The sequence below is a fragment of the Sus scrofa genome, chromosome 14 (genome assembly GCF_000003025.6).
Source record: "Sus scrofa isolate TJ Tabasco breed Duroc chromosome 14, Sscrofa11.1, whole genome shotgun sequence".
NCBI classification, from domain to species: domain Eukaryota; kingdom Metazoa; phylum Chordata; class Mammalia; order Artiodactyla; family Suidae; genus Sus; species Sus scrofa.
Genome location: NC_010456.5, coordinates 55,041,954 through 55,330,311, shown reverse-complemented (window position 1 = coordinate 55,330,311; position 288,358 = coordinate 55,041,954). Strand labels below are relative to the sequence as shown.

Sequence of the window (288,358 nt, the reverse complement as noted above, 5' to 3'; positions counted from 1 at the left end):
TCATTGCCTGGTTCATTTTCAGTTCTTTCTCTTGTCCATCTTCCTCATTAACCCAGTTAGTGGCATAAACCAATCTGGTTAAACTTTTTATGTTTCTATTTTTTAATTTATTTTTTTAGGGCCGCACGCACAGCACATGGAAGTTCCCAGGCTAGGGGTCTAATCAGAGCTGCAGCTGCGGGCCTACACCACAGCCACAGCAACACCAGATCCAAGCCATGACCGACACTGCAGCTTGTGGCAATGCTGGATCCTTAACCTACTGAGCGAGACCAGGGATTGAACCCACATCCTCATGGATGCTAGTTGGGTTCATGACCCGATGAGCCACAATGGGAACTCCCCGGTTGACCTTTTTAATCTCTCTGAGATCTATCACTCCAACCTCACCACCAGCACCTCAGGCCTGACCCTGGATTAACTGTAAATACCACAACAGCCCAGCCTCCCCACTGCTGGGACCTCACTCGTCCCTCTGAGCTCTTCTAAAATGAAACCCTGTCCCATCTGCACCGGCTCTAAACACGTCCCAGGCTCCCCTCTGCCCTCAGGATGAATCCAGGACCCAGAGGCAGGCATCCGACGTCCTCACCTCCACTCTGCCCCCATCCCACAGACACAAACCCCTGGGGGGGGGTCTCTCTCCTGCCTCTCAGCCTGCTCCTTCAGCCTGGACCATCGGCCTCCTCAACCCACCTCCCCAGGGAGGCCGACTCTGGCCCTGCTCCAAACCTTGGTTCATACAGTATCGTTCTGCAAAGCCCTTCCCCGCTGGCCCAGCATGTTCCAAGCCAGGGACACGGCCCTGTGCTCCCTGGCCCTCAACTCTGTCTTAGGGTTCCCTTCCCTACCCTGCACCTGTTTATCTGTCCTCTGAGGTTGTGGGCCCAGCACTGTGGCTTCCCTCTGTGGCCCCCAGCCCTGGCCACAGCCTCCGACACTCAGTTCCTGTTGGCTGGATGTCACACTGAAGTTTGCAGAGGGCCAATTCTTACTCAGCAGCCTCTTGGCAGCTTTCGGAAACATCTGGTATGGGGTCAATTTATGATATTTGCTAAATGGAGAATGGACAGTCAAGGATTGATTGTATTAGATTTTGATAATTTGTGACATTACCATTTTCTTTTTTTATTATTATTATTTTTTGGCCCTGCCCAGGGCATACAAAAGTTCCCAGGCCAGGGATCAAACCTGAGCCACAGCAGAGACTCAAGCCACGGCAGGAAGAATGCTGGATCCTTAACCTACCTCGGCCCCCCAGGGAACTCTATGACAGTTGCCATTTTCTTTTTTCTTTTTTTTTTCTGTCTTTTTGCCTTTTCTAGGACCACTCCCGTGGCATATGGAGATTCCCAGGCTAGGGGTCTAATTGGAGCTGTAGCCACTGGCCTATGCCAGAGCCACAGCAACTCAGGATTCAAGCCATGTCTGCGACCTACACCACAGCTCACGGCAACACCGGATCCTTGACCCACTGAGCGAGGCCAGGGATCAAACCTGCAACCTCATGGTTCCTAGCTGAATTCGTTAACCACTGCACCATGACGAGAACTCCACCATTTTCTACATCTGTGAACAAGGAAGAATTTAGAGCTGAGTACCACCCTAGAGATTATTTTACTCAAACTCTTAGGTGGAGGCTGAGGAAGAGAGACTGAAGCACGAAGTCTGTCCAGAGGCAGACAGCCTGGCCAGGCCTCCCACGGGCCCCCAGCTCCCAGATCCTGCCCACTGTCACGGGCCGTCACAGAACCAGCTGGTGGCTGTTTGCTCTAAATGGCCCTAGTACCTAAAGGTCCAGGCACAACTGCGAAAGAGACAAGAGTGTCAGGAGGAGAACAGTTCCACACTGAGGAAAAAGGCCCTGGAGGGGCTCTCCTGTCGCTGCCTTGTCCAGCACAGAGCAGCTGGGAGGCCAGGCAGCCCACTGCAGAGGTTTACCTGGGGGACCCCTAGACACACGCTCTCTCTGCCACCAGTCACAGCAGCAGATCCTGAGCATCATCCACCCAGAACAGGTGTGCGCAGAAAAGGAAGAGGAGGAGGTAAGAAGAGAGAGAGGGAAAGATGGGGGGGGTAGTGATAGGGAGACGGAGAAGGGGGCTGCAGAGGGGGGAAGGGAAGGAAGGAACGGAGCAGGTCAGGATTTAGGGCAGCCAGAAAGCACCAACTGAGCCCCCAGCAAGGCCCCCCAGCTGGAACTTCTGGTCCCTGAGGCCTGTCCCAGGCAGCACTGCCCTCCAACTTACAGGGGGGCCTCATCCCGGGTCTGGTCCTGGTGCCCTCCACCTCGCGTCCGTCACGGTCCACACACCAGCAGTAGCCAGTGCTGCCATGGCACTGGGTGGGCGCGTAGTGTCCGTGCTCGTCACACTCAGGGACAAACAGCCCCGGGGGCCAGGGCCGCTGGGCATCGGCTGGCCCCAGGAGGTGCTCTCGTTCAAGCTGGCATCGGGTCTTCTCCACTTCTGCTAGAGAGATGAGCAAAAGGAGAGGCATCAGCTCACGTCCCCACAGCCATCGCAGAATCCCAGGAGCTGCCTCTTCATCACTAGCTTTGGCTTTATTAATTTTTTTTTTTTTTTTTTTTTGGTCTTTTCTTAGGGCCACACCTTCTAGGGATCTAATCAGAGCTACAGCAGCTGGCCTATGCCACAGCCACAGCAACAACAAATCTGGGCCTCATCTGTGACCTACGCCATAGCTCACGGCAACGCTGCATCCTTAACCCACTGAGCAAAGCCAGGGATCGAACCTGCAACCTCACGATTCCTAGTTGGTTTCGCTTTTGACGAGCCATGACGGGAACTCTGGCTTTGTTAACTTAAAAAAATTTTTGAGCATCATTATTCTTTAACAGATTTAATGGTGAGGAACAGTAGATGTATATTTTCTTTTTTTTTATTAAAGCATATTTGATTTACAATGTTGCATCAGTTTCTGCTGTACATCCTAGTGACCCAGTCACATATATATATACACATATATATACCTTTTTTTCTCATATTACCTTCCATTAGGGTCTTTCCCAAGTGACTGGATATAGTTCCCTGTGCTGTACAGCAGGACCTCATTGTTTATCTATTCTAAATGGAATAGTTTGCATCTACTAGCCCCAACCTCCCCGTCCATCCCCCATGGCAACCACAAGTCTATTCTGTGTCTGTGAATCTGCTTCTCTTTTCTACATTTTCTTTTCCTTATTTTCAGTTTTTAAAAACTGAGGCAAAACTGATCCAACATAAAACCAACCATTTTACAGTAAAGAATTCAGTGGAGGAGTTCCCGTCGTGGCGCAGTGCTTAACGAATCCTACTAGGAACCATGAGGTTGCAGGTTCAGTCCCTGGCCTTGCTCAGTGGGTTAACGATCTGGCGTTGCCATGAGCTGTGGTGTAGGTTGCAGACGCGGCTCGGATCCCGCGATGCTGTGGCTCTGGCGTAGGCAGGCAGCTACAGCTCCGATTGGACCCCTAGCCTGGGAACCTCCATATGCCGCGGGAGCGGCCCAAGAAATGGCAAAAAGACAAAAATAAATAAATAAATAAAGAATTCAGTGGAAGTCACGATGCTGAGGGGCCACCCCGTCTCTCTAGGACCAACCCAGTTTCCTCCCCTCAAAAGGACCCCCCAGACCCTGGCAGCCACCAGTCTATATCTGCCTCTCTGGATTTGCCTATTCTACTTATTCCCCCTAGATGGAAGCATACAGTATGTGGCCTTCTGTGTCTAGTGGCTCTCACTCAGCAGAATGCTTTCAAGGTTTATCTGCATTGTAGCCATGGAACAGTACTCTGCTCCTTTTCACGTTCCTATCACATGGCTGCACCATGTTTTGCTTATCTACTCATCCGCTGACAGACAGCACTGCCATGTAAGACACTGTAAGCTTTTCATTGTAAGTTGTCCTTTTTCTCATCACCAGCTTCTTGATTACCCATGCCAAGTCCAGGTCAAAGAGCTGGGGTGCCCCGGGGCACATGTACCAATATTTGTGTTTCCTTTGCATTATGGGCTAGTGTTTGGTGTGAAACATGGCCTCTCGAGGAGTTCCTGTTGTGGCTCAGGGAGTTAAGAACGCAGCTAGTATCCATGAGGATGCAGGTTTGATCCCTGGCCTCGCTCAGTGGGTTAAGGATCATGGTGTTGATGCAACCTGTGGCATAGAACACAGATGCAGCTCAGATCTGGTGTTGCTGTGGCTGTGGTGTAGGCCGGCAGCTGCAGCTCCAGTTTGACCTCTGGCCTGGGAACTTCCATATGCCGCAGGTGCGGCCCTAGAAAACAAAACAAACAAACAAACAAAAACCATGGCCTCTTGACTATGAACCTCAGATCCCAAAGCAGAGAAATATTGCTCCATCTATGGGGGAATCACCGATAAGAAGCTATGGCCTGGAATAAACAATCCCCAGATACCCACATTTGTAGACAGTTGCACACTAGCTAGAGTCCAACCACCACGGCATCCAGACGGGCCAGCATTGCCATCGCCTTGGCGGCGCCCACGACGCAAAGCAATGCTCAGACACTGCTAAGGACCACACTCCAGCCAAAGGGAATTATGTCCACAGCCCCTCTCCTGCAGGCCTTCCCATGTCAGTTGTGTGACTCCCTGGCTCATCCTTCAGGAGTCAGCTCAGGCAGCCGCTCCTTTCTGAAGGTCTCTCCCAGGCTGGGCCCAGCACCTCCAGTGAGCTCCCAGGATGCCCTGGGCTTGCCTGCCCGGTGGCTCTTGTCACACAGATGCCGAGCCTCGGAGGCTGTTCCTTGTCTGTCTCCCTGCATGGATTCTAGGCTCTGACAGGGCAGCGAGTCACTGTGTCTCCTCAGCCTTGACTTAGGAAGCCCTTCCTGGGCTGGAGTGGGGATGTCCAGGGGAATAACCTCAAAGGAAGGGAATGGCAAACACCCAATAACAACCCAGTGAGTCAGTGTCTTGACAGAGAAGCCCAGGACACAACAGCCACACCCATGAGATCCTCTCTGTAGGACTTGGAGAGCAACGGCACACCTGACAGCTATTTTGATCTTCACTGGAAGATTGACCTTACATAATCTGGGGCAGGGCTCCACGGACTTTTCCTGCTAAGGGACAAAGAATAAATATTTTCTTTTCTTTTGGCTGCACCCACAGCATGTGGAAGTTCCTGGGCCAGGGACTGAACTTGCACCACAGCAGTAACCAGAGCCACAGAGGTGTAATGCTGAGTCCTTAACCCACTGAGCCACCGGGGAACTCCAAGAAGATACAAGAGTAAATATTTTCAATTTTGTGGGCCATAGGGTCTCTGTCACAACTCCCCAACTCTGTGGTTGTGGCAAGAAAGCAACCAAGCTGAATACATAAACTAATGAGTGTTCTAATAAAACTTTATTTACAAAAACAAACAGTGGTCCATATTTGGGCCATGCAGACTAGCTGTCAACCCCTACTCTAGGGCATTGCCAGTTGAGCTAGAGGTAAAATTTATATAACTGTTATAATTAATATATGAATATGTGTTAATATATTATTATTATTAATATATTATAATAATAGAATCTATATTATATATTTCACAGAAATCCATGTCTGAAAAATGTTTTTCATCCTCAGTTCCACTACTCTGGTCTTGTTTTGGGCATGCATGTCAGCAATGCTGGTTAAGCTGTACCCCTCTTGGAGAAAAGGACCCTCCTACACTGTTGGTGGGAATGTAAACTGGTGCAGCCACTATGGAAAACAGTATAGAGGTTCCTTAAAAAACTAAAAATAGAGTTGCCATCCCACTCCTGGGCATATATCCAGAGAAAACTATAATTCAAAAAGATACACGCACCTCTATGTTCACGGCAGCACTATTTGCAATAGCCAAGGCATGGAAACAACCTAAATGTCCACCAATAGATGGATAAAGAAGATATGGTGTGTGTACACATACACACAGGAACACTGCTCAGCTATAAAAAAGAATAAAATAATGCCATTTGCAGCACTACTATCGTACTAAGTGAAATGAGCCAGACAGAGAAAGACAAATACCATATGCTATCACTTATATGTGGAATCTATAGAACATGACACAAATGAACCTACCTACAAAACAGACTCACAAACGCAGACAACAGACTTGCAGTTGCCAGGGAGTGGGGTGGGGGTGGGAGAAGGAAGGGAAGGACTGGGAGTTTGGGGTTTGCAGATGCAAACTAGTGTGTATAGGACGGATAAACAAGGTCTTACTATACAGCTCAAGTAACTATATTCGATATCCTGTGATAAACCATCATGGAGAAGAATACGAAAATGAACATATATATATATATACACACACATACATGTAAAACTAAATTGCTTTGCTGTACAGCAGAAATTAACACAACATTGCACATCAACTCTACTTCAACAAAATATGTTTAAAAAAAAACAGTACCTCCCGGGGCTGTAGGCCAGCGACGGCAGCAATAACTAATCCCACAGTATTATATTTGAGGCGTGAGTGGAACAGGATGAGACAGTGTGCACAGCAGGCATTTTAAGTTCATCCGGGACCGTATCTGCACCAGGCCTTCACAGTGACACTCGGAATGCGTGCTGCCAATGAGTTTTTAAAGTGCCTTTGTCTGTGCTGCAAGTTCTCACCTCCTCCTGCCCCCTCGATTGGAAGCAGCGAGGCTGCCAGAAAAGTGTGTGTCGAACTTGGCAGGCGGAAACTGGGTCTGCTTTTCTTTTGTCCCAGAGGTTATTAATATTAAAAAACAAAACACCAACATATTTGATGTAGGAAGAGCCAAAGACACAAACAAGCCATCTGGTTGAGAATAAAAAATGTTGGATGTGTTCACTCTTGGATGGAGGGGGCGCCTATTTAACTTCCTCACTATCTCACATTTGCACGGGGTTTTAGAGTTTCCCTGTAAGATCTCTCCTTTGACACACAGTTCACTTCATTCCCACCATCATCCTATGCAACAGGCAATGAAGTTTTTTATTTATTTTTATATTTTATGGCTGCAGCTGTGGCATATGGAGGTTCCCAGACTAGGGGTTGAATCAGAGCTGAAGCTGCTTGCCTACGTCACAGCCACAGCAACGCCAGATCTGAGCCACATCTGTGACCTACACCACACTTCACAGCAATGCCCGATCCTTAACCCACTGAGCAGGGCCAGGGCTTGAATCCCCGTTCTCATGGATACTAGTCAGGTTCGTCACTGCAAAGTCATGGTGGGAACTCCGCAATGATGTCTTTTATGTCAAATGAGAGAACAGAAGCTCAGACTGGTGATGGGTTCTCCCAAGGGCTCAGCTCAAGCGAGAAGCAGGGTCTCTGGATCCCCGGCCCAGCCGCTGGCCCTCTGCACCCCCGTGCCCAGTGCCCAGATGCCCCCCACACACTGAACTTGTTTTGTCAAGGATGACATACCCATGTTACATAACACACTCACCAAAATTACCTGTGGCCCACAGATTTGTTTTCTTTCCATTAACATCTGTCTAGTGCTGCCTTTCCAACTAGAAAACCAGCCTGGTGTTCTGTGTACTGTCAACCAATTTTTAAGGGAGCAAGGATGCCTCCCTTTTATGCAGCTGACAGCTTTGGGTTGGCCAATACACAAAATCTCAAGTTATCTAGAATTTACAGTGGAAGTTTTAAGTGTTATATTTTGAAATTATATGGGGGGGGCTCAACTGTGACTCAGGAAACAATTTCAAGTGTGTTTATGGAAAGTTGTGCTATCATGAGTTCCCTAGGGCAGCTTCTCAGCCTGGTCAGGGGGAGCAGCGCCCATGGGTGCCTTCTGCTTAGGACTCCAGGCCCCCAGGGGGGCCGTGTCCCACTGTGGGGGTGGGGGTGGGGGTGGGGGTGGGGACAGGGTACTAAAGACACATATCCTGGCCTTGTTTCTTGATAATCCAGGCAAGATGCTCTTACTCATCTAGTATGATCTGCTCAGGAGAGGGAACATTCAAGACCTGATACTTCTCCTGGGAATAACAGGGAGTCTGGGGGCACTTTTTTCAAACTGGGGACAAGGAAAATAAGCGGTAAAGGAACAAGATGGAGAAGACAAAAGCACACTTTGGATCTTTTGATATGCATCCCATTCCCTTGCCTGATTGAATTTTTTTCTAGGTATTCATTCAAATAAATAAGTACTGTGGCCTCTGATGTACTGCTCTGCAAGGCAGAGGAACTCCTTTGGGTGGGTGCCTGTTATTCAGTCTCTTCCTGCACAGCTCACCCCCCTCCATAAGGGGCCGCCTGCTCCCAGGGGCACACATGTCTCGGGATGAGCTACCACAGGCATGGGGAACCATGCCTGGTGTCTGCTGAGTCTGAGACCTTCTGGCCTGTAGCCTCATCTCATTAACTGCCACATGGACCCTCGCAAGTCCCAAAACACCCAATTTCCAAGAATGGGAATTTCCAAGCAAAGGAGACGATATCAACCTGATACGAGGTTTACAAAGGACACCAGCACCAGCGCCACCACCGATGGTGATGGCGGTAATGGTAAAAATAGCTCTACTTGTGAACTCTCTTCAGGTCCCTTCCCAACACCTGCCCCAATCCTTACAGGCCTGGTGACGACAGGGAATGCCCAGAAAGGGGGAAATGAACTAGCAGTTTTAAAAGGGCAGGAGTTCCCCCTGTGGTGCAGTGGGTTAAGAATCTGACAGCAGTGACTTGGATCACTGTGGAGGTGAGGGTTGGATCCTTGGCCCAGAGCAGTGGGTTATAAAGGATGTGGCATAAGGTTGTAGGTGTGGCTCAGATTCAATCCCTGGCCTGGGAACTTCTCTGGGCGTGGCTATAAAATTTAAAAAAAAAAGGGAGTGAGAAAGAAAGAAGAGAGAGAGAGAGGGAATGAGGGAGGGAGGGAGGGAGGGAGGAAGGAGGGAAGGAAGAGAAAAGAACAAAAGGGGAAAAGATAGCAGAAAGGTCATATGAAGCATCCAGAAGAGAAAATGCATCTCTGGTTTGTGTGCTGTGCTATCGTGTGAAACTGCATCTTTGGGTTTTACTTGTCTCTGCCTCTTAAGGCCCTTTCCTGCATCCTTCCTCTCCCGGCACCCTAGTGGTGTAGGCTTTTTATTTTTTGGGTTCATTTTTTCCTTTTTGGGGGCTGCACCCATGGCACATGGAGGTTTCCAGGCTAGGGGTCCAATCCGAGCTATAGCTGCCGGCCTACGCCACAGCCATGGCAGATCCTTAACCCACTGAGCAAGGCCAGGGATCGAATCTGCAACCTCAAGTTTCCTAGTAGGATTCGTTTCCACTGCGCCACAACAGAAACTCCAGTGTAGGCTTTTAAAATCAGGATATTCTCAGATCAGGAACCTCATGGACCCCTGAATCATGTATGTTTGTTATAAGCATTTACTGAAACCTCCCTGAGCAGGTGCCCTGCAGACAGTGGGGATTAGCGCTAGGGAGGAGGGTCCTAGGAGTTCATAGGACCCCAGGACCCCAGCAGGGTCATACACTGTGAGAAGCGGCTGGCAGGGGTCTGAACAGGCTGCTTGGGAGCAGAGAGGAGAGGAGGACCATCTGGGTCCAGGGCTCCCCTGCCACCGAGGGCATTCAATCTACCATGTCCCTACTACCTCTGGCCACGTGGTTGAGCCTGGTGGCCTGAGGGTAGGGCTGACCTGCTTCAGGCTTGAGGTTTGTAGGCTGTGTGTAGAAAAAGGATAAGAAGCCAAGATATTCAGGGTATTGGTGAGAGTGCTTGACACGAGCTCCTTGGCGTTTCAGTGAAAGGACTTAGAGGAAAAGAAGGGATGGAAGAGCCGATGTGGAAATGAGGGCATGCGAGGCTACCAGGTGGCGGGGGGGTCTCAGCCAGAGGGGACCCCGGGCCTCAAGACCACAGGAGAGCTTCAGCCTCTGGGGTCTGGTTTTGGGGATCCTCCATACCTCGACCACACTCTAGCTGTTTAACCATCTCTCCTCCTTATTCCTCCCTGGCTCCTGGTTAAATCCTACCCATCTCCCAAGGCCAAGGGCAAATCCTACTTCTCAACTCTCCCTCGCCTCCCTAGACCACCTGGACCCCTGCTTCCAGCCACTAGTCACCATCGCATCACTGCAGTTCCATGAGTCCTCTTGTCCTGCCCAGCTACAGTGTGAGCAGACATTACTGCTTATGTGCCCAGCACGGTGGCAGGCACATCAAGGATGCTTAAGAAATTTTTAGCAACTGACCCTGGCTACACTGCTAGTTAGAGCTGGGTGCCTTGGACAAGTCAGCCTCTCTAAACCCTCAGCCACTGAATGAGGTTAACTGTACTGCTAGTGACACATACCAGCCAATGATGGAAAAAATGAAAAGATATGGTGTCCTGGACACCAAATAAAGTGCTTTAGGTGGCAAAGTGAGGTCGACTGTACCAACTGTTACTGAGAAGGGGTGGGAGGCTGAGAGCTAACAAAGTGAAGGTCATGGCTGACCTTTATGGGAGCAGTTCCAGGGTTGGGGTGGTAGGGCGAAGCTGACTGCAGTAATTCAACAGGGAATGAGAGACTCTGAAAAGGAGGTAACAGCCTAGTTGTACAATCTACTTATAGCGTAACTACCAAATCCACCGGCAACATTTACAGTGAAATGTAACCCAGTGACCAGGTTGTCCTGTGAACCCCCAAACACAAGCCGCAAGCCCCCCGCCCCTGTCTGTGTGGGGAAAGGAAGCAGTAGGGCATCTAAGAGGTCTGAGAACAACAACCCCAAAGAGCAAACAGGTACTCAGCCAGCAAGCAGGCCAATGTGGACCTAGCAGCTGACTCCAAGGTGGAGTATTAAGCCTACAGGGGCTGGAAGAGCTAGTCCCTGCTGGGGAAAAAGTGCTGGGAATGGAATCAAAATCAAGGGGGATGGAGATGATAGGGACAAGGAAACAGAAGGTCCAGACACAAGTAAGGGAGGGGAACAGAGCCAGGAAACTAAAAGCCAGCCGAAAGCTTCCTATACCCTTCACCAAAACAACAGAAGAGAAAGCTTTATGCCATGAGAAAAGCTGTCTGAACAAAAACGCCCATAAAAACGAGCCACAGAAAAGGATGAAGGTCAATTCCAACACAAAGTTAGATTAAGGAAAAAAAGACATAAAAGGATAGTCAGGAGTAGAACCAACCACCCTCCACCAGCAAAAGGTTGCCCCAAAGATGTGCTAACTGAACAGGTCAAAGTTGTCATCTTCTTTTTTTTTTTTTTTTTTTGGCTGTGCCCACTGTATGCAAAAGATCCCAAGCCAAGGATCGGACCTGAGCCACAGCAGTAACCTGAGTCACAGCAGTGACAATGTCAGATTCTTAACCTGCTGCAAGACAGGAAAATTCCCTATTTTAACTTCAGCAAAAAGACAATTAAGAAAATGATAAAAGACAGGAAAGAACCCAATGAACCAGCATTTCAAAACCTCAGAAATGAGGCCACAGAATTCAGGAACGAAGGAGCAATTTTTTTTAAAAAAAGAATCACTTCAGAAAGGAAGACTCAACTAGATGGAACACAAAATGAATAGACAGATTCTGCTTTAAGAGGAACAGAAGGGGTGGGTGAGAAAAATGTTTAAAGACAGAAAGGAGGTCAAAAAGATTTTAAGAGATGAGGGCAAATACTAGAGACAGGCAAAGGAGGTTCAACATGCAAAACAGGAGTCCCTGAAAAATAACCCAAAGCAAGGAAAGAGATCAAACACCAAAACTAGAATTCCAGAAAAATTTCCTGAAATTATAAAAAGGATTTGAAATGATAAATTGAAAAAGCACACCATGTACTAAGGATATTGGCCCAGAATAGCCAACACCAAGCCATATTCTTATAAAACAACTGAGCTTTTGAAGGGAACTATGGAAGAGAAAGAAAAAATCCTGTGGGCATCCAGGTTAAAAAGGGTGAAATTATCTTCTGATTATCTTTTGACAGGCATGCTTTATGTCAGAAGACTATTGGAGATAGTCAAGGAAAGAAAATGATTCAAGGAATATTATTTCCATGAGCCCTTCCAAAGCAACTTACTAGAGAACAAGCGTCTGACAACCAAATAACTGGAGAAGCACTGACACTAAAGACGGGTAACAAGCAATAAATATACAGTTATTTGTTGAGCTAAGACCAAATGAGAGTTGAAAGGGGGATCACAGAGTAGGTACTGGTTTCATGCCCAAGCAATGTAGATAAAACTACAAAATTAGGAAGGCATGTGCCAAAAAAATTCAATTAACCTAAGAAGTTGTATTGGTAGCATGTAGTATTAGTATTCTCAGACTGTTGTGTGTGTGACGTGGAATAAAGTAAAAAAGGACTTGCAGTCTATTCTAATTCTTATCATCCGCTGTGCCCTTAAGAACCAGGATTCTGGAGTTCCCGTCGTGGCGCAGTGGTTAACGAATCCGACTAGGAACCATGAGGTTGCGGGTTCGGTCCCTGCCCTTGCTCAGTGGGTTAACGATCTGGCGTTGCCGTGAGCTGTGGTGTAGGTTGCAGACGTGGCTCGGATCCCGAGTTGCTGTGGCTCTGGCGTAGGCCGGTGGCTACAGCTCCGATTCACCCCCTGGCCTGGGAACCTCCATATGCCGCGGGAGTGGCCCAAGAAATAGCAACAACAACAACAACAACAATAACAAAAGACAAAAAAAAAAAAAAAAAAAAGAACCAGGATTCTCAGTGTAGAAGAAAGGAGCTATAGATATAATACAGATAAAATCACGGCCAAAAAATCCTGTCGTCATGAATTTGAATTGGAAATATTAATATTAGAGTTTCCATCGTGGTGCAGCAGAAACAAACCCGACTAGGAACCATGAGGTTGTGGGTTCCATCCCTGGCCTCGCTCAGTGGGTTAAGGATCTGGCGTTGCCATGAGCTGTGGTGTCACAGACACAGCTTAGATCTGGCATTGCTGTGGCTGTGGCATAGGCTGGCAGCTATAGCTCCAACTGGACCCCTAGCCTGGGAACCTCTGTATTGCACGGGCACAGCCCTAAAAAGAAAAAAAAAAAAAAAAAAAAAAAAAAGAAAGAAATATCAAGATGAAGCCATGAATTGCTAGCTCTGTTGAGCATTCCTAGTACTTAGATCTTGGCCCTGCGATGCCATTTTGCACTAAAAGAAACCACAGTTTCATGGAGAAATGGCCGGTTCTAGTCCAGAGGCAAGAAATATACATGAATAAAAAACATCTTGTCATGCTAGAGAGAAAAGGAAGCAATTAAAGACCACAGTCGACCCTCTGTATCTGCAAGTTCCACAACCTTGGATCCAACCAACTATGGACAGATCAGATTAGGAAAAAAAAAAAATCCCAGAAAGTCTAGAGAGCAAAACTAGAATTTGCCACACGAACAATTTGCATAGCATTAGGTATTATAAGTAATCTAGAGATGACTGAAAGTATACAGCAGAATATGCACACGTTATGTGCAAATGCTACCCCATTTTATACAAGATACTTGAGCATCCATGGATTTTGGTGTCCTCCGGAACTAGTTTCTTCTGGGTACCGAGGGATGACTATACCCAGATCATGTCAAAAGATCAGGAGCCGACTTGAAGAGGTTCCCATGGGCCAAAGATGGGATTCTGAGCCACAATAAGAATAGTGATCAACAACAACAAAAAAAAAAAAAAAGAAAAAAAATAAAAGAAATGATTACAACCAATTGATACTCATGAGTTTATAATGCTATGAAAAAACCAACAATTAACTAACTTCAATGGCTAATAAGGAATCAACCTGTTATCTCATCAACTAGGAAAAAAGAAAGAGCCAGGCACTAATCCCCCCTTTTCTTTATTAAATGTTCCACTGGGCAACCAAAGAGTAATGAGGGGAAGCATTTCTTTACGAGTATTTCAACTAATAAACAGGGGGAAAACCATGATGATAGAATTAGACTATCACCACTAGACACTAATGGACCTAAGCAATGAGCATCAATCCCAACGAATAAATGAGAAAGAAATGATAGAACTAGCAGCTCACCATTCCCTACTCCTTGGAAATTAGCATCTCCAGATCATAATCATTAAAGACTCCTAACATCACAAGGAGTGAGACACGCAAACTCTATGTGATTCTGATGTAAGGCAAGACCACCACCTAGGGCTTGCAAAAGGACTGAACCTGAGTCTGATCAAGGCTCTGGGCCCAGCCGCCAGTTTGCAGACAACACAGAGGACAGACGAGTGTGTTGAACTGTACCAGATTGCAGGAAATTACAACTCGGAAGTCTTGGGTTCTTCGATAGACAAACTTCAAGGAAAAGAAAGGATTCAGAGGGAACTATAGATAAGAGGATGACCAGTTCTAAATAGTGTCTAGGAATGTACAGATGTGATCAAACTCCAGAGAAATGGGATCGGCGCTGTCTCTGGAGCACCAGGACGCAGGTTGGATCCCCAGCCCGGCACAGTGGTTAGGGATCCAGTGTTACTACAGCTGCAGCACAGGTTGCAACTGCTGCTTGGATTTGCTCCCTGGCTGGGGAACTCCATATGCCTTGAGGCAACCAAAAGAAAAAAATGACAAAAAAATAAAAATAAAAGCTATAGAAAAATGCAAGGAAATGATTATTGTTGGTGGCTACTTTGGGGGAGAAAGAAGGTGAGGTGATGACTGGGACAGAGCACCTGCAGGGGCTTCTGGGGCTGCTGATAAAGGTCTACTTCTTGACCTGGCTGGTAATTATGGGGCGTGACATGGGGAGTCACCTTGGAATGACTCCTGAGCTATCCATCTGTCCCATAGGGCTTTCTGTATCTATGTTTTATCTTTATTACACTGTTGGTGGGAATGTAAATTGGTGCAACCACCATGGAAAAGAGTATGGAGATTCCTCAAAAAACTAAAAACAGAATTACCATTTGATGCAGCAATCCCTCTCCTGGTTATTTATCCAGAGAAAACCATGACTCGAAAAGATACTGTACTCCACTGTTCATTGCAGCACATATACAATACCCAAGACATGGAAGCAACCTAAACATCCATCAACAGCAGAGTGGATAAAGATGTGGTACATATACACAATGGAATATTATTCAGCCATAAAAAGGAATGAAATAATGGCATTTGCAACAACCTGGATGGACTTAGAAATTATCATGCTATGTGAAACACCGACTTCATATACAGTCACTTATATGTGGAATCTAACAAAAGGATACAATGAACTTCTTAGCAGATACTGACTCACAGACTTTGAAGACTTACAGTTTCCAAAGGAGGCAGACTGGGGGAGTGAAAGGGATGGAGTGGGGGTTTGGGATGGAAAAGCTATAAAATTGGGGTGTGATGATTGTTGTACAACTATAAATGTAATAAAATCCATTCAGAAAATAAAATAATAGAAAATAATAGAAAAAAAAAGAGAAACTGGGAGAAGAGGAAGCAAAAGCAGCACCTCCAGAAAACCATTGTGAGGAATCATGTTATAAAATGGAAGAGAAACGGGCGGCAGTGGGAGCGGGGAGGAGGGTCAAGGGAAGCTCTCATTTTTGTATTTTAGATGAGAAATATCTTCTCTGCAGGCAGACTGGAATTATCCAGCAGGGACAAAAGAGTTACCATGCAGGATGGGGGAGCCAACCTTAGGAATGGCAATTTCACCTCAAACAATAATCTGGCACATTAAATTCATGTTGATTTGAAGTATAGGATTTGTCATTTTGTTGGTGTTTAATGTATAAATGCATTTGGCTTTTATAATCATAAAAGAAGTTGATACCTAGATTTATCCATAATAAAAATACTCTAAGTGAACCCTGGAGATCTTAAAAATGCTTTTTTTTTAAGAAGGGTTTTACTCAATTTGGAGGAAAATGGCTTTAGAAAATTCTTTTCTATACAGAGTTCAAGAAACCATTTTGGAAATTAAAATTATTCAGGCCTCATGTTCCTTATTTACAGAATAAAGGAGATAAATTAGAGAATTTCTATAGCCCTTTCCAGCTCTCCCTGGGAGAATCAAGTCTTCTAAGGGTGGGTTTGTTTGAAACCAAGTAGAAACTGTAACATTAGCAACAGACATAGCAACCAAAAAGTGTATGTTATGTGTATATGTATATGTGTGTGTGTATACATATATATATATATATTTTTTTTTTTTTTTCCTTTTTCAGCAGCCTCATATGGAAGTTCCCAGGCCAGGAATCGAACCCATGCCAGAGCTGTGCTCTATACCACAGCTGCAGCAATGCCAGGTCCTTAACCTACTGTGCCACTGCAAGAACTCCAAAAAGTGTATGCTAAATTGTTCTTCAGTTTTCCTTCCTTTATACTGTATTATCCTAAGTGTTTTCCTCCTTTCTTGAAAACTTTCTGAATTCTTTTTTTTTTTTTTTTTGCCTTTTTTTTAGGGCCGTACATGCAGCATATGGAGGTTCCAGGCTAGGGGCCCAATCGGAGCTACAGCTGCTGGCCTATGCCACAGCAACGCCAGATCCGAGCCACGTCTGCGACCTACACCACAGCTCATGGCAACGCCAGATCCTTAACCCACTGAGCAAGGCCAGGGATTGAGCCCACAACCTCACGGTTCCTAGTCAGATTCATTTCCGCTGCACCACGATGGGAACTCCTACTTTCTGAATTCTTTAGCTGTCTTTCTCTCAATAGACGGGTGGTGCAGCTCAGGATAGAGTGGTAAATGCACCTGGTGTCAGACATACAGAGAAGTGATCAAACACCCCAGGATTGGTATTTGTCCTTAAGGATCAGGCTTTACATCTTTAGCCCAGGACTCTACACTCCTTTGAGCTTGAAATGAGCTCTCCTATATTTCAAATTTCCACCGAGTTACACTGCCTCAGATATTGTCCATACAGGTAAGGTCAGTGGCTGTGATAACCAATCAGCCACCTCCACCCATGCCTACACTTGGGGAGTTTCCTTCACACTCTGCTCAGTATCTTGAAATAACCTACAACGGAAAAGAATCTGAAAGAGAATATGTATGTATAACTGAATCACTTTGCCATACACTTGAAACTAACTGAGCGTTCAATTTTAAAAATGCAAAAAAAGGAGCTCCTGTCATGGCTCAGCAGGTTAAGAACCCAACACAGTGTCCATGAGGATTTGGGTTTGATCCCTGGCCTTGCTCAGTGGGCTAAGGATCCGGCATTGCCACAAGCTGTGGTGTAGGTTGCAAATGTGACTCGGATCAGATGTTGCTTTGTCTGTGGCGGGGGTCTGCAGGTGCAGCTCCCATTCAATCCCTGACCCCTGGCCTGACCCCTGCCACAGGTGTGGCTGTAAAAAGGGAAAAAAAAAAAAAAAAAAAAAAAAAAAGTGGAAAAGAAAAGAAAAAAATCTTTGAAAAGACTGTGCTTCCAAGCTGGGCACTCTCCCACCCCATCCCCCACCCCATCACTAGCTCTGGAGGGAGCCAGCTGCCAAGTCTTGAAGACACCTAGGCAGCCCCGGGGGAGACCCCCACTATAAGGAGCTGAGGTCCTCAGTCCAACAGTCCCTGAGGACCCAAGGCTTGCCCACTATCCTGTGGACCCTTCCCCCAGATGAATCTGAGAAGAGCATGGCCCAGCTAAGGTCTTGAAAAGAATAATGTCGCAAGAAACCCTGAACCCAGGCCACCCGGCTAAGCTCCTGAATCCCTGCCCCACAGAGACAGTGAGATAAAAGATATTTATTGTTTGAAGCTGCTGACTCTGGGGGATAATTGTTTTTTTAATTCAAGTAGAGTTAATTTACAATGTGGTGCCAATTACTTTAGGGATAATTTACTATACAACAAGAGGTAACTAATAGAGCAGCTTTCAATCTTTCTGACCACAGTGCATAGAAATACATTCCATTCAACTGTTCAGTCACACACACACACACACACTCAGCCATGCACTAGACAAACTACTAATTCATGAAACAATATTTATTCCTACTACCTAGACTCTACACACTCTATTTTCCTGATTACTGTTTTCTATTTCATTCCACTCCGTTGAAAAAAAAATGGTAATAGCTCTCCACTGAGCCAATTTCACAGTCCATTCATGGTCTGTGGACAAAATCTGCAGAAGGACAGCAGGGAACAAACCATAATTTTTTCTATTTTGCTTTTCACTGGTTGACACTGCAGTAGCCATAACCTTTACCAACTCACCCCTAAAGCTAGTTTAGGGTTTAAAATTTTTTTAAACCAGTCCCCTCTATGTAGAGTAGGTACCAAAAATGTCTAGTCCCTTCATTTCACTATGTTTGGCAATAAGAGTCCAGATGACCTTATACTTAATTTGGGGGGGTTAATATTTTGTTAAGTATTTAGCATACCAAATTTAGAAAAATATGATGAAAACCTCCGTGTTCCTATTCCAGCCAAAAAAAGAAGAAACTGGACATACAAGTGCAGCCCTGTGTACCCTCTCCAATCCCAATTCCTTCTCTTCCACCACAGAAGTAACCTTCATCCCAAAGACTTTCTCATCCCATGCATGCTTTTATCATTTTATTGCATATGTATATATATATGCAGGTTTATTTTCATAGAGGCTTATATTTCATATAAATGGGATCATATTGCATATATTTTTGCTTTTTAGGGCTGCATATGCTTCATGTGGAAGTTCCCAGGCTAGGGGTCAAATCGGAGCTGCGATTGCTGGCCTACGCCACAGCCACAGCAACGTGGAATCCGAACCAAGTCTGTAACCTACACCATAGCTCACAGCAGCGCCAGATCTTTAACCCACTGAGTAAGGCCAGGGATTGAACACACATCCTTATGGATACTAGTCAGGCTCATTTCCACTGAGCTACAGTGGGAACTCCCGTCCCTTTAAGACTCTTTTTTGCTCAAGGTGTTGTTGAGATTTATACACTATTTCTAGTTCACTCATTTTCACGACTATTATGTCATTGTATGAATTGTCACTGAGATCTTTTTGCCTGTTTTAAACAATACTTACTGGACATTCTTATATATTTCCAGTGTACATTCTCTCTTGGGTTTTTAAATAGGTGTTGGATTTCTTAAGGAAACAGTATCAAATACCTGAATAACCCTAGCAAAGAGCTCTGTTTTTATCCTGGTCTCATCTTCCTATCCCGGCCTACAGGTCTGGATTTGTTTCTGCTTAATCGAGGGGGCAAGGAGTCAGGCTAAAAAACAGAAATGAGAAAGGAAACATCTGCTTGTTTTTGAACTGGAGATGTGAAGGAAGACTAATAAAATAATGCCTCTTAATCATTTTTAAAGGTGCTGGAATGTCTCAACTCAAATCATCATGAAACCTTTCTCTGTGCCACCTGCCTATCAGAATCTGTGCATAGGGCTGTGACTTTTACCCATAAGAATTTCAGGAACAAGGAGTTCCCGTCGTGGTGCAGTGGTTAACGAATCCGACTAGGAACCATGAGGTTGCGGGTTCGGTCCCTGCCCTTGCTCAGTGGGTTAACGATCCGGCGTTACTGTGAGCTGTGGTGTAGGTTGCAGACGCGGCTCGGATCCCGCGTTGCTGTGGCTCTGGCGTAGGCCAGTGGCTACAGCTCTGATTAGACCCCTAGCCTGGGAACCTCCATATGCCGCGGGAGCAGCCCAAAGAAATAGCAAAAAAGACAAAATAAATAAATAAATAAAACATTATATAAAAAAAAAAAAAAAAAAAGAATTTCAGGAACAAAAAGGTTGGCCCTTCTTGGGTTCATCTAGGCTGGAGGCCGGCAAACTTTTTCTTTTAAAGGCCAGGTAGTAAATGTTTCAGACTTTTCAGGCCTTACAGTCTCTGCTGCAACGACTGACCCCAGGCTTTGTAGAATGAAAGCAGCCATAGACTGTCCATAAACTAGACTATGACTGTGTTCCAATAAAACTTTATTTACAAAAACAGGCAGTGGGCCAGATGTGACCTGCAAATCATAATTTGCTGACCCCTGTCCTTAGAAGAAGAAAACCACTGAGACCAGCAATATGTGGTATTATATATCAAAATTTAAACTTAACGTGATTATTTTTATCCTTTTGGATGGTCAACTATCCTAAAGACTGGTCACTCCCAGTCCTGTTAAGAGTTTGAATAAATAAATATATACACTGCTGGCAGGAGTGGAAACTGGTACATTCATTTATCTCTTCAACAACTATAAAGAGCCGTGAGCCACACCATGGGCCGCATACTCCATTGGATGCTGGGGGCATGAAAATAAAATGCATAAGCATAATGTGAGAAAAGGAATATATATACGTGTGTGTGTGTATATGTGTGTGTGTGTGTGTGTGTGTGTGTGTGTGTGTGTATATAACTGGGTCATTCTGCTGTACAGAAGAAATTGACAGAACACTATAAGTCAACTATAATAAAATAAAATGCACAGGCACACTATCTTCAAGACCCTCAAGGCTAGTGAAGGAGAAATGGAAATTTCCACTTATCTCTTACTGAAACGTTGAGAGGGGCATAAATATATCTGGAGTTCCCATCGTGGTGCAGTGGTTACCGAATCCAACTAGGAACCATGAGGTTGCAGGTTCAATCCCTGGCCTTGCTCAGTGGGTTAAGGACCTGGCATTGCCGCGAGCTGTGGTGTAGGTCGCAGACACGGCTCGGATCCCGCATTGCTGTGGTTCTGGCGTAGGCTGGCAGCTACAGCTCCGATTAGACCCCTAGCCTGGGAACCTCCATATGCTGTAGAAGTGGCCCTAGAAAAGGCAAAAAGACAAAAAAAAAATTAAGTGCCAACTTGACCGGGCCACAGGGTGCCCAGATATTTGGTCAAACATTCTTCTGGGTGTTTTAGATGAGATTAACCTTTAACTCTGTAGACTGAGTAAGGTAGATGATCCTTCCTTAGGTGGGTGGGTCTAACCCAATCAATTGAAGGCCAGCATTGAACAAAAAGTCGACCCTTCCAGTAAGAATGAATTCTTCCTTCCTGATGACCTATGAATGGAACACAAGCTTTTTCTTGTCTTTGGACTTGAAGAGAAACACTAGCTCTTCCTGGGTCTCCAGCTTGCAGACTGCATATCTTGGGACTTGCCAACCTCTATAACTGTGTGAGTCAGTTCCTTCTAATCAATATCTCTCTACCTAACTAAGGTCGCAGACGTGGCTCAGATCCCACGTTGCTGTGGCTGTGGTGTAGGCTGGCTGCTACAGCTCTGATCAGACCCCTAGCCTGGGAACCTCCATATGCTGTGGGTGCGGCCCTAGAAAGACAAAAGACCAAAAAAAAAAAAAAAACTCTATATAAATCAATGTTTCTCTCTTTACACACACACCACACACACACACACCACACACACATTGATTAGTTCTGTTTCTCTGCAGAAATCTAACACAGATGAGTTCTTACCCTGTACTTCTTGCTCAAGTCACAGATATGACCAGACTCCAGGCTGCCAGTGCAGTTATGGCTGGGGTGTGGCGCCCCCTGGAGTTGTGCAGGATACAACTTGTGTTCCCCTGAACTGCAGCTGTGCTCCGGATTGCCCACCTCAACTCTCCACGGAGCCTCTCACTTCCTTATCCCACCTCCTCCCCCAGAGCCACATACTCAGTACTCATGGGCAAGGCAATGACCTACCAACACCAATCATCCCCGACACCTTACCTCCAGGCACACAGCGGAAGCCATCTCCCTGATACCCAGGTTTGCACTGGCACATGAAGGAGCCTGGAGTGTTGTAGCAGAAGGCATCAGGGTGACATCGGCTGGGCTGGCATTCATCCACATCTGCAAAACAGCCACCAAGCCCAGGACAGTGAGCTTTCCGGAGTTCCTAGTTTACACAATAATGTAAGCCACTTGCTCAACTTTGAGGGGCCCAGTTTCTGATCTGGGAACAGTGCTGTAGAACTTACTAGACATTAATTATCAAAACACTAACACTTTGATTTCTATAGAGCACATTTACAAATGTGTTTCACTTTGGTGGTAACATTTTCATGCAAAATCAAGCCTGCAAAAGGAAAAATGGGTGGATTTTGTGCATTCTAAAATGACCCTTCACATCATGAATGAGAGCTTCAAAAATATCTGTAAGCCTGGAGACAGATTATTAACCGCTTGACAGAAAATTCTCCAAGATGAGAAAATTCACATTCAGTAACAAGGAAAAAATATTTCCGAAATTATAATCTCAGGAAAGCTTGGGCTTTCCAGAAATACTCTACAGTATAATGTTAAGTAATTTTGCACACCAAGAAACTGGGGAATTGTGTTCAGAAGTTATCTTACTTAAAATTACCTTTAAGAGCATCCTGGCCTCCAATGATGAATTAATCTTAGGTTTGAGAGAATTTTGTGGAGTTATTTATCTGCCTCTGCGGTCATTTATTCAATAAGGGAACTTCACTATTTTTGCAGTACAAGATTAGATCAGGCCAGGTGAATGACTATATATATATCTTGTTAAATAAAAGACTGGACTTTAAGCTCCACTGTATAAGGATTGTTTCTCTTTCCACAAAAGAAACTTCTGGCAGACAATAGGTGTCTCATTATAGCCTGAATGAGCAAGTCATATGGAACAAAACAATTCGGGGAAGACAAGGGTCTTACCCAAGGAGAACAGCCCCCCAAAGAAAACACATAGTTCAAACTACCAGAGATACAAAATGCAACTCTACGGAGTTGAGAGAATAATTCTCTTAAATTTGGGGATGAGTCAATAATTAGCAAATGATAAGTGCCAGCCAGGGAATTTTTTTCAGCAACACAGAAAGTCAGAGAAACCACGTACCTTGGCAGGCTCGGCCATCCCCAGAGAAGCCCGGCAGGCAGGAACAGGTGTACAAGGCCCCTCCCAGGTAGATGCACTGGGCCCGCTCAGGGATGTCACAGTCATGGAGCCCGGTCTCACAGTAGTTGATGGGACGCTGGTCCACGACAGCTTCCAACAAGGAATTGATATACAGTGTTTGAAAGAGTCCCCTGAGCAGTCCAGGGCCCTTCCAAGCCCCTTCCACACAGCACATCTAGACCCCAGACCCCCAGGCATCACTTCATATGCCTCCTGCTCCCCAGTGGGTGGTACCCCTGGTTCTCCTCCTGTTTCCTCCCACTTGGATCCCACCTCTGGGAGGTCTTTGCAGACTGATGCTACGGTGGGTCATTCAGCCTGGCTTTCGACCTCAGCTTCACCCCAGGGCTTGGTCTCAGGCCAGTCTCCACACCAGGTCCCATCACCCAGCTTTCCCTCCACTTGGATGTGGAGGTGGAGCATGACAGGTGGACACGCTTCCTGGAACAACTCGGTGGAGCACTGGGAGCTGAGGTCTGACACTCCCATATGGTGTCTCTGACCTGGGCCCCCTGGGCAGGTGGACTGTTCATTACGAAGGCCAAAGTCACCCATTTCCCACCAAGGAAGGAGAAATAAACTTTCCCAGGAAAGTGAGACAGGGGTGGTAGAATGACCGTGGGCTTTTGGTTAGACAGATCTGGGTTTCCATCAAGGCCACTTTGCAGTAAATTGCAAAAATTCTCAGAACCTCACACTCCTCCTCTGGGCAACAGCCATGACTTCCAGCGTGCCAAGCACGGGGCGGCCCAGCAGATGGGACTAGTATTTTCTAAGGGTCCTGATGAGAGGACTCATCGGATGGGGGCTTAGGTACTCGGCATGTGACACAGAGACTAGACAATCATACCCCATCCTGGGCTATTCTCTCAAGATTTAAGTCAAGGGCGGAGGTCTAGGGGGTGATTTCCAATGGCTGATTCAGATACTCTGGGGTTCAGAAGGCACCGTTTAGCTTCTGGTCTTAAAGCTGAAGGCCCAGGGGAGAGTCCCGGCCCTTGCAATGTGAGAACAGAACCTTTCCATCCCTCCAAGGAGGCCCTTGGCATTGGATTGGCCCGGATACAGGAGAACTCCTCATCCTTCTCCCCAATGAGCCTCCCCCCAGGATTAATCCCGGTGTATCCTGCCTGCAGTGCTTCGGGGAGAGAAAGTGCGAAACACCGTCGGGACAGGCACAGAAGAGGACACGCTTCACAGCTCTGTGTGCGTGAGAGGCTAGCAAAGCCCCATATTGGCAGATGGAAGCCCAGCCTGTGCACCCAGCAGCTTGGCCTCCTGAGGTTGGGAATGTTAACGAATTCCCATGGGACAGAGACCATCAAGCCAGGTCTCATGGGCCAAGGGGTTACTGGATTTTAAGCTGTTACAAGCGGTCTGAATTTCTGTCTGGAAAATAGTGACCTAGGTTACACTAACCAGTCCAAGGACACACTCTGCCTTCCTCACTTCCCATCACTTCTTTTTTTCTCTTCTTTTTTTAAATGGCTGCATCCATAGCATATGGAAGTTTCCAGGCTAGGGGTCAAATCAGAACTGTAGCTGGCAGCCTATACCACAGCCACAGCAATGCCAGATCCGAGCAGCATCTGCGACCTACACCATAGCTCACAGTAACAGCGGATCCTTAACCCACTGAGCGAGGTCAGGGATTGAACCCACATCCTCATATACTAGTCAGGTTCTTCAATCCTTAACCTGCTGAACCACAATGGAAACTCCCCCGTCATTTCTAACATTCTTTTTTTCTCTAGAGTCCTCCTTCGCCCAACCCCTTTGATTTGAAAAGTGTGAAAGGGACACTCTCCAAGAACCGGGACCCACAAAAGTAGGAAAGGAATATTCCAACAGAACAACCAGGAAAGGAGCCTCATTCCTATTGCATCAAATAATTATGTCACTTAACTGCGTGTAAGTGATCATTGTATGCATTGTGTTTGCTCCAGCCTCATTTGGCCCTGCCCTTGTTAACAGGGGAGGACCTTACTACAGCCTGGGTGGGTCCTCATGTCCCTGCCTCACTGTCACCTGCACCAAGGCTTCGTTAACCCTCTTATCCTTCATAGAAAAATGTAGTTCATAATATAATTAATTTATTTTCTTTTTAGGGATATACCTGCAGCCCATGGAAATTCCTAGGCTAGGGGCTGAATGGGAGCTGTAGTCGCTGGCCTATACCACAGCCACAGCAATGCCAGATCCGTATCTGTGACCTAAACCACAGCTCACAGCAACGCTGGATCCTTGATCCACTGATCGAGGCCAAAGATCAAACCCACATTCTCATAGATAGTAGTTGGGTTCTTGTCTTTTGCCTTTTTAGGGCCCCACCAAAGGCATATGGAGGTTCCCAAGCTAGGGGTCGAATGGAAGCTGTAGCTGCTGGCCTACACCACAGCCACAGCCACAGCCACGCCAGATCTGAGCCACATCTGCGACCTAGACCACAGCTCACAGCAACGCTGGATCATTTAACCTACTGAGCGAGGCCAGGGATCGAACCTGCGTCCTCATGGATGCTAGTCAGATTTGTTTCCACTGAGCCATGACAGGAACTCCAGTAATCGGGTTCTTAACCAACGGAACGCCTATAATGTAATTTTTTAAATCACGTTTGCCTTTCTATAAGACTGTTTTTCAAGGCAGAGCCATTTTCTCCTAAAGGAAGCTTTAAAACTTTATGACTCTTAAACAATTTAGTTCTACCTCTATAATTTTTGAAGGATCCAAAGCATTTTTCTTTTTTTTTTTTTTTAAGCAAATGTTCCACATCAATTAGAAGGAAAAAAGCTGAGTGGCTGATGCACTTTTCCTAGCCCTGCAGGTTCTCAATCATCACACAAACAGAGTTTCCAGATGGTCTTACCAATTCACTCAAAGGGGAGTAATTTTAACACCAGGACAGTCACTGGCCAATCACTACAGAAAGGAAGCTACACCAACAACCTAAAGGAGAACTTTTTTACTAATTTACACAAAGGGGCCACCAGCATGCCCAGCTGTGCTCCTGCAAAGGTTCCTAACCCTCCAATTTCCTGCAACTCTCACCCTGCCTGTCAACTAACAGGGCAGGGTGTGTGTGTGTGTGACAGCGTGCACACACACAGGGTGGTAGGAAGTGGAAGGTTTTGGAAAGGAGGGAAAATTGGGCTTAAAATGGGAATTAAAAATTAATTACAATCACATGGATACTAGAGTTTTACTTTTATAGCTCCTCCATTTCCAAAGAGAACCGTGGTAAAGGGTTGTGCCTTGACCTGAGATGAGCAGAGCAGAGGGACAGTGGTCCCCGAGAGACACCCGCAGACAGGCTGGGGTCAGGAAATGAGACAGCAGAGATGCAAGGAGATACCAAGAGGCAAGGACAAGCCAGGGAAAGAAGCCCTGCGTTACAAGAAGAGGAAAGGGCTAGGAATGAAGAGCTCTTTGAAAAGTGGATTCAGGAGTTCCCATCATGGCACAGCAGAAATGAAGCAAGTGGAAACCATGAGGTTGTGGGTTCCATCCCTGGCCTCACTCAGTGGGTTAAGGATCTGGCATTGCCGTGAGCTGTGGTGTAGGTCGCAGACGCAGCTCAGATCTGAAGTTGCTGTGGCTCTGGCGTAGGCTGGTGGCAACAGCTCTGATTAGACCCCTAGCCTGGGAACCTCCATATGCCGCAAGCGTGGCCCTAAAAAGACAAAAAAAAAAAAAAGAAAAAGAAAAGTGGATTCAAGAGTTCTCATTGTGGCACAGCAGAAACAAACCTGACTAGTACCCATGAGGACTCGGGTTTGATCCCTGGCTTCACTCAGTGGCTTAAAGATCCAGCATTGCCATGAGCTGTGGTGTAGATCTTGGACATGGCTCGGATCCTGAGTCACTGTGGCTATGGTATAGGCTGGCAGCTGCAGCTCTGATTCGCCTCCTAGCCTGCAAACTTCCATATGCCGCAGGTGCAGCCCTAAAAACAAAAAAAAAAATAGTAATTAACATTTTTTTTTTTAAAGTTTGAAAAATCTCTGCAAAAAGAAAAAAATACAAAATAAAATCTTATGAAAAGACAGTCAGCTCTGGCCTCCCACACACCCTGCCTGAGCCCTGGGCCCTCAGAGAACCATCCAGATCGTTTCCTCGCCCTTCCCTGCTCTGACCTGGACAGACCCTTTCCCAGCCCAGGCTTCCGACCAAGGATGATGTTTTCACAAGGAAGTCTAGGAGAGTGAAACTGACCGATGAATTAGCCAGTGATGAGCCAGAGTCTTCATTTGAATGCATTCAGGCAGACTTGGTTTTACCAGTGAGCCATCTCTCCATGTGGTGAGTCTCAAAGGAGCCAACCACAAGGGGCAAAAAGCCAAGTGGGGCTACCAACAGCAGGACAATCAGGAAACACTGACACCTGATCTTGGTGGAACTTGATGATTTTGGGGTGGTTTTCACACTTGTTTCTGAGCAATGGAATCCAGTATTCACACAAAATCTTACTCAAGAATTTGACCTATAGAAAAATGGAAGAGTCCTCCACAGCTTCCTTGTAGCCCTAACGGCAGAGCTGAAGCCTCTGCCAGGGCTCCATGGGGCACAGAAAACCCACAACACAGCCCAGTCACCTCACTTTACAGGTGAAGAACTGAGGTTACAGGTCTTCCTCAAAATCGAATGCCTGGGGAGTTCCCATTGTGGCTCAGCGGGTGGAGAACCCGACACAGTCTCATGAGGATACGAGTTCAATCTCTGGCCTTGCTCAGTGGGTTAAGGATCCAGTGTTGCCATGATCTGTGGTGTAGGTCACAAATGTGGCTTGGATCTGGCATTGTTGGCTCTAGTGTAGGCTGGCAGCTGTAGCTCTAATTCAATTCCTAGCCTGGAAATTTCCCTATGTTGCACGTGTGGCCTTAAAAAGCAAGAAAAATAAAATCAAATGCCTGGGCATAGATGTTTGCACAGCACCTGTCTGGCACCCCACCCAACCCATTCAGTGAATGTGAATGCCAGGAATGGCTGGAGATAGAAGCCCAGGACATCACACATATTTGGGCTTCTCCACGTCACCACCCAAGGGGTAAGGGAGCCACTACATCCAAGTTTGAGCCGAAATGTAATGTCAGTGGTGCTGCCCTGAAAAAACAGACCTTTGAATCTCCATCTCAAAAAGCAGAGAAGGAAATCAGGCTAAATTCACAGAAATTGTTGTTCTCTATTGGGGGGAAAAAAAAAGAAGTAACTTGAGCAGAGCTGCAATCTCAGCTCTGTGCAAAGGGGACTGATGTCTCAAGTTCACAGATGTTTGGGTCATACTCCAAATATGAGAACGGCCTGTTCCCTCCTGCCCTTGAGACACCACCTCACCCCGGGGCCTTGGCGGCCTCATCTGAGTTTCAAGGCAGAGCAAAGAGAAAGCTTGCTAGGGTTTGGTAAACAGTGAGAAAGGGGCAAGGAAATGGTTCACTCAGGCAGTAAAAGAAGAATCTGTTTTCAATCAGGAAGAAAGGTCGAAAAAGTGGGACAATTCAAACAATCGGGCCCACCCTCCTCATCAACCTAAAAGCATAATTAGCCTAATGAATAGCCTTCGCTTCTAAACTGATAGGCTAAGAAGCTATCAGTGGCTTATAAAATTGAAATCTATAAGATAGGCCCCAAAGGGAATTTTAGATGTAAATCAGGAAGAATTCAGACCGTGAATCCCAAGGCCACTAAGTACAAGGAGAAACAAGTCTAATTGTTTTAATAGCCTTTTGAATAGTTTAAAAAGAACTAAAAGGAGTCTTCTAAGAAGGGAAAGGTGTTACTAGTGCAGATAATAACACTGTCCATGGGGCTCTCCAGGAAGTCAGAGGGAAGGAATGAAGTCTGATTCACCTTTGTTAACTGCCCTCCCAACAACAGAGCCAGGAACCTTCCATCTCGGTGGCAACAACACTCAGACAGGCGCTGATATCCGCCACATGGATACTCATTTTCAAAAGTCACCTACTGGAGTTCCTGTTGTGGCTCAGCAGTAATGAACCCAACTAGGATCCATGAGGATGAAGGTTCGATCCCTGGCCTCGCTCAGTGGATTAAACATCCGGTATTGCCATGAGCTGTGGTGTAGGTCACAGATGGATTGCTCCTTGGATTCCTCCTTGCTATGGCTGTGGTGTAGGCCGGCAGCTGTAGCTCCGATTAGACCCCCAGCCTGGGAACTTCTATATGCTGTAGGTGTGGCCCTAAAAAGACAAAAAAAGAAAAAGTCACCTACAGTACTTACCCACACAGGTTCCCTCCTCTGAAAATCGGTAACCCTCTACACACTCGCAGCGGAAGGTCCCTGGGTGGTTATTGCAGATGGCGTGGCTCCCACACACCGCAGGCTGTTCTGAACACTCGTTGATATCTGCAACAAAGTTTTTTTAAAAATACAGACTTAAAAAAAAAAAAAACAAACCCTGTCCAAACATCATTAAACATTAATACAATACAAAGCACTTGGCCCACAAATGGATCTTTTTTTTTTTCTTTTTTCTTTAGGGCCACAAGTGCAGCATCTGGAGGTTCCCAGGCTAGGGGTCAAACTGGAGCTACAGCTGCCAGCCTACACCCCAGCCATGGCAACACCAGATCCGGGCCACATCTGCAACCTACACCACAGCAACACGGGATCCTTAACGCACTGATGGAGGCCAGAAATCAAACCTGCACACTCAGGGACACCAAGCCAGGTTCTTAACCCACCCAGCCACAATGGGAACATCTATTTTTTACTGTTTTTTTGGCTGTGCCTGCAGCATGCAGAAATTCCCGGGCCAGGGGTCGAACCTGTGCCACAGCAGCTACCAGAGCCACTGGCGTAACAACGCCAGGTCCTTAACCTGCTGAGCCACCAGGGGACTCCTCTGTGCATAATTTTAGGGAATGGTCCCAGGACCTTCCTCCTAAGTAAACATGGGCTTCCCCTCGCTCTCCTGGGGTTGGTAGTTGAGCCTGGGGCCTGCTAACATCAAATGGGCAAATACATGTTAGAAACATATGCAGACAAGTGTCCGGACTCTGAATAAGGTTCCTAAACTAAAGAGCCTAATTCAATATGCTATTGTTCAAAAATATTTCCTTTCTCTCATGACAGTGACAGAGGAAAAAACATTTTGTTGAAAGTCTAATTGTGAATTTTGGAACATGATCTAGAACTTAATGCACTAAAAGGAAAACCATGAACTTGTAAGACTGTAAGCAATGTCCTCCCACATGACAGTATTGTAGCTGCTGCATGAAATACTGGGAAAAAAAAAAAAAAAGATCTGCTTTGGAGCTCGACATGGCTGGGGTTCAAATCCTGACTCCCTGGGAATTCCCATCATGGCTCAGTGGTTAACGATCCCAACTAGAATCCATGAGGACTCTGGTTCGATCCCTGGCCTTGCTCAGTGAGTTAAGGATCCAGTGTTGCCATGAGCTGTGGTATAGGTCGCAGACGTGGCTTGGATCTGGTGCTGCTGTGGCTATGGCTGTGGCCGTGGCCAGCAGCTACAGCTCCAATTGGACCCCTTGCCTGGGAACCTCCTCATGCAGCGTGTGTGACCCTAAAAAGACACACACACATACACAAAAAAAAAGGATAAATCCTGCCTCCTTGGTTATCAGCTTATGTGGTCTTGGGCAAGCTGCCTACCTGCTCAGCCTGTTTCTCTATTGGCAAGTAAGCACACTACTACCATTCACCTTGAGGGGTTCTTCTGAAGACGACAGAAAATGGATGTAAGCCAGAAGGATATAAACCTAGCATACTCAAGAAAGGTAGCTATTGGAGTTCCCTGGTGGCTCAGTGGGTTAGGGATCCAGCGTTGTCACTGCTGTGGCACAGGTTCGATCCCTGGCCCAGGAACTATCATATGCTGAGGGCACAGCCAAAAAAATGTAGCTATTATTATCATTTTTAGGGATTCATCCTACAACAGGGATGGGGTATGGATGTGGTTGATTCTAGAACATGGTCTGCAGATGGCCACTGGCACTGGGGACCAGTCTGTGGCTATCACCACAGTAAGGCTGGTTGCTCCAGACAAGAAATCAAGCTCCCCTGTCATTTCCTTGGTTACCTGTCCCCTGATAGAGTGAAATAAATACAGTCACACAAATTCCTTCTGTGTCAACCTCACTCTTAGAACGTAGTTACTTCTGGCATTTTTTTTTTTTTTTTTTTTTTTTATGGCCACATCTATAGCATAGGGAAGTTCCTGGGCCAGAGAGGTTGAATCAGAGCTGCAGCTGCCAACCTACACCACAGCCATGGCAACACCAGATCTGCAGCTCGCAGCAGTGCTGAATCCTTAACCCACCGATCAAGGCCAGGGATCGAACCCGCATTCTCACAGACACTATGTTGGGTTCTTAACCCACTCAGCCACAACGGGAACTCCACTTCTGGTGTTTTCAGAACCCTTGGAGGTGCGTGTGAGGAAGATTTCATAACAGATGAGACCACACAGCTCCCCTCCCCCTCTCAATGCCTTAATGGGAATCCTTCTCAAGCCTCCTCCTCCGATGGCCAGGCAAGCTGGCCTCTTCATTGCTGAGGCAAAAGCCTTGCTGGCTTATTGGACAATATTGCACAAGACTAGCATTTTTGCCACATCAGCCCCTGGTTTGACCTATTCACAGACCAAACCCTAAGCCAAACGGCATTCAGCTTTTTGAAACTATAATGGAATGCATGTTCCTGTGTTGTGTTTAAGATACAAGATCTCAGACCAGAGGACACCTCTAGGCACAGCTGGAAGGTTACAGAACAAAGCCCCTCCAAAGACAGCCTCTTAACAACTGGAGGTGAGACAGGGGAGGAGGGAGGTTCAGCTTTGTGTGACTTTCCAGCTCCATCCACCAGCTGCTGCTCCCACAACATGGGAGGAAAGGATCATTGCAGCCTCGCTGTCTCTGCATCACAGCCTTCAGAGGACACTCCGGGCACAGATGCCTGGACATGCTGTGCAGACTGCAGGGCTCCCTGGCTTTGACTCAACTGCCAGTGGCAGAGAGCAGCAGTTTTCAATCAAAGGGACAGAACAAAATCACCAGGGGAAGTTTTCCAAGCTTCCTTCCCCACTCCCAGGGAGGTTTATGGAAAGAGAAACTGTGTGTTTCAAGAAAGCTCCTTTGGTGATGGAAAGATGCTTACCCTGCACGCACACCCTACCTGGAGAAGGGCTGGCAAACAGGACCTGGGGGCCCGCAGGATGAGGGAGGGGATGGTCCCCTGGCGCCACCCCCACCTCCATGTGGGTCTACACGTATAATCCAAACAGAGCAACACCATTTTTTTTTTTTTTTTTTTTGCTTTTTGGCTGCACCCATGGCATATAGAAGTTTCCAAGACCAGGGATCGAATCAGAGCCACAGCTGCGACCTATGCCACAGCTGCAGCAACACCGGATCCTTGACCCACTGCACCAGGCTGGGGATAGAACCCGAACCTCAGCAGCAAACCAAGCTGTGGCAGAGACACCACCAGATCCTTAACCTGCTGTGCCACAGTGGGAACTCCATGACACTTTTTTTAAAGCAAAACCCTAGCAATTGTCCTACGAATATCTCATGGTCCTCAGGGTTCAGAAAGTCTTCCTAACGCCTAATTTAAACCCTCCCTTCTGTAAATTGAGGCTAGGACTCTAGTCCATTCTTTAGAGAAAGAATGAATTCTTTTGTGATTAACCGTTTCTCATAGAATACCACAATACCTGCTTGAAGATTCTTGTTTATATTATTCAATAGTTGGTTAACCTCTCTAGGATTTATTTCCTCTCACATAAATAATTCTCTAACCCAACAGGAAAATCCTGGCTTATACTTTACTGCTTCCTTTTTTTTTTTACTTTTTTTCAGAGTGGCTACTTTTTACCTATTTTCAATGACTCTAGATTTCTCCAATTTGCCCTTTTCATAAGCGCCAGGCTCTAGGAGGAGAAGCATCTCACAACTGATTTGTTAAATGCCTTGTGTGTATGCAAAACTACTCAAGGAGAGATTGTCCAAAACTCTGTCTTACAGGCTCCCGGTATAGAAGCCATTCTGCCAGGTGGCAGCACTCTCCGATTCAATTGGAAATCTTTCAAAGGACTTGGGAGGGTCACTCTACAGTGTCTAACCAGCACCAGCCTTGTTTCGGATGTCCTCTGTCATTACATCAATGTACGCCCATTAAATGTCAAAGGCTCACCTCCTTCGCTTCTGAGGCACTTTCCAAGTCACAATAATATGTGAAGTGATCTGCTTAATGCAATTTCCTATCAACAGCTGCTTGTCGCGACGCATTAACACAACGAGGCTTACTTCTTGACCCAGAACAAAGAGCAGCCTGCCTGGGAAGATACCCACATTCCACCGTGCAAATCTTCCAGGACGAGGACTAACCACAGGACAAAAGCGTGTGCGCACAGACGCTTGTCTTTCTGAGCGAGGCCATCCGAGGGTTTTCCACCACAGCCGCAGAGGACATCCAAGAAGCACGCCTACTTGTGCCTTGTGCAGTGAAGCAAGCACTCCCAAGTGCAAAGTTATCAGCAAGCTGGCTGAACATCTGTACAAGCCATTCCTGGAAGCCCAGTCTCTGCTCTCCGTTATTTCCAACATTCCAACGAGCACTTGACATACGTTTCACTCTGAAGCAAAGGCAGCAATACCTCAGCAGCAGGCAGCATCAGCTAACCTTCTCGTTGCATCAGCACACTAAAGCTGCCCTTAATCCAGACCCGAGGCACTGTTCCCAAATTCCAAGGCTGCTGAGCTCCCCAGATCTTCATCCCTCCGCCCCTGTTGTTCAAGGGGGCTGCTCATCATGCTGGCCAAACACACGTGTGCACACCCCCAACTTGACCAGAGAAGCCGACTTCTATCTAGCATTCCTGACATTCCCTGGCCAGCCCTCTGCTGCAGGTTTAGCAACAATTATTCCTGGCTGAAGTGGTTTGACATTCTTACATGAGTGGCCTCAGCCTGGAGACTCTTCACGGAGTCAGGAGTCAACTAACTGCACTTTGGGAGTGACTTAAAGTTTAGTAACAAACATAGATATGAAGCTGTCTCTGTGGAAGTATTTACAAGGAAATTAAGAGTAATGAACAAGTGCGACGAAGACATTGTTAAATACAGCAGAAATGATCACAACATTGTAAATCAACTACGCTTCAATAGAAATTTTAAAAAGGAAAAGAGGAATTCCTGTCCTGGCTCAGTGGGAACAAATCTGACTAGTATCCATGAGGATGCAAGTTCGATCCCTGGCCTGGCTCAGTGGGTTAAGGATCCGGCATTGCTGTGATCTGTGGTATATGCTGAACATGTGGCTCAGATATGGGGTTTCTGTGGCTGTGGTGTAGGCTGGTCAGTGGGTTAGATCGGCATTGCTGTGATCTGTGGTATATGCTGAACATGTGGCTCAGATATGGGGTTTCTGTGGCTGTGGTGTAGGCCAGCAGCTACAGCTCCGATTCAACCTCTAGCCTGGGAACCTCCATTTGCCTTGGGTGAAGCCCTAAAAAGACAACAAAAACAAGGAAAAGAAAAAAAAAAAAAAAAAAACAAAGAGTGTAATATATGCACTGGAGTCAGAGCCTCAAGTTTCATCATTCAAGGGCTCTGGCTCAATTTTCTCATCTGTGAAAACACGAATGAACCTCCACCCTGAGGATGGCCGCTATCAGGAAAACAAAACAAGGGTTGGCAAGGATGTGGAGACACTGCAGCCCATGTGCACTGGTGGTGGGGACATAAAATGGTGCAGCTGCTCTGGAAAACAGGATAATGGTTCCTGAAAAAAATCAAACATAAATGATGGGATCCAGCAATTCCACTTTCGGGTGTATCCCCAAAGATGTTGAAAGAGGGGTCGCAGACAGACACTGGTACCCCCGTGCTTATTCACAGTAGTCAAAGAATTGAAGCAACTCAAGTGTGCACAGATAAATGAACAGATTAAGAAAAAAGGGAGTGGAGTCTTTCTCAGACTTGAAAAGGCAGGAAATTTGGACTCAGGCTAAACACGGATAAACCTTGAGGACATGATGCTAAGGGAACTAAGTGAGCCACAAAAGGACCAGTACTGGGTGATTCCTCTTATGTGAGGTCCCCAGAGTCATCAAATTCAGAGAAGGTAGTAGAAGAGTGGTTGCCAGGGGCTGGGGGAGGGGAGAGGAATGGGAAGTTGTTACTTAATGGGAATAGAGTTTCAGTTTTGCAAATGAAAAGAGATCTGGAGGTGGCTGGTGGTGATCATGGTTGCAAAATGATATGAGGTACTTAATGCTGTGGATGTGTATACTTCGAAATGGTGAGAATGGTCGATTTTACATGATGTGCATTTTACCACAATTAAAAATCATTTTTAGCCGAGTTCCCATCATGGCTCAGGGGAAATGAATCCTACTAGTATCCATGAGGATGCGGGTTCAATTCCTGGCCTTGATCAGTCGGTCAGGGAGCCAGAGTTGCCATGAGCTGTGGTGTAGGTCACAAACACAGCTGGATCTGGCATTGTTATGGCTGTGGCGAAGGCCCGCAGCTGTAGCTCTGATTTGACCCTAGTCTGGGAATTTCCATATGCCACAGATGCAGGTGCAAAAAGAAAAAAATAAAATACATAAATAATAATTTTCAGGAGTTCCCTGGTGGCCTAGCACAGTACAGATCTGGCGTGGTCACTGCTGTGGTACTGGTTCAATCCCTGGCTCGGGCACTTCCACATGCCACAAGGCGTGGCTAAAAAAATTCTTTTTTAATTTTTAAAATGAAAATTAAGATATTATTTATTTTTAAACATGTCATCATGGATTACTTTAATTTTTTAATTTTTTATTATAGTTGATTTACTGTCGCAAGACATGTTTCTTTGAAAACTCCATCTTGTCCTTCTTTACTTTATCCCATCTTCTTGTCTTACTTGATCCCATCTTCCTGCTTGGAAAAACAGTCACAGTGCTGGTAAATGACTTAAGCTTAAGAACAAAGACCTAAAGGCATAAGTGACTTAAGCTTAAGAACTGTTATGTGCCTAGAGGTCAGAGTAAGAGCTTAACCCTTTACTACCTAAGTGGCTTTTTAAATAGTAAAAGAACTTATATAATAGTAAACAAACCCTGTATCATCCACCCATAGCCACTCCTCACTTGATCTCATCTAAAGAGCACAATAAAAGCAGTGTGGTTTCTTGAGGCAGGGCTCTGGGTCCCTGAGACCTTGAGTCCCCGGGTTCCCACCTTTACTTAAGATAAATGTCTCTGTGTCTTGTTTTATGTTAACTTTTTCCTTAAGTTCCACAGCACCCATTCTTCAGCCCCATCCTGCTGAGCGGGCCCCGGCAATTTACAATGTTCTATCAATTTTTGCTACACAGTAAAGTGACCCAGTTATACATATATATATACATTCTTTTTCTCAAATTATCCTCCATCACATCACATGTTCCATCGCAAGTGATTAGATATAGCTCCCAGTGCCATACAGCAGGATCTCATTGCTTATCCACTCCAAATGCAATAGTTTACACTACTAACCCCAAACTTCCAATCCATCCCACTCCCTTCCCCTCCCCCTTGGCCACTGGAGTCTGTTCTCCATGTCCATGAGTTTGTTTCTTTTCTGTAGATAGGTTCATTTGTGCCATATATTAGATTCCAGATACAAGTGATATCATATGGTATTTGTCTTTCTCTGTCTGACGTACCTCACTTAGTATGAGAGTCTCTAGTTCTATCCATGTGGCTGCAAATGGCATTATTTTGGCTGAGAAGTATTCCATCATGCAATGTACCACATCTTCTTAATCCATTCATCTGTCTATGGACATTGAGGTTGTTTCCATGTCTTAGCTATTGTGAACAGTGCTGCAATGAGCATAGGGGTGCATGTATCTTTTTGAATGAAAGATTTGTCTGGATATATGCCCAGAAGTGGGATTGCTGGGTCACATGGTAGTTCTATATTTAGTTTCCTGAGTTACTTCCATACTGTTTTCCATAGTGATTGTACCAATTACATTCCCACCAACAGTGTAAGAGGGCTTCCTTCTCTCCACACCCTCTCCAGCATTTGTTATTTGTAGAATTACTAATGATGGCCATTCTGACTGGTGAGAAATGGTAACTCATTGTAGCTTTGATTTGCATTTCTATAATTAGTGATATTGAGCATTTTTTCATGTGCCTGTTGGCCATCCGTATGTCTTCTTTGGAGAAATGTCTGTTCAGGTCTTCTGCCCATTTTTCAATAGGGCTGTTTTCTTTTTTGCTATTGAGTTGTATGAGTTGTTTGTATATTTTGGAGACTAAGCCTGTTAATTGCATCATTTGAAACTATTTTCTCCCATTCCACAGGTTGTCTTTTCTGGTTTTTTCCTGATTTCCTTTCCTGTGCAAAAACTCATCACTTTGATTAGGTCTCATTGGTTTATTATTGTTTTATTTCTATTGCTTTGGGAGACTGACCTAAGAAAACATTTGTACCTTGATTCAGAGAATGTTTTGCCTATGTTCTCTTCTAGAAGTTTTATGGTATCTTATGTTGAAGTCCTTAAGGCATTTTGAGTTTATTTTTGTGCATGGGGTAGGGTGTGCTGTAGTTTCATTGATTTACATGCAGCTGTTCAGTTTTCTCAGCACCACCTGCTGTCCTCTTTCCCATTTTATATTCTTGCCTCTTTGTTGAAGATTAATTGATTGTAAGTGTCTGGGTTTACTTCTGGCCTCTCTATTCTATTCTATTGGTCTCTATGTCTGTTGTTGTATCAGTACCACACTGTCTTGATTACTATAACTTTGTAATATTGTCTGAAGTATGGGAGACTTATGCCTCCTGCTCATTTTTCCCCTCAGGATTGCTTTGGCAATCTTGGGTCTTTTATGGTTCCATATACATTTTTGGATTGTTCTAGTTCTGTGAAAAATGTCATGGGTAATTTGATAGGGATTGCATTGAATCTGTAGATTGCTTTGGGTAGTATGGCCATTTTAACAATATTAATTCTTCCAGTCCAGGAGCATGGCATATCTTTCCATTTATTTGAATCCTCTTTAATTTCCTTGATTAAGGTTTTATAGTTCTCAGTATATAAGTCTTTCACCTCCTTGGTCAGGTTTATTCCTGGGTATTTTATTTTTGAGGGTGTGATTTTAAAAGGTATTGTATTTTTATATTCTTTTCTAATATTTCATTGTTAGTATACAGAAATGCAACTAATTTCTGAATATTAATCTTGTATCCTTCTACTTTGCTGAATTCATTGATCAGTTTGAGTAGTTTTTGTGTGGAGTCCTTAGGGTTTTCTATATCATGTCATCTGCATAGAGTGACAATTTTACCTCTTCTCTTTCAATTTGGATACATTTTATGTCTTTGTTTGATTGTTGTGGCTACGATTTGCAATATTATGTGAACAAAAGTGGTGAGAGTGAGTATCCTTGTCTTGTTCCAGATTTTAGCAGGAAGGCTTTCAGCTTTTCTCCATTGAGTATTATATTGGCTGTGGGTCTGTCATAAATGGCTTTCATTATGTTGAGATATCTTCCCTCTATACTCATTTTGGAAAGAGTTTTTATCGTGAATTGACGTTGGATTCTGTCAAATGCTTCTTCTGCCTCTATTGAGATGATGATGTGGGTTCCGATTTTTCTTTTGTCAATGTGATATAGGACGTTGATTGATTTGCATATGTTGAACCATCCTTGTGAACTTGGAATGAATCCTACTTGGTCCCTGGTGGTCTAGCAAGTTAAGGATCTGGTGTTGTCACTGATGTGGTGTGGGTTCAATCCATGGCCGGGAACTTCCACATGCCATCAGCATGGCTAAAACAATTTTTAAAAATTTTTTACATAAAAATAAAAATAACATTTAAAAGACAGAAATCAAAGAATCTATCCCATGACAGTTGCTAAATTAAATGAATTAAATGCTGTGAAGCACCTAACGCAAACAATGTGTACCTTACAGCTATGGTCGCAGTACTAGTGTTATTTACAGCACTGACTTCCCCGTTCCTTTAAACCTGTGTATTCTCCAGGTGAAGTGGAATGTGGCCTTATAACTTCTACTCTCTGCTAATCTCTGCTTAGAGCCCGAGCATTTGAGCAGATGAAGGAAGGGGCAGGACCCCCAACATCCCAGAGGGACATGAGTGTGGGGCTTTACAACAGCAGCTTGGTGCGCCCATTGGTACTAACCTCATCCAAGCTTCCTGCCTCACCCAGCTCTCTGCTTTCCCCATCACCCACAAGCCAGAATTGATGCCTGTACCGTAACAGGTGCGTCCATCTCCTCGGAAGCCGATGGAGCACTCGCAGGTGAACTGGGTCCCGGGGCCGGGGCGACAGGCTGCATTGGTGTCACACCCATGAGTGCCGATGTAGCAAGGATTCTGAAGGGCATCCGGGGAGCCGTCTGTGAGGGCGGAGACATAAACCAAGTGAGTATTCAGAAACTGCTGCAGGTTTCCTCCTTCCACAGCAAGTGAGGCAGGACGAATGACAAGAAGAGCAGAGGTGGCTTTGGAACAAGAAACCTGCCGGCTCTTGTCCTCACCTGGAGTGGGATTAGCAAACTATACCCCTTTGGATCTGTGGATCCACGACTGTTTTGCAAACAAAGTTTCACCGGGAGCCAGCCACACTCGTTCACTTGTGGACGGTCTATGGCTGTTTTTATGTTATAGCTGATCCTTCAATCCCACTCCCAGGCATCTATCCAGAGAAAACCATAATTCAAAAAGATACATGCAACCCTATGCTCATAGCAGCACTATTCACAATAAGGAAGACACATAAGCAACCTAAATGTCCATCAGCAGATGAATGGATACAGAAAATGTGGTACATGTATACAATGGACTATTACTTATCTGTAAAAAAGGATGAAATAATGGCATTTGCAGCAACATGGATGGACCTAGAGGTGATCATACTAAGTGAAGTAAGCCAGACAAAGACAAATATTATATAACTTATATGTAGAGTCTTAAGAAAAATGAGACAAATGAATTTATATACAAAACAAAAATAGACTGACAGACACAAAACAAACTCATGGTTACCAAAGGGGAAAAGAGGAGTGGGGTAAGGGATAAATTGGGTGTCTGGGATGAACAGATGTACATACTACACTACGCAAAATAGATTACTGACAAGGACCTACTGTATAGCACAGGGAACTCTACTCAATAGTCTGTAAGGGAAATGAATCTGAAAAAGAATGTACAACTGAATCACTTTGCTATACACCTGAAACTAACACAACATTGTAAATCAACTATACTCCAATACAAAATCTATATATGGAGTTCCTATTGTGGTACAGCAGAAACGAATCCAACCAGTATCCATGAGGATGGAGGTTTGACCCCTGGCCTCACTCAGTGGCTCAGATCTGGCGTTGCTGTGAGCTGTGGCGTAGGCCAGCAGCTGTAACTCCAATTTGACTTTTAGCCTGGGAACTTCCATATGCTGCGGGTGCAATCCTAAAAAGAAAAAAAAAAAAAAAATATATATATATATATATATGCACACACACATTAAAAAAAGAAAAAAATATGCCAACACCTGATGCCTGGAGCTACAGCTGTCAAAGTAGACAGATGGACACCTGCCTCCTTCTGCTTTATGGAGCTGAGGACAAACCTAATCACCTGGAGAAGGTGACCTGGGGACGGAGGAAGAACCAAAAATAACGGAAAAAGAGAAAGGCCTTACACCTAGACCTTAATGCCTAAATACACAGAACCCCTAGGGCTTAAAGATTTGGATGATGCAAAACTTGATGCTGGGATATCAAGCTAGTTCCAGCTCCTCCCTGGCAGCCAGAAGCAACACCAGACCAGATCTCAGGGACATGCCACCTCTAGGCATAGAGTGTGGTATAGGCTCTGTGCAGATTTCATGTGGATTTCCCAGGCCCTGACCAGTCATTCCTCTCAGGGTGAGTATCAGTGTTTTCAATGCCTGGCCATAAGCAGCTGCAGCCTTGGATAGCTTGCTCTCTTGGAGGGGACTCATGGGTCAGCATAATTTCCTGTCCCAAATATAATAATGAGGCCTTAGATTAGGAGAACAGAGACAAGTAGGGTTTCTAAGACTCAGAGATGACATTTAGCAAGACCAGGAGCTATTTTAGCATAATTTTCTTCTTACAGAGAGAAGGGGACGAACACAATGCAACAGGTGAAAAAGCACAGAGAGGGGTTGTTCCCTGGTGGTCTAGCGGTTATGGTTCTATGCTTTCACCACCATGTGAGCACACAGGACGCCTAGTCTGAGCTGCCATCTCTTACCCCTCACGGGACCGATAGAGTTGCTCAGAGCATAGCGCAAGATCCTCTCCTCCTGGTTGTACAGGACAAACACGCTGTCCACCGAGAGCTGCTGGGTGCTGGGCAGGGCCGGCCGTGAGTCATCATGGACGCACTCCTGGAAGGTGATGGTCTGGCGCCACTGGTAAGTGTGGACGTGCGAAGGGGCAGTGCTGTCCTGCTCTGGCTCCATCACCGTGTACTCCCGGGTGGAAGAGGACGTGATCACTGGATGAGGGAGGGAATGAAGGGAGACAAAGGGGAGATCACGAGGATGCAAGTGGCTGGTCAGGGGCTTTAAAACCACCAGCAGTTATTTCTTGCACATAATGCTAACAGAAGAGAGACCGGATGGAAGAGGATACATAACACCATGTGTTTCTGTGCTGAAATGCATTCTGCTCCCTAGACGTCCTATGCTATTATCAGGATTATTTGCATATGGGAATATTTATTGCTTTTTCTCATCAAGTGCTTCTCTTCAAGTTCCTAACTCACCCAGAACCAACTCAGGGCTTAAAGTCTGGTGAAAAGAAAACAGGCTTGGTGAGTTTCCAGGTGGCCTGGTGGTTAAGACTGAGTGCTTTCACTGCTGTGGCCTGGAACTGAGATCCCATATCCAGCCACTCCAAGCTGCAGAAGAAAGAAAGACAGAAAGGAGGTAGGGAGGAAGGAAGAAAGAAAGAAAAGAGCCCAGGCTTGGAGGAAGATACACTTAAATTCACATCTCGCACTTTCACCCATAAAGAGTGTGACTACAGGCCGGTTATTAACTTCTTTACCCTCTGTTTCTTTCACACCGTGGGTGGGGATGAGGAAGAGATAATGTATGTAAAATTTCTGGAGTCAAGCAGGCTAATTCTCTTATTAAAACAAACTACTGTTGGGAGTTCCCGTCGCGGCTTAACGAATCCGACTAGGAACCATGAGGTTGCGGGTTCGATCCCTGGCCTCTCTCAGTGGGTTAAGGATCCAGCGTTGCTGTGAGCTGTGGTGTAGTCGCAGACGCTGCTTGGATCCTGCGTTGCTGTGGCTTTGGCGTAGGCTGGCAGCTACAGCTCCGATCCAACCCCTAGCCTGGGAACCTCCATATGCCGAGGGAGTGGCCCAGGAAAATGGCAAAAAGACAAAAAAACAAAAAACAACAACAAAAAAACTACTGTTGGTGCAGCATTTACCACGTTAGCCAAGTGCTAACTGCTTTATATGGGTTATCTCACTTAGGAGTCAATAAATAGTGGTTGCTATAAATAACCCAAGAATAAAACGTTCTCTGATATTTAAAAAAAAGAGACATTAATGGGTTTCAATAGCCAATTTCGATAAATTACTAAAGAGCTGTGAGTAAATCACAATAGAGATGAGAGACTCCTCCCACTCGGAAAAGAGCCTGCTTTTCACCCATACAATGAAAATCTCAACTTTCTGTTGAAAAAAAAAAAAGTACAAGAGACTCTTTATGTTTGTGTGTTCTGCTGTGGTTCATAACAAAAGCCAGAGGATAAATAAAAGATTAGTGTAAGCTGCCTCTTGTCCAGTTCCCACGTGCTGGGCTGCCAGAAGCACCATCTGGTTGCAGCCTGACTGCAGACCAGGGTCTTGCTCCCCACCCCGCCCCTACGCCCCCCATCTCCTCTCCCCCAGGAGAGTTCAAGCAAGCCACCAAGCCAAGGTGACTGGTACAACTGTCAAGTTGTTTTAAGGCACTTTAATAAGAACCTCTAAAGAGCTCCCATTGTTTGACTCAGCACTTTCATTGCTAGGAATTCAGCCAGAAAAGAACCAGAAATTTGGTCAAGATTTAAGAGGAAGATGATCATTTCAACTCATTATGAGCAGGAGAAATTGGAAATAACTAAACTTTAAAGAAGAGAATGGTTTAAATGAAAAGCCCATAAAAGAGAATCAAATAGATGCCTTTAAAAATGTTTTCAAAGCCTATTTAATGAAATGATAAAATATTCCTGATTGGGCACTTACTGGAAAAGTGAAGACATAATAGTGTGGCATGACTGCAATTTTATTTGAATAAAAACCATATGCCTGACTGCAGAGTATATGAAAGTATTGCAGCAATGTGAAATTTCCTGACTTTGATGATTGTACTGGGATGACATAAGAGAATGTTCTTATTCTTAGGAAAAAACATGTCAAATACTTAGGGGATGAAGAATTGTGGTGTCTAAAACTTACTCTCAAAAATATAGATATAAATACATATGAGAGAGAATGATGAAGTAAATGTTAACAGTTGGTGAGGCTAGGTAAATGATATGTAGAAACTGCCTTCAACCTTTCTGTAAACTTGAAGTAACTGAAAATACTATATATAGATGCCTATTATAGTAAGATTATATTTTTATTTTGAAATTACATAATATTTTGAGATATTTATGTTCAATATTATATGTGTTGGTATATACATGTTGGGATATTTTTAATATAGAAGGAAAATGTTGAAAGGAAATAGATGTTACCCAGTAATTGTGCTCTGGTTTTTACATCTGTAAATTAAGCTTATTTTCTTTTCTGCACTGAAATCTCTCCAAAGGAGCATGCACGATGTCTATAATTAGAGGAAAGGTGGTTTGAATTACGTGCTACCTAAACTTCCCTCCCTGAAGGCCAGGAGGTGGCATGAGCTCAGGGCTGCAACCTGAGTCTGAGCCTGTGGGATGTGGCACTGCCCCACCCCTCCCGCACCCCCTTCCAAGTGGCACCCTGGGCCCTGCCACTCCCCCACCGCTCCCCCCCCCCCCCCGCTCCCCTGCCAAGCAGAGCCCCTCCCCCTGGGATAAGGCGCTGGGCTCACCCTGGCGGGAGTAGTGGTACAGCTCCGTGTAGGGCTCGATGTGCACCGAGGAGCCGAATGGGATATGCGGCACGCGACCCTCCAGCTCTGTGTCGATGGTCAGGTGTCCGTGCTCATCAATGCCGCTGAACTGCTGTTTAATGACCAGCTTGTCCGGGTGCCCCACAAAGGTCACCTCAGCCTGGCGGGTGAACTCGCCCCCTGCAAAGCCAGGTCAGACCATCACTTTGCCCTCAAGGAAGTTACCCTCACACCCACCGCCCATGGGCTCACAGTGGGGGCAAGCTCAGAACTCCTCTGCAGATGCTTTCCTTGGGTTATTAGAAATGGGGCTGGTGACCCCAAGGACAGAACTGAGACATCCATGTGGCTCAGCCGAGTCATGCACACAAAGAAGCTGCTTTCCAGCAGCAAACCAGGATCTGAGATGAGTGGGCTCAGGGGTTGTGCTGGAAACATCAGGGGATGGAGGTTTGACTCCCAACTGTGCTAGGTTCTAGTTGGGTCAACTTGAACCAGTTTATAAACCCTGCTCAGTCTCCATTTCCTGATGATAAAAAAGGGATATATTCGATCTTGTAGAAATTAGGTAAGTATTTTAAAAAGTGCTCTGCTGAATGTCAGGTGCTTTAAGATGGTTCTGGGGTTGATTATTTCAACACAAAGACCTGGATGGGTGAGTTATTCAGGGCCAACCATCACCAGGCTCAGAAACCATCCTAAGAACACATACTGTGGTGGTGGCTTGGGACCTCCCTGTGGTCTGTGCAGGACAGCAGCCCTAGACAAGCTGGAAAAAATATTTCCCCTTCCTTCAGCATCCTCTCTTTTCCACATCTGCGGATACCATGGCACAGCTGGCAGCTATTTCATAACAGGTGAAATTTACATGAAATTTACATTTCAGTGCCCATTAATAATTTCCTTGAAACAGGGTCATGCTCATTCTCTTGCATATTATCTATGGGTGCTTTCACTCTACAATGACAGAGCTGAAGAGCTGCAACAGAGGCTGAAGAGCCCAAAACATTTAGGCAAAGCTTAAAACATTTACTATCTGGCCCTTTGTGGAAAAAGTCTGACAACTTCTGCTTTATAGTCCCCAGGCCCCAGCAGATATCCAGCTGAAGACACAGGTCCTGGGGCAATTAAGAAGGACCATTGCAGTAACAAAGATTTGCTGTTGTAAGAAATATGTAAGGACTCCCTCAGTCTCCCTGAGGTCGATGTAAGTTACAAAGCAACATCAATTTCAATCAACCCATATACAAAGCAACACCAATGTGAAACACTTCAACCAAGGAGTAGGATCTGTGGGTTTGGCTACAAGTTCAATTGCATATGCAAAGGAAAGAGAATGTGTTTGCAAGAGAGCATGAACTTGGTTCTATTACTCAGGATATGCCTGTGCCATAGAGATTAAAAACGTGGGGCCATAAATGAAGTATATTTAATATCCTTTTCATATATACATCTTTTCCTTTCTTAAAATGGCCACACTTCAGGAAGTGAGGTATGGATACTCTATATAACTCTGGGAGGGGTATCTGTGCACAGCCCTCAGACGCTGCTCCCGGCAGCGTTTTCACAATACATCTGTGGCTGAAGCTCCAGTGAGGCTAGGGGGTGGTGAAGGCAGGTCTAGGTGGTCACAGGCAGCGGTTTGGTACTCGTGTCCCTGAACAGCAGGCTCCAGGTCCTGGGAGTGGCCAGAGATGTAGGATGAAGTCTCCTCTACCCCAACTATTCTGGAAAAGTGTCTCCTAGCATGCACTGGGGGCAGAGGCAGGGATGGCCTCAGGGGGGCACAGAAGAGGCCACCACCACACCAGGGAAACATCCCCCGCCCCCTGCCTGCCCACATGACACTGAAAACTGAACTTCCTGCAGTTCCCTGGTGGCTTATGGGGTTAAGGATCCAGCATTGTCACTGCTGTGGCTCAGGTTTGATCCCTGGCCCAGGAATTTCCACATGCCACAGGCATGGCCAAAAAAAAAAAAAAAAAAAAAGAAAGAAAAGAAATTGATTTAAAAAAATAGAAAAAAAAAAGAAAAAAAAGAAAAAGACTGAACTTTCTTTGTCAGGACACAATCTAAGAAGCTCCAGGAAAACTCAGGATCCTTAAGTGTCATGAGGATTATTTTTATCGGGCTGAATTCACCAGCTAGAAACAACAGCTCCCTTTTCTCCAAGCAGATACTGAGGAAATGTCAAATATCAGTTTCAGATGGCTTGGAATTTGGAGGCAGCCTGGATTAAGTAGAAAGGGCCCTGTATTTTGGGCTGTGATCTAGGAGATGACATTATTTGCTCTGCCAGAGACTTCTAAATCTGCCCCTCCAAATCACTTCATGATCAAAATGTAATTCTAGACAGTTTTAGTCAATGTATATTAATGAAAAGTTTCTTGATAATTTTTCCTCGACATTCTTATTTCCAGAGCCACAAAATGCCTATTGGTAAGTTGCCTGCAGACACGGAGTTTCCTTGCCATCCATCCTAGGGCCCCCAGGCCCCACTCATTTCAAGGTCTGATGTCACTTACCTGTGATGCTGAACCCATTCTTGAATCCATCCTGCTCCACTGCAAACATCCATCCAATGATGCCTCCAATAGGGGCCAGAGGAAGCAGAGAGTAGCCGATGGTCTCAGGAATGGTGCTGATGGCTGTGTAGGAGCGCCCATGGTTCATGACCACATATGAGTGGAGGTCAGTGTTCTCAAAGACAATGGGAGCCGGGCTGTTGCCCACGAAGATCCTTCCTTTCACCTTGCCGTTGACTCGCTGGGGGGAACCTGAGGGAGAAACAGAAAGAAGCCCACCCTTCAAAAGAGAATCATCATGTCTGGGAAGATCTGTACCTATAAAGCCAAGAGCCAAGCAGGGCTGGGGCAGAAGGCTTTTGGATAAGTGAAAATGGCTCTTCCTTCGAAGAAGGCAGTTCCCACGACTGTGTCTGTGAGCCTTAGAGATCCTGCCTCTCTTCCACGCTGATTGTGAATGGACAGCATGAAAGTGGGAGCCACTCTGTGACAGAAACCTCAGAGGTGGAGAAAACAGTCTTAGGAGAAAAACTCCTAAGCATCATGGGTGATTCGGAACTAGGTGACATAAAACTGACCACTTCTCAAAGTGTCAGGGACAGAATCAGTCATTTCAGCAGCAGAGCTGCATTGGATGGGACATTGGGTTGCCTGATCTAGAACACACCTGAAAGAGCATCTCTGCCTCAAATAGCATCCTATCACCCAGGGTTAGGACAGCCGGTCTGGGTCCTGGAGCTTCTTCACTCAACCCAAGCCAAGGCAGACATCACCCAGAGCCAGCTTGTGGACAGGAGTGTCTTTACAATAGATTATTCCATTAACACAAGTTAGAAAGATATGAAACTTACTCTGGCAGATTTAAAAGCTTTCTTCACATATAGTCATGACAGCACTATTCACAATAGCCAAGACATGGAAACAACCTAAGTATCCATTAGCACATGAATGGATAAAGATGACGTGGTACATATATACAATAAAATATCACTCAGCCATAAAAAAGAATGCAATTTGGCACAACAATGTAAATCATCTATACTTTAATTTTAAAAAGAAAGTAAACTACAAGGATATATCGAACAGCACAGGGGATTTAGCTAGTATTTTATAATAACTTTAAATAGAGGATAATCTATAAAAATGTTAAATCGCTATGTTTTACACCTGAAACTAATACTGCAAATCAACTATCCTCCAATAAGATACATAGATGAATGAAAGAAAAAAAAAAAAAGAATGAAATAATGCCATTTGTAGAAACACGGGTAGACCTAGGGATTATCCCACTAAGTGAAGTAAGTCAGAAGGAGAAAAACAAATACCATATGATATCTCCCATATGTGGGGAATTTAAAATATGACGTGAGTGAACTTATCTACAAAACAGAAACAGACTCACAGACAGAGAACAGACTTGCGATTGCTGAGGGTGAGAGAGGGTCATGGAGGGGTGGATTAGGAGTCTGGGATTGGCAGATGCAAGCTACTATATATAGAAAGGATAAACAACAAGGACCTATTGTAGAGCACAGAGAACTATATTCAATATCCTGTGGTAAACTGTAATGGGAGTTGCCATTGTGGCACAGTGGAAACGAATCTGACTAGCATCCATGAGGACGCAGGTTCGATCCCTGGCCTCGCTCAGGGGGTTAAGGAGCTGGCATTGCTATGAGCTGTGGTATAGGTTGCAGATGCAGCTCAGATTTGGTGTTGCTGAGGCTGTGGTGTAAGCCAGAAGCCACAGCTCCGATTGGACTCCTAGCCTGGGAACCTCCATATGCTGAAGGTATGGCCCTAAAAAGCAAAAAAGCAGAAAAGCAAAAAAAAAAAAAAAGCAAAAAAACCCATAATGGAAGAGAATATGAAAAAGAATATATGTATAACTGAACCATTTTGCTTTACAGCAGAAATTAACACAACATTGTAAATCAACTATATTTCAATGAAATAAATTTTTAAAAATAAAAAATAAAAGCTCTCTTCATAAATTGCCAGAGTATGTGTAGGACACCATTATTAAAAATTATAATAATGTCATATGTTAGCATATACTTAGGGGAAAATACCTGAAGAGATGTACATAAAACCGCTAACAGTGGTCAACTCAGGGTGGTATGAACTTCCATTTTCTACACTATATATCTCTGTAATGTTTAAATATTTATAACTTGCATATATCTATTATTATTTAATCAGGAAAAGGTAAGATCTCCAGAAATTAAATTGTTCTTGTATTCAAATAAGAAAACTGAAGGTGACCAGTGGACCCAGAAATTCTAAGAGAACGAAAAAACACGTCCGCACATGGAGTTCCTGTTGTGGCTCAGTGGAAATGAATCTGACTAGTATCTATGAGGATGTGGGTTCAATCCCTACCTTGTTCAGTGGGTCAGGGATCCAACATTGCTGTGCTGCAGTGTAGGTCACAGACACAGCTCAGATCCCGAGTTGCTATGGCTGTGGTGTAGGCAGGCAGCTACAGTTCTGATTTAACCTCTAGCCTGGGAATTTCCATATGACACAGCTGAGGCCCTAAAAAGCAAAAAAAAAAAAAAAAATCCGCATAAAACCTTGTACACCAATGTTCTCAGCACCATCATTCATAATAGCCAAAATGCGAAACCACTCAAGTGTCCATCCACCATGAATGGATAAACAAAATGTGTATATCTATACAATGGATATTTATCTAGGAAAAAAATGAATGAAGTACTGATAAATGCTAAAACATGAATTCCTATTGTAGCTCCATGGGTTAAGAACCCAACATAGTCTCTGTGAGGATATGGGTTCAATCCTTGGCCTCCCTCAGTGGGTCAAGGACCGGCGTTGCTGTGGCTAGGGTATAAGCCTCAACAGCAGCTGCAATTTGACCCTGGCCCAGGGACTTCCATATGCCACAAGTGCAGTTGTACAAAGGAAGAAAAAAAAAAAAAAGCTAAACCGTGGCTACACCTTGAAAACCTTATGCTAAGTGAAAGAAGCCAAAGACAAAGGTCACAGACTGTATGATTCCATTTATACGAAATGTCTGGAACAGGAACATCCATACAGATAGAAATTAGACTAGGTGTTGACAGAAGCTAGGGGATGAAGGTGAATTGAAGGTAACTGCTAACAGATCCAGGGTTTCCTTCTGGAGTGATGAAAAATATTCTAAAATTAGAGGTAATAGTTACATAACTTGGTGAACATACTAAAAAGCACCAAATGGTATACATTATTTTATTTTATTTTTTGGCTCTGCCATGGAATACAGAAATTCCCAGGCCAGGGATTGCACCCAAGCCACAGCAGTGACAATACCAAGTCCTTAACCACTAGGCCACCAGGGAACTCCTGAATGGTATTCTATAAGTGAACATATCACTTTTTTTTTGTCCTTTTAGGGTCGCACCTGAAGCATATGGAGATTCCTAGGCTAAGGGTCAAATTAGAGCTGCAGCTGCAGCTGCTGGCCTATGCCACAGCCACAGCAATGCCAGATCCAGGCTGCATCTGCGACCTACACCATAGCTCAGGGCAACACAGGATCCTTAAGGCAATGCACTGGGCCAGGGATCGAACTGGCGTCCTCATGGATACTACTCAGGTTCATCACTGTTGAGCCACACAACAGGAACTCCAAAGTGAATGTGTTACTTACATCTTTAAAAAAACAAAAACAAAAAAAAAACAAAAAAAAAAAAACCACTGAAGTAAAAAATCGCCTTAGACTATTTGTCTTTGAAGTAGAATTAAGTTTTCTCAGTTATTGATTGTAGATATTGTGTTTCTCTTCCTAGATTACCAATGATTAGAGGCATGACTTTCACACCCAACTGCCTGGCTCAGTCTCAGCAGAGCTTTCTGCACACAGTAAATTCTCAGACTATAGAATAACGTGAGACAAACGCACCTCCCCTGAGCACCAACATTGTGTTCTGAAGCCTTTCTGCTGTGTTCAATATGCCTGAGAGCAAGGTCACTGACAAGCCAAGGCAGACTTGACACAGAGTATTTCTGCACACAAGTTGTGTCATTACGCTGGGGAATGCTGTGAAGCTAGAAGACTAATATCGAAAAAAATGCTTCCCCCAAACAATTACAGAAACAAGCAGGAAAGCCAAGTGAAGGAAACCAAATTTTTTTCCACCAAACTTTGAGCTAGAAAAATATTTCAAAATGAGCAAGAATCCAACAAATAGTTAAACCACAAAGCTATTACAAGGCATGTATACAACGTCAAAATCTGTAGCCATGCAATGGGACATTTCTGAGCTTGCTGCCAAAGGCAACCTGCCCACACTTCAAGCTCTGACACCTGGCATGGAACCAGCTAGAGAGACTGCTCTTTGAGAAGAAGGGTTCATTGTAAATTTTGGAAGTTTCTCCCAGGGTGACGAAAGTATAAAAACCAAGGCTAAAACAAAGCAGCAGGGGCACACCAGTCCTGGGGCAGTGGGCTTTGGAAGAAAACACATTTATAGACATTCAAAAACATTCCTTGGAGTTCCTGCTGTGGTACAGCGGGTTAAGAATCTGACTGCAGCAGCTCCGGCTGCTGTGGAGTCTTGGGTTCAATCCCCAGCACACACAGTGGATTAATAGATCTGATGTTGCCACAGTAGTGGTGAGGGTTGCAGCTATGGCTTGGATTCAGTCCTTGGCCCAGGAACTTCCATACACTGCAGGTGCAGCCATAAAAAATTTTTTTTTAAATCCCTCAAAGTTAACATGGAAAGTATACAAAATTTTCTTTCATCACTGAAAGTGGTATTTAACAAAACTCTCCTAATTTAATTATGACCTAGAAGGAAACTACTTTTTATTTTTTTCTTAGCAAATTAAAAATAATTGACTTAGGAGTTCTCTTGTGGCACAGTGGATTAAAGGTCCAGCACTGTCACTACAGCAGATTGGGTTCAATCCCTGGCTCGGGAACTTTTACATGCTGCAGATGCAGCCAAAAAAAAAAAAATTAACAAGAGCTATGCCAGAATATCTGAGAAACAGAAAAACATTCCTCTGAGTTTTATTTAGTCAAATTTTATGAAGCCATTGAGGTTCCTCATGAAACACACAAATGAAATGACCAGTGACAAATGAGGGAATTGGCCTCTGAAGGGACAAATGCTCAGTAGCATCAGGTTTTGGTTTTGGTTTTTTGGGGCCATGCCTGTGGCAAATGGAAGCTCCCAACCAGGGATCACGGATCAAACTCATGCCACAGCAGTGACAACACCAGATCCTTAACCCACTAGACCACCAGGGAACTCCAGTTTTTGTTTTAATTCTGGTTTGTGGCCTCAGACTCAAACAGGTCTCCTGTGAATAAACTGTTATCTGGACCCTCTAGACTTTCACAGAGAAGGTTCTCCTGACCATCTCAGAGTGTCAAGACAGCTTGGTCCTTGTGGGGGCAGAGCTCAGAACTGACATGCGCCACATGGTTGAATACATTCTGGAGACACCCCCATTGTGGGTTTGGGCTCCAGAAGGAGCTGTGGTGCACCCCTCGGGTCCACCTTCACCATGCTGTGATTTCAGGAGCACGAGGATGGGAAAAGCTGCAGGTAGGGCACTGGAACAGACTTTGCCTGCTGCAAACCTGGGTCTCCACCAGCCCACATTAGGATAGTCTGAAGTTTGAAAGAAATGGAGGAAAATGAGGGGCACTGCCAATTCCTGGTCCAGGCCACACGATCTCAACACTGCAGCCTTTTGTCCCACGCGAGAGGCAGTTGTGAAGATGGGCTCCTGATGGCCATTATTTTAGAGACGGAAAATAGCACAGGAAAGAAAGAGACCTCCCCTTGGTAGACATATCGCCGGAGACCACCCCACCCCACCCCCAGTAAAGAAATACAAGCAAGAACAGGAGATGAGAGGAGTTCCCATTGTGGTGCAACAGAAACAAATCCGACTAGGAACCATGAGGTTGCAGGTTCAATCCCTCGCCTCGCTCAGTTGGGTTGAGGATCTGGCGCTGCCATGAGCTGTGGCATAGGCCCAGCTGAGGCTCGGATTCTGCATTGCTGTGGCTGTGGTGTAGGCCGGCAGCTGTAGCTCCAGTTAGACCCTTAGCCTGGGAACCTCCATATGCCGTGGGTGCAGCCCTAAAAAGACAAAAGTCAAAAAAAAAAAAAAAAAAACAGGAGATGAGAGATTAAATAGGGCCCACCTGGAAACAGCACCCACCTTTGGAGACCTAGGCAAGTATCAAAACAAGGAGGTAAACAAAAACCCCAGCTCCTCCCCCTTCTCGCCTGTCCCCTGTCAAAATGAAGCACGACAGCAAAGTACCTTCTGCCACACACTGTCGGCCGTTCCCCGTGTAGCCGGCAACACAGCTGCAACAGAAGCCGGTGGCAAAATCCCTGCACTCTGCATGCACGGAGCACTGGTGTCTGTTGTTGGCGCACGTCTGGCGGTTATCCGTGTTGTAGCTGAAAACTGTTCGGAGAGAACACAGCATGCCTGTAAGCGCCCTACAGGGCTCAGGACAAGCTTGCACCCCTAGCCCTACAGACTGCACATCTGCTCAAACCATTCAGACCCAGGACTCTCTCCCAGAGCCACTTAAATAGTATGGTGGCCCCATCACTCAAACCAAAACAAATGGGTCTAAAAAGGAGTTGGAGAAATCACAAGGGTGAACCGTTAAGAAAATGCCATAATCCAAAGTCCCCTGTATCCCCGAATTAATATGAGGTACTGACATCCAATGTCAGTCTTAACAAAGCAATGGCGTCCATCTAATGTAGCCAGATCAGCTTCACATTGCAGGGGAACCTTAAAATATTTTTTGACTATTTTTTTTTATTGTGGCAAAATATATATAACAAGAAATGTGCCATTGTAACAAGCTTTAAGTATTTTTCAAACTTGTTTGGCCCTTTCTTCTCACCAGGGGATAGATCAGAAGGTCTTGCACTCAAAAGCTGATTTGAAATAATTCCTCAGCCATCCCTGGTTGGTTTGACCCAAGAAAGAAGAATTTCTCCCTTTTTCAAATGTCTCCCTCCCAAGTTTATTTTCTTAGAATTGTGAACATTAAACTTCAGAATCCAGGGCAGATTAATTTGGAAGGCAGCTCTGGCTACCACCAATGCTCCACTGGAACGAATTACTTTGGAATGAAATTCAAAAACACCAGAGGCGATAAGGACCCGAATTTTAATTGACTATGACTTTATGAATGAAGAGAAAAGTCAAGTTTAAGCCCAGGTAGATTCCCTTAGTCCTGCATATCCAGAAGGGAGTTTCCTGCGTGTATAATGATGGTCTTTGGAGCCAAGCACACTTGGGCCCCAGGCTGACTGCACATGACACCGACTGCTCAAGCCCAGCTCCCAGTGGGTCCACTATGGTCTCTGTGTCTGGGGGTGACTATTCAAATAACACCAGGAATGCAGTGCTGGCTACAGAAGACTGACCTCTAATAAAAACAATGAAATAACCGGAGTAGAAACACATCTGGTTTAGCCCCATTTGGGGCTCGATCCTAGGCTTTTATTTTTACTAGTACCAAGTAATACACTACTGTAAGTTGGGGGCTATAATTGCTCTCACTTCAAAGTGATGTGTTCAGCAATGAGAATTTCAGAGACAGCTCTGAAGGATGAAAAGCAGGATGAGGCTCAAAACGCAACACTTGCAAGTAAACACACCTAACCATCTTGGGAAGACTACCCTGAGACTCAGCTCTAACAGCAGAGTGCCATGTGCTAGATGTCAGCATCACCCCAGGAAATCAGGGGTGCTGTGTGTGTAGGGGAACCCTGAGACATGAAGCCATGTCCCCATTAGGGCACCAAAGGGCAGCTTCTCCATTTCTATGCCTCAGAAGGCACACCACCCCCGGCCAGCAGATCCTGTCCATGCTTTGGGATACTCAATAAGAACGACCACTTGTGGCTGTTGCCGTGAGACAAATCACAAGTAAGGAGAAATACAAGTGAGTGAATAATGTGAGAGCGAGTAGGATTTTCGAGGGCCTTATGGTCACTTCATAGTAGAAGCATTTATGAGTCACAGTGAGCATCATTTAAAGGCTTGGACCATCCCATTCATAGGAAACTTAACAGATTATAAGTCAACCTGAAAAGCAAAAAATAATGAACATGGTTGAGGTGGAAGGTCTTTTATAAGACAAATCAAAGCATGTTGGGGTTCAAATGGTCTTCCTTCAAAACAGACGAAAAACCTGATAGAATACGGTAGACTAGAAAATACTGTACTTTTAAACCATCTTTGAGAAAGGACCTACTTTTAAAATATTTGAACATGTTCAGGAACCTACTCTGAAACGGACAGGACCCAGGAGGAAAAATAATCCACTATTCCCCTTCCAAAACCAAGAGGAAATACATGTCAACGACAAACCGTGTCAATAGCCAAAGGAACTTCTAAAATGTTTTTTCAGGTGGGGGAATATATTTCTGACCTCAGAAGTCACAAAGGAGAAAATCTGACTTTCAAAAAATTCCAATGCCCTTTTTTCTTTAAAACAGACAAAAAAGAATAATAACTTGAAAGAGGATATGCTCTCCAGTCTCTAACCCCAGCCCCAATCCCAGAAGACGGCCAGGCGTCCTGCAAGCCTTCTTCTACCCACCAGGGCTCCGCTGCTGAGTCCTGCCTTCGCTCCCCAGGCACTTATCCTTAGGAACTGATGTGGATGGCATAGGATAGTCACACAGGTAGATGTAGAGGTCCCAGAAGGGGACCGTAGACAGAGAGGGAAACCTAGGACATTTGGGAGACCACTCCTAAATTAATAATCGCTCAAGAAAGCCATCTGAACAGAGTAGGCTTGCTTGCCTAACTATAAAACCACAAATGAAAGCAAGAGATATGCCTCAAGGTCATTACAATGAGGCCTGAATTCAAGTGCAGCAAGATAAGGATCCTTAGGACCAAGGGCAGGAGTTTAAGGACCGCCCTTCTGCTGAGTTGAATAAGTACCGTGACAATCCTAGTTTGACCATATAGGGTCAATACTCTCTCCCTGGATACCAACGAGGGGCTACGACTCAAAGAAGAAGAGGTGGTCTCTTCCCCTCCCCAGTTTCCTTGGATTTTAAAACTGCAGCCCACCGAATCCTGGGGGCAGAGCCTCCTAGCCAGCCTGCGTGCATCTCTCCAAAGGATCTTACCTGAATAAATCTATTTCTTGCCTATCACTCTGTCTCTCAATGGATGCCTTCTCTGCTTGAGGCACAAAGAATCTAAACCTCAGTAAGTCCAAACACTGGGTGAGTGACTCTAATTTAAAAACTGTGGGTTCAAGTCCCAACCTGGGTTCTGGCTGAGTTCAAGTCCTAAGGGCTGTCAGTTTCAAAACCACCAGAGATGCGCACGGCTGACACCCTCCAGCCGTGCTCCCCGTCTAGAAACTCAAGTATCCAGGAACTTACCAACTCCAGTTTCCTCCACTTCATCCACGTCTATGACCTGCGGTTGCTGCTGGGGAAAGGTCTCGGCCGGCAGCTGGAAAGACCTGGTCCTCTCCGTGGGAGGCGTGGGGGGTCTCTCGGTGGCCAGGCGGCGGGGGGCAAGGTCACTGGGCATGTTGTAGGTGCCGGCATCTCCCCTTCGTGGGGTCTCATGGGGGAAGGACGTGGTGCCCACGACCTCCAGGCCCACACCTGTCACTGAGTCATAATCCTCGTCGTCATACTCTGTTCCGTCGTCTAGCCCCAGGTTCACATCCGAGGGCACCACACCGCTGGCCGTGGCTGGACTGCCAATCTCAAACACCCAGACGCCCTGCTGCCCAGAGTTGCTGCTCCTGGGGAGAAGGGCGGGATTCTTGGGAACAGCCCAGCAGCCCACAGATTGAACCCCCCACCCAAGCAGAAGGAGCCCCTGGGATCTCTGTCAATCTGAAACCCATCGCTAGCTTCTGCCTGCAGCTTCAGTGGGGGCTGGAGAATAGATGGGGTCCAGTCTGTTCATCAGAGCTGACACCATCCAGAGTATACAGTGAGGTTGGACCCAACAGGCACAACCCTAACCAAGGCTTATTCTCAGCCATCCAAATGCTTCAGGGACATTTTCAGAGCTTAAAGTGCGATTTCTACTCATCACCAGTCACCTATAGGCATACCCTTTACTATACGAGCAGCCTTGACTGCAGCCATCCATTTTCTCCGGGATTCTTTCTGTGGCTGGCTGTCATATGTAAGAAATATGTGTTTGTTCTTGGTCTCTGGTTCTGGCACATAACCCCTCAAATCCCTGTAATCTCTGGGGCGATAAGAGTGTCTTTTGTATGCTAATCAGATGGCCGGGGATCTAGGGTAGCTTCAGGATGGGGGCTGGTCACTAGGAAGACCAAGGCATGATTACAGGGTTGGAATTTTCAGCACCATGCCCTGGTGGGGAGGATTGAAGATTAAGTTAATCACCAGTGGCCAATCATGTCTTTGTAATAAAAATTCCTAAACGATGAGGTTGACAGAGCTTTGGGGCTGGTGAGCACCTCGTGGTGCTGGGTGCTGGGGGGCAGTGTGCCCAGAGAGGCTGTGGAAGCCCCTCCCCCCACGTCCTCCCCTACCTAGCCCTGTGAATCTCATCTATTTGCCTGTTTCGGAGTTGTAAGCCTTTATAATAAACTGGTAAAAGGAAGGAAAGTGCTTTCCTGAGTTCTGTGGGCCATTCTAGCAAATTATCAAACCAAAGCAGGATGTCAAGGAGACCCCGATTTTTCGCTGGTTGATCAGAAGTGCAGGTGGCAACCTTGCAGGTGTAATGGGCATCTGAAGTGCAAGTGGTTTTATGAGACTGAGCCCTTCACCTGTGGGGTCTGTGCTGACTCTGAGCAGTTTGTGTAAGAACTGAATCGAATTGTCAGACACCCAGCTGGTGTCTGAAGAGCTAGAGCCTTGCTCAGTGTGTGTGTGCTGGAGCAGGTAGAAACAAACAAACAAAACCCCTGCATGTTTGATGTTAGAAGTAGTCACGAGTGAAAACCGAGTACAGACTTGGTGTATAAGAAATTGCAGCACTGTCAGCTGTGAAACCTTGGACAGGTCTCAGTTTTACCTTTTTAGGCTCAAAGGGTGTCGTGAAACACAAATGATATTCAGAATTTAAAGACAGAACACCCCTAGTCTCTACTTCCTGCACTACCATTTTTACTGCTTTCATATGTGTGATTAGAACTGTTCCAATCAGAAACTATGTAAAATGACCAGATTATACAATGGAAAGAAGGGACATGCATGACTCAGCGGAGAACACTGAGCAAAAGATTGGGGTGGGGTAGGGGATGAGGCCTCAAAAAAGGCCTGCAGAAATTGGACGTCTAGTCAGTCTGTCTGCCTGGGACTCAAAAGAAAGGCAGTGGTGTGTAGGAGCTTGTAAAAATTCAATTGCACCAGCTTGTAAAAATTCAAATTATATAGACTTACAATTAAATAATCCATATTAAAAGCAGAGGCAACAAATATTCAAAACTCATCGCATCTAAATTATGTTAGCTATGTTCTGTTAGTGAGTATCCCAACTATTAGCTATGTGCTTGAAGTTGTTTGAATCTCCTGCACCTCAATGGTGAGAATACTATATAACAAATCACCTTTTCTCAACCCCAGGTTGAAGGACATAAGGTACGTAGCTGGAAACTGGCCACAGTGGGAGTATCCACACTATGAAAATAGGCAAATGCTATCAGTGAGGGCTTCTCTCACCCCCATAAAGCCAGCGCACTATTAAAGGGCAGAAGAGTTTGAGACTCAAATGATAAGATGAAATTGGAAGGGGGAGGAGCTTCATTTTTTTTTAAAGAATAACAGGAAAGCTTTTTTTTTTTTTTTTTTTTTTTTGTCTTTTTAGGGCTGCACTAGCAGCATATGGAGGTTCCTGGGCTAAGGGTTAAACTGGAGCTGGAGCTGCTGGCCACAGCCACACCCACAGCAACACCAGGTCTTAGCCATGTCTGTGACCTACACCATAGCTCACAGCAACACCGGATCCTTAACCCACTGAGCAAAGCCAGGGATCGAACCCGTGTCCTCATGGATACTAGTCAGGTTCATTAATCACTGAGCCATGACAGGAACTCCTTTTTTTTCAGTCTTTTTGGAAAGATCTTAATTTTAGAAAAATCCATCTGAGTTTCCCCTTATTGGCCAAATTCTACAAAATAACCCAATGCAGCACCGTTTCTATTATAACAAGTCCCCTCTTAGTCAGTGTAGGGGGAAAAGGGTTTTCCCAGCCTAGGATTCAAGCAGGAGATAGTTTCAAATAACTTGTATTTCTAACTTTATACTTACAGAAGAGATGGTAAAACTGTTTCAAATGAGAATGATATCTAAAAAATAGGATACCTGTTCATTCTAAGAGTACATTCCCTTGAATTCATCAAAAAAGTACCACATAATATAAAAATTATATACAAACTTTAAATCTGTAGGAATATTTTTAGGTAATGTTTATAATGCCCAATATATTATTCTTTTTTTTTTTTTCTTCTTTTTAATGGCCACACCCATGGCATATGGAAGTTCCCGGGCCAGGGATGGAATCTGAGCCACAGCTGCAACAATGCTGGACCCTTTAACCCACGGCACAGGGCCCGGGGATCGAACCCACCCGCACCTCCACAGTAGCTCAAGCCACTGCAGTCAGACTTCTTAACCCACTGTGCCACAGCGGGAACTCCTATTAATAAAATAGTAAAATGCCAATCTTATTAAAGGGATTCTCTACTGAAGAACAAAGAAAGCATACTTAGCCAAGTTTCCAAGTGATTCTCTGTCATTAGCAAAGATGTTATAAGCTCCATCACTCTTCCATATCAGTCCTACTACACCTTGGCTGAAAGCCACCACGGCGGGAACTTGATCCTCATCCTTCTTTGAGAATGTCGTGTAGAACTGCAGACCATCCTCGGGATAAAGGAAAATGGCATAGGAGCTGGCGTCCGAGGAGGCCAGAACAGCCTGGAATGTGTTTCTCTGCGGAGATAAGTTAAAAGTCAGTTACTCAGGATCTTAAAAGGTGCCGCTCACCAGGCTATATGTAAAACATACAGACACGGCAGTGTTTGCACCTTATTCTAAAGTACTTCTGTAGCATGGTTCAAGTATTCCAACATAGCACCAAGACAGCTTAAATATCTCCAAGGCTATGTCAACAGGAAATTTTCTAATGCATTAATAACTACCTTCCACGTAACAATGACCCGAAGGTTAACCAAAAATTATAGAGATGGTCCTCCAGACAGTGGCCTACATCTCATGCAACTTAGCAAATTCTTACCCACAGAATTTGTTTTCACAGCCATTAAATATATTCAACCACATTCGCTATTTAGCATATATTCATTGAGCCCAAGCACCATGCAGTAAGAAAGAACATGAGCTTTGGGAGAAAACAGATCTGGATCCAAAATCCTTGCTCTATTCCGTCTAACACATCGTTGGCTGTGGAAGCTTGGGCATGTCTGAGTGTCTGAGCCTCAATTTCTGAATCTGTAAGATGGGAATAAAACCACCTTCTGCCCAGAAATGTTAGGAGGCCTGCGTGTTAGCCTAGGAAGAGCCAGGGCCAGAGAATGTCTTCCTTAATGTTAGCGCCTTTCCTGTGGGCAAGGCATTGCCCTGAGCACTGTGAAGACAAAGAATAAAAATGTACGTCCTGGAGTCCCTGTCGTGGCACAGTGGAAACAAATCCGACTAGGAACCATGAGGTTGTGGGTTCGATCCCTGGCTTCTCCACTCAGTGGGTTAAAGATCCGGCGTTGCTGTAAACTGTGGTGTAGGTCACAGACGCAGCTTGGACAGATCCCCGTGCTGTGGCTGTGGCTGTGGCTGGCAGCTGTAGCTCCAACCCCTAGCCTGGGAGCCTCCATATGCTGCAGATGCGGCCCCAAAAAGCAAAAAAACAAAAACAAAAACAAAACGTGACCCTTGCCCTGGAGAATTTACAGACTAGCTGGGAAGACTGACGCAAACGAAACATCGCTGAACTGGAGGACAGATTCTGTAATCAAGCTGTGTGCAAGGGCTACAGGAGCCACAGAAGAGGTGCCCAAAGCTGGAAGGAGTGAGGACAAAAGAAGTGGATTGAGGAAGCCGAGCTCCACAGGTGCGGTGAGGGTCAGGGAGAGGCAGACAAAAGCAGAGAACAGGGCTAGTGCCAGAGACTGTGGGGTAAAGCAAACAAGCAAACAGCCAGATCCAGGAATTGCAAATATTTTTTGGGGGTGGGGGTGGGGGATGCACACACAGCACTTGGAAATTCCCCGGCCAGGGATCCAGGGATCAAACCCTCGCTGCGGCAGTGACAATGCTGGATCCTGAGCCTGCTGAGCCACCAGGGAACTTTCAAATTGTAAATAATTGGATGCAGCTGCTGCAAGTGGGTGCAGCGGAAGAAGGGTGAAGGGAAGTTTGGCCCAGGAGGTAGGAAGAGTTCCATATAAAGGAGTCAGGCAGTTATCACTCAAGTGAAAAGGAAGCACACTGGGGAAAGGTAAGGTTTTAAACAATTTTCAAGTACAGCAGGTAGGCAGATATAGCTGGCAGAGCAAGATGTGTCTTTTAGGCCCAGACTTTCTGTCCTATGTCTGAATTAAGCAAAATTCAGCAGGTGTCTTTACTGAAGAACTTTCCAGAGTAAGTCACCCAGAGGGAGATGGAGTGTTAGCATTTCCCAAACTTGTTTGGCCCAAGGCGTCCTTTTCCTCAAGGACTGTCTTAAAGGACCAATGTTCCACGGCACATATGTTGGGAACCACCAGCCTGGAACATGCCCTGTTTAAAGGGAGTGTTCTGGGAGCTTTCAAGTTTCTCCCTACCCTGTAATACCATACAAATTAAATACTGGTGGAGCAAAATTATTTTTCTGAGGAGAAACTGATGCATGTCTTAAAGAGATGGCTTCTTTACCAGCTCAAATAGGTCCCTTCCTTCAAAGGCAAGGCCAGGGTCTACACACCCTAACACCTTTCCTGACCACAGCATCTACAGAGACACCCACCCCTGGTTAGGACAAAATTGAGTTCTAAACTATCTACATGGTGCAAATGGTTTTTCTCTCCCCAGCTAGAGTGTGGGCCTTGTCTACATCCCATCCCTCGGGATTGCTTTGTTATATTCACCTATCACAACATATTCGTAAATTCTCTATTTATCTAAACACCACCTCCCTCTATCTGCCACCCAAAGAAAGTACAGTGAGGGCTGCAATTTATCAACCTATTCTAGCCATGTGGCAGCGTTCCTAGGAACTGGCTTTCTTTACATCTAATCATCACTAAAGCATAGAGTTACACACAGCCCTGCAGATACAGATTTTGAGTGTCTGAACTGCGAATGAACAGCCAGCTGCATTTTGCTTTGGATTTTGCTTTGGATGTCAATGGCTTGGGCACGGCATCCATCACAGTAGCCCAAACCAGAAGACCAAAGCACACAAAGCCAACATGTCAGGCTCTTTGCACTTGAGCCTGGGTGCGTGCTTACCTTGTCTTCCTGGGCCGGGTCCTTGCCAGGCCCTTGGTAGGGAGCCACGTTTTCCCAAGTGACAACCACCACGCTACTGGGCTTGAAGGTGACTTCTGGGAACCCTCTCTGGACACACTCCATGGCCAGCTGAGTGGTCGAGGGGGATACGTCCTCCCGGTAATAAACCTTCCCGAGGCCATCAGTCGTGTCCAAGTCCGCCAGGAAAGGGGCAACCGCCCCAAAGGTTGGTGGGAAGAGCCCAGGGTGGGCTTCTTTGGCTGGGGGTTCACTCGTGGCAATGAGACCATTTGTGGTGACCTGCACAAAACCAAGCGTCATTAAAAGGAGCCCAGAAGTAAGGTCTTCCTCAGGGAGGCTGAGCTCCCACCCACAGAATGCCGTCACCATGAATCAAACACGACGGTGTGTCAAATACAGTAGGACCAGAAAAAAGGTCTGGAATTGTCACACAGCATCCCCTTCCTAGGGAGGGTGGCCTGGGGAAAAGAAGGAGGGACAAGAACAAGAATCACAGGACCGGACTCTGGCCAGTCACTGGACCTCGGGCCAGAGTCTTAACACTTGGATGTTCGGGCTTCCTACGTGCTTTGACACATGGGGCACCATTCAAACAATTCATCACCAAAGCCTGCGTTAATTGACTTAACAAGTGGAGTAATTGTTACAAAACAGGGCTGCACCAAGCACTGCAGGTCCACAAATGGGCTCCCACAATCCAGAAGGATATGGAGAAGAACCAACCCAGAGGATGAGCCAACGAGTGTCAAGAAGCAGAGATGAACTCAATGGGCCATGCCGCTGTCATTATCGTCAACAGTTTAATGTGTTAGATCAATAGCGAACATTCACTGAATGTTTGCCATGTTCCAAACCTCTTATAACATCTAATTCTCAGAAGGACCCCATAAAACTAGTTACTACTATTACCCACATTTTTCTGAGGCGGAAAATGAGGCAAGTTAATCCATTGGTCCAAAGTTACCAACAAACAGCAGCACTGGGATCTGAACCCAGAGAGCCGGACGTCATTATACACATACAGCCTTCTTGAAATAAGTGATCCTGCCTATGAAAAGATTTCACTGTTCTTCTCCAGCTAAATACCACACTCCCAGGGATAACGGAGAAGGGACAACAGCCCCACAGCTAAAGGCCTGCTTGGGTCTCCTGCAGAGCCAGGCTTAGAAGGAGGCTATGCGCCCCTCCCATGTTCTTGCTGGTGCACAGTCCATGGGGTAGGGGTAGGGGGGCACAGAGAACACCGTGCTAGTGGTCTTGTTACTTCCAGCATCTGTGAATTAAGAAAAAAGTCCCCAATCCAATGGGAGCAACTTTGAAAATGGCGCCCTAGTTACACTTCACCAGGCTGCAGACTGGGAAGAACAGATTGCAGCAAAGGGAGTCTTGCAATTCAGGAGTTGGTGGGAAGGCCGGTGGGGTTCCAGGTCACATCCTTCCCTCCTCCCCTCACCCCCCACAGCCTGATCCTTCAGTCACTTCAGGACTCCTTTCTGGGGGTAGTGGGGTGAGCGCAGACAAGAAGGAAAGGAACTTCAGACCTAGAACCAGGTGAAAAAGTTGAATGTGGCGAGACCCATGTGGGTCCCAGGAAGGGAAAAGAACAGCAGTTTGGGGAGTTATGGGTGGACTTGGCAAAACGCTTCCCTTTGGCCAAATGTCATGGACTGTTAACTATTCAGGTGACATATGTTCCATCATCACCTGGCACCAGCAGTGATTTTCTGGAATGCATGGACAGGCTGCAGAGAAGGGAGTCAGGCAAGGAGCCTCGCCCAGCTGGCTTCCCGCCCTCTTCTCCCCCACAGCATCCCACCCCTGCCCCCGCCCCCCACAAACATCCTGATTGGGTTTACACGTGGGAGCGTGGGAAACAGCTCCTTTCTCAAGCCACCAGAAGTTGGCAATTACCAGCTGCCAGGGGGAAGTGATCACATGGAGACCACAGACAGACAACGCGGCTGTAAAAAGCTGTTTTCCAGTGAAATTTAAATCAGGCCAACAATTCTGAAAACGCTCCCAGGGTCTTTTATTATTTAGAATCTGGGCACAGGGATGTGTCTATTTTCACAAGGAATGCTGCAGGAATTGAGTCTTTAGACATGTACCATGAAGCCCTGCAAACACTTGGGACAAAGACTGCCATTAGCATTGGAAAATTATTTTTCGGTCAATTTTCTGGCACATTCAGCTCCCTTGTCAGTGATAACGAAGAAAGGCAAACATCATGTACAGAAGAGCCAGAAGTTCCCTTTGAGTCTTAGCTTAAACTTCTTAGTATGTGGTTTTGATTTTTTACAGATGTAACAATTCCTGGCAGACTCATAAGACAACATTCCCTTACATGTGGGTACCAGTCTCCCAGGCGGGTACAGTCTTACATGTGGGTACACTCTCACAAATCTTTACAGCTTGTGATGGTCCTACTGGCCTTGTTCCTTTTCTCCATCTTTTTAAAGTCACCAGCTCAGAGTTCCTGTCGTGGTGCAGGGGAAACAATCCAACTAGGAACCATGAGGTTGCGGGTTCGATCCCTGGCCTCGCTCATCGGTTCGGGGATCCAGTGCTGCGGTGAGCTATGGTGTAGGCTGCAGGCGCGGCTCAGATCTGGCATTGCTGTGGCCATGGTTTAGACCAGCAGCTGTAGCTCTGATTCGATCCCTAGCCTGGGAACCTCCATATGCCAAGGGTGCAGCCCTAAAAAGAAAAGAAAAAAAAGAAAGTCAACCAGCTCAACAGAAAGGGCAGGAGCATGAAGGAAGGGCCTACAAGGTACTTAGGAGGCCAGAGGACAGACCCAGGACAACTGAGACAGGCCGGACCTGGGACCCTCAACCAGAGCCCTTGGACCTAGACAGACTCTCCTCCAGCAACAGAACACAGAGAAACTAAAGGGACTAAAAATCACTGCACACATGCGCAGTTGGGGCAAGTTATAAACAATAAGATACAAAAAGGCCACAAGCCAACTGCCACTTCTGAGATTCCGGGAGCAAAAGCAGGGTTCTGAGCATGATCCCTGCACACAGCACCACTAAGGGAGTAGGGAGACCACCTAAGCCGCCCCTCTGCTGACCTACTGATCCACCCTCACCCTTACCCTCACCCTCACCCCATTTAAGGGACCAGCTCCCCCACCCACCCCATGGGCCTCACAAAGGATCACAGCATCACTGGTTACCACTGTTCTTCCCACTGGAGTGTGATGTCATTAGGAAAACAGTTTGCATAAATGTGAACCCTTAACTCAAATCTGAGCAAGTCTCTAGATCTATCTACCACTTTCCAGGAAATGCAGGGGCAGAAGTGCACATAAATGAAACCAGAGGGCTATATCCACAAAATCCAGAATATGGGACATTCTGAAGGACAAATACCCAGTTTCTTTCCTTTTTCTTTTTGCAGCTGTACCTGCAGCATGTGCAAGTTCCTAGGGGGTCGAATCCAAGCTACAACTGCCAGCCTACACCATAGCCACAGCTACACTGGATCTGAGCCACATCTGGACCTACGCCACAGTTCATGGCAACGCCAGATCCTTAACCTACTGAGCAAGGCCAGGGATCAAAACTGCATCCTCACAGACACTATGTCAGGTTCCGAACCCACTGAGCCAAAATGGGAACTCCCCCAGTTTCTTTAATAAACACAAGGCACAAAAAAAAGACGTGAGGGAAATTTGTATCTTTCAAGAAATCCTGAGAAACAAATCTACCCGATGTGATATGTGATCATCACCTGGATCCTGATTTAAATGAATTAACTGAAAGGCGAATAAAGTATTTTATGAACCTATGTGATATTTGATGATATTAAGGAATTACTGTTAACTTTTTAGGAGTGATCATGATTGTGCAGTTTTGCTTTAAAAAAGAGTCATTTTTCAAAGACACATTCTCTGAAATATTTACAATAAAAGAAAATGTTTGAGATTTGCTTAAAAATAATCCTGTTTGGGGGGGATATGAGGACTAGGTGGGGCTACAAACAAAACTAGACAAGCTATAAATTGATCCTTGTTGAAGCTGGGTGATTCATGGGAGTGCATTGTAATATTCTATTTGTGTATATGTTTGAAATTTTCCAAAAAGAAGTTAAAAAAAAAAGATAATGAAGTAATTGATCTAAAGTTTAGCCAAGAGGAGTTCCCTGGTAGCTAGGTAGGTTAAGGATCTGGCATTGTCATTGTGTTATAGGCTTCAAGTCCCCTTCAAGGAGGTTAAACCAAAAAGCCTCTGGCCCTATCACATTGTAATGCTCCTTCCCCAACCTTGACCAGCCTCGACTGCTCAGTCCCTACCAGGGAAGGAATGTCACCCATTCCTCACCCTGACTCTATATAACCTGTCTCCCATGCAAATAAGGCATCCTCTCTCGAAACCAATGAGAAGATCAAATATGCCCCATATGGAAATCAACAACACTCAGCCCTTATGCACACTATAGGAGGCTGGGGCAGCAGAAATTGGGTCTCCCCTCAGGTCCACAGCCTGGGGGATATAAGAGCAATTGTAAAGTGAGGCTGGCCCACTTTTTATCCGTGTGCACATGCGCACTCTCCCTCTCTCTGAAAATGTACTTTTGCTTTAATAAATTTGTAAAACACAAGACCACCTGCCTCCATCCCTACATGGTGAGACCACTGGCTCTATCTCAGCACTGCTGCAGCTTTTCCCAGATGGAACAGCCCCTTGCCCCTGCTACCCCACCAGACTGACCACACAAATAAATCCTTGCTACATGTGGGCAGGAAATAACGCAGAGAGATCTGACAATTGCAGCAGCTTGGGTCACTGCTGTGGCGCAGGTTCAATCCTTGGCCCAGCGACGTAGATCACTGGCCCAGCAATTTCCACATGCTGTGGGCATGGCCAAATAGAAAAATTTTAGCCGGAGTTCCCGTCGTGGCGCAGTGGTTAATGAATCCGACTAGGAACCATGAGGTTGCGGGTTCGATCCCTGCCCTTGCTCAGTGGGTTAACCATCCGGCGTTGCTGTGAGCTGTGGTGTAGGTTGCAGACGAGGCTCGGATCCTGAGTTGCTGTGGCTCTGGCATAGGCTGGCAGCTACAGCTTCGACTGGACCCCTAGCCTGGGAATCTCCATATGCCGCGGGAGCAGCCCAATAGCAAAAAGACCAAAAAAAAAAAGAAAAAGAAAAAGAAAAATTTTAGCCAAGAAAGGTAGTTAACTTTTCTAGCTAAGCCCACAGAAATGTTCTCTGTCAAAGGAAGGTGCGTGTCCATTATCTGAATTCTTCCTTCTCCAGATGTAACCAGCCCTTTCCTCTCAGCCCCTGCCTCTTTCTCTACGAGATTTTCAGGAGTGTTAGTTGCACTGGGTGAGCTAGACTCCATTAAAGCACAGGAGTTGCTGGTGAAGGCAGGTTTAATAATTAACTAAAGTTACACATGCTCAAGACAGCAAGTACAGACCCCTGAGTCCAGAAGGAAACAAGTGATAAATATGTAAGTATTACACAGCAGTCATGAGTGCTATTTTCTGTTTACCACTTTGGGTCAGTGAAAAAAAACCACACGAATTATGAGACCAAGCTTTTGTTTTGATGTGAATGCTGGTGAGGAGAAGGCTAGGGTAGAAATACATGCGCTGGAAAAAAAAAAGTTCAATTGCTTATGCTCTCCAAATTCACTGTGGTGTTTCACCTAAACTGCATAAAAGCTGAGTGCTTTTGCATCTATGGTCCCCTTGGCCTCAACAACCCTCACTTACTTTTGTCTTTAGCAAAAAGTCCCATTTCTCCCTGTGAAGCTCTCCTGCCCTGCCCAAGCTCCTTTATGCCTCCACCTCTCTCCATCTTTTGTCAAAAAAACAAGACAGGGAGTTCCCATCATGGTGCAGCGAAAACAAATCTGACTAGGAACTATGAAGTTGTGGGTTCAATCCCTGGCCTCGCTCAGCGGGTTAAGGATCCAGCGTTGCCATGAGCTGTGATGTAGGCTGACAGCTGTAGTTTTTATTCAACCCCTAGCTTGGGAACCTCCATGTGTGGCCCTAAAAAGAAAAAGAAAAAAAGAAATACAATAGGCCCCAAATGGAGTCACTTACGCTAAGCCCCGCATCACTAAACCAAGTCTTAATTATAGTTTCTGTCCTCCAGAAATGGCATCTTCAACCAGTCAGTCAAGAACCACCTGAAAAGCACTAGTGAGATCATCCCCCCAAAAGGAAAATAACTTGGCAGTAACCAACATGCTTTTTTTTTTTTGCCAGATAACTTCCTTATTCCCGCTCCCTTCCCACTGCCTATAAAAATCTTTCATTTTGTCCAACTTCTCGGAGCTCCTTTCTAACTGCTAGATTGGATGCTGTTCGATTTGCATTGATTTTTGCTCAAACTCTTAAAAAAATTTTAATATGCCTCAGTTTACCTTCTAACAGTTCCCAATTAGCACCCTGGAGCCCCGACTTAGGTACCCTGACTCCCAGCAACACCAGCACATTCTTTGCTGTAGATTATGTAATAGGGAAAACAAATGAGTCCATATTGAATGTTTCTTTTACTTTGACCTTTGAATTCTATTGCTATTGCTAAAAGTTAAGAATGTTGCCTAAGCCTGAAGTTTACAGGAGAGCCAGCCCATTGTCAAGGCTCTGACCTTTAAAAGTATAACACTTTTGGAGTTCCCGTCATGGCGCAGTGGTTAACGAATCCGACTAGGAACCATGAGGTTGCGGGTTCGATCCCTGGCCTCTCTCAGTGGGTTAAGGATCCAGCGTTGCCGTGATCTGTGGTGTAGGTCACAGACGTGGCTCGGATCCTGCATTGCTGTGGCTGTGGCGTAGGCCAGTGGCTACAGCTCCGATTCGACCCCTAGCCTGGGAACCTCCATATGCCGCAGGAGCAGCCCTAGAAAAGGCAAAAAGACAAACAAAAAAGTACAACACTTTCCCATTACTATGAAGACAAAAAGTTGCAGGACAGAGAAAAACATTTGTCTCATTGGAGGTTTATAAGAACACTGTTGACCAGACCCACCCAAACAAGAACAAAGGATTCCGGTGCCAAGAACTTTGCAGCGATCAGTCACACCTGCTCTTCTTTTGGTATAAAAGAAGCCTGGATCCTAACTTGGTGAAGATGGTTCTTTGGGACACTAGTCCACCATCTTCTCAGTCTGTTAGCTTTCTGAATAAGGTCACTATTCTTTGCCCAAAAACTCAGCCCTCAATGTATTGGCCTTCATACAACGAGCCGTATGAGCTTGGATACCATAACGATCACACTGCAGAAATCTCATGCATTGAATGCACTCCTGGATTATTGACACTTAAAACGATAATAATGCTATATTATTGTCTTAAGGTAACTCTAACCACATATTGCATCGCTGAGGTTCTTGGTGGAGTAAATAATGCATCACTCCCTTATTGAAAGACAGCTACTTCCAGCACATGACCCGCGTAAATATCACCCTGAATCTTATTGACAGTTCATGCTGGGAAAAAGAAGTTTGTTCAAAGCAAAGTTAATGTTTAGAACCGCTCACTGTTATTACTAGCGTAACTCGATGCCCCTTTGCAGAACACACTCACCCACTCACCTCAAGGAACTTGCCTAAGAGGGGCTCTCTCCATCCAGCTGCACCACCAATAACATTACAAAATGCCCTCTTCCCCCTCCCCCACCACTGCTGGGGAGAAAATGCCAGCCCCACAGGGTTAACAGCTGGAGTCACTTATATACAATTGTTTCAACTCAGCTGACTGTTAAGAAGGGGCAGGATGGAGCACTAACTCGCGGGGAGGGGGGAGTTTCATTTAATCAAGCATTTCCAATCTCGCATGCATCTTTAAAGTGATCTTCCAGGCACAGGATGCCCAGGAGAAGGTCTAAATGCGGGTACATTAAAATTACGTGTTCGATTCCTTATACTCATGTGCACATCGAAGCAGTCAAACAAGAGCCATCTTTTTCAGCTTCAAAGGGCCTAGTAGCAGTTCCCAGGGCAGAAAGCAGCCTGCAACCGTGAAAAGCCTTCTTTAAAAGCCTTCTTTAAAACAGATGTGGTTAGGAATACTTGAAGTAGGCACAAATAAGAAACAAATGGGCTCCTTTTAGAAATGCAAATAGCTGCCCTGGGAAGACAATGAAAATTGCTTGGAGTTGCAAAATCCAACTCCAGGGGTGGGAGGAAGCAGAAACTTAAGGTAAAATAATTTAGGGCAAAGAAGGAAAAGGCAGCAAATGCTTGCTGCTAAGTTTGAGGCCCTTTACTAAAGCTGTTAGCATTTTAAAAATTTTAATACAAACCACCCCTTGCATGTAAATAAAATAGACAAGGAAATGAAAAGAGACGTAAGGAAGCTTCATGTCACACAGCCAAGTGGGACCAAGATTTGAACCCACATCTGGTCCAAAACCTGTGCTCTTTCTGTTATACGTATTCAGTGGCCTAGTTTAAAGAAATTGGGAGCAAAAGTCCTGGTTGCAAAGCTTCATGGGAGAGCTTCATGGATAGAGATTGGGCAGCTAGAAAAAACCTAGAAAACAAAAAAGGGCCTAAGAAAAGAAAAACTTTAGAAAGCAGTCCCCCAAAATAGCCTGGACTAATGATAACAGTCGAGGTGGAGGTTGATGGATACCAGCCTAGAGCCCAGAGGGGTCCTGGGGCCTGACCCCCTTGTGCAGTACTTTATAGTTTATAAAGCTTTTTCACTTCAGTTATGCAAACCTAGGAAAGCGTGTATGAATATCCTCATTCTTCATTTGAGAAAAAATGAGTTTCCATTGACAGGACTTGCCTAAGGTCACACACCAGAAGTGCCAGAATGAAACTCTTGAGTCGACACTGCAAATATTTTCTATTAACCCCACGGAGCCAGAGAAACGACTCTGGCTTGAATTAGAAACAAAGGGATTAGCAGATAAAAACAAGGGGCGACCTAGGGGTAATAGTTGAGCCAATGTTTTAAACTGAATCCAGTTAATGTCTAATGAGAGACTCTGGACCAGTTACCCATCTCTTTTGCAGATAACTTCCACCTGAGATTATTTTCCAACAGTTAAAAATGGCTGGGGGAGTTCCCATTGTGGCTCAGTGGTAAAGAACGCGATCAATATAAATGAGGACTCAGGTTCGATCCCTGGCCCAATTCCGTGGGTTAAGGGATCGGCGGTGCCCTGAGCTGTGGTGTAGGTCACAGACGCAGCTTGGATCCTGCGGTGCTGTGGCGGTGGCGTAGGCGGCAGCTGCATGTCTGATTCAACCCCTGGGCTGGGAACTTCCATAGGCCACACCAGCAACCTAAAAAGCAAAAAGCAAAAAGGAAAACAGGCTGGGAGTCTAAATTTTAACCTCTGGCGTGTCTGTCAAAGATGAGGTGGACGTGTCCTTCGGCGTTCCAGAAACGGAGGGGATCAGGAAAGGAAGACAAAGGTCTTGTCCACACCCTCTGTCTCTGGGAAGAAGTGTGCTCTTCCCAACACCTTGGATGTGAAACCTACAACACTTCCGATTCCGCCAGAACCCAGATTGGGACGTGACCCCACAGTTTTTTTCATTTGATTCACTCGCCGGCTGTCTGGACTTATGGAAGGTCAGGCTCTTCGTGCCTCAGTGCAGAAGGAATTCAGCGAGAGGCAAAGTGATAGATAGACAAGAAACAGATGTATTAAGATAGGACACTTGTGAGGGACACAAGTAGGCAGGTGAGGAGCCTCTACCCCGAGGATGAGATGGGCTCCATTTTTATAATACAAGGAAAGTGGGAAGGGGAAAAGACTGCCTTCTTCCCCACACTTGGAGTAAAGGCCAGGCTTACATCACTAGCTCCTCCTTCTTATTGGGTAAGAGAATATTTGACCTAGAGGTCAAACTAGGACTGTCAAGCTGCTTATTTATTCAAATCAGCAGAAGGGTGGTAACAGATGCTAGAATACGTTGAATCATCTCAGGTTTCCACATAATGAGAGTCTCCTACTTTGTAAGGTCATCTTTCCCTTAAATTCCTGTCCTTAGTCCTAAGGATCATTATCTGGCTGCCCTTGAATGCGGGCTTCATTTTCTCTTTCACGTAATGACCTAGGCATAGCTCGTGCTTTTATTTATGGTTTTATCGTTCAGCAAGCCTGCTTTGTTCCACGACATTCTGATGCTTTGCTTGAGCGATTATGAACTTGGAGTGGTCTCCCAAAGTGCCCTAGGTTTCCCGCTCTATCTGTGGTCCCCTACTGGGACTTCTACAACCGCCTGTGTAACCATCCTACTCCATCTCTACCAGATAAGAGGCTCTCAGAAATTCACCTGTGCTGACTGGGGCACCAGGACTCCCTCTCTGCATTTGGATGATACGAATCCCTTAAACTGAACACCAGTCCGTTAGTTTGACCATCAGAAATTACAGGGAAAGAATTAAGCACCCTTCTTCCTTTTCAAACTGAACCATATTAGTGTAACCCCAAAGCTCTAGCTAATGGAGGAGAGCTCTTTGCCATAGTATGACAGCTATTGACAGCTATTGGCACAACATTGTAAGTCAACTATTCTTTAATTAAAAAGAAAGAAAGAAAGAAAAAAGTAGGCCAGCGAATAAATGTACACAGAATACTAGAAACCAAGAAGCAAACAGCAAAACAAAATAAAGCATTTTGGCAACCCTTAATTTAATAATTGCTTTAGGGAAAAATCATCAATGGCTGCTAAAGACACTGACTGAAGACACTGAATGAAAGGTTGGTGGGCAAGGGGGCAGGTGCATAAGGACAAAGTGTCACCCCCTGGCTTGCTCACTGCTCACAAGGGGAAAAACAGCTTGACAGACATGATCTAGCTGTTATTGCCTTCACAGGAGCAGCTGACAGAGCAACAACCAGACACCACTTGCCTCCTGATGTTATACAACATGATATATAGGGCTTCGTGCGTGAAGTAGTCTTGTTAAATAATGTCTAACCTACTCGACAATAAAAATACAAATAACCCAATTGAAAAATGAGCAAAGGTTAGATTTACAAGGAGATCCTGCTGAATAGCATTGAGAACTATGTCTAGATACTCATGTTGCAACAGAACAAAGGGTGGGGGAAAAACTGTAATTGTAATGTATACATGTAAGGATAACCTGACCCCCTTGCTGTACAGTGGGAAAATAAAAAAAAATAAAAAATAAAAAATAAATAAATAAATAAATAAAAGAAAAATGAGCAAAGGATGTGAATAGACATTTCTCCAAAGAAGATATACAAATACCAGTAAGCACATGAAAACACGCAGAGCACCATTATCATGGGAGAAAGCAAATCAAAACCACAATGAGAGAGAGACCACTTCACACGCACTAGGATCACTTAAAACCACAAAGTCAGATAATAACAAGTGTGGATGATGATGTGGAGAAACTGAAATGAAACCCTCAAACACTGCTGGTGGGAATGTAAAATGGTGCAGCCCCTTTGAAAAATGGCTTGATAACTCCTCAAACTGTTAAACATGGAGTAACCATATGACCTAGCAATTCCACGCCTAGGTATGGACCCAAGACACCTGAAAGCAGATAGCCACATAAATATTTGGACACGAACATCTATGGTGGCATTCTTCATAACAACGCATAAGGAGAAAAACCTGAAGATCCATTAACTTACGAACGGACAAATAAAAAATAGAGTAGTATCCAGCCATAAAGGAATGAGGAGCTGATATGTGCTGCAACATGGATGAGCCTTGAAAATACTATGCTCAGTGAAAGAAGCCAGTCATGAAAGGTCACACGTTGTATGATTCTATTTATATGAAATGTCCAGAGCAGCTGAGTCCATATAGAGACAGACAGTAGATGAGTGGTTGCCAGGAACTGGGGGAGGGGAGGAGATGGGGGAGGTGGGGAATGATGGCCAAGGATCCTGGGTCTGTTTGGGGGTGAGCAAAATATTCTGGAGTTCAACAGCCGCGATGGTTGCACAACTCCCTGGTTACACAAAAAACATGGAACTGTACACTTCAAAGAGGTGAATTTTATGGTATGTAAAGTATACCTTATAAAAGCTGTTATTCAGAAGATCAAGGGTTTACACACACGCTCGTACATTTGTGAATCTCTCTTCAGGGAGATAAAAAATTCATGAATAGTGATTGTCTCTGGGGAAAGAACCACAGGGCTGGAGGCCAGGGTAGGAAGGAAACATCCCTTAACACAGTTTTTACAAGTTGTTTTTTTTTTTTTCTTTTAACAATTTGCATTGTCTTACTATTCCTAAAATTAAATTAAAAAGAAAATGCTATGTTTTCTAAAGAAAAAAAGTCTAACCTGAATATTTTCAAAATTACCTGTTTTCAGAAAATGCAGATAACAGACTAAACTACATGACAAAAAGATAGTCAAATGCAGAAAGCAGGACGTTTTATGGGACAATAAGCCATGACTCTTAAACAAATTGATAAATCACACTGGGGAGGGTATTGGTGGAGATGAAAAGACACTAAAGAGGAGTTCACTGGCGGCACAGTGGGTTAGGGATCTGGTGTTTTCACTGCTGTGGCTCGAGTCACTGCTGTGGCGCAGGTTTGATCCCTGGCTCAGAAACTTCCACATGACATGGGCATGGCCAAAAAATTAAAAACAAATAAATAAAAAAGACACTAAAGAGCCATAGCCAAACATAATGCTCATCCTCCTCTGTACCCCAGTCTGAGTAAGTCTTAACTACAAACAACTTTGGGGATACTGGAGAAATTTGATATAGACTGAGCATAAATTGATAATAGGAAATTAATATTAAGTGTGAAAATAGTCTGCTGGATATATAGGGAAATGCTCTTATTGTTTTAGGAGTTCATATTAATATATTTAGTGATGAAATGTCATGAAGACTGTAATTCACTTTGGATACATGAGAAAAGAGAAATAAATTAACCAAATAGGGAAAATGCTAACAGCAGTTACGTTTATGTAGTGTGTCTATAGGTGTTCATGACACTAATTTCTCCCATTGTGTGTGTGTGTGTGTGTGTGTGTAGGTGTGAAAATATTTGTAATAAAAAACAAAAAAAAAAAAGCAGGGGGGAGTTCCCACTGTGGCTCAGTGGTAATGTGGTAAGGGTCCTCCCAGCACACAGGGAAGGCAACGTGGCATCATGAACATCTATGATGTGTTCATGTGTGACTCTGTCACGACCTTGTAACATAGCCTCCCAATCAGAATGTAAGAATGTATGTTACCATATAAGAGAGACAAAGGGGAAAAACAGTAAAAAGGGACTATTGAAGGGTATATAAGGCTATACCCCACTGCACTTGGGGCTCAGCCTTTGGAGATGAATCTGCTGAGCCAGTGCCAGCATGAGTAAACACTGCTTCCTGGCAATAAGCCTCAGTGTCCCATCTCTCTGTACGAGAATCCTCCAACAGTAATGAACCCAACTAGTCTCCATGAGGACTCTGGTTTGATCCCTGGCCTCACTCAGTGGGCTAAGGATCCAGTGTTGCCATGAGTGGCAGTGTAGCTCATAGACGTGCTCAGATCTGGCATTGCTTTGGCTGTGCCATAGGCTGGCAACTACAGCTCCAATTTGATCCCTGGCCTGGGAACTTTCATATGCCACAGGTGCGGCCCTAAAAAGAAAAATAATTAAAGAAAAATAAAAGAAAAAAAAATGTAATGAGGACAAACAATTAAGAAACCTTCTCCTTAGGGACTAAGAACAAAATTTTTTCACAAGCAATGCAATGGTGAGGGGTGTGATACAGCAAGAGTGTGTAAGGCAGTGTGAGTCGTGTGAGTCGTGTGATACATAAGTGTGTAATGCAGTGAGTGGTGTAATGCAGTGTAAGTGGTGTGCTGTCGCGTAAGTAGTATGATGCAGTGTGTAAGTGGTGTGATGCAGTGTGCGTTCCATGAGAGCCAGAACCATGTGCAATGTCACTTGTCATGTGATGTAGCCACACATACTTAGCCCAAAAGTCTGTACATCCCAGGGCTGATAAAGAGACTGTCAAGTGAATAAATGAAGAAAGGAAGGGAAGAATCTGAAGCCCAGCTGACACAGTATAAAGACTGCAGAGCGAGGAGTTCCCACTGTTGATGCAGTGGGTTAAGAATCTGACTACAGGAGTTCCTGTTGTGGCTCATTGGAAACGAACATCTCCAGTATCCATGAGGATGCGGGTTCGATTCCTGACCTCGCTCAGTGGGTCAGGATCCAGCATTGCTGTGAGCCATGGTGTAGGTCGCAGATGTGACTCAGATCTGGTGTTGTGGCTGTGGCGTAAGCGCGGATTCAACCCCTAGCCTGGGAACTTCCAAATGCTGCAGGTGCCGCCATGGGAAAAAAAAAAAAAAAAAAAAGCAGAACTGGGGTGAGAAGATATGCACTCAAGGTCCAACTCTGATACAAGCTAAGTGTAATTTAACGAGGCTGTATGTGTCAGTTTTCTTCTCTACAACATGCGGTTCATTCTATCACCTGCCTGGGCGACCTCACAGGGCTGCTGCATGTCTCAGATGAGATAACACCTGAGCAAGCCTCCCTGCCCCTACCTCCAAACAGCTCTGGAATCCACAAGCCATGTCCACACACAGTCACCACCTCTCACCTGGACCCAGGTAACAGGTCCCCAGCCATGGGATTCACTCTGCCTCCTCCACACCTCCCTTAAAAGTCCTCTACCCTAAACGCAGCATCATCTTTTAAAAACTTTTATAATAACACCCCTTATAAGGGAAGCTTTTGAACACATACAGAAGAATCACACAAGGAACCTTCCATACACTCATCAATCAGCGGCCACAAGTACCTACACGCTCTACTTCTTATCTGTTCCTTCCACACATGTGCATGTTTATTTTCTTCTTTCTTGAAGTTTTGAATTTGAGACAGAAGGCAATAAAATATCACTCACAAGGGTCCACGTGTGAGCAGACACAAGTGACAGGAGGGTGCAGCCAGGGAGGTCAGAAGGGAAAGGGGTGCCTCGACCTGGGTAGGACAAGCTGGTGGTGGTGAGGAAGAGAAAGTGGCTGGTGAGTCTGCAGCCTGGCACGTGAGGAGAGCAGGCTAATAAGGAAAGAGGGCAGAGAGCCAGTGCAGCCTCGCCATGGAAGTTGCAGACATGCGGTGAGAAGCTGGATGTCATTAAGTGAAAAGGAAAATGCCTGGAGGGCTTTGAACTAGACTGTCCAGCTCTGGCTTAATTCCCCCAGTTCTTGAGCCACTGTCCTCACTCACAATGGCTTTCATTCCCTTCCAGAGACATGCCAAGCTCCTCCTCTCTACATGCTCCTGGTCTCACGCTCAGTAAGGAACCCGCCTGATGCTTCCCTTTGTCACATGGCTGGCCCCCTACCCATGCTTTAGTTTTAGGTTGAGAAAGTGCTCCTGATCCTTGCAACCAGCTCCGTTTCACCACAGTATATGAACTTCTCCCTCACGGCACTTAATCACAGTGGCAGCTGGTCAATGATCAATGTCATTACTGGTTTGATGTCTGTCTTCCTCACTATACTGTAAAGTCCGTGAGAGCAGAAACCATACTGGTTTGGTTTCAATCAGTCTCCTTCTCCAAAGCCTAGCACTGTCCTGGCATGTTAGGGAACAAATGAAACGTCTGTTGAATAGATGATGTATTGCAATGTTGCACTGCATTTTATTAGAAATAATAGGCGGTGTCCTGAGATAATAAATGTACATATTCAACAGCTGGTCCCTTGATCAGAGCATATCAAAGATTCAAGATAAAAGGAACCTTAGAGACAATCTTGTCAAACCTCTTTGTTTATAAATAAAAGAGATCTGGAATAATAAGAGTGTGAGATAGGAAGGGACTGGACCTCAATTACGACTTGATTAATCAACATGATTAATCAATGTCACTTTAGCCCCTACTGGAAATTAATACTATAGTCTGTGACTCAGCCAGAGCTACTGTTAGACCACAGAGCTCCTTTGGGCAAATCAGAAGCAGGTGCCCTTTCCCGGGTGGCCCCAGCCCCATGCTGAGGCTCATGGCTTGGTGAGTGGCCTGCGGGCTGGACTTGAGAACCTGTGAGTTCCATCAGTCAGAGCCCTGTGTTGCAAACTGCCTTATAACCACGGGCGGTGGCCCTGGGCTTAACTATAAACTTCTATGTGCAACTAAGTGTGGCAAGTCCACAAGTGATGCCAAGAGGAAGAGAACACAATCTCAGGGAGCCAGGCCCCCACGCAGCTCAGGACTAGGACTGGGCTCTATGCGCCCTCCCATTAAACCTGGTTCTCTTGGAGTTTCTGTCATGGCGCAGTGGTTAACGAATCCGACTAGGAACCATGAGGTTGCGGGTTCGATCCCTGCCCTTGCTCAGTGGGTTAACGATCCGGCGTTGCCATGAGCTGTGGTGTAGGTTGCAGATGCGGCTCAAATCCCGAGTTGCTATGGCTCTAGCGTAGGCTGGTGGCTACAGCTCCAATTAGACCCCTAGCCTGGGAACCTCAATATGCCTCAGGAGCGGCCCTAGAAAAGAAATGGCAAAAAAAAGACAAAAAAAAAAAAAACCTGGTTCTCACCTCCCCAAAACATCACGGGACCATGTCGAGTATGGAGAAATACTTCTTCAACCTGAAGTTTGCTATAAAAGAACTTACTAGAAATGGCAAGAAATATGAGAAAGAGGAGAAGGCTGGAAAGCCCAAGATGAAAGAAGCCATTCAGAAGAGCAACAGAGAAGCTGCAAGAACACACGCTGAAAATACAATCCACCAAGAGAATCAGGCAATTCATTCTTGAGCCTAAGCACTGGGGTTTGTGCTGTGGCAGGAAGAGCTCAAACTGTGGGCAAGAGTTCACAGCCATTGGCTAAGTCTGCAGATGCTACCTTGAGGGGTATGAACCTTGAAAAGATGATCGCCCTTAGTTTCCCACTGTAGTGCAGCGGGTTAATGATCCAGCTTATCTCTGTGCAAGTGCTGGTTCGATCCCCAGGCCACGAGCAGTGGGTTAACGATCCAGCATATCCCCAGCTGTGGGGTCACAGCTCTAGCTCAGATTCGATCCCTGGTCCAGAAACCTCTGAACTTCCATATGCCATGGGGGTGGCCAGAAAAAAAAAAGAGAGAGAGAGAGAAAAGATGTTTGCCCTAATGGACGAATGTGAACGCCAACTGGAAATGCTGGATTGTCAAATGTGACAAAGAGAAGACGCCACGAGTGCCCCAGAGCCCTCACATCACCACAAAACCAAGTGGCTATGGTGATTCAAGAAATGGCAGGTAATTTTCCAGCTATAGGGATGCAACTAGAGATTCTCATACTAAAAGAAGGCAGAAGTAAAAAGACAAATATCCTATGATATCGCCTATATGTAGAACCTAAAATATAACACAAATAAACTTATCTACAAAACAGAAACAGAAAACAGACATAGAGAACAGATTTGTGGTTGCCGAGGAGGAGGAGAGGGTATGGAGTGGGAGTTTGGGGTGAGTAGATGCAAACTACTATAAAGAATGTGATAAATAGCAAGGTCCTACTGTATAGCATAGGGAACTATATTCAATATCCTGTGATGAACCATAATGGAAAAGAGTATGAAAAAGAATACATATATATATATATATATATGGATCAGCGGTAACAAACCTGACAAGTAACCATGAGGGTGCGGGTTTGATCCCTGGCCTCACTCAGTGGGTTAAGGATCCAGCATTGCCATGAGCTGTGGTGTAGGTTGCAGATGCAGGCTTGGATTCTGCATTGCTGTGGCTGTGGTGTAGGCTGGCAGCTGTAGCTCCAATTCAACCCCTAGCCCGGGAACTTCCCTATACCGCAGGTACAGCCCTAAAAAGAAAAAAAGAAGAAGAAAAAAACATCCAGCACCAAAGTCCTACAGAATAAAGAATGGAATAAAAGGTTTGGGTTTTAAAAAAAGACATGGAAGTTCCCTGGTGGTTCAGTGGGTTAAGGATCTGGCGTTGTCACTGGCTGTGGTGTGGGTTTGGTCCCTGGGCCACAGAACTTCCAAGTTGCCATGGGGCACAACTGAAACAAAGAAAAAAAGGCACTATCTCCGCTCTCAGTGAAGAAGCCCAGTTTCAGAACACATTGCTTCATGACAAGCTATATAAATACATTAATGCAATGAATGGTCACAGCTCCATAAGAAAGGCAATGATGTCACTGTTTTATGGATGAACAAACCAGGGCTTACAGAGGTTAGATATCTTACCCCAAATCACATAACCAGTAAGTGGCAGAACAGAGATTCAAACTCACATCTGCTGGGCTCCAGAGGCCTTACTCTTTTTGTGCTACCTACTGATATTCCAGTTGAATAGATTAAAAAATTGTTTTCTCTTTAATTTTTACTTTATATTGGAGGATAGTTGATTTACAATGCTATGTTAGTTTCAGGTGAACAGGTAAAATTAAGATACATGGGAGTTTCCTAGTGGCTCAGTGGGTTTAGAATCCAGGATTGTCCCTGCTGTGGCTCAGGTCACTGCTGTGGCATAGATCTGATCCCTGGCCTGGGAATTTCCTCACGCCATGGGCACGGCCAAAAGAAAAAAAAATTAAGATGCATGAACACTGTCAGCATAATAAATTCCAAATCAGACAGGATTAGTGTTAGAGAGGGTTCTAAGGACTGAGAGATTAATATAGTCTGCTGGTACCCGTCAGCCAGGTCTCCTTTCCCCAAAAAGACAGTGTTGGCTCTGGGATGAAGTGGGGTTCCTGCTGGGGCACAATGGGATTGCCGGCATCCTGGGCGTGCTAGGACCCTGGTTCTTTCTCCAGGCCAGCACAGTAGGTTAAGGACCTGCATTGCTGCAGCTGTGGCTTGGATATGGGTATCGACCACAGTTTGGATCCGATCCCTGGTACAGGAACTCCATGATCAAAGGGCCAAAGTAAGACCTATTTTACACTTACGCTATGGTGAAGCTGGAAATAAAGCTAGAAAGGCAGAGTGAGGTCCTGAATTGAGGCCAAGGCATCCACCTTCCTCTCAAATTAAGATGTGGGGAGCGCACTAAGGAAACTGAGCACTGCTGGCAAGTGTCACTTCCAACATGACAAGAAAGATCCAGATGCAAGGGCCTGCCTCGAAGGAGGGAGAAGAAGTGTTGACTTGCCAAGACGTCCACCATGTGGCTCCATCCAGCGGGGAAGTTCTCAGTGCTCACTTTTGGCCCATGAGCAGCATCTGACATGATGGGTCACCGCGCCCTCCTGATGCCCCTTCCTCACCTGGTGATCAGGACCCCACTGTGCTTGGTGTTCCTCTTGCCTTTCAGGCTCCACTGGTGGCTCCTCCTCCTTTCCCTGACCTTGGACCTCTTCTCTAGCCACACATGCTTCCCTGATGGAGGTTATTTAGTTCTCTTGTTTTAAAGACCATCTAGGTGCCAATGACTTCCACGTTTATATCCAAAGCCCAGGTTTCCCTTCCAAACTCCAGACGCGTACATCCAACTGCCTACTCCATTCTCGATCTCTAGTGTTTAGGATACATCACCTATATCAACTATATCACTGACCTATTTTTTATGTTTACTGCTTATTTTCTTGCTCCCACTCCCCTACTAGAATATAAACGCCTCGAGGACAGGATTCTTTGTTTTGACCACTCATCTTCTAAGTGGGTAGATTAGTGACTGGCACACAGTAGGCACCTGATAAATATCGGTAGAATAAATGAGTAAAGGGAAGGGGCACGGCAGCCTCAAGGCAGGATGAGAATCTTTAAAATGTACGTACCAAGGAAAGCAGGTGGCAGTGGAAGTTGCTGAGGGGAGGAGGAAGGTGAGTAATTCTCAGGACACCACGTAGAACCTGAGGTGACAGGTGAGCATCTGGGGGGAAACATCCGGTATGATTTTGAAAATCTGGAACCAGTGCTCATGAGAGAAGTCACAAGCAGAGACAGTGCCCTGGAGCAGACAGGTGAAGCCAGATCTCCAGAGAAAGGAAAGGTGAAACAAAGGAAACCATAAACCACACTCTAGGACTTAAGGGGTTGTGTTGTCTATTTGTGGGCAGAAAACATAGGATGAAACCAGCAAAGGAAATGCTGCCAACGACCACAGTAGACCTAAGTCTGCTGAAAGGCTGGGGAATGCACCCTTGGAGATGCTGAGCTCCCTCAAGTGTTGGGTGTTGTTCCTTTATGACAGTCCAAAGCTCAGGGCATGGGGACTACCTGTTCCTCTATGGATTGTCCTTGAGGGCAGGGACCAGGTCATATTTCATTGCTGCACTTCACACAGCCCCAGCACCTAGCACAGCCCCTGACCACACAAGAATCCCTGGCAATGCTGGTGGAATGAAGCTAATTATGAAGAAAGTGAGCAGCCTGTATTGGCAGAGAAGGTAGGGTAAAAAAAGGAGAAAGTTAGATCTTGAAAGAAGAGTTAAATTTACCCTGCTTAAGGAAAAATTCCTATATGTAAGCAGTATAATGAAAGTCAGTTTGTGGAAGACATATATGGTGTGTGTGTGAGAGAGAGAGACAGACAGACAGACAGACGGATATGAGGGAGGGAGATGAGGAAATGAGTCAGGACGGAGGTACACAATCTTTTTTTGCTCCCAAGAATATCCTTTTATTATTTTTCCATGGCACGAACAACTTAATTTCCAAAACAAACTGAACTTACTAAATAAGAACTAATTCTTTTTTCCATGTTATGAATCAAGACATAAATATCATATGCAATCAAATCATGTCCTAGAGTTTCTTCTTTTGGTCTACAGGCAATCCGAGCTTTCAATCAGCCAGAGATAACCAGCCTTAGGAAACTGAGGGGACAAAATTCCAGATAAAGGAAGAAAATGTCATGATTACTCTATGCCACATCATTGTGGTTTTGAAGAACTCTTGCCTGAGACGTTCAGGTCATCAGCCAAGGCAGCAGCGCTCATGTAAAAGCCCACTGGCTCAGCAAGCTGGCTGAGTAGATTTACGGACTGGCTCATTCTCCACTCATCACCCAGGATGGGGTCCAAAGAATGACTGGCTTCATCACTGGGGCTGTGCTGACTCACCATTCAAAAACAGGAGGTTATTTCAAGGAGCGCATCAGACCTCATCACGTACTGGCCCACAGGCAAGTCCGGCAACCAAGGTGGCCCCTCACCCCACCATGGAACACGTCCCCACTGATACTCTGCCTTTGAAGGGCTCTCAAACTAAGGCAGAGGCATGTGATATCTAGAAACCATTAGATCAGCAGCTCTTGAACATTTTGGTCTCAGGACCCCCTTAGACTCTCAAAACTTATTTTAAAACCATGGATTCTTGGAGTTCCCATCGTGGCGCAGTGGAAACAAATCCGACGAGAAACCATGAGGTTGCAGGTTCCATCCCTGGCCTCGCTCAGTGGGTTAAGGATCCGGTGTTGCCATGAGCTGTGGTGTAGGTTGCAGACGTGGCTCAGATCTGGCGTGGCTGTGGTGTAGGCCAGCAGCTGTAGCTCCGATTCAACCCCTAGCCTGGGAACCTCCATATGCTGAGAGTGTGGCCCTAAAAAGCCAAAAAAATAAATAAATAAAACCATGGACTCTTGTGTTGATATAGGCTGTATCGATCACTTGTCACAAATTAAAACTGAGAAAAAATTAAATATTTATAATACTTAAATAACAAGGAACTCGCTACAGGTTAACCTATTTTTGCATGAAAATAAAACCCAAAAGTACCTAGGGAGAGAGGTGTCCTTGTTTTACACTTTTGCAAGCTAAGGTGATGTCTGGCCTAGTGGAAAACAACTGGATTTTCCCATCTTCTGCATGTGGTCTGTGGCGATAAATTCACAACCTACGCAGATAGCACACATCATGTAGCCTCTAGTGAGCTTCTTTATACACACACCAGAACATGGGAGTACAAAAAGCAAGCAATGTTTTGACTTTGTGAACTTCTTGAAAAAGTCTCCAGGATGCCCAGGAGTCCCCAGACCACACTGTGAAAACAGCCGAATTGGGTCATCAGCGTATCTTTTCCAAGGATTCTAAACTCAGCTCTTAGCTTGCTTCCTACTTTCCTATTTCCCCTTGTAAACAGCAGCAAAAGTTCCATTTGCCTCCCAGCCTGATTGTTCACATGAAGGTCTACAAGCTCCAGGGCATCACTACTTTCCGGTCTCCTTGGTGGTCCCCAACAGCACAGGCAAACCTGGACTAAGGCCCTTTCACTCAAGTCAGCCCCCCAGGCCACTGCCATCACTCTTTCGCTCCTCCAGACCAAGAATCCTTCCCTGCCTGCCTTCTCCTCGGTGTCCTATGTGTGACTGGTTAGAAATCCCATTGGTGCATCTTAAATCAACTCAGGTTCTACAGATGGCCAGCAGGCACATGAAAAAAATGCTCAACATCACTAATTATTAGAGAACTGCAAATCAAAAGTACAATGCAGTGCCACCTCACCTCACACCAGTTAGAGTAGCCATTATTACCAAATCAACAAACAACAAATGCTGGAGAGGATGTAGAGAAAAGGGAACCCTCCTTCACTGTTGATGGGAATGTAAGCTGGTACAATCACTATGGAAAACAGTATGGAGTTAACTCAGAAAACTAAATACAGAACTACCATATGATCCAGCAATCCCATTCCTGGGCATATATCCAGATAAAACATTCATTCAAAAAGATACATGGACCCCTATGTTCACTGCAGCACTATTCACAATGGCCAAGACATGGAAACAACCTAAATGTCCAACGACAGATGAATGGATTAAGAAGATGTGGTATAGGAGTTCCCGTCGTGGTGCAGTGGTTAACAAATTGACTAGGAACCATGAGGTTGCGGGTTCGGTCCCTGCCCTTGCTCAGTGGGTTAACGATCCAGCGTTGCCGTGAGCTGTGGTGTAGGTTGTAGACACGGCTCGGATCCCGCATTGCTATGGCTCTGGCATAGGCCAGTGTCTACAGCTCTGATTGGACCCCTAGCCTGGGAACCTCCATATGCCTCGGGAGCGGCCCAAAGAAATAGCAAAAAGACAAAAAAAAAAAAAAAAAAGATGTGGTATATATACAGAATGGAATACTACTCAGCCATAAAAAGAATGAAATAATGCCATTTGCAGCAACATAGATGGAACTAGAGATTCTCACACTAAGTGAAGTTAAGTCAGAATGAGAAAGACAATTACCATATGATACTACTTACGTATGGAGTCTAAAATATGGCACAAATGATTTATCTGCAAAGAAGAAATAGATCACGGACATGAAGGGCAGACTTGTGTTTGCCAGCAGGGAGGGGGAGAGGGACGGATGGAGAGGGAGTGTGGGGTAGGTGGATGCAGACTTTACATTTAGAATGGATGGGTGATGGGGTCTTGCTGTACAGCACAGGGAACTGTGTCTGGTCTCTTGGGTTAAAACATGATGGAAAATAATAATAATAAAAAAAGAATGTATGTGTAGGGGTGGCTGGGTCACTTTGCTGTACAGCAGAAATTGAAGGAACACTATAAATCAACTATACTTTAATTAAAAAATTTTTTAAAAAAACCCTCAAGTTCACCCACTTCTCTCTTTACTCCCACCCCAATTCCTGTAAGCCCGCATCCCCACATATCTGGATAAACCAGCAACTTATGGGACCAGTTTTCTTGCTTCCAAACTCTCCCTGTCTGTCTGTTCATGCTGTCTTGCAAACTAATGCCCGACTTACCTTACTAAAGATGGGCATGCCTTGTGACCAGACCCAGACAGTGCCACCCACCAACCGCCAACCTGACCCTCTCATGGAACATATTGTGTCATCTGGCCCCACATCTTTACCTCTCCCTGTATCCATGCCTGTTGCCACCAAGGGTAGGGTGACTTGCTTCACCTATTGACTCAGGGCTCAGCCATGAGACTTGCATTAGTCCATGAGATGTTAGGAAACATGACTCTAGCAGAGGCTTGGAAAAGCTCTACTCATTTGCACTTACTCTGTCTCTGACATCCCCACGTAAAAGGACATGCTTAAGCTGGCCCTCTGAAGCAGCACTACCCATGAGCATTTTTATCAATGATAGACACATTCTACAGCAGCATTTCCAATCTAGGAACCACGAGCCACATGCGAGTGTTGAACCTTTGAAATGTGGCTAGTGTGACTGAAAAGTTGAAATTTTAATATTATTTATTTTAATAAATTTAATTTTAAATAGCTACACATGCCAACAGCTACCACAGGAGGCAAAACAGCTGTGGGGGATGAGAGACACATGGAGCAGAAGGAAATCGTCCCAATTACTTTTGCCAAAGCCAAAAGGGGATGCCTAGGTCAGCCCATCGCCTGCTGATCCCGGACATATGAGCAACAAACACTTGTTCTATGCCACCAAGGTTTTTTTTGTTACACAGCAAAAGCTAACTGATACATTTATCTCCTTACCCCACCTGCCTATTCAGACAGAATCCTCCTATTCCAACGAAACACTCTGCTTTAGTGGGGCCATCTTCCTCACTCTCCCAGCAGGTGCCAAGCCTGTTCCCATCCCCCTGCATTTGTTGCTGCAGTGCCTACCACCCTGAATGGCCTTGCCATCCCCCCCTCTGCCCACTGAAATTGGACCTGTTTTTCAAGTCTTACATGTAACCCTCTCTGTAAAGTGCTCCCTCACTGTTCCAACTCACAGTCTCTTGGGTCCGTTACCACATGTTTTAGGCTTGATGCTTGAAAGTATTATGAGCCAACACCAACTTGGGCTGAAATCCTTGTCTGGGCATTTCACTAATGCTATGACCTTGGGTAATTACTAATTATTATTATTATTATTATTATTATTTCTTCATCTGAAAAAAGAGGGCGAGTTATTTTGAGAATCAAATAATGTAACACTAGCAAGTCCTGGACACACACAGATATACGCATCCAATAATTGTTTTCCTTCTCTATGCTTTTTTTTTTTATTCGTTGCTTTTTCCCTGCTTTTTAGGGCCGCACTGGCAGCATATGGAAATTTCCAGGCTAGGAGATGAATCGGAGCTGCAACTGCAGACCTATACCACAGCCACACCAGAATCCAAGACTCATCTGCAACCTACTCCACAGCTCACAGCTCTGGCAATGCCAGATCCTTAACTCACTGAGCGAGGCCAGGGATCGAACCCACATCCTCATGGATACTAGTCAGACTCATTTCCACTGTGCCACAACAGGAACTCCTTAGCTGAGTCCTCAACCCACTGAGCTACAACAGGAACGCCCCTCAGTGAGTTTCTTTTCATTTTCCCAATCTAGTGCCCAGGACAGCACAAACCTAGATCATCCTCACACAACCTGTCAATTCTCCCTTCACTCAGGGCCAGGTGAGGGTCTCCCTCAGCTCAAAAGAGCATCTACACAGCTGCAGAGAGTGGTGGATGCTGTGCCGTGTCACTAGTTCCCCCTTCAGCTCCTGGGAATGCAGCCTCCAGCTGTCAGCCCTCTTTGATGACTGCCTCCCTGGGAAAAAGTGCCTCTCCTGAGGGTCACACCTCCTTCTAGAGCAGCCCTTATCTAACCACTGGTCACTGGAAGGACACAGAGGCCCAGCCCTTTCAGGAGACTTAAGACAGCTCTGAAAGGTCATTCCACCTCCAGAGCTCCCAGGGGGCTGGTTGACACCCTTGCTGGCCTTTGGTGCAGTTCAGCTTCCCCCTCCATTCAACCCTTCTTCATTGCCTTTCCTTCCACAGGTGTGGATAGGAGGTGATCACCCTAATGAAATAACCTGCTTGCTGATCTCCACCCCAGAATCCTTTCTGGGAACCCAATCTGAGACACAGAAATAAGATGCAGTTGGAGGGAGTTCCCTTGTGGCTCAGTGGGTTAAGGATCTGATGTTGTTACTGCTGTGGCTCTGGCTACAACGGTGGCTCAGGTTCGATCCCTGGCCTGGGAACTTCCACATGCCCCAGGTACAGCCAAAAAATAAATAATAAATAAAGAAATAAAAGGAGTTCCCGTCGTGGCACAGCAGAAACGAGTCTGACTAGGAACCATGAGGTTGCGGGTTTGATCCCTGGCCTTACTCAGTGGGTTAAGGATCTGGCATTGCCATGAGCTGTGGTGTAGGTCGCAGGTATGGCTTGGATGTGGCGTTGCTGTGGCTATGGTGTAGGCCAGCAGCAACAGCTCTGATTAGACCCCTAGTCTGGGAACCTCCATATGCCACGGGTGCAGCCCTAGAAAAGACAAAAAGACAAAAAAATTAAAATAAAAAAATAAATAAAATAAAAAGATGCAGTTGGCAGTTTCTGTTGGGGCTCAGTGGGTTAAGGATTCAGTGCCACTGAAAGCAGTGTTGTAGATGCGGCTCAGATCCAGTGTTGTGCCCCAGTTGCAGCTCTGATTTAGCCCCTGACGAAGGAACTTTCATATGCCACAGGTGCAGCCATTTAAAAAAAAAAAAAGGCTCAGAGGTGTGCATGGACAGGAATCACTTTTTAGCAGTAGATTCTCTAGGTCTTTAGAGTATAATGTGGTCAGTCTGATGCCACAAGTAAATGAAGGCAGAAGATCACAAATTTATCATAAGAGCTCTGAGCTTGGGGGCCAATGACCCCCCCCAGAGGGGTGTCTGAATAGAAGTCAGTGGGTCTGTTACCCTAGAGGGAAAAAGAAATGTCGCTTTTATTTTCAGTAACCCCTAACTGATATTTAGCATTTCCTTCCATTATGAATGTAGGCACCAAAACACAGTAGTATTAACACTTAATGACCTTGCCACTAATAGAAGTCACAGATATTCTATCACATTTAACCACTGCAAGGGTCTCAATATTATTTACAGTCCTCATGACCTTGAAAGTTCTGTTACTAGCTGACCCACCACTGGATCCACTGCTACACCTTGCTATTTAATATGGTTAAAAATAAGCATATATTAATTGCTTCCTGCAATTTTTAAAAAATATTTTAATTTGTATTTCAACATAACTGATTTCCTCAGCAGTCCTATGGGGTTTGTTTGTTTAAGGCTACAGGTGCGGCATATGGAAGTTTCCAGGTTAGGGGTCCAATCGGAGCTACAGCTACGGGCCTACTCCACAGCAACACCAAATCTGAGCTGCGTTTGCGACCTACACCTGTAGCTCCCAGCAACGCCAGATCCTTAACCCACTGGATGGGGCCAGGGATCGCCCACATCCTCATGAATACTAGGCATCGATACTACTAGGGTTTGTTTCTACTGAGCCACAACGGGAACTCCCAGTCCTGTGGGGGTTTTTTCTTTTTTTTTTTTTAATGCATTTAAAAACCTACCACGGGAGTTCCCTGGTGGCCTAGCGGTTAAGGATTCCGTTGTCACTGCTGTAGCTCAGGTTGGATCCCTGTCCTGGGAACTTCCGCATGCCTTCGATGCGGCCAAAACCAAAAAAACCAAAAAAACAAAAAACAAAAACAAAAAAACAACCTATGACGGGGTCTTAGGTTTCAGCAGGCTGCGTGCGCAAGGAGCTCAGCGTCAGTCAACCCACACGGGGATTGGAGACTCTGTGGGTGGAGACTTTAAAGGACGCATTCTTCTTCCAGCTCCACGTGGGTGGGTCCCGGGCGCAGTCGCCCCAGCCAAAAGACCAGTACAGCCATTTCATGGGTAGGACAGGCTCCAGCCGCTGATGGTGCTGTTCCCCCCACTTCTGGAATGCACACAGCTTTATATGAAATCCACATGGTGTGCAGCGGCGGAAGGCAATGGCACGAAAGGACTTTACCAAGCTGACAGCGTACCCAGGCTCTGCCAGTTAGAAGGCTCCAGAGAGCGAAAAGGCTCAGGCCCGCTCCCCTTCTGGGGCCCCCATGGTGACAGTGCTGGGCTACAGGAAATTGGATCACCAGGGCGCTCTGCTTTCCCAGCCCTGAACTTTGGAGTGAAAAAAAACTCAACCAGAGAGCAGAATCATTGCCAAGACATATCCGGAGTCCACATACACAAATGCACGGGCTGTCGGTTAAATTCCCCGGGGGCGGAGAGCCGGCTTTGGCGGTCTTTTCCTGCCCCAGCACCTACTGGAGTCCCAGGGCCCGCGCGCCAGCTGCGACCTAGCTCTGGCCTTTGCCCCACGCCTGGTCCCAACCAGACCATCTCCTTTCCTTCAAAGGCAGAAGGCAAAGACAAGACGCGGACGGGCTTCCCAGCGGGCGCAGCTGCCCACAGCCGCGGGAGAGGAAATTCCGCCCGGGTCCCAGAGTGTGGGGTCGCGGGGTCCTGGAGTGAGACAGGGCGCACACGGGGTGGCGCCGACGGGGCGAGCTCCCCAGACCGGAGTGCCCCTCTCGCGACAGCGAACAGGCTGCGGGGAGGCGTCGGAGGCCCGGCGGAGGCGGAAAGCCCACGGGGGCTTGGAAACCGAGCGCCGCACCCCGCGCCCCAGAGGCTAGCTGGTCGCGCGGTCCCCGCCCACGACGCCCACGTCCGTCCGGCTTCGTTGGCGCCCCCAGCCCGCCTGGGCCTTCCTTCCGACGCCGCTTCAGCCTTCCACGCTCTCCCCCCAGATTGCTCCCACCTCCCGCCCGGGGTCGCACTCACGTAGATCGAGTGGATGTTGGATTTGTCGAAGAAGCGGAGCGCTGTGCTCAGCTCCAGGGCTGGGGAGACGAGGTCGTCCCCGGCCTCCAGCTCCAGGTCCCCGTGTCCCGGACCGAAGGGAAAGAGCTCCTGGTGGCTCAGGCAGCCCCCGGGCCCCGCCAGCAGCAGCTGCAGCAGCAGCGCCAGCGTCCACGCAGCCTGGCTCCAGCGGATTGCGGCCAACATGTTGCCGGACTGCTGTCCCGCAAACCAAGGGGTCGGCGGCCGGAGGCTGAGGAAGGCGGAGATGTAACCGGACGCCCCTCAGCAACCCCTCCACGCCTCCGGTCTCCCGAAGTTCCCACCCCGGGAAATAGGGGAGGGGAGGGGAACCGAGGGGAGATGGAGAGGCGCCCCGCCCCGTCCACAGGGCGCGCAGCAGAGGCTACCCAATGGCCGTGAGGGGGAGGGCGAGGGGAGACACAGAATCCCCTCGCCGTTGTGGCTGAAGCGCCCTCGTTCACGGCGGGGTAATGGGCACTGGTGGCCGCGGTTCCTGAAACTAACCCAGTTCCCATCGAACGGCCCCTCCCGGAGGTGGGAGCAGAGCGCTGAGCTCTTCACCATTGTCTTCGGGTCTGGGCTAAGTCATGGGGACCCGGCAACATGGAAATGCTCTGGATTCGGGGACACGCTGCTTGGCGGCGTCCGGAGGTCGGATTCCCCTCACATGGTCAGACTCTGGTAGGAAGAGGGGATAGTGGGTGCTGAGGATTAGCAAGAAGGGAGCAGGGCCATTTACTCGTCCATCCGTTCTCTTAACTCTTGAGTGGAAGTTCGGCCAGAAATAGGAGCCAACACGCAGAGACAAAGTCTTGAGTGTATGACATTATTCAATGTTATGTGGGGTGTGCTCCCTACGTGCCATTAGGACTGGAATAATTGGTCCAGGAGAGCGACTTTGGGGATATGGGAATCAAACCAGGTCTTCTGGAAGGGATAGAGTTCCACCAGGGGTCTGGGGAAGGAACTTTCTGGAAGCTGGAGGGCGTGAGCTCTGGGTGGATTCAAGGGGCCATCTCTCACTTGAGAATTTGGGGGAAGGAGTCCTGTTTGAAGTAAATCCTTTACTATCAAACCTAGGAACCTGATCTCTTCTAACACTGGCGGGAGTGTTCTTGACAAAGGAAGATAGGTGATGTAAGTGGTGTCCTGAATAATGGGTTGATCATTAACTTAGCGGTGGGTTGAAAGAAGAGGCAGAGGTCATCAGAGGACCATTGAGAGGGGAAAAAAAAGTAGTGAGGAAAGAAAAGGTGGAAACTGGGAAGAAATGAAGGGGAAAGGAGGAAAGTTTAAACTGGCTGGAAAGTTTTGAACCTGGAGGATTGCACAACCTCTCCTGCCTTTTAAAGTTGGGGAATGGGAGCTGCAACTTTGAGAGTTTGGATAGGTGTTTGATGTCAGACCTGTTAACTTGGAGGCATCAACAGGGTATCCTCCGTTGCCTCTCACCAGCTAAAATTAAGGGCCTGGGACCCAGTTTGGGATAATTTTTCTAATAATAGCAAATTCTCTATAATATTTAGGGAGCAGGAGTCCTGAACCAGGAGAAAATGTGAAGAAAAAGCCAGTGAAATGCACCATCGTTTTGCAATCACAAAGCCATCCCCCATTTATAGAAGAGGGACAGAGAGGCCCAGAGAGGTTAAATCACTTTGCTACAGTCACATAGCTGGAAGCCTGCATGGGACCCAGGGTGGTCCAGCTCTAAGATGACCTTAGCCACTACATGGTAGCCTCAGTATTGCTACATTTCTTTCTTTTGATGTTAAAGAGTGACTAATGCTGCCTGCAATCTGCTGCAAAATCCGGTGGCTTTTCCTTCATTTCTCTCCCAGAACTGCTTCGCTCAGAGCCTCCTCCGTTCAGCTCCAGAAGCACTTCTTGACTCTAGTCCGTGCGGTTAAGTATCCTCAGCTGCTGCACTGTCTGTCTCTGAGTTTCTGGGCTCCAGCTCTGCCCTTTTCCACAGAGAGAACTCCCTGCAGAGGCACATCTGCTCCTCTCTGCTCACCTGCATGGCTCCCAGGGCTCCAGTGTGTGCTCAGCCAGTTTCCTCCCGCCTGCACCCAGACACTCCCCTCCTTCCTACCCTCTGCTTGACAGCAGAGCCATCTCAGAAGCCATTGCCTGTCCTGGAATGCTCTCACCCCTCTCACGAATTCTCTGCCTTTTTAGTACTCAGATGGCTTCTGAAACTCCTATTGGTCCATGGAACTTTACTCAGCTAATGCAGAAGCAAGAGCAGTTCCCCACATAGCCTGTTCACAGTAGCCTGGAGTCCAGGCTGGCTGAGGCCTGGGCTCTGCTTTTACTACTCACCCTGTGAACCTGGGCAGGTTTCTATGACCTCCTCATTTGCAAGGGCTGTTCCTTTCTACAGTCAAAGGATTGTTATGAGAATTAAGACGATCCATGAAATACTCCTAGCACAGAGCTGAGCACAACGTTAAGTACTTGGCTAGTAGTAAAGCTGTCATTATTGGGAGTTCCTGTTGTGGCTCAGTGGTAATGAACCCGACTAGTATCCATTAGGGTTTGATCCCTGGCCTCACTCAGTGGATTAAGGATCCTGAGTTGCCATGAGCTGTGGTATAGGTTGCAAAGGAAGCTTGGATCTGGCGTTGCTGTGGCATAGGCCAGCAGCTGCAGCTCAGATTCAGCCCCTAGCCTAGGAACTTCCATACACCGCAGGTGCAGCCCTAAAAAGCAAACAAAACAAAACAAAAAAATCATTATTCTCTAAATGTATATTTTTCATGATTTGCACTATTTCCGCATTTACTAAGAATCCACTTTGAGTCAGACCCTCTATTAGGAATTCGAGATATAAAGATCATTAGCTCATAATCCCTTTTCTAGACAGACACAACATTACATAGTGGCATGTTTAACCCATACACGGATAGCAACAGTAGATGCGAATTTAATACTAGTAACGATTGCACAGCTGGTAGTTTTATAGCAAAGATAGGGGAAATGAGATTTGCAAAATTTTTGCACCCGGTTTCACAGTTAGTGGAAGAGCCAGGATTTGGAACCAAACTAATGTTCTTTCTACCGAACCCTCCTGCATTTTTTTTTTCTTGCCTTTTCTAGGGCCACTACCGCAGCATATGGAGGTTCCCAGGCTAGGGGTCTAATCAGAGCTGTAGCTGCCGGCCTACACCACAGCCACAGCAATGCCAAATCTGAGCCGCGTCTGTGACCTATACCATAGCTCACAGCAATGCCAGATCCTTAACTCACTGAGCAAGGCCAGGGATCAAACCTGCAAACTCATGGTTTCTAGTCGGATTGGTTAATCACTGAGCCATGACGGGAACTCCCCCTCCTGCTTTTCTGTAGAAGGAGAACTTTCTCCTTTGATTTCTATCCACAAAATGTATTTGCTCCCTTGTTTATATACAGTGTTCATGCTCTATTTTTACATATGCTTCTGTTTCCTAATTTCATTAGTATTGTCTTTAGTATATACTGTAAACAATCTGTCATTTCCTATTTATAGCCCTGTACTTACTACAGGTTGCCTGGTGCTATGCCTCCTGCTAGGACAATGTGGGCTGGGTGCCAGCCACTCCTTTAGAATTTATAGTTGCAAGTATATTTACTGTGATCATCTTCATCACATGATATTTGATTACATTTTTTTTCATTCACACTCATGGCATATGGAAGTTCCCAGATCATATTTTGCTCTGGTCACTTTATTTTATTTTGGCCACACTGTGGCATGGAGAAGTTCCCGTGCCAGGGATCGAACCTGTGCCACAGCAGGGAAAATGCCAGATCCTTAACCTCTAGGCTGCTAGGGAACTCCCACGCTGGTCATTTTCTAAGTGTATTTAATAGCGAGGTGTTTTTCTCTAGTTGTGTTATGTGCTTTTTTCCGAGATGTAAGCTCTTCGGGACAAGGATCATGTGTTTATTTCTTTTCCAAAGGTCACAATGCTGTGACCAGTGCTGTGTGCACATTAATAAAACTCAACAGTTTGAGAATTCAATAGTACTTTTTTTTTTGGCTGCACCTGCGGCATGTGGAAGTTCCTGGGCCAGAGGTCGAACACATGCCACAGCAGCAACACCGAGCCACTGCAATAACTACCCCAGATCCTTAACTGCTAGGCCGTGAGGAAACTCCTCAACAGTATTTTTAAGAATCATTTGATATCTGCAGTAGTATAGCCAGCCACAATTACATGATGACATCGGTTTAAATCAAGCCCTACGCTTTCGAGACATACGCTCCTTCACAGGCTGCCATGGTTGGATGAGACAAGATAAAATTTAGGAAGCAGGCTCTATCTGTAAGAAACCAAGGTAATCTTTCAATGTGGCTTATTCAGACACATGTCCAGGCAATTGAGTGGAAAAATAGGTCAGTTGTCTGTTTCCCCAAAGGAGACATCTGTTCTAATCTCACTCTCCTGTGAGGTTTGGCCGCTGACTGCTTATGGCCTTGGGAGTTTCCCATATTTACCAGATGTCATGTAGAGGTCAGTGTATTAATGTTTCAATTCCAGGGGAATTCACCTGATTCCTAAATAAGGTGATTGCTGTTTTCAACACCTGCAATGCAGTTGTTATAAGGAAACGATTCATTAAGTGACCATCCCCACCAAAGAATGTGTCAAGCAGAATTTGGTGCTCATTTTACTGTATTTTCAAAGGCGATTTGGACTAAAAGTACTTGGGGGAAAACACAATGACAGCAATCGATGTGTTTAGTTTGGTAGATACCACGGTTTTCAGGATAAAGTTTAATCCTTCTATTTCCACATCCTATTTTCATCTGGACAGTTTGCTGCTTCATTATCATCAGACCTCCAGCATAACCTGCCCTTTGTTTTGGTTTTTATATTTTATTTTGATTTATGTAATTTTCAGATGTATATACATTTTGCAAAATAATAAAAATCTCATTTACCCTTCACCCAGACTTCCTCTAAATATTTTACCATACTTGCTTTATTTAATTCTGTCTTTTTTCTTTCTCTCTCGCTCTCTATAGATGGATAGATAGACAGGTAGACAGATACAGATATACACGCACCTTTCTTTCTACACAAACACACCCACCCACCCACACGCACACACACAAGCTTTAGCTGAGGATAAGTTTCAAACATGGTGTCTTTTTACCTTTCAAAGGCAAAAACTGTATATTTCCTAAAAACTAGAATATTCTCTTACATAACCGCAATACAGTTGTCAAAATAAGGATGTCAACACTGAACATATGTATGACATTGAATATATACATATATCTCATATATGATATATAACCTATTAGCTATAATCTAATTTACAGTTTGTTTTGTTTTGTTTTGTTTTTGCTCTTTAGAGCCACATCGGTGGCATATGGAAATTCCCAGGCCAGGGGTCGAATTGGAGCTGTAGCTGCCAGCCTGCACCATAGCCACAGCAACGCAGGATCTGAGCTGTGTCTGTGACCTACACCACAGCTCATGGCAATGCCGGATCCCTGACCCACTGAGCGAGGCCAGGGATCGAACCCACATCCTCGTGGATACTAGTCAGATTCATTTCCGCTGAGCCACAACAGGAATTCCCTAATTTGCAGATCTTATTATCCTGAGTTCACCAAATGTCAACATGATGTCCTTTAATAGCAAAAGAAAATCCCAGATTATAAATCATTTTTAGCTGTCACGTCAGCTTAGCTTTCTTTTTTCTTTGCTTTTTTTGCTTTTTTAGGACTGCACCTGTGGCATATGGAGGTTCCCAGGCTAGGTGTCAAATCAGAGCTACAGCTGCCAGCCGACACCACCAACACAGCAACACCAGATCCAAGCCACATCTGCAACCTACACCACAGCTCACGGCAACGCCAGATCCTTATTCCATTGAGCGAGGCCAGGGATAAAACCCCCAACCTCATGGTTCCTAGTCAGATTCCTTTCTGCTGTGCCACAATGGGAACTCCTTTGCTTTCTTTAATTTGAAAGAATTCCTCATTCCTTATCTTTCAAGACGTTGACTTTTTTGTTTTTTCTTTTTCAGCCACACCTGAGGCATATGGAAGTTACTGGGCCAGGGATAAAATCCAAGCTGTAGCTGTGACATATGCCACAGCTACAGCAATGCTGGATCCTTAACCTGCTGTACCAGGCCGGTGATCAAACCAGTGCCCCCACAGAGACGGTCTGGATCATTAAGCCAATGCACCACACTATGAACTCCCTTGACTTTTTTTTCTTTTTATGGCCACACCTGTGGTATATAGAAGTTCCAGAGCTAGGGGTCTGATTGGAGCTGCAGCTGCCAGCCTATACCAGAGCCACAGCAATGCCAGATCTGAGTCACATCTGTGACCTATGCCAAAGCTTGCCACAACGCAGTATCCTTAACCCACTGAGCGAGGCCAGGGATCAAACCCATGTCCTCACAGACACTATGTTGGGTTCTTAACCCACTGACCCACAATGGGAACTCTGACTTTTTTTGTTTTGACTACAACTGAGGCATGTGGCAGTTCCCTGTGTCCTCATGGATACTAGTCAGATTTGCTTCTGCTGAGCCACAATGAGAACTCCCATTTTTTTTTTAAATAGTTTCCATTCTAAGGGATGTGAGGTGGTATCTCATTGTGGCTTTCACTTAGCATTTCCCTAATGCTTTTTCTTTTTTTTAAATTCTTTTTTAGGGCCACACTCGCAGCGTATGGAAGTTTCCAGGCTAGGGATCAAATTGGAGCTGCAGCTGCCAGCCACAGCCACAGCCACAGCAGATCCGAGCTGTCTGTGCCTACACCACAGCTCACAGCAATGCTGGATCCTTAACCCACCTAGTGATGCCAGGGATCGAACCTCCATCCTCATGGATACTAGTCCAGTTTGTTACCACTGAGCCACACGGGAACTCCCTTCAGGTCTTTTTCTAGGAAAAGCCTCATGGTTGTCACACATGTACATTTTTTTTTCTTTCACCATGTTATATTTTATTTTATTTTGTTAATGATACACATGTACATTTTAAAAAACCATTCAACATGCATTAAACCATGCTGCCATTTTTATTCAGTTTCTACACTGCTTTTCAAATTTCACTGATGAAGTTATTGATTTCTGTGCCCCTAACCACATATTCCCCATAAGCCCATGGTTTTTATTTCTGTGGTGATTTTCAGGAATGCATGTGCTGCAATTTAACAGAACCTATCACATTTTGGTAACAGATACCTGCACAGCCAATATAATATGCGGATTTCCTGGGATCCTGATATCATTCGAAACAAGAAAAAAGTGGTGTTCCCATTGTGGCTCGGTGGGTTAAGAATCCAACTAGTATCCATGAGGATGTGGGTTTGATCCCTGGCTTCACTCAGTGGGTTAAGGATCTGGCATTGCCATGAGCTGCGGTGTAGGTTATAGATATGGCCCAGATCCTGAGTTGCCGTGGTTGTGCTATAGGCCAGCACCTGCAGTTCCAATTCAACCCCTACGTGGGAACCTCCATAAACCTTAGGTATGGCCCTAAAAAGACCAAATAAGAAAAAGAAAAAATTGATCTGCTAGTGCAATCCTTGAGAGTGATGACATTGAGACCACTGTGGGACTGAAGGGCACCTAGCTCCCTGCCCTTTGGGTTAACACAGACTCCCGAAGAAGCCCAGGGATTTCCCCTTCCAGATCCTTCTCAAAGCATCATGCTTATGCCTATTCTCCTCCTGGAGATGCTCCAGCCCTTGGCTTCTTGCCCACTGGAAACCACACACAGTCATCCATTTAGATGGCAAAAATTACCTTCTGACAGCAAAGAGCTCATTAGAAAGGAGAGGTACTGGAAACCAGACAGTGGAAGTAAGTTCCAAGAGGTACATTAGGATCAGACTCAGCAAAACTGAATGTCCAAAGGGACCCATCTAAGGTGAGAATTTTGACAGAGAAATCTTAGGCAAATTAGAGAAGACTGGATGAAAGCACAAAGGAGATTTTTATAGGGTATGCTTGGCTGAGGAATTTTCTAGAGCATGACCTCCCAAATCTTTCCAACTGCCCCATGGAAAAGCATGTGGGCTTGTGGCAATGGTTTTCTGCCTGTCCAGGTTGCAGAAAACCCCAGGTGCAGTCTTATCAAATCTCTTACACCCCCAGTGGCATCTCCTGAAAACTCCACCGGGTTGCAAAAGCAAACCACTGTCCCCTGGAGATCAAATCCAGGGTCTGGGTACAATTCCTTACTGCACACATAACCAGACCAATTTTGTGTGTTTTCCTTGGGTTAAATAATACTCACTGGAACAACCAGTCAGTTGTTCAGCTCTGTCACGATGAGCGGTCCCTAGACAAGGAAGATCAGGTTAGGGCGTAGAGGGGCTGGACGAGCAGACCTGGTCAGGCCTTTCACACAGGATTAGAGACAGCTGCATTAGGCAATGAGGAGCCACTGGGAGTGTCTGAGGGGTGATGTAAGCTGAGGTGCACTCTGAGAAGATTACTCTTATCACTTTGGTTTAGATGGAATTAGTGAAATGAAAATGGGAGTGTCAAGGACAATGGAGAAGATACCAATATATTTACAGAGCCGACTTTGATCAGGAGAACATGGAGGAGGGGAACGTGGTAGCCATGGAAGCACGCTCAGCTCCGGTTACAGGAGCGCGGTTGACCGAGAGCGCCCGCTGCTGGCGCCTTGCACCCGCCGCCACGTTCCGCTGGAAGTCTCTTCCCTGAGCCTGCGGTTACTGCGCAGGCGGGTGCCTGCAGGTGACTTGGCCAAGGAGTCACACTGCAGCATGCAGAGTGTCTTCCTACGCACCCTTATGCTTCTTTCCTCTCATCCCGGTGAGACCTGCACCGGGTCTAGTGGGCTCCACGTCTGCTCCTGGTCCCTTGATCCTTCCCAGGCCCAAGAAAACGGATGAGGTTTGGGGACTGGCTCACTCACTGCCTGGCTGTCAAAGAGGACCGTGACATCTGTGCCATTTACCAAGTATGCATCCCATATGCGATACCATCTAATAGTTGCGGCAGTCTGGTGAGGGATGTGAGCTGTGAGGAAACTGGGAGGGAAAACTCAAGAGTATTTAAATGGTTGCCCAAGGACTTGACAGCTAATGAATGGTACAGCAGAGGCTAAAGTGCTGTCTTCCAACTCCTAATGCCATACTCTTTCCATCCGTGTAATGATATTCAAGTGTTTGCCTAAACATTTTTAAGGCAACATAAGACTGTTACTCAAATACAAATTTTATTTTATTATTATTTGTAATCAACTCTGCAAATGTTCTATACAGGGCTGCCACCATAGTAAACATACACCATTTTAGTTATTTATTATTATTATTTTTAAAATTTTTGTCTTTTCAGGGCCGCACCCGTGGCATATGGAGGTTTCCAGGCTAGAGGTCAAATCAGAGCTACAGCTGCCAGCCTATGCCACCCACAGCAACACAGGATCCAAGTTGCATCTGCAACCTACACCACTGCTCATGGCAACGCCAGATCCTTGATCCACCACTGAGTGAGGCCAGGTATTGAACCCACAACCTCATGGTTCCTAGTCAGATTCATTTCCGCTGCTCCACAATGGAAACTCCAAACACAGGCCATTTTATATTCACTTTTTTCCATGTAGCATGATAATGTAATGATTTTTCTGTGTTGTGGCATAGCCTTTATAATGATTACTTTTTATACAATTGCATTTATTAGAGAATAATAAATCTGACCATTTCCCATCCATTTTCAGGGTGGGGTGGGACTGCTACTTCAAAACATCTGGGAGTTTCTGTTGTGGCTCAGTGGTTAATGAATCCGACTAGGAACCATGAGATTGCAGGTTCGATCCCTGGCCTTGCTCTGTGGGTTAAGGATACTGCATTGTTGTGAGCTGTAGTGTAGGTCGCAGATGTAGCTCGGATCCTGCGTTGCTGTGGCTCTGGTATAGGCCGGCAACTACAGCTCTGATTAGATCCCTAGCCTGGGAACCTCCATAAGCAGAGAGTGTGGCCCTAAAAAGCCAAAAAAAAAAAAAAAAAAAAAAAAAATCTGTAGTGAATATTGTCCTTTCTCTCTGGGGATTATTTCCTTAAATCTTCTTCCCCCCAGTAGGATACAGGGTCAAAGATGGGAACATTTTTATGGCCCTTGATAGGTATTGCTCTTGTTGGGAGCGAAAGTAAGGTGAGTTGAGAGGGAGAAGGTGGACAAAATCACCACCAACACTGGAGAAACGAGACATGTGCCTTTTAACATTTCTGCAGAGCCGACTCAAATCTACCTCCTGCAAAAATCCTTCCCAAGTCCACATCAACACAGTTCACCTCTTCCTTTCTTGCATCCCATTATATCAATTATTATAACACCCTCTCATCTTAGCTGAGAACTCTTTAGTTTGCAAAATATATCTACAATCTCCTTTAATCTGCAGAAGTATTTTAAATAATTGTTTATTTATTTATTTATTTATTTTTGCCTTTTAGGGCTACACCTGTGACATCGAGACATATGGAGGTTCCCAGGCTAGGGGTCAAATTGAAGCTGTAGCTGCCGGCCTACGCCATAGCCACAAGCAATGCCATATCCCAGCCGCGTCTGCGATCTACAACACAGCTGATGGTAACGCTGGATCCTTAACCCACTGAACGAGGCCAGGGATCAAATGCGAAACCTCATGGTTCCTGGTCGGATTCGTTTCTGCTGTGCCACGACGGGAGCTCCTAATCTTCGTTTTACAGATAAGGAAGCTGAGATGCAGAGAACACAGTTAGCAAAAGGCAATGCTAGGTCTTCATGTAACAGGGCTCTTCCAATTACAGAGCCATCAATAGAGAATTGCATGTCTTCACCTGATGAGGTTGCCGTGCCAGGAATTGAAACACTAGCCTTGTAAAATAATGCTGACTTCTCCACATGGCCAGCCTCTCCAGCTTTCAAAAACTCCACCAGGTTCAAGAGAGCACCTCCAGCTGTCTTCTTCCAGGACTGTGATACCTAAGCAGGGTGGGCTGAGAGGGGAGGGGCAAAGGGAGGGGAGTCAGAATTCCCTTCCTTGGATTCCAAGAACCCTGGGTGGGGGTGGGGGGGGCATGTGTGTGTGCCTGGATCTGGTAGGTGCTAGGCCAGCAAGGTGGGAGGGAAGGGGCTGGAGAGATGGAGAATCATTGATCAAAGCTGACAGTCTACTGACTGTCAGGATTGGGCTTTCTCTTTTGGCTCATTTTTCAGAGCATTTCTCACCATTCCATTTAATTCTGATTACAAATTATCCATTCTTCATGCACAAAGTATAAGAATAAAGAAAATTTAAACCCAGGCAATGCAAACAGATCAAGGAAGGGCATTTCAACTCTCATTTCATTCTAATTGTAGGAAGAAACAAACAGCAATTTGACCCCCATTTTACTTCCTAGTGGCTGAGTGGCCCCATGGGAAAAGACCTGACCTGGAAACTAGGTGTGCCAAAGAACTTGAAAACCAACAGGTTCTGTGACATGAATAGTTTCATTAAAAGTATCCTCCATATTTACCTCATGAGAGGCTTCCAGGAAGTTTCTCTTTCCTCCTTCATCTGCTGCCTGGGATGCAGATGTGTTGACTGGAGCTCAGCAGTCAACTTGAACCATGAGGCACACCCAAGGAGGGTGCTGCAATGAGCTGCAAAGACCCCCAAGGATCCATGGAGCTGCCCCACTGCCTGAACTGCTGTCCCCTGGACTTCTATCCTGTGAGAGGGGAATCATGGAGAAGGCTAAGTGCAACACCTTTAAGGAGCCAATCACAGAAAGAGAGACCCCCTCTACAGAGTATAAGAACCCCAGCATCTCATGGCTGATGGCACAAGATTGCCCTGAAGGGTCCATTCTGATTCTCTGCTTTTCCAGTGCTTGCATGTTGAATCCGGATTTGGCTGTAGCAGGAGCTCTTTAGAGGACCTGGTCCAGAGAGAGGCCTGGAAGCCCCTGGGGAGAGAGGAAATCACACCTACATTGTGACTGATGAACTAGTGCAGACACCTTCCTGGAGATATGCTTCTCAGTCAAGGTGAAGGAGCCATCTCTAAGTGTCCAATATGGATCTGTTGTGGAATGATACTTTCATAAAACACAATTAAAATGGAAATTTTAAAAAGACTGGGCATTCCTATCATGGCTCAGCAGTAGCAAACCCAACTAGTATCCATGAGGATGCAGGTTCAATGCCTGGCCTTGCACAGTGAGTTAAGGATCTGGCATTGCCGTGAGGTGCGGTGCAGGTTGCAGACTTGGCTTGGATCTGGCATTGGGGTGTGGCTCTAAAGAGAAAAAAAAAAAAAGACATTTTTTCTATTCTTTTTCTTTATTATTTTAACATACTCATGTACAATATATCGAGATATGTAAAAAATATATTGAGATACATATAAATGTATACTCAAATGTTATACTCTTTTTACCACAGTCACCTCAATTACTTGGATAAATCTCACAGTTTTAATTATTAGATTGGACAGACCTAAAATCACTCTGTCGAACTGAAATAAAATTTCTCATCACAGCTGCTCTCAGGTTTTGTCCTTGCCTCCTCAAGGACTGGGGACACTCCACAGACCTGCACTGGGTAGCATGGACTTTTAACTCAGACCCAAAAGGAATATTGTGTGCATGATACATATATTAATAGAAGTGTTTAGTCTGGGAAGTTCCCGTCGTGGCGCAGAGGAAATGAATCTGACTAGAAATCATGAGGTTTTGGGTTTGCTCCCTGGCCTCACCTAGCGGATCAAGGATCGGGCATTGCCATGAGCTGTGGTGTAGGTCACAGATGTGGCTCGGACCTGGTGTTGCTGTAGCTATGGTATAGGCCAGCAGCTACAGCTCTGATTAGACCCCTAGAATGGGAACCTCCATATGCTGCAGGTGTGGCACTAAAAACCAAAAGGAAAAAAAAAAAAAGAAAAGAAAGAAATGTTTAGTCTGGATAGAGTGTTCTATGTTAGGTAATTTTTATGCTGTCCAGCCCTATAACGTAGGTAAGGAATTTGGAAAGATTACCACTGGTTGATTTTCATTAATTTGTTGGAGGCAATGTAGTGAATGGAAGGCAGTCCAGTGGAGGTCTTAGACCCCATAACTAAGCTCATTATTGGCTCACTGGGTCAACCAGTCCCACCTCTGGATTCCTGGTGTTATGAGATAATGGAAATTAGCTGTTGGCTCAAGCCATTTTGAGTAGGTGTTTCCATCACTTGTAAGCAATAACATCCTAAAAGTTCCAGATGCTGACCCTCAATCCACAGGGTCATCCTTACAAGCATGGCCCTGCCATTAACCAGTAGCCCTCCAGGTCTGCTTCTAGTCTCTCCTGAAGATTGGTTTGCTGGTAACAGCAAAGCCTGGTTGAGAGTCAAGGTTTTAAGGCTGGTTGTTTGAGACATGCAGTCTTCTCACCCTTCTGATGATCCTGGGACGTTCTGGAACATCAGAGAACTGCACACCTCCATCAGGTGATTTAGCCCTACAGAGTTGTTCACACTGTGTTATGCCTTGGTTCACATAAAGCTCCTGGCTCACAAAGGGGGATTCTGGAGGAGACCCTCTCATTTATTACCTGTGTATTGTGGAGGACATTGCTTCTAATATTTTTCCTTCGTTCATTTTTTTCTACTGGCTACACCTGCAGCCTATGGAAGTTCCCAGTCCAGCAGTCAAATCAGAGCTGCAGCTGCAGCCTATACCACAGCCACAGCAACTCCGATCCTTAACCTGATGAGCCACAATGGAATTCCCATTGCTTCTAATGTTATCCAGAGCCTTAGATTATCATCAAATCCAAGTGTCAGGAAAAAGGTCACTCTCCCCAAGAGATTGCTATGGCTTTTCCCCTCTAAATTAATTGGCTGATTTTCTCTTTTGGTTTGTCTGCTCATGGAACTATCAGAGGAAAATATCAGGTTCGCTTTTTTCCTTTTTTCTTTTTTTTCCTTTATAGGGCCAAACCTGCTGCAAATGGAAGTTCCCAGGCTAGGGGTTGAATCAGAGCTGCAGCTTCCAGCCAATGCCAGATTCAAGCCTCGTTTGCAACCTCCACCACAGCCCACAGCAATGCTGGACCCTTTAACCCACTGAGGGAGGCAAGGGATCAAACCCACACCATGATGGATGCTCGTCAGGTTTTTAGCCCGCTAAGCCACACCAGAAACTCCCAGTTTCACTTTGAATAGCCATGCAGACCTATAGTCTGCCTGAATTGCTTCATCGTTTCCCCTACCTTGATCTCCTGCTTCCATCTATATTATCGTGTTTTTGAACTTGTTGTCATTGTAATTGCAAATCTCTTCAAATCCTTTATGGAAGAATAGGAGAGAGGGTTGGACATCAACACATACCTTTAACCCACTTTTCAGTATCTGACTACAAAGAAAATCAGCTCAGTACGAAACTGGAGGGCAGGTGTGAAAGAAAAATTCGTGAACACGAGCCATCCTGAGGGGTGTGTGGAAGGACAAAGGGTTGATATTTGGTCGTGGGAAGGATGGAAAATAGATGTCATGTGACAACTTGAGCGGGTTCTCTGTCAAAGGACTGGAAACCACCTGATGGGCAAATGGATTTGTCACCTGAAATTAAAGTGGAAGGCTTTCTTGCCAGCACACTGGTGTTTTGACTCCTTTTGGATGAGGGGACATAACCCAGTGGCTCTCCAGAAATGGGGTCAGCAGCAGCAGTAGCATTTGGGGACTTGTGGAAATGCACATTCTCAGGGCCCCATCCAGACCTATTGAGTCAGAAACCCCGGGTGGGGGGGATCCCACTCTGTTAAATCTGTGGTTTAATAAGCCATCCAGGATTGTGAGGTTGATGGTTTGAGACTCCCTGCCTAAGACCATCTGACCCTGGTCAGCTGGCATTTATATGACTGTTTCTTTCTTTTTTTTCCTTTTTATTTGCTTTTTAGGGCCACACGTATGGCATGTGCAAGTTCCCAAGCTAGGGGTTGAACCAGAGCTGCAGCTGCCCCGAGCTGTGTCTGTGACCTACACCATAGCTCACAGCAATGCCAGATCCTTAGCCCACTGAGCGAGGTCAGGAATCAAACCTGCGTCCTCATGGATACTAGTCAGGTTCATTATCACTGAGCTACAATAGGAACTCCTGTATGACCGTGTCTGAATCCTCCCCATGGGGACCGGCGTGGGGCCTTGCACACATCAGAGGGTCCACGAACATCTTTGGACCAAATGGAGTGGACCCTTCTCTCCACTGGGGCGGTTCCCCAGCCTCCATGAGGGGCAATGGGCTGCGTATGCACTGCTCTCCATGATGCTGTAATCCCGCACTCTCCCCATTTCCCTCCCTTCTTTCTCGTCACCTTCTGCTCTTCCCTTTTCCTTTTTCCTTATACTTTGTCCCCACAGGTACCTTCTCTTTCCTCTTACACCCTCTGATAAATAATACCCACGTTCTCCCCTTTAGTCCTGAAAATCAAATTCCTCCTAGAAACAGCCGCGTCGTTCCTATGTAATTAGAAGTTCCTTAATTAAAAGCAAAAATGGTGGTCATTTATTCATCATTCATTCATTTGCTCATTCTTTCAGCATCTGCAATGTGCTGGGCATTGTTTTAGGCTGCAGTCGGTGAAAATTTTCTATAAAGGGCCAAAGAGTAAATACTTTGGGTTTTGTGGGTCAAGAGATAATGTCCTCAACTCTTGAAGCAACTTTCTCATCAAAACACTAATAGTGAGGGTTTTCTGTTGTTATTTTGTTTGGGGGTTATTTTGCTTACCTTTTAAAATGTAAAAATATTTCTGAACTTACTGGTTATGCTAAAACTAGGATGGGTGGGATTTGGCTCAGAGGCTGTTGTTTGCTGACCCCTGGTTTTAGGTGTTGGGAAGAGAGGGTTGAATGAAAGAAAGAGATGAACATTCCTTCTATCACAGAATTTACATTCTGGTTGAGAGAGACAGAAACTAAATATAAATAAGTAAATTTTTTTAATAGGTAAGAAGGGCTAAGTGCTATGAGACAACAGAGACGAGTTGGGATGTGGGGAATGTGGTGGCAGAGAGGAAGGGTGAATTTTAAATAAAGTGGGCAGGGAAAGTCTCCCTGAAAAAGCAGCCATTGAGTAAAGACTAAAAGGAAGCCAAGGAATGAGCTATGAGTGTTCCAGGCACGGGGAGCAGTCAGTGCAAAGGTCCTGAGGCAGGAACGGGCCTGGTATGTGAGGCACTCGGAGAAGCTGGAGCCAGGGTAAGAGAGAAGAGTGGTAGGCAAGGTCAGTGTGTAGACTCCTGTGTTTTGTGGAGGGGGACGAGGGGGTAGTATGTATGTGTCTGCTTGCGTGGTGTTTGGGGTGAGAGGAGAGGAGCGGCTGTTGAAAGGGATCCCCCCTGGTCTCTGAATTCTGTCTCACTTCCCGCACCCGCTTCCATTCTGCTCCTCCCAACTAAACCAGAGAGGGTCTGCTACCAGCCCCTGCCAGGGGCATTCTGCCCAACTCTCTGAGTCCCTGCCCTGGCTTGACCCAGGCCTTCCCCATCACCTGGCTGGAGGGAAAGAGCCAGAGGTGGGAATCCAAGCTGATCAACAGGGCCTTCGTCCTAAGGGAGAGTTGAAAACTCACTAGAGGGTTAGGTAATTCAGGTTTGAAGTGAGAGGAATAAAGGATTGCCTATTAGAGACGAAAGGACCAAATGGGAGGGGGTTGGATGTGTTGCGTGGTTGTTTTTCTGGATCTTTACTGGAAAAGGGAAAATGAACCACTTCCTGGGAAAGGAAAGACCCACCCGACCCCCCTCCACCAGCCAACGTGGACTAAGAGGAAGGGAGGACAAGTGGTTCTTGGTTTTAGGGCATCCCCTGGTGTACCCAGGCCAGATGGGACTTGGGTTGATGGCACCCCAGCTGAAGATGGTGAACAGAAATGGACCTTGGGGACTGGGGCTTCATGACCTGTTATCCTGGTCCTAAGCTGTCACCAGTTGCCCCTCTGCCACTCTAGTCACTGTGGTGGGGGTGGGGTTAGTTTTCAGAAAGGACTATCTGATCCCCACAGCCCTTCAGGGGTCCCCTATTACCTCTTTTAGTGGCTCCTGGAATTCCAAAGCCTGTGAAAATCAAGGGGATCAACATAGAATCTGCAACTTATTTTTTGCTTTTTAGGGCCGCACCTGCGCCATATGGAGGTTCCCAGGCTACGGGTCAAATCAGAGCTACAGCTGCCTGACTGTACCACAGCCACAGCAACGCCAGATCCAGGCAGCATCTGAGACCTACACCACAGTTCACAGCAATGCCAGATCCTTAACCCACTGAGCAAGGCAAGGGATTCGACCCCCATCCTCATGGACCGGACGCTAGTCAGATTCGTTAACCACTGAGCCATGATGGGAATGCCTACAATAACGTTATTTTTCATGATTTTACCACAGACTAATGAAAGCTTTGTCACAGAACAAAGCTGTTCTCTGGCCCATGCTTGGGGGCCATGGCCCATGAAGGAGGCCCCCTCAGTCCCCACCTCACCCTCTGTGCTCTGGCCACTCTGCATCCCTGGAAGTTTCTTGAACTTCACACTTTGCTCCCACCCTTTAGAAGACTGATTGTGTCACTCATTCCTTAGAATAGACTTTCGTCGCTGTTAGTCCCTTTTCCTTACCAGACCCAGAACCCTTTGTTCATCTCTGGGTTCTCCCACTGGAGGAAGCACATAGTAGGTGCTCATGAAATGCTTACCGAACTGAACTGATTACGAGCAGACACTTTCCCACTATAAAATTTCCTTAATGAAAACGACTCAGACCTGCACTGGCTGGATAACAAAACCGCCTCCATGGGGCGTGAACACCAAATACTGTGCAGGAGACTGAGTCACTGGTCCCTGTGTTCAGGAAGAAGAGAAATGATAGGTGTGGATGTGTTTAAAACAAATACAATTTAGGAGTTCCCACTGTGGGTCAGTGGGTTAAGAACCAGCCTGGTATCCATGAGGATGTTGGTTCAATCCCTGGTCTTGCTCAGTGGGTTAAGGATCCAGCATTGCCACAAACTGCAGTGAAGGTCAGATGCAGCTCGGATCTGGTGTTGCTGTGGCTGTGGCATAGGCTTCAGCTGCAGTTCCAATTTGACCCTTAGCCCGGGAACTTCCATATGCCCCAGGTGCAGCCCTAAAAAAAGAAAACAAACAAATACAATTTAAAATTGCTTGCTCTGAACTTGGAGTCTTCATTGGTCCAAATAATATTATTCCACAGATAATATTAAGGAGAAGACACCGTTGATTATAACATTGTAAAAAAAAAACCATGAATATGTAAAATAGCTGTTATGAAGCTGTAACTAATGGATCATCTTTGGGACAAAATTGTGGGTGGATTTTTTATTTTGCCCCCCTTTTTTTGACCATGCCTGCAGCATGGGGAAGTTCCCAAGCTAGGGATTGAACCCACACCACAGCAGTGACCCAGGCTGCTGCTGGGACAATGCTGGATCCTAAAACTGCTGCTCCACAAGAGAACTCCTGTGGGTGGATTTTTTAAAACCTAAAACTTGTTCAAATATTATTTTCTATATGTGGTCTGATGCACAAGATGCCTTTTTCACTTAAAACCTGCCAGCTTGGGGCTTATCTGGGGCTCTGTGTAATGCACACAAATTTCTTCTTGGCCACAAATCCCTGCAGATCAATAAATGGACAGAGACTCCTGAGTCCATTTATTTTTGGGAAGTGTGCAGACCTAATATCCATACAGTTTATACAGTTTATTTATGTCTGGTATCTGTGTAGACCTAACAGCCTTCGTTGCTGTTAGAAGATCTGAAACTAAAACAATCAGCCATCCACTCATTTCAGCCCAAATATGGTGCGACATTTTGGCTCAGAACACACGACCCCCCGGATTGTCCTGCAGCCCAGAAAGGTTTATGAAAGTCAAGTGCTTTTCTTCCAGGAACTAGAGGGCCAAATATTTACAAACGTAAAGAAAGACAGTGCGCCTGAGACCCTCTGAGCGGAGGAGTGGCTGACCGAGAGGGCCTTTTTCCTTTCTAGGTTTATACTGGAGATAGATTATGGCAAAACAAATGAGGAAAAATGAAATGAGTGTTCAACCGGTTGTTTGGACAGCATCATACCAGCTGGCTCGTTTGGCCCAACTGCAGAGCAATTCAGTTCCATTCTGCTGGCCTTAGCCTTGAACCCACCCTTTATTGCTGTCTTGTTTCAATACCAGGGCCCCCCACCTGCATCCCTGCTCCCTCTGATGCTGAGTGATTAGACTCCCAAAATGATTTTCTCCTTCTTTTTAGTTGTATTTTAAGCTAATGCTACCACTCTCCATTGTGCTTTTTTTTTTTTTCTTTTTTTCTTTTTTCCAGGGCCACACCTGTGGCATATGGACGTTCTCAGGCTGGGGGTTGAATCAGAGCTGCAGCTGCCAGCCTACACCACAGCCACAGCACCAAGGGATCTAAGCCACGTCTGTGACCTATACCACGGTTCATGGCATTGCCAGATTCTAACTCACTGAGTGAGGCTAAGGATGGAACCTGCATCCTCATGGATACTAGTCGGGTTCGTTACCACTGAGCCACAATGGGAACTCCATTCATCGTGCTTATTTTCCATGAAAATGTCTAGACTTAAACAAACAAGCAGAAAACACTTCCTGGAGTTCCCATTGTGGCTTAGTGGGTTAAGAACCCTGCTAGTATCCATGAGGATGTGAGTTCCATCCCTGGCCTCGCTCAGTGGGTTAAGGATCTGGCATTGCTGTGCGCTGCAGGTCACAGATGTACCTTGGATTCTGAGTTGCTATGGCTGTGGTGTAGGCAGGCAGCTGCAGCCCCTATTCGACCCCTAGCCCAGAAACATCCATATGGTCCAGGTTCGGCCCTAAAAAGACAACAACAACAACAACAACGAAAATTCCCTTTTCAAAATTATGAAAATAATGCATAATGATTGTAAAAATCTCAAACATTCAGACGTATGTAATGTAAAAAGGAAAATTCCTCCTTTCCCCTCCCTGCATCCCACGCTCCAGAGGTAATTGAGGGTTTCTATTAGGAATATAGCCTCTGGAGTCCGACTGCCCCGGTGCATGTTCCAGCTCTGCCACTTTCCTTGGATGACCTTGAGCGAGTTCCTTGACCGCCCTGAGCTTCAGTTTTCTTATCTGTAAAAGGAGGACAATTATGGGGCTCAGCTCATAGGGCTGTTGTGAGGATTAAACAAGTTATCTAGCAGAAGCACTAGATGTGTGTTAATTATCACCATTAGTAGTGGTCTATAGTAGTAATACTATAAACACACACCGTGTTACTTAGAATATAGGATTAGCTGCTGTAACAGAGGCCCGGGACTACAGTAGATCGAACAAGACAGAAGCGTCTTTCTCTTTCTAGAATCGGTTGGAGTGGGACAGGGCAGGGCGTTGCCTCTGTCCCATGAAGTTTTGTCCTCGGGTAGGGGTCCTTGTCTGCATCAAAGTGTTATCTCTGGGGTTCAGCTGCAGGAAGAGGACAGGGGAAGTGAACAACTCACTTCCTTTAGAAGGATGTGACCCTTTGGTTGCACAAATAGCTTCTGCTCACATCCTATTGGCCAGAATTCAGGCTCTCTGCCAAACGTGGCTAAAAGGGAGGCTTTGGCCACCCATTTAAATGTAGGATGGGGAGTTCCTGTCGTGGCTCAGCGGAAACCGATCTGACTAGCATCCATGAGGACACAGGTTTGACTCCTGGCCTTGCTCATTGGTTAAGGATCCGTGAGCTGTGGTGTAGGTCCCAGACTCGGTTCGGATCCCGAGTTGCTGTGGCTGTGGTGTAGGCCAGCAACTATATCTCGGATTGGACCCCTAGCCTGGGAACCTCCATATGCCGTGAGTGGAGCCCTAAAAAGACCAAAAAAAATTTTTTTAAATAAAAATAAAACACTAGATTAAAAAGTAATAATAATAAAAAATAAATAAATGTGGGGTGGGGCTACACCACTCCTGGCATCTTCATACCCAGCCAACCTAATGAAGTCTTTAACTGTCGACTTAAAATGGACAGATGTGGGAAGAGACCAAAATTCCATCAGTAAATGAAATAAAGAAGGGATACTGACAGAGTTCCCACTGTGGCTCAGCAGGTTAAGAACCTGACTAGTACTCATGAGGATTCGGGTTCGACCCCCAGCCTCGCTCAGTGAGCTAATGATCCAGCGTTGTTGCAAGCAGCTCAGATGCAGCTCACATCCCAAGTGGCTGTGGCATAGGCTCCAATTCAACCCCTGGCTCAGGAGCTTCCATATGCTGCTGGGGCAGCCCTAAATAGAAAAAAAAAAATTTTTTTTTTAAAGGAAATAATACCGACAAACAACCAGCCATCTCTGCCCCACACACTTTTCCTTTAATGGTGTCATTCCAGAATAGGGCTCTGAATATAGATTTTCCATTTAGTGACGTGTTGGGTAAGTCTCCCTATGTCAGTATAAACATAACTAGTTTATGTTGTCTGTCAGCTCACTGTTTTCCAGGGAATGGAGGTGCTGTAATTCCCTGAACCAGGCCTTACCCCTGGGCACTGATGTTATGTTCAATCTTTTCTCTTACAGAGCTGCCCTGTGCATCCTTCTACATAGATTTTTGGGGGTGGGAGCATTTTTTGCTAGCATTTCTATATCATAGTTTTGTAGAAATGGGTTGCTAAGGAAAAAGTGTATGCATTTAACATTTTTTTACATGCTGTGAAATTCTGCTCTGAAAATATTATTGTATCATTTTGTGCTCCCCCGATGATATAGGAGAGTCTTTGGGTCATTGTATCGACGGATGCATAATCTCCCCTTTGGAGAGACAAGTATTGCCATGTGAAGACCTTGGAGAGAAGGGAAGTGGTGACAATGGCTCTCTCCACCCCTAAGTGATTGTCTGGATTTATAGTTGGCCCTGTCTGGTGGCGTGGAAACAGGAAAAAGACGGAGGCAGAAATCTGACATTCACTGGGGACCAGGTATCATGATTTTTCCTTCTATGTGTGGAAATAGAGGCAGAGAGCCGTTCTGTCTTTGCCTAGTTCACCTACCTAGTAAGGCCTTGTTCCCTTCTCTTTTCTGCTTTTTTGGGAAGCTTTCCTCTTTCTCTCCACTTTTAAATCCCCTTAAATCGAGGTACTCCTTACATGCAATGCAATTCACTGACTTTAAGTACACAGCTGGCAAGTTTGAACAAACGGATCCAGTGGCAGAACCACCATAACAATTGTGGTATGAAATGTCTTCATCGTCCCCAAAGACCTGTCATGCTCCTTGGCAGTCAGTCCTTTCCTCCACCCAGTCTTGGACACCACTGATACCCTGTCGCTATAATATTGTTTCTGGAATTTCGTAAAAGTGGAGCTATATAGTATGTGATCTTTTGTGTCTGACATCTTTCTCTTAGCCAACTGCATTAGAGAGCCACACATGCTATTACAAATATCTGTAGTTTCTTATTTATTTGTTGCTTTTGGGGGCCATACCTGTGGCATATGGAGGTTCCCAGGCTAGGGACCAAATCTGAGTTGCCCTTGAGGCCTATGCTGCAGCCATGGCAACACTGGATCTGAGCTGCCTCTGCAACCTCCACCACAGCTTGTGGCAAAACCAGATCATTAACCCACTAAGTGAGACCAGCGATCGAACCTGCATCCTCATGGCAGCTATGTCAGGTCCATAACCTGAAGAGCCACACTGGGAACTTCTCGTCTTCTTTTTTTTTTTAAATGTTGAGTATTATTCTACAGTATGGACATACAAAAATGTGTTTATCCATTCACCAGTTGTTGGATAGTTGGCTTGTTTCTAGTTTTTAGCTATTACAAACAAGGCTACTATGAATGTTTCATCTCAGTTTTACATGATCATATGCTTTAATTTCTCTTGGACAAATACCCAGGAGTAGAATTGCTGGGCTGTTTATAAGTGCATGTAGAACTTTAGAAGAAACTTGCAAACATGGTTTTCCAAAGCGGATGTACCACTGTGCATCCCCGCCAGCCATGGATGGGAGTTCTGTTTGCTCCACATGCCCACCATCCCTTAATACTGCTAGTCTTCCCTTTTTTTTTTTTTTTTTGGCCCTTCCCTTGGCATGCAGAAGTTCCCGGGCCAGGGCTTGGACATGCACCATAGCAGCAACACAAGCCACAGCAGTGACAACGCAGGATCCTCAACCTGCTGAGCTATAAGAGAACTCCTTATGGGTCTTTTCCCTGTCACTCACACTTGGCCAATTTCAATGACCTCCCAATCCATCCTTACTCGCCTGGACTCCCTGCAGACCCAGGAAGCACGGCCTCTCTGCCTGTTCTCTGGAGGATAGTCTGGGACACAACCTTCGCACACTATTGGAGATGGAAGGGATAGTCCAGGAGAAGTGAGTGAGAAGTTACCTACCAGAAGAGAAACTTTAGAAAGAAGGAACCGAGAAGCCAGAGAACCGAAGGCCAGCAAGTTCCACCTGAAGGGAAATTTTGTGTGTATTAGCAAGGGGAGGAGCTAGAGAAAGCTAATTATCAGAAAGAAGGGAAAGTGGGAGGAGGGATGAGATAAAAGGGGATTTCTGTTTTGAAAAAAAGTTGTGTGAAGTGAGGCCACATGAGATGATGCAAAGATATAGCAACATTAGTCTGGGAGCATGGACTCTGAGGCAGGCTGCCTGGCTTCAAATCCTGGCTCCACTACTCACTCACTGTGCCATTTTGAACAAGCATTTTAACTTCTCTGTTTCCTCTTTGGTTAAATGGGCTAAAAACAGGACCTACCTCACAGTGGTTGCATAGATCGAGTTATTACATGTAAAGTACTTAAATAAGTTGTTTCTTTTTTTCTTTTTTTGGCCGTAGGATGCAGTCGGCTTGAATCCCCGACCAAGTGCTGAACCTGGGGCTGAAGCAATGAAATCTCCAAATCCTAAGCACTAGACCGGCAGGGAACCCCCACAGGTGAAGTATTTAATGTCTGGGAGTTCCCTGGTAGCCTATTGGTTAGGGATCTGGCATTGTCCCTGCTGTGGCTCAGGTCACTTCTGTGGCATGGGTTCAATTCCTGACTCAGGAAATTTTGCCTGCTGCAGGCGCAGCTGAAAAAAAGTAAAACAATAATAAAAATAAAATTAAAATAATGTCTGGTCCATTATGCAGTAGGGATGTGCTTTTCACCATCATCCTCATCACTTGTCACTATGGACCTCTAAGTCAACTAAAGTGTATTTCATTGTCATCCCATGATTTCCTTGCACAGTACCCCCAGATAACTCTGGATTGTGCTCAGAGTGTGTGCACCCTCAGCAGAGTCAGGGACAAAAGCCATCCTGGGGCGAGAACCTCAGCCTTTGACTCTGGGGCACAGTTGTCTTATCCGTGGAGGCAGGTCTGAGGAGCATCTTTGCAGATTTGCACTGGGGCACCCTTTCATCACAGTGGGTGGAGAATTTGGCAGGCAGTGGGGCAGGAGAGGTACAACTCCAAACTAAGCTGCTGAGAGTGGGAGCAAAGAAGAAGAAGGGTGCTCATTCATTTGTTCCCACTCAAACTCCAAACATGTGGTTCTACTTATCAAATTACATCAATAGAGTGTCTTGTCTGCCCTAGATATGTATGGCATTATCAAGAAAACAAGCTTTTTTTTTTTTTTTTTTTTTTTTTTTTTGTCTTTTTGCCATTTCTAGGGCCGCTCCTGAGGCATATGGAGGTTCCCAGGCTAGGGGTCGAATCAGAACTGTAGCCACTGGCCTACACCACAGCCACAGCAATGTGGGATCTTAGCCGCATCTGCAACCTACACCACAGCTCATGGCAACGCTGGATCTTTAACCCACTGAGCTTGGCCAGGGATCGAACCCACAACCTAATGGTTCCTAGTCAGATTCGTTAACCACTGAGCCATGACAGGAACTCCGAAAACAAGCTTCTTTTTGTTGTTGTTTGTTTTGGTTTGGTTTGGTGTTTGGCTTCACCTGGGCCAGGGATCAAACCCATACCACAGCAGTGACAATGTAAAAGTCTTAACCCACTGCGCCACCAGGGAACTCCAAAACAAGACAAGCTTTGAAGTTCACTTGAAACGTGTGTGTCTTTTACAATACCAAGGATTATAAAGCAGCTGCATTACATTCCCACAGACCTCTAACACTTCCTTCCTTCCTGGCTAGAGTATTGAATTTGCTGCTCAAAGTACAAACTCTTCAGGGCTGGAAGGCAACACAGGACATCTGGTCTACCTGGCCCGCCCATGTAATGTATTCAGCAGATCTGCCCTCTACTCAGGTGGGGGGCGGGGGGGGGGTGCAGTTGTGGGTGGCTCTCACAGCCTCCACCTTACAAGCAAAGCCAGAGATGGGCAGAGAAATTGCAAATGGAGATTGAAACTGAATTGCAATTCTGAAACAGAATTGCAGCCCATTAAAGTAGGCTTTGGGAGTGCCTGGAGCCTTCTTGTAAGTTTTTTGGGGGCGGGGTTGGTGCCTTACCTGTCTTTGCGCACCACCCAGCAGAAAGCAGGCATGTGGTGGGTGGCTGCTGGGTGGTCTCTTCTCTCTTGGCAGGCCTTCCTCTTCGATCTGCATCCATCCCAGCATCCTTGCTGGAGGCCCTTCTCCCGCCCCTTCTTCATGCTGGGTGTCCTTTGAATTCTCTCCTCTTCTTACTAGCAGGCCTTTTCCTAAATGATTCCATGTCCTCTACTGGCTTAAATTTCCTCTTTTTTGTTGTGTATCCCCCAGATCTCCAGCTCCAGCCAAATTTCTCTACTCAGTGCCCCGTGGACTCTTCCATTGCTATCCCATAGACATCTTCAATTCATCATTACCAGAACCCGAACTCGAAATTCTCTCCCCTTAGTTCCCGTTGTGGCTTAGCGGGTTAAGAACTTGACATAGTGTCCCTGAGGATGCGGGTTTTACCCCCAGCCTCATTCAATGTATTAAGGATCTAGCATTGCCATGGCTGTGGCGTAGGCTCCAGCTGCAGTTCTGATTTGAGCCCTAGCCTGGGAACATCCATATACTGCAGGTGAGGCCCAAAGAGGAAAAAGAGAAAAAAAAATTCTCTCCCCCAGTCTACCTGGATCCCTCACCTGGGTCCCAGACACCATCTTTCCCCTACTTGCTCTGTCTAGAAGCCTGAGTCTCCTTCTGAAACTGATAGCACTTATGATTTGAACCTAGCCAGAACTCAGATTGGGACTTGAACTCATGTGGTGGGGCTTGAACCCAGTCTAAACCCAGCTTGGGACTTGAATCCCAGTTTTTTTTTGGTTTTTGGGGGCCACACCCTTGGCATATGGAGGTTCCCAGGCTAGGGGTCCAATCGGAGCTGTAGCTGCCGGCCTACACCTCAGCCACAGCAACGCAGGATCTGAGCCATATCTGCGACCTACACCACAGCTCACAGATCTTTAACCCACTGAGCAAGGCCAGGGATCAAACCCACATCCTCATGAATACTAGTCGGATTCATTTTTGCTGCACCCCAATGGGAACTTCCCCTTTCACTTTTTGGGGACTTTGCCCAAGGTATTTTCTGTCCGGGACTGGCCTTGCTACCTCCTGTGAATTCTACTTGTTCCTTAAAACTCAGCTCAGATGGCAACTTGCCTAGGAAGATATCTGGGCATGATTTTGTCATATATAATAAGAAATATCTATTTGGTCTCTGTCCCAGGCCAGTTCTTGACACAGAGATCCTCAAACCTTGAAATTTCTTTTTTTTTAAATAATTTTAAAATGTAATTTTACTGGCGTATAGTGGATTTACAATGTTGGGTTAGTTTCAGGTGTATAGCCATAGTGAATCAATAAGTCATACTTATAAATATAACCCTTGGGATTTCTTAAGCAATAAGAGAACTGTCTTTTGTATTCCTCAGAGGCCCCTTTCAACCACACCTGAGTTTCTGTTCATGGGAAAATCCCAAGGGATAAGGGCTGGTTGCCAGGGAACCAATCACATGATGAGAGGGTGGGCCTTTCAAGCCCCTAAACCTCCAGGGAGAGGAGAGCGGCTGGAGGTTGTTAAATCAATCACCGAAGGGCCAGTGATATGTCAATCATGCCTATGCAATGAAGCCTCCATAAAAACTTCTCAAGGACGGCATCCAGAGGGCTTCTGGGTTAATACCTTGCCCTGTGCATCCCTTCCCTCTGGCTGTTTCTGGGTTCTATTTTAAAGTTATAAACCAGTAATCTAGTCTCTGAGCCACTCTAGTCCATTATTGAGCCCGAGGAAGGGAGGCGTGGGAACCCTCAATTTATAGTCAGAAGCACAGATAACAACCAGGGCTGGCGGCTGGTGTCGGAAGTGAGGGCAGGCGGTCAGCCTGTGGGATTGAGCCCGTAACCTGGGGAGACCTGACGCTGTCTCCAGTAGGCAGTGTCAGAATTGAGTTGAACTGTAGGGCACCCAGCCGGGGTGGGAGAGCTGGTGGGTGTCAGAAACCCACCTCCCCTCACATTTAGTAGCCAGAAGAATTGAGAGGGGTAATGAATAGAGGAGAAACATGGGAGTTTTTCCCTTTAGATATTCCAGTTCTCCCAGGCAGAATCGACTGTTCTTTCCCCTATGCTCATGTTATTCTTAAGTTTAAAATAAATGTTTAAAGTTTATTTATTTTTGGCCATGCCCATGGTATGCACAAGTTCCCAGACCAAGGATCCAACCCTTGCTACAGCAGCAACCCGAGCCACAGCAGTGACAGTGCCAGATCCTTCACTGCTAGGTCTCCAGGGAACGTCTTTGTTATATTTCTTCAATACTTAGTAGTGATAATTCCTTCACCTGCATGTTACCCTAGTGTTGCCATTTCTCTCTCTCTCTTTTTTTTTTCTTTTTCTTTTGGTCATTTTGCCTTTTCTAGGGCTGTACCCACGGCATATGGAGGTTCCCAGGCTAGGGGTTGAATCGGAGCTGTAGCCGCCGGCCTTCACCAGAGCCACAACAATGCGGGATCCGAGCCGTGTCTGCAACCTATACCACAGCTCCCATGGCAACACCGGATCCTTAACCCACTGAGCAAGGCCAGGGATCGAACCCACAACCGCATGATTCCCAGTCGGATTCATTAACCACTGAGCCACAACGGGAACTCCCCATTTCTCTTTTCAAAAGGACTCATCACCATTGTTGCAAGCAGATTCTAAATCCTTGGTTAATTTGTCATTCAGTAAACTCTAACAGAGCTCCTTCATTGAAATCTCGGACAGCTGCTGGGCACACGCATAGAAAATAAGTGAGACAGGGACCTGAGCATGGAAGAGCTCTGGGTTTGTGTTAAATACACTTTTAGGATGTAGCTTACCCCATAGGGCAAGCTCCAAACAATTATGTGTTTCTAGCGCATAATACAAGGCATGCTCAGGGCAAGAGTTAAAGAAATGTCAAATGAGTAAACGAACCTGAATTCTGTTTCTGATCCAATCCATGGACTTAAAAAAGGAGAAGTGAGAAATGAGAATAAAATCTCTGTTGAGAGCTTGACCTCCTGTTCTCCAGTGAACATCCACAGCGTATTCTAAGAAAACCCCAAAGCACACAGTCATGGTCTGTGCACATGGGTCAGAAGAAGAATTCCTGGACTTGTACTGGGGTGAAAAGAAAGAAGAGTTTATTGAGAATAGAAATGCTATTAGCACAGTGGGACAACTTGCTGATGAAGAGGGAGAGACCACCCTGAGCCTGTGGGTATGTCTGTTTTTATAGCCTAGAGAGAGGCGAGCTCTCAGGATACACCAGCTGACCTGCTGATTGACTGGGGAAAGAGGGGTCTTAAGATACACTTGTTGGTTGGTTGGGGGCGTATAAGGCCCCAGAGGTGCAGGATGAGGAGTGGGCCACATACCTTTCCTGGTAGAGGCAGGAAGAAGTAGGCTGGGTTGCTCAAGGTAGGGGAGGGGGCATTACAATGGGACAAGTGGGTGATGATAAGGGTCTGGTCATTCTGTCTTGGGCAGAGGCTTTGAGTTGTGTTTCCTTGAAGGGGACTTGAAACCCAACACACAAGCTGGAAACCAGCACTGTGCTGGCAGCAGTGGGTGGGTCCCCCTATGATCTGTTTAGGGCCCTCAGCTTGAGGCCCAGATAAAATGCAATGCCAAGGGGCAGATCTTTTACTTGCCAAGGAAGGGAGGATTTGGATTTCTCCTATCGATTGACCTAAGTGAAGACTTCAACATCAAAATGGAACCTTCAGGAGTTCCTGTCATGGCTCAGGAGTAACAAACCCGACTAGCATCCATGAGGACGTGGGTTGGGTCCCTGGCCCGGCTCAGTGGGTTAAAGTATCTAGAGTTGCTGTGAGCTGTGGTGTAGGTCACAGACAAGGCTTGGATCCACGTTGCTGTGGCTGTGGCATAGGCTGGCGGCTACAGCTCCGATTCAACCCCTAGCCTGGGAACCTCCATATGCTTTGGGTGCAGCCCTAAAAAGACAAAAAAAAAAAAAAGGGAGAGAGCGAGAGAAAAATGGAAACTGCGGTGTACTTTCAAACACCTGAAACCACTTCCCTGTTTCTGTTGCTCTAATTACTCGCTGGTGTTTGTGGGAAAGCTCCACCAATCTTGTTAAGTTGTCAGAGGAAGGGGAGGAAGGGGTGCGAGGGTATCAGCACAGGTCCCCGGCAGGGTGTCCCCATGCCTAGCAAGTTGGAGAGTTCTGCCACCTCGGTGTACAAACTCCACCACGGAATAATTTCAGGGACCACTGTTCCATCTTCAGGAAGGTCAGGAGGCCCCAGGAAACACAGAAATAAGCGCCGGACCTGTACTTCACCACCGGGCCCCTTGGTTCCTGAAATGAGGCAATGCTGCCATCATTGGCCCAAGCCAGGAACACTGTACAGCCCCCAGCTTTGCACAGCCTGGTCCAAGCAGATCTCAAACCAAGTCCAGAGTGTGGAAAAGTGGACAGAGCCGATCCTTTGCCATCTTTCAGTGTTAGAGCAAACCTTCATGAATTTCGGTGTCCTCCGTACCTGCACAATTTGCTCCTGGGGATTTCAGGTGGGGCTGGGCCCAGCCCTGGAAAACCCAAGGAGTGAACAGGGCCTGGCAGCTGCCTCTGTTACTGTGCGTGCAAGAGCATGTATATGTGTGTGTGTATGTGTTGGGGGGGGTAATGGGGGGTAATGGGTGGTGATGGAGGTGGGTATGACCATCTCTAATCTCACACTGCCCTCTCACCCACTCTCCCATTTCCTGAGCACTCCCTATCCCCCACCCCACCCCCATCAGGAGGGACACCTCTCCTCTGCTGCTCTCCCGGCCCCCTCTCTTATGATAATGACCATTTCCTGCTTTGTGTCACAGTCATTTGCACCTGTCCTGTGCCCCCTGTACCTGAAAGCCCCTGAGGACAGCAAGAGACCCAGCCCACCCTCACTGGTAGGTGTTCAAGAGTCATCCCGTGACTGTGATCCATGGGGTCAAGGTGGAGAGAACCCAGATTTGTAAGGTTGTCTGGGTCACCGATGGACACAGCCTAAGCCCCTGGGTTCCCCATAACAGAGGGCCTGGGAGCAGGAGAGGCTGCTCTGTGGCATCAGGACCATCTGCTCAGAGCCTCTCTTTCTCAACCGTGGCACTAGGAGTGGGTAGCTCCTTTCTGCCACTTCGCAGGGTGTTGGGAGGTGACACTTTGACAGCTTCTGAAAAGCAGCACATGATGTGCAGATGCCACGTTAGTAACACTGGGAAAATAGGTCTAGTCTTTTTTGGGGGGCCCTGGAGGGATTATCGGTGTTACGAATAAGTCATTGGAAACGAATGGGAATGAAGTGAGGAAGAGGAGAAAAGCATCTGGAACTTTCTTTTTTTTTTCTTCTTTTTTTGTCTTTTTAGGGCCACACCCTCTGCGAATGGAAATTCCCAGGCTAGGGGTCCAATCTGAGCTGTAGCTGCCAGACTTTGCCACAGCCCCAGCAACGCCAGATCCGAGCCACATGTGACCTACACCACAGCTCACCACAACGCCAGATCCTTAATCCACTGGGCAAGGCCAGGGATCAAACCCACCTCATTATAAATGCTAGTTAGATTTGCTTCTGCTGAGCCTCGATGGGAACTCCACGTCTGGAACATTCTGAAGCTGCTCCTGGCTGTGAAATGCAGCCCTGGGGTTGGGCACTGGTAGGGTGGGTTCCACAGGGGTCACTTGTCCAGGGCAGTCGCAAAGGGCCCTGGAGCTCCCAGCTCTGCCGCGATTGCAGCACAGGCAGCTCCCCGAAAAGTGGCTGCCAGGTGTGTGGCCTGTTACTGCCTGCAGCTTGCGCATCTTTCCCTGTTTATGTTTTGCTGTGCTCCCCTTGTTTTAGAAGTTTCTGGAAGTACATTTCTCTCCCCTGAGAGAGCAGGCCCTGCTGATCCTAAGATCACTTCTCAGCTTCTCCAGGTCGGTGGCTCCGCACAGCCTTTGCTTTCTATTCTCCCCTCTAGTCATTGGCTTTTCCAGCAGGTGTTAGTATTTGAAGGGGAGGGGAGGTAGGAGGGGAAAGTAAATAGAGTTAAAATTCAATCCGGAGGAGTTCCCGTCATGGCTCAGTGGTTACCATCCTGACTAGCATCCATGAGGACGTGTGTTTGATCCCTGGCTTCACTCAGTAGGTTAAGGATCTGATGTTGCTGTGAACTGTGGTGTAGGTCACAGACTCGGCTTGGATCCCGAGTGGCTGTGGCGCAGGCTGACAGCTGCAGCTCTGATTTGACCCCTAACCTGGGAACCTCCATATGCCTCAAGTGTGGCCCTAAAAAGACACACACACACACTCATTCTCACTGTCTCTCTCTCTGCAATCTAGGAGCTCCCACTGTGGCTCTAGCGGCCTGACATAGCCTCTGTGAGGATGTGGGTTTAATCCCTGGCCTCGGTCAGTGGGTTATGGATCCAGCCTTGCCACAAGCTGCTGTGTATGACTCCATGTAGTGTTGCGGTTGCTGTTGTGGTGGCCAGCAGCTGAAGCTCCCCTTTGACTCCTAGCCCAGGAACTTCCACATGCCACAGGTGAGGTTGTAAAAAAAAAAAAAAAAAAAATTCAATCTGATAGCAGCTTTGATCAGTGTTTTAGTAGGGAGAAGTTAGTACTTAATTGTTGGACTTCAAGGCCCCTTCAAGGAGATAGAACTCAAAGCTTCTGGCCAAGACAAGAATGACCAGACCCTTACCACCCACCTGCCCCATTGTAATGCCACCTTCCTGACCTTAGCAACCAGGCCTACTCCTTCCTGCCCCTACAAGGAAAAGCATGTGGCCCACTCCTCACCCCACCCCCAACCAACCAACCAACAAGTGTATCCTATGAGCTCTTTCCCCAACCAATCAGCAGGTCAGCAGGTGTGTCCTGAGACCCCTCCTCTTCCTGGGCTATAACCACATGTTCAGGGTCAGTTCTCCCTGATCATCAGGAGGTCGGGCCCCCTGTGTTAAGTGTCACTTGCCTCAATAAACGTCTTCACCTTGCTTTGAATATGGAAAATTCTGACCCGAGTACACAGAGCATGACACTAATGTTTTATTAGATTTATGCTTATGATATTTCTTCTTATAAGAGAGTTTCAAAATCGACCTTGTATCAGAGAACAGAATACAAAATGTCTATCTTGCCAATTTTCTTCCATTTATGCGTGGTGTGTAAAAACAGCAGCTCCCGGAAGATGGCGCCAAAGTCTGTCTTTTCGCCACCTTCCTCCTTGTTCTTTACTGTTTCAGTCAGCACGTTTCACTCCCCCCAAAAGTGAAGTATCTTCAAAAAAGTGAAGTATCAGCACAGGACAATTCTAGTGAAGATCTGCAGCAGAAAACCCCCAGTAACATGTTTGCGGGGGGAAATAGCTTCAAGGGTTGTAGCCTAGTTGGTGTAATTAGGAACTCAGAGGATTGCAGATTGTAGCAGGACATTTCACAGTTGGAAAGCAATGGACAATGTCAAGGTCAAGCTCTTTCCCTTATTGTCTATCTGGCCCTGACTCCTTGAGGCTTAGTTTCCATCTTTCTTTAAAGGAACTAAAAATCCTACTTAGTTACAGAGCAGTTGTGAAGCCCAATTGAGATGAGTTTGTACAAAATGCTGCATAAATCATAATGGCTTTTACGAAGATAACAGGCAAACTGTAAAATCAGTAAAATGATCGTGATGGTGCCTCTCTCATCCCATTTTATGAGGAATACATAAGATAATGTATATTTATTTTTTAATGTATTCAATAATGTTTATTGATGGTTCCTATATGCTAGACACAGTGCTAGCTGTGCATCCATAAAAGAAAATATAAAAATCCTTTGTAAAGTTTTTTATTTTTATTTTTTATTTTTTTTGTCTTTTTGCCATTTTCTTGGGCCGCTCTCGCAGCATATGGAGGTTCCCAGGCTAGGGGTCGAATCGGAGCTGTAGCCACTGGTCTACAACAGAGCCACAGCAACGCGGGATCTGAGCTGTGTCTGCGACCTACACCATAGCTCACGGCAACGCTGGATCCTTAACCCACTGAGCCAGGCCAGGGATCGAACCGCAACCTCATGGTTGCTACTTGGATTCATTAACCACTGAGCCACGACAGGAAATCCAGTTTTTTGGTTGTTTTTTTAATTCCTTTTTTTTCTTTGGCCCTACCTGTGGCATATGGAAGTTCCCAGGCTAGAGATCGAATCAGAGCCATAGCTGCAGCAATGCTGGATCCTAACTCACTGCACAACACTGGGGATCGAACCCATGCCCCAGCAGCAACATGAGCTGCAGAGATAACTCAGGATCCTTAACCCACTGTGCCACAGCAGGAACTCCAGATTGTAAAGTTGTTATGTAAATAGCCCTTTGTAAATTAGAAGGCATCATACATTTTTTTTCCCTTAACTTTCTTCATCTCCTCCAATCTGGACACAATCACATTTGCACTCTAACACATTCTGCAACTGATACTATATTCAGATGTCTTTGTTTAAACTGTAATACATAGCAGCCATCATAAATTATAGCATGGAAACAAAACTATGACAAGAAAATATTCTTGAAATATTTTGGTGACTGGAAAAAAAGGTAACAAAATCCATACGAAATTATTTATCTGTATTTATATGTGAATCTGGAAGAATATATATTAAAATATTCACAATAGCTTTCTCCAGGGGGGGAAGATTGATGATTTTGACTTTCCTTTCTTGACCAGATATAATTTTTACATTTTCTACAAGAAAAATTACTTATGTAATTTTTAAGTTAAAAACTAATACTTTTTTTTTTTTTTTTGTCTTTTTAGGGCTGCACTTGCAGCATATGGAGGTTTCCAGGCTAGGGGTGGAATTGGAGCTGTAGCCGCCAGCCTATGCCACAGCAACAAGGGATCTAAGCCATGTTTGCAACCTACACTGCAGCTCACAGCAACAGTGGATCCTTAACTCACTAAGTGAGGCCAGGGATCAGACCTGTGTCCTCATGGATACTAGTTGGGTTCATTACCACTAATCATGACAGGAACTCCCCTGTCATGATTTTTAAAAGTAAAAACATTTCATTTTTTTTTTCTGAAAATTAAAACTTTTAAGAGTTCTCTTATGGCTCAGTGGGTTAAGGATCTCTTGTCACTGCAGTGGCTCAGGTGGATGCTACGGCATGGGTTTGATTCCTGGCCCAGGAACTTCAGTATTCTGTGGGTGCAGCCAAAAAAAAAAAAAAAGGCAAAACAACTTTTACATGTTCAAAAGGGGAATTTTACATGCATAAAATGGGATACTCTACCGTCATTTAAAATAATCCTTTTAAAGCATATTTCAGCAAATTCCTGTTGTGGCTTAGCCAGTTAAGAACCCAACTAGGGAATTTCCACTGTGGTGCAGCGGAAACAAATCCGACTAGGAACCATGAGGTTGGGGGTTTGATCCCTGGCCTCGTTCAGTGGGTTAAGGATCCAGGCCTTGCGGTAAGCTGTGATGTAGGTTGCAGACACAGCTCGGATCTGGCATTGCTGTGGTGGTGGTGTAGGTCGGTGGCAACAGCTCAGATTAGACCCCTAGCCTGGGAACCCCCATATGCCATGGGTGCGGCCCTCAAAATACAACAAAACAAAACAAAACAAAACAAACAAAAAAACCCCAATTAGTATCCATGAAGATGTGGGTTCGATCCCTGGCCTCGCTCAGTGGGTTAAGGCTCTGGCATTGCCACAAGCTGTGTCATAGGTCACGAATGCAGCTTGGATCCATTGCTGTGGTGGTGTGGTTGTGGATCCATTGACCCCTAATCTGGAAACTTCCATATGCCACAGGTACAGCCCTAAAAAGAAAAAAAGAATTCCTAAAATAATATTCCAAAATATGAGAAAATATTCATGTTCTGTTTAGTGGAAGAGTTTTCAGAATGATATAGTTTAATTTAAAGGGTATTGAAAAACAGACTCAATAAATATGCTAAAAATATCTCTATACTATAGTGTCACAGGCAATTTGTTTGTTTTTCTACTTTTCTGTATTTTCCAGATTTTCAATAATGAATATGAGTAGCAACTATAGTAAGAAGTTATTTAAAAGTTATAAAATTCAGTATGCTCAGATTGTGAAACAATTTTAATTTTATTTCATAGTTTGCTCTATTTCCAAATTCTCAGTGAAAATTAAAATGATTTAAAAAATAAAAAAAGGACTTCTTGCTGTGGCACATTGGGATCAGTGGCATCTCTGCAGTACTGGGATACAAGTTCAATCCCTAGCCTTGCATAGTGGGTTAGGGATCTAATGTTGCCTCAGCAGTGGCATAGGTCATAACTGCGACTCAGATCTGATCCCTGGCCTGGGAACTCCATAAGCAGGAGGGCAGCCAAAAAAGACAAAAAAAATTTAATTATTTTATTATTTTTTTTGCTGCACCCTCGGCATACAGAAGTTCTCCCAGGCCACAGCAGTGACAACACTGAATCCTTAACCCACTGAGCCCCCAGGGAATTCCCTAAAATGATTGTAAATTGTATCAATTACTACAATACAAAGTCATAAGATCACAGGGGCACTAATAATAATGTAGCTGGTGATTGTTTAAAACCCAGTGTTTGCAGGTTTTGTTTCTTTTCTCTCTCTCTCTCACTTTAGGGCTGCACCCTAGGCATATATTGAAGTTCCCAGGCTACGGCTGGAATGGGAGTTGCAACTGCCAGCCTACACCACACCCACCACACCACCAGATGGAGTCATCTGGAACCTACAAAGCAGCTTGCGGCAAGGCTGGATCCATAACCCAGAGGATCGAACCCACATCCTCATGGAGGCTATATGAGGCCACTGAGCCATAATGGGAACTCCCAGATTAAATATTTTTTTCTTTTTAGGGCTGTACTTGAGGCATATGGAAGTTCCCAGTCTAGGGGTCTAATTGGAGCTACAGCTGCTGGCCTACGCCACAGCCACAACAACATCAGATCTGGGCTGCATCTGCGACCTACACCGAAGCTCAGGGCAGCAGCAGATCATTAACCCACTGAGCGAGACCAGGTATTGAACTCTAGTCCTCAGGGATACTATTCAGGTTTGTAACCTGCTGAACCACAACAGGAATTCCCTCCCTCCTTCCTTCCTTCCTTCCTCTCTTTCACTACACCTATGGCATATGGAAGTTCCTGGGCCAGGAATCGACCGTGGTGGTGACCCAAGCCACTGCAATGACAATGCCAGATCCTTAACCCACTTTGCTACCAGAAAAGTACCCCCCCCCACATTTGTATAACACCCTCTCCCCTGGGTTTCCTTCCAGCTCTTGGGTCTTCTGACTTCTCCTCCTCCTGACTCAGGACCTCATCCCTACTCCCTAGATGGTTGTAAGATCCACTTGAATGGTTCTCCTGCCTTGGGGCTTGCCCCATCTACCAGGGTGATCTTTCTAATACTGGGACCAAATCTAGCTCCTCAAGTCTGCAAATATGGCCTGAATTGGCAGAATAAAATCTAACCTCCTTCGTTAGACATAGAATGCTCCTTGTAATCTGGCCCCCAGGACCTCTAAGACTACTCTTACCCTCACCCCTTTGCAGGCTGCAGGATAGAAGCATTTGTATTTCCGATGTTGGAAAGCCAGGCTGCTTCCTGCTTGAGTATCTCCATACAGGTGATCACTGTACTTAAGAACTTATGTTGCAGTTACCTGTGTGTCTCTGTATCTCCCATTGTAGTGTAAGCTCCTGGAGGGCAGGAGTCTTGTTTGCCCTCTTTATATCTCAGCGATAGCATATAAGAGCTTCTATTTGGATAGTAAATAAATATAAGCAGCTCTAGGAAACAGATTGGTGTCTTGGTAGTGATCTCAAAATCATTAAGGGGTCTAGCTAGGGCCGGAAGCCATCTCTGGAAAAGTCCCCTCCCTTTGCATTCTGTAAGCATCCTTACTACTGAGGGGCTTCAGGAGGATGACAAGATGCTGGGAGCACATGGAAGCACGAAAATAGTAAAGCAGAGTCAGGGCTGTAATCCCACACTGGAGTAGAAAGACATTATCAGAAGAGTTCTCATTGTGGCTCAGTGGGTCATGAATCCAACTAGTATCCATGAGGATGCAGGTTTCATCCCTGGCCTCACTTAGTGGGTTAAGTATCCAGCGTTGCCATGAGCTGTGGTGTAGTTTGCAGATGTGGCTCGGATCTGGCATTGCTGTGACTGTGGTGTAGGCCACTACAAACACCCCAAACTGGAGACTTTAATTATAGTTGGCGTTCCGAAGGTCACACTGCAATAGAGAATTCAAGGCTGGGGGGCCCCTCTCCTGTCTCCTGTTGAGTGTCCCCAAGGAAAGGAGGTGGTGTGGGTGTGGGGAGGTCCCTGTATTCCCCACCCCACCCCCAGGCCAGGGGGTCCCATCTGCTTCTAGATTTGCAGCCCACAAGAGCTTGCTAGTCAGAAGCCCTCCTGCAGGACAAGCAGAGCGGTGTCTCTGAAAGAGATCTTGTCTACTCAGGACACTTGAGTTCTGTTTTTTCTTGATCTGCCACTAACTAGCCATGTGATCTTGGAATGTGCAGGAGCCTTGCCCACGTGTAGAACAAAGGGTGTTCAGATCACTTCTAGCTGTAAAATTCCAATAGAGGAAACACAGGCATTTAAAGATTGTTCCACACTTTTAAGGATAAATGGATCCCCATTTCCCAAGGTATCAAAGCGATGGGCTGAATCCCTTCAATGTGCCAGTAATACAGCCTCCCCTCCACTCACTACAGCCACCTCCTGATGACAGTGGCTTGCATAGACACCCACGACATTTGAGGAGCTTCCCTGCAAGAAAGAACTGTAGTTGCCCTCGTTGGTTTCTTGGTTTGTTTTTGTTCTGTGTTTTTTTTTTTTTTTTAGGGCTGCACCCTCCACATACAGATGTTCCTGGGCTAGAAGTTGAATTGGAGCTGCAGCTGCCAGCCTACACCGCAGCCATAGTGACGCCAGATCTGAGCCATGTCTGTGACCTACCCCACAGCTCACAGCAATGCTGGATCCTTTAACTCATTGAGCGAGGCCAAGAACAGAACTCACATCCTCATGGATACTAGTCTGGTTTTTAACCCACTGAGCCACAACAGGAAATCCTATAGTTGCCATCTTGATTTTCGCTATTTTCAACCTCTTTGAGTTGAAGTAAATGATAGATTCGATTAATCTGTGTGAAATAGAGCCTGCTCGGAGTTCTCTGGAAGTTGGCTGTGCTCAGTGAGATCTGGCCCTGAGCTGCTGCACACAAGGAAAAGAGCAGGGCGGAGGGGAGAGAAAGAGAGGGAGAGAGGGTGGGAGGAAGGAGAAAAAGAGGGGGGAACCAGAGGAAGGAGGGGGAAGGAAGCAGAAGGGGAGGAAGGGGGAGGCGGAGGCAGGGAGGGGGAGGAAGAGAGAGAGAAATCAATTTCTCTTTACAAACCCAGACTGCGGTGTCCACAACCCCACCTATCCTTTAGTCAAGACTGTTCATTACGGGGTACAGATGGGCTGTTACCTAGAGCCCCCAAGCTGGTGTTTCACTGGGAGGCTGAGCTGGTGGCTGAAGCAGACATTAGAAATTCACCAGGTGCTGCTCAGGGAGAGGGCCACCTGGACAGCTGTGAGTCAGGGGCATTTCACCCTCCAAAGTCCTGCCTGTATCTTACTTCATTTATATCCACAACCATATAAGGAGTAAAACCCATAAGGTTTAATTTCCAAATTAGGAAATGAAAGGTGGGAGAGAAAAAATGGTGGGAGTTCGCATTGTGGCTCCAAGGTTCACAAACCCGACTACTGTCCATGAGGGGCTAGTTCGATCCCTGGCTTTACTCAGTGGGTTAAGGGTCCAGCGTTGCCATGAGCTGTGGAGTACGTCACAGATGCAGCTCGGATCTGGTGTTGCTGTGGCTGTGGCATAGGCTGCCAGCTGCACCTCTGATTTGACCCCTAGGCTGGGAACTTCTATATGCCACAGGTGCAGCCTTAAAGAGAAAAAGCAATAAATAACTTAAATGTCACCCAGCTGGCACATGGAGGAGCCAGGATTTAAAGCCACCCGACCCCAGGACCATGCTCGGCCCTCCTACATAACCAGGTCCACCTCTTGATTTTCCACCCAGCAGGCTTTTTTCTTCATCCCCTGAACACATCAGGCCCAGTTCCATTCCTCCTTCTCCCCCCTCCCCACCCACACACACACAAAAATCTCTGAATTTTTCAAGAATGACTTTCACCTCTCCAGCCAAATGGTAAGTTTCTGGAGGTCAAGGAGTATGTTTCCTGCTTGATTTTTCCTCCCAAATCACCTGGTGCCTCCCTGAACATATTACTGACGTTGCCTAGGTGATGGATGGGCAGAGCATCCACCAGTGACATTCTGTTTGCAGTCACTGGGGTTGGGCTGGCGGATTGGCTCGTTCCTCCGTGCCCCCAGCTGCTTTCTCTCCTACAATCATGCTCATGTCTCAGAGACCACCCTCCAACTCCCAGTGGGTTTTTGGATCTCATCTAAAATGTCACTCACCGGAGCCTTCCCTGGCCACCCAATCTCAAGTGTCATCCCTGGCTGTTCCCTGTCACGCTCTCTCTCCCTCTTTTCATTCCTCTATAAATGTATTGTTCTTCATCAAAGATGTTGTATAAACCAGAGTGCTAAGCCACCTCTTTTTGAGTTATTGGTTCCTGTGTATATGTGAGATACACAGGTTCATCAACTTGTTTTGCTTTGTCTTGTTAATCTGTCTTTGTACTTATTACACAGTATCATCTGAGAATCTGTAATGGGTAGAAGAAAGGTTTTTTCCTGCCTTATGGTATGTCCTGATTGTTTTTTCCTTTTTCTCCCCCCTTTGGGGGTTTACCTGACAAGCTTCTGATTGTCCCGAGTGGTGCCACTCACGGTGTCCCCCATCAACCTCAGGGGCTGGGATTTGCAGCCAAGGGACAATGGGGGTGGCCTCCTGATCAGTGACAATTTGGGGTTTCTTGTTCAATTTTTTAGGATAATGCCCTTTCTGTGGAATGCAATGCTCTTTATTTTTATTTTTTGGCCATGCCTGCAGTACGTGGAACTTCCCTGGCCTGCAATCGAACCTGTGCCACAGCAGTGACAACACCAGATCCCTAACCCACTGAGCCACCAGGGAACTCCCAACAATTTGGTTGTGAGACGGGAGTTTTTAGCATGTCAGTAGACAGTGATACTTAATATGCCCAGACACCTTTTATTGGGAGAATTTTTTTCCAGGCAGAAAAAGTCATTTTTATTTTGTACTTATTACAATTTATGAATATTTAACACAATACTGTTGGACATAGACATACTTTGTTGTTTTCGCATGATATTTCTTTGTTCTCTCTTTTCTTCTGGCCCCCAGCATGCAGAAGTTCTAAAAGTTAGCGGACCATGTATTGAACCCATGCCACAGTAGCAACCCGAGCCACTGCAATGACAACACTGGATCCTTAATCCACTGAGCCACCAGGGAACTCCCTGTTTATTCTCCTTTATAGAACTTACTATGCTCTATAATTTTGTGCTCATTTGAGTGTCTCCTTGTTTTCCACTAGAATGAAAGTCCCCTATGGCCAAGGACCATGTGCGTTTTGTTTGACAGAGAACGAACATTTGTGGAATCATAATAGCAAGATCCACCATTCTCATTCTCTAAGGACCAACCTTTGTGTGTGGAGTGAAGAGGGGCCCAAATTAGGAATCAGAGAACAAGGCCCTGGTTTAGGTTCAGCACCCCCCTCATTGAGATGTTGTGTCCACACCCTCCCCTGGCCTTAGTTCTTTACTTGCAAAGCAAGGATAAGGGTACCTGTTCTTAGAGGCTGTTGGGTGAGACTGTGGAATAATTTCAGACTTCCTGTGCTGTTAAAGTTAAAGCCTTTCATGAACATGGCTAATTATAGGTCTGTTGAGGGCTGGGCTAAGGTTTAACTTTTTAATTTTTTAAAAATTTTTTATTTTTGTGTGTGTCTTTAGAATGATTTTTATTTTTTCCTTTATAGTTGATTTACAGTGTTCTGTCAATTTTCTACTGCACAGTGAGGTGACCCAGTCACACATACATGTGTACATTCTTTTTTCTCACATTATCATGCTTCATCACAAGTGACCAGACATGGTTCCCAGGGCTATACAGCAATTTTTTTTCAATTAAGAAAAAATCAGAGTTCCCATTGTGGCTCAGTGGGTTAAGAACCTGACATAGTATCTGAGAAGATGTGGGGATGCAGGTTTGATCACTGGCCTCGCTCAGTGGGTTAAGGATCCTGTGTTGCCCTGAGCTGTGATGCGGCTGTGGCTGTGTTATAGGCCTGCAGCTGCAGCTCCAATTTGACCCCTAGCCTAGGGACTTCCATATGCTTCAGGTGTGGCCCTACAAAGGAAAAACAAACAAAAAGAAAAAAAAATTATTTTCAGCCATGCCCATGGTATGCGGAAGTTCTGGGGACAGGGATGGAACCCATGCCACAGCAGTGACAACACTGGATCCTTAACCTACTGAGCCACCAGGGAACTCCTTCACTCCTTTTTTTTTAAACTTCATTTTGGTGAGAAGGCCATACAGATATATGGATAAAAAATATCAAAATATATAAAGTTTCCATCCTCCTTCAGTCCTCCCTCCGCACCTGCCAGGGTTCCCCACAGCTTAAAAGGCTTTCTTTGGCAACATTCCCAAGCTGCTTTGTCCACATATGAGCATGTCTGACACCTGCAAGGTTTTCAACCCACCCTGCCCTGGACCCAGTATTGAGTGAATCTGCAGTCATCATCTGTTGATGAATTTTTTTTTTTCGTCTTTTTGCTATTTTTTTGGGCCACTTCCGTGGCATATGGAGGTTCCCAGGCTAGGGGTCTAATCGGAGCTGTAGCCGCTGGCCTACGCCAGAGCCACAGCAGTGCAGGATCCGAGCCGCGTCTGCAACCTACACCACAGCTCACGGCAACGCCGGATCGTTAACCCACTGAGCAGGGGCAGGGATCGAACCCGCAACCTCATGGTTCCTAGTCGGATTCGTTAACCGCTGCGCCACGACGGGAACTCCCTGTTGATGAATTTGATTAACTAATGGCTCTTCTAACAAAAAATTGGACAAGACAGAACATGACTTCAAATGTGTGTTTAAGATGGCAGACACACATGCTGAGTTCGGACTGTCCTCAGGTCGCTGCCTGAGTCTTTCCTGTTCTGGTCCAAGACCAAGCTCAATGTTTGGGACATTTTTGTTTTTGCTCAGCTTTTTGTTTTGTCTTTAAATGGAGGGAAGCTGTTTATTGGGAAATCTCAATTCATGGTTATTACAAGGATAAAATGTGTTACATCGGAAAAAGCTCTCAGAACAGTGTTGGCACAAAGAAGAAACCCAGGGACCCCTAGAAATTGTTATCCTGTGACTCTTTTTTGTTTGTTTTGTTTTGTCCATGGTATGCAGTGGCCTGATATGGGATCTCAGTTCCCAGACCAAGATCCTAACTGCTAGACCACCAGGAAGCTCCCTGGCCTGTGATGCTTACCTCCTAACCGCAACTCATCTCAGATGAACTGTTAATCCTGGGTCGCAGCCTGTGTTCTGTTCCCTGACTCAGATGTTGAGGCCCTAACCCTCAGTCCCTCAGAATGCGACGGTATTTGGAGGTATGTTCTTTAAACAGGTAATTAGGATAAAAGGCCATTAAATTATCCAGTCTGACTGGGGTCCTTATAGGAAGAGATTAGGACACAGACACACGCAGAGGGAAGACGATGTGAGGACACAGGGAGAAGATGGCCATCAGAGAGCCAAGGAGAGAGACCCCAGAAGAAACCAACCCTGTCACTTTGATCTGGGACTTTCAGCCTCCAGAACTGTGGGACAATGACTTTCTATTGTTTAAGCCACCAACTCTGTAGGACTTGGTTACCACAGCCTATGCAAATGAATACACCTTGCTGAGCCCCTCATTTCCCAAATATGGAACTAGAGCCATCTTGGTTTTGGTTTTTATTTTTACTTATTTATCTTTTTGTCTTTTTAGGGCTGCTCCCTCGGCATATAGAGGTTCCCAGGCTAGGGGTCGAATTGGAGCTGTTGCTGCTGGCCTACACCACAGCCACAGCAATGCGGGATCTGAGCTGCGTCTGCGACCTACACCACAGCTCAAGGCAACGCCAGATCCTTAACCCCATTGAGCATGGCCAGGGATCAAACCCGCAACCTCATGGTTCCTAGTCGTATTTGCTTCCGCTGTGCCATGACAGGAACTCCTGGTTTTGGTTTTTAGAGCCAGGCCCTGTGTCACCTGGAGGATGCAAGGGTGCACCAGCCGCTGATGAAGGCATCTCTGCCCAGAAGTGGGGGCCAGTCAGCACCGACCCCAGCTCTCAGCCATGCCTGGGGTGGGATGGACACGCCCTCCTGGCCTGCTCCTTGAAGGTGTGTCTGCTGAGCTGCAGCAGCCACGGCCCTGCCTGAGAGGCTGACCCTGAGGAGATGGAGAAGATGCCTGTCTGGAGTCTCACCTTCCCCCCACCCCCCGCCCCGCCCCGTCCCTCTGTGCCGGCCCCACCTCTGCCAGCCCAGGGCTTGGACGACTCCTCCGCTCACCTTGTTGTGCTTAAGGTAATGGAGATGGTTCCAACATTTGCAGCTCAGAGGATCCTGACAAATAGTCTCTAAAGAGTAAGATCTTCACTCAGTGGTACCTGGTCCATGGCTGCTGGCTCTCTCTCCCTGCGGCCCCCATGGTTTGGGGTGTGTTCCAGAGGCCCAGGACCTCTCTCACCCCTGGGGGCCCCAGACAGTCTCCCACCAGAGCCACCACTGTCCCCAAGCCTCCCCGCCAGTGACACAGCTCAGATTCTCTACCAGAGGTTGCGCCTCCCTCTGCCTGGGCTCCCCCTGTCAGATGTCCCCATGTCTGGGGCTCCTCGAGACCCAGGTCTCTGTCATGTTGCATCAGCATCTCTGGGGACATCCGTGGTCTGTCCCTCACTCCCTGAGTTGAGTTCGGTCATGTTCACAGGTGGCAGCATCGAGATATCCTCACAGCCTCTATTGCAGCATCACGTGGGATCCCGACCCAGACCGAATCCAGAACAGCACTGTGGTTAAACCCCTCTGCAGGGCGGTCACTGAAGCAGCTTTATCGAAGTGGAACAGAGCTGGTGCCCTGGGCTTGCCACCCTCACTGAGCTGACCAGAGGGCAGTGCCTGGCTGCACATCAAAGGACAGGCGGACGTGATGGGTCATAAAGCCACCAGCTCCAAAGGCCACCGCTGGGGCCACAGAGCCCATGGAATGGGCTGTCGTGGTCTCACCCTGAGCCAGTGGGGGTGGGTCATCCCCGTGATCTCTGGGCAGCAATGCGTGTGGCTCAGGGCTAAATATGGGACTTCCCCGGCTGGCTCTGCCCTAGGTGTGCTGTGCACCTTTAGGGAAGGCCCCTAGCCTCTCTGAACCTTGCATCACTCATTAGAACAATGTTATCTGTTAATGGGGGATGGGCTTAGGAATGAATGAAATACTAGGCATGAAAGTGTTTTATTCAAACATCTTTAAAATGATTGTGGTTGTTGGTTTGCTTGTCTGGTTTTCCTTCAGTCTATTTCCATCCTTGGCCCTCCCCACCCCCACCGCCTCATGTTCTGACCTCCTGGGGATGATCCTTAACCTGCCTGCTGTCTGTGCTCATGGCCAACACACCCTGTAATAGCTGTGCTCTCCATTTAGCTGTTGGCCAAGCTTTTCTCCTGCTGTTCACACTCCTAGTTTCTGCTGGTCTCTTGAGCCTCCCTAAGTCGATACATTCACTTCTCCTTCCGTTTTAACCTCGTGACCCTCAGTCCCGGAGCTGGGGAATGACACAGCTCCCAAGTGTCTGCTCATGTCAGGGCCACCTGCAGCTGAGTCACGTTTGTTGTAACAGGGAACCAGATAAGAGGAGATGGACAGGCTAGCACAACCCCTTCACCACTGATATGAAGACAGCTCCCAGGCCACTATACCCATTGGGGAATCGTCAGCATGGGCGCCTATTGCCACTCCCAATGGCTGGGCTCTTCCAGATCCAGGGCTAAGAGCTCCTGTGCATTATTTTATTTTGGGTTCACACTAGCCCTAGGAGGGTGATCACTTAGTGTGGACAGGAAGAGCCATCCCTATCCGCAAGGCTATATCTAAATCAGTGAGACACAGGAGTTCCCATTGTGGCTCAGTAGAAACAAACCCGAATAGCATCCATGAGGACTCAGGTTTGACCCCTGATCTTAGTGGGTTAAGGATCTGCTGTTGCTGTGAGCTGCGGTGTAAGTCTCAGATGTGGCTCGGATCTGGCATTGCTATGAATGTAGTGTAGGCTGGCAGCTGCAGCTCTGATTTGACCCTTAGCCTGGGAACTTCCATATGCCACAGGTGCAGCCCTAAAAAGGCAAAAACAAACAAAAAAACCCCAAAAAACTAAATCAATGAGGCACAGCCCTTATCCACCCCAGATGGAGCCCAGACCGACCCATCCCTTGCCCCAGCAGCTGAGCACCGGGCATGCAGTGACCTGCCTCCTGCTCTGGGGCCCCATGTCTCCAGCTCGCTGCTGGGAGAGGGTTCAGGCTGCATGCCCTGAGCGGGTTGGGGGGCTCTGACTGCCCTGCCATGGGCATCACAGCTTGATTGTCGAGCTTGCAAAGCAGAAGGCTGGCAGTGCTCCTGAGGCCCAGACTTGCTGAGTCAGCACTTGTTGGTCAGGCCAAGGCTGCTGTGGCCACGGTGTGGCTTTGTGCTCTTGTTGTGGGCAAAGGGGAATAGATGTTCACCTACCCACAGGCTCCCTCAAGCTGCATCTCAGCACCTATGACTTTCCTTCTCCCCAGCTCACCTGAGCCCCTTTCCTGGGCTTTCCCCTTCCTTCCTTTTATTGGTGCTACAATGAACTGAATAGTGTCCCCCCAAATTCAAAGTGGAGGTCCTACCCCTCAGTGTGTGTGCTAGTACTTGGTGGTGGGGCCTTTGGGAGATAATCCAGTTTGTTTGTTTATTTATTTATTCATTGTCTTTTTAGGGCTGCAGGATGTGGAGGTTCCCAGGTTAGGGGCCTAATCAGAGCTGTAGCCAATGGCCTACACCAGAGCCACAGCAACGCTGGATCCTTAAGCCACTGAGGGAGGCCAGTGATGGAACCCACAACCTCATGGTTCCTAGTAGGATTTGTTAACCACTGAGCCACGATGGGAACTCCATATTTTTATTTATTTATTTGTTTGTTTATTTTCCCTTTTAGAGCTGCACCCTTGGTGTGTGGAAGTTCCGAGGTTAGGGGTTGAATTGGAGCTGCAGCTGCAGGCCTATGCCACAGCCACAGCAACGTGGTATCAGAGCCATGTCTGTGACCTATGCCTCAGTTCACAGCAACACCAGATCCTTAACCTGATGAGCGAGGCCAGGAATTGAACCTGCATCCTCATGGATACTAGTCAGGTTCATTACCACTGAGCTACAACGGGCACTCTGATATTTCGATTTAGATGATCTTGTGAGGGTGGGGCCCCCTGATGGGATTGGCACCCTTATAAGAAGAGACAGCAGAGAGCTCACTGGCTCCCCACCACTTAAAGACCCAAAGAAGACAGCCATGTACAAACTAGGAGGAGAGACCAGAACCCGACCACACCACCACCCTGATGTTAGACCTCCCAGCCTCCAGAACCAAGCAATAAATTTCTGTCATTTAAGCCTCCAGTCTGGGGTACCTTATTATGACAGCTCTCACAAACTTGTACAGTTAATTTCTTTATTCTCAGTCCAAGACAGATTTCAAATGTAATTACTGTTGGAATTACTATTATTATATTTGGCTGCACTCACAGCATGCGAAAATTCCCAGGCCAGGGATCAAATACTTGCACCAGGACCATGACCCGAGCCACAGCAGAGGCAACACCAGGCCCTTAACCCACTGAGCCACCAGGGAACTCTTACGGTTGGGATTACCATGGGAGGTCTGCCTTCATATTTCAAGAGCACAATTAGCAAGCACTTTGTAAAGGATCTGCTTCTAGATGCCCTTGGACCAAGTTGAAAGTCTCGATCTACCCTATAAGGGTGGGTCCATTCCCAGGTCTCTGTGAGATCCCACCAGCCCATAACACAGGGACCTCCAGAGCCTGGCCCTCCCACTTGGTCTGCCTTCCCTGCCTCCTCCTCCTCCCTGTACCCTGGTCTCCAGGCAGAGGACCAGAGGATGCAGGAGGCCGCTCCCTGGCACCGTGGGCAGCAAACCCATTCTTTCCTTTCTAAACACAAAGCAATCTCTATGCGCTGCCTCACAGAGGAAAACTGCAAATGAGGCTCTGGGTGTGGTGAGTCCTGGCTCTGGCTCTGCAGGCTGGCCGGCATTTTTCCTTAGGGAGGCCTTTGTTTTCCCTTTCAGAAGAGAGGCCTGAAACATGGAGACACCTCAAAACTCTTCACGTACCACAACCTGGACATCACAACAGACTGGGTAAAGAGTGTCACCAATGCAAAGACTCCTTAAGATGAAAGAAACATGGCACAAGGAAACTTGAGATGCCCTGGAAGCTGTGGATCACAAGTGGAAAAAAAAAAAGGCTCATTGAGGTTTTCCCCAAGCTGACAACAATCCTAAAAATCCATGACTAACAATAACGAGTTGGGAGGCTGAAACTCTTCTGAACTTCAATAATAAAAGCATCATTTGATCAATTGTGCTAGAAAAAAGAATTCTCATTCTATTCTGTCCACAGAAAATTATATTGCAGAATCACTCTTATGTGAAGAGGGGTATGAAGACCAAAAAAAAAAAAAAAAAAAATGTAGGGAAGAGGGAATTTTGAGATACTTCAGACAATGAATAGGTAAAAATATTGCTTTATTCTTCTGGATTTTGTGGTGTTTGTACTGGTATTTAAATGTGTGGTGTGTTATTCTAAATAAATGGTTCACTTTAGCACCCAAATTTGTTTTGTTTTTTCTTTTTTTTTTTTATGGCCACACTTGTGGCCTGAGCTAGGGGTCCAATCAGAACTGCAGCTGCCAGCCTATACCACAGCCACAGCCACACTGGATCTGAGCCACATCTGCAACCTACTCTGCAGCTTGCAGCAATACCAAATCCTTAATCCACAGAGCAAGGCTAGGGATCCAACCCACATCCTCGAGGACACTATGCTGAGGTCTTAACCTGCTGAAGCCACAGCGGGAACTCCTAGAACGCATTTTGTATTTGTAGTTTTGTTTTTCTTTTTTTTCTTTCTGGCTGTGCCACAAGTATGTGGAAGTTCCCCGGGCCAGGGGTCAAACCCCCACTGCAGCAGTGACCCAAGCCCCAAGCCACTGCAGTGACAACGCCAGATCCTTAAGCCGCTGTGCCAATAGGGAGCTCCTGCATTTTTCTTTTTCTTTTCCTAAAGAGCGTTTCTAATATTGAAGAAAAAGCTTCAGGACCCACAAAACTAGACATGGCCTGTTCTCTTGACCCACGTTCTCGGATGACATTCCACACACCCTCATCCTTTTGGCTCTGCCCTGGGGGTCAGTTCCAGCTGCTCTCCAAAGCTGACCATGTGTGCGCCAGGGAGACCGACGGGGCCATCCCAACAGCTCGTTACCCCTGGGAATAAGATGTGGGCCTGGAGATGTAAAACTTCCATGGGTAGAATCAGCTTCCTCTGCCGCACCAGCTACTTGGAGCACTAATTCTGGTGATGAAAATGGGAGCCTTGGAATTCCCGTTGTGGCAGAGTGGTTGGCGGGTCCGACTGGGAACCATGAGGTTGTGGGTTCGATTCCTGGCCTTGCTCAGTGGGTTAAGGATCTGGCGTTGCCGTGAGCTGTGGTGTAGGTTGCAGATGCAGCTCGGATCCTGCGTTGCTGTGGCTCTGGCGTAGGCTGGCGGCTACAGCTCCGATTCGACCCCTAGCCTGGGAACCTCCACATGCTGCTGGAGCGGCCCTAGAAAAAGGCAAGAAGACAAAGAAAAAAAAAAGAAAGAAAGAAAAGAAAGAAAGAAAAAAGAAAAGAAAAGAAAAGAAAATGGGAGCCTCAAAGAAGACCATGGAGCAATGGCAGGGAGCTTAAATGCCTTTCCAAGAACTCCTGGAAAGAACTAGATCTGGTTCTCTTCCCCTGAAACTTGAGCAAAGCACTGACGGGGGCTTCCCTGGAGCAGAGTGTGATGACAACCTGCTTTGGGGAATTTGTTGATAGGCAGCGTCCCATTCTGTTAAGGGAGAAATAAGTAGGAGTCTGTAGCCTTGACCCCTGCGGGCTTTAACGGATCCCAAATTCCCCTTTAAACCCCATATCCACGTAATACCAAAGTTTTAATGACATTGTGTAATCATTAAAAGAGCACTCCTGAGCTACCCTAGCAGGCCTACACCATCTCCCTGTTAGGTTAGGTCAAGGATTGTCCTAGATTTGGAATTTGCTGTAACTAGTCCCATGAGCTACCTGACTGAATTAAAATCTGATATGTTGATTATTGGAGGCAGTGGCGGGGGGGGAGTGAAACATTCTAGCACAGATTTATGGTGACAGTTTCAGCCCTGGGAGAAGTGACCACAAAGACCTGAATTGTGTACTTGTCATGGGCGAATTTTTTGGTCCAATAAAGTTGTTTTCAAACTCTGATATGCTCCATGGTCTTTACATTTAGGAATTATACACATGAAATAAATAAAATTAGGAGTTTCCAGCTCAGAGGAAACAAATCTGACCAGCATCCATGAAGACACAGGTTCGATCCCTGGCCTTGCTCAGTCGGTTAATGATCCTGCATTGCCATGAGCTGTGGTGTAGGTCTCAGACTCGGCTCAGATTTGGCGTTTCTGTGGCTGTGGTGTAGGCCAATAGCTACAGCTCTGATTTGACCCCTAGCCTGGGAAACTGCATATGCTGTGGATATGGCCCTAAAAAGACAGAAGAAAGAACGAAAGAAAGAAAGAAAGAAAGAAAGGAAGGAAGGAAGGAAGGAAGGAAGGAAGGAAGGAAGGAAGGAAAGGAATACATAAAATTGGATACATAAGTCATAGTCCACAAAATTTGGGATTTATTTGTTGAGACAGGGTTTTGCAACTTTCCCACAAGAATCTCCTTAGCTTGCAAAACCCTTATCACCATGCTATCTCACCTCCCCAGGTATCTCTCAGCATTCCTGAAACCTTGGAAACCCTTAGCTTCCAAGGTTTAAGATTGCAATTAAGACAAAAAACCTGGAGTTCCTGTTGTGGCTCAATGGTAACAAACCTGATTAGTATCCCTGAGGATGCGGGTCCAATCTCTGGCCTCCCTTAGTGGTTTAAGGATCCAGTGTTCTGCAAGCTGAGGCATAGGTCATAGTTATGGCTTGGATACAGAGTTGCTGTGGCTGTGGCATAGGCTGGCAGCTATAGCTCCAATTCGACCCCTAGCCCTGGAACCTCCATATGCCACGGGTGTGGCCCTAAAAAGACCAAAAAAACCAAAACCCCCACAAAAGGTGTGGACTCTGTCCAGAATCACTGAGAACAAAAACTACTGCCAGCAAATCAGTTGTTCTTTCAATAAAGACACAATGTCGAAAGGGTTGATCATGGAGATGAACAAAATTATCACATTTTTCTGTCTACACTTGGAAAAGCAGAACACATCACTGCTTCATGCAACACCTCCCCCCACCAAAAAAAAAAAAAATACAACAACAGTCTTGTTAGGAGTGGATTTGGGAAATTGAAAGCCACATGATACGAAGTTTTTAGAGACCGAATATTAGCAATAATTCTGTGGCTACTGTAGCTGCTGGGCAGTTTCGTTTAGCAATTTACATCTATTAATATGAATCAGTAGTTTCTATTGTCCAAAGGGCATGCCCTATCTTTAGTGGATTCTTGGTTAGCTTGTCCCTTTTAGGGGTCTTTATTTTATTTCATTTAAAAAGTATTTTGGGGAGTTTCCATTGTGGCTCAGCAGAAATGAACCCAACTAGCATCCATGAGGACTTGGTTTCGATCCTCGATTTTGCTCAGTGGGTTAAGGATCTGGCATTGCTGTGAGCTGTGGTGCCAGTTGCAGATGTAGCTCAAATCCTGCATTGCTCTGGCTGTGGTGTAGGCTGGCAGCTGCAGCTCTGATTTGACTCCTAGCCCAGGAATTTCCATATGCCATAGGTGCAGCTCTAAAATATATATATTGTTTTTAGATAGACAACCTGGAAATGAAAGACTTTTCTGTGTGCTTGTTGTAGCACTTAAAAAAAAATCTGTTGGAGTATAGTTGATTTACAATGTTGTGTTAGTTTCAGGTGTACAGCATAGGGATTCAGTGATACATATACATACATCCATTTCTTTTCTAGGGGGCTTTCTTGACACTCTGTGGTGAGTTACACTGTTTCTAATGATCATACCCTTCTCTAGCTGGACTCAGCCATACTGAACAGTACAGAGTGCTCTTTCCCAGGAAAATACCAGCCAGGATTAGCTTACTGCATTGAGCTACTTACCACCTTGGAAATTGTAGTTCTCCGAAGTGGGTTTAACCTGGCATGGAGCATGGGTGGGGGTGTGGCAAAGGTCACTAAGCTCAGGACACCTGCACAGCTGGGGGTTCCTGGATACCTGGCTCCTGGGTCAGGACAGGAAGTTTGGAGTGAGAGAGGCCAGGTGACAGTGGGTCTCAGTGCCCAGCCAAGGGGCAAAACAGAAATTCCTTCTTTTGCCAGCTTTCCTTTTTTTTTTTTTCTTCTCTTCCTCTAAAACATTTTTTAAAAATTTATTTTCTTGAAAGGTAGCGATGTACAATGTTGTGTTAGTTTCCGGTGTATAGCAAAGTGATTCATATTTACATAAATACATACATACACATTCTTTTTCAAATTCTTCCATTATGGTTTAACACAGGGTATTAAATATAGTTCCCTGTGCTTTACAGCAGGACCTTGTTGTTTATCCATTTTCCATATAACAGTTTTCGTCTGCAAATCCCAAATTCCCAGTCCATCCCTCCCTCATCCCTCCTTCCCCTTGGCGACCACAAGTCTGTTCTCCATGCCTCTGTTTTTGTTTCATAGGTAAGTTCATGCATGTCATATTTTAGATTCCACATACAAGTGATATCATATAATATTTGTCTTTCTCTGACTTACTTCACTTAGCATGATAATCTCTAGGACCATCCATGTTGCTGTAAATGGCATTCATTCTTTTTTATGGTTGAATAGTATTCCATTAGATATGTGTACCACATCTTCTTAATCCATTCATCTGTCAATGGACAATTAGGTTGCTTCCATGTCTTAGCTATTGTAAATAGTGCTACAACAAATGTATGTCAACTCAAATATTTGAAAGTATCTCTGAGGAGAGCTGAGAATAATTTAAAACAAGATAATTAATGCAAATGTTTTATCCTTTTTCCAAAAAGTTAAACTTCTAACTATGTGCACATAATCTTCTGTGGAGCTCTATAACAATATGGGAAGCTATTTGTCACTGTTTTGCCCCCTCCCCAGTCTCTTCCTATTTTGGGAAATTTCCTAATTTAGGAAGTAGGAGCACCCACCGTGGAAGAAGATGATACTGCTGCTAGGACGTGGGCACATGGTCTGGGCTCAGTCAGTCAGATGGCTCTGCCCAGGTCTTTGGTTTTGGTTTTTGTTTTTACGGCCCTGCCACACCTGCACCCTATGGAAGTTCCCAAGCTGGGGGTTGAATTGGAGCTGCAGCTGCAGCTGCAGGCCTATGCCATAGCCACAGCCACACCGGATCTAAGCTGCATCTGGGACCTACGCCTCAGCTTGCGGAACGCCCGATCCCTAACCCACTGAAGGAGGCCAGGGATTGAAACTGCATCCTCACAGAGACTACGTCAGGTCCTTAACCCAATGAGTCCCAGACTTTGAACTGGGAGCTCTTGACTCCAAGCAGCAGGAACTTCACACTCTAGAGAGGGATTCACTCACCCAACACCCTTTACAAACACTTTTCTTAGCCTGTCCCTACTACAGAGATTGGTCACACACTTCTAGCTTCTTTTGTCTCTCTAGATGGTTATATGGCACACCTCTAGCCAGGGAGATAGAGATGGAGGTCTGTCTTGAGATTTCTTAGAAAAGTCTTGCCTTCTTGATACAGGAGTCACCTTTTCTGTCTTCTCTCAATTTCCACCTTGAATGTATGTGCAATCTCTAGGGCTGCAGCAGCCATTTTGCAACCATGAGGGAACAACTTTGAGGCATAAAGCCAATATGCTAAGGGTGGTAAAGCAGATTAAAAGAGCCTGGATTCCAGGCAGATTTCTTTTAGATAATTGAATCCATGTCTGCAACAACCGATGTCTAGATACATGGGAAAAATATGCACTTACGTTTAAACTATTATTAGCCAGGTTGTCTATTGTTTGCAACTATCTTCATTCCTCACTGATCTAGGCAGTTTCCAGTGTCCAGCACTGGTGAGATCTGTAGTGCCAGGTACTATGTCAGAAGCAGGGGTGGCAGCAGCAGTGTTGTTACAGAACCAGTTCTGCAGCATTATTTTGGATGTCATTCTTCTTTCTTAGCTTCTAAACTCCTCCAGAACTCCTGAGGATTTTGTGAGCCATATAAAGTGCATTTTTCTTTTTTTTCCTTTTTAGTGGCCACAACTTCAGCCTATGGAAGTTAGGGGTTGAATAGGAACTGAAGCTGAAGCCTACACCACAGCCACAGCAACACCAGATCCCAGCCGCATCTGTGACCTACACCACAGTGTGCAGCAATCCCAGATCCTTAACCCCTAGAGCAAGGCCAGGGATTGAACCCACAGACTCATGGATACTATGTTGGCTTCTTAGTCCACTGAGCCACAATGGGAACTCATAAAGTGCCTTGTAATATACTCAGTTTCTACTTAAATTTATCAAAGCTTAACAATAATAATAATAGATGAGGTCATTAGGGTGAGTCCTAATGCAATATAACTGGAGTCCATATAAAAAGAGGAAATTTGGACGCAGAGAGAACACCACGTGAGAACAAAGGTAGAGACTGGGGTGAAAAAAAAAATTAGACAAAATTTCTCTTGCTTGCAATCAAGAGTCCTGAGAAATATAGAAATTGACTTCAGGAGTTGTGGCAACAATATACCCTCAAGGAAAGGGAGTGAAATTGAAAGTGACTGGTCTGGTTGAGTCTAAGGACAATGAAAACTCAAGTAGTATTAAGCCAGTTTCTGGGAGTTCCCTTCTGTGACTCAGGTCACTGCTGTGCCCAGGTTCGATCCCTGGCCCAGGCACTTCCATATGCTGGGGGCGTGGTCAAAAAGATAAAGAAAAATAAAAGACAATTCATGGCACAACGTCGCTTGTGGTTACTTGCATGAAGGTCACCTGGTGCAGTGAAGTTAAGGCATCGAGAAATCTAGCTGTTCCTGCCAGTAAACAGTAGAAAAGGGTACAAAGAATTCAGAAACCATCTGCGGGACAGCTTAAGATGTGAAGGTCAGGGTCTTAAGTTCTAGCTCAGGCTGTTTGAAAACCAGGGACTTTCACTGACTGTGCTAAAAGTCTAGCTTATCTTTTGCCACCACAACAAACACTTAAGGGAGATTCTCTGGGTTCCTGATTTGCCATATCTGTTCAAGTCACAATCTCTTGTCTCTCCTGGATAGTTAGGGGACAGATGGGAAAGAGTGAGCATTGGGAGATTCTGAATGGGGACAGGTGGCACTGTGGGCTCAGAACACATAGCTTCTCCTGTCATGGAAGTAACCCCTCCTTTTGTATAAAGAGGCTCTTTCTCACTTGCTTGAAGACCTACAATGTTCTGGCCCGAGAAGGTCACTTTGTGAAGGGCGGTGTCTTCAGACAAAAGCCAGAGCTCAGTACCCACGTGCCCCTCGTAAAGGTCCCACTTTATAAAGCCAGACCTGGATGGAGGAGACTTAGGCACCAAAGTCACTGCAGGATTTTGCTCTCTGTACCAGGAAAAGTCTTGGGAATACACATGGAAATAAATGCTGAAGGAGGGAAGAAGAGGATGTTTCCTTTCCAAGAGAGCCTAGTCCAAGTGCTTCCTGGAGCAGGTGGTGTGGTTCTCATCTTAAGAGAAGCTGAGACACCTGCATTTCTTTGACATCACATAGGAATGCAAGGAAAGAGGAAGGTTGGTGTGGATTTCCCATGTGTGACCTTGTCGCCCATCCCCTAACTTGGTCACTTGAAGACGCTCTCTTCATCAAGGCAGTGAGGGAATTGCCACCACCTCTCTAAGGCACAGTCATGGATATTTTCTTGAGAACTGCAGGGGTTAAACAGACCATCTCATGCTTGCCAGGATCCCAAGAGCCAGAGGCCAGTTGAGGCACAACCACAAGGAGAGGCAAGGTCATCTCTATAAAAGCCATAGTGACCATGACCATTCCCAGGGTCAGCTTGGGAATCAGAATTGTCTGTGTATCAGTATCTTTGGCAGAAGCTAATTGATCATGAGCTCCTAGAACCAAACAGATGGCAGCCGGCTATGGCCCTTCATATGACAGAAGAAAACCAAAGCTCTCTAGGTCTGATTTAAGTCATCAATTTTTTTTTTCTTCCTTGTGTCATATGTATATCTGTATCTATTTTAATTAATGACCTTCATTTTAATTTTCTTCTATCTCATATAGGATATGTTATTAACAGATATGTTAATGATTTAATCTATGAGATCAAAATATTGACTGTGACAGAAGTAAAGGAGGAATTGTTATTACCCAGAGATCCTGGACTTCAGGCTGGATACAGAAAATGATCCTTTAGTGTGACTCCTTTAGGAGAAGGAGTGAAGGTATTTTTCAGTTGCACAAGTGATGCTGCATTATATTAAGTGGGAACTTTTTTTTTCTTTCAGAATTTCAAGAATAGTAAGAAGCACATTCAGTGCTGCAGAGTCAAAGGGACAGACTATTGCAGAACTTTGGCATTCTTTTGGGCTGCTTTGGAAGTATGGTAAAGACTGCTAGTTCCTCCCCAGATCCATTCTCCCCTTCATCCGTAATAACAAACCTTGACTTTCAGCTGTGCATATTACAATATTGAATAAAAATACATTTCCCAACTCTCTCTTGCAGCTATCACATTAACGTAACTAAGTTCTACCAATGAGGAGTGGATGCATTTGATTCTACCAATGAGTAGTGGAAGGCTCCTTGAACAAGAGAGGACGAGTGCCCTTTAATCTTCCCCTGTTCCTCCCAGCCAGCCTGGGAGGTGAATGCAATGGTTAGAGAGCCAGCAGCCACTCTGGATGATAGGGTTGTCTCGTGACTATAGAGGCCTGGCATGGTGGAAGAGAAATATCAGAGCTTCTTATGAGGGTATTGTATTCTTTCAGTGAAATAAAATATACGCAGAAATTGTTTGAATGAATGTCCAGGCAAGAATAGGGAAGACCAATGCAAGCAAGGCATAGTTTCTATCCTAAGGAAACACAGGCAAGTGGGGTGAGAGACAAGGATGTTGTGTAAGCACACAGGTGGTGCACCTAACCTGAGTGGATGGTGCTGTGGTCTGGGAAGACTTTCTGGAGGAAGTAACCTCTTACAGGTGAATGGAATCTGGCCACCTGTTAGAAGAAGGGAATGGAAAAAAGTTTTCTTGGCAACAGGAGTTAAGAGTTGTTAACATTCATTAACACCCCCCAAGAGACTAGTCAGGGAGGGAAGCTAGAGTTGGAGTTTGGACTTTATCCTCAGAACAATGAGGGGCAAGTGAGAGAGGGAAAGGATAGGGGAACTAGAAAAGGAGTTTGACACCAAAGGCACACTTGGCCCTGACAAAGCACTCGAAATTTACTGGGAGGGTGTAAACACTGCATCAAGTGTTGGAAAAACAGGGCTGGATCCGGGCTCCACGGGGGTCCTTTTAGGAAAAAGAACAATTAGCCACGAAGTTGACTATTAACTTGAGATGAAAAAATAAATCAGGGATATTACTGGAGTTTTGGAGATTTGGGGCCCTTTCTTCTGTGTACCGGAGCTGCTTGCCCAGAAATGCTTCCAGACCGCAGCGAGGTCCCCCAAGACGATGCTAGAGAGGCCCCCTGGGGCGTAAACTGGGTCGACTTTTCCGCTTCAGAGGAGGGAACCCTCAACCACAGCAAACAGAACTTGTCGGTCGGTCGGTCTGGTGGACAGACCTCCTGCTGGGCATGTGGGATTGGAAAGGGGGGCAGCACACTCAGAGCGGCCACTGACCCGCTCATGTCTGTGCGTTCCCTCCGCTCGCGCCCTCCCCAAGAGAGAGCACCCCCTACCCCACAGAGAGAGCACAATGTGGGGCGTATTGTGTGGGTCTCCGGGAGAAAACAGTCCCTCTTAACCACGGAGACCAGGCAGCAGCCACAGGGACCACCGCTTTCCTCACTCTGCATATACAAACGTGACCTCAAAAACACAACCCTTGTCTTTGGCATTTCTGGATTTAGAAATAAACATCACCCCAGACGTCCAAGAAAAAACGCCGGCCAGTTTATAGTCGCAGAGTCGTAGTTTTATTTTTAATGTTAAAAAAACATCGCAACGTTTGTCGCTGTTGAGATAAAATAACGAACTTCGGCAAGACAACAAGTAGCCATCAACACACAGCGCGAGACGGGGAGCTCTCTCCCAGGAGAAGTGTGCGACGAGGGTTTTGGGGGCTTTGCTGGCAGGGAGGCGCGGGGGCGGGGCACGGGGGGCGCCGTCGCTCAGTGCGGGGGCGGAGCAGGCGGTGCGGGCAGGGGCGGGGGCGCGCAGCGCAGGGGCCGGGCAGGAGGTGCGGGCCGGGCCCGGGGCGCTCAGTGCGGGGGCGGGGCTCCGGGGGGCGCGCGGCGAGGCTCCGCGGGGCGGCGCTCCTTGGGCAAAGGGTGCAGACCCGGGGCGCGCGGCCCTAGCGGGCGCGCGGGGGCGGCGGGCGCGGCGCTGCCAATCGCAGACAAAGGCCGCCCCAGTGAATCATGTGGTGCCGGGGGAGGAAGTGCGGCTTGTTTTCTTTCCTCCAGTCGCCGGGCTCCGGGTGGAGTGTGATGCGTGGAGACCCCCGCGGGGGCGGCGGCTGCCGCGAGTCCCGATGAGGCCCGAGCGCTCCCGGCCGCGCCGCAGCGCCCCCGGACAGATGGAGGCTCCGCCGTGGGACCCCCTGCGCAACGACTCGCTGCCCCCTACGCTGACCCCCGCCGTGCCCCCTTACGTGAAGCTCGGCCTCACCATCGTCTACACCGTGTTCTACTCGCTGCTCTTCGTGTTCATCTACGTGCAGCTCTGGCTGGTTTTGCGCTACCGCCACAAGCGGCTCAGCTACCAGAGTGTCTTCCTCTTTCTCTGCCTCTTCTGGGCCTCTCTGAGGACGGTCCTCTTCTCCTTCTACTTCAAAGACTTCGTGGCGGCCAACGCGCTCAGCCCCTTCGTATTCTGGCTGCTCTATTGCTTCCCCGTGTGCCTCCAGTTCTTCACCCTCACGCTGATGAACTTGTATTTCACGCAGGTGAGTCGCGGGCAGCAGCCCCCGAGGGCGGGAGGCACCTGGCGGGCGTTCACCTGGCGGGGGCGATGGCAACTGCAGGCGGGGCCGGTCGCAGAGCCGCAGGGCTGAGAGTGTCAAGGACGTAGCGCAGGTTCCAGGGTGGTCCGAGCCCCGTCCTACCTGCAGGCCTTTCTCCTCGGTTACGCCCACCCATGCCCAAAGGAGAAGAAGGAGAAGGCAAAGGAAAGTGAGGGCTGGAGGCCCCCCCGTCAGCCTCTGCCCTCGGCTCAGCATCACCCAGTGGGTCCGGGCCCTCCCCGCGTTGGGCTCGTGCGGCAGAATCGGTACTGAAGAGAGGTGTGCCCAGCAGGGACACTCGAACTCAGGAGTTTCCACTATAGCCCCTCATGGCAAAGCATCCAATCTCCAGCCTGGAAAGGCCATCCGCACGTTGGCCTCCAGATTGGGGCCAGACACCGGCTTTGCGGTGGCAGGATGGGACTGTCCTGGTTTGGATGGGATGTTTTGAGCTTTCGGCTTTGGAGCTCTGCTCAAATGCATCTTAAGTTCTTCCGCAGGATTGCTAAACAGCGGTCAGGGTGACACCCAGCTCCTGAGCTGGCGCGGCGGCGGGAGGTCAGGGTTACCGGCGGAGCTCATTTGAGAGGCCCCGAGAAAACGCCATAAAAGTTTACTGGGGCCCTTTTACAGGCACACAGGAGCCTTTTTATGAGGCGGATTGTTAGGAAGCTCACGGGAGACCGCACCAGTTCATTTGTTTTCTGTGATGGTTGACTTAATAAAGTACAGTAATTGTAAAGTACTTTGAAAATACTGTGTAAAGTATCACATGAAGGTGTATTAGCAAAAAGCAGTCATCGGCATCTCTGCCTCCCATTAGCTTTGCAAGCACTAAAATGTCCATTTTTGCTAGGATCCTGCCCAGGGGAGAAGCACTGACCATGTCACCTGGTGAGGGGAATGGAAGAACTGCTGTTCTGGGAGAGGCTTTTGTGCCAGGAAGCATTCCATTCCTTTGTCCTTATTTATGAAAAGAAAATGCTGTTGATTAAAAAAGGAAGAAACGGTAGAAAAGGGAGTGTATTGGTGTAGCAGGAGCCCCTGCCTGCAAATTTGGAGGAAATACTTTCTGCAAAAAACTACACCTGTATTATTTAGTAGCTATTATAATCTTATCAAAGGGATCTATACTCAAAGCCTTCTCCTGAATCCAGTGTATCAGCATATTTTCCAGTCCACAAGTAATGTGGATCATCTGTCTACATAGTACTTTTAAACCAGTTCAGGCAGTCAGCTACATTGCAGGCACTCCGGCTATTTACTTGGATCAGAAGGATGATTCTAACAAGATAGAAAAGTCAGGTGGCTTGATGTTACTTCAAGAATTGTGACAATGGTTTGGTTGCACATTGCAACCTTTCTTCTGGGCCCTTTGTGAGAAGAGAGGAAAGCATAGGGCGCTGCCCTTGCTCTCTGGCAAAATCACATGCACATTCTGTGCTCAGAGCTGGATTAGGGGCAGGGCGGCATTTTCTGCACCATCTGCTGGTTGGTGAGTAAATGCTGAGTGAGGGAAAGAGTGACCAGGCAGACAGCCTCTCAAGCGGAGAGGCCACAAGCTACCACCTTGGCTTCTTTATAACTCTCAGGTCTTGATTTCTTTTCTTTTCTTTTTTCTTTTCTTTTCTTGTCTTTTTAGGGCCACACCCATGGCACATGGAGATTTCCAGGCTAGGGGTCAAATTGGAGCTATAGCTGCCAGCCTTCACCACAGCCACAGCAACTGGGGATCCGAGCTGCCTTTGCGATCTATACCACAGGTCACCGCAATGCCGGATCCTTAGTGCACTGAGCAAGGCCAGGGATCAAACCTGCGTCCTCATGGATGCTAGTCAGGTTTGTTTTCGCTGAGCCGTGATGGCTACTCTGGGTCTTGATTTCTTTATATCTCCAGGGTGACTGGCAGGAGAAGGTGGCACTAACTCCTGGCACCTCTGACCTTGGCAGAGAAACCACTCCTTGGCTTTTTGACAGATACTCTGGTATTTCTGTTGCGTTATAAAAGGGTCCCTCTTTGACTCCCAGCTCCCGCACCTCTCTTCCTTTCCCCTCCTTCACGCCTCCTCTTAAGCAGGATTCTCTACACTGGCATGGCTCGAGCCCCATCTCAGAGTGTGTAAATCAGATTCCAGAGGTGGGGGATAGTGGGTAGCAATTAAGAAGCCTGTGCTATGTGCCAGGCATGGTTCTAAGTGGTCTGCCTTACCTGTTCTTCACATCGACCCCCTGAAGAAATATTGACGGTGCCCCTACTTTTCAGGGAGGTCCATATGACTCGCCCTAGGTCACACGGCCAATGAGCACTGGCGCCAGGAGTCATACCCACATCTGTGACTAAAGGATAAGCCTTTGTGGTACAGTATTTGAAACTTCTTAGAGCTGGGAAATGTACCCAGCTCTCAGTGTCCTCTGGGAGCTTGGCATCCAGTCGGGGAGATACCAAGTGTTCATCCAGGGTTCCCATTGTGGCTCTTCAGGTTAAGAACCCAGCATAGTGTCCCCAAGGATGTGGGTTCCATCCCTGACCTCACTCAGTGGGGTAAGTATCTGGCATTGTTGCAAGCTGATGTGTAGGTTGCAGATGCGGCTTGGATCTGGCACTGCTGTGGCTGTGGCGTAGGCCGGCAGCTGTAGCTCCAATTCGGCCTGTGGCCTGGGAACCTCCATGTGCCGAGGGTACAGTCCTAAAAAGACAAAAAAAGTGTTCATTAAACACAGCTAGGTAATAACCCAGGGGACTAAGGAGACTCGAGGGGGACCCTGTCCTCTGAGAGGAGGTGGGTTTGCACCACTTCCTAGGTGGGAGGGGGAAAAGGCAGTGGGAGGGGAGTAGTGCATCCAATTTGGTTCTGAGAGTAGAGGACACTTTTTTCTGTTGGTGATATGTCCTCTGTACCTGGCCCACTGTTCAGGGTGGCCTCCTCACATCCCGGAAGCTTCCCTGGTAAGCTGGGAGGAAGGGAACTCTTGCTCTCTCCTGAGGTTTTCATGCCCAGCCCTGGTACAGCACTCTCAGGGGCATGGGGATGCTTGAGTCCTGGCTGCTGGGGGAGCACCGTCACCCAGCCTCCCACCCACCCAGGCTGACACCTTGTGCAGGGCGCACGCCGTTCAGCTGTCAGCAGCCCCTGCCTGAAGACCCACATCTTAGGGTACCCTGGTAGTTGAGCAGGCTCAACTTGATTTACTGTTTCCCCTAATCACTGTTGTAAAACTGCTAGTTAGGTCACGGTTTCACCCCCTCTGAGGTCAACCACCCCGCTTCCTACCATCCTCAGTTATGAAAATGACATCCAGTTCAAATCTCCTGTCCAGGGCACGCCAGGCTTAGCATCTAGTGCTTGGGTAGTACCCCACACTCTTAGCCTCTGCCCCTGCATCTCTGGAGTCTGGCTCTGCTGGCGAGGGGACAGGGTTTCCTCAGGTGACTCTACCTGTGCATTCCCTGCCTTGCTCTGCTAGGGTAGTACCCCACACTCTAAGCCTCTGCCCCTGCATCTCTGGAGTCTGGCTCTGCTGGCGAGGGGACAGGGTTTCCTCAGGTGACTCTACCTGTGCATTCCCTGCCTTGCTCTGCCTCTCTGGGCGACTCTACCCAGGGCTGTGTCTACATCGTGGGATCCACTTCATCCTGGCCCCTCTGGCCACTTCCCTTCCATCCTAGTCCCGTCTTCAGGTGGGGCTGCACGGATGCCCACCCACTCTCCCCTCCCAGCTCCCACCTGCCCCTATTCGTTGTCTCCCTTCCTACGGGCCCTGCCCCCCGCAGGATACCCACTGGAATCAGGCACCATCCTCAGTCCCTGGCACCCTTGGACCTCCCTGGCACAAGTTGCCCTCTGCTAGGACTCCTTCCCCACAACCCACTTTGCTCTGATGTCTACACCTTCTGGCCTCAAGCATCCAGCTTGGCAAGTTTCTGTCCAGGGAGTGGGGCACCAGGTCCCTTCCTTTGTCATCCCCTGAGTTGTTCCCATGGAGCTTTCTTCTCAGGGACCTGGGCTGGAGGCTATCGTCATCACCCACAGTGGCCACTGCTCTCCTGCCAACAGGCTGATAACTTCCTGTCTCCCCTCTCCAGCTCCGGGCACAGGCTGCAGAGCTGGGGAGATGGTGGTTGCTAGCAGGCCCTGTGTGTGCTGTGTGCATGTCTGGCTCCAAGTGTCTGGGGAATCTCCTGGGAGCTCTGAGTATTGAGTCCCTGTGGTTTCCAGCTCCGGGCCTGGCTGGGGGTCCAGCAGACCCCCACTCTCCTGCTGCCCTAGAAGTGAGAGGGCCAGGCTGGAACAGAGGCATTTACTCCAGAGCCTGTTCTAACACTGTGTTAATTTGCCTTTTTTTTTTTTTTTCTTTTTAGGGCCACACCCGTGGTATATGGAAGTTCCCAGGCTAGGAGTCACATCAGAACTACAGCCATGGACCTATGCCACAGCCACAGCAACTCAGGATCTGAGCCGAGTCTGATACCTACGTCACAGCTCACCACAACACCGGATCCTTAGCCCACTGAATGAGGCCAGGGATTGCATTTGCATCCTCATGGATCCTAGTAGGGTTTGTTAACCACTGCGCCATGAAAGGAACTCCTAATTTGCTTTTTTTATCAGGGCTTAGAGGGGCCAAACTCTGAGACCTGAGGTGTGCAGGGGTCTCTGTGCACAAGGTATGGTGCCTCCCCCCCCCGGCTCCAGGTCGTACAGTAGAGGCCTTCAGGCCAAGGCTGCCACTTTCTGGGCCAGGGCAGCTCTACAAGGCAGGCATGTCTGCAGAGCTGGGGTGGGGGCGGGGGGCAGGGGGAGCTCAGTGACACTGGGCAGCCTTATCTCTCAGCTGTTTTCCATCAGAATTACGTGTCTGGACCTCAGACTCTTGGGGTTCCTGGGTTTGGCTGAATGCGGTGGGCTCAGCTTCCTCCTGGTTCAGCCTTTTCTTGAACCCCGGGGCAGATTCCTGCCATGACAGGCTGATTTGAGGAAGGAAAAGGGGAAGTGAGCCCTCTCGGGTCGGGGAGAGGTGATGTGATTAGTGGACACTGACGCAGGAGCCAGGAACTGCCACGCCTTAGAGGGCGGCTGTGAAGCTGCAGGGGGATTACGGTGGGACCCGAGGTTCCTGGTGGGTGTTGGAGCTCATGGTGGGGGCCTGAGGCTCCTGGTGGGTGCTGAAGCTCATGGCAGGGGCAGCTGGAGTTCATGGTGGGTGTTGGAGTTAATAGTGGGAGTTTGGGGTTCATGGTAGGTGTTGGAGGTCATGGTGGGTGTTGGGGCTCATGGTGGGTATTGGAATTCCTAGTGGGAGTCTGGGGTTCAGGGTGAGTGTTGGAGCTCATGGTGGGGGCCTGGGAGTCCTTGTGGGTCATCAAAGGCCTGTGAGTCAGGAGGCAGCAGGGGCCCTGTGGACAGAGCTGGGTTTGCCCCAGCGTGCTTCCCGTGGCCAGGTACCAACCTGCTCCAGGATAAGGGCTGCCCCAGTTCTCCTTGGCCCCGGGTCGGAGTAGGTTAAAGGGATACCGTCCCTGCTGTGTCCCTTAGCGCCTCCTATCCCTCTGCTAAGATGCTCTTTGTGCATTTCCTAATAGCCTGAGCCCAGGCTCTGGCCAAACCGAAGTCCTGAAGGTCAGGCCCCTGCACTGGCTCAGCTCTTTATCAACCCACCATGTCACTGAAATAACTTCTCCCACCAAGTTACGAGTTTCATGTTTGTGAAAGGGCAGTGACCCTGGGCCTGCCTTTGGGGAGAGGTTGGAAACCACAGTCACTACAGCTGCAGCTCCTGACGTAGAGCTGAGGCCTGGGGAAGTCCAGCACCCCAGCCCTTCACTCTGCAGATGAGCCAATGCAGGCTTCGAGGAGCCTGGTGACCTGTCCAGCCAGGACGAGTGCTGGCTGTGCACGACACCCCCAACTCAAAGTTGCATCCTGGTCCCCATGCCCACTGACAGGGAACGAGGAGGCCGCTGAGGATCTGACCCTGAGACCCTGCCTTTAGCTCCACTGGGAAGGGGGGACTAAGTGGATCCTATTGGCTCTGGGCTGTCAGTTTAATGAAGAAATGTTTACTGAGTCTGTTGGGTGCCAGGCCCTCATCTAGGAGTTGTGAAGCTTCTAGGCCTCCTGATGATTAAGAAGCAATAAGAACACAGGAGGCAAGCCTCTGCTGGCCCCCAGGTATTTTATTTCACAGCTGGGACCCCACAGACACACAGAGGCAAGAAATCCTCACCTCTGCACCTTGTTGTGGACTCTTGACCCCTGGCGCTTGCGGCTCCTTGCAGGCACTCAGTGGGCTCACGGCCACAGAGGTGTGTGTGTGTGTGTGTGTGTGTGTGTGCGCGCATACAAGCACAGGACCAGAAGTTTGTGTGTGTGTGTGTGTGTGTGTGTGCGTGCATACAAGCACAGGACCAGAAGTTTCCTTATTAGCATTTAGTCTGCCATCTTCCACTAGCTCCTCTAGGAAGTCACTTCCTAATTTTACTTCTGAAAATTTACCCCCAAGAAGAAGCTTTCTGATTTCATAGCCCAGATTCCCCAGATCTCTCCTTGAAGCTCTAGCTCTTTCTCTCCCTGTCCGCACGGTTGCTGCCGATGTCAGGTGAACCGAATTTCCTCAGCGCCTTCAGCACTCATGGGAAATTAGCCTCTTCATGGCACATCCGAGATCCAGGCCATGGACCTCGAAGCCTTATTTCCCAACAGCACAGGCTGAGCTGGGCGCCGCCACCTTCATCTTTGAGCCATAAGCCTGGACCCAGGGTTCGAGTCTCCATCAGAACCTCCACATGGGTCCTACCGGCCTGAGTGCCTGCAGGGTTTTGCGGCATCCTTTTGCTCCCCGGGAGGAGAGTGTTGAGGAAATTGATGGCCGCTCATCTGAAAAATGTCATAAGTGAGTCTTAGGTTTTTCAAGCTTTGTTTTGTTTTTGTCTTTTTAGGGCCACACCCTCGGCATCTGGAGGTTCCCAGGCTAGGGGTTGAATCAGAGCTACAGCTGCTGGCCTACACCACAGTAGTGCGGGATCCGAGCTGCATCTGCGACCTACATCACAGCCCACAGCACACCAGGTCCTTAACCCACTAAGTGAGGCCAGGAATTGAACCCTCGTCCTCATGGATACTAGTTGGGTTCATTAACCACTGAACTACGACACGAACTCCTAGCTTTTTGAAACTGTCGCAGCATGTGATCGTAAGAGCTGCCTTTGTCCATGGCTTGCCTGGCGGTTCCTGGGAGAGGAGAGAGGCCTCGTCCTGGCTGTGGGTCTGGCAGGGGCAGGACGGAAGCGGCCTCAGCATCAGGGCCGACAATATCTGGCACGTAGGCACCACTGAGGTGGCAGAGGTTCGTAAATGTTTTACTTTTGGTTTATCCTGTGGCTTAAAGTTTAGAGCCTGCGAACCTCTGAGCACAGATGAGGTCCAAACGGTTTTACCCTGGGTCGGTTATTTCCACCAGCTTGTGCGTGGGGGCTGTAGGAAAGGAAGTTGTGATGGTGCCCACTTCAGTGTTTCAGGCCTTGTGCACCTCATACAGTGTCTGTTGCATATTTTCTTCTTCTTTTTTTTTTTTTTAAATGTCTTTTTAAAAAGATGAAAAACTTGGTGTTCCTGTCGTGGCGCAGTGGTTAACGAATCCAACTAGGAACCATGAGATTGCGGGTTCGATTCCTGTCCTTGCTCAGTGGGTTAAGGATCCAGCGTTGCCGTGAGCTGTGGTGTAGGTTTCAGATGCGGCTCGGACCCCACATTGCCGTGGCTGTGGTGTAGGCGGGTGGCTACAGCTCCGATTGGACCCTTAAGCCTGGGAACCTCCATATGCCGCAGGAGCGGCCCAAGAAATGGCAAAAAGGCAAAAAAAAAAAAAAAAAAAAAAAAAGAAATGATGAAAAACTCTTCTTAGCTCCCTGGCCATACAGTGACAGGCTGCAGGCTGGACATTGGGACGAGGTTGGGTCAAGCCCCACCTGTGTCACCAAGTTCCCATCCCACCTTGCTATTAACTCTACTGGGGCAAGTCCTTCGGGCACGTGGGAAACAGGCTGTGGCTTCTTGTCTCGTGGTCAGAGAGCATCATTCACTTGGGACATCTCTTGTCAGTCACCTGTAGGCAGTAAGCTAGAATCTGTGCCCTGAAGGGCCCTAGACCTTAAGGGGGAGAGAGAGAGAGAGAGAGAGACTTAAACTGAGACAAGAGTGCCGGGAGCCACATGCCACCCAGAACACACAGAAGAACCTGTCCCCGCTGGCAGGGGGCTGGGGGGGCCTCAGGGTGGATGTCTGGCGATGTTATCCCCCTCCCCCCACCCTTTGGTGACACACAGGCTAAGCTACGCAGTTTGTAGGACACGGGGTCCACATCTACACATGCTGAAATGGGCTCCCTGGTCCACCCTGCCTCTTGCACTGCTCTCCCAGCTTCCCAGACCGCAGAGCTGTCAGCAGTCGTGTCACCCATTGGGTGTGATGGTCTATTGGCTGTGTGTGACACAGGGAGCAGGGGGCAGACAGGGAGGGATGGGGTGGGATGAGAGCAGCAGGGGCTCCCACAGGCCCAGCCCCTGTGGGACCAGGCTCCTGTTCCGCTCAGACGCCACAGATGTTGGCACAGGGGGCCCAGTCCTCCCAGCTTATGGCCACGCAGTCTGCTGGAACCACCTGGGGACCCACTTGATTCACTCAACAAGTGTGCTCTTAAAATCGGGGTGAAATCCACATCCCCTAAAATGAACCATTTTAATAAGTACAACTTAGTGGCGTTGAGTACATTCACATTGTTGTGCCGCCGTCATCGCCACTCAGTTCTAGAACATTTTCATCACTCCACAGTACCCCCCTACACCCATTAAGGAGTTGTACCCCTTCCCCCCACCAGCCCCTGGTAAACACCATGCTTTCTGTGGATGGGCCTGTTCTGGATACTTCAATCAAAGGCATCATACAATCAGTGGCCTTGTGTGTCTGCGTGTCTAACTTAGCAGGATGCTTTTCTTTTTTCTTTTTTTTAAATTATTTTGGGTTGCATAATGGAGAAGTTCCCAGGCCAGGGAGCAAACCTTTAACCTCTAGGCCACCAGGGAATTCCTAGCGTGATGTTTTTGAGGTTCATCCGTGCAGTAGCCTGTGTCACTGACTTGTTCCTCATTAAGGCCATTGCTGTTCTGTGGTCAGGGCGCTCCACGGTTCACTTAGCCAGATGCCCCTGAGGGACATGCTGCTGCCTCAGCACGTGCTTCTGAGTGTCTGGTATTCTCTGGAGGCTGCGCAGACCTGGCGAAGGTCACACGTGGTTCCTGCCTTCATGGAACTTGAGCAGGGAGAACATGGAAACTCTGCCTCCAGGGTCCCACTGGCCGATATGACTTAGTGACAGTCCTTAGAGTGGTGACACCAAGCATGAAATGCTTCTGATACAAGGTTGGGGGCTGATTTCACTCTGTCATCTCTAATTCTCCCTCCAGGATACATGTTTGAAAAAGATCCAGGGCCTCTGCTGCTGTTTGAGTGTAAGTCAAACCCCTCTGCTCTGCTCTGATTACAGCAGCTTCTAGGGTCCAGACCACCACTAGGATGGGAGGTGGAGCTCAGGGAAGGCTGGCCCCGACCCTTGGGGCCACGTGGAGCAGTGTCACCCCTCCCATGACAGACTGCCTTTTGCAGGCTTGGTGGCATCTTTCTTCGTGGGTCCTCCCTGCTTGGCATGGCACATTCTTAGTTCCCTTCATTGTTTCTGGTGGTATGGGGGTTTGTCCTTCACCATCCGGGTCGCTGTCCCCTGTGTCCCTGTCCAGTGCCCCGCGGTGAGTTGAGGGCCCCCCCCACCTTGCTTCCAGCCAGCGGCTTCTGTGTCCCCTCCCTTTGGGAGGCACCCATGGCTATTCTCCTGGGCAGGAATCAGGAGCATCCTCTGACACTGGGGGGCCGCTGCACAGAACACCACAGACTGGGCGGCCAAAGCACCAGCCACCTGTCTCTCTCTGGTGCTGGAGGCTGGCCAGCCGTCCAGGGTAGGGCCTGGGGAGGGCTCCTTCCTGCCTGCAGGCGGCTGACTCAGAAGCACAGATCCCATCCATAAGGGCTTCACCCTTATGACCAAGTGGTCCCAGAGGCTTCACCTCCTAACATCAGCACCCTGGAGGTTGGAATCTCACCACGTGAGGTTTTACGGGGTGAACACAGGCACGTACTTCATAACAAATACCCAGCTGCTCCCAGCAAGGGTAGGAGTCCCAGCAAACCTTGGCATTCTCCTTCCTTCCAAGGCAGAAAGTGATTTTCTTGGGGGGAAAACCCCCGAGGCACTGTCACTCCTGACCTGTTTTGTGGTTTGTGCATCCTTTGCTGAGAGAGGATGGGTTTCTGGGGGTGAGACCTGGCAGGGAGCCCCACCTCCCCAGGGCCTGGAGCTGGGCTGGCCGTGTGGGAGGCGGTACTTTATTTGTGTCTGTCTGGCACAGTTAGGGGCAGGGCCTGGGCCACTGGACTGTGACAGACTTTGTGGCCAGAACAATTCTGAAACATCAGAGCAATCATGGTGTGGCCACAGCCCTGCCCATTCATGAGCCTGAGGAGGGCGAATCTGCCAGGGAGGCTGTGGGCTTTGTTTGTGTCCACCTGTGTCCGTGACGGGCAGGATGTGCATCTGTGACCAGGCTGTCAGGGGGCAGGTGGGTGGCCAGGCTCACATCTGTTCCCTCCTCCCTGCAGGTCAGGCCCCGCCCCCTTAGAAGCAAGGCTGCAGGCTTACCTGTGGGGCTTCCTAGGTGGGGGCCACAGGCTGCCCTCTGGGGATTCACATAACCATTTTTAAAAGCCAAGATGGAGTTCCTGTTGTGGCGCAGTGGTTAACGAATCCGACTAGGAACCATGAGGTTGTGGGTTCGGTCCCTGCCCTTGCTCAGTGGGTTAAGGATCCGGCATTGCCGTGAGCTGTGGTGTAGGTCGCAGACATGGCTTGGATCCTGCGTTGCTGCGGCTCTGGTGTAGACCAGCGGCTACAGCTCCGATTCGACCCCTAGCCTGGGAACCTCCATATGCCATGAGAGTGGCCAAGAAAATGGCAAAAAGACAAAAAACAAACAAACAAACAAAAAAAAAGCCAAGGTCACCGTAATGAGTATTTGTACTAATAACCGTCTTATCTTCCAGGGAGACACGGAGGTCTGGGAAGGTAGGGAGAGTTTATCAGGGCAAGCAAGCAGGTTCATGGCAGTCTGACCAGCCATGTCCCTGAACCCAGATGCTCAGGTGGCAAGAGCTGACATGGGACAGGCAGGGTTCAGGGTGTCGAGTGGTGACTGTGAGGGCATTTGGATGTTTGGACAGGTGCGCTTTCCAGGGTGCACCCTGCCCATCCCCGCCGTGTTGCATTAGGCCTGACTTGATCAGTGTGGAGCCTAGAGCTGCTGGTGGCCTGGCTGGTGCTGATGCTTGGATGGAGCCTCTGTTTGCTTAACAGGGTCGGGAGGCTCTGGTGAGCGATGGAGGGTGGAGGAGAGAGGGACCTGGTGGCACTGGGAGCTGGAGCGGGGAGGGGCCTTTGGTGGGGGTCAGGGAAGCGGGAGGCAGACGGCGGGTGGAGATGTCATTCTCACAAGGACCTCATCCCTTCCTTCATCACTGACAGAATCAGGGGCACAGGTGTGAGGCCAAGCTCCTGCCCTTGTGGGGTTCCAGGCTGACGGGTGGGGAGCAGGCCACCCCCCCAACACACATACACTCGAGCCCGGGGAGGGCTTACAGGTGCTGGCTTAGCGAGACAGGACAGCAGAGCTCTCAGGAGGCCTGGAGAAGGCTGAGGATGCTTCCAGGGAGATGTGGGCCTTATAGACGTTCAGAGGAGAGGCAGTGTCAGCGCTGGTCCCGAGATCACCTATGAAAGCAGGCAGCTCTGTGAAGCCGGGCAGTGAGCAGGACTCGCTGCTTGAGCTGTGCACTTGCCAAGTTCAAGGACAGGAGATGATGTGGGAGCCAGTCACTTCCCTGGGGGCCCATCACACCTGCACCCCCCGCCCCCAGCCCAAGGAACCCAGGGCACATTTGGCTCAGGCTGCCACACCCAGGATCACATGGTGGGGACAGCCTACCCCTTTTCCTTCATGGGGATCCATAGCTTTAGAAACATGACCAGTCTCTGCAGCCGTAGAGACAGGCCCCTGCCCTTGCTGAGCTGAAACTGGCCCTCTTTTCGCCTCAGGTTCCTACAGCAAGGGAGATACCCTTGACTGGGACTCAGGACTTCCAAAATGAAAGAAAATTGCAGGTCGTGTCACCCTGCTGTGCTGAATGAGGTGCTCAGCATGTGGAGACACAACCTAATGACTGCCACATGGGAGCCAGGACCTCGGGGTTTGCAGAAATTCCCTGGTTTATCAGGAAGTGGGCGTCGCAGGTGGATCTCGAGTGCAAATAGTGGATGTGTCAGTGGTTCCTAGCCATTCTGAGTATGAATGTTCCTTTTATTGTTAAGAAAGCACATATGATCTTAGTTTTATACGTGGGGCTTTTCAAGTGTGGTTTGAGGGCCTATGCAGGGATTACTGCTAACCACAGCAGCCACAGCAGGGGCAGCAAACACTTCCATGAACACTGAGGTAGTGTCTGTTGGTGGCAGGCATTTGGCTAAGTGCTCTATCTGTGTAAACTCACCTAAGCATCACAGAAACTTATGAGATGGGCACGACTTTTAGTCTTATTTTACAGATGAGGTACCTGAGGCACAGAGAGGTGAGGTAACTTTACTAAAGCCATACAGCTGGTAAGTGGTGGAGCCAGGATTTAAGCCCAAGTGAACCCACTCCAGAGTCCACAATCTTACCTGTCTTTCAGTGTTACTCTGCTGGAGATGGACACACAGCTGTGACTTATAGACAGTGGACCACCCCTCTTTGGTGCCAATGAATAAGTGAGAGCCCCGTGTTTCAATCTGGATATGTTTCAGATGCCCCATGACAGGTGCACAGACAGGTTGCAAAAGGGTGTGGAAGGCATGCATTCAAATGAAGTGAGAAATCATGCAGGATGGGACTGTATGTTGTTTATCTGAGTAAAAGTAGAAGCCCGCCTGGCTATCAGAGCACCAGATTCAGGTAGCTGTCCCTCTGCACAGGAGGGAGGGAACAGAACCAAGGAGAGAGATGCTGGGAGCTTCAGTGGTGTCTTTTATATTGATTAGAAAGAAAAGACTCTGGCACAAACAGGGCAGCATCAAGGAGACTGACCTGCATGGAAGGTATGGAGGTTTGGCTTATGTTATTTCTACATGTATATATCGATGCAGTTTCATAATAAAGTTTGAATCTACCATACATTTGGAACATTTTCTTTTCTTTTTTCTTTCTTTTTTGCTTTTCTTTTTTCTTTTCTTTTTTGTCTTTGTCTTTTAGGGCTGCATCCATGGCATATGGAGGTTCCCAGGCTAGGGGTCGAATCGGAGTTACAGCTGCCAGCCTGTGCCACAGCCACAGCAATGCAGCATCTGAGCTGCGTCTGTGACCTGCACCACAGCTCATGGCAACGCCAGATGCTTAACCCACTGAGCAAGGCCGGGAATCGAACCCAAAACCTCATGGTTCCTAGGTGGACTTGTTTCCGCTGTGCCACGATGGGAACTCCAACTTTTTTTGGTTTTTTGGTTTTTTTTTTTTTTTTTGTTTGTTTGTTTTTTTAGGGCCACATTGCCGCATTTGAAAGTTCCCAGGCTAGGGGTCACTGCAGCTGCTGGTCTGCACCACCACGTCAGCAACTCAGGATCCGAGCTACATCTGTAACCTACACCCACACCGCAGCTCATGGCAAGGCCAGATACTTAACCCACTGAGTGAGGCCAGGGATCCAGTAGCATCGTCATGGACACTAGTCACGTTCGTTACTGCTGATCCACAGTGGGAACTCCCACCTGTAACATTTTGGAAGAAATTTGTATGCATACCTTTAAAAGTAGTATGAGCATGAGAGTCAGGCAGGTGAGATTGATTTAGACCCCAGTCTGAGCAGCAGAGAATTGCAGACCCTCTCGGCTGCTCCCAGGGTCTCCAGGGTCCCAGCCCATAGGTGGGACCAGGACACAGGACTGGGGTCTGGAGCCTGTTCAGGGTGGGAGGGTTGTTCTGCCTGATTCCTTCTAAGGGAGCAGCAGTTCAGGAAGTGATGGCACAGAGGTGGAGACATGGGTTGCGGTGTGTGTGTGTGGTGTTATGCTGAGGTGGATGGTTTGGTGTGTGTGTGTGTGTGTGTTGGGGGGGTGTTTATAAAGCAAAATGGCTGCATAGAGAAATTCTGAATAAAGTGCGAGTCCGGCTGCATAGTGCCTCATTGAGTCGTCACAGACGCTGCCTCTGGGGACAGAAGAGGTTCCTTTTGTTTGGTTTCCCTGAATGCACAAGAGACACTGTCCTGCCCACAAAGAAGGGCCTGGAATGTTTCTACCAGAAGCAGCCAGCATGACCTTAGGAAAAATGATTGTAAGGCTACAGATGCCAACCAGAGTTGGTAGGAGGGCAAAACAGGCAGCCAGGAGTTCAAAGGGTGGGAACAGGCTCTGTGAGACGTTCAGGGAACTGTAATTTATGAGGGTAGGGAGGCGGAGGGCAGCAGCTGCTTCTAGAACCTTCCTGCTTTCGTCAGGCAAGTGCGTCACAGACGGAGCTCTGGGCCCCCCTGTGTCATCTGAGAGGCAGTAGGAGGGCGTGGGGCCGCTCAGAGGGCACCCAGCCTGTCCACAGGTGAGGGGGAGTCAGGCTGGGGACCGAGGGGGCTCCCTGCTCCACCTTGGCCTCCCTGGGCCCACCTGGGTGTGTCTTCTACTTCCCCTCACACCTCCTCTAAAACTGAAGCAGCAATCAGAGAAGCCAGGGACACTCACAGTGGGTGTCCAAACCTGAGTTACATCTTCAGAAAGTCCTCTGGTTTTCCTGTTATGGGCGCCAGTTCTAGGCAGGACTTCAGAAAGTGGCGGAAATGATGTTGAGACCAGCAGGAGTTTGTGAGGGGAGAAAGCTTTCTAGGACATGATTCCAGATGTGGTGCTCAGTGTCCGTGGACCCACCATGAGCCTTCCAGCAAAGGCTTTATTTCCTGGAAGCTGTACCCATTCCCGACTCCACTTTTGCCCCTGCTCCTGGCCCTGTAGGGTGAGGCCGGCCTCTCCTTGAGGCAGCATCCTGTGTCCCATCGTCTCTAGGTGAAGTGTCCCCAGGAAGCAGCTGGGCCACCTCCTTCCCTCCCAGCCTGTGCCCAGCCTGCTTGCCCCCCTCCTCAGCACTGTGCCCCAATCCCTGCCTCCCCCTTCTGCTCTGCCATCCAGGGCCCAGGCTCCTGGTCCTGAAGGAGATCCTGGTGTCCTTGAATAATCTCTCTCATTTCACATTTTTAAAGAGTAGCTGCTGTTCTAGAATAAACCCTCCACTCCCACTTCCTCCCGCCTGTCTGCTGTCCAGTGTCCCCCATTTCCCTCCAGGCACCTCCCTTTCTGCCAAGCTGGGGCTCAGCTCCACAGTTATCCTAGCCCTTCTCGGCCTCCCTGAGGGTCCCCTGTCCCCAGCCTTTCTCCCGGGGCCTCTGAGGTCTTGTTGCTCAGGCCGCTCCCCCTCTCGGCCTGCTCCTGCCTGCCCTCTGCCCCTTTATGTTGATCAAGACAAATTCACACACTCCAGACAGTTCCCCATTTAAAGTTCTCTAGTTACTCTCTTGTGCAACCACCACCGCCACCAATTTCAGAATGTTTTTTATCAGATGGAAGAAATCCTGGAGCCCTTAGCAGTCACCCCGTGTCTCCCCCACCCAGGGTCCCAGGCAACCACTAATAGGCCGCCATTTTCACCTTCTCCTTGATCCCCTGTCCCAGGCCCTTTTCTGCTCCCCACCCCTGGTTCTTCTTCTTCTTCTTCTTCTTTTTTTTTTTTTTTTTGTCTTTTCAGGGCCACACCCGAGGCATATGGAGGTTCCCAGGCTAGGGGTCAATCAGAGCTACAGCTGCCGGCCACAGCCACAGCCACAGCAACACAGGATCAGAACCGCATCTGTGATCTACACCACAGCTCACGGCAATGCCAGATCCCTAATCCACTGAGCGAGGCCAGAAATCAAACCTGCAACCTCATGGTAACTAGTCGGATTCCTTAACCACTGAGCCACGATGGGAACTCTGATTCTTCTTCTGATTGTGTTAATTCTCCTGAAAACTTCCCTTGTCTCTCGCCAGGGAAGTGCACGTCCTCACCTACTGCAGGCCGCTCCTCCCTGACTGCCTCCCAGCCTCGCCTGCTGCCCACACCGCCCTGCCCAGGGAGTCCAGGTTCCCCTCAGGCTGCTGTATCTCCAACACAGTCTCACCTCCCCATACCATCACCCCTCACCTCCTCACACCACACACCTCATACCTCCCCACACCTCTTCACATTACCTCACACCTCTCCACACCTCCTCATACCTCCCCCACCTCCCTCACATCACCCCACATTTCCTCACACCTCCTTACACCACACACCTCCCCACACCTCTTTACGTTACTTCACACCTCCTCACCCTACACCTCACAGCTCCCCACCTCACCTTACCCCTCCTCACACCTCCCCATACCTCTTCACGTTACCTAACACCTCCTGACATCACCCCACACCTCCTCACACCTCACACACCTCCCCACATTCCTCGTATCACCTCACACCTCCTCATACCCCCTCACATCACCTCACACCCCCTCACATCACCTCACCTCACACCTCCTCACATTACCCCCACCTCCTCATGCTTCGTCACAACTCCCACACTTCTTGATACTTCCCCACACCCCCACACCTCCTCACACCTCCTCACACCTCCTCACACCTCCTTACACCTCTTCACACCTCTTCACGTCACTCCACACTTTCCCATACCATGTCTGTGTCTAGATAGGAGTTTCTCAAGGTCAGGGATCAGCCTTTCCTTATTTTTATAATTCTTGATTCCCAATTTGGTGCTCAGTGTCAGTTGACCCACCATGAATACCCACCAGTCAATGTGGGGAGAATTTGAATTTTTTTTTATCTGGCTTCATTTGTTTCCTGCCACTCACAGGGTCCTTGTCTTCCTGGCTGACCCCCCGGCCCCCCACCCCCACTGTGTGGGTCTGGTTTTCACAGAGCAGGCAGAGGCCCTCGCTGTCAGTAGCAGTAGCTGTAAATTATGAAGGAGCAATTCATGCTTGTCTGCCTCCCCCTCAGGAGCCCTGTCCTCCTCCCAGCCTGAGGTTCTGCTGAGGTCAGCAGCAGCCAGAGCAGACTGCAGGAGATGGGCAGCCCGATAAGACAGCAAAAGTTAGGCCGGGAGGTTTAGCTCTATTTCTGGCCACTAATCAATTTTAATGAAGTTTGGAGTTCCTGTCATGGCTCAACCAGGAAACGAATATGACTAGTAGCCATGAGAATGCAGGTTCGATCCCTGGCCTCGATTAGTGGGTTAAGGATCCAGTGTTGCTGTGAGCTGTGGTGTAGGGCTCAGAAGTGGCTCACATGTGGCGTTGCTGTAGCTGTGGTGTAGGCTGGCAGCTGCAGCTCTGATTCAACCCCTAGCCTGGGAACCTCCATATGCCATGGGTTCGGCCCTAAAAAGACAAAAAAATTTTTTTAATTAAGTTTCTTGGAATAAAGACAGGAGTGGGGGAGGGGTGAGTAGCTTTTCTGTCTTTTTTTTTTTTTTTAAACTTGGTTCAGGCGTTTATGTACTTTATTTAATGAGGGCAAAAATTATACTGCAATTAAGTATACATTATATCAGCTTAAAGTGCCAGGAATTGGAGTTCCCTGGTGGCTCAGCAGGTTAAGGAGCTGATATGTTGTCACTGCTGTGGCTTGGGTCACTGTGGATTTGATCCCCCAGGTGGTACTTCTGCAAATGGCAGGCATGGCCAAAAAAACCCCACAAAAACAATGCCATGGATTTAAATAGAACTTTAAGGAACTTAAATTTAAGGATGAACTTGGAATATAAGGAAGAGTTTCTAAGCATAGCTCGAGTTGGCCCAGCTGAATTCCAGACAGTTGACCCTTGAACAAGACATTTTTCGGTAGTAAATACCTCCGTGCTGCAGGATCTGAGACTGGTTGAATCTGTGGAGGTAAAACTGCAGATATGGAGAAACCACATATATACTGAGGGCGAACTCTAAGTTATTCTCCAGTTTTTGAGGCTTGGTGCTCCAACTGCCATGGCCACAAATTATAAAGAACAGAGAGAGTGTTTGCAAATTGAGATTGGGGCTTCTGTTTTGATGTTATCTACTACACTTGCTTTTAGCTCAGAGAGGATCAGATGGTTTATATCAGTCACGTTGTGCTTGTCTGGTGATGAGGTTGCTCCTCCAGGCGGGGGTGTAGACTTCATGAGGATGTGAGTTGTGTGGGGTATCCCCATCTTTTACTGCACAAGTCATTGTACAGGTTGGGGCTCCGGGTCCCTGTCAGGGTAGAATGGTTGACTCCAGGGACCGCTTATGTTCTGTACCTTGCTTGGTGCCCATGTTCACGGGGCGGGGCTGAGTATGATTTTATTATTTATTTATTTATTTATTTATTTATTTATTTTGTCTTTTTGCCTTTTCTAGGGCTGCTCCCATGGCATATGAAGGTTCCCAGGCTAGGGATCCAGTTGGAGCTGTAGCCACCTGCCTACGCCAGAGCCACAGCAACGCGGGATCCAAGCTGTGTCTGTGACCTACACCACAGCTCACGGCAACGCTGGATCGTTAACCCACTGAGCAAGGGGAGGGATCGAACCCACAACCTCTTGGTTCATAGTCAGATTCGTTAACCACCGAGGCACGACGGGAACTCCTATTTTTATTTTTTATTTGTTAACTTTTATTTATTCATTTAAAGTATAGTTGATCTACAATGTTGTGTCAGTCTCCGCTGTATAGCAAAGTGACTCAGTCATAAATATATATATGTTCTTTTTTAATTTTTTAAATTTTTTTATTTTTTTGTCTTTTTAGCTATTTCTTGGGCCGCTCCCGCGGCACATGGAGGTTCCCAGGCCAGGGGTCAAACTGGAGCTGCAGCCACCAGCCTACGCCAGAGCCACAGCAACACGGGATCCGTGCCACGTCTGCAACCTACACCACAGCTCACGGCAACGCCAGATCCTTAACCCACTGAGCGAGGGCGGGGACCGAACCCGCAACCTCATGGTTCCTAGTCGGATTCATTAACCACTGCGCCACGACGGGAACTCCTGTTCTTTTTTTATATTCTTTTCTGTCATGGTCTTTCCCAGGAGATTGGATAGAGTTCCTGTGCTATATAGTAGGACCTCGTTGCTTATTCATTCTTTTTTTTTTTTTTCATTCTAAAGGTAATAGTTTGCATCTACTAACCCCCAACTTACCATCTATCCTGCTACCCCCCGCCTTGGCAACTGCGAGTCCGTTCTCTATGTTTTTGAGTCTGTCTCTGTTCTGAAGATAGGTTCATTTGTGTCATATTTTAGATTCCACATGTAAGTGATATCATATGGTATTTGTCTTCCTCTGAGTTATTTCACTTAGTCTGATAATCTCTAGTTGCATTCATGTTGCTACAAATGGCATTATTTTGTTCTTTTTTATGGCTGAGTAGTATTCCATTGTATATATGTACTATATCTTCTTAATCCATTCATCTGTTGATGGACAGTGAGGTTGTTTCCATGCCTTGGCTCTTTTGAATAGTGCTGCTGTGAAGTAGGAGAGCCTGTATCTTTTTATAGTTTTGTCTGGATATATACCCAGGAATAGGATTGCTGAATCGTGTGGTAGTTTTAATTTTAGTTTTTTGAGGAGCTGCTCTACTGTTTTCCATAGTAGTTGTATCCAGGATATGATTTTATTTATTTTATTTTTATTTTTTTGTCTTCTTAGGGCTGCACCCACAGCATATGGAGGTTCCCAGGCTAGGGGTCTAATCGGAGCTGTAGCCATCAGCCTATGCCAGAGCCACAGCAACGCGGGATCCGAGCCAAGTCTGGTACCTACACCACAGCTCACGGCAGCGCCGGATCGTTAACCCACTGAGCAAGGGCAGGGACCGAACCTGCAACCTCATGGTTCCTAGTCAGATTTGTTAACCACTGCGCCACAACAGGAACTCCACCAGTCACATTTATTAATTCCCCGTTCTGGGGGTATACTTTGAGAAGCCCTGCCTCAGAGTAAAATTGTTAGGGCAAAGTTTATAAAACTCCAATACTCGAGCAGAGACGGCCATGGCTGGAAACCCTGACCTTCACTGGGTCCCAGGAAGGGCGGTCTGGGGTACAGACTGGCCTTAGCAGCCACCCTTCCACACTTGACTCTCTCAGTCCATCCCCCATCCAGTGTGTGTGGATGGAGCTGCAGGGGCTCTGGGAAGTAAAGAAACATCTCCTGTTTTCTTTTCATTTTGGGGGGGTGGGGGGAGGGGTGCACCGGATGTGTATGGATATTCCCGGGCTGGGGGTTGAATTGGAGCTGTAGCCCAGGGCCTACGCCACATCTACAGCCACAGCAACACTAGATCCTTAACCCATTGAGTGAGGCCAGGGATCAAACCTGTGTCCTCATGGATGCTAGTCAGATGTGTTTCCACTGAGCCACGAGGGGAACTCCTCCTGGTTTTTTTTTTTTTTTTATAAACGAGGATAGTGGTCAGGTGGGCTATGCTTCCGGTTGAGAGGGTTTATCTGCTTTTGCAGCTCTTGGCTGGTATGTCAGTCTGCGGGGTCCCTGGCCCAGGAGATCCAGTGCTGGCTGAATGGAGGCAGTGAGCTGGGTGCCGGATTGATCCTGAGTTGATCCTGATCCACCCATGCTCTCTGGGGCTGTCCTGGTGAAACCAGGACCCTTGTGTGAGACACAGCGGGATGTGGCCAAGGAACAGGATGGAGCTGAGCCCACACCTGGGGGTCAGCCCCCTGTGGTTTGTATCTTTCTGGTTTGCATCTCCTCTTTGTAGTTCGCTCATCCACATCTTCTTTTGCTAGTAGGACTCTAAGCCTGTTGAAGGCAGGATGCTCAAAGTTTTCATCTGTGACAGCACTTTGCGCAGAGCTGAGTCTGTAGGAGGGGACCACTTGGGGTGATTCCCAGGAGCCCGTGATGGCTCCAGTGTTTGAGAGTAGACTGGGTTACCTGCCATTGAGTATGTCCTCCCCCCCGCCAGGTGTGGCAAGATAAAACAGTATTTGCATATTTCATCAACAAGTTCACATACCTTTAAAAATACTATAGTTTCAGTAACATATGACATCACTTATATGTAGTAGAATCTAGAAAAAATGATACAAGTGAACTTATTTACAAAACTGAAATAGACTCACAGACATAAAAAGCAAACTTATAGTTATCAAAGGGGAATGGAGAGAGGGATAAATGAGGAGTTTGGGATTAACAGATACACACTACCATGTATATAAAATAGATCAGGAGTTCCTGTTGTGGCTCACCATTGCTGTGAGCTGTGGCATAGGTCACAGATGCGGCTCAGGTCTGGAGTTGCTGTGTCTGTAGCGTAGGCTGGCAGCTGTAGCTCTGATTTCACTCCTAGCCTGGGAACATCCATGTGCCTCATGTGTAGCCCTAAAAAAAGCAAAACAACAACAAAAACAAGGACCTACTCTATAGCACAGGGAATTGTACTCAATATTCTGTTATAACCTATATGGAAAAAGAATCGGAAAAGGTTGTGTGTGTGTGTGTACACACTGAATCACTGTGCTGTATATCTGAAACCAACACAATGTTGTAAATGAACTACACCTTTTAAAAATGGTTTCAAAAATACTGTAGTTTCAGAGTTTCCATTTGTGACTCAGCAGGTTAAGGACCTGGCATTGTTTTTATGAGGATAAGGGTTCTTCGATCCCTGGCCCCGCTGAGTGGGTTAAGGATCCAGTGTTACTGCAAGCTGTGGCATAGTTTTTAGATGCAGCTTGGATGCTGTGTTGCTGTGGCTGTGATGTAAGCCTCAGCTGCAGCTCCAATTTGACACCTAGCCTGGGAACTTCTATACGCCACAGGTATGACGGTTAAAAAAAAAAAAAAAAAAAAAAAAAGAAACCAAAATCTATAGTTTTTTCTCCTCACTTTGATGTCTGTGACAAATTCTCTGATTATTCAAAGCAAGATCTCCAAGTACCATGTAACGCAAGAGTGTTTTTCTGAGAGCGTTGTTATATGTTGCATGAATCAGTGTTATATTTTGTCATAGAACTTTTTTTTTTTGTCTTTTTGCCTTTTTCTTGAGCCACTCCAGTGGCATATGGAGGTTCTCAGGCTAGGGGGTCCAATCGGAGCTGCAGCCACTGGCCTATGCCAGAGCCACAGCAATGTGGGATCCAAGCTGCATCTGTGATCCACACCACAGCTCACGGCAACGCCGGATCCTTAACCCACTGAGCAAGGCCAGGAATCAAACCCAAAACCTCATGGTTCCTAGTCGGATTTGTTAACCACTGTGCCATGATGGGAACTCCTGTCATGGGGCTTTGGTGTCGTGTATTAATCTATTCAGTTTTCCTAAGAAACATTGTTTTTTAACGTTTCCCTTCTCGTGAGCTGTAGAGAAACACCAAAAGTGCCGTGACTTGCCTAAACCCCCCGGGGGCTTGTCAGAGAAGCTGAGCTGGGGTGCCTTTGAAGGAAGAGTGCTGTGCTCTGTTCTTACCAGATACTTTATTTAGGATGTAAACCCCTACTTCCTACCTCCTTCCACAAAGGACTTAGGACAGAGACCAAACTCATGGGGGAAACAAAATAGTTCTTCGGTAGGTTTGGGATGCTCCTCCGCCTGTGAAGCTCTGAAAAGGTGTTTTAAAAAGGGGGGGAGTGTGGCAAGTGGATTGGCTCACTGTAAGGTCAGTAGGGGCGCCCGTGGCTGCCTCTTGCTCCAAGGTTGGTCCTGCTTCTTGGAGTCCTCTCCTGGCGGCCACCGTTGGAAGTTTGAGGCGGGTGGGTGAACGTAGTGGGCGCTGTCTGTGGACTTGGAGATTCCCCTGACCTCTGTTCTGGGCACCACCTCTGGCCTCTTTGGGTGTCATCTGATATTGGGACCACTTCTTTCAGTGTGTTTTAAATGCATGATTGCAGAGCTACTCAAGAATATTAGATGGACCAGTTACGTCTCTTTAGATCAGTATTTCCTGAGAGGTGGTCCTTGGGCTACCCAAATCCAAATCTGAATCACTCCCTAGAAGGTAGGCAGTTTAATAAGATACAGATTCCTAGGCCCCAGCCCAGACCTGCTGGCATGGCATCTCTGAAGGTGGGGCCCTGCGATTTGCATCTCTAGCAAGTTCCCTTGGGTGATTCCTGTGCACCTAAGTCTGAGAGTTCTTAGTGAAGGTCCTCAGAAGAGTGTCTTAAAAGACTCCCAGAAGGAATGACTTCTTCTATTATGTGTCATGGGAATCAGTCCATGGCATCACCACAGAGGCCTGCCCTCTCCGTGACATCTGTAGCAGCAGGTGTAACCAGGTGCTTGGATCCACGGAAAGGTCTCTTGGCATTACTTTCTTTTTTTTCTTTCTAGTGCCACACCCGTGGCATATGGAGGTTCCCAGGCTAGGGATCGAATTGGAGCTACAGCTGCCTACGCCACAGCCACAAGCCACTCCAGATCCGAGCTGTGTCTGCGACCTACACCACAGCTCACAGCAACGCTGGATCCTTAACCCACTAATCGAGGCCAGGGATCAAACCTGTGTCCTCATGGATACTAGTCAGATTTGTTTCTGCTGAGCCATGATGGGAACTCCATCCTGGCATTACTTTCAAATATGCATCCAGCAAACCGATTTCTCCTCAGACCAGAGGGTGACAGTATTGGACCCCTGTGTGCCCTCAGGGGCCCCAGAGCTACCTGTCCCCTCCTCCCCCATCACCAGAACTGCGCTCATACCCCCAACCCTGTTTTCCCTCTGTCCTTTGCCCCTTACACTAAGGCGGTTCCCCTGCTTAGGTATTTGTGGGGGCTGAGCAAATCCTAAGGCATACCAAGGACCAAGGGGGCGGAGAAGAGGGGGACAGCGAGTATGGCTGGTGGATTAGTGAGGAGAGGTGGGGAGGGACGGGTGTGTGTGTTGGAGGGATCCCTGAGGGACATTGTAGTCCACAGGACCAGCAGGAGGTGGAGGCTGAGGGCGTGTTTAGGAGCTCCGTGCAGAGGGCATGCAGGAAGCAGGGAACGCAGATCTGGTACTCAGCACAGCAGGAGCATCTCTGAAAAAACATCCTCTCTTCTCTGCCCTTCCATGCCCTTTATTCGCTTCTCCCCATGCTCCCCCCCGCCACACCGGGGATCAGAAGAGCACAGACACTGCTGCCCCAGCCCCCAAGGCAGACCCTGACAGGGACCTGCCTCAGGGCTCCCACGCACACACCACGGGAGGAGCCACGGGGTGTGGAGCTCAGATGACACCTGCTTTCTGTTTCCCCTTCCCAGTCTCCCAGGCTCTGTCAGGCCAGCCTGTCTACTCCGTGTAGACACGGTGTGCAGGCTGCTAAGGGCTGGATAAATTCCAGCAAGCAACATCTATAGAGAACAATCGAGTCTGATGCTCCTTTGGTCCCGTGTGCTGCAGCATTTGATGCCTGCACACTTAGAGTCCACCCACAGTCACTTGGTGCTGATGGAAATTCTCTGAAACATAAGAATGGACTGCTTATCTCCGGGGCAAGTAAGGGCTCACATACAAATCTCTTTTCTTTTCTTTCCTTTTTTTTTTTTTTTTTTTTTGCTTTTTAGGGCCATACCTTGGCATATGAAGGTTCCCAGGCTAGGGGTCGAATTGGAGCCACAGTTCCTGGCCTATGTCAGAGCCACAGCAACGCCATATCTAAGCCACATCTGGGACCTACACCACGGCTCACGGCAATGCCGGATCTTTAACCCACTGAGCAAGGCCAGGGATTGAACCCAAATTCTCATGGGTACTAGTCAGGTTCATTACTGCTGAACCATGATGGGAACTCCTCAGATACAAATATTAAGAGAAATACTGGGCAGTGGTAGACCAGTAATACCTTAAAAAACCTTTTAAACCATTTTTAAATGCCTTTGATTTTTTCTTTTTCTTTTTTCTTTTTTCTTTTTTTTTTTTTTTTTTGGCTGCACCTGCAGCATGTGGAAGTTCTGGGGCCAGGGATTGAACCCAAGCCACATGAGTGACAACGCCAAGTCTTTAACCTGCTGCGTTACCAGGGGAACTCCAGAATACCTTTACCTTTGAAATTGTATGCTCAGCCTAAAAGATGTTCAGCTTCATGAACTTTCTCACAAAGCAGATGTCTCAGTTTCAGAGGTCTTGCCTCCGCTCCTAAGTGTGAAGGGCACGGGGACTTCCATGCAATGATAGCGGCTTGTAGGTGTCAGTATGTTGTGTCCCCAACTTGCCGTGTTTTTTTCTTTTTTCTTTTTGTCATTGCAGGTGATTTTTAAAGCCAAGTCAAAATATTCTCCAGAATTACTCAAATACCGGTAAGTCCCCCAGGCTTTTCTCTCTGTGACCCCAGGTGACTCTTTCTCCGATGGGGCTGGCACAGGTCCCTCCTCTGTGAGCCACCCGAAACCTCCACTTGCTGGGGGTTGCCCTGTAAGCAATGAGCCTGGTGCTCACTGGATCACAACTTACTAGGTCTTGTAGCGTATTTGCCTTGCTTAGAAACAAGAGTCGGGTCCTTTCCTGACCAGGGAGAGCAGAGAGGGGAAATAAGCCGTGCACGCTGTGCTAATGCTTTCAAAGGCACTAACACTTTCACTTGTGTTGAGAAGGACCTCAGAGGAAGGAAGATGGGCTCCCTGAAGATGCCTGCATGGCCAGGTGTCCACTCCCTGTCCTCGGGGGTACAGCTGTGGAGGAGCCCTATCCCCACCCCTTGGTGGCCTGACCCCCTCTTCTCTGGCCACAGATGGCTGGCTGGCTATTTCTGGAACTCTGTGGCCCGTTGTTAGGGAACAGAACTCACAGAACGTCCACTTGCCTGGCTCTCCATCCATGTCCGCAGTTTTGTTTTGCTTTTTTGTTTTTAGGGCCACACGTGTGGCATATGGAAATTACCAGGCTAGGGGCTGAATCAGAGCTGCAGCTGCCAGCCTGCGCCACAGCCACAGCAATGCCAGATCTGAGCCACAACTGAGACCTACACCACAGCTAAAGGCAATGCCAGATCCTTAACCCACTGAGCAGGGCCAGGGATCGAACCTGCATCCTCATGGATCCTAGTTGGATTTTTAACCTTCAGAGCCACAGTGGGAACTCCCAGCAAATGTATTTTTGACCATTGCACAGTTCAGAACCCCAGGCAGAAACCAGTCTATGTCCTTGAGAAGCTCACGCACTGTCTGTAAAGGCATCCTAACAGCACACAGACTCGCAGAATCAGGCAGAGTAGTTGGTGACCTGTCAGGGGCATGGCCTGTCTCTGCCAGGGTGGGGGTGGGGTGGGCAGCGGTAGGAGTCACAGTACTTCCTGCAGTGGGGCCGGTGCAGGGCTGAGCTGGAGAGACTGGACATCTGGAAGGGGAAGACTTAACATCACAGGCCAAATTTATGGGGGTGGGCTGTGTGTGCTCTTACCCATTTTCACAGAGGTCTGTTGACTCCTTAGCAGCCAAGAACCAAGGGCTTGGCCAGAGGGGGAAGGGTGACAAGGTGTCCAGAGGGCATGAGACGGGCACTGCATGAATCAAGGTGTCCCGATGTCCCTGCTCAGGAGAGCTTGGCTGCTGTGGGCAAATGTTTCTGAAAAGACAGCCTTGGCCACGTGCCTTCTCCAGTCAACCTGAAATTGTAATTATTCTGTTAACTTTAAAAATATGTAAAAATGTATATGTATTATCTTTTATTTAAATAGATCTCATCTTAAATTTACAAAGGCTTTTATTTAAAATTCTGGGAGTTCTTATCATGGCTCAGAGAGTTAAGAATCTGGCTAGTATCCATGAGGATGCAGGTTCAATCCCTGGCCTTGCTTAGCGGGTTAAAGGATCTGGTGTTGCTGTGAGCTGTGGTGCATGTCATAGACTTGGCTCGGATCCCGAGTTGCTATGGCTGTGGTATATCCTGGCAGCTGCAGCTCCGATTTGACCCCTAGCCTGGGAATTTCCATATGCCTCAGGTGCAGCCATAAAAAGCTAAAAAAATAAAATTCGTAAAGTGTATATTTTAATCCTTTTTTTTCTTTTTCGGCCATCCTATGGCATATGGAATTTCTGGGCCAGGGATCAGAACCGAGCTGCACTTGTGACCTGTGCTGCGGCTGCAATACTGGATCCTTAACCCACTGAGCAGGGCCAGGGATCAACCTGTGCCCTCATGGATACCAGTCAGGTTGTTACCTCTGAGTCACAATGGGGATTCCCCAAAGACTTTTATTTAAATCCTGAAAGTGTATATTTTAATCCTTCTCCTCTTCCCCCCCTCCTTACTTGCCCCCCGGTGGCATTTGGAGTTCCTGGGCCAGGGGTCAGATCCAAACTGCAATTTCAGCCTAAGCCACAGCTGTGGCAACACCGGATCCTTAACCCACTGTGCTGGGCCAGGGAGTGAACCTGCATCCCAGGGCTCCCAAGACGCTGCCAATCCTGTTGCAGCACAGTGAGAATTCCTTTAATCCTCCTTTTGTTTCCAGGGAAGCTGGAGTCCAGAACGTTGGACCACAGGCCTTGGCCAAGACACAAGTAAGGAGACTTGTGCCGTGTTTTTATTTTTTATGTTTTCATTGGATCGTGCTGTCTCCTTTTACTACATTTTGAGGCACTGAGTTCTTGTTTGTGCCAAACTGTTCATCTGGGACTTCAGAGTTTCCCGTGGAATGACTGATCCTAAGAAGGGCAGTCCAAAGTGGCCAATCCATGGAGAGGATTCCCTCCCTTTTCTGATGACAAAATAGCCCTTCCTCTGCATCCATGGTCTCTGTCCTCTATCCACTCAACTGAAAATGTTGAATATCTGGGGCCGGAGGGCTGGCGAGCAAAAATGAGCAAAGAAGGGGGTGGCAGAGAATATTCTGATTGGCTTTTGGAGCCCACCTCGTCTTGGGGACAGGTTGGGGTGGCTGGGGTGATGAGATGTCATCTAGCCTTGAGGTATGGACCCGCTGGTCAGAAAGGAAGGCTGTGTTACAAGTTTTCTGGCTCTGAGCTCTTGAAGAATGGGGTCTTTGAGGTGAGAAGATGAGTGTGGGGCTGGGGGGTTGGCAGCATTTCGTGATCCTTGAACCAAAACCCAGACAGCAGGACAGGCTCTGTTGGTGCGTATGACTGTTGCCCTTAGGAGGGGATTTGCTGCCCCCAGGAGGGATGAGGAAGAAGCAGAGGAGAAATGCAGTGGGATCCAGGTGTTAGAGGTGAGATATGTGGGCGAGAGAAGGTAAGAGTTTCCTGAAGCCGGGAGGATGAGGATCCAGCAGATGAAGAAGCCTGTGATCTCAGATCTAATCATTTTGTGGCCAGGTGTAGACACATCCTAGGAGTCATTCGTCTCTACATCCTTTACGATCCTCTGTTTCACTCGCCATTTCTCTTAAGCCAGATGTCACTGTAGACATTTCAGGCTGTGATTTATCCCTGGAGATGCTTTGATAGGTTGGTTTCCAAATGGCTCCCTGCATTTAATCACGACTCATTTGAAATGAAACACAAGCCATTCGTCCAGCACTCATCCCACCCCCAGCTACTCCCGTAGCCATTCAGGGGCTTGGAAGATTATTTATATTCAACCCAGCCAAGAACCCATTTATTTTCAAAGTCCCCCTTTCACGAACACATGAGTTGGTTCTGAGTTTTGCTAGAGTTGGTGCCCGTTGGATTTGGGTTTTCGCTTTCTCAGTCTACATTTTTTTAAATCTTTGGCTGGGGAAATGTGGCCACTGGTCATGGAAGCACTTCAAGACAAGTGCTTTGATTTGAAACCGTTTCAGCTCTTTCCCCAGCTTTGAAATTTGAATTAGCAAGGAATAGAACGAGCCAGGCTTTGCTTTTCCATTCTATAAGAAATGTAAGGTGTTAGAAGAGCAAGTTAAACCATGCTTTGCGATCCACTGACATTGTGCCCCCGCAGTTGGGGGTGGTTACTGCCATCCCACTGGATTGGGGCAGCCCGCATGTCTGGCACTTGCTGTCTGGAGACCATGTGGGTCAAGAGGCTGGCAGGGGCTGGGCCTGGCCTCCGAGCTTGCCGAGCAGCTAGAAGCTGATCCTCCTGGCCTCCCACATGTCAAGTCCCACCAATTTTCTTTTCCTCTGGTCTCTCCCTCATCTTGGGCTGTTTCTCCTGACAGTATGGTTCAGGTTGAAGAGGAGTAGTTTAGGGGCACTGTTCCCATGGAAACAGACCCCTGTAAAATGGTCTCTTCTGGGATTTCCATTGTAGCTCAGCAGGTTACCAATCTGACTGTATCCATGAGGACCCCAGTTCAACCCCTGGCCTCGCTCAGTGGGTTAAGGATCTGGCGTTGCCCTGAGCTGTGGTGTATGTCGCAGGCGTGGCTCAGATCCTGTGTTGCTGTGGCTGTGGTGTAGGCCGACAGCTTTAGCTCTGATTAGACCCCTAGCCTGGGAACCTCCATATGCTGCAGGTGTGGCCCTAAAAAAGACAAAAAGACAAAAAAATAAATAAAGTGGTCTCTTCTGTCACCCTCCCACTTAAAACTCTCTCTCCACACCTCGAAATCTCTCCCTTTCTTCCAGAGCTTCAGGCCACCAGGGCAAAGTTAAATTTTGCAGGGCTTTCCTCCACTTCAGTTATATAAGTTCATTAGAAAACATTATAAAATAGAAGAAGAAAGTTTGTGAATTTACATATGTGGAAAGAAGTAAAACAAATCTACTGAATTCCCCCTACCCTGAGTGTAACCCCCTTCAACCCTAAGGAAATACAGTGATTTATTCCAGCATAGGTTTTCTCATGCATTTTTTCAAGACAGAGTTGATGTTTTATTGCATTTCCAATTTTGCTTTCTGACTTTTTATCTTAACGATAGATCACGAGTACTTTTCTTTTTTTAAAAAAATTTATTAGAGTTGATTTACACTGTTCTGTCAATTTCTGCTGTACAGCAAAGTGACCTAGTCAAGTGTGTATATTATATACATATACATACATTCTTTTTCTCATGTTATCTTCCATCGTGTTCCACCACAAGTGATTGGACACAGTTCCCTGTGCTATAAAGCAGGATCTCATTGCTTATCCACTCCAAATTCGATAGTTTGCATCTACTAACCTCAAACTCCCAGTCCATCCCACCCCTCCCACGTTTCCTTGGCAACCAGAAGTCTCTTCTCTATGACAATGATTTTGTTTCTGTTCTGTAGACAGGTTCATTTGTGCCATATTTTAGATTCTACACATAAGTGACATCATATGGTATTTGTTTTTCTCTTTCTGACTTAACTTCACTTAGTATAAGAGTCTCTAGTTCCATCCATGTTGCTGCAAATGGCATTATTTTGTTCTTTTTTGTGGCTGAGTATATTCCAGTGTATATGTACCACATCTTCTTCATTCATTCATCTGTCGATGAACATTGAGGTTGTTTTCATGTCTTGGCTATTGCAAATAGTGCTGTGATCAACATAGGGGTGCACATATCTTTTTGAATGAAAGATTTTTCCAAATATATGCCCAGGAGCGGGATTGCTGGATCATATGGTAGTTCTATATTTAGTTTTCTGAGGAACTTCCATACTGTTTTCCATAGTGATTATACCAATCTGCGTTCCCACCAACAGTGTAGGAGGGTTCCTTTTCTCTGCACCCTCTCCGGCGTTTGTTATTTGTAGACTTACTAATTAATGATGGCCATTCTGACCAGTGTGAGGTGGTACCTCATTGTAGTTTTGATTTGCATTTCTCTAATCATTAGTGATGTTGGAGCATTTTTTCCATGTGCCTGTTGGCCATCTGTATGTCTTCTTTGGAGAAATATCTGTTTAGGTCTTCTGCCCATTTTTCAATTGGTTTTTTTTGTTTTTTTTTTTTTTTGTTTGTTTGTTTTTGTTGTAAGTTTTGTATATTTTGGAGACTGTAAGTTGTGTAAGTTGTTTGTGTGTTTTGGAAGCTAAGCCCTTGTCGGTTGCATCATTTGGATCTATTTCCTACCATTCTGTAGGTTGTCTTTAAAGGTTTCCTTTGTTGTGCAAAAGCTTGTCAGTTTGATTAGATCCCATTTGTTTATTTTTGTTTTTATTTCTGTTGCCTTGGGAGACTGACCTAAGAAAACATTTGTAATAAGTACTTTTTCTTTTCTTCTTTAAAGAAAATTTTTTTTTGTTTTTTAGGGTCACCCTTGCAGCATATGGAGATTCCTAGGCTAGGGGTCAAATCAGAGCTGTAGCTGCTGGCCACAGCCGCAGCAACTTGGGATCTGAGCCACATCTGTGACCTACACCACAGCTCAGGCAACACCAGATCCTTAACCCACTTAGCAAGGACAGGGATTGAACACGTGTCGTCATGGATACTGGTTGGGTTCATTAACTGCTGAGCCACAGTGGAACTCCCATACCTTTTTGGTATTGTTTTAAGTCTCGTAATCAGCCTGTTTCTTTAGGACACGAAGAGACTTTTGTTTAGCAGGTAATCCTTTAGCCTCAGAGAGCAGGATTTCCCAGACGGAAATCAGGGGTCAGAGAGAGCCACTTGCATAAAGACAGGGATGTGGGGGCACCCGCCAGGTTTGGGGACAGCGAGTAGACTGGCTTAGCACCTTGGGTTCCCACGGAGTGACCTAGCTTTGGGGGCAGGGGATCAGAGGGTGCAAGGATGGGGTTTAGGGGACAGGTGAATTAGGAAGTGCCACATTAGTTCTGGCCGGAAGGTGTGAGGCCGTGTGCTGGGGGTTGAGGGCGGGAAGGCAGCACGGATAGGAGATTGGGTAGAAGCATCTGTTGAGCATCACAGCTTGAACGAGGAGTGGAGTCAAAGGTCTTAACAGTTTAGGAGTCTGCGAAAAATTATGGTGGGAATGATAGTGGCATTTTGGTTCCAGTCAGCTCTGTGTATCCCAGGTTCCACAGCTGTAGATACAGAAGGTGGGAAGGGCCCACAGTCCCTTATGTGAAAGGTTCTGCATTATTGTATTTAAGGGACTTGAGCATCCTTGGATTTGGGGATGGGCCTAGAGTCCTGGAACCTGTCCCTTGCAGATTCCTAGGAAAACTTAGGGACAGGCTGGAGGAGGAACATCAGGGGCTGGAGCTTGAATGTGGGCCTCAATGGCAGGCTGTTTGGAATGTGAGTCGCCTTGGACAGAGGCAGGTTTGAGACAAGAGCCTTTCACTTGGTTGCAAGAAAGCTGTGACTGACGCTGAGGAGTGGACATGTTTTCCGTGGAAGAGCATGCAGAGCAGAAAAGCCACAGATGCTGTCACTTTGGGGGAAGAAGAGGAGGAGGGACCAGGGTCTCCGGGACAGGCTCAGATGGGGGGCTCTGGGAAGGTGGGGGAGGTCACACCTGTGGGGTCAGTGAGTGGGTAGTGGGAGAACATGGGGCCAGCAGGGGTTACCTGCGGAGGAAGTGATGATGGCAGGCATGACACCTGTTTCTAGAAGTTGCTCTTGACGAGGGTGAGGCCTGGTGGCTCCCGGGGTGACATCAGAGAAGCACAGGGCCCGTTTGAGGCCAGAGAGGAGGGGTCGGCCCCATGTCACAGAGGAGGAGCCACCTGGTGTCACGCTCTGAGTCCTCTGGGTCCCACACAGCAGATGAGGGCAGGGGAGGGAAGGAGAGGAGCGGAGGCTGGGCGGCCATCATGTGAGCATCTAGGACGGATGGGGTGCCAGGACAGGCCCGCAGTGTGGGTGCCATACTGTCTGGGTGGCAAGCTGTGCCTGGTTTCCTTGTTTGCTGTTCCTCGTATCCTCTAGGGGTCCTGTATTACTTTGTAATAAAGAAAGAAGAGTAAGAACTTACATCCACCATGGTATTTGGAACGATACCCAGGAGATGTCCTCTGAAAAAGCTCAATGTCCACACCATGCCATCCTATGGATAGAGCGTGTGTGCATGCACCAGCAGGGGGCCTGAGCAAAAGGGCTGATTCCAGAGGGTTCTGGATGTTTCCAGATTGTGTTCTTCACACAGATAATAGTAAAGCAATAACAAACAGGGCTTTCAGGGAACCAGAATGCATTTTTTTGGTGACTGATCCTGGCTCTGTGTCTCCATGTCCCTGACGCCGTTATGAGAGCAATAAGTACATTATCATGTGGATGGTTTCATTTTGGTGAGTCGTGCTTTTTGGGTCATATGTCTGTATGTTTGGCGTGGGAAATTTTTGTAAATTTGTTTTGGAGATAGTAGGAAGGTACTTGGTGTTTTGGAAGATGTATAATATAGAGTTGTCATAATTGATGGTGATGTGGTTTGACCAGGGAATAGTTTAATTAGAATTTCAGCTTTGGGTGCTGATGGCCGATGCCCCCCACCTGTGGGAACATGGCAAGGGCAGATAAGGACCGTAAGAATTTACCAGGAGCCCGGACGCCACACCTCCCCTCCCCCCAGCCTCAGTAGCTCTATGGGGGAGGACACCGAAGTGCCCCCCGCCGGAGTTGTGAGGGGCCAGGGAGCTGACATCTGGCTTGGTTGGTACAGTACAGCCTCCAGGTCATACACATTTCGCATTCCCTGATGCCGACCTGCCATCCTCCCTAAGGCGCACCACGGCTTGACAGCAGATTCAGGAAGGGAAGAAGCAGTCCCCATCAGAGGTACAGCGTCTCTCCTGGCAAGGTGATCCTGGTCTTAGCAACGGGCAAATGTGAAGTGGTGCTTCGGGCACTCGAAGAATTGGGCAGGTGGACTGGGTGCTTGCCGTGAGCCCAGCATGGCATTTGGGCCCAGGGGATGCCAGGGTGGGGGCTTCCCTCCCCAAGCTCTGATTGGTGAGTGGGGGCAGGGATGGCAGCATCCAGGACCGGACAGCTGCAGCTGTGGGCTGTGCCGGGAGCCACGGTGGCCAGCAGGAGGGCCTTCTGGTCTTTGGGAGAGACTTGCTGGCTGAGCTGTAGCTGGCTGGGAAGAGCGGGGCCAAGACCCTCCACGCAGAGGGAACAGCAGGAACCGTGAGAGAGCGGGCGGGTTGGAAGGGCTTGGACCCGCCATCACGTCCTTTACGAGAACCTGTCCTTGGCAACAAATTCATGTTCATTTTTCCAGGAAAACCTGATGCTGCTCGAAAAGCTTTCAGTGCTTAACTACACATAGAGTTGAATCTCTGAGTCTTCAGAGCACTGTCTGCCATCACCCCACGCAGCCCAACTCCAGGGGGTGCTGGTCACACCGGGCCATGCTCTGGGCCCAGTGTGTTGCCCCCCTCACCCCCAACCGCCCCGTGCATTCCTCTTACTCCTCTAATGGCATCACCCTGCACCCAGTCCCTCCCCAGCACCCCCATCTCTCCTGTCTCTTCATCCCTTCCATACTCTGCCTGCTCCATCTTTCTCAGACAGACATGGCCACGTGGGTCACACCTTTGCTTCTCAACCTAGAGGGTTCCCCAGCTGTCCTGCCTGCCCCTTGGGTCTCTCTCCCACCCCTTCAGGACTTGTGCTTCCACCCAAGCTGAGCATCCTTCCCTGCCTTGCTGTCCCTGTAGCTATTCCATCCTCTCTCCCATGCACCTCATCCGGCCCTCCAGTATCTTCCAAGCCCTTTCTTTCCTGTCTTGTTATCTCAGCCCCCAGTGCAGGGCTCTGGGAAAAACCTGCAGTCCTTTCTCTGACCTTGAAAGAGATGAGTGTTCAAGTTTAGATTGTTTCCCCAAGAAACGGGAGGGTCTGGTAGCTGCTGCAATGGAGGGTCTGGAGAAAAGAGAAGAAAGGGCAGCCCCTGTTCAGGGATCTGATGGATGCTTTTTTTTTTCTTTGTCTTTTTTCATCTTTTTAAGGCCACACCCACAGCATATGGAGGTTCCCAGGCTAGGGGTCCAATCGTAGCTGTAGCCGCTGGCCTCCACCACAGCCACAGCAACACAGGATCCAAGCCCCGTCTGTGACCTATACCACAGCTCACGGCAACGCCAGATCCTCAATCCACTGAGCGAGACTAGGGATCGAACCTGCTGCTCATGGATGCTAGTTGGGTTCATTAACTGTGGAGCCATGACGGGAACTCCTGATTGATGCTTTTTGGGTTCAAATGCACATCTCTCTTTCCTTCTGCCCTCCCTCCCTCTTCAACAAACTTATTGAGCTCCTACTATGTACAGTGTGGGTGGAGGGGGTGAGGGAAAGAGCCAAAACCTCTACCCTCATGGAGAGTCCTGCCCTGGAGGAAGCAGGTGCTGGTCAGACCGTATAGTCCATGTGCTTCATTGTAAATTGGTGATAATTCTGCTAAGTTAAAGTACAGGGAAAGCAGGTCTCAGGGAGCCCCCATCCTCTGTGTGTGTGTGTGTGTGTGTGTGTGTGTGCGCGCGCGCGCGCGTGTATGCACGTGTGTGCATGTGTGTACTTGGGGGGTGCAGGAAGGAGTCAGGAAAGGCTTCTTTGAAGAACTAATAGCTGAACTAAGATCTGAAGGATGGGAAGGAGTGAGGTCAGCCAAATTCCTTTGGTAGAATGTGGGTTCTAAAAATTACGTGAGAGCCTTTGCCGGTGGGTTGTAAGTCATTAATTGCAAGATTTGAAATCCCATTCAGATTAGCTTGGGTTGGCTGGGGTGGGGGGAGGTATCTCATCACCCTGACATCTGAAGGCAGGGAATAAAACTACAGCTGCACCATTCATGCACCGCCCCCCAAGTCACTTCCAGGGCTCCTGTTGGTGGCGAGATGTCTGGAGCTGGGCCTGGGATCCAGGTTTCTGTATCCTGGTCTCTGATGGCTTCAGAGGACCCCAACATCATCCCCTAGCTTCCAGCCTGCTTTTAGTTTATGACTTTCTGCTTTTGGTTTTGCAAACACATTCAGCAGAAATGGTCTGTGTTTTAGCCAAACCAGTCTGTTCCTTGTTGGCCCCGTTGAGTGACGTCTACCTGATGTAAACAGATGTGGAGAGGAACACAAAAGGTGAACTGCTGATTTCGGTTTTAGTAAATCTGAGAAGCCTTCCCTGAGGCCCTGCGCAGGTCGCCTAGGCAGCGTGGAGCTCTGACAAGCTCCAAGTTAAAACTGGCCAGTGACACAGCTTGTCCCCTCCAGCCCCGGGCACGGTGCTGAGGCAGAGGCTTCCTCATGGCAGCCCGCCCCTGGGAGCCCTCCCAGCAAAAGGGGGTGCTACCCAGACTCCATGACTTTGCAGGATAAAAACCCTTTTTAAACATTATCTCACTTATTCCTCAGAAACAGCTTGCAAACTTGCTGTTATTGATACTGTTTTTGGATGACGGCCCTAAAGGCTCACATGGGGCGATTAGGCCCATGTTCTTGGTGCAGAGTGGTTCACGCTCTACCTCTGTGCCTGGCTCTTCTTCTGCATCCCTGAGAGTGGTGGGTGAACCTGTGAGTGGTGGGTGCAGGTACCCATAGGCCCATCTGTCCTCACAGCCCCAGGGCAGGGAAGGCAGACTCGGTTAAAGGACCTTCCTGCACAGCTTGCAGTTAATTTGTAATTTATTTTATTTTTTAAAATCATTTATTTATTTATATATTTTTTCTACTGTATAAGTGATATCATATGGTATTTGTCTTTCTCTTTCTGACTTACTTCACTCAGGATGAGAGTCTCTAGTTCCATCCATGTTGCTGCACATGGCATGATTTTGTTCTTTTTTATGGCTGAGTAGTATTCCATTGTACACACACACACACACACACACACACACACACACACACACGTGTCTTCCTAATCCAATCATCTATCAGTGGACATTTGGGTTGATTCCATGTCTTGCCTATTGTGAATAGTGCTGCAATGAACATGTAGTCCAGAACTTTTGAAGCCCAAGGTCTTAGGTATTCACTTTGGTGTGTTCTATGTCTAGCATTTAACGAAAAAAAAAAAAATAATAATAATAAAAAATTGGATGCCATTTGCATCAGCATGGATGGAATTTGAGACTCTCATACTAAGTGAAGTAAGTCAGAAAGACAAATAACATATATGACTTATATCTGGAATCTAATATACAGCACAAATGAACCTTTCCACAGGAAAAAAAAATCATGGACTTGAAGAACAGACTTGTGGTTGCCACGGGGGAGTGGCAGGGGAGTGGGGTGGACTGGGATTTTGGGGTTAAGAGATGCAAAGTATTGCCTTTGGAATGGATAAGAAATGAGATCCTGCTCTATAGCACTCTATATCTAGTCACTTAGGATGGAGCATGATACTGTGAGAAAAAGAATGTGTATATGCATGTGTAATGGGTCACCTTGCTGTACAGTGGAAAATTGACAGAACACTGTAAACCAGCTATGATGGAAAAAAATAAAAATCATATTAAAAAAAAATTGGGGAGTTCCCTTCATGGCTCAGTGGAAACGATTCTGACTAGTAGCCATAAGGCTGCGTGTTCCATCCGTGGCCTCGCTCAGTGCATTAAGGATCCGGTGTGGCTGTGGCTGTGCTGTAGACCAGTGGCTGTAGCTCCAATTCGACCCTTAGCCCAGGAGCTTCCATATGCCTCAGGTGCAGCCCTAAAAAGCAAAAAAAAAAAAAAAAAAAAAAAAATCACTTTCCTCTGGATTGATCCGGAACGTACAGGCACCTTCAGGGAAGGGTGCCTTACATCTCTCTCTGGTCCTCCCAGGTTGCCCCTGTATCTGGCCTCACTCTTCATCAGCCTCATTTTCCTCCTGGTGAATTTAACCTGCGCGGTGTTGGTGAAGACAGGAAGCTGGGAGAGGAAGGTCATCGTCTCCGTGCGCGTGGCCATTAACGACACGCTCTTCGTGCTCTGCGCTGTCTCCCTGTCCATCTGTCTCTACAAAATCTCCAAGATGTCCTTAGCCAACATTTACTTGGAGTCCAAGGTAAGGTGGGGATGTGGTCGAGGTCCCTCCATTAAACTGCTTCCAAAAATAGTCTCCTGGGCGTTCCCTTGTGACACAGTGAGTTTGGGGTCTGGTGTTGTCCCTGCAGCAGCTTGGGTTCACTGCTGTGGCACAGGTTTGATCCCTGGCCTGGCAACTTCCACATGCCACAGGCGTGGCCAAAAAAAAAAAAAAAACCCAAAAAAGATGTAAAATAGTCTTCTGTGGCTCAGTGGGTTAAGAATCTGACTGCAGCAACTCGGGTTGCTGTGGAGGTGTGGGTTCGATCCCTGAACTGGTGCAGTGGGTTAAAGGATCTGGCATTGCCACAGCTATGGCTCAGTTTCAGTCCCTGGCCCAAGAACTTCCATATGCTGTGGATGTGGCTATTAAAAAAAAAAAAAGTCTCCTGTTTTGTAAACAACTCAACAGATGCCTCAGACACCTGACCTGTAGTTCATTGAACCTGGTATGTGAGAAGAGTTCACTCTGGGTGGCTTTGGGTGTATTGGAGTGTGCAGAATTACTGGCAGAGGGGCAGGTCTCTGGTTTATTGATACAGTGGTTTAAAAGATCTTTTTTTCTTTGGCTGCACCTGCAGTATGTGGAAGTTCCTAGGCCAAGGACTGAACCTTTGCCACAGCGGTGACCTGAGCCGTTGCAGTGACAATGCCAAGTCCTTAACCCACTGCACTACCAGGGAACTCCTAAGTGATATTTTAAAGAGCTAGTGGGTTTGATTGTGCCACTAGTATTCATAGCAGTACACATCTCATATTCCCCATGTTCAGGCACTTTTATAAGCACTCAGCGTGTAGAAACTAGTGTAACCCTCTCAGCTCTGTGGGAATAGGCATCACCCACTTGATAGACAGGGAAACTGAGGCATATAGAGAGTCCAGAGGCTTGCCCCTGGTTACACAGCTGGGAGGTGCAGAGCCAGGCTCTGGGGTCTGTTGTCTCCACCACCCCATCATAGTGGCGGGGAGACTCAGGTGCTGCCAACTCCTGCATTGCCCATGCCCCTGAGAGGGTCCCCCTTGACAGTGGGAACTGCTCCTGGGGTTCAGTGCTTCTCACAGTGAGAGTTCAGAGATGGAGCCAGACAGGCTGAGAGAGGGCAGCCCTGCCCATTCCCTGCTTTCGCTGCTGTGCCCCCCTCACCTGCCCTGGAGCCTGTGTCTGCTCCTGCTCCCCCACCCCCGAGTTACAGAGAGGGGCGGGTTGCTGACTGGAGCAGTGGCTTGAGGGTGACCCTCACCAGCTGGTCCTGGCTCCCCTCTCACTGAGAAGCCTGATGAGGTGTGGAGGTCGGGATCCAATGTCCTGCGCCCTCGCTGGCCGCAGGACCCCGCCCCCCCTAGCACATTGCCCCCCACCCTGGACCATGGTTTTCTTCCTGGTAGAGCAACCAGTTGAGTGATTTCACAGCTGCTCTGCTTCTCAAGTTCAGTGGCGCCATGCCCTGGGGTGCCCCTCTGTCCTCCTTGCCAGGCGGCCCATGTCGCCAGGACAGCTTTGGTCTGAAGACTTGAGGGGCTCTGCCGCCCACAATTCTGTGTCTTTGGGAGCACCCAGTAGATTAAAATCTGTGCCTCCAACTTCAAAGACATGAAGCCTTCAGCAGGGCACCTTGTGATTTGATGCAGCTCTTGCAGAGTCCCAGAAGTTAGGGTGGCAGTCTTTTCACTGATAAATGTTGACGAATTTTAGACTTGATTTTGCCTCAACTTTATTATTTCTATTGTCTCCTATATAAGAGTTATTCAAGACTTTCTAAAAGTAGGATTGTGCCAAAAAAAAAAAAAAAAAAAAGAGTTCCCGTCATGGCTCAGTGGTTAGCAAACCTGACCCTGACTAGCATCCATGAGGACGCAGGTTCAATCCCTGACTTGCTTGCTCCAGTGGGTTAGGGATCCGGTGTTGCCATGAGCTGTGGTGTAGGTTGCAGACGCGGCTCAGATCTGGTGTTGTGGCTGTGGCATAGGCAGCTGTAGCTCTGATTCGATCCCTAGCCTGGGAACCTCCATATGCTGTGGGCGCGGCCCTAAAACAACAACAACAACAAAAAAAAAAACAAAAAAAAAGAATTATGGTCTTAATAGGAGGGGTCCTATTTTAGGTCACCCTTATGGCAAACACACTAATAAACCACTACTGGCAAAATAAAATAATATCTCGGATTTAGTTAGTGACTTCCAAATGCAGAACTCAGAAGTTGAGGTCAGTGTTTTTGGTTATGTTAACTGTTTCTAGCTAAGGGTCCCTTGCTGACTTTGGAAATTGATGCTTCATCTGGTGGGGGCACAGATCCCTGATTTCCTTCTAATCCAAGCCTTGAGTCACAATGGGACTCTGGCACCCCCGGCCTGGAAGGTGCTGGGCTCTGAGGACGTGCCTACTGCTCAGAGCCACCATCCTCAGGGCCGCCAGCCGCCAGCCGTCTGCAGAGGCTTGCTTGTCCTCAAGCCAGGGGATGGGCCCTGAGTTCCTGAGCTGAGAGGATCCTCAGAGCTGAGAAGCAGCGCCTAGAGGACTTAGCAGAACACGCTACCAGACTTTCTTGTTCTGACCCAGCCAGGACTGACTTAGGCGAATGACTCGTATTTAAGGCATCTGCAGGTCAAGCCTCAGGTTCTAAAGCCTCTCTCTGAAGATACTTGGACATCTTAGGGTGGATGTGGAGTGAGGTGAGGTTTGTACGTGGGGCAAAGGTCTGAGGATGGAGGAGGAGGAGCTTGGAGGAGGCGGTGGTCCGAAGGCAGCCACCGTCTGCGAGCAGGCGGGGATCCTGGGCCTGGAACGATGCCCCCCCTCATGGTGCCTGCTTTTCCAGGGCTCCTCCGTGTGTCAGGTGACTGCCGTTGGTGTGACCGTCATCCTGCTCTACACCTCCCGAGCCTGCTACAACCTGTTCATCCTCTCCTTCTCCCAGAGCAAGAATGTCCATTCCTTTGATTACGACTGGTACAACGTGTCAGACCAGGTCAGTGGGTGCTGGCGAGGGCCCCCCCAGCTCATTGTTTGCAGAATCCCACTTGGCAGAGCGGGGTAAGCTCCTTGCTCCTGCTGCCTGACAGCTGGGTGACCTCGAGGGTCCCTTCCCTGGCTGGTGTCTGCATCCTGACCTGTATCATGGGATCAGCGCCTGCCTTGTTCCAGCTCACATGTGTTCTGAGAAAACTAGGAAACATGCGCGCGCGCACACACACACACACACACACACACACACACACACACTCCTTTCTACTTTCTGGGGCTTTTGTCACCAATGCTTACATTTTTTAGAGTGCTTTCATATAAATATGGTTCCTGTTGTGGCTCAACAGGTTAAGAACCTGACTCTTATCTGTGAGGACGTGGGTTTGATCCCTGGCCTCGCTCCGTGGGTTAAGGATCCAGCATTGCCATGAGCTGTGGTGTAGGTCGCAGATGTAGCTCGATCTGACGTTGCTATGGCTGTGGTGTAGGCCAGCAGCTGCAGCTCCAGTTTGACCCGAAGCCTGGGAACCTCCACACATGCTGCAGGTGTGGCCATGCAAATAAATGAATAAAGTATGATTTTATTAAAGGGTGAAATTTGCTCAGGTAAAACAAATTGTCTTCAGGTTTCAGAAAACATGTGAAACTGTGAAGTTTTTGTTTGTTTGTTTGTTTGTTTGTTTGTTTGTTTTTTAATGGAGCAGATAAAGGAAAATGGAGCCTTTGAGGAATTCTAGACAAAAGTGACCAAGAATATTAAGGAGTTAGTACGAGCCCATTTTACATCTCCTTATGAAATTTTTTCTTTTTTATGACATACTCTAGAAATTCATCAATTTGAAGGAAGTGAACAAAGGTAGTGAAATATCATCTGTCATCTTTGTTCACAAAAGCTCCAAAGAAAAAAGAATGAGAATTAGGTAGGCTTCTCTCATTGGAGAAGTATTGATTCTTTGTCTCTGGCCCTGGACAGAGTGCTGAGGGCACAAAAGGAATAAACCTGTCCTTGCCCATGGGAGTTTTGTCTCCTGAGGAAAGAGACACACAGATAAGGCCATGTAATAAAGAAATAGAACTGCCGTAGTAGGAGTCTATTGGATTGAATTATAAATGCTCCTGAGCTTTTCCTGGAAGAACACTGAATACTTAATCATGGACATATTCACTTTTTCTTTCCCTCTCTCTCTCTTTTTATGGCCACACTTGCAGCATATGGAAGTTCCCAGGCCAGGGCTCAAATCCATAGCTGCAGCTGCGGCAACTCCAGATCAAAACCCCCTGGGCCCGGCTGGGCCAGGGATCAAACCTGAGCCTCTGCAGAGACCCAAGCCACTGCAGTAAGAATCATATCCCACAGCACCACAGCAGGAACTCCCAAATCCACTTCCAAAATCCCAGGAGTGCTCAAACCTTGCACTGAATTAAGACTCTGGAGGAGGAGTTCTCTTGTGGCACAGTGGGTTAAGCATACCGCATTATCACTACAGTGGCTTGTGTCACTGCTGCAGCTTGGGTTTGATCCCTGGTCCAAGAATTTCCACATGCCATAGGTATGGCCAAAAAAAAAAAGGCTCTGGAGGAGAGAAAAAAATGACCATGTAAAGTTAAAACTGAAGACACGATGAACTCTGGAAGAGGCACCTGCAGGTGTTATAATTATAAAGGATTCAAGCAGCAGCAGTCACCCCCACCCCCACCAGCACAAGTGTAGAATGGAGGGAAATTGGGCAAGGCACTGCTGAGGGTGTGCCCTGTAGTGAGCAGTCATACAGAAAAATCTAAGCAATAATAGAGACTTATTATTCATCATACACAAAGGGTTTTTTATTGTAATAAGATATACAGAAAATTGACTTTTTTTAATCATTTGTAACCATCCAGTTCAGTGACATTAGGTACATTTACGTCATGTGCAGCCATTACCATCAGCCGTCTCCAGAACTACTTCATCTTCCCAAACTGAGACTCCATCTCCATTAAACAGCAGAGAATTGGTTTTAGCAAAATAATTATTTCACGGTTTCTTTCCATTAAGAGCTTATAATTTTAGTGAATTTAAAATACAATCACAATTAAAAAAATTCTATTTTCTTGGAGTTCCCTTTGTGGCTTAGCGAGTTAAGAACCTGACATAGTCTCCATGAGGATGCAGGTTTGATCCCTGGCCTCGCTCAGTGGGTTGAGGATCTGAGTTGTGATGCCATGAGCTGTGGTGTAGGTCGCAGATGCAGCTCAGATCTGGCATTGGTGTGGCTGCGACGTAGGCCAGCAGTTGTAGCTCCAATTCCACCCCTAGCCCGAGAACTTCCACATGCCGTAGGTGCAGCCCTAAAAAGAAAAAAATTCTGTTGTCTTTAGGGGCAGCCCTTAAAAGATCTGCATGATGCAACCAAAACAGTCTAGGAGGAAGCAACCAGAACCCCAAGTGGCAGATTATTTGCATAGAGTGGAAGAAGCAGACACAACACATGATTGAGACGTACAGGTGGCATTTGAGAGGCAGAGTTTGAGAGAGTAATCTTTGTGGAGAAAAGCATGATTGGTTTTGGTCACTGTGCTTTAAACATGATGGAGCAGAGAAGGCAGAAGGATTCTATTCAGGTGATTGGCCCTTTATGGCCTGAGGTTGGTGCTGGCCTCCTTTGAAATGATAGACAGTTACCCAGACACGAGCTCACACACCTGCCCTCTGCCTCCAGAGCGGGGAGCCGCTGCTACATCCAGCCTGCTCGGCCAGCCCACTGGTCCAGGAGGTTTTGCTCCTGGGCTCAGAGACTTGTTTTCTAGACTGTCCATCCTGCAATAAGCTTTCAAGTCTAAATAACAGGATGTCCTTAACAGGAAGAGAACTTTAAAAGCCAACGAGTTTATCCCAAGGATGAGACCAAAGGTAAAATGTGATATGCTGCTCTCAGGAACTAGAAGAAGGCCACAGAATGTTCTCATTATTTAGTTGTTGATAAAAAGAGCGACTTAATTTGGATGTAAGGAAGATTTTTGGAGGATGAAAGAATAAAACATCAGAAGTTGGCAATTTTCATCTTTGAGCATTTTGAAGAAAATAACTATACTGTTTGCTTGAAATGACTCCGCACCTGAGGTTGGGACTGTTAGAGTTATTTGATTTTGACTTGTGTGCTTTAGGGGAAAAGAATTGCATGATAATTAGAATTAGTCTGTTTCTGTTGGAAAGAACGGAATTGAACATGTTTCCTCTGCCCTCAATCTACTGACTTTCCATTTTCTCCTTCTCTTTTCAACAGGCAGATCTGAAGAATCAGCTGGGAGATGCTGGATACGTGGTGTTTGGCGTGGTCCTTTTTGTGTGGGAACTCTTACCTACCACCCTCGTCGTTTACTTCTTCCGAGTCAGAAATCCTACGAAGGACCTTGTAAGTAAACCTCTGTGTTTGCAGAAAATATCTCCGCATTCTCATCACAGAGCCTGCAGTTGGAATATTTTCTGAGATTTTCAGTTGAGAGCCTCTTCCATCCTCTTCTGATATGAAAAGTTCTGGAGTTCCCGATGTGGCCCAGCGGTTAACGAACCCGACTAGCATCCATGAGGTTGCGGGTTGGATCCCTGGCCTTGTTCAGTGCGTTAAGGATCCGGTGTTGCCGTGAGCTGTGGTGTAGGTCACAGCCACAGCTTGGATCCTGTGCTGCTGTGGCTGTGGAGTAGGCCAATGACTACAGCTCTGATTGGACCCCTCACCTGGGAACCACCATATGCCATGGGTACAGCCCTAAAAGGACAAAAGAAAAAAAAAAGTTCCTTTATCTGTTGGGTTGAGACTCTTTTCCCTTGTCTTTTGAAGGAAATTTGTTTTTCAGTTTAGCCTTATTTTATTTTAAAAAAATCAAAGCAAGTTGCGTCTTGGGGCCTGGAGAGAGAGTGATCAGGGTTTTTGTTTTGTTGTTGTTGTTGTTGTTGTTGTTTTGTCTTTTTCTAGGGCTGCTCCTGTGGCATATGGAGGGTCCCAGGCTAGGGGTCTAATGGGAGCTGTAGCCGTCGGCCTATGCCAGAGCCATAGCAACGCAGGATCCGAGCCACGTCTGTGACCTATACCACAGCTCACGGCAACGTCGGATCCTTAACCCACTGAGCAAGGCCAGGGATCGAACCCGGTTCCTAGTCGGATTCGTTAACCACTGAGCCACGACGGGAACTCCTTTTGTTTTTGTTTTTTTTTTTAATGCAACAACAGCTTCACTAGTCTTTGGGTCTTGACCTGCTGTGAACCAAATATAGAAGCTTTTATTTTAGCCAATGAAAATGGAGAGTAGTAATTCAGTTCTTCACCCATGTGTTACGCTGGATGGTGATTAGGTGATCGGGTGATAGAGAAGTTGTACCTCGTTATGAGTAATGCTAAAGCCACTTCCCTAGTTCGGTTACATTTCTGCTCAACCAGTTTCCTATAAATGATTTTAGGAGGGCGGGACAGAAAGGGTTTTGACCCAGTAGAGTGAGGAAGCTCAGAGGAGCTTTGCTCCTTGAGTTACTCCATCCGTAGAACCAGTGGTAGAATTCGAATCACGGATCTATGAAGCCCACAGAAAAGTACAGTGAATAGTTTTTGGCCAATGTGAGCAAAGTGTGGGTAGCAAGGAAAGCCTAGATATAATAGCCAAGCTGTTGTGTTTTATCTTGCTTCTTTTCCTTATCTCTGGAGAGTCACTAGTGAGCCAGGACTAGGGGGAAAATAAAGTAAGACTAGGAGTTCCCATTGTGGCACAGTGAAAATGAATCCAACTAGAAACCATGAGGTTGTGGGTTTGATCCCTGGGCCTCACTCAGTGGGTGAAAGATCTGGCATTGCTATGGCTGTGGTGTAGGCCGGCAGCTGTAGTTCCGATTCGACCCCTAGCCTGGGAACCTCCATGTGCAGCCCTAAAAAGCAAAAAAAAAAAAAACCCAAAAAACAAAACAAAAAAACCCCCAGTAGACTGGAGTGGGGTGGGTAGTGGAGCCATGGCCTGACCCATGGGCCCTTGAAGACAGAATGGCAGTGGGCACCACGTTCTAGATCTGAGGGTCACTTTCATCATTTTTTTTCATTATAAGTTTTTAAACAATGTTTTCATTATAGTTGATTTACATTGTTCTGTCAGTTTCTGCTGTACAGCAAAGTGACCCAGTCGTACTTATATACATTTTCTCCTATTATCTGTCATCATGTTCCATCACAAGTGATTGGACATAGTTCCCTGTGCTATACAGCAGGACCTTATTGCTTAGCCATTAAATGTAATAGTTTGCATTACATCACAGTCCATCCCCCTTCCTCGCCCTCCCTCTCAGCAACCACACATCTGCTCACCATGTCTGTGAGTCTGTTTCTGTTCTGTAGATAGGTTCATCTGTGCCAAATTTTAGATTACACATATAAGTGATGTCATATTGTATCTGTCTTTGTCTTTCTGCCTTACTTAATTTGGTATGAGAATCTCTAGTTTCTTCTGTGTTACTGCAAATGGCATTATTTTGTTCTTTTTTATGGCTGCATAGTATTCCATTACATATATGTACCACATCTTCTTAATCCATTCACCTGTTGCACTTGCATTATTTTTAGCTTCAGAACAGTGGCTCTGCACTCTGATGTTTCCTTGCATTGCGAACACCTGGGAGCTTCTGTAAACATGTGTCCATGGGGCAGAGAGACGTGTGGAAAGTGGTGGGCAGCTAACTCCAGGCCAGAGTCTAGTGCCTTGTTTTCCTTCCTTCTTTGAAGACTGTTGAAGTTTTTTGGAGAACCTTGTGTGATGAAGAGACACCTGAGAGCCCTTCACAGAATTCCCTGTGCTTCTCCTCAGCTCTCATATGCTTTCTCACTGCCTACTAGTGCGTCAGGGGCTAAGGAGTTGTACTCCCTAAACCCGGGCTGGCTGAGGGCAGGAGTACATCTGAGTCCTAAGGAGCAAAAGGCTGTTATTTTGTTAAATGAATATAGAATAAAAAGATAGTCTCATCTGTAGTCTCAGGTCTCATTGTCCAGGGAAGCATGGCTGTCTTTTATTTGGTGGCACCCGGGGCATGTGGAAGTTCCCAGGCCTGGGATCGAACCTGTGCCACAGCAGCAACGCACACCACGGCAGTGACAATGCCGAGTCCTTAACCACTAGGCCCCCAGGAAATTCCTGTACCTTTGTATCTTTTGACCGCCCCTTGCCCATTTTGCCCACCTCAGGCAACCACCAATCTGTTCTATCTGTGAGCTTGGGTTTTTTTTTTTGTTTTTAGAGTCCATATGTAAGATATGTTTTTCTTTTTGTCTTTTTTCTAGTTGACTTATTTCACTTAGCATAATGCCCTTAAGGTCCAACCATATTTTTGCAAATGGTGAGATTTTATTTATTTTATGGCTGAATGTTGTGTGTCATATTTTCTTTCATCCATTCATATGTGTCAGTAGACATATAGGTTGTTTTCATGTCTTGGCTATTGTAAACAGTGCTGCAGTGAACATGAGGATATGTATATCTTTTCAAATTATTTTCATTTTCTTCAGATAAATATGCAAAATTGCCAGAGCATGTGATAGTCCTAATTTTTTGAGGAACCTCCATAGTGGCTGCACCAATTTACATACCCACCGACAGCACACAAAGATTCCCTTTTCTCCACATCCTTGCCAGAACTCGTTATGTGTTTTTTTTTTTTTTTTTTTTTTTTAGGGCCACACTCACGGCACATGGAATTTCCCAGGCTACGGGTCTTCTGAGAGCTACAGCTGCCTGCCTATACCACAGCTCACGGCAATGCCGGATCCTTAACCCACTGAGCAAGGCCAGTGATTGAACCCGCCACCTCATGGTTCCTAGTCGAATTCATTTCCACCACGCCACGAGGGGAACTCCTATTTCTTGTCTTTTTGATATAGCCATTCTGACAGGTGTGCAATGATATTAGTTGTGGCTTTTTTATTTCTCTGATGATTAATGCTGTTCAGCATCTTTTCATGTAACCAGTTTGCCATTTATAGGTTTTCTCTGGAAAAATGTCTGTTCAGATCCTCTGCCTATTTTTTTTTTTGCCTTTTTTAAGAGTTATATATATATATATATATAGAGAGAGAGAGAGAGAGAGTTTTGAGTTATTTATGTATTTAAATAGCTTTATGGAGATATAATTTCTCTACCAAACAATTCCCCCCTTTCATATGTATAATTCAGTGGTTTTTGGTATATTCAGATATGTGCAGTCATCACCACAGTTTTTAGAACATTTTTGTCACCTCAGAAAGAAACCCCACACCCTTTATCTAATACTCCTTTTCTCTCTACCCCCCCCAAGCAACTACTAATCTACTTTCCATGTATATAAATTTCCCTGTTCTGGACTTTCATATGAATGGGATCCTATGGTGTGCCACTATCTGTCAGTGGCTTCTCCCACTCAGCACGTTTCCAGGTTTAATCCACATACTATATGTACTACCTCACTGTAGTATAAAGTAGTACTTCATTCCTTTGTATGGCCATTATTTCATTGTACGGATGTGCCACATTGTTAATCCAGTCATCCAGTGATGGACATTTGGGTCGTTTCCATCTATTATGAACAATGCTGCTGTAAACATTCATGGACCAGTTTCTGTGTGAACACATGTTCTCATTTCTCTTAGGTATGTATTGAGGAATACAGTGGCGGGGTCATTTGGCTTTTTGAAAAACTGCCAGCCTGTCTTCTGCAGAGCACTAGGGCACCATCGTACATTCCCAGTGGTGTGATGGTTCCGGTTCCTCCGTGGCCTCCCCAGCACTTGCTGCTTTCTGCTTGATTCTAGATACTCTAGTAGGTAGCTCGTGGTGGCCTTTGATTTGCATTTCCCTGATGACTAGTGATCTTAAGCATCTTTTCAGGTACTTATTGGCCATTTGTATATCTTCCTTGGAAAAATGTCTATTCAGATCCTTTGCCCATTTTTAAAATTTTATTTTTTAGGGCCAGATCTGCAGCGTATGGAAATTCCTGGGCCAGGGGTCAAATGGGAGCTGTAGCTGCCAGCCTACACCACAGCCACAGCAACGTGGGATCTGAGCCAGACCTATACCACAGCTCACGGCACTGCCAGATTCTTAATCCACTGAGCAAGGCCAGGGATCAAACCTGCCTTCTTACGGATACTAGTCAGGTTCTTAACTGCTGAGCCACAACGGGAATGCCCAAATCCTTTGCCCATTTTTTAAAATTTTGTCTTTTTAGGGCTGCACCCATGGCATATGGAGGTTCCCAGGCTAGGGGTCCAGTCAGAGCTGTAGCCCTCAGCCACAGCCACAGCCACAGCCATGCAGGATCTGCAACCTACACCACAGGTCACAGCAATGCTGGATCCTTAACCCATCGAGCAAGGCCAGGGATCAAATCTGTGTCCTCATGGATGCTAGTCAGATTTGTTTCTGCTGAGCCATGATGGGAACTCCTCCTCTGCCTGTTTTTAAATTCTTTTTTATTGTTTGAGTCTTATGAGTTCTTTATGTGTTTTAAATGTAAGTCCCTTGTAAGATATGACTTGAAAATATTTTCTCCCATTCTGTGGCTGTCTTTTCACTTTCTTGATGTTTTGAAGCATAAACGTTTTTAATTTTGATTTCCATTTTACTTGTTTTTTCTTTTGATGGCTGTTTTTGGTGTCCTATCTGAGACTCCTTTGCCAAATCCTTTTTATGCTTTTTAGGACTGCACCCGTGGTATATAGAAGTTTCCAGGCTAAGGGTCAAATTGGAACTGCAGCTGTAGGCCTATGCCACAGCCACAGCTACAGCCACGTGGGATCCAAGCCACATCTGAGACCATCACAGCTCATGACAATGCTGGATCCTTAACCCACTGAGCAAGACTAGGGATCAAACCCACATCCTCATGTGCCGAGAGCAGCTCAGCAGGATGGGGCTGAAGAACAGGTGCTGTGGAATTAAGGAAAAAAGTTAACATAAAACAAGACACAGAGACATTTATCTTAAGTAAAGGTGGGAACTGGGGGACTCAAGGCCTCAGGGACCCAGAGCCCTGCCTCAAGAAACCACACTGCTTTTATTGTGCTCTTTAGATGAGATCAAGTGAGGAGTGGCTATGGGTGGATGATATAGGGTTTGTTTACTATTGTAAGTTCTTTTACTATTTTAAAAGCCACTTAGCTGGTAAAAAGGTTAAGCTTTTACTCTGACCTTTAGGCACATTTCTTAAGCTTAAGTCTTACCAGCACTGTGATTGTTTTTCAAGCAGGAAGATGGGATAAAGAAGGACAAGATGGAGTTTTCAGAGAAACTGTCTCGCAACACTCATGGATACTAGTTGGACTCATTTCCGATGCACCACACAGGAACTCCTGCCCTTATATTTTCTTCTAGGAGTTTTATAGTTTTTACTGTTATGTTGGATCTTTGGTCCATTTGAGTTACTGTTTGTGTATGTTTGAGTTACGGGTCCAACTTTATTCCTTGGGGACATTGTTGAACTGCTTCCAATAGTAAATTTAAAGGCATCCCACCTTGTATGACTTCTGCTTCGCTTCCTATGTTTGATTAGGTTAGTCTTAGAAAAGCAGAAATTCACATCTACCCCCCCATAACAACTCTTTTTCATACTTTGTTGGTTAAGTTTTAAATAGATCACTAGTGATATATACAAAAATATCAAACAAATGTGGGGTTTTATGCCAGGTTGAATCCACAGATGCATAACCCACAGATACAGAGGGCTAGCTGTACTACACCAGTTTTTTTTTGTTTTTTGTCTTTTTAGGGCTGCACCTGTGGCATATGGAGGTTCCCAGGCTAGGGGTTGAATTGGAGCTGTAGCCTCTGGCCTACATCACAGCCACAGCAACATCAGATCCAAGCCGTGTCTTCGACCTACACCACAGCTCATGGGAATGCCATGATCCTTAACCCACTGAGTGAGGCCGCAGATCAAACCTGTGTCCTCATGCTTGCTAGTCAGATTCGTTTCCACTGAGCCACGACGGGAACTTTTTTTTTTTGGTAAGTGATTAAAACAGTGATAATGCAAGCAAAACTCTTGAAAGATTTTGTCCACACTGATAAGAGAAAAAATTAATACCTCTTAAATATGAAAGCAACTGAGGTGAACACTCCAGCTGAACCAAGGGCCTCCACCCTGATGAAGAGAACATCTTCTTTAGTCCCCTGCAAGTAAGAGATCTTACTCATTTTGGCCTAGGATGAGACACAGTGTCTGAAAGAACACTGAACACTTAAACTGTCTTTCTAGACCAACCCTGGAATGGTCCCCAGCCATGGATTCGGCCCCAGATCTTACTTCTTTGACAACCCTCGAAGATACGACAGTGATGATGACCTTGCCTGGAACATCGCTCCTCAGGGACTTCAGGGAAGGTAAGACTGCTTCTTACAAGTGAAAGCTTATCTTAGGCAATCCCTTGTGAATTTAAAGACCTATCATTAACATTTTAAGGTGTCCTGATCCTCTTCCCTAGAGCTGTTCTCTTACCCAGGTACCCCCACTGCGTCATCTTATCATATATGCAGCAACCCTAACCCCTCACCTGCCAGAAGGGACATAGGAGTGAGAGTGCCCTCACTAGCTTTGTGGAAGAAAAGACCCCTAGTCCAGCAGAGAGGAAAATAAATAGAAACATCAATATACATTATTGAGTGCTAATTAGATATTAAGATATTGTTCTAAACACGTAATTTGGAGTTCCCGTCGTGGCGCAGTGGTTAACGAATCCGACTAGGAACCATGAGGTTGCGGGTTCGGTCCCTGCCCTTGCTCAGGGATTAAGGATCCGGCATTGCTGTGAGCTGTGGTGTAGGTTGCAGACGCGGCTCGGATCCCGCGTTGCTGTGGCTCTGGTGTAGGCTGGTGGCTACAGCTCCAATTGGACCCCTAGCCTGGGAACCTCCATATGCCATGGGAGCGGCCCAAGAAATGGGAAAAAAAAAAAAAAAAAAACAAAAAAAACCCCCACATAATTCACCAAAGCTCACAGTAGTTAGTGATTTTACCCCACTTCTAGCAGATGATGGAATCGAGGCACAGAAGTTATTTGCGCAAAGACAGGTGGTGAGCTGTACTCTCCCTGAGGAGCCAGATACAAGTTGCTGCTCAAGCACTTTGTCTACATAGTGACTGGTTTAAGGTCACAGTAATAGTACCTTTCTGGGCTCTACAGAGTTCAGGTGTGTTGTGGGCAGACTTAGAGCAACTGCCCAGAGCACTGTTTTGTGGGGAAATAGGCTTTAAGGAGCTACTTTGAAAAGCTTTGGGACTGTCTGGTTTATACAAAACCACAGTTCTGTCTGTACCTAAAAGAGACATGTCATTAATAATAAGAGTTCCTGTCATGGCCCAGTGGTTAACGAACCTGACTAGCCCATGAGCATGTGGGTTCAATCCCTGGCCTCGCTCAGTGGGTTAAAGATCCGACGTTGCTCTGAGCTTTGGTGTAGGTCACAGATGCGGCTTGGATCTGGCATTGCTGTGGCTGTGGCGTAGGCCAGCGGCTATAGCTCTGATTGGACCCCTAGCCCGGGAACCTCCATATGCCACAAGTGTGGCACTAAACGAACAAAGCCTGTTAAGTGTAATGTTCCAAGTCACTGAAATCTCCCTTTCTTTTCAAGTTTTGCTCCAGACTACTATGATTGGGGACGACAGACTAACAGCTTCCTGGCACAAGTAGGAACTTTACAACCAGACTCAGCTTTGGATCTTGACAAACCAAGCCATGGGTAGCATCAGTTAAAAGTTTAATGGAAGATTCCTCAGTTGAAAAGCTTCAGAGAGACTAACTTAATGACAGCTGAATTTTTAGGGCACATCTCCTTAAGAAAAAGGACTTATTTTTTGTTACAGGTTTCTGATGGCTACATTGAACTAAGCAATAATTTTAGATTGAGAAAACCTTATTTTAGTACTAAAAAGTGAGCCTGGCTGCCTACTTCAGTGAGTGTAACTTAAAACTTTAAAAAAAAATTCTGTACTTTTATAAAGATGTATTTTATATAACTTAATAATGCTAAAATATACTAGGTTTTTTTTTTTTTGAGAATGTCATTGCAATATATGTTGTAGTTTGCACAGACTTTTATGCATAATTCACTTTAAAAGTAATCAATATGTGGTCTGATGGTATTTTAAGGCTTTTGGACTATAAAGTATTCCTCAAATCCTTACCTCTTCAGGTCACTCCGATTCTGAGCTCCATCGTGTACTTAGATTCTAAGTACAGCTGACATCCAGAAAGACAATTGCAACTCCACTGCGGAAAGTTATGATGTAGTAGGACGTCAGCAGACTACATAGCAGATAATTGGCTCTGTAGAGTTGTTTAAAGCCCAGGTGGGTGGCCCCTCAAAGAAGCTCCTCAATTTTGCCAAAATTTAGTACTCCTTTCAACAGGGAGTTAATATTTACCCTTCGGTGTTGAGACTGTTAGAAAACATTGATAGGACTGACTCACACTATTAAACCTCTTCTGCTATATTCAGAGATTTTTGCATAGTTTGTTCACCCAGTGACATTTAATAGCCAGTATTACCTCAGGACTTCAGCAAGACTACGCACCTCTCTCCAGCTCACTGAACACTCATTACTGAACAAGGAAGAGGTTCTCAAAAGAGGGTTAATAACATTTACCTCTGGGTCCTTGAGCCAAAAGCCTATGTAGAATCCTAACAGCTTTCTTATCGTTTCCAACCATATTTAAAATAATACCCTTTATTCTTAAATAGTTCTGAAAGCAGCCAGTTGGAAGCTGTGTATTTAAAATGGTAGTAGCCTTGCAATATTCTCTAGTACGATTCCTGCCTTTTAACCATGCAAAAAGGGCATGTTCCAGACAATTGCTTATGTAACTTTTCATGTAAGTGAAACACATGTCGTGACATACTGGTTCCCCAACCGTAAGTGCCATCCTAAAAATCTCCAAGATTACATATATAAAACAATTGTAAAACTGCCTATACTCAGAAACTGTACGTGGCTCTGTGAGGAAGGTTAAATGCTCTGATTGTCTATAAAACAGAGATAAGGTACTAGAGGAAGTACTATTACAGGAGGGGAAGCATCCTCTCTGCCCAGGAAACCTCACATCTCAGAAGAGGCAGGTGAAAAGGAATTTAGGTTACTAAGTTCTGCCCTGACGATGAAACCCATTTCAGACGCCTTACTTCCCAGTTTGGTCTTCAGGACTGACATCTCTGAGTGTTGATTTCACAGTGATCAAGTCTGCTTCTCTCTCTAAGAAGAAATTTTTAAGAAAGTTCCCATTGCGGCTCAGTGGTAACAAACCCAACTAGTATCCATGAGTATGCGGGATCCATCCCTGGCCTTGCTCAGTGGGTTAAGGATCCGGCACTGCTGTGAGCTGTGGTGTAGGTTGCAAATGTGGCTCAGATCTGGCATGGCTGTGGCTGTGGTAAGCCTGCAGCTGCAGCTCTGATTCAACCCCTAGCCTGGGAACTTCTGTATGCCATGGGTGCAGCCCTAAAAAAATTATTATAGTTGATTTACCATAAAAAAAAAAAAGACAACCCATGGAGTAGATGCTTCTCTCATCTTGATGGTGGTTGAAATCAGGAACTAAGTTTTAAGCAGGTCATGAGGGGGTTTTTTTCATGTGCATGCACACCTTTAATCTACGTAATCACCCAAAACAACACTCTTGCCTTTTAGTATGTGGAAGAATTTGGGTCACATGTTTAAAATAGTTACTGCCACAAAAAATTCTCATTGAGGCAACATTTGCACTGATTATTCAGGTTGCCTTAAAATATGATAAGCTGTTACTCTAAATAGCTTTGAGAACACCCTACTTGTCACACTGTCTTTGTTACTAATACTTAGAAGAATTTAAAGGCAGACTCAGCGAATGCTTAAAAATCCTTTAAATCATGTTTTCAGGAAGTGGAGTTAATATTAGATCACTAAAGGGTAGATAGAGTTTTCAAAACATCACTAAAATCATGCAATTATTATACTCATCCTATGACATACACAGACTTTTATCATTCTGTTATTATTGGTGGGAAAATTGAAATACTTAGCATTAACTGATAAAAGCCATAATCTATTCTTATGATAAAGCTGCTAGTATTTATTTGAACTATTTTTTATCAGAAAGGATAAAAATGCTCTACGTGCCTATTTTGAATGTCTTCCCTTTTTAAAAAGTCATGTCAAAGCACAAGTATTGTAAACAAATCTAGAATATATAAAAAAAATGATTGTGACAAGCTATCTTTCATAGTAAACAATCACATATACTCTGAATTGTTATACCAGTGGTATGGAAAGGACAATTAAAATTTCCTTTAGCTTCCTCATTTATTTGCCAGGTACACTAACAAAACTACTCCTAGGTGAAATATTAAAGGCCAGGAGAAGGCAAGGAATGGTGATTACTGGTTCTAAAGTACCAAATATCCTCTTGTTTTAAGGCAACATGGTGAAATAAAAAACTCCCATAATGTGAAAGAAAAGTTATGGGGAAGAGGCAGCATCACTGAAAGTTTTATACCATCATCATCAGGCTAAGTCTGATTCAACACTAAAAGGCTGTGTGTGAATGTTTCTGTGCGTCCCTGGGAAATATGCGTGAAAAATAGATGTCCACTTCTGGAGTTAACTGTCTAAAAACTTCTGTTTTGTGTACAGTTACACCTTGGAGATACTGCAGGTTCAGTTCTAGACTGCCACAATAAAGCAAAATGTTGTAGTAAAGTGAATCATGTGATTTTTGTTTTGGTTTTCCAGAGCCTATAAAAGTTATGTTTACACTACACTCTAGTCTGTTAAGTGTGAAACATTATGTCTTAAGAAACAGTTTACATCCCTTAATTAAAAAATATTTTACTGCTGGATTTCCTGTCATGGCTCAGTGGTAATGAACCTGACTAGAATCCATGAGGATGCAGGTTAAATCCCTGGCTTCACTCAGTGGGTTAAGGATCTAGTGTTGCCATGAGCGGTAGTATAGGTTGCAGACACATCTCAGATCCTGTGTTGCTGTGGCTGTGGCGTAGGCCTGCAGCTGCTGCTCCAAATTGACACTTAGCCTGGGAACTTCCATGTGCCGTGGGTGCAGCCCTTAAAAAAACTTGTTGCTAAAAAATGTTTACCATCCTCTGGGCCTTCAGCAAATCGTAGTAGTAACATCGGAGATCACATCAAATATCAGGTCACCATGACAAATATAATAATAATGCAAAAGTTTTAAATATTGTAAGAATTACTGAAATGTGACACAGAGGCATGAAATGAGCAAATGCTGTTGGATAAAGGGTGCTGACAGACTTGTACAACTGACGATTACCCCCAAACCTTCAATTTGGAAAAAAAAAAAAAAAAAAAAACACACACAAAAAGCCAATATGTGAAACACAGTAAAATGAGGAATGGCTGTAGGTTATCTTTCATTGGCTCCTTCTCCTTTCTACAATTAACCCATTTAATTGAGCCAGTGATTAAATATCTAGTGTGTTAACAGAGCTGTGTATATAAGAGGTTTCAATTCTTAAATGATAGACACACATCAGTCATATTTAGCAGTGCCAGTTCTTTCTTGAATGTTTCAGGCACATTGTTAGTAATGATGCTGTTTGTTGTGTTTCATTGCTTGCATCAGGCGCTAATACATTGCCAAATTTTTTTTTTTTTTACCACAGTCCAAAAGAACTGCCCATTGTTGGCCCTGAACAATTAACTCCTATTAAGAGGAAAGGAATAAGCATTATTAGTAAACCCTAGAGCGTGAGAAGTGCTTTGAGAAAAAGGTTCTCATTTACATTTACATAGTAGGTATTACAAGAGTATTGCTTTTGCTTTTTAGCAGTAAAGACGAACTTACATTGGAACTAAATGGGTCTAAATCAAGATTTCCAATTAAACTTAAAAAAACCCCTTGCTTTCACTTTAGATTACCATGTAAAATACAAACTAGGATAGGGCTGATCAAAGATACATTTAAGGAGTTCCTGTCTTGGCTCACCAGTAGCAGACCTGACTGGTATCCATGAAGACATAGGTTTCTGGCTTTGAGGCCTCGCTGGGTGGGTTAAGGATCTGGTGTTGCTGTGGCATAGACCGGCAGCTGCAGCTCTGATTCAACCCCTACCCTGGGAACTTCCATATGACGCAAGTGTGGCCCTAAAAAGCAAAAAAAAAAAAAAAAAAAAAAAAAAAAAAAAAAAATTTCAGCTTATCACAGTCAAATGATTAATATCCCTAATGAAGTACTTGTAGAAATTGATAGGATCAACCATGCAGTATAAAAATGAGTAAATATATGAACACAAAAGGAAATACAGATGGCTCTTAAACTATCAAAGCTAGTCAGCCTTACCAGTGATAAGAGAAATAAAAACTAAAATATATTAATACATAATTTTGCATCTAATCAGAACAGCAAAAATCCAACTTTTTTTGTTTTGTTTTTTGCCTTTTCTTGAGTCACTCCCACAGCATATGGAGGTTCCCAGGCTAGGGGTCCAATTGGAGCTGTAGTCCCTGGCCTACACCAGAGCCACAGCAACACAGGATCCAAGCAACCTACACCACAGCTCACGGCAACAGCGGATCCTTAACCCACTGAGCGAGGCCGGGGATCGAACCCGCAACCTCATGGTTCCTAGTCAGATTCGTTAACCACTGCGCCACGACAGGAACTCCAAATCCAACTTTTTAATACCATCTATGTTGGGTGAGATTGTGGGAGAAAAGGCACTGTCTGAAGTTGCAGGTGGGTGTGTGAATAGGTAACTATCCCCTATGGAGGGCAATATTCCAAGACCTTTCAAAATTATAAATGCACATGGTTTTTAACCCAGCAATTCCATTTAGGGGAATTTAGACAATAAGAATATATTTACATTATGTGTGAAATGGTATTTACAATGTCTGGAAACAATCCTAATGCCCAGTAATAGGAAAACGGCTAATTAAACAACTGCACCTTCATACAATGGAATGCCAAGCAATTACTTTAAAAAGTAAGTGCTTAAAGCTAGCAAACAGTATGTATATGATGCCACTCTTTGGGTAAAAATGATGGAAAATATAAACCTTTACATTTCTATTTGTTTGTATATGCCTTAAAATATATGGCTGGAAACCTAAGAAACCAAGAACAGAGGTTATTTATGGTAGGGGTGGGGGAAGGATGAAAGAAGAGAATCCACTGTACAGCTTTTTAAAGTTTTAGGTTTTTGAACCCTGTGAATGTACTATCTAGTCAAAAAATTAAATAAGTATATTTAAAAGCCTTATGACTCAGTGTAAAAGATGCTAAAAGTCTTGAGGTTTTAGTTGAATGGTAAGAAGCCAATTTATGAAATAACACAAACATTCTAAGCAAAGGCTCAAGTCAGACTTTCTAGTTTCAAATTCTAGTCCCACAACCTAGAATTTGTGACTGTGGACAAGTTACTTAGCCTCTTTTATCCTCAGTTTTGTTATTTAGAAATGGAGAAGTAACTGTACTTACCTGCTAGGGTGCTGATAAGATAAATAATCCATGCAAAGTCCTTAAAACAGTGGCAGCCAACGTTTGCAGTTATGCTTTTAAAAAGAAAACAACCACAGACTACTTATTTTCTCCTTTCTCCACATTTTTTTGGGGGGGGGCTCTTTAGGTCCACACCTGAATCATATGGAGGTTCCCAGGCTAGGGGTCGAATCATTGCTACAGCTGCAAGCCTAGGCCACAGCCACAGCAGTGCCAGATCAGAGTTGGCGTCTGCGACCTACACCACAGCTCATGGCAATGTCAGATCCTTAACCCACTGAGCGAGGCCAGGGATTGAACCTGCAACCTCATGGTTCCTAGTTGGATTTGTTTCCGCTGTGCCATGGCGGGAATTCCTCCTTTCTCCACAAATTATAATCAAAATTTTCATCTCATAAAAGGAAACATTTAAAAGGAGGTAAAAAAAAAAAAAAAACCGAAAATAGCAAGATTGCAGAAACATTTACTTTAATTCACATTTTCTATAATCTGGTGGGTACAACAGCAAATTACTTGTAATTCTGTTCAAAGTCAAAGCTGTACCTGTAGATGTTACTGAAAACAGAGTACACAAATTTGTGTGTGTGTTGTTTGTTTTACCAAATTAATTTCCATGATACCATGCACCCAGTCTGTGTATTTTGGTGAATAGCTATGGTTTCTGCAGGTACTTCAAACTGCTGAGAGGTTTACTGTGAACTGTTCTCAGATTTCCAGATGAAGGCAATGCTGATGGAGATCAAAATAGCTGTCCTTTCTTATATACAATGGCACCTAGGTAAAGTTGGGAAATATGGCACAGTGTTTCATATACACACAGAGATTACAAGTATTGAGTCATTCAGAATGTTAAAATGTCAAAATAAAATGTTCGACTTATCAAATTTCAAAACTGTAAAAACCATTACTAATACTCTGATCTTCCTCATAATCTAAGAACACAAGAGAAACATTTAAATCTATCCATTTTAATATATAGTATTTCTAATTTACATAGATGCCACTTAAGAAGAAAAATGAACTCACGCCATTATAGGAAGGAATATTTTACTTTCCTTCATTTCTGTTACTTTATCAGCTGGTACAATCATTTCTGTCAGTTATATTATCAAGTGCTGGATTTTTAAATTAAGTGATGAGATAAAGACAAAATGCCAAGAGGTATTCCCAGCCAAGCATTTTCACAATGCAACTGGTGCTCTAATATCACTTCACAACAAATGGTATGTGAACTGGAAAAAACCATTTACATTACAAGGACCATGAAACATTACCAGGCTCACAACAAAACAAATATTCCTATAGCTTACACGTTCATTTAAGAAATACATACACAAAAATATAGGCTGCTCCCCCCAATCTAATTATGGTAAAATACAGTTAATCAAATAGATTTCATCTTAAGAATACTTCATTTGTTAAAACCTTTAAAATAAAGAACTTCTTATCCTAACTAGACTTTTTAATTCCTAGAACTCAATCTAATACACAATTTTAACTAAGCTTGAAACAAACCACAGTAAAGAAGCAAGAAATGGAAACGACCAAAGATTTTCTCCAATAAACAGAGCTTCAATGATAGCCTTTAACCGAGAGAATGGCGAAGTAACATTACCCAAAAGATTTTTAAACTTACAGTAATAATAGACAAAGTGCAAAACATTCACATTTTCTTAGACTCTGGAGAATACTAATTCTTATTACTTTACCAGCAAAGCTACTTAGATACTCACTTTTTAGCCAAGTTTACTTTAAAGTCCCCCTCCCCCACCAGACAATACTTGCATCCCTAAAAAGAAAAAGTGGAGGAGGCTCCAACCAAGCTAGTCTGTTTTATTCAGCTTAACAAAAAACACCACCACTATCAACACCACCAAGAAAACTCCAGGTCTATAAAGGTTAAAAATTAGATAAAATAATTAACTAGTGAGATGTAACTCCCTCCAACCATCGCCCTCCAAAGGCAGGCTAAATGTTTTTAAAAGAGGGATAAGTCAACTAAGTACAATTTTAAATATGCCAGTAAATCACCAATGAGCACATTTCAGACTTTGGCAGGATAAGATACGGGTTTTAAGAGCACTTATTTACTTCATAAAAGACTGATACCCGCATTACTTCTACACAGATGCAACCATCCAAATTAATCATATTATATATACTAATGCCTTTTAAAATAATATTTTAAATATTGAGGATATTTAAATCCCAGGTTTAGAAAATGACATTTTAGGACTTACGAAGTCATCTGTTGGTACAAGTCATTTGAAGTACCATTTATATACAAAGAACTAAAAAAAGAAAAGGTGGGGAAAGGGGGAATTTAAAGAAGGCTTGAGCTAATCTATCTGCTTAAATATCCTACTGAAGAAAATCAGACTGAGAGAGGATTGCATAGATTGTATTTTAAAATAAACTCCTTCAAAAATGCTTACTTTAAAACGGTAAGTTTTATGCATATAATGTTTTAAATTGGTGTTATAAAACCATATAATCCCATTAAAATTTTATCAAGATGGGAAACTTAAATATTTATGCAATTCTTTTGTTGTTTTCTTAAAGTTTTTTCTATAATTGGAATAGGGACCAAAAAAAAAAAAAAAAAAAAAAAAAAAAAAAAAAAAAAGCCAAGTCATTATAAACTGGTTTCTAGGTTCTAAGTAAAGAACCCTCTTAAGCCAGCCCACTGTTCGCACAGGAAATCCAGCTGGGTAGCACAGGGCCAGTACTTGTTCACCTTCACTGATGCTTTAGACAAAAATCAAACAGCAATGACAGTAACTAAAAATCTAAAATAAAAACCAGTGAAATTGAAGTGGACCTCTTGGGGATTCTTAAGGAACTTCTCTTAATTATACACTGAAAGGGTCATCCATCACACTGGCACTTCGATATTATAGAAGTGACACACCCAGAGCTAGGCAAGGCTAAAAACACATTTAAAAATCATCAATACACAACATCTGTTCCCTAGCCCTCCCCTTTTCCATAACAGACTGTTAATAGTGTTATCAGGATGGAGATATAGTCATTTAAGTTTGACAAGTGGCAGTAAAAAAAAAAAAAAAAATACGCACAAAACCAATTCTGAACACATGGAATAGCAAAATATTCAACAGATGAAAACACATGGAATTAAACACAGAATTAGTATAACTTACATGTTTTAAAAGTATATACTTCCTTTATAAATATATCTAATTGATACTCTATTAAGAGGCATAAATATTCAAGTGAACATTTGAATTTTCTCTTTAAGAGTTCAAAATTCTCGAAGTCTGCAGATTAGTCTCCTTCTGCTGAATGTCCAAGACTAAAAAAGGCTTCACACACAGTCACTTTATGTCTCTAAGTAGACATATAAAAGCCTCTATTACCTACTGTGTTGTAATAAGACTTTGAAATTCTGTAACTCTCTTATACTTGTAGAAAGCCTACAGGAGAAAAAAAAAAAAAACATTAGTAGCAAATATGATGTGTAACATATTTCAAATTATTGATATTGTCATATGGGCTATAATTTGAAAGCAAAACCCCAAATAATGTAAACAACACTGAACAGTAAATCTTCCTTCTCATTTAAAGTATGTTATAATTATTACAGACTGACAAAACACAGAGTGCTGGTTCAGTAGTCTTGGTTTAGAAAGGGCAAAGAAAGCCAGTTATTTCCTATTATTGACAGATTCTAATATTCATTACAAAAAAGAATCTCAGAGTTCCCGTCATGGCTCAGTGGTTAATGAACCCGACTAGTATCCATGAAGACACAGGTCTGATCCCTGGCCATGCTCAGTGGGTTAAGGATCAAGTTGCCATGAGCTGTGGTGTAGGTCATAGGTGCATCTTGGATCCCACATTGGTGTGGTGAAGGCTGGCAGCTGTAGCTCCAATTCAACCCCAAGCCAGGGAACTCCATATGCCATAGGTGCGGCTCTAAAAAGACAAAAAAAAAAAAAAAAAAAAAATCTTAAATCATTTACATGTGGTCTTATAAATTCATTTTTGTCTGCTCCTCTCCAAACATTGACTTCCTTCCTGTTGCTCCCCAAACACTGATTTAACACAAAGGTACAGATTCTGTTTGTCTACTGGGCCCTACACCCTCCCATATTTATAGTGTTCAAAAAATAATTATTGAGGAGTTGCCGTCGTGGCACAGTGGTTAACGAATCCGACTAGGAACCATGAGGTTGCGGGTTCGGTCCCTGCCCTTGCTCAGTGGGTTAACGATCCGGCGTTGCCGGTGAGCTGTGGTGTAGGTCGCAGACGCGGCTCGGATCCCGCGTTGCTGTGGCTCCGGGCCAGTGGCTCCAGCTCCGATTCAACCCCTAGCCTGGGAACCTCCACATGCTGCCGGAGCGGCCCAAATAGGAAAAAGACAAAAAAAAAAAAAAAAAAGAAGGCTGATGACGCTGACTCCCAGTGACCTCACCACAAACCAACCAATCAGGAAAATGCCCATGAGCTGATCACGCCCAGCTCCTCAAACACTCTAAGACTCCTCATTACCTGTACCTCAGAGGGGAGGCCCAGTCCTGGAGGCTCTAGCCTGCTGGGTTCCCCTCTTTGTCTGGCAATTAAAGCTACTTAAAAAAAAAAAATTATTGAATGAATGAATAAAATGCTTCTGAGCTCAGATCCAGAAGTAAAACATTGGAATGGGAATCATAAAAAAATAATTTCATAAGCTCAATCTGCCCTTCATTCAACTCAGAGTTGATACAATAAATATCTAATGTTTTTCAGAGTTCTCTTGTGGCTCAGTAGGTTAGGGATCTGGTGGTGTCACTGCAGTGACTTGGGTTGCTGCTGTGGCATGGTTTGATCCCTGGCCCAGGAACTTCTGCTTGCTGAAGGTGCGGCCAAAAAAAAAAAAAAAAAAAAAAATCTAATATTTTTCTTTCTATAGTGTAAGATGATATGGTATGCAGTATTGAGCTCCTTTAAGTACTTAATAAATAATAACACTCCCAAAGACATTCTATGAAACCACATCACCCTAATACCAAAAACCAGACAAAGATACTACCAAGAAAGAAAATTACAGGCCAATATCTTTGATGAATATCGACACAAAATTCTCAACATAATTTTAGCCAACCAAATCCAACAACATGTCGAAAACATCATACACCATGACCAAGTGGGATTCATCCCAAGTTCACAAGGATGGTTCAACATATGCAAATCAACGTCATACATCACATTAACAAAAGAAAAGTAAAAAACACATGATCATCTCAATAGATGCAGAAAAAAGCACTTGACAAAATCAAATATCCATTCATGATAAAAACTCTTACCAAACTGGGTATAGAGGGAACATATTTTAACATAATAAAAGCCATTTATGACAAACCCACAGCCAATATAATACTCAATGGAGCAAAGTTGAAAGCCTTCTCACTAAAATCTAGAACGAGACAAGGATGCCCACTCTCACCACTTTTATTCAACATAGTATTGGAAGTCCTAGCCACAGCAATCAGACAAACAAAAATAAAAGGTACCCTAATTGGAAGAGAAGAGGTAAAACTGTCACTCTATGCAGATGACATGACACTATATATAGAAAACCCTAAGGACTCCACACAAAAACTACTCAAACTGATCAATGAATTCAGCAAAGTAGCAGCAAGATTAACATTTAGAAATCAGTTGCATTTCTGTATACTAACAATTAAATATTAGAAAAGGAATATGAAAATACATATTTTTAGTATTGTACCCCCCAAAATTAAATACCTAGGAATAAACCTGACCAAGGAGGTGACAGACTTATATGCTAATAACTATGAAACATTAATCAAGGAAATTAAAGAGGATTCAAAGAAATGGAAAGATATGCCATGCTCCTGGACTGGAAGAATTAATATTGTTAAAATGGCCATACTACCCAAAGCAATCTACAGATTCAATGTGATTCCCATCAAATTACACATGACATTTTTCACAGCATTAGAATAATCCAAAAATTTATATGGAACCATAAAAGACCCAAAATTGCCAAAGCAATCCTGAGGGGAAAAAGAAAAAACAATCAGGAGGCATACCTCTCCCAGACTTCAGACAATATTACAAAACTACAGTAATCAAGACAGTGTGGTACTGGTACAAAAACCAGACACACAGATCAATGGAAGAGAATAGAGAATCCAGAAATAAACCCAGTCACCTATGGTCAATTAATCTTCAACAAAGGAGGCAAGAATATAAAATAGGAAAAAAGATAGTCTCTTCAGGAAGTGGTGCTGGGAAAACTGGACAGCCACATGTAAATCAATGAAACTAGAACACACCCTCACGCCATGCACAAAAATAAACTCAAAATACCTTCAAGGCTTAAACATAGGACAAGACACCATAAAACTTCTAGAAGAGAACATAGGCAAAACATTCTCTGACATCAACAGTACAAATGTTTTCTTATGTCAATCTCCCAAAGCAACAGAAATAAAAATAAACCAATGGGACATAATCAAACTGACAAGCAAAGAAAACCATAAAAAACCAAAAAACCAAAAGACAACCTACCGAATGGGAGAAAATAGTTTCAAACAATGCAACTGACAAGGGCTTAATCTCTAAAACATACAAACAACTCATATAACTCAACAGCAAAAAACCAACAACCCAATTGAAAAATGAGCAGAAGACCTGAATAGACATCTCTCCGAAGAAGATATACAGGGGGCCAACAAGCACATGAGAAAATGCTCATCATCACTGATTATTAGAGAAATGCAAATCAAAACTACTATGAGGTACCACCTCACACCAGTCAGAAGGGCCATCATTAACAAGTCAACAAATAACAAATGCTAGAGAGGGTACGGAGAAAAGGGAACCCTCCTACACTGTTAGTGGGAATGTAAATTGGTACAACCACTATGAAAAACATCATGGAGGTACCTCTGAAAACTAAATACGGAACTACCATAGGACTCAGCACTCCAACTCCTGGGCATACATCTAGACAAAACTTCCATTCAAAAAGATACATGCACCTGTATGTTTACTGCAGCATTATTCACAATAGCCAAGTCAAGACAAGGAAACAACCTAAATGTTCATCAACAGATGAATAGGTTAAGAAGATATAGTACATATATACAATGGAACACTACTCAGCCATAAAAAAGAACAAAATAATGCAGCAACATGGGTGCAACTAGAGATTATCATACTAAGTGAAATAAGTCAGAGGAAGACAAATACCATATGATATCAATTATAACTGGAATCTAATATATGGCACAAATGCACCTATTTACAGAAAAGAAACAAACTCATGGACATGGAGAACAGACTTTTGGTTGCCAAGGGTGAGGGAGAGGGTGACAGAGTGGGATGGACTGGGGGTTTGGGGCTACCAGATGACTATTGCATTTGGAGTGGATAAGCAATGAGATCCTGCTTTATATAGCACAGGGAATTATATCTAGTCACTTGTGATGGAGAATAATGTGAGGAAAAGAATGTATATGTATAATATAGACTGGGTCACTTTGCTGTACAGCAAAAATTGACAGAACATTGTAAATCAATTATAATAGAAAAAATAAAAAACTTTAAAAAAGACCTCAACATAAGAAAAGACACCAAACTCCTAGAAGAGAACAAAGGCAAAATATTCTCTAACATCAACTGTACAAATGTTTTCTTAGGTCAGTCACCCAAGGCAACAGAAATAAAAACAAAAACAAACCAAGGGGACCTAATCAAACTTAAAAGCTTTTGCGGAGCAAAGAAAACCATAAAAAAACAAAACAAAACAAAACAAAAAAAAACAAACCAAAAGACAACCTATGGAATGTATGTGTGTTATGGATGTTAACTAGACTAATTGCAGCAATCATTTTGCAATATATACAAATACTGAATCCTTATGCTGCATACCTGAAACTAACATAAAGCTGCATATTTGACTTTACCTCAATAAAAAAAAAACACTGAAAAAATTTGAATAACACTGGGAAATGATTACAATATAATGCCAAGTAAAATAGAATAAAAAAATATACAAAATGTACGCTTTCAACTCTGTAAATACACACACATATATACATAATGTAAATTTTTTACTTATAAATAACGAGAAAATACACATTAAAAATACAACAAATGTGAAAGGGTCCTAGGTGGTAGGGATATGAGTGATTTTTTAAAGTTTATTTTCTAAATTATACTTTTACATGTTTTTCCAAATTTCCTATAATGACCATGAATTACTTTTATAACTAGGGGGACAAAGAAATGACTATTTTAAAAGCTTTAAAAAGCAGATGGCTGCTCTTTGTTTTCCCTGGGGAGGCAAAGGGAGAGTAAATTAGGCTGTACCTTATTTGTATGACCATCCCACCCTGAGTGTCATTACCCCTAAGAGTTTCTCACTTCTAGTATAAACAGACAAAAAAATGTCTTTTTTTTTTTTTTTCTTCTTTTCAGGGCTTCACATGCGACATATGGAAGTTTCCAGGCTAGGGGTTGAATCAGAGATGCAGCTGCAGGCCTACACCACAGCGGCAGCAACACCAGATCCGAGCTGCATTTGTGACCAATACTGCAGCTTCTGGCACTGCCAGATCCTTAACCCACTAAGCGAGGCCAGGAATCAAACCTGCATCCTCATGGGCACTACGTCAGGTTCCTAACCTGCTGAGCCACACCAAGAACTCCAAAAAGTACTAAAAATATCAGAGTACTGAACATCCAAAGGTGTTTGTAAATTACCATCACAACCATGCCCACTGGCACGGACTTTAGGTAGCATCTAATAATGTTACCAATGTCACATAAAACCTCATTTCATCTTCATGTTAATTCTGTGAGAAAGGTTTTTAATCATCTTCATTATATAGAGAAAGGAAACAAGCTGGAAGAAAGGAGTGATGTGCCTGAGCTCACACTGCCAGTAAATACCAGGGCAGGGGTTCCAAAGCACTAGGACTCCCAGTTCTGAGTCCGGTACCCTCTAGAGAAGAACACAAGGTAACAACAGGCTATAGAACTGAAGCTGGAAGGTGTGCATTTATAAATACTCTTTATGACACTCCAAAATTTTGAGGAAGTTAACATCTGCTTCTTTCTCAATTTTATTTAGATTTAAGTATGTTTTAAGAAGAAAATTTACAGATGTAGAGAACAACACAGTGGTCACCAGTGGGAAGGGGGAAAACGGCAATATGGGAGTAGGTGGAATCAGAGGCACAAACTATTATGTATTAGATAAGCTACAAGGATACACTGCACAACTCAGGGAATACAGCAAATGTTTTATAACTATAAATGGACTATAACCTTTAAAAATTGTGAATCACTATATTGAACACCTGTAACATAACATTGTAAACTTCAAAATGTTTAAATTGTTTAAAATATTTTTTCATTTAAGTTTCATTTTAAATACTTTAAGTTTCTCCTGTTTTATCTTACTGCAGGCCTCATAAGTGGGTGGACTGAAATTTTCATGAAACACAAATTACTGATGGATATTCTAGGTCTATCTTATATTAGAAATTTCAATCTACATGGTCATCTTTACAGAGAAGCAACAGGTGAAGTTTTTGCTATTAAGATGGGGAAAGGACAATTAATTTATTAATTTAACTGCCTCTTTTTAACTTAAAAATACATGTTAAGAAACCACAAGAGGAGTTCCCGTCATGGCACAGCAGAAATGAATCCGACTGGGAACCATGGGGTTGCGGGTTCGATCCATGGCCTTGCTCAGTGGGTTAAGGATCCGGCATTGCTGTGAGCTGGATGCAGGTCACAGACGTGGCTCGGATCTGCAGTGGCTGTGGTGTAGGCTGGTGGCAACAGCTCTGATTAGACCCCTAGCCTGGGAACCTCCATATGTCATGGGGGCAGCCCTAAACGGACAGGAAAGAGGAAGGAAGGAAGGAAGGAAAAGAAAGAAAAGAAAGAAAAGAAAGAAAGAAAAGAAAAGAAAGGAAAGAAAGAAAGAGAAAGAAGGAAAAAGAAAGAAAGAAGAAAAGGAAAGAAAGAAAAGAAAGAAAGGAAAGGAAAGGAAGAAAGAAAAGACAGACAGAAAAAAACCATCAGAGTCTATCACTTGGCTCTCTGTTTTTTATTTGGCTGCACCCTCAGCATGTGGAAGTTGCTGAGCCAGGAATCAAACTTATGCCACAGCAGCAACTGAGCTGCTACAGTGACAACACTGGATCCTTAACCTGCAGAGGCACTAGGAAACTCTGGTTCCCTATTTTTTATTTTTTTAATTTCTTCCTTGGTTTGACTTTTTTGCCTTTAAGGGCAGCATAATATTATTTAGTCATTTTCTAAGATTCTTTTCTTTCTCTTTCGTATTCTTCAGTTAGTTGGTACTGCATGCACTTCTGCAGGCAAATTCAAAATTATTTTCAAAACCATCTGTCATCAAGCAAACTACATGCTTATGTACAGACAAAAAACTGGAGGAAGAATGAGTGAAAGTAAAATGCCTCCTCAGATAAGAATTAGAGCAGCTGAAAGATTTATTTAGTTATTTTGGCTGCACCTGCGGAAGTTCCCTGGCCAGGGGTGGAACCCGAGTTACAGCAGTGACTGCGCTGGATCCTTAACTGCTGAGCCACCAGGGAACTCCAGCTGAAAGCTTTAATCTCTCTTTCTCTCCTTACTCCTGCTACTGTACTTGAACAAGTTAAAGTTAGCTATAGAGAATATTATTAGGAGAACATTTCCCCACAAAATTGAGAAGGCAAACTGGGAAATACTAGCAATCTGAACTCTCACTTTTCCCTGTAACCTGCAGAGAAACTGGCTTGTGAATACAGGTGTGATTCTGTGTGATAATAATTCTCCCTCTTTGTCAACAAAACAAACTACTTTAACAGCTATGATTGTTGCAGAGTGTTGAAACCAGCAGGGGAATCAAAAGCCTTCACCATGGGAGCTCCTGTCATGGCTCAGTGGTAACAAACCGACCAGTGACCATGAGGATGTGGGTTCGATCCCTGGCCTTGCTCAGTGGGTTAAGGATCTGGTATTGCTATGAGCTGTGATGTAGGTAACTGACGAGGCTCAGATCCCAGGTTGCTGTGGCTGTGGTGTAGGCCTGCAGCTAGCATAGCTCCGATTAGACACCAAGATCTAATGGGAACTGCCATGTACTCTGAGTATGGCCCTAAAAAGCAAAAAACAAACAAACAAAAAAACCCAAAAAAACCAAAAACCAAACCAATGTCTTCACTATGAAAACACTTCTTTTTAGATGATAGACACTCGACATGTATGGAAGAATTTAGAAATGTGACCTTGGGCCAGACAGTAAATGATTTTAGGGAATTGTTAACATTGTTAAGTGGGAAATGTTATCATGGTCACACAGAAAAATATTTTTTTAAAAAATGCATGCTGAAGCTTGTGGAAAGGAACTGCCATGATGTTTATAATTTATTTTTAAATATTTGACTAAACTAAAGAGCAAACATGGCAAGAATTAACAATTATTAGGTGGTGAGTATGAAGATACTGATTCTATTCACCTCTCTTTTGTAATACTTTAAAATTTTATAATAAAATGTTTTAAAGTTTTTATTTCTAAGTGGCCAAGAAGCCTATGGCAAGTTTAAGCAGTGAAAAAGTGAAATGTAACAGGTTTCTTAAAAATTAGCATACTTTTTTAAGAACACTGCTCTGCTCAAAGACACTCTGAATCTATAGGCATTTAAACAAATTAAAACTGTATGTTCATATGACACATTTGTAGAACAAAAATGAATCTGTTGCTGAATATTTAGGTAAAATAAATAAGAAGATCCTAAAAAAAAGAAAAAGAAAACAGTTCTTACCTTCCAAAAGCATTTAAAAGAGCAACTATCTCCTGCCGAGTGAGTTGGAAGCCTTTAGATGGGCTGTTCTCTGGAAGCTTTTGGATTTCTTTTTCAGAGAATAGTATCTTCAGGGCAGTTCCTAAACCCTGAGTCTAAAGAAAATGGGAATAAACTCATAATTAAATTCACATAATAATAACAACTACTATAAAGATCTGAAGGAATAGTCACTGCGATGAGAAGTCAGGAAACTCACATGAACTGAACTTTTCACAACATTCAACTATGCAAAATACAGTTTATACTTCCTCACAGATTATTCATATATAATAAATTTATCTAAATTTGCTAAGGAAACCTGAATATCTTAACACTTTTGGACACATATCATATTACACCAAATTTAAAAAGTGGAAATTTTATTTGGAAAAAAAAACCATTCTAAATTTAAAAAGTGCCTTTTTTTAACCTACAAAATATCGCATTAGGATTACAGTGTTCAATATATAACCTTGAAAGCACTTCTATAGCCCTTAAAAATTCAAAACTCAGAAATTATTATAAATTTTTGTTTTTTTTTGGTTTGGTTTCTTTTTGTTGTTGTTTCGTCTTTTTTTGTCTTTTCTAAGGTTGCACCTGCGGCATAGGGAGGGTCCCAGGCTAGGGGTCCAATCAGAGCTGTAGCAACTGGCCTACACCACAGCCACAGTAACGCCAGATCAGAGCTGCGTCTGCCACTTACACCACAGCTCACGGCAATGCCGAATCCTTAATCCACTGTGCAAGGCCAGGGATTGAATCGACAACCTCATGGTTCCTAGTTAGATTCATTAACCACTGAGCCACGAAGGGAATTCCTGTTTATTTCTTTTTGGCTACACCCATGGCATGAGGAAGTTCTCAGGCCAGGGATCAAACCCTCACCACAGCAGAGACCTGAGTCACAGTAATGACAATGCTGAATACTCAACCCTCTGAGCCACAGAGGAACTCCTTATTATAAGTTTTAATGTACAGTGATACCTATACTTGATTTCTCAATTATTTGCACTAGAGAAAAAGAAAAACCTTACTTCAGTTTAGCTTCCATTAAAAAAATTCTCCCTCTTGACTTTCTATTACTTACTATCATCTCTGTAAAAAGACAAGCAAGAAAATACCACCTAATTCTTTTTATACTAAATATATAAGGAAACGGGCCTGCTAAGCAGAACTTCCTTGTTTTGTGACTAAGGGGCCTCCTCCTTTTGATCACTGACACACATTTAGTGACCAAAATTTGATAATTAAGTTTTTATGTAATTATATTTCACCTTGTATATACATATATAAAACACCAATACACTGTGTATTTATAACCAACTTCAGAAGTGAATCTCAGATTGTACCAACAGAAATAGATACAATAAAACCAAAATCATTAACCAAATAGGAAGAATATCCTTATATATACACATATTACACAGCTTAATATTTTTTCATAAATAAAACAGAGAAATGACACTTTGAATTTCTAATTCAATGAACAATGAGTACAATTTTAATAAAAACTTTCAACTTCTTGCAGAGAAATTTAAGATGAATAATAGTTTCAAGACAGAAGACAACACACAAACCTGTAATTTCCCCCATAATCTGCACTTGTCACATCCAACACAGTCCATTATACGGGAGATATTCTTGAAATGTAGCCGGAATTCCTCCTAACATGCAGAAAATATTTTCAATTTAATTAGACATTTAAAATCAAATGGCATTTTTCTGAATTATAAGAAATAAGACTTTGAAGCTTATTCATGAATGAGTTGTTTTTCAATAACAAAGAAAAAACACTTGAATTTGTAGAGCATAACATGGCACATAAAATGGCTAACATTAATGACAGTTTATAAAATTCATTCCACATGTATTAGTTCAACCAACTTTTTATTGAGGGGCTACTCCATGCAAAGCACCAACATATACAATGTGTGGTGACAGAAAAGTAAATAATTCACCATTTCTCCTTTGAAGGAGCTTAACTGCTGCATACAACCAGGGGTAAGGCACCATTTGATACCTGCATACAACCAGTGGTAAATATATCTATATTGTATTTCATTTATTTCTGATACATTGCTTTGTGTGGGATTAAGTGAGAAAGCTGTCCTAGGACAATGACCAACCTCCATCTCTCTCCTCAGGACCACACTGTGTTTGTAACACATGCTGCAGCAGCAGCAAGGACCACAGGGCTATATAGGGGGTATATGGTCTTCCAGTTCTCCACACTTGCTACTGCAGCTGCTCCAAGCATGCTTGCTCACTGGATCCTTGAATTCTGCTGTGTTAGTTTCCCACCCAGTTAGGTAACTCTTCTGCTGGCAAAAACCTGCACATGGGTTTCTGTGACTCTTAAGGTCGGTCTTACCCTCTCTGAGGACAATACTAGTTAAGAGAAAGTTGCCTCATCTTTTTCACAGGGAAAATGTAAAAAAAAAAAAATCAATGTCTTGGCCAAAAGAAAGATAACATGAACAGAACACAAAGACTCCTGTGCTCTCCATTTCCCTGTAGTTCATGTTCTTTGGAGCAGGTGGAAAAATTGACTTAAACTTTCCTTTATACACCTCTGAAAAATAGAGAACCAAATTTCCAGTATTTGTGAAGCTAGTTGTGAAACCTTAGTCCATTCTCAGCCTTACCTTCCTTGTTTACAAAAAGATACATAATTATAGTTGTCTTTTCTACTAAACAAGAGCATTGTGAAGATCAAAAGTATAATATTTGTATAAACACTCAGAAAATAGGAAGCATGACAAGAACGAATTAACATTATATTAAATATCACAATAGTAATATACCTCTAAAATAACCATGAAACAAAACAACCTTCTAAAACTAAAATATAGTTGTAGCTAAATTACTTCATCTTAGAAATACCAAGAAACTCTGAAAATTTATTAGTTCTTACAGCACTAGATGTTCACATTTAAAACATTTCAGAGCCAAATGCATTTCAGAATTTGGGATTTTTCAGATTTACAACACTACACATACACTATTTACTATGAAACACTCAACCAGAGTGTAGGGCAATGCTCGGTCATCGAATACATGACTGTTCTTGCAGCAAAATGTAAGAACATTTATACAAAGCAGAATTTTTAAAAAACGCAATATTCAAGGTTTTATGGTTTTTTTTTTTGTTTTTTTTTTTTTTTACAGTATAGTTGATTTACAGTGTTGTGTCAATCTTATATCAGTCCAGGTTAAGTTCGGCTACCAAATTAATTTACACCGAACATAAGAAAAATGTTTCAGTTTCTGGAGCTTTTTGGATTTCAGAATGGCATATAAAAATTGTGGAGCTATAGTAGAAGACTACTGGCCAATTTCACATACTTTTATGAACACTGTCAAGGTATAATTGTGTTTCTTAATTACTGTAAGCAAATGAAAACAAAGTGCTAACATGATGTTTCATGATGATCTTAAGATACATCCTCTTTCTGATATTGCAGGTCAACAGGTAATTTTTGCCTTATATGTTAGTCCATAAGGACAAAAACATAATGGTTTTAAAAGCTATAACATTCCCAAAATAAACTTTAGAAAAGTTTTATTTATTGCCTTCAAAGTGGCTAACAGTACATAATTTTTTTAAAAAGATACATCAAAACAGTAAATAAAAGTAGAAAAGAAAGAAAACTTTCTCAAAATAATACCCTTTAAAAAGACATTTACAAAGATGTCATTAGTCAGAGTAATGAATGAGGATTCACTAAGCAGCTGGTCAAACCAGAAAGGAATTGAGAAGAAAGTATGGAGAAGGAGCTTTTCATATCATTTGCAGTAAAATCCACTCAGACTAACTTCAACAAGATGGAGAATAGGGAAAGAAAGTTTAGATAAACATGATTAAATTACAACCAGCAACCTGCTCCCCACCCTGACCTCCCAATCAAGAACTTTTTACCTTTAAAGATTTGGCCCCCTTTTTGTCACCTGCAAACATGGATTTCTCATCAAAGTGCATGGGGAAGGACCTGATGAAATGACATAAGTTACAGATGAAAAATTCAAGCTCTGCTAGAATCTTCTATCTCTACAAATATTTAAAATTCATAATTTACTCACGTGTAAGGTTTAGTAACACAGGACAGTAGCAAACAGTTCACATATAAACTATTTAACAAAAGAGTAAAGCGAGATAAAGAAAACTTTGCAGTCTATAAGACTGTGTTTTGAAAAAAATCACATAATCTAATAAATTAACTAAAAACGATTTATGTGAAAAATGCACAACACTCTCTTAACATTTTAAAACATCTTTTAAAACTTACTGCATAACTTTCTTTAAACATTTATTTATTTATTTTAGTGACCACACCGGCAACATATGGAAGTTCCTGGGCTAGGGGTCAAAACGAGAGCTGCAGCCACCTGACTATGCCACAGCCACAGCAGTGCCAATCGGGGCCACCTCTGTGACCTATGCCACAGCTTATAGCAACAATGGATCCTTAACCCACTGAGTGAGGCCAGGGATGGAACCTGCATCTTTACAACATTATGTGGGGTTCTTAACCCATGGTGCCATAATGGGAACTCCGTCTTTAAATATTTCTTAACTGAATTTTCCTTCATGCTCATTTAACACTCAGTAAACTCCAATTTTATAGACCCAGGATTTTTTTTAAAAAGGTTTATAGAAAATAATGCTAACGTTCTCTTAAGTAATCTATCTTTATGCTAACACATACTAGCATCTGAATTTAAATAGCAACTGGAAGAATAAAAAACTGGTAGAAGGAACATTAAAATATCATTAATTTTGGTATTACATAAAATTTTAAGTTATATTTAAAAATATACCCTACTCTCAAGTGTGAAAGTTTATGCAACAAAGCTTTAGAGATGCTTTTCAGCCAACATTTTTAGAAAAAATTTTAAATGCTGCCATTCTACTGAACACTTGCTTTTTCAGTTCTAATTTTCCCCTTTCCTAACTTTTAGGAGTCAGTTTTTGTTGTATTTCAGGCACTGCATCATTCAGCTACAGAGTGGAGAATTTAATTCAACTCTTACTTTGTATCTTGAAAGATATTCAGGAGAAGGGTTTTTGTGTCAGCGTCTTCTTCTACATTTCCAGTGTAAAGGTCGACAATTGAGCGCTCAAAATATGGGGCCACCTTTGACAAAGCTCGCAGTTCAATTAAATATAAAAAGTATAGATTCTTTAGCCTCCTTGGACCTTCTCCCTTGGTTTCCACAGGGTCAAAGCGGCGTTTAAATTCTTTCATATTAGGTCCCCAGCTAGGTTTACCCCAAGTTTCTAAAAAGAAAGAGAAATATATTACATGCTTTTAAGAAATAGGATCCTTTCTTGATAGAGAATACATATTTCCCCCCAACTATTTTTATACTGAGGCACAATTTCTATGTAGAAATCTGATTACCTTTCAAAAGATAATTTGCGCAGAGATGTAAATTGATACTAGCGTGAAGTCCTGATATAAGCTTATAGAAGACTCTTTTCTCCAGACACAAGCCTATTAAGAAAAATATTGAAAAAGAAATGACATCCATTGAGATAACAGAAATACTGAATCAAGAAGATCTGGTACCCAGACTCACAGTAAAGATTCAGGGACATAACAAATAAATCAAGGAATGATAGAAAATAATATAAAAGAACTGAGATTCTTTCACTAGAAGATAAAATAAGATTTTGACTTCAGAGCAGGGTTACCTGAACATGAGAAATTAATGAAGAATAAGACAGAAATGTCTGGCTACTGGAGGTCCAAACACTACACTGCACTTGGTAAGTTCTCATATTACCCAGAAGGCAACAGTATGGATTTTTCATGGTTTAGGCTAAACTAAAGCAGATGTAAAGTTACTGCTTTGGTATAACATAGTTGTTTCTCCTTTTTCCTTCCCTATAGATGTTCTTTACTTGAACCGACTTGCTAGTGTAGGAACAAGAGACTGAATTCTCTTTCCTTCCTCTTGATTCTTTATTGTGTCCTATACATCCTCTGCCCTGGGATTCTCTAATTCTACTTAACTGTGTGTTCCACTTGTAAGGAGCCAAAACTTGGAAAATACACATCAAAGGATTTCCACCAATTAAATAAAAGTGTGAATATTTACTACATGAGTAAAATCATATCAGGATGGAGTTCAGGAATATGGTAGAAATTCATTTTATGTAGCTTTCTTAAGCCACACAGGCTTTTGCTCAAAACAGAGGTCCAAATAATTTCACCATCCTATCCCACCCCTGCCTCCATTTAAAAATATTTTTTCTCATGGAGTTCTCCAGTGTTGTACTGCTGTGGCATAGGTTCAACCCCTGGCCCATGAACTTTTGCATGTCATAGGTGGGGCCCCAATTTTTTTTTTTCTATTATAAGAGTAATAAGGACTTCTTGCTGTGGTGCAACGTGATCAGCAGCATCTCTGCAGCACGAGTAAGCAGGTTCAATCCCCAGCCTGGCACAGTGGATTAAAGGATCCAGCACTGCCACAGGCAAGGATGAGGCTCAGATCTGATCCCTGCCCAGGAACTCCATATGCCACAGAAAGGCCAAAAAAGAAAAAGAAAAGAGTAATAATGTCCAGTCTCTTGGGATAGAACATGATGGAAGATAATGAGAAAAAGAAAGTCTATATATGTAAGACTGGGTCACTTTGCTATACAGCAGAAATTGGCACAACACTGTAAGACAACTATAATTTAAAAAAAGAGTAATAGACATTGTGAACATACTTAATGTTATTAAATGCATTTTAAAATGCTTAGAAGGTAAATTTTATGCTATGTATATTTTACCACAATAAAGAAAGGGAAACATTTTTGGAGAATATTCTTTATAGAAAAATTTAAAAATAAATAAGAATGCAAAACATAAGCCTTTAGAATCCACTAGATGCAGAACAATTATCTTTTTCCTTTTCCTACCACCCAACAACATTTGTTTTTGTCTTTTATTTGTTTGTCTTGACTTCCCAAATGAGGAAAAAATGGGCTTCACCAATGAAAACTAAGAAATAATACTAGCTGAAGGATTTTTAATATGTTAAGAGTATGTATGTGGTTTACTTTGTATCTTTTCAGGACCTTTTAGATCTTCAATTTACTATCCTCTATGTTCTACCATTGATAGCTCTGAAGCCAGTAGCTTCTAAAAGGAGAAAATGATTACTTTGCAATCTCACTCCCTAATTTGGAATTCTTCCTAGAACATTCTCATCATCACAGATGGAGACCAAAAGGTAGAAATTAAATTCTATTTTATAGCTTCCTCGTAAAAATATATGACCAATTTCAAATGTTTATGGTAAAAGGGACATAAACAATATGAATAACTTTGATAAAACATTAGGTACTATTCCTCTGGTAAAACTTTTAATCAAATCTGTTATCATGTAGCAAAATGATCAGATTTGAAGTTCACTTTCTCTTCCTTCCATTCTCCCTCTCTAAGCAGCAAAATGTCTAAAGACGAGTGAATGGAAAATAGGCAAGGCAAAGCTCACGAAAATTCATATGCCTAAAAACAAGAACATGAAAAACTAGGAGGCAATTCTAATTTTTTTTCTTTTGCAAAGGCCACAAAAGCACCTCACCTAAAACAAGGATGAGTGATAAATGGGATGAAAGGAGTAGGTACGTACTTCCATAAACTGTGAAAATTAGGTAACTTCAAGTAAAGTCATAATAATAAAACCTGTGCCACGTGAATGCACCAGGATGCACTTAGCAGGAAATTGCTGGAGAGCTGCTCCCCACCTGCAATCTGCTGCTATGCCTAATGCCTGACCAGTCCAACTACTCAATTTAGAAAGTGGAGCTCTTCTTCCTGTTTGGATTTAATTTCATTCAGTCATTTTCAGCAAATGAATTACAGGATACCAATATACAATTTTTTTTTCTCTCACAAAAAAATGATTATTTGACATGTGTCTATTGTTTAGTGATTTTTCACAGCAACTTTTACAGGCATCGTCTATATTTACAGTGTGGGTAAGTTGCATGACTATTGCTGCACTTATGCCTCAAATCAGAAAATCAGATCTCAGAAAAGTTGAGTGCTCACTGGACCATGTATCAACATCCAGGGACTCCTAGCAGTATGATACTAGGAGAGTGGTCAATACAGTACAAGCCAGAATCCAATATTGCCCAAAAATTTCATTCTCATCTTGCATTATCAATATGCAAAGTTTCTGACCACCTCTTTTAACCTAAATACTACTTTTCACAATTTCTATTTCAGAATAAGGCTAATTAAACAAAAACTAAGTTATCTCCTTCCACATAAGAATTTATCAGTATAAATTAAAAATATATTTGCATATCAAAAATAGCTCATTAAAAACAAAGAGATACCATGTTCATAACACAATAGACTTAAACAAAAAACAGAATTAGATACTTAGATTAACTCAGTAGAGGTCCTATAAGGTTATGGCTATGAAATATCCATTTCCTATATCATTTGACTTGCTTAGCCTTCACTAATATATTTGAACTTCTAGTTTCACAAAAAAATGGCAATTTGGTAAATTTTTTAAAAGCTCCATATATCCACTTATTAACCCAAGTTTAAAAGAAGTCCTAGAATTTTTCAGCTTCCCATTAATAACATTTTATAATTTCAACACTAGAAAATATAAGAATGCAAAGTAACTAGTATATTGAGGTCTATATTACTTCAACCTTTAGTTAGACAAGTTTAGACTATATAACATGTGTTAACATGTTTAAAACCTTCTGAATTCTAATTCATCTTCCCTTAATTTTAACTTCATATATAAAAAGAGCACTTTCCAAAAAGAATGTCTCTACTTAAAAAAACAGACTTGCATAATGGTTACTAGAAAAGTAGTCTGGATGTGTATTACACACAGAATTGAAATAAGACTAGAAAACAGTTATGAAAAGCTGATGAAAGCATCTGCCCTGTATATGTCCGTAACATTGGCTCTTAGATGACTAATATCCTCAATACTTTCAAATAATTTTATCCCAAACATAATAATCTAAAATATGTTATTTTCTTTCAAATATTGCCAGGATTAGTTGTCTGGGTAATAAATCCTAAAACTTACAAATATGTATTAAATAAATATATTCAATTTTCGCAAGACGCCAATAAATTTAAAATGCAGACATTAAGTTTACCTTCTAGCCATGTGTAGAATGATTCTCCTAAGAAACAAAACAAAAACAGTCAAACACATGTACAGAACTGAGTTGAAGGGTTTCAATGGTCATTCATAAATAAGAATTAAGTCTATAAAATATTTATGACAGATTAAGGAATATTTCTAGAAATGTCCATTGCTTCATGTGTAGTAGAAAAAAAACATGGTTCTAGAAAATAAAGTCCAAACATAACTGAAGTAAATCTGGGAGAATGTTCGTATAAATGACATTTTGACTTGTAAACAATTTTTATTGATTTTGTCTTTTTGTCATTTTAGGGCCGCACTTGCAGCATTATGTAGGTTTTCAGGCTAGGGGTCTAATCGGAGCTGTAGCCGTCGGCCTATGCCACAGCCACAGCAACACAGGATCCGAGCCATGTCTGCAACCTACACCATACCTCACGGCAACGCTGGATCCTTAACCCACTGAGTGAGGCCAGGGATAGAACTCACAACCTCATGGTTCCTAGACGGATTCGTTAACCACTGTGCCACGACAAGAACGCTGAGAAAAAAAATTTTTTTTGGTTACACCCGTGGCACATGCAAGTTCCTGGGCCAGGGACTAAACCCATGCCATAGTTGTGACCTGAGCCACAGCTGTAACAATGCCAGGTCTTTAACCCACTGTTAGGCCACATGGGAACTTCTTAGAAAAATTTCAGTCAAAATATTATGTAAATCTTATTCATTTGACTATCCGTAAGTATGGGGGAGAAACAATCTTAGATTTGCTTTTGATGAAAACCATAGCACTGGCTCAAAACTTCCAGAAAAAAACAGTAAATATAATAAAAAATAGTATTATTGTTCCTTTTTTTTCCTAAGCCAGTAAAGGTGGGTATATTTCCTCAATCATCTAAAACTACTTAGTTTCAAGGAATAATTTAAAAATTCCCTAATTTTCAAAATAATTTTTCAAAAAAGTTAATGACTAGACTAAGAAGGAGACTTAACGTGTGCTAATGCTAAAAGAACTATTTCTAGCCCAACACTGTTCTTCTGAGTGAAAAGAAAAATGGCAGTCAATAAACACAAAAATAGTTAATACACTTCCTAAGTTACCCCTCTTTTTTTTTTTTTTTTGAATTGTGAAAAGCAAAGCATGATGATAAAAACTCAACACATAGAAGAGCTGAGCAATGATAGCTAAGCTAAAGGATAAACTAGATGGTGGGGAATTACTTTGCCTCCTGAGTCTTCACCTTTTGCAAAACACCACAAACATCTACATAGAGATTCATTCATTCAGCATACTCTTACTAAGATCATTCATCATTATCTTACTTGTTTACCCAAAAACCCCCAGCCACTAACAAGAAAAATCTAGCTCTCAAGCTGCTCAATAATCTGGCCTCTACTCATCTTCCTGACTCAAACTACCTCTATGTAAAGTCTTTCCTACTACTAACAGGGTCTCCCCAAATATGCCTCATTTTCCCTTTCTCAACCCCTGGTCCACTTTGTCATCCAAGCAGCACATACAATCCAGTTCTACTGGCTTGAATCAGTCCGTTATTCAAGTCCATCTCAAATGCCACCTCCTTTAGTAGGACAGGATTTATTCCACTTCTAAAGAGCTATAGTACCTACTGTTTGTACTGTGTATGTATTACTTCTTTATCATTGCTCATGTATAGTGCTTATCATTCTTACTATACATACAGCAATATATATTAGCTCTTAGAGGGAAGGTACATTTTATATACCTTTCTATCCCATACAATGCCCATCACAGTGCCCTTGAAGACAGATAAGTAAACACTCTTTTGATATAATTATTTTGGGTGTTTTGGGGCATGCCATGATCAATACTCATTTAGTAACCTGGAATGACCAATTGTTGATAAATTAAGATTCATAAGATTAAGTGTTATAATGATAAATGAGGTTATAAATTTCAAAGTCAGTAAGAAAAGTCAAAAGACAAATTATCTGATAAAATTATTTTAACTTCTTTCCATTTCTTCAGAATATATTCCAGTAGATCACAATAACCAAAAAAAAAAAAAAAAAAAAAAAAAAGGGCAACTTGGAATGTGATCCTGTTTCTATACTAAACACCTATGTAAAATGGTCTTCATGTTCTTTTTAACATAGAGTAAGTTTATTTATTTTTTTTGCTTTTCAGGGCCACACCCGTGGCATATGGAGGTTCCCAGACTAGGGGTAGAATTGGAGTTACAGCTGCTGGCCTAAGCCACAGCCACGCCAGATCCGAGCCACGTCTGAAACCTACATCACAGCTCATGGCAACGCAGGATCCTTAACCCACTTAGTGAGGCCAGGGATTAAACCCAAAACCTCCTGGTTCCTAGTCAGATTCGTTTTCCACTGTGTCAAGATGGGAACTCCTAGGATAACCTTAAATTATAAAAAATACTCATTTTTTTTGGTATCCCTGATAGCTCTTTTATGAAAAAAATAGGATACTTTCTTTTAAATAAAAAACAGGAAAAATCAAATTTTTATCATTAGAAACATTTCTTATACACTTGAAGCAAACATAATGAGTTTCAACTCACCATTATCTTCTCCTGAAAGAGAAAATAAAAGACAGAATTTTAGAAATATCTTACACAATTCAGATTCCAATCTTCTTTATTTCATATGGGATTAAAACTTACTGTGTGTTAAACTATTATACCATGAATCTTGGTCAGTGTGCAATTATCCTACAAATAAGACTTCTTAATAAAAATATAGGCCAAAGAATATAAGATTTTCACATATTTTTAATGAAATAAATAGCATCAGAGAGAAACTAAAAATAACCATAAAGACCACTAGTTTCAATGGTTAACAAACATACAAAGTCACTCCATTTAATCATTATGTACACAGTTCTCTCTGAACACGTTTCCATGCTAGAGTACTTTTTTGAATGACTTCTTCTCAGCACATATGCACCTTAATGAAAGCACTTTCTAAACTGTTGTCAAAGGACCCCTGTAGGTGCTACAGGGTGGCCTAGACAGGGGAGGGGCCAGAAGCCTGGGCTTCAGCAGCTTTGCCTTTATTAGCTTTCTATGTGCAATTCTGATATATGATTTCATTTTTGGAACAAAAATGTTCTGCCACCAAAAAAAGCTGTTGGAAAGCTAGTTGTAGAAGCCCAGCTATATGGCTCAGGAATTAATGTGGAAGAAACATAATTAATAGTATTAAACAGCTGTTAAGAAACAATTAGCAGTTCAGTGGAGAAAGCGTGTAAACAGCATTATTAACAGCTATTCAATTATTTCATAAGTACCCACCTATAACCTGGGACCTGTTCTCCACCTCACCTAGTCTCATGTCTCTTTTACACTTCTCTTTCTTCTCTGCTCCTCTGCCTCCCTCTATCTTTTTCTATATGGGCTCTCCTTCCCCTCCTCATCTTTCCAGCAGTCTCATTTCTTCAGTACATCATAATACAGACATGAAGTATTTCTTGGGACTTAATGCTTTTATTAAATGAACAAGTATATTTTCTGCTTTAGAAGTTAAGTGATCAGCAACATCTTGTTTGACCCACCTCCTAGAATAAAGACAATAAAGACACAAATAAGCCAACTGGACCTTATTAAACTAAAGCTTCTTCATAGCAACGGAAACCATTAAAAAAACAGAAAGACAACCCACAGAATGGGAGAAAATTTTTGCAAATGACTCAACTGACAAAGGTTTAATTTCCAAAATATACAAACAATTCATACAACTCAACAACAAAAAAGCAAACAACTGAATCAAAAAATGGGCAAAAGACCTAAATAGTCATTTCTCCAAAGAAGACATACAGCTGGCCAGCAGGCACATGAAAAAAGGCTCAACATCACTAATTATTAGAGAAATGCAAATCAAAACAACAATGAGGTTCTACCTCACACCAGTGAGAATGGCCATCATTAACAGGTCAACAAATAACAAATGCTGGAGAGAATGTGGAGAAACGAGAACCCTCCTACACTGCTTGTGGGAATGTAAATTGGTATAATCACTATGGAGAACATGGAAATACAGCAGAAAACTAAATATAGAACCACCATATGACCCAGCAATCCCACTCCTGGGCATACGGCCAGACAAAAATTTCACTGAAAAAGATAATGTGCACCCATATGCTCACTGTAGCAGTATTCACAACAGCCAAGACATGGAAACAACCTCAATATCCATGGACAGATGAATGGGTTAAGATGTGGTACATATACACAATGGAATACTACTCAGTCATAAAAAGAATGAAATAAGGGGAGTTCCCATCATGGCTCAGTGGTTAATGAACCCGACTAGCACCCATGAGGACACAGATTTGATCCCTGGCCTCGCTTGGTGGGTTGAGGATCCAGCATTGCCGTGAGCTATGGTGTGGGTAGCAAGCACAGCTCAGATCCTGCATTGCTGTGGCTGTGGTATGGGCCAGTGGCTACAGCTCCAATTCAACCCTCCATATGGGTTAGCCTGGGACCCTCCATATGCCATGGGTGTGGCCCTTAAAAAGACAAAAAAAAAAAAAAGAATGAAATAATGCCATTTGCAGTAACATGGATGGAATCAGAGCTTCTCATACTAAGTATATAATATCAAAATCAGCAATCATAGGGAGAATACAAATGCAAGATATTAGAAATGCATTTAAAATTAAGAGACCAGCAACTTAAAACAATTTTGTATATATACACAGACTGCTATATCAAAACCTCATAGGAACCACAAACCAAAAATCTACAATAGATACACATGCACACACAAAAAGAATCCAAACACAACACTAAAGATAGTAATCAAATCACAAGAAAACAAAAAAGGAAGGGATGAAAAAAGACCTACAGAAACAAATCCAAGACAATTAACAAAACAATAAGAACATACATGGTGATAATTACCTTAAATGTAAATGAATTAAATGCTGCAACTAAAAGACATAGACTAGCTAAATGGATACAAAAAGACAAGATCTGTATATATGCTTTCTACAAGAGACTGACTTCAGTTCTAGGGACACATACAGATTAAAAGTGAGGAGACGGAAAAAGGTATTCCATGTAAATGGAAATCAAATTAAAGCTGGAGTAGAAATATTCATATCAAAATAGACTTTAAGGAGTTCCCATCATGGTGCAGCAGAATCAAATCTGACTAGGGACCAGGAGGTTGCAGGTTTGATCCCTGGCCTCACTCAGTGATTAAGGATCTGGCGTTGCCATGAGCTGTGGTGTAGGTTGCAGGTGCAGCTTGAATCTGGCATTGCTGTGGCTCTGGTGTAGGCTGGCAGCAACAATTCTGATTTGATCCCTAGCATGGGAACCTCCATATGCCACAGGTGCAGCCCTAAAAAACAAAAACACCAACCTCCAAAAACAAAGAAAAAAAATCCACAAAACAGACTTTAAACAATTAGAATGGCAGTTCCCGTCATGGCTCAGTGGTTAAGGAACCCAACTAGCATCCATAAGGATGTGGGTTCAATCCCTGGCCTTGTTCTGTGGGTTAGGGATCTGGTTTTTGCTGTGAGCTGTGGTGTAGGTCGCATACATGGCTCAGATCCTGCACTGCTGTGGCTCTGGTGTAGGCCAGTGGTTACGGCTCTGATTCGACCCCTAGCCTGGGAACGTCTATATGCCATCCATGCAGCCCTAAAACACAAAAAGACAATAAATAAATAAATAAATAAAATAAAGAATGTTACAAGAGACAAAGAAGGACACTACATAATGATCAAGGGATCAATCCAAGAAGATATTACTATTGCGTGTGTGTGTGTATGCACCCAATATAAGAGCACCTCAATATATAAGGCAAATGCTAACAGTCATAAAAGGAGAAATTGACAGTAACATAATAATAGTGGGGGACTTTAACACCCCACTTACATCAAGAGACAGATCATCCAGACAGAAAAATCAATAAGGAAACACAGATCCTGAATGATACACTAGACCAGATGGACTTAACAGATATTTAAGAACATTCCATCTGAAAGCAGCAGAATACACTTTATTAAGTTCACAAGGAACATTCTCCATGATAGATCACATGCTGGCCACAAAGCAAGCCTTGGTAAATTTAAGCAAGCATCTTTTCTGACCACAACACTATGAGGCTAGAAATCAACTATAAGAAAAAAACTGTAAAAGACACAAACATGTGGAGGCTAAACAATATTTTACTAAACAACCAATGGATCATGAAGGAATTGAAGAGGAAATAAAAAGAGAAACAAATAAAAATGAAAACACAATGATCCAAAGCCTATGGGATGCAGCAAAAGTAGTTCTAAGAGGAAAGCTTATAGTGATACAAGCTTATCTCAGGAAACAAGAAAATCTCAAACAAACTAATCTTACACCTAATGCAACTAGAAAGAACAAACAAAACCCAAAGTTAGCAAAAGGAAAAAAATCACAAAGATCAGAGCAGAAATAAATGAAATAAAGATGAAGAAAATAATATAAAAGATCAATGAAATTAAAACCTGTTTTTTTTGAAAAGATAAACAAAATTGATAAACCTTTAGCCACATTCATCAAGAAAAAAAAGGGAATGGGCTCAAATCAATAAAATTAGAAATGAAAAAAAGAGACGTTACAACTAACATCACAGAAATACAAAGGATCATAGGAGACTACTACAAGCAACTATATGCCAATGAAGTGGACAACTAAGAAGAAATGGACACATTTCCTACAAAGGTATAATCTTCCAAGACCAAGACTAGCCAAAGAAGAAACAGAAAATATGAACAGAACAGTCACAAGTACTGAAAACATTTAGTACTTGATTTTAAAACTTCCAAAAACCACAACTCCAAGACCAGATGGCTTCACAGATGAATTCAATCAAACACTTAGGGAAGTACTCTTCCTTCTGAAACTCTTCCAAAAAACTGCAGAGGAAGAAATACTCTCAAACTCATTCTATGAGGCCACCATCACCCAAATACCAAAGACCAGACCAAGACATCACAAAAAAAGAAAATGAGACTAATATCACTGATGAATACAGAGGCAAAAATCCTCCACAAAATAACAGCAAACCAAACCCAACAATACACTAAAAGGATCACACATCATGATCAAGTGGGATTTATACAGGGATGCAAAGATTCTTCAATATAAGCAAATCAATGTAATACACCACATCAATAAAATGAAGAATAAAAGCCATATGATCATTTCAAGAGATGCAGAAAAAGCTTTTGACAAAATCCAAAACCCATTTTTTATAAAGTCTATCCAGAAAGTAGGAATAGAGGGAACCTCCCTCAACATGATAAAAGCCATTTATGACAAACCGAAATCATTCTCAATGGAGAAAAGCTGAAAGTATTCCCACTAAGATCAGGAACAAGACAAGAATGTTCGCTTGCATCATTTTTATTCAACATAGTTTTGGAATTCTTAGCCAGGGCAATCAGAGAAGAAAAAGAAACAAATGGAAACCAAAATGGAAAAGAAGTAAAACTGTCATTGCCTGCAGAAGACATGATACTATATTTAGAAAATCCTAAAGATACTATCAGAAAACTACCAATGAATTTGGTAGAGTTGCATTATACAAAAATAATAAAATACTTATTCCGTCGTAGTTAACGATCGACTAGAACATGAGTTGGGGTTGTTGCTCAGTGGTAGTGGGGGGGTGTGGTTGAGACGGGGATCTGTTGCTGTTCAGTAGCAGCTACAGTGATTAATAGCTGAACTCATATGCGGAAGTGCCAAAATACAACAACAAAAAAAAAAAAAAAAAAAAGAAATCACTTGCATTCCTATACACTAACTACAAAAGATCCAAAAGAGTAATTAAGGAAACAATTCCATTTATGATCTCATCAAAAAGAATAAAATACTGGAGTTCCCGTTGTTGCTCAGTCGTTAGAAAATCCAACTAGGAACCATGAGGTTGTGGGTTTGATCCCTGGCCTTGCTTGGTGGGTTAAGGATCTGGCATTGCTATGAGTTGTGGTGTAGGTTGCAGACGCAGCTCGGATCCCGCACTGCTGTGGCTCTGGCGTAGGCTACCCGCTACAGCTCCAATTAGTCCCCTAGCCTGGGAACCTCCATATGCCACAGGAGCAGCCCAAGAAATAGCAAAAAGACAAAAAAAAAAAAAAAAAGAATAAAATACTTAGGAATAAACCTACCTACCCTAAAGAGGCAAAAGAGCTGAACTGTGAAAACTGTAAGACAATGATGAAGGAAATCGAAGATGACATGAACAAAATGGAAAGATATACCATGCTCTTGGATTAAAAGAATCAACACTGTCAAAGGCAATTACTAAGGCAATCTACAGATTCAGTGCCATCCTGATCAAATTACCAATGGCATTTTTTCACAGAAGAACAAAAACATTTTTAAATTTGTATGGAAACACAAGATCCTGAATAGGCAAAGCAACCTTGAGAAAGAAGAATGGAGCTGGAAAAATCAGGCTCCCTGACTTCAGACCATACTACAAAGCTACTGTCATCAAAATAGTATGGTACTGGTACAGAGAGAGAAATACAGATAAATGAAACAGGATGGAATGCCCAGAAATAAACCCATACACCTATGGTTGATCATTCTGCGAAAAAGGAGGCAAGAATATACAATGGCAAAAAGACAGCCTCTTCAAAAGTGGTGCTGGCAAAACTGCACAGTTATGTGTAAAAGAATGAAAACAGAACACTAACACCATGCACAAAAATAAACTCAAAATGTATTAAAGACCCAAATGTAAGACCGGGTACTATAAAACTGCTAGAGGAAAGCATAGGCAGAACATTCCTGGACATAAATCACAGCAATGTCTTTTTGGATCCACCTTCCAGAGTAATGAAAATAAAAACAAAAATAAACAAATGGGACCTAATTAAACTTAAAAGCTTTTGCATAGCAAAGGAAACCATATGCAAAACAAAAAAACAGCCCACAGAATGGGAGAAAATATTTGCAAATAATGTGACCAACAAGGGCTTAAATTTCCAAAATATACAAACAGCTCATACAGCTCAATATTAAAAAGACAAACAACCCAATCAATAAATGGTCACAAGATCTAAATAGACATTTCTCCAAAGAATACATACAGATGGACAAAAGTACAAGAAACAGTGTAAAATACTGCTAGTTATTAGAGAAATGCAAATCAAAACTTCAATTGGTATCACCTCTTGCTAGTCAGAATGGCCATTATCAAAAAGTCTATAAATAATAAATGCTGGAGAGGGTGTGGAGAAAAGGGAACCCTCCTACACTGTTGGTAGCAATGTAAACTGGTATAGTATGGAGAACAGTATGGAAGTTCCTTAAAAACTAAAAAGAGGAGTTCCCACTTTGGCTCAGTGGTTAATGAACCAGACTAGTATCCATGAGGATGAGGGTTCAATCCCTGGCCTCACTCAGTGGGTTAAGGATCCAGCGTTGCTGTAAGCTGTGGTGTAGGTCACAGACATGGCGTGGATCTGGCATTGCTATGGCTGTGGTGTAGGCCGGCGGCTATAGCTCTGATTTGACCCCTAGCCTGGGAACCTCCATATGCCACGGGTACAGCCCTAAAAAGACAAGAGACCAAAAAAAAACTCTAAAAGAGAGCTACCATATGATCCAACAACACCACTCCTGGGCATATATCTGGAGAAAACAATAATGTGAAAAAAATACATGCATCCTTATGTTCACAGTAGCACTATTTACAACAGTCAAGAAAGACATGGAAGCAACAACCTAAATGTCCATTGACAGATGAATAAAGACGATGTGGTACGTATACACAATGGACTATTATTCAGCAATAAAAAATAAAATAATGCTGTTTGTAGCAACATAGATGGACCCTAGAGATTATCATATAAAGTGAAGTAAGACAGAAAAAAAAAACAAACATCATTTGAGATCATTAACATGTGGAGTCTAAACATGATACAAATGAACTTATTTATTAAACAGAAAAAGACTCATAGACTTCAAGAACAAGCTTATGGTTTACCAAAGGGAAAAGTGGAGGGGGAGGGATAAATTAGGAGTTTGGGATTAATATACACACACTACAATATATAAAATAGATAACAAGGACCTAAACTAACAAGGACCTACAGTAGAGCACAGGGGACTAGATTCAATATCTTGTGATCAACCATAATGGGAAAAAATGTGAAAAAGAATACATATATGTATATCTATAACTGAATCACTTCACTGTATACCTGAAACTAACACAACATTGTAAATCAATTATACTTTAATGTAAAATAAAAATTAAATTGAAAAGAAAAAGTGACTACAGAAAAGTTCTGGAAGGACACCTTCCAAACTGTACTACAAAAAAGAAAAAAATGTATGGAGGCAGGTAGGGGTGAGGGGCATGTTCCTTTTTTACTTTATATAACTTTTTGTGTTGTTTCAATTTTTATAAAATCTTGTATAAAATAAGTTGGAAACAGAAATGTTATGAGGTAAAAGTAGTGAAAGAGACAAAAGATAAGAAGCCACACACACCTCTTCCTCATATTCCAATTACCTTGTGCAGGCAGTTTCGGAATAAATTTGGGAAGACTATTTGTCCCATTGTGACAGAGTGCACATCTAAGAGCAGTCCATTCAGTCAACCCATTTATAAGTCTCTCTGGTTCTGAGAAATGCCTAAAGAGATGAATCTAGACCAGGAATTCAAGTCCCTAAATCAAAACCTGTGTCTATAAAAAATATTAGAACAGCATGTCAATCCCAAGGTTTGAGTTCTCATTTGAGGATAGATTGAGAATATAACTAATAATTTAATATTGAATAACTTTCACTGTATATGACAATGCTGTATCATAGAAACATAACACCAGCCTTGTATGTAATTAAAATTCATTTTTTAATATCCACATTTTGAAAAATAAAAGATATACACGCACTACAGCACATCAACAATTAGCTGTGTGATGCAAGTGTTAACATAGTTCTACCAAAACAATAAAGTTCCATTTAATGCAAAAATATATTTTGCTGACTCGGTTTTTAAATAAACTAAAATTAAATAAAGTACAAAACTTCTTTCCTCACTAGCAACATTTCAAGTGCTCAACAGTCTGTTGTGGCAAATGGCTACCTCTTTGGATGGTGCAGGTTTAGAGCAATGCTTCAGGCAACCTAACTTTCTGATAATACTCTACTTCCTTATGACTCTAAGTGGGGTGCATGGATAAGCACCCTGGGGATCACCTGGGAGCTTGTTAGAATCTTAAGCCTCACCCAAGACCCAGAGAATCAGAACCTCTATTTCCACAGGGCTCCTAGGCAATCTGTATGCACAATGAAGTCTGAGAAGCACACTATGTGCTGCTGTTTCTCAAACTAGGCTGCATTCTGGAATCATCTGGAGATCATAAAAAAACTACCAATGCCTGGGTCCCAAATCCAAATATTCTGGTAGCTGGTATAGGACAGGGCTGGACATTCAGATTTTTAAGAGTTCCCCCAGAAAAACACTGATATATATGGATTAGTTCTTTATTCTACTTTATTTCACATAAAGCTCCTACTTTAGGGCCTGGCACATATCAGACAGTCAATAAATGACAATAATTATACAAAACACGTGGAAATCTTACATGTTTGAAGTACGCATACTTTTTCTTATTCAAATTAAGCAAAAATATAAAATAGTTGCAATTTTTCTCAATATAAAGTTTATTTTTTTAAATTTTATTTTTTGGCTGTACCCAGGGCATGCAAAAGTTCTTGGGCCAGGATAGAACTGCACCACAGCAGTGACCCCAGCTGCTGCAGTGATAATACTGGATCCTTAACATGCTGAGCCACAAGAGAACTTCGCAGTATAACGTTTGGTTACAAGAGCATTTTGTAAACAATTTCTGAAAGTATGGAAATATATGAAAAACCCACCTCGGCTGGGTGCCAGAGGATTTAAAGGACGATAAACAGATCGAGGCCTGAAAAAAAAAAAAAAAGTATAAAACTCAAACATAAAATGGTTTGACATTTTGATGTAATTTTTTTCCAAGAGAAACAAATATACCCCTTCTTCCACCCTCCCTCTAGTGACTCCTCCTCCTCCCCCCTCCAGTTACTTGAAACAGTTTTCTTCATAGATGCTGTTCCACACTCTCCACGCAGAGGACCCTTTGTAGCCAGTGTAACGCTCTGGGTTCAGCAACAGGTCTACATACTGAGCAGCTGGCGATCTCTCATCTGAACAAGAAACAATTAGTAAAACCATCCATATTTTGCCATTTACTTAAAACTTAGCATTACCAAGCAAAGAGGACTCAAAGGTTAGAGAAATGCTGCCCGTTCAAGCATTTTCCAGCTTAAATGGTAGAGTGGTTAGCACACTTGTGACTGTCCTTGACCCGGGATTTATAATAACTTGAATTTGAGGGAGGAAAAACAATTCCTCCCTTTCCTTTGGATGCCTGATGCTCTCTTACGTGATGTAACATCCTCACCTTATTAGAAACATTAACCATTTCTTAAGTTTTAATCACCAAGACTGAAAGGACCTAACAGAATCATAACCTTTTTTAATATTTTATGTGATTGCACGCTTATGTATATACCTACCCAAACACATGCTTGAAACGTTAATTTTGTTAACATATATCTATTTATTTATTATTATTTTTAAAATTTTTTTCCACTGTATAGCATGGGGACCAAGTTACACATACATGAATACATAATTTTTCCTCTCGTTGTGTTGCAATGTAAGTATATCTAGACATAGTTCTCAATGCTATACAGCAGGATCTCATTGTAAGTCCATTCTAAGAGCAATTAACCCCAGGCATCTATCTATTTAAAAAAGAGACTTCCCTGCTGCTCTCTACTTGGGCTTAAGAAATAAATGGTGCAATAACTTTGTTTCAAATTTGATCATTCATAGAGTTACACAACGTTCTGGTAAAAAAAAAAAGTTCCTTTATTTTTACCAATGTTCATGGGTTGGTTAACATATTAATTGGCTAACATATTGGTTAGCAGGCACAACTTCAAGAACTTACTGACACATTAAAATTAAGTAACCACTTTCTTTTTTTCAATGATTTTTATTCTTTTTCATTATAGCTGGTTTTCCATTATTGACAGTATTCTGTCAATTTTCTACAGTTCAGCAAAGAGACCCAGTCACACAGACACATATACATTCTTTTTCTCACACTATCCTCCACCATAAGTGATTAGATGTAGTTCCCAGCGCTATACAACAGGATCTCAGTGCTTATGTGTTCCTGTGTTGAAAACCAAATGAGTGTTTACTAGACCTCCACTATTTGGACATTTGATAGAGATCTCCGAGGGATACAAAAGATAAGAAAAAATGGTCTTAATTATTGAGGCTCACATTCTGGGTAAAAAAGGGAAGCACATGCTTTCTTACCTAAAGAAAAATTATAATGACTACGCTTCACAAATGCATGCTAATAATACCTATAAACTGAAGTGCTATGTATGTTGGCAGAGATGTAATCTTTCATTATATGCTTTGGTGTCACGATATTAAATCAATGGTATATAGACACTTGACTTGAAACATGGACCAAACATGATCATTAAAATATGGTTGCTTTTGTCTTCATTACCTATCAGTCAAAAATATTCATTGGCTATTCAATGACCATAGATTGAGATTATCCATAAGCATAAGGGGGAAAAAAATAGCATCCTGATCCATGCCTTCCAAGAACTACCAGGTACTTTTGTGATGTAGGAAGAATACAAAGATAATTACAACTTTTCATTACTAAATGAGTTCTATCTAACTTACAGACAGTAGAAACATGATTTTGAAGAATACTGGTTCTATTTCCAGCGCTAACATTACATAGATATTCTACTATATAAGTTAAGGAACAGAAAAACAGTTAATTTACAGATGGATGAACAGAAACTGTCTAAGGGCATTTACTGTCAAGACTTAAAATAATAATTTAAAAAATCTTAATTGAAAAATAAAAATTCAAATAATAAAAGTATGGCTTTTATAGTTATACTTAAAAATTTTTACAATTTACTAATTTATAGATTTTAAATTCTTTGAGCTGTTCTTAATTTCACTTGCAATATTGACTCGATTATGTATAAGCTTTAGAAACATAAAATATATACTCAATGACATATACGTTTATGTACACATGTAGAAAGAACATGCACACACATAAGCCTACACATGTGTAGAGTCATCTGTGAATGTGAAGATTTAATTGGGATCAATCTCTTTGCCCAATTAAACCAACTAAACAACCAACAAAGGAAAAAAGCCCTGGATTCAGATATTACATGGATTTAGAATACACTTTAAAGGAGCAGAGAGTCATACATGTAATATCAATTATATCAGTTTTTAAATTACTTTAAGTAAAATGTACATTCTTAATGTTCTTGATATATATGCCCTTAATTCAATCAAGTTGTTTCTAAAAATTTAATACTTTTTCAAATCCTGAAAGAGGTGGGTTTTGGTAACCTATAGAAGATGTTAACAAACTACAGCCCATAGGCCAAGTCTGTTCTGCTGTGTATTTTTATAAAGAAATTTTTACAGGAACACAAGTCATGTTCATTTGCTTATGGGCTGCTTTCGCACTATTATGGCAGACCTGAGTAGTTGCAACAGAGACCTTATGGTTCACAAAACCTAAAATATTTACTCTCTGCCCACTTACAGAAGAAAAAGTTTGTCCTGACCTATACTGACAAGAATTTTGTGACTTTCAGAGTGAGGAACGCACGTGGACAAAAGCATACACAGGTTGAGGTACCTATGAAATACACCCATCCTTCTTCCCTGGGGCCACCTGTAACCTGATCTTAATTTGTTCCTAAACTATAACTTCTTTCCATTTGTACAGCTGTATCATTCATTCGGATAATTCTCTTAGATGCCTACCAAGTCTTCCACTCAAAAACTTCTTCTCTTCCTCTACAAACCTGCTCTAAAACTATTCTTTCTTTTCGACCAGGCTAACCATTACTTAAGGATTCGAAGAATTTCTACTGAATCAAAATTCCTAATTCTGGGAAGTGATCAACTTGAACTAATGTTTTATCCTCCTCCTCAAGTATATCCTTTTCCTGACTGGATTTTCCTTTCACTATTCTAATTTAGTGTTAGTGTTTTGAAGCCACACTGCATTCTCTAGGCTGTGAGCCATCTTTCCCACCTCCTAACCCATATATCTCTTAAACGTGATGGTTGCACAGGCCAGCTTAGTGTCAGGCTTTTTGCTCATGGACAAAGATAAAAAAAGATTAGGTTATGGACTCAAGATCGAGCCTACAACCCTCCATCTCTAATGCTACCCCCAATTGCTACTAATTCGCTATTAAAACACAACTTCCTCAAAGACAATCTATGGTTTATAAAGCACCCAAGTAATTTTGATACACAGATTTAGAAACTACTGTTTTAAACAATATTTTTAACATACCAATGAACATGTTTTAAGGAGAAAAATAAAAGTAAATATCTATTTCATTATTTAGGTTATTTATGAATCAACCACTTCATTCAGCAAATATTTCTTGGGCACACACCATGTCCAGGCACTGTTCTAGGCACTAGGGATATAGTTGTGAACAAAAAGACAAGGTCCTTGCCCTCAGGCAGCTCACAATCTAGTCAAAGACAGGCAACAAACAGATAAACTAAATAATGTACTCTCACAAAGTTCTTGGTGCTCTGGAAACAGGGAGCAGTGCAAAGAGAATGAAAGTGGTTACTATTTTATACAGGGAGGTGACAGAAGGCTCCTTTGCTGAGGTGACATCTGAGCAGAAACCTGAAGCAAAGGAAGCAGCAAGCCATGCATAGAGACAATAATAAAAAATGGGGGTGGGGAAAGTAGTTTACCTTAAACTGCTAAATTATTTAAAACCTATTATTTGATCTATAAGGATCATCTTTCCTTTCAAATACAGATAACCAAAAACGAAACCAAATAAAGATAAAGCCAAGAGCAGGGGTGTATGAATATAGGTCAATAAACTGGGGTGAATATTCCTTAGATTTGTTTTTGTTTTAATCCAATGATTTTAGAATACTGAAATAACTAAACAATGACTGTAACGCTGCTCTGATAGTATTTTTTAAATTGTAGGTATAAATCTTTGGGACACGCATGAACATTACTACCCAGAAGAACAGTGATGATACACCCAGCGGCACAATTTCATATGTTTAAGAAATACAAAAAATATAAAAAGTAGTAGTTATTTTACTTAATCCTAAAAATTTTAAAGGATTTTATGTAAATTCTTATCCGACGTCTCTTCCACTTCTACAATTTAAGAAGCTACTATTAAAAAATTAAAACTGGTAATCAAGCACATCAATTTAATCACAGCATGTAATCCCTGCAATTGAACAGTATTTTTTAATTAAATACCTATAAGAGAAATACATATTTACATTTTTTACTACAAGAGAAATGTATATTCACAGAAATGATTTTTTTAATCTGATAATCTGTTGAATAAGCACTACCAAACTATTTTATTTTAATCGAAGAATAAGTAAAATGAGAAGATGGGCAGAATTGACTATAAGTGTTAAACACTCAAATTATAATCAGATTGACAACCAAAGAGCAAATGAAAGCGCAGGCAATGATGTGGGTTCTTACCCTAGGTACAATGGCTTGCTTTGGTAAAATCTTTACCAATTCTAAATACGATATGGATATTTTATTAATTGCCCATCATTATATCCAAGTAACAAAAACAAACACTTGGCTCAGATTTCTTTAGCAGTCTCCTTGCTGAAACCATATAAATCATGGTAATAACATTTCACTTCCCAGCATCTTCTCAATTTACAAAACTACTGGAGAAGCGCCCTGAAACTTATTCCATTATAGACTGGATTAACAGCACAATTAAATATATGAAGCTTTAAAAAATCTTTATAGAGCATTCTAGGTGCTTTAAAAGTTCAGAAGAACTGCTGCCTATTTCCAGATAAGCATGCTTGAACCTCAAATTCTTTCCCACCACCAAAAATATAACAATATAATAAGGTGAAGAGAGGCCAAATGAACAATTTAAATCTACTCAACACAATTACTGGGAATATTCTCCTAGAGAGAAAAAATTTTGTGTCACGTCAATTATCTTCTGTTAAAAGAACTGCTAGTTACTATCCAACAATACCCTGTTTTTGTTCCATTCTAGGGGACTCTTGCAAAGAGGGCTGTGGGGAAGCCAAATGAGCACCCTTTCGATTTTGGAAGGTGTCTTCATGTTAGATTTTTGAAACCTCCAACTAATTCCAGGGTGAACATTTTTGTAACATGTTCACAGACCCATATCTAAGTGGCATGAATGAGCCATCCATAGGAGATGGGATGTTACATCGAAAAGACAGGTTTGGGATTCAGTCAGATCTGGGACTGAATCCTACTCAGCCTCTTGCTACCGTGTGATCTTGGGCAAGTTACTCAGTCCTTTTGAGGCTCAATTTCCTCAGATATAAAATAATGCATACCTATCAGGGTAGCTGTAAAGCCCAGAAATAATGTACTTATTAGCACAGGGCCTAGAACACAGTTCTCTATAAATGCCATATGATAATAAGATCCACATACAACATCCAGTGTAATACAGCTTTAACTCTGACTGTATTTTCACTGACTTGTCTTTAAAGGGTTAAAATTAACATAATATAATAACAATAGTTTATTTTATTACCATCAAGTTCACAAAAGTGATCCTGTGAATCATCGTATCTTGCCCAGTCAATGAAAGCTTCTTTGCTTTGATTACTATGAGAAAGAGGAATAAAGAAGAAAAACGATTAAATTTGGAGTTGAAAACCAACACTGTATTCTACTGTATTAAAAATAGAGAGATAATCTGAGACTTCTTTATTAATTAGATCACATTACAAATTCAGTTAGTGGTCACATGAAGGAATGACTGTAACAAGTTAGATGAAAGACAAAGATATCAATTTCAGCCCTAGTTTCAATGATAATTACTTTGACCAGAAATAACTTTTGACCTCACAAATATAAATATGATGTAGTTTAAACATAAAAATAAAGCTGGTCTTTTTAGTTGACTTAGAAATTGTAGTAAATATATATCCTTTTTTCCTAAAGTAGGAATTTCCTTTCATAATTCTCTTAATTTAAATTGCTTCTGTACTTATAGGACCCCAAATATTAAAAACTGCATTTCTAGGATCTTCCATCCAACATGGTATTCTCTAATAATGCCAATGTCACTTTTGTCACAGTATAATTTTAAACATTACCTTATATTTAACAAGACTTATGAACAAAATTTCTGACCCAGAGAACTGATAAACAACTACACTCATTCAAATAAATTTTGACTTGTACTCGTTTTAACCTATATTCAGACCTTCTCTGTCTTAAATACATATGTAAGAGAAGTATTACTACCCTTTATTCACTACACAAAAGGAAATAACAAGGTTAAAAATTGTGTACCAAGTATAAATTAGGTATTCCTAAATGTGGTACTGTCACAGCCAATAACTGATTTTGTGTTTGAAAAACGTGTGGTCTGGTAGCATTACAACTTTGCCACTAAAAATTTCCAATTCAATTCACCATGGGATTTTTTTTTTCTCCTATGGGAAACTATAATTAATAATAAAAGTTAATGGGAAATTTTATATCATAGGTTAAAAATATACAATGCCTAAGCTCTAGTTACAACTAAAATGACAACTACAGTTAAGTTTAATCAGATAAATCTTTAGCTGAAAATAGTAATAACAAAGCAATTGTGATATAAATTCCTACTTTCTTATTAGCAATGTGACTTAGAGCACTGAGGTTTTCTAAGGCTTCATCTAACCCTTGCCTAAAAAACATGGTAGCAGAAAAGATACAGAATGCTAATCAAGCTGGTCTGGTTTGGTTTACAAATGAGTTAGAAGTAAGCTTATAGACCATCTAGTCCAGCTTTTCTAAAAGTCAGTTTGAAGATGGATGACAGGGTACCTTGGGCTTAAGCCAGGACTTCCTGTCAAGACAGTGCTGTGAGTTGAAGCAGTCTCTGAAGTGGGAAATAGGGACAGGAAGGGGAAGGAGGGAGGGACTGCACAGGGACATGAGAAAACTTTCAGGAGTGCAGACATAACTACCGTGATTGAACTGATTTTTATGAGTATACACATGATGAAACATCAGAGTGTACATTTTTAATAGGCACAATGTATTGTATATCAATTATACTTTTGTAAAGCTGTTTAAAAATTACACTATGGACCATGGGAGAAGCTGTGGAAGTGGCAGTCCTGCACACTACCACTGGTGGCAATGGACTTTGGGACAGTCATTTTGGAAAACCATCCTTGGTATTTTCTCATAGAAATGCGTAACAAATGCATTTACAAAATATTTGGTGAAATAGCCCCCAATGGAAAATAGCCAGCATATTATTCAATGTAATGTTTAATAAAATAAGCCAGATACAAAGGAAAACATACTGTATTGTTCCATTTATATAAATAGGCAAAACTAATCTCTGCTAATATAACTCAAAGTGATGATCAACTTTGGAAGGTGGTAATCTAGGAAAGTACAGAAGGTAACCTTCTGGGTAGCAGGTATATTGTTCTTGATGGTGGCTAATAGAGTTGGTTCACTATGTAAAATTAAATTGACCTTTATACTTAAAATTTGTATACTTTTTTTTTGGCCACACCAGCAGCATGCGGAAGTTCCCGTGCCAGGGACTGAATGCACACCACAGCAGTAACACCACCATATCCTTAACCAACTGGGCTACCAGGGAACTCTTATATTTGTATACTTTATTATATGTGTGTATAATATAAATACTTTATTATATGTGTGTATAATATACTTTATTTATTAAAAGTTTATAAAATAATAAATTCAGCTCAACAACAAAAATCTATAAGCAAAATTAAAGGACACACCCCAACAACCCATATAGTCAACAAAGAGTTCTTCTCGGACTATATGAAGAATGCCTAAAAATCAATTTTAAAATATAGGCCTTCCCCAATGGAGAAAAAATAGAAAAGAATATGAACAGGCAATTTACCTCAAAATCTTATGATGACTTAAGTCTGCTGGATGTCTCCAAATGCATGACTCATAAGCAGCTCAAACTTAAGTCCAAGGTTGAATTAAAATTTTCCACCTGACATGTTCTTTCTATAGGTGTTCCCAGTTCAATAAATGGCAACTCCATTATTTTAGTTCCAAATCTTGTATTCAGTCATAGCTCCTGTCTTTTTTCATACCCTACATCTAATCCTTCAGCAAATACTATCAGCTCTACCTTCAAAATCTATCCAGAATCTGACCACCTCTCGTCATTTCTACTGCTATCACTCTGGGCTAAACTAAACTACCATGTCTTATCAGGATCACAATAACCACATAACCAACCAGGCTTCCGCGACATAAACATCTGGCTCCCCAAATGCACTGTCTCAAAATCTTCCAATGACTTTTCATTCTACTCAGTTTAAGAGCAATATTCATAATATGTGTCTTTAAGACTCTGCAAGATCTCTACCATACCACTACCCCTGCCTGCTCCCATCCCTAGCATCTTCTGATTTTGTCTTTTATTACTCTGTCCCTATTCACTGTACTCCAGCCACAATGGCCTCATGATTCCTCAAGTAGGCGAGGCATGCTCCAGCCTCAGAGTCTTTTGCTAACCATTACGCGTGACTGACTACTGATCTCCAACCCTCCCCCTACCCGCCAAACCATATTATGCCTTCATGAGCACTTTGTCTATTACCACTCTGGCCTTCTTGGACCACCCATTTGAAAGAGCACAACCACCTTCACTCTAGCCCTATTACTCCTCCCTGTATGATTTTTCTCCCTGGCATTCATCATCATTTTACTTACTTCTCATTAATTTCACTGTTTACTGAACATCTCCGACTAGGATTAAGCTGCATGAGGGCAGAAATTTGTTTCTCATGTACACTGCTATATCTCTAGAGTATAGTGCCTGGCATACTGTAGGCATTCTTCTTCTTTTTTTTCTTTTCTTTTCTTTTTAGGGGCCGTAACCGCGGCATATGGAATTTCCTGGGCCAGGGGTTAAATTGCAGCTGCAGCTGCTGCCCTACACCACAGCCACCGCAATGCCGGATCCAAGCCCTGTCTGCAACAGCAGTTGTGGCAATGCTGGATTCTTAACCCACTGAGCAAGGCCAGGGACTGAACCCTCATCCTCACAGACAATAGGCTGGATTTTCAACCCACTAAGCCACAATGGGAACTCCTGGCATTCATTTGTTGAATGAACAGGAAACCCAAGTGTCCAATAACAGGAAATAATGCCCAAATTCACTAGGAATCAACAAAATATAAATTAAACAAAAATGAGATACTATCTCACACTTATCAAACATTATCAGTTTTTGGCAAGGATGTGGAGAACAAAACAAGTTCTCTGTACTGGAGGCAGTATATATCTACACAACTATTTTGTAAAGCCATGAGGCAATATCAAGAACAGCTGCAAGAGGCCAATCCTAAAATTGAGCAATTTTACTTCTAGTGTATACAAAAAGAAATTATCAAGGAAGCTCTAGGTAGTACAATTTGTAGAAGTAAAAAATGTGAAACAACCTAAATGGTTACAGATAAATAAAATACAGATAAATAAATAAATATATGATGAAAATCATTCATCAGTTAAAAGAATGAGACAAATCTCTATGTTTTAACATGGATTTACCTAAAAAGCAAAATGTGCAATGTAAAAAGAAAGTAGGGGAATGTTAATTAACAAAGTATATAATTTACATAAAGGAAAAATAAAATATATACAAACTATACATATATATAATTTATAGACATATACAATAGAGACAAAAACATGAATAGATACACACCCAATTCAGTTACCACTAAGAAAAAAAGGAAGAAAACAGGATTGGGGAATAAACATAGGGAATTTCAAATTTATCTCTGACATTTCTCTTTTCCTAAAAATGTGGTAGATAATGTTGACATTTATTCATATGGAAGAGAGGATATATGGGTGTTTATTGTATTATCCTTTCTACTTTTCTATATTAGAATTTTTCATCAATAAATAAAACCACTCACTTTATTAATTCTTTAAAACTTATAGTACATAAATAGAAATCTAAACAGGGAAATTAAAAATAAATTCTGTAATACTGCATTCCTCACTCACAACTACAGACCTGTTTAGTCATTTCATACTTCAAAATCTGAGACCACTTACAAATTATTTATGTTGGCCTTCAAAGCAGGTTTGTACTTAGAGAAAATAAAGTCAACAGGAAAGAAAAAAATCTATGCAACATTAACAGTTAACAGTAACCTTTATCGTTCAACATGTAACATATAGATTGAATCCCTATTTTAAAAAACTTAGAGTTTCTTTTCCTATTATAATCAGGAAGAACAGACCTATAACCCTGCTAGCTGAGAAGTCACTTAAGTTTTTCCTTTACTAGAGTCATTACTGATGATTTAGAAATTTAGTAACAAATCAACCAAGTGAGAAAGCAAAGCTATCATGGAATTTAGGATAAAGAATAAGTTTTTTCCTTTTGAAAATCAGTTTAAACTTTAATGTTTAAGCAAAGTCAAAGGAAAAATCAAAGATGTTTAATATAAACAAACAAGACAATATTTTCTTAATACTACTAAAATAAAATTTACCTTAATGTGCTGTTAATTGCTCCCAGTTTACTAGCTTGCTCACAATCTTCTAATTCTTTGGTATTGTTTGCCACTTTCAAGTACTGAAAGAAGTTTATAATAAGTAAGTTTAATAATAATTATTACCTCTTTATTTCATGTTCCACTGGCAGAAGGATCAATGTGTCAATGATATACAATAGTCATCAATTACAATAAATACAGATACATCCTATTATTAAAATTCCTAACACATGGAAGAAATGCAAATGAAGATGTGTCACATATTTCCGCCTAATAAACAAACAACATTAAAAATGTAGCAATAAGAATGCTATGTTGTGATATGTGAACTGAGAAGACCCTACTGGGAAAGTAATTTAACAGTATCTACATAGAGCTATAAAAATGCATCAACCCTTGAGCCAGCAGTCCACCCACTACTGAATCCATATCCAGAGCAACATTTAAAAACAAAAACAAAAAAAGAGGTACAACCATTTTAGAAAGTTAATTGGTACTGTCTCATAATGTTGAGATAGGCATACCCTGCAGCCCAGCAATCTTACTTCCAGATACAGACCTAGAGAAACTCTTACATTTGTGCACAATGTGACAAAAGACAAAGATGCCAGGGAATCACTGTCTGCAGTAGCAAAAACCTGAAAACAACTGAAATTATCCATCGACAGAGGAATGGCTATTCACACAACGATACAAATATTCATGCAGCTGAATATTTTGTAGCTGTCAAAATTAAGAAAATCTACATACATAAGCAAGACAAAATTTCAAAAGTAAAATACTGAGTAAAAACACAAACTGAAAAACATGTTTTGCTTTTGTTTTTTATGGCTGCACCTGCAGCATATGGAAGTTCCTAGGCCAGGGATTAAATCCGAGTGGCAGCTGTGACCTACACTGCAGCAACAACAGATCCTTTAACCCACTGTGCTGGGCTGGGGACTGAACTCACACCTCCACAGCAACCCGAGCCACCACAGTTGGATTCTTAACACACTGTGCTACAGCAAGAACTCCCAAAAAACGTTTTTAACCTGAATACAAAATACGATATTATTTTAAAAATTAAAAAATTCGTATAAAAGATCTATATATCACATGCATAATACAACATAAAAATAAAAAGTATCACAGAAGGGTACACAACTTCAGCAAAGTGGCCAGCTCTAGAGGGGGGGGGGAATATAATGGGAGTGGGAAGGACCTCAGAATGGATTTCAATTGTCTTTATATTGTTCATTTTAGATCTCAAACGAAAATAAATAAAAGAGGGTGAACTCAAACAAAAGACCACAAAGGGTAGCAAGCAAGAGAAGAGAATGGGGAGGGGAATGCATAAGGAAGCAGAAGAGAGAATGATGATCTTTGTTATAAATGCATGATAGCGGAAAAACAAGTCTGCTGTTACTTTAAAACATATGAATGGCAAAGTAAATTATGACATATTCATAAGAGGAAAAGCGTAATCTTCAATAAAGGAGTATTTTGATGTCATTGAAAAGTACTATGCTCAAAATATCTTGATAACTGTTTACTCTACACAATGTAATCCTGAATATGACACGTTGAAATAGTTGAAAACAGTTGAAACAGAAAAATAAACATACATGAGAAGGACCTGACAAACACCTGTTGATCAGGTAATCTGACACTGTAGTTATACTTCATAGTTCTTCTAGAAGTTCTAAAGAGGGCTGAAGTATTTCAAAAGAAGCTATATAATTTAACTGCAAGAATACACTATACCTCATTGCTTGCTATGAAATTAGGGATTTGGGATTCTCAGGAGAAATGTGTCCATGCTCAATAAATCATACTACGGCTCTCTCTGCAACCACATCAAGCAGTGGCAGGTTTCACTGTGTAAGGCAGAAGTATTCAAGGAAGAAAAGTGACTCACCTTATTAGAACTCCCAGCTTTAATTCCGACTGGAATCTTACTCTTAAAAGAAGAACAACAAAAATTTGGAAAGTGATCTTTATAATTTTTTAGATTTCTTTACAAATTATTAATGCCATTGCTCTAATTCAAAGGCTATTTCATTCTATGAAAAGAAAAATATACATTCACTCAAATTCTGTTTTTCTACTACCTATTGAGCTAAAAGGTTAAGAGCTATCTCAATTTATACACTTGTAAATAATAGTATAGAAAGTTGAAATAGTATAGTTTAAAAGTTTTTGGACTGTCAAAATTGGCTCTAATAACTCTCAGTGCAGTAATTAATAGTCCATATAATGTTTAGGTTAAAAAAAATCCTGACTAAATCACCTTTTCCATAAACTTCTTACCACAAAACAACCTTTTAAAAATTCAAAATTATTTGAAATATGTTCAATTTAAATTTCTGCTCTTAAGTTGACATTTAAAGTTGGAGGAATTTTAGATTAATCCTAGAAAGCAAGAGTAAACTCTTTGGTTCAAAAGACTAACCTAGGGTTTACCAATCCAAGTAATCAAGGATTTCCCAATTTCAGAACTGCATGTCATTTTCTAACTTTCTTTTAAGGCCAATATTTAGTTTTAGGCTTTAATACATCTATGAATTATTACAACTGGTTTATCGAACACAATCTTAAGTAAACATATCTGAAAGTAGGCAATTCCAGGATAATTATATGATAACCGAGGAGGCCGATTTCCAATATCTGAATTTATGGGCTATAAAACAGCAAGTCACTGGAGTTTCAGTTGTGGGTCAGCAGTAACAAACCCGACTAGTATCCACGGGGACGCAGGTTTGATCCCTGACCCTGCTTAGTGGGTTAAGGATCTGGCGTTGCCATGCACTGAGGTGTTAAGTCGCAGACGTGGCTCAGATCTGGTGTTGCTGTGGCATAGGCTAATCGATCCCTAGCCTGGGAACTTCGACAGTCCTAAAAAGGCAGAAAAAAAACAACACCCCCCCCAGCAACTTATCTATTAATTTTTTCATGTTTCACAGATAAATTTAAACCAAATATTCAGAATAAATATTTTTCTGCCAGGCTGAAGAATATAAATAATAATAATAAGAAAATTTCCCCCCAATCAACAAAAGATCATATAGTTAAAGTTACTTGCTGCCTACATTTTATCATTTCAATGTTTTCTAGTACCTCTCTCAGAGGGTAGAAGAGAGAAAACTATAAAACTCAAGTCAAATGTGGCAGTTACCATTATCAGACCCTAAACTTAAAACATGGAGTAAATGATCATCAAAACATCCTCTGACTACTGTATGTCCTCTAATGAATATCCTACACTAACAGGAAAATATCGGCAGATTTTTGAAAGGTGCTAAACGCAATAATTTGACTTAAGCAAAGCTTACTACAGTCCATTGAGAAATATTGGGACAGATACTACACATGATCATCATGAATAATACAAAAAAAATCACAAAAAAGATTAAAAATAATGATAAATGTAAAGCTAGTAACTAAAATCAAGGATGAAATAAAGCTTGTTGTGGACACCAACATAAACAATATGAAGCAGTCTGCAAATTACAAAATTAAGTAAACCTCACGATTAAGTTGGAATTTAAATTACAGAATTGCAAGGAGTTCCCATCATGGCTCAGCAGTTAACAAACCCGACTAGTATCCAGGAGGACGAGGATTCGATCCCTGGTCTCACTCAATGAGTTAAGGATTCAACATTGCCATGAGCTGTGGTGTAGGTCGCAGACATGGCTCAGATCCTGTGTTGCTGTGGCTGTGGTGTAGGCTAGCAGCTAGAGCTCTGATTTGACCCCTGGCCTGGGAACCTCCATATGCCACAGGTAAGGCCCCAAAAAGACAAAATAAAAATAATAAATTACAGAATGCAAATCATAACTGTATTATGACAAGTTTGGGTTTAATATGAAATACCTGTTTTCCCCCAAAGAGAGAGAAATATGAATGTCCTCACATTACTTTAAAAGAACAAACATGAAGGGACAGTTTTTGTCTCCAGAAATAACGGGAAGAGAAAGGCATTGGCAAAAGAATAGACAAAAGTTTTTATTTATTTTTTATTTTTATTTTATTTTTTTGTCTTTTTGCTATTTCTTGGGCCGCTCCCGAGGCATATGGAGGTTCCCAGGCTAGGGGTCGAATTGGAGCTGTAGCCACCGGTCTACACCAGAGCCACAGCAACGCGGGATCCGAGCCATGTCTGCAACCTATACCAAAGCTCACGGCAACGCTGGATCGTTAACCCACTGAGCAAGGGCAGGGACGAACCCGCAACCTCATGGTTCCTAGTCGGATTCGTTAACCACTGCGCCACGACGGGAATTCCAAAAGTTTTTAAATACATACAAAAGTTATATTTCTTATATATACAAAAATAACACTTTCATCTATTCTTTTTTCTTTCTTTCTTTCTTTTTTGGTCACCCCATGGCATATGGAGTTCCCAGGCCAGGGATCAGATCTGGGCTGCAATTGCAACCTATGCCGCGGCTGCAGCAATGTCAGATCCTTAACCACTGTGCCTGGCCAGGGATCAAACCTGCATCCCACTGCTCCAGACACCACAAATCCTGCCATGCCGCAGTGGGAACTCCTTCTTTTATTTATTCTTATTAGAAATTTAAGAGTAGAGAGGATAATCAACTGCAGACAATAAATTATTTTAATAAATAAAAATGAAATTAAAAACTTAGAAACAAATACTTTGCAAAGACAAGTAACTCACAACTCAGCAATAAAAAGACAACTTAAAAACGGGCACAGGGGAGTTCTTATTGTGGCTCATTGGGTTAAGGACCCTGCACAGACTCTGTGAGGATGCAGGTTTGATCCCTGGCTTTGCTCAGTTGGATTAAGGATATGGCATTGCTGCAAACTGGTTCCAGATGCAGTCAGATACAGTGTTGCCATTGCTGTGGCATAGGCCTCAGCTATAGCTCTGTTACAATCCCTACCTTGAGAATTTCCATATGCTGCAGGTGCAGCCATAAAAAAGAAAAAAAAAAAATGGGCAAGGATTTGAATAGACATTTCTCTGACAAAGATATACATATGGAATTCCTATTGTGGCTCAGCAGTAATGAATCCAACTAGTATCCATGAGGATGTGGGTTTGATCCCTGACCTCACTCAGGGGTTAATGATCCTGCCTTGCTGTGAACTGTGGTGTTAAGTCACAGACACCTCTCAGATCCTGTGTTGCTGTGGTTGTGGGGTAGGCCGGCAGCTGTAGCTTCAATTTGACCCCTACAATGGGAACTTTCATATGCCATGGGTGTGGCCCTAAAAAAGCAAAAAAAAAAATATATATATATACACACACACACACACACACACACACACACACAAATGGCCAATAAGCACCTGCAAAGATGCTTGATATTTTCAGCCTTCAAGGAAATGCAGATCAAAACTGAATGACATGCCATTCATAAAGATGGCTAAAATAAAATACAAGACAGAAATAAGTACTGCCAAGTATGTAGCGAAACTGGAACCATCAGACTTTGTAATATAAAACGGGGCAGCCACAATGGAAACAGTTTTGGTACTATATGACAGTTTCCAGTTTCCTCAACAGTTAGTATATGATCTACCAATTTCACTCTTAAGTACATACTCGAAAGGAAAACACATGTTCACACAAAAATTTGTGCCTGAATATGTATTCATTATTCATAGAAGCCAGATAAGTAGAAACAACTCAAATGTCCATCAACTGAGGAATAAACAAGATGAGGTATGTCCATACAATATTATTCAGGAATGGGATGAAATACTGATACATGCTACAACATGGATGGACTTTGAAACATTGTGCTGAACAAAAGATGCCAGTAACAAAAGACCATAAATCATATGATTTACATGAAATGTCTGTAACAGGCAAATCCACAAAGATGGAAAGTGGATTATGGTTTCCAGTGCGAAGAGGGCAAAGGAAACAGGGAGTGATTGCTAATGGGCAAGAGTCCTTTTTGGGGCAATGAAAATTTTTTACAATCAGATACTTGTGATTGTTGCATAATTCTGTGATTATACTAAAATGTCCTGAGTTGCACACTTTTGAATGAGTGAATTTTATGGTATGTGAGTTATGCCTTAATAAAGCTAGCATAAGAAACAGTGATAGTAATTATAATAATTTGAGTTCATACCGAGATAAACATACAGTAAATAAAGGAAAAGCTCTGGCTTACAGTAGAATGCCAATAATAAATGTAGAAGAAATGGAATCAGAAAATCATTATTTGGAGTTCCTGTCATGGTGCAGTGGTTAACGAATCCGACAAGGAACCATGAGGTTGCAGGTTTGATTCCTAGCCTTGCTCAGTGGGTTAAGGATCTGGCATTGCCGTGAGCTGTGGTGTGGGTCGCAGACGCAGCTTGGATCACACATTGCTGTGGGTCTGGCGTAGGCCGGTGGCCACAGCTCCAATTAGACCCCTAGCCTGGGAACCTCCATATGCCACGGGAGCAGCTCAAGAAAAGGCAAAAAGACAAAAAAAAAAAGAAAAGAAAAAAGAAAATCATTATTTGACAGCCATCACACAAATAAGTAATTCAGGAAAGAATCATCAATGGATGCTAAAAATACAATGAAAAATGGGATGTTTTCATAGTCTCAAAATTTTCCTACTTTGCCATGAAGAAAAGTGGCCAACACCACCTTAACCAAGTGCTCAAGATGACATTTTGTGCCTCCTGATATGACAGAGAAGACACAACATCACTTCTACGGTGTACCAGCCCAACGTGCATGACCTGAATATAATAATTAGGAAAGACCAGAAAAACCCCAAAATGAGAAATCTTCTACAAAATAACTGGTATATTTTGAGGGGCAGGGGAAGGAAGTTAGTTAAAGTTAAGACAATGAAAGACAAAGAAATACAGAGAGATGACTCTAGATTAAAAGCAGACTAAAGAGGTGATAAACCAAAAGCAATGCATGGTTCTGGATCAGAAACTCTGCTATTGGTGGCTGCTGTTAAGTACATTAGGTCAGCTGGCAATGTGTGATTAAGGTCTACACAGCAGACATCAGTATTATATAAATGTTGATCCCCTGATTTTGTTAATTATGCTATGGTTAGGTAAGAGAATAATATTATTTCAAGGAACTACATAATGAAGTATTTAGGGGTAAAAGATCATGTTGGTAAACTTACACCTAAATGGTTTATAAAATAATCATATTAATGTATACATAGAGAGGGAATGATAAAGCAAGCTTGATAGACATTAACATTTAGGGAATTGAATATAAACTATATGGGAACTGTTTGCACTATTCTTGCCAAGTTTCTCTAAGTCTGAAATTATTTCAAACTAAAAAGTTTAAAAAACATTTTTTTCTTAAAGGTAAATATAAATAATTAAAAAAAAAATTCCCTTTAGGAATGAATGAATTGGTTCAGATGTTTTATTTTTTTTTTTAAGGCAAAAACTAGATTTCCTGACAAGGTTAAGAAAAGCAAAAAAAGTTAAATGAAAAACACTTTATTACCGTTAAAGAATATAATTCATCTAGATATCAAAAAACAAAGTCTAAAATTAGTCTCTCACTAATAAGTAAAGCCTCTTCTCCCCCGCCAATCCAATAAGACCAAGCCCTGAGGTTTTCCAACTTTATGCACTCTCACCATCCCCACTCTAATGAGAAATTTAAGGTCTAGTAGCATTTTGCCTGCCCATGATAAGAGCCGACTGTAGATGCAGTTCTAATTTCCATCCACTTTTTTTTTTTTTTGGCTGTGCCCATGGAAAGCAGAAATGTCCAGGCCAGGGATCGAACCCGTGCCACAACAGTGACAATACTGGATCCTTAACCTGCTGAGCCACCAGGGAACTCTTCTACCCTTTCAGAATCAGACTATATTTCCACATCCAATCACCAACATCACTGGATAAAGGGGAAAGGGGATCTTCAAACCCACTTTAATGGCATGTACAGAATAAATCATCAGTAATCTGGCTCAAAAGGAGAGAGCTGAGAGCACATGAATTTGTGATGAATCCAAAGGCTTCAACATTAGCCTAAATTATAAAGCTCATGCATATCTAAATGTCCAAGAGAAAGCATTTTTTTCTCAATTTTTACAAATTTTACCTCTGGACAAGGCTCCACATGACAGTCTTTTATTGAACAATGCCCATCTTCTGCCCAGAAAGGACAGGGTCGCTTCAGGTTAACCTTGAGAGAAAGGAACACAATATTAGTCAGTGTGTGTCACAGTCCTGCAGTGGTGTCCAAGCATCTCTGTGCTGGGCATCAGGATGGGCAGTGAAGGAGAGCATCTTACCCTGTGGCATCTGCATAGGTCAGAAGATTAAATGACTGAAGTTTTTCAGAGACAACCCAGGTATAATAGTAATTTTTTAAAATAAATGACTAATATTAGGCCTCTGACGCTTCAAAAAGGAATAAAGGCTGGAGTTCCCGTAGTGGCCCATGGATACAAACCTGATTAGTATCCGTAAGGATGCAGATTGAATCCCTGGCCCCGCTCAGTGGGTTAAGGATCTGGCATTGCCAGCTGTGGTGTAGGTCGAACACTCGGCTCGGATCCGGCATTGCTGTGGCTGTGGGTAGGCGGTAGCCACAGCTCCAATTTGACCCCTAGACTGGGACTCTCCACATGCCATGGGGTGTGGCCCTAAAAAGAAAAGAAAAAAAGGAAAAAAGACCAAGCACACTGCTCATCTGAAGAGCCTGGAGATCATTTCAGGATGACTCTAACATCTTCCGGCCCCTCACCATCACCTCATTAACCAGGTTCTCCCACACACCCATTCTCGCAGCACATGTACGCTGAGCGCCCACTATGTATCAGGCACCATGTAGGCTTTAGCAGAAAGAGGCAGAAAAAGGACTTTCCCCCTGTCACTTACTATTTCCTAGAGGGAACAGACATTATAGATCTGTATAATTGCAAATGTGGTAAATGATATAAAGGAAAACCCAGAGTTTTGTAATGGAAAAAAACAAGGCTGGTGGATGGAGGCCCCTGAGGAAGCAGTGTTTAGGATGGATGGAAACTGGAGGAAGTGTGCGAGTGGGAAGATGACAGGGCTGGGGCAGTTCTGGGAACTGAAAACCTGACTTTCAGTGTAGCTGACTCTGAGTGGGGAAGGTAGAGGGTGGCAAGATCACGAAAGACATTTTACACGTAAAAATTCTGGATTTTCCTATTCTAAACACTGCAAGAAGACAATAATTCAGATGGACTGCCCAAGCCAAAAATCAAGGCTTTATGCTGGTTTTCACCCCTTTATCCTCTTCAAACCGTTCATCACGCACATCTCACCACATCCACTGTTGCCACCTATCCCTGGCCACACTACTGCCAGTCTCCTTGTTTCCACCACCGTCCACTCTCCACATGGGAGCCATAACCATCTCTTTGAAACAGAATTCAGAGCATGCCAATCCCTGCTCAAAATCCTCCAGTGCCTTGCCACCACCTTTACAGTAAAGCGAACTCTGCAGCAAGCTCCGCGGGGCCTCCATCGCTGGCCTCCTGCCCACCCCTGTGGCCTGTCTCCTCCCACACCCGTCCAGGCACAACAGCCTTCTCGAGGGGAACACAGCAAGCTCCTCTCTGAATCCAGGGCCTTCACAGTGGCTGTTCTCTGTGTCTGTGCTGGTGGCTCTCCTGGTCTTTTATGGCTTGACCTCCTTGCCTCTGTTCTGGCTCTCAAATATCAGCTCAGGTGAGACCTTTCTACCAGACTCTCTAAAGTAGTGCTTGACATATACCCCCACAGACTGTTTCACATTCTTTCACAGCATTTTTCACTGCTGGAATATTATTTATTTACTTATTGTCTGCATCCCCCACTATAAGGATGGGGACTTGTTCACTGTTTATCCAAATGCCTAGAACACATAACAGACACTTCAATAAATACATGCCAGGTAAAGTTATAATACCCACGTCATAGAAGAAGAGGCAAAAATAGGGAGAGACTGGCAACACGAGGAGAGTGGTCAACTTTGTCCATGAAGTCTGGAAGGCCATCTCAGTTACATGTAAAATGGGTATGACTAGAAGTTTCCTCAAGAAAGATTTCTAGGCAGAGGGATCAGGATGTGTAAGGGTAAAGACACTTAAAATCACCTGGCATGTTTGGGAACTACAGGTTCCTTTGAGCTGGTCTTGCAAACCCAGCTCTTCCCTGGCATGCCCACGGGACCTGCCAAGGTGCCTCAAACTTATTCACACCTCCCAAACTGCGCGCTTCCCTCTAGGAATCCTTGTCCTCTCAGTAAATAGCCACTCCATCACTCTAGTTCTCCAGGCCAAACTCTTGGCATCATCTTTAGCTCTTCTCTTTCTTGCCCCACATACAATACCTCTGAAAATCAGGTCACATCAAAATCTAAGCTCCTTCAATGGCCTAAAATGCCTTACACGGGCTGGCTGCCTAGTTTTCTTCTCCTTGTTCACTGGCCTTCCCCTTGATCTGCAAATACACGAAGTGCACCGTGACCTTGGGGACTTTGCTCTTGCTGTTCCCTCTGCCTAGAATCTTCTTTTTCCAGATATCCACATGGCTTGCTTTCTCATTGACTTCAGGTCTTTCTCGAATGACACCTTCTCAGTTTCCTGCTTTAAGCTGCTAAATTGTAGGCTAATGAGTTATGCAGCAACAGATAACTACCACACAGTGCAAGGAGTGGGCTAAGGTAGACACTGCAACATGCTGCTCAGATCACCCTGCAGGAATAAAGGGCTTTTGCCCCCAGCCCTGGAAACGCTGCAGGCAGCCAACCTCAGCTAGAGAGCCCTCTACCCACTCCGTCTTATGATGCCCTTCATCTCGTGGTACCGACATCTCCACTGTTGGCTCCAAATAAAACATAAGTTTTATTAAGAGAAGCTATGGAGCAACTCACAAAATTGAAAGATAAGCAGAAGAAGCATATTTGAGAAAAGACATAAATTACAGTAGGAACTGATGGGTATTCTCTTTATGATACCACCAAAATTTTGGACAATAAAGGAATGGAATGGATAGTGCAAGAGAGAAAATATAACTACAAGCTACAGCAGTCAACTGACCAGTAAACTGATGCTTCTACCTGTATTTCCCAGCTGGCGAGATCACAAGTATGTATCTGTGTTTAAAATTAACCTCTTCTCTTAGCTTTCCTTTTCCACCACTATTGTACGTGGCAAACACTGGTGGTGGTTAAATTTCCTTTCTGTTTAATTCATAGGCTGAACAGAACTACAAGAGGATTAGCTATCACCCAAATACCCCTACTTGGAGCTAACGTCATTAACCAGATCACACATTTCTCTCCTTTGGGAGAGGCTCTGGGCATATTCTGGTTACAGACAAAGTAACTGCATTATGTTGATGGGAACATTTTTAAAAATGCATGTATAAGGATGAACTCTATGTTGGCTAGTCAAGGACCACATTGTTATTTTTTCCTACTCAGTTTTCGTTTTTCCTTCTTCTGTAACATCCTCTTATTTCCCTTTGAAAAACAATATGCAAGTATGCAGATGCAAAGAGGACTATTAACCACACTGTCTTTTGGTCAAGGCGTGGAGTATGTGACCCTAACAAGACCAATTAGACCCTTTCTCCAAGAAATGTAACTCTTGTATAATACAAAACTACGGGGAAATGGTTGACTTGATCTAAAACTTTAATGGTGTCAAAAAAGAGAATGGCCATTAGTTCCTACTATAATTTCTATCTTTTCTGAAACATGCTTCTTCAGCTTAGCTTTCAATTTTGTGAGCTGCTCCACATCTTTTCTTAATAAAACTTCTGTTGTGTTTGTAAGCCAACACATGTACCCTACCTTAGGATACCTATACCGTTGTTTCTTCATTTGTAAAATGTGGAAATGTTGACCTAACAGGATTTTAGTGTAAAGATTAAATGAGATATTTATTATTCAAATATTGGAGTTTCTGCTATTGATGAGACCTATGGATATAAGAAGCAGAAGATAACAATCCCAAAAGGGAGGAGTGAAAGACTGAGGACCATGACATACTGAGCAGAGATGTGATCTGGATGTTCTGTGAAGGGATGGTCTTTGCTAGAAGGAGCACTGCCTTCACTCCTTTACCCTGAACCATGTGCAACTGGCAAAATTCAATTACTCTGACCTCTAAAAGCAACATTTTCATGTGGGTAAGCCTAGCAGTAGAAAGGAAACAAAAGCAAGCAGCTACAAATCCAGATTAAGATTTATGGATTTAGGAGTAGGAATTAGAAGAAGCTATTCTAACCTATGTGTTTTGTATGTAAGCTGCCCAGAGTAACAGACTATAGTTTGCATAGATTTCTTTTTGAAATAAATTTATGGGATCTGTATTCCTAAAGGATTCTGTATAGAGGAGGAACATTTACTTTTTTATACATTCTTGGTGCTGACAGGAAAAGGGGGTGGGTTCCCAAATTTTTAGGGCTCTAGTTTTCTTTTTTTTTGGTCTTTTTAGGGCCACGCCTGCAGCATATGGAAGTTCCCAGGCTAGGGATCGAATCAGAGCTGTAGCAGCCAGCCTACACCACAGCCACAGCAACGTCAAATCTCAGCCGTGTCTTCAACCTACACCACACCTCATGGCAATGCCAGATGTTTAACGCACTGAGCAAAGCTAGGGATCGAACCAGCGTCCTTATGGATACTATTCGGGTTCATTAACAGCTGAGCCACAGCGGGAACTCCCTGAGGTCTCTAATTTATCTTTATGCACAACTTAAAACTGCCAAAATAATGTATTTTTTTAATCCTCAAAAATATTTAAAGGACTAAGATAGCTTATACAGAATCAGGATAAAATAGAAAATCGTGCTCAATTTAAAAAAATAAACTAAAAATGAAGATAAAGAAATTATAAACCCAACTGAGTACTGACAGCAAGAACAGGCAAAAAGTACAACAGCAGCTTTTAAATGATTATTCTTTTGAATTTGCCTTATTGCTACCGCTTTTAAACTACCACTGATTATTTTGTAAAGGTTTAGGGTGAATTATTGTTAAAGAATCAATGCTGCAGTCTTACCACAGATGGCATTCTGCTTTTCTCCTCAGGCTGCTTTGCCACCAGTGAGCTACCCAACAAATGCTGCTGTGCGACTTTTGCACTGCTAACAACAACAGCACGGGACACTGTCATCAGCACAACTCAAAGCCTGCGTAGGCATATCTAGATGACAGAACCTAACTTACAAAGGAGGCTGAAAAAATACATCCTGGGCATTTTCAACTTCTATAGAGGAAGGTATCTCTGCCTCAAAACTCAAATAGAACAATGAGAAATTGCCCGGACATAAGAAGTGGGTTCAAAGTCTTAGTGTTCAAAAACACTAATGGTTTTCACTACAGTACTTTATGCATTCCAATGGTGAAGGATATACAAGGGGTGCTGAGAAGATTCTGAATGGATTTTCAAGAGTCATAAAAGTCACACCTATAGAGAGCTATCTAAAAATCTTCAGTACTGATGGAATCAAAAGTTATAACCATACCTTATAATAACGGAAATAGTCTCGTTCTTGCAGTTTTTTTATTTTGGGGTAGATTTTGAAGGTGTTAAAGTTATCGATGCTGTCAATGTCACATAGGCAATCATCCAGGACTCCGGTGACCTAGGGAAAAAATATGTGTATGTACATACATATACACACATATATATACACATATATGAAAAGATGTAAATTCTGGATGCTTCACTTCAACCTTAACAAATCTATACTATCATATATACCAAGATAAATTATTCAATTTAGCTGGTATTTGCTGATTGAGATACATAACATTAGAGCGGTCAGTTTTTACAATGGCCAATTCAATAAAAAACAATAGAAGGACTAGATATACCCATTCTAAAGAACCAGACATTCCTGTTCAGGGGTCAAAAAGAAAGCCTCTTGATGTTCTTTCCCTTGCATAAATATATATAAAACCCAAGCAGCCACTGGAACGCTAAGGCCATTTCTTCCAAGACTACCCTAGAAATCACAGGCTGAGACAATACTGCTATAGTCTTTCTTTGAGACTGCCATTTATGGAGCACTTAGTGGCAGGCATAATGCTAAGAGCATTGCATAGGTTAGCTCACTTATTCTTTAAATATCCTATGAAATGATATGATTATCCTCATTTTACATATAAGACGATTAAGGCTTAGCAAGGTTAAAATAATTTTTCCAAAGTAGAGATGAGACGTAGTCCTAAATCTATTGCATTTTAAAACACATGCTCTTATTCACAACTCAAAGTATACATTAATTGAAGGGAAACTGGTATTTACAAAGTGAGTTCAGTCCAAAAATTCCATAAAACATTCTTCAACTAAATTTAAAAAATGGGACTCATGAACATGTACAACTTGGACGAATCTTCAGGCAATTATGCTGAGTGGAAAAAAGCCAATTCCAAAAGGTTACATACATACTGTATTTCATTTCTATAACTTTTTTCCCCCTGTTTTCTTTTCAGGGCCACACCTGTAGCATATGGAAGTTCCCAGGCTAAGGGTCAAATAGGAGCTGTAGCTGCCGGGCTACACCATAGCCACACCAACACCAGATCCTTAACCCACTGGAGTGAGACCAGGGATTGAACCTTCATCCTCAGGGATACTAGTTGGGTTCTTAACCCACTGAGCCACAACGGGAACTCTTACATAACATTTTTGAAATGACCAAATTTTAGAAATGGAGAACAGATTATTGGTTGCCAGCGCTGAGGGACTGGAGGAAGGGATGGCAATTGAAGTGGGGGAGTAGGTTATAAAAGGGCAACAGAAAGGATCCTTGCAGTGAAATTTTTCAGTATCTTGACTGCAGCGGTGGACACAAACCCACACATATGATAAAGGTGTACAGAATTAATCCATAGGTACACAAATGAAACAAGTAAAGCAGGGAATCTGAATAAGATCAGTAGACTATATTAATGTCAAAGTCCTATTTATAATATTACTCTGTATATTTATAAAATGTTACCACTGGCAAAATCTGGGTAAAGGACAAAAGACATTTTGCTATATTCTTTCAAGTGCATGGAACCTACAATTATCGCAATTAAAATTGAAAAACAAAAATGGGGAGTTCTCTGGTGGCCTAGTGGTTAAGGACCTGGCATTGTCACTGTTTGAGGCTCAGGTCACTGCTGTGGCTCGGGTTCAACCCCTACCTGGGACCTTTCACATGCCATGGGTGAGGCCAAACAAACAAAAATGAGACTCAGCCTGTTTAAAGGTTATTCATGTAATCCATAGGAGGAATACACACAAAAAATGATAAAAAAAATGGGAACTTCCCAGTTGATTCTGTCTCATACTTTTTCCCTAGGAGTATCAAAGTGTCCTGAAACTCCTTACAATACAGAGTTAGGGCTATATTATCTTGAGATCAAGAAAAGGGATCATCATTGAGAATTTGGGGAGTTCCCATTTTGTAACTCAGTGGATTAAGAACCCACTAGTATCCATGAGGATGCAGGTTCAAGCCCTGGCTTCGCTCAGTGGGTTAAGGATCTGGCCTTGCCATGGCATAGGTTGGAAGCTGCAACTCTGATTCCACCCCTAGCTTGGGAACCTCCATACACTGCAGGTGTCAACGTAAAAAGAAGGAAAAAAATCCCAGAATTTTGGCTCTGAAGTTGTATATGCTTTGCTATCCTTTTTACTAAGATCCTGTGATAACACTACCCAATTTCACTCCATCGCTCTGGGCTTACTGCTTATAAAACTTCAAATTCTAGGTGCCCTAAATTGGAAGAAAAAAAGTGTCTCACCAAAATTTTTCAAAATAGAAATCAGAGAGGAAAATGAAATAAAAGACATCCAAATTGGAAAGGAAAAAGTAAAACTCTCACTTCTGCAGACGATATATTATACACAGAAAATCCTAAAGACTTCACCAAGACACTGCTAGAATAAACAAATTCGGTAAGTTGTAGGATACACAAATAGTAGACTGCTGCATAGGGCAAGGTCCTGGGGCTGCAACTGGGGAATGTCCAGGCTTCTGAGCTTCTCTCCCAGCAAGTCCATGTGTTCACCAACCTGGATGCTCGTCAAACCTATTTTAAGAGTCTTCAATCAAGAGCACCTCTCCCCATCCTGGAGGTCAGTGGGTGGGGCTGGAAGTTCCAATTCTCTCAGCACTTGGCCCTTCTGGAGGAAACTCTGGACCAGACTCATCCTGAGGCTATCTAAGGGCTCCCACCTAACTCACCTCATTAGCATACACTCAGGTCTGACAGAAAGGGGAACTCCCATTTCTCAGGAAAATCCATAGGGTTTAGGAGCTCAGTGCCAGGAAGAAGACATAAAGATCAAATATATATTTTGGATTATACCACACTGAGTGAGAGAGGAAGTCACTGGAGAGTTTTAACCAGAGGCTAAAAGGAACATGGTGCTCGAGGTGAAGATGAAGGGTTAATTTTTTATATTGCATGGTCAGGGAAGGCGACAATTTAGGTAAGTGGACATGGTGGATAAGGGGACGCTTAAGTAGAAACCTAAGAAAGTGCGCGAGTCATTTAAATACATGAGAAAAGTGTGTGAGGCAGAGGAAACTGCTAGTCCAGGGGCCTCAATGCAAGAACACATTTGCCGAGTTCCCGCTGTGGCTCAGTGGTAATGAACCTGACTAGTAACCATGCGGTCACGAGTTGGACTCCTGGCCTTGATCATTGGTTGGGGATCCCACGTTGCTGTGGCTGTGGTGTAGGCCAGCAGCTACAGCTCTGATTCAACCCCTAGCCTGGGAACTTCCATATGCCGAGGGTTCAGACCTAAAAAGCAAATGCAAACACACACACACTTGCCATGTTTGAGGAACAAAACGGAGATCAGCTTGGCTGTAACATATGTTTAAAGAGGAAGAGCAGATCTAAAGGAAAAAAAAAATCAGGAATTCGGTTCCTGATACATCAAGTTTGAGATATCTATTAATTACCCAAGCGGAGATGCTGAAAAAGCAGTTGGATAGATGGATGAGAGCTGAGAAACACAGTCTGGAGAGTCAGTTATATAGATGGTATTTAAAGCCAAAGAACTAAATGAGATGACCAAGATAAAAGAATACAAGATCTGAACCCTGTGGTTCAATGATTAGTGATCAGGGGCAGAGGAGGAACACACAAAGAATTCTAAGAAAGACACACCTGCAAGAAGAAAGGAAGGAAATTAGAAAAATATAGTACCCAGGAAGAAAAGAAAAAAAAAAAAAGTATTTCAAGGGCAGTGAGTCATGAGTTGTGAAAAAAAAAAAAAAATCTGCCAATAGTTTTTAAATCCTAACTTTACCAAACTATTGGCTTTAGCAGTAAGGAAGTTTTTAATAATCTTGACAAGAGCAATTTGGAGAAGTGATAGGGCCAAAAGTCAGTCTGGAATGAGCTGAATGACTGGAATAGAAAATTTAAAGTTAACCCTTTTGAGGAGTTTTTCTATAGAGGGGAACAGAAAAATTAAGCAGAGTCTGAAGAGAGAGGTGGCTCAAGAGAGAACTTTAAAACAGTAAAATTAAGAACACTTCTTTGGGAGTTCCTGTCATGCACAGCAGAAACGAATCCAACGAGGAACCATGAGACTATGGGTTCGATCCCTGGCCTCACTCAGTGGGTTAAGGACCCGGTGTTGCCGTGAGCTGTAGGTTGCAGATGAAGCTCCAATCTGGTGTTGCTGTGGATATGGTGTAGGCTGGCAGCTACAGCTCTGATTAGACCCCCTAGCCTGGGAACCTCCACATGTCCCATGTGTGGCCTTAAAAAAAAAAAAAACACACACACACAAAAAAAAACCTTTTTTGTTGTTTTGTTTGTATCCTTTTTCGGCTGCCCCCCAGGCATATGGAATTCCCAGAGGGCCAGGGATCAGATCCCAGCATACAATGCTGGATCCTTAACCCATCATGCCTGGCCCAGACTCAAACCTGTGTCCTTGTGCCCCTAAGACACCTCGGACCCCACTGCGTCACACTGGGAACTCCAATAGCACATTTTATGATGAGCGTAACAGTCTGTTAGGGCAGGAAAAATCAATAATGCAGGAGAAAAAGGGAAGGTTTGCTCAACCCATGGCCTTGAACTGGAAAGGAATGGGACCAAAATATAAGTAGAAGGATTGGCCTTTGACAATGGTACAAACAGTTCATGCCGGTAATCTACAGGAAGTCAAAACACGTGGGTCAGGAGTTCCCCATTGTGGTGCAGCGGAAACAAATCTGACAAGGAACCATGAGGTTGCGGGTTCAATCCCTGGCCTTGCTCAGTGGGTTAAGGATTCAGCATTGCCGTGAGCTGTGGTGTAGGTCGCAGACGTGGCTAGGATCTGACGTGGCTGTGCCGTAGGGCAGCAGCAACAGCTCTGATTGGACCCCTAGCCTGGAAACCTCCGTAGGCCCCAGGTGAAGCCCTCAAAAGACAAAAACAAACAAAAACAACGTGGGTCAGAGGCTGGTAGGTGAACAGATGTGCATTACTCTGATTATCCCAACTTTGCTGGTGAAGTAGGACGCTAAGAGTCGGGATGGAAAAGGAGGTGTTGGAGGATTAAGTAGAAAGCAAAAGACATAAAATGGCTGTCTAATTCAATAATCATTTTTTCTGCTGGGTATAATCCACCCATCGAGTTGCTCATTTCTAGAACTTCTATTTCATTATGTTTTAATCTCTTTGGTCATTCTTTAAAATTTCTTGTTCTTTTTCATATTTTTGAAGTCTTTCAAAACATTTAGCAGTGATTTTAAATTATGTCTGATATTTTCAAAATCTAAGGTCATTACAGGTCTCTTTCTCACAAATTTTGAATACCTCAATTGTGGTTCCTTGTGTGTGTTCTGTGATTTTTTTTTTTTTTAGCTGTTACCTTATTATTCTTGGCACTCTAGCTTCAGGAATTCTTTAGGGCCTGGGCTGAAAATAAATCCCTCCACAGGGAATGGATGTTTGCTTTTACCAGTAAACTGGGAGCATACCAACTTGACTACTATAAATTCAACTTTCCATTTGAAGTTTTCCTAGCACAGGTGGCATGAATTTGCCCTGTATAAGGGCTGGCTCATGGTTACAAACTCTCAAGGCAGTTTTTTTCCCCCCTTCCTCTAGCAGGTTTCTTTACTTTCCTTTACTTGTGGTGGGTTTCACTTCTCAGTTACTCTTATGTTGAAGATATAGCTCTTTGGAGCCCAAGCTTTATGGTGGGGCCTCCTTTCACTTTCCTCCCCTTGGGCAGACACAGGCTTTATTTCTGTCCACTCCACTCCATGCATGGTTGGTAAAGCTGAAGGTTTTCAGAGTTTGGGGAAAACCCTCACGGTAATGGGACTGAAGCAGCACTGTTTTGGGTCTCAAGGTTCTGGCTTTCCATCCTGAGGGATGTGATGGCTTCCTTGATTTCCTGCCACCTCAGAAATGAATTTAGAAAGATTTAAAAATATCTGACTGAAATTACTTCAAAGAAAGATTAACTTGTCTTATCACTTGTAGGCACTATGTTTTTAGTTCCTACAGTTTTGCCATACTACAAAGCACATTTGCATTTCATTTATAAGGAAATGGGGTATGTGATGTGCAAATGTCTATAATTTCATGTGCTTAGAAATGATTTTAGGCTTTCAAAGTGAGATAATATTCAATATATTCATCTCAACTTCTTGTGAATAGAAGCATTTTTGAGAAAAACTGAATTCTTTCCTTTACTCTTTACTGTTTCTCTTCCAATTTAACATGTGAAAGAGAAGTGAAAGAACTGGCTTAGTTCCATCTTCTTATTTTCCTGGGTCTCCTGCTTTATTTCTATACCACAAAGAAGCAGGCATACAGAGATGCATTGTAAAGACCAGAAAGAGGCCTGCTGGGGTTCCAGTTTTATCTTGTTCACTTACTTAACAAGTGTGATATTAATCATGTGAGCTCTCTGAACATCAGTTACCTCAACAGCCCCACAGATGTGTCAAATAAAATGAGATAATATATATTTAAACATGCTGCAGATTAAAGTACTATTTAAAATATGATCAAACACTATAGCAGAAAGTACCACTGGAAACAAAACCCATATGTATTCCTTTTTTTGAGGATTGTTTGGCACCAGGTTACCTTGAATATGCACAAATCTTTTAACTGTTGAACTGTATATATTCATTTGGGCATAATGAAATTTAACTTATGCATTTTCACTTGGACATAATATTTAAAGTATATATGCAATTATAAAAAATTAATATACATAATTAGTGCTAGGAATCTAAAATGATGCTTCTATATTGGTGATGAACTATACAATTAATACATGCTATATAAAAAGAAAAATGAGAAAAATCTCATTTTAGAAAAATATCCCAATGACTCAAAATGAAAGAGATTACTAATAACTAGAAAGTAATTTTTCCAAAGACAATTCTCAACATTCAAAAAAAAAAAAGATTTTCCCTATCTCTTTCACTGCTTCCAAGAGGGGTTAAAAGATAGTTAAAAAGGATAACTGCATTAGTTTCTTGTAAGGCTGGTTTAAAATGCTGATTCCTTGGTCACATCCAGATCCATTCTATCAGAACCTCTGGTAGTGGGGCCAGAGACTCTGCATTTTTAACATGCTCCCTAAAGCCAAAAGTTTGCCACTTTTATCAAATCATTCATTCACTTACAAAACATTCAAACAGGGACATAAACAAGATTCAGGCATTCTGGGATTCGAAACAGCATAATGCCATGGGACAAGTGTCTGAATAAAGTCAGAAAAACATGTTTACACGGTTGCAATCTGAGTTACCTTCAATTTTATTTAACAACCAGCATTAATTGCTTCAAATGGTGGCTCCCCTCATTATCCGGTCACCTGAGACACTTTTTTGTTTTCTGCTCTTAGCAGCTTTGCCACTTTGCAGCAGGTGCAGAGAAGGCAGCACCTGGCAGAGGCTTATTCTACTGTATAAAAAAGAAGCAAACACCTTAAGGCAAAAGCTTCTAGTGAGCTACCCCTCCGATTTCCAGCATATTGAGAACGCTTCTGTAATACACAGCTCACCAAGACCACTCCCAAACTGTAATTTGCCAGCCATCACTTCACTGCTGATAGAGCTACTGGCCAGACACAGTCCTCAGGTCTCCTAATCGGGGTCACCTGGCGATGCTACTTAGCAGACCGTACAAGTTGGGTAAAACACAGCGGTCCTGAGCAAGGGGGAAGCCCAGGGACTCTATGGTTCAAAAGTAAAGGAAGTTTAAGGGTCGTATCCTCCCGATCCGCTCAGCTCTGGCAAGGCCGCGGGGTCTGTCCCTCAACTCGCCACCTGCCCTCCCTGCTCGCTCCCAAAGCCGCCGCTGCGGTTTCCATTCCCGTCCTTATCTCCCGCCACTCTCAGCCGCTTAAACATCAGAGATAAAAACGAAAACACCTCAGGGTACCGTCACCATCTTCCTCTTTTGACTACCATTACCCCATGAGTGTCGCCATCCCCGCACACCGCAGTCGGTTCGCAGACGCTTCCCGGGCTTGACAATCGAGGTCCAGCCCCCGGTCTCTTCCGTTCGCCAGAAGCTACCTCGGGGTCCGGCTCCGGCCCCCCGCGCCTCAGCCGCGGCCCGTTCGCCGCCGCCGAGGGGTTTCGGCCGGGTTCCGCGCCCCGCCATCACTGGGGCTCACCTGGGCCTCGACGACTCTCGGGAGGAAGCTCAGGGTGACCAGCAGCTGCACTGCGGCCGCCGCCCCCTGCCCTGCGCCGGCCCGCTGGACCCCCAGCTCATGCTGACCCTCCCTTCGCCGCGGCCGGCCGGGCCCCTTGGGGCCGGGGAACGGCGGCCGCCCAGGAGACCACCCAAGAGGACGGCTCCGGGCAACCGAGAGACTCCAGGGTCAGAGGTCTGCCCGCCGTTCGGAGGCAGGAGAATGCCTCTCTAGCACCCGGCTGCTGTAAACGAGGCAGGAGAGCCCAGCGCCCCCACTTCATCCCCAGGCGGCCCCGCCCCCGGCTTCCCCTGCGCTCGGCCACGCCCCCCTTCAGCGCGAGGCCTTATGGGAGTTGTGGTCCAGCTCGGGTGAGCTGGAGCCTCTGGCCGGAAGGCGGGGCCGGCGCCTGAGGGACCCCGGGAACTACAACTGCAGACACCGCTCCGCCTCCCGGGAGCCTCGGGCTCCACGGCGGCCAATGACGCGAGACCACGCGGGCCTCCAAAACAAGAGGCGGTGCTGGCGGGTGGGGTGGAGCCCCCTCCTCCGGCAGTTGCTCCAGGAAACGGGGCGGGGCCTCCCTGCGTCGCGGTCCCCTGACACTTCATGGCCGAGGGGCCCCAGCACTCGCCGGGTATCTACGCAGATTAGAAATGAATGACGGGGGCTCCTCTTTACATCTCGGGCGCTTTTTTTCTCCCATTCATTTTTCTGTAGCTTCTCATCTACCGCAGGTGCCTGGATGAACCCCCCGCGATTTGGGAGATGGCTTGTGCTCCTCTTGCATTTTATATACCCCAGACGTAGATGTCGTCCTCTGCCACATCCAGCTCCCACTCCTCTGTTGACACATACAAACATAATGCACGCTATTGAAGTATGGGAACACACCCAAGTTTATCAAAATATGGGAATGGGGATGAACGCATAGAAAAATTTGGAGAAATAGACTTGGGTTCAGCTTCCACCTCTAAAACATTCTGTTTTGTTATATGGCTTTATACTTAACCTCTCCGAACCTCAATTTGTCCGTCTGCAAGATAAATAAAATAATACCCACTTCAAACATTGTTCTAGGATTACCTAAGATTATGTATATATAAAGGGCTTTGTATGGTGCCTGGCGCAAAATAAATGTTCAATAGATGAGAGTTGCCATTAGTTTTATTAATATCCTTGATTTCCAGTAAACTAGTAATACATCACCTTACATTTATATAATGTGTATTAGTTTCCCATCACTTCTATAACAAATGATCACAAATTTAGTGGCTTAAAATAAATTTATCTTACAGTTCTGTAGGTCAAGAGTCCAAATTGGATCAGAAAGGCTGCATTCCTTGCATCGGCCTTGTCTAGGGGATAATGTTTCCTTGCCTTTTCCAGCTTCTAGAGGCCACCTGAATTCTTTAGCTCATGACCATGCATCATATTTTCACATCTTCCCCGCCTTCTGCTTCTTTTGCCACATGCCTTCTTTTTCTAATGGTAACTGTTTCCCTCTTGTAAAGACTGTTATGATTACATTGGGCCCACTAGGTAATCCAGAATAATCTTCCTAACTCAAAATCCTTACCTTAATCACATCTGTAAAGTCCTTTTTGCCTTATAGGGTAACATAACCGGTTCTGAGGATTAAGGCATGGCCGTCTTTGGGAGGCATTCATCAGCCTACACATAGTGCTTTATATCTTTCCATGCACTTTCATAATTGGCTGTGCTGAGTATAAAAATGAAAATGCAGGATCCTGGCTCAAAAACTAGCAAGAATTTCAATGCAGTGACAGCAGAGCATTAAACCAAGGGCAGGGCCCTCTGAGCACAGGTCTCCGTGCCCTGTCTGTCCTTTTCCTCTTTAGTGATTCCTTCTTTTCTGCCTCCAAACATGTATACCTCTTCCTTGGCTTAAAAACAAAAAGAATTTTTACTTGATTCTTCCAACTACTTTTCGATCTCTCCTCTTCTTTTCTTTGCCAAAACTTTATTCTCTTTTTGGCCGGCAGCATGTGGAAGTTTCCAGGCCGGGGATCAGAACAATACACAACAGTGACAACACCCGATCCTTAACCACTAGGCTCCCAGGGAATTCCTCTATCTTCTTATACTATATTCTTTTTAATGGCTCTCTCAGTTCCTTTGAACAGGCCTTGATAAATAGTTGTTGATTGACTGGTTAACATTATTTAGAATCTGAATTTCTCTTGAGGACATCTATCTCAGAACAAATCCTAAGTATAGTTCCCCCTGGATGTTTCCTGTGGATAGCTGGGAAATGGCTTCCTTGGACTGGACATTTCTGGTGAAGGCAGTAACATGAAACTTGCAGCCTTTCTTTAAGACAAGTGGATTACAGTTCCTTAAACAAAGGTGTATTGGGGGACTATTAAAAAAAACAAAAACGAAAGGAGTAACAGACTTGTTAGCAGACCAGGTGAGCCCGATGATTGGAAATCTATTCAGGAGTTCTGGTGTTTTCTCAAGCACTATTTGAAATATGTATACTGGGAGTTCCCATCATGGCTCAGCAGTAGCAAACATGACTAGTAGCCATGAGGACCTGCGTTCAGTCCTTGGCCTCGCTCAGTGGGTCAGGGATCCGGCACTGCCACGAGCTATGGTGTAGGTTGCAGACACAGCCCGGATCTGGCGTTGCTGTGGTGTAGGCCAGCAGCTGCAGCTCCGATTAACCCCTAGTCTGGGAATTTCCATATGCCATGGGTGCAGCCCTAAAAAGACAAAAAAAAAATTATCCATGAAATGTGTATAGCTAACAGTTGTTGAAGCAAAGGCTGAAGAATTGTCTTGAGTAGGTTACTGTAATGCTTAAGAGACTCTGTGAATTAACCGACTGCACTAAGTATTTACATTTCCAATATATCATCAAATTGTTTCTTTGATTTTTTGTTTTTGTTTTTGTTTTTTATGGCCACACCCAATGCATATCAAACTTCCTAGGCTAGGGGTGGAAGAAGATCTGCAGCTGCTGGCCTATGCCACAACTCACGGCAACACGGGATCCTTAACCCTGAGCAAGGCCAGGGATCAAGCCTGCATCCTCATGGATATTAGCTGAGTTCATTACTGCCGAGCTACACTGGGAACTCCTCTTTGATGATGTTTTTGTTTGTTTTTTTGGCCTGGTTAACTTGTGACTTCTAATGAAGGAAGAAATTGTTCATGAATGGTTCTAGATAAAAGTCAAGGTAATGGGGTGGAAATATAATAATACCAGTAATTTTCATTCTTGAAAGCAAGCTGAATTGTGATTAATGAACCTGCTGAATAAGGACAATCTGTTGTGTTTAAACAACTGTATTTGTAGATAGTACTGATGTGTTAACATTAGCCACAGCTTTTTTTTTTTTTTTTTAAGTGGATTTCCACCTGTAACTTAGTTATAAAGGGAATTTTTGCTTGATGGTAGGATTTCTGAATCTTACTGAGGGCATTTCTTGCCATTTCTTTTGACGACAGGGATTAAAAGTAATCAAAACAAAAGGACTTGGCTGGCCTTTGTCTTTTTATTCATTACCTGCCTGAGCACTCATTGCTTTTCTCTAATATTTACTCAGCTGTGACCCTCAAGTATTTTCACTTAATGGCATTAAACCTGATAAGCTTAAGTTCGAATTTCCATTTCTAAAGGAGTTTACATGGTGATATATGCACTTTGGATAACTCTTTTATATAACAAACATATTATGGGATTATGCTAGAAGTTAATACATAATGTGATTAGGGGAAACCTCTGTTAAATGGAAATAATTGGGGAAAACAAATCATAATTCTGCCGATTTCATCCTCCCACTTAATTCCTATAATGCAAAAGACTTCACGCAATCACGAAGTTCATTGTCACTTCCTGCACATTGAGACTGTGTAGGCTTCTATCAACTTTCCAACTCCGGTCCACTCCACAGAGGATCCAGGGCACCCCACGGTGAGGGCGAACACAGAGAAAGAACATTGACACGCCATAAAAAACGAACATCCCAGAGAGTGGAGAGGGCAAGGTCGTGGAGATGGAGAGACTGCAGGAGGGAAAGGCAGAGGAGGTCATCCATGGTCATTAAATGCCTCCTGGAGGTGTTTCTGCATCAACCCAGACTGAGTTCTTCCTTCTCGTCAGTCTGTACCCCCAGCCACTGGGAACCTCACAAAGTTTAGTTTCTCCAAATTCAGTTGCTTTCTCCTGAGTCCAATCAAGTGGACTATATACACATAGCTCAGTCAGCTGCTTCATCTTTGTGCTCCTGCTCCACCAATGGCCACATTCCCACTTTGTACCCCCTTACTGTCCTACTGCCCCTTTCCCCAAGCCCTTCCCACAGTAGAGAATGGTTTGCATTGTCCAGTCTCAGTTGGGCTGGAACCTGACTTCCTGTGCATCACTCTGTCTCTCTTGCCAATATTTTGACTCAGATTTGGATTCTCTTTGGCCTTAACAGAATCGCATACTTGCTGGTTTCCATTTTGTATTATTTCCTTTATTCTGCTTAGGGACTTGTTGTTGTTGTTCTTTGTTTTTATTAAGGTAGAGTTGATTTACAATATTGTATTAGTTTCAGATATACAACATAGTGATTCCATTTTTTTTAAATAGATGACACTCCATTTATAGTTATTATAATATATTGGCTCTATTCCCTATGCTCTGCAATGTATCCTTGCAGCTTATTTATTTTCAATAATCTCTCATAGATACACATTTCTCAAGGATCTTCTCCTACTTAAGCAGGACAACCATGTTGCACTGAGAATATTACATAAAAATCCTGTGCTCTTTTCTGGGAAAAAAAGATGAACATAACACCTGCTCTGCAAGGCTCTGTAAATCCCCCTTACCTAATACCTCTTAGGACTGGAATCCCAGCAGAATTCTTACTGTTTGTGACAATTGTCCACAGTCACTCACAGAAGCAGGCTGAGCCACCATACTAAATTTGCATTCTTGGGACCCTTCCAGTCCCCCAAGAATGAAATAAGTCATTCATGCCCCTCCTTTCTTCCATCATTCCAGGGATTCACTTTCCATTATGCTATACAATAAAATCAACCAGCAATTTCTTAGAAAATACTACCTATTTTCACCAGCTGGCAGCTGCCACCAGGTTAAAAAACCATCTGAAAACCCAGAGAAAATATCCACTTATCTCAGAGATTGCAATTACTTGAGGGACTCTTTCCCCCAAGTTTTCAGGTTCTGCTTTAAAAAATGTCTTCAAATCTGATGCACCTAGTCTGTGACACTTTTTTCAGACATCCTTGGATTCATCATACAACTAAATTAGAGTGATTCTTCACTGCAAAAAATAATTTACCAAAGAAGTAAATGCCTGCACTGTAGTTTTTTAATGGCCTTGGGTAAAAATTTATCAAAAATGACTCTAAGTTTTCTAATAAGAAAACAATATTTTGGAAATTAATAGTTGCACTTATGCAAATACTTTTGTTTATACCTGCAGGCTTTGTGAAATCATTTTTTAAAAGACTTTATTTTTTGAGAGTAGTTTTAGGTTCACAGCAAAAGTGGGCAGAGGAGTTCCCTGGTGGTCTAGTGGTTAAGGACTTGGCTCAGAGTTGTCACTGATGTGGCTCGGGTTTGATCTCTGACCTGGAAGCTTCTACATGCCGTGGGTACAGAGAAAATGGGCAGAAAATAGAGTTCTCATATACCCCTGTCCACCACATGCACAGCCTCCCCCATCATCAGCCTCCTCCAACACAGAGAGTGGTACATGTGCTTCAACTAATGAACCATCACTGACATTGCAATATCACCTGAAGTCCAGAGTTTATATTAGGGTTTACTCTCGGTGTTCTACATTCTATGCGTTTTGACAAATGTATAATGACAAGTATCCATCCTTAGAGTATCATACAGAATAGTTTCACTGCCCTAAAATCCACTGTGTTCCACCTATTCCTTCTTTTCTCCCCAGTGAAGTCATTTTCTAGTAAACTTACTATCCTGAGGTTTATGTTACAAATGAAAAAGTCTATATATCAGCCAGAAGTCATTCTAACCATGCAGATTAAAACAAAAATGAAACATCAAATTGGGGGGATTGTCTTTTTTTAGGGCTGTACCCACAGCACCTGGCGGTTCCCAGGCTAGGAGCCTAATTGGAGCTGTAGCCCACAGCCACAGCACCATGGGATCTGAGCTGCGCCTTTGACCTACACCACAGCTCACAGCAACGCTGGATCCCCAACCCACTGAGTGAGGCCAGGGATCACACTCTCAACCTCTGGTTCCCACTCAGGCTCATTTCCACTGCACCATGATGGGAACTCCCTCAGATTTGTTAACTTGTAATGATCTCTCTTCACTCCGTCTGCCTCACATGCTTTTAAGAGAAAAAAAAAAAAGATATGTAATTGTGTCCAGTTATCTTATTAAATATTAATGATTATTGATTCAATCTTCTGACCAAAATTGTGAGCCAGAGGGAGGGATTTTAAGTCTTCTGGCAAACCTAAGAACGAAGTCAAAGACAAGAAAAGCATCTGCTGCACTGTCAAGGTTAGGGAAGAAAATGAAGAGTCAGGACCTCCCTCAGGTAGCTTTGGGGAGCACCCTACAATTTAGACTTCACACATCATCCTGCACACTTACCTGTGCAGCAACCGGTGCTTCAGACCAGAATTAGCTTGGTATTCTTTGCACCTCAGCCTGCTGCACAAGGTACTTAAATGCCACCTGTGTTTCCTCATTTTGTATCTACATAAAAGCATAACTCTGATTTTTTTGGTGGGGGGCACACCTGCAGCATATGGAAGTTCCCAGGCCAAGGGTTGATTGGAGCTACAGCTACAGCCTACACCATACTTGCAGCAATGCTGGATCCTTAACACACTGAACGAGGCCGGGTATTGAACCCGTGTCCTCACAGAGACAGCATCGGGTCTTTAACCCACTGAGCCACAACAGGAACTCCTGATTTATATTTTTTGAGTAACAGCTGAACAATCTCTGAACTGTCCTGAAAAGTAACATTCAATTCATAATCATTTAAAATAGAAACCTACTGATGTGTTCTTGCTTGTTAGTTTCCTTGATATAGAGTTATCTATAAAGTAGTTACTTCCCTTGCACTAGAGTTAAGGAGATGGTGGACACACACTTAGCAGAGATATTCTAGGGGAGTTTAAGCATCAAAGGAGCAATGATTTTTAAGAGTTTTTCAATCCTGACTTTCAGTGCTCCTAAAAAACAGAGAGCTATGCCAAGCTTTTTGCAATCAACCAACAAAAAGATCTTTTCCAACATATTTTAGAATTATCCCTCCCCATTTTCAGTATAAGCATCGATATGAGCAACTCAGTAAATGACCCATTATCCCACATTCCCACGTTTCATGGTGTGAACTGGAAAGTAGTTATAAATTGCAAATTCAATGAATGAAGCTATCAGCAGCCATAGTTTACCACTTTTTGAAACAGACTAGACCACAGATGATAATGCTCAGGAAATAGGAATATAGGGTACATTGAGAAAAAAATAGCAAGAAAAATTTTATGACTCAAAGATCCAAACTAAAACAATAGCTGGTGTTTAGATGAAGGGAACTAATTATTGTGGGATTATTCATAAATGTCCTACAATCCTCAGTGACAAAAAGAACCTTGTGAGCAGTTACGATGATACAATGGCCCTGGCTGAGGACAAAATCATGGTTCCTGTTGAGTTTAACCAAAACAATTTACCAGAGACAAAGAGGGAAAGCGACCCATGAATGACCTTTCTGGTGTCCAGGTACCAGGAGAGTACTGAGGGCAAGCACTATATAATTGCCGTTGAGACTCAAGAAGTAAAATATAGACTCACAACATAAGTATAATTTTGTATAGTTTGTTATCCAGTGATTAATGACTTTATCTCTTGGTCCCAATGCCACATTCTCAGAAACTGCTTGAGCCAGGTACTCATTCCAGAACCACCAGATCTGTATAAACGTGAATGCTTTTGTCTGAACCGTATAGATGAAAGTGGGCAGTTGCCAGAATATTTAGGAGAGGGTCAGGGAGTAGGGGAGTTTAAGCATCAAAGGAGCAATGATTTTTAAGGTTTTTCAATCCTGACTTGATTGAGCCAATACTCAGGTTTCTTGGAGGATCTGTTTATGTCAGCTATTATTATTACGATAAGGACTCAACAGAACTCATTGAATACTGCTGACATGAAGGGGGAAAAAGAGTTGTGAGCAGACAGCCTAGTTCCTCAATAAAAGCCTTAAATGGCACAGATATTTTAGTTTCCCTGACCTTGTTATAAAACCAAAACACGTGGTGGTGGCAGCTCTGCTAATGCCCGGAGGATTTGACGTTAGCAGGGATCATTGCAACAGAATAAGTGGCTAAAGAGGATCTGTAAAACATAAGCCTTGGTATATTTCAACAATCCTAAATAAACTTGTCAACTGCTAGGCCCTTCCGTTCATTAAGTCAGTTTCTCCAGCGATGGCCAGAGCATCAATCTCTGTAAATTCTTCCAACCTGGGTTTGTGGTCTGGGATAGGATTGTCATTTGCACTCATCTTGTATGCATCTTCATCACAACAAAAGACATCTGAAACAAAAGATCAAATATCATTAGTGATTACCCTTGGCTTCATTTTCCTCTCATGTTGGGCACATGAACATAAACAGTAGCAAAAACAATCACTAGTGTTTTTTACCTGGTGGAGGACAGCAGCTCCCCCTGGGAATGAGCACTGCAAAAGCTGCTGAAGCCTCATCATCTCAACTTTCTCTCAAACCCACTTCTTTGTGGCTCAGCAGGAGGCTTAGCAGAGACTAGGTTATAATCAGTGGAGGTACATTTGCTTTGCTCCACTTTGAGATTTTTCTATGCATGTACCCTATACCGTGCCTCTATTTTCAGGGTCTTGATTAACTTTCCTTAGTGCCACTTCCCTATGAATCTGCCCATCCCCTCCATCCCCCGACTCCTATCCCCCGCCCCCAGCTTCTCCAGAGGAAAGGAAAGTAGCCTCTCTTCAAAGCAGCTCTTCAGGTTGGAGAGCTCTGATATGATCAAAACAAAACGAGGTCTTACTCTGAGGAAGAAGCAGCAGTTCTAAACTTATACGGTGAGGAAGATATTTCAGTCCACAAACCAGGAACCGAGGAAAACAAAAATATTAAAAGGGCTAAGTGAGGGTGTTCCCGCTGTGGCGCAGTGGGTTAAGAATCCAACTGCAGTGGCTCAGGTCACTGCAGAGGTGTGGGTTCGATCCCAGCCCAATGCAGTGGGTTAAGGACCCAGCGTTGCTGAAGCTGTGGCACAGGGCACAGCTGCAGCTTGGATTCAATCCTTGGCCTGAGAACTTCCAAATGCCATGGGTGCAGCCATAAACGAGGGGGGCAGGGGCTAGTGAGGAGGTGCCTCATGGCTCAGTGGGTTAAGGATCTGGTGTTGTCACCACTGGCTCTGGTTACAGCTGTGGCATAGGTTCCATCCCTGGCCCAGGAGTTCCGCATGCCACAGGTGCAGCCCCCGCCTCCCCCCAAAAAGGACTAGTGAGTTGAAAGCTGATGATGAGTAGAAAAGAAAGGAAAGTTGTGCTTTCCGTAGGGCAACTGTAGATAATGTTACTGGGATTATTAGGCTTAGCCTACAGCTCTTTGCACGAGGAAGTGGTCCAATCCAAGGCTCCTCATTTAACCAAGACCCTCAAATCAGACTAAAGTGATTTCACATTGGCTCTATGGTCTGGTCTTTGTGGAAACAAACTCAATCCCTCTCTTGGAGGAAAATATCTCCAGTTTAGGCACTCTGGATGCCCACGGGTTAACTTCGGTTAAATATAAACTCACAATTTTGAAAAAAATCACCAAGCACACAGGAATTATCTGTTCAGTAAAAGTCAGCAGAAACAGCAAATAACAGATTTAGGCCTCTGATGAGTCCAACTACAGGCATACCTCAGAGATACTGTGAGTTCAGTTCCAGACCACCACAGTAAAGTGAATACTGCAATAAAGCAAATCACACGGGTTTTTTTTCTTGGTTTCCCAGTGCATGTCAGTTGTGTTTACACTCTACTCTAGTTGTGTTTACATTATACTATACAGAAGTGCAGCAGCACGCTGTCTTTAAAAACTATATACATTAATTACTTTATTGCTAAAAAATACTAACCGTCCTCTGAACCTTCAGCAAGTCATAGTAGTGACATGAAAGATCGCTGATTACAGATCACCAGAGAAAATAGAATAATACTGAAAAAGCTTGAAGTACTGTAAAGATTACCAAAACATGACACAGGAACACAGCGTGAGCAAATGCTGTTGGAAAAATGGCACTGATAGAATGGCTTGGTGTGGGGTGCCATGAACCTTCAATTTGTAAAAAATGAAATATCTGCAAAGCACGCTAAAGAAAAGCACAATAAAATGAGTGATGCCTGTATGGGATTTATCAGATTCTGAACATAAAATAACTATGAAAGACATGGTTAAAACATGGTCATGCTAAATGAAGACCAGCATTTAGAAGTGAAGAAACACCAAGGGACCATCAAAGTTGATGTAAAAAAGAACAAAAATTAACATTAAAAAATGAAAAATATAATCATGGATATTTCAATCTGTATTTTGAGATAGACTGAAAAGTAAACTAGATGCAGGCAAGAGAATTAGTTAACTGGAAAATAATTCTGAAAAAATGACCCAGATTTCAGCATAGGAACCAGAATATGGAGAAACCCGAAATGAAAAAAAAGGTAAGAGATATGAAATCTACAATGAGGAGGTCCAACAGATACTGAATGAAAATCCCTAGAGGAGAGACAAGAGAAAATGAAAGAAAGGCAATCAACAAGAATCTTCTAGAAATGATAAAAGTCATCTATCCACAAATTTAAGAATCACAGTGATTCTCAAGCAGGATGAATAAAAAGAAACCCATATTGGTGAAATTGCACAACAGAAAGTCAAAGAAAAAAAAAATCTATAAAGAAGCCATAGAGAAAAGGCAGATCACTTCTGAAGGAATGACAATTAAATATACTGCAAGATTTCCTGCCGTGGCACAGTGAGTTAAGAATTCAACTACAGTGGCTCAGGTCAATGTGGAGGTACACATTTGATCCCTGGCGGGGCACAATGGGTTAAAGGATTCAGCATTGCTGCAGCTGTGGCAAGATCACAACTGTGGCTTTGATTCAGTCCCTGGCCTGGGAACTTCCATATGCTGCAGGCGTGGCCATAAAAAAATAATAACAAAGAAATTAAATATACTGCAGACTTCTCAAAGCAAGGATGTAAATGGGATGACAATAGAATAAACAACTTCAAAGTGTGAGAAAAGATAAATGCCAACCAAGAGTTACGTACCATCAAACCTATCTTTCAAAAATGTGGGCAAAATGCAGAAATAAACCCAGACACCTATGGCCAATTAATCCTTGACAAAGGAGACAAGAATATAAAATGGAAAAAAGTCTCTTTTGCAAATGGTGCTGGGAAAACCTGACAGCTGCATGTAAATCAATGAAACTAGAACACCCCCTCACACCATGCACAAAAATAAACTCAAACTACCTTAAAGACTTAAACATAAGACAAGACACCATAAAACTTCTAGAAGAGAACATAGGCAAAACATTCTCTGACATCAAACGTACAAATGTTTTCTAATGTCAGTCTCCCAAGGCAATAGAAATAAATACAAAAATAAACCAATGGGACCTAATCAAACTGACAAGCTTTTGCACAGCAAAGGAAACCATAAAAAAAAAAAAGGCAACATTCAGAATGGAAGAAAATAGTTCTAAATGATGCAACTGACAAGGGCTTAGTCTCTAAAATATACAAACAACTTACACAACTCAACAGCAAAAAAACCAAACAACCCAAATGAAAAATGAGCAGAAGACCTGAACAGACATTTCTCCAAAGAAGACATACAGATGGCCAACAGGCACATGAAAAAATGCTCCAACATCACTATTAGAGAAATGCAAATCAAAACTACAATGAGGTACCACCACACACAGGTCAGAATGGCCATCATTAACAAGTCTACAAATGACAAATGCTGGAGAGGATGTGGGGAAAAGGGAACCCTCCTACACTGTTGGTGGGGATATAAATTGATACAATCACTATGGAAAACAGTATGGATGTTCCTCAGAAAACTAAATATAGAAGTACCATATGATCCAGCAATCAGACTCCTGGGCATATAACCCAGGAGTCTTCAAAATCTTTCATTCAAAAAGATACATGCACCCCTACGTTCATTGCAACACTATTCACAATAGCCAAGACATGGAAACAACCTCAATGTCCACTGACAGATGAATGGATTAAGAAGATGTGGTACATACCCATGATAGAATACCACTCAGCCATACAAAAGAACAAAATAATGCCATTTGCAGCAACACGGATGGAACTAGAGACTCTCATACTAAAAGTGAAGCAAGTCAGAAAGAGAAAGACAAATACCATATGATATCACATATCTGGAATCTAACATATGGCACAAATGAACCTATCTACGGAACAGAAACAAAATCATGGACATAGAGAACATACCTGTGATTGCCAAGGGGGAGGGGAAGGGGGAGGGAGTGGGATGGAGGAGTTTGGGGTTCGTAGATGCAAACTATTACAATTAGAGTGGGTAAGTAATGAGGTCCTACTATATAGCACAGAGAACTATATCCAATCACTTGTAATAGAACATGATAGAATATGAGAAAAAGAATGTAATGTATGTATAACTGGATCACTTTGCTGTAGAGCAGAAGTTGATAGAACATTGTAAATCCACTATAATTAACGTATATATATATATGTATTATATATATATATATATAATATATTTTTTTTTTTGCTTTTTAGGGCTGTAAGCATGGCACATGGAAGTTCCCAGGCTAGGGGTTGAATTGGAGCTACGGCTGTCGGCCTATGCCACAGCCACAGCAGTGTACAATCTGAGCCTCGTTTGTGACCTGCACCACAGCTCACCGCAACACTGGATCCCCGAACCAATGAGCACGTCCAGGTATCGAACACATACCCTCATGGAAACCTAGTGGGATTCGTTTCCACTGAGCCACAAGAGGAACTCCAAAAAAATTTTTTTTTTAAATGAGGGCAAAATGAAAACATTTTCATATTAACTAAAGCCAGAGAGATTTTCTATAACAGATACTAAAAAGACCATAGACCATATACTTTCAAAAGAAAAAAAAGATTTCCAAAAATGAAAGTGTGAATGTAAGAATGGATGATGAGTATGAAAATCAGTAAGTACAAATCAATATAAATATATTCTGCATATATTTTAAATAATAACATCAATGTCTAAAAGAGGCATTTAAAAAGAGAATAATAGCAAGTAAATTGGAAAGGGGTGATCAGGTAATGTTCTAATTCCGGATCAGTATAGTGATTACATAGTGAAATTACTTTGTGAAATCCAGGTATAAATTTAAGTCTTTTGCACTTTTTTAGAAGTATATCAGTAAACATACACACACATATATATGTTATACATTTCCATGTTTATTTTTTAAAGAAAAGAATAACATCTGCATCTGGCCAATTTCAAAGCAAATTCTGGAAGTTCCTGGTGGCCTAGCGATTAAGGATTTGGTGTTTTCACTGCTATGGCTCAGGTTCAATTCCTGGTTCAGGAACTTCTGCATGCCACTGGCGTGGCCAAAAAAAAAAAAAAAAGAAAGAAGAAAAAAAGGAAAATTCTAATCAAACGTGAAAGGAATAGATCTTTTAAAACTTTTAAAACCTCCTCTGGAAAATAAAAACAGAGGAAATAATCCTCAGTTCATTCTGTTAGACTAGTATAAGCTTAATAGTGAAACCAGACAAAGATAGTTTGAGGAAGGAAAATGACAGGAAGTATCACTCTTAAATAAGAGGTCAAACATCTCAAACCACATGTTAGCAAACTGAATCCAGCAGCATATAAAGAAGATGACCAAGTTGAGTATATACCAAGAATGTAAGAGTGGAATAACACTAAATTATCAGTTAATACAATTCATTATATCAACAGATTGGAAAAGGAAAATCTATTTAATCATCAAAGGATGCAGAAAAAAAATTAAACTTAAAAGCTACGATTAAGGGGAAAAAAACTCTTAGCAAATCCATAATAGATGGGAACATCCTTTATCCAATAGAGTGTATATTCCAAAAATACTGCAAACGGCAACATGGATGGACCTGGAAATTATCATGCTAAGTGAAGTTAGTCAGACAGTGAGACACCAACATCAAATGCTATCACTTACATGTGGAATCTAAAAAAAGGACACAATGAACCTCTTTGCAGAGCAGATACTGACTCACAGACTTTGAAAAATGTAATGATTTCCAAAGGAGACAGGTTGGGGGGTGGGGGGATGGGCTTGGGGTTTGGGATGGAAACACTATAAAATTGGGTTGTGATGATCGTTGTACAGCTATAAACGTAATAAAATTCATTGAGTAATTTAAAAAAAAATGGGATATGGGCATTTGGTATGCTCACTGGTTTCCAAGTGTTATTGTAACCAGACCTTGCCAATGGATAGAACAAGAGAATATATTATGAGTTCTCCATAAAAAAAAAAAAATACTGCAAACGTACTTAATGCAAACGTACTTAATGTATCGTAAGACATCCTAAGATATCTTCAAGATAGTAAAAAATGTGCAATATCATTGCTACTGTTTAACACAGTATTTTGAGGTCTTAACCAACACTCTATGGGAAGGAAAGAGATGAGGGATGTATAATCAAATAGCCTATTGTCTGAAGAAAAAAAGAGAAAAATAGCCTAGGATTTTGGATGGAATATCTTCATATTACAAAAATATCAATTATCTCCAAATTAATCTCTAAATTCAATGCTATCCTGAACAAAATTCTGGCTGGATTTTTCTTGAGAAATTTGAGAGACTTGTTTTAAATTTTATATAGATAAATAGAGGTCCATAAATAATTGCTAATCTTTAAACAGAAAGGAAAAGAGGAAGAAAATTCCCTTTCAGATATTAAGACACACCTAAAAGCCATTTAAATCTATACATGTATGTGTAACAGCAGAAAATTGACAGAACATGGTAAGCCAGCTATAATGGAAAAAAAAATCATTATATAAAATAAATAAATAAATACTTGTTGAATTAATAAAAAAAATACAATTTAAAAAAAAAAGGGAGTTCCCGTCGTGGCTCAGTGGTTAACAAATCCGACTAGGAACCATGAGGTTGCGAGTTTGATCCCCGGCCTTGCTCAGTGGGTTAAGGATCCAGTGTTGACATCAGCTGTGGTGTAGGTCGCAGACGTGGCTTGGATCTGGTGTGGCTGTGCTGTGGCATAGGCCAGCAGCAACAGCTCTGATTAGATCCCTAGCCTGGGAACCTCCATATGCTGCGGTGCGGCC

The 288,358-nt window shown here is 44.2% G+C and overlaps 3 protein-coding genes and 1 long non-coding RNA gene across 6 annotated transcripts in view; 2 read left to right on the top strand and 2 right to left on the bottom strand.

Moving 5' to 3' along the window:
* The window catches only part of NID1 (nidogen 1), a 107,622-nt gene extending 16,637 nt beyond the window's left edge, over window positions 1-90,985 (bottom strand). The window contains exons 1-13 of one of the 2 annotated variants that reach the window (XM_021073758.1): window positions 90,336-90,985; window positions 61,859-62,158; window positions 59,121-59,347; window positions 55,799-56,172; window positions 52,683-52,832; window positions 46,392-46,643; window positions 43,846-44,046; window positions 41,016-41,261; window positions 38,990-39,133; window positions 28,983-29,108; window positions 22,688-22,837; window positions 21,556-21,678; window positions 2,250-2,471 (exon numbers count right to left, since the gene is read on the bottom strand). In XM_021073758.1, coding sequence (XP_020929417.1) covers window positions 2,250-2,471; window positions 21,556-21,678; window positions 22,688-22,837; window positions 28,983-29,108; window positions 38,990-39,133; window positions 41,016-41,261; window positions 43,846-44,046; window positions 46,392-46,643; window positions 52,683-52,832; window positions 55,799-56,172; window positions 59,121-59,347; window positions 61,859-62,158; window positions 90,336-90,560 — 2,740 coding nt within the window. In that variant the 5' untranslated portion in view covers window positions 90,561-90,985. The remainder of the gene's footprint in view (window positions 1-2,249; window positions 2,472-21,555; window positions 21,679-22,687; window positions 22,838-28,982; window positions 29,109-38,989; window positions 39,134-41,015; window positions 41,262-43,845; window positions 44,047-46,391; window positions 46,644-52,682; window positions 52,833-55,798; window positions 56,173-59,120; window positions 59,348-61,858; window positions 62,159-90,335) is intronic. The other variant, XM_021073759.1, reaches the window with a different exon arrangement.
* Window positions 99,191-102,466, top strand: LOC110256753. The gene is made up of 2 exons (XR_002338681.1): window positions 99,191-99,332; window positions 101,755-102,466. It is a non-coding gene; the product is annotated as an uncharacterized LOC110256753 (long non-coding RNA).
* Window positions 148,624-204,907, top strand: GPR137B (G protein-coupled receptor 137B). Of its 2 annotated transcripts, XM_021072472.1 has the most exons (7): window positions 148,628-149,235; window positions 174,711-174,760; window positions 186,982-187,204; window positions 190,041-190,190; window positions 193,450-193,578; window positions 200,427-200,551; window positions 201,803-204,907. In XM_021072472.1, the coding sequence occupies exons 1-7, from the start codon at window positions 148,822-148,824 to the stop codon at window positions 201,912-201,914; spliced, it is 1,203 nt and encodes a 400-aa protein (XP_020928131.1). In that variant the 5' UTR covers window positions 148,628-148,821; the 3' UTR covers window positions 201,915-204,907. The 2 variants fall into 2 exon arrangements, with proteins under 2 accessions (XP_020928133.1, XP_020928131.1); XM_021072474.1 differs by lacking the exon at window positions 190,041-190,190 and having other exon boundaries at window positions 148,624-149,235.
* On the bottom strand, window positions 208,130-273,556 carry ERO1B (endoplasmic reticulum oxidoreductase 1 beta). Its single transcript, XM_013981626.2, has 18 exons — window positions 273,183-273,556; window positions 272,925-273,126; window positions 264,787-264,906; window positions 259,394-259,477; window positions 253,238-253,279; window positions 251,335-251,417; window positions 246,350-246,423; window positions 240,733-240,853; window positions 240,548-240,594; window positions 231,215-231,226; window positions 228,664-228,690; window positions 224,927-225,019; window positions 224,556-224,802; window positions 223,444-223,513; window positions 221,102-221,188; window positions 219,504-219,637; window positions 211,062-211,118; window positions 208,130-208,458 (listed from the first exon to the last, which is right to left on the bottom strand). Exons 1-18 carry the CDS (start codon window positions 273,554-273,556, stop codon window positions 208,443-208,445), a joined length of 1,890 nt encoding a protein of 629 aa, XP_013837080.2. The 3' UTR covers window positions 208,130-208,442.

Excerpts from the sequence above, each read along its gene's own strand:
- GPR137B (XM_021072472.1), top strand. The coding sequence starts at position 148,822 with ATGAGGCCCGAGCGCTCCCGGCCGCGCCGCAGCGCCCCCGGACAGATG. Across the intron at positions 190,191-193,449 it reads GGTACAACGTGTCAGACCAG|GCAGATCTGAAGAATCAGCT; the intron begins GTCAGTGGGTGC and ends TCTTTTCAACAG. Across the intron at positions 200,552-201,802 it reads CCTCAGGGACTTCAGGGAAG|TTTTGCTCCAGACTACTATG; the intron begins GTAAGACTGCTT and ends TTTCTTTTCAAG.
- ERO1B (XM_013981626.2), bottom strand. The coding sequence starts at position 273,556 with ATGAAGTGTCAGGGGACCGCGACGCAGGGAGGCCCCGCCCCGTTTCCT. Across the intron at positions 253,280-259,393 it reads ATGTGGAGCCTTGTCCAGAG|AGTAAGATTCCAGTCGGAAT; the intron begins GTAAAATTTGTA and ends TCTTCTTTTAAG. Across the intron at positions 251,418-253,237 it reads AAGCTGGGAGTTCTAATAAG|TACTTGAAAGTGGCAAACAA; the intron begins GTGAGTCACTTT and ends AACTTCTTTCAG.